The following is a 230131-nucleotide window of genomic DNA, read 5'->3' as shown; positions in this document are numbered from 1 at the left end:
TGTTAAAATGGCTGTTTACCTTTCACGAGTCGAGTAATTTTATTTTATTTTTGCCATTGTGACAAAAAAACTTGCACGAATTTTATCAAGTCAGGAATTTAAACAAACTCTATATACGCAAGTGTCCACTTATTCATCTGTTTTTTTCCGATTGTTCCGATGACGAGCGAGAGCGAAGGAGCATCAGAAAAACATGTGGACGTGTTGATTGGGACGATTTATAAAGAAGGAAATAAAGGAAGCCGATGATGTGTTGGCTCTAATTATTGTAATTTGAGCTCGAGTACCAAGTAAATTTCAAACGTGACGTCACGTACGACTGATTTTTCGTACAATCGTTGATGCTCATTCACTGTAAATTACATGGAATCTCCATGGATTAGGCAATAAAAGAAAATGCCTTATGTAGCATAGATTTTTCATGCATGTAGATCTGACTGTAAATTCAATAAAAATCGTTAGATCTGTAATTTACGTTCATAATATTTTATATTAACGTTTTTTCTTTTTTCATCAAAATTTTAAAGCCTTAAAAATTTTAGGAAACACTGAAAAACATTATGCACAAGTAGCAAAAAAATTTCACGCTGAGAGAATAAAAAAAATGTTACGCATGCTTTTCTAGCGTAAAAAAGCAGTTAGTCAAAATTTCATAATCGCATATCTCACTTTAATTTATGCGCACGTAAAACATAGAATTATTAGGAAAAGTAAACACAGACAGAGACGTCAGTCAGACAGACATCGTATAAATTAATTATTCTAGAAAACTACTCAATTATGCGATGGTACTATTCACCGGTGTAGAAAGATACAGAGCCTCTTAATCAGTTAAATTTCTTCGCGAGAAGCATATTAGTTAGCTTTTGCATAAGCGCGAGCAAGCTTTTATTAAAAAAAAAAAACAAAAAAAAAAAAACCCTTTGAGTAAAGCCAAATCGATTCCGATTGGTTGGCTCGATGAGAATAGCAAGGTGCCATTGGTAGGCACTAACAGACTTTCGGATGTACCATTGGTTATTGGCAAGGCGTGCTAAACGTGCTAAGGTTGTTTGTCTAGTTTTGCATTAAAAAGAAGATTCCCCCGCAAGTGGAGTTTGCCCCCGCGATAGACGAAGAAGAGAGCAATTGATTCCTCAACGGTAATTCATGAAGCGCGTATTGCTCGCTGGCTTGCGCAGGAGAGAAGATTCAGCGGGAAATTAATCCTTACGTATAGTTGAGATCGAGACGGACGACCGCGAGTTGGTCTGGGAAAAGAAGCGGACGGGTCGGAAGGATATTTACTTTTTTTTTCCTTTTTGGTGAAGACTTTTCGAGCTTGACGAAGGAAAAAATGGTTCAGGTGGTGACGAAGACCACCGGCTTGAGGAAATACTTTCCTCAACTGCTTGCTGGCTTTGGGGGTGAGTTTCTCCAATTAAACTCTGTTTTTTCTTGTTTCTTTTATTTATTTTTTTTTTTTTTTTCAATTATACTGTAGTATCTCGTATGCAGATTTGCTCTTCTTGTATCTTGCGTGTAACTCATTTTCTTGATAACTGCGCATTCACTTTATTTCATTTTGTACGAATATATGTTATTTTAATTGGTAAAAATGACGTTTTGAACCATTAATTGATAAATTAATTGTAAAAGTTGATGATCAGTAATATCATTGAAATGAAAATGTGAATTAAAATATCGTCGTGTAATGTGAAAACGGTAAAACGAGGGAAAAACTTGACTAAAAAAAAAAAACGTCTAAAGTTTATATAAAGTTATGTTTAATTAAACAATCAAAAGTTGTAGAAAAAAAAAGAAAAAAGCTTCTCTCGAAGCAGCGATGAAATGGAAATTCCCAAACGCATACGTTACGGCACAACCGAGTGCAACTGTAATACCGGTCAAATTTATCTCTAAAGCCGGACTCAATAAAAACCACTAGAGCTGAAAATACACACGAGCTTCAACAAGCTTTATTTACGACGATGCCACTCCAAGTGAGCTTAAAAAAACACATTGTTCGGTAATAGTCGATTTTATTTTTTATTCCGCTCAATATTCATTGTTGTCTTATGCAATGTACGCAACTAGTTTCAATCGATTGAAAATTAAAATAAAAAAAAAAATCCACGTCCTCGTCCATCATCATCAGCCAACTCGATCGGGCAATATAAGCGACGTTGTGTATTCACCCGTTGAAAACTTTCCTATTCCACAGTGACCATGATAATGGTGCAGTTAGGGTTCTCTTCGGGCTGGTCGTCGCCGTACCTGGCCAAACTCACGGCCTCGGACTCCCCGCTGCACCTCTCCCTCGCCCAAGCCTCCTGGGTCGCGTCGTTGCTGAACCTGGGACGGTTGTTGGGTGCCTTTTTGGGGGCCATTTTGGTCCATTACTGCGGCAGCAAGCGCACGTTGCTCCTCACCTTGCTCCCCATAAGCATTTGCTGGGCCCTGATCATACTGGCCCAAAGCGCCGAGTGGCTGTACGCGGCGCGCTTCTCCGGCGGCACGGGCCTCGGCATGACCTACAGCTCGTTTCCCTTGTACCTGGGCGAAGTGGCGCTACCCAAAATACGAGGCTCCCTCGTCTCCCTGGCTGCTTGTGGCGGTACTTTTGGAATAATGCTCGGCAACCTCGCCGGCTGCTACCTCGACCACCAAGTCTCTGCTGCCATCTACCTCGTGCCCTGCTTGCTCCTCATGGTCCTCTTTGCCTGGCTGCCCGAGTCGCCCCATCACCTAGTCAAAGGTATCTATCATAACTCACTACGTCCGTTTTTTTTTTTTTTTTTTAATCTAATGCGGCTTGTTTTTTTGGCATTTCAATTGTGAAAAATCAGTAAATGAGCTGGACAAAGCGAGGAGCTCGATCGAGTGGTACCGTGCTGGCGACAGAACCTCGGAGGAGCTGGAAGAGGTGGTGAAGTTCGTCTCGAGCGCGAGCTCCGAGTCTTTGGTGGACAAACTGGCCCAGTTTCGCCAGCCGGTCATCATGCGCGCCACGATCCTCGTGATCGTGCTGTGGACCTTCATGCAGATATGCGGCTTCAACAGCGTCCTGTTTTACATGGAAATCATCCTTATCCAAGCCAAGTCCCACCTAGTCGAGCCGAAAGTCGTGGTAGTCTACGTGAGCGCGTCAGCAGTCGTCGCCTCCGTCTTATCGATCGTCCTGATCGACAGATGCGGCAGGTAATTCATTATCATTATCGTCATCATTACCGGTATCGTCGCCGGTTTGTCGTTGCGCGCGGATTAGCCGATCGCGTTGCGTCAGCGGTTCAATTAAACCGATACCGATCCTCTCCCAAAGTGTCGGAGAAAAGGAAAAAAAAAAAATCACGTATCGTCGGGATTGCACAATCAAATAAATTCAATTAACCCAACGGCTCAAAAAATACGCACACTTGCGGCGAAGAAGAAGCTAGATAGATAACTCGGAGAAACGATTTTTTTTTTTTTTTTTTTTTTTTTTTTTCATTAGTAGGTATATATACCGCTATTTTATTCTCTCTTTGCAGAGGCTCTTTTTTCACTATAATATGAGAATTGGGGGTGTTTTAATTGTTACAGGCGAGCGTTGCTAGTAGCGTCGAGTCTCGGGGTGTCGGTCGCAATGTCCGGCCTCGGCGGTCACTTTTGGCTGATCGACCACGGCATCGACGTCGACGATTTCCAGTGGCTGCCCGTGGCGTCGATCTTCCTGTTCGACGTGGCCTTCTTTCTGGGGCTCATGTGCGTGCCGAGTGCCGTTCTCAGCGAGCTCTTCCCCTCGAACGTTAAATGCATAGCGGCCTGCATGTGCAGCCTCACCAGCGCGATATTCGCTTTCGTGGCGACCAAGTCGTACCAGCCGCTCATCGACCTCATCGGCCAGAGCAACGTTTACTTTACGTACTGCGGCTTGACGTTGCTGGTCGTGCCTTACGCGCTGATCTGCATGCCGGAAACCAAGGGCAAGACGTTGCAGCAGATTCAGGATAAACTCGTGAAACGCTGAGTCGGCCCTTCGACTCGAGGCTATACGTTTGTACACGCGAGGTGGATTTCGTTGCATTTTGCGCTGGGCGCATTGTACGTTTGAGATTTACTGTAGTGCCTTTTTTTTTTTTTTTTTTTTTTTTTTTTTTAAGTATATTTTACGGTTTTTCGTGATGCTTTTTTGCAAATGTGTGTGAGGAAATCCACATCAAAATATATCCCGTTTTTATCTCCCATTTGAACAAAAAAAATTTTAATTGAGGCCCACCTTTGAGATAGGAGACTCATTTTGTGTGTGCCTTGAAATACATTTTTTTTTTTTTTTTTATTAAAATGGGGGACAAAAACGGGGTATTTTTTGTGGATTTCCTCGTATATATTTCATTAATGATGATACGAGTAGATGTAATACTTTGTTTGTTTTTCCATCCTCCTAGTGTATAACTACGCGTGAGATTTTTTTAGACATTTAAATTTTTCGTGTGATTCATAACATCCCTTTTGTAGAAACCATAGGTGGTACGTGTACGTGATAGAAACAAGTATATTATTTATTTATATGTTAAATTTTTCCTCCCGTCACACAAGAGGCTGAAATGAATAACAAAAAAAAAAGTAATAATAATAATCAACACGTCTATTTTATACGTTTGTAGATCAATTCTTTATTTTTAACAAATGTCTCGTTATCACATATATATATATATTTGTTATTTTATTGTTATCATATATTATTTATCATCTCAAAAATGAAAAAAATACACTAGACAGTGGGACGTTGAATCAGTTTTATTGTTAGTAAATTCATTTGTACACGTTGAAAAGTTATGCCAGCCTCTGCCAGACGCGATGACGTTTTGGTAACGGAATTGTCTTCGCATTGACGACGAGGTACGCAGCACCGGTTAAAATGTCAAGATCGGACCTTCTCGGTGATCCAGTATGTCTGGAAGTGGTTTTAATTTATATTTTAGTTCTAATGGCGAGGACACCAAGTAATGTCCCGATGCGTACCTTTGGCAATGCTCCACCAGGGCAACCGGATGTACGTGAGAAAGGCGTTTAGGGGCGCGGACTGGGCTCTCTTGGTCTCCTTCCAAAAGTGGAAAGTCTGGGTGAACCCTCGCATCGTCCACAGGGGATTGTAAGCACCGTCGTCGAGTTCTGGTAACAGAAAAATTTTCGATCCAGTAGTTGAGCCAATTTTTTTTTCACACTGCACGCAGGGCAACTACTTTGTGAACACAAAAGTGGTGCAACTAACTATTTCCGTACTGAAGGAAAACTAATTACTGGAATTTATGTTCATTCATTCAATTCACTCTACCATCAGTACGAAATAATAAGACTATTCTACAGTTTGTATACTTTCGCTATTATACTCTTGTTTTAACTAGTTACTGTCAAACAAGTTGTTTTATATGTTTTCTGGAATAACTTTTTATTCATTGTGTTTCGTAATCGTGAAAAAGTAAAAATTACAAAACAGACATTAATTCGAAAACAGTGACATATAGATAAATATTGACACTGAAAAAAAAAACAATGTAGCTGTGGGAACGTGTGTTGATTCATGCCACGTGTGTATAATTATTATATGTATACAGACACCAATATAAGCATGTTTCCGACACGGGGGATACATTTTTTGTTTCGAGTGAACTTTTGAATGCACCTTATCTGTGACGTAAAGATAATTTTATCAATGGGTGAGAACGTAATACGTATAGGTTTCAGCTTTATCAAAAAGCGTCAAACAATGAGTTTGGAAATTAAATCGAAACACGCATTCCGTATGAGATATATTTAAGTTCAAAAGTCTTGTCTCAACTAATTTTCATTATTATAAAAAAAAAAATGTTAAAAACAAAAAATTTATTTGTACCATCGTGTGCGTATGGATAATATACTTTGTGTTATTTTCTACGAATATCTAGATCTACAGGAGATAAAGTTTTTACATAAAATTCGAATAGACCCTTAATACGGAATTCGCTTCTCAAAGTCTTTTACAATCGTTATTAAAATTATTTACATGATATGTTTCATCATCGACAACTGTAATATAGGGATTACAATAACGTAACACATTTACGTGTTTACGTTATTTCGCTTTTTTTTACCACATCGAAATAAACCCACTGTAGAAATGCAACGAAAAAACGTTCCGTCATGTACAATATATTTATAAGGGAGTTGCGTATTCACAAAATTACAATTGTCATTGTAAGAATAATTCGCGTGGTTTTATAACGACGAGCTTCATACAATACAATCAATAGATCGCACAGCCTCAATTGTCAACGTATGCCTGATGTCTCAAGCAATGAGCCACTCAAGCCGAATTCCTAAAGAAAGGATCCATCCGAACTCTGGTTACATAGGTATATATTATATAGGGTAATACTAAAGATCCACTGTGAGAGTAGTAGAGGTAGTGGTGGTGGTGGCTGTGTAATATAGTTTCGCGTACCCCTGTCGCACCAGTAGTAGATAGCAGTGCCGTCCGGAGTGACGCGATGGGGCGGAAGGGGCTGAGCCCCAAGGGAACTCGAGTAAGCTCGCCGCCTGCGTCTCCTGGGCAACGTGGCGCTTCGCTCGGGTGGACACGGGCTCGTTGTATCCGCGACGTCGTTACCATTGGCTTTGGCTGTCTCGTCGTCCTCGTTGCAGCCGTTCAACGGGTGGTGATGCGTCGCGTCCTCGAAACTGCTGCTCAGGTGGGTCGTTTTTTCGTGGATGAGGCTGCGCGACCTGCCCCTTCGGCGCTCCGCGAGCCGTTGGCTGCGAGTCTGGGCTTCCTCGCCTGCTGTCGGCTCCTGGTTTTCGTTGTCGCAGCAAGGCAGCTCTTCCTTGCCGTTGACCAGGATCGCCCCGGTGCCGAGTTTCTGGCGCACCCTTTTGTCGTTCGTTGGTGACGTGCCCATTTCGCTGCCCACTTCGATGGGTTGATGCGACTGTGGCTCTTCCTCTTCGTTTTCCATCGAGATTTGGCTTTTCAGACCTACATGTACACACGTCAATATTGCAGGTGGCTTGCCTTTTTTTTTTCTTTTTTTTTTCTTTTCTTTTTTTTTTTTTTTACTCTACAATCTTTCTCTCGGCCGCCCTCGAGTACATTTTGTCGGCTTTTCAATATTTGTCTTTCAAAGTTTTCTTTTTTTTTTTTTCGAGTCTATTCTTTTTGAGTCGAAGCTGTTGTTGCCTCGAGGTGGGGTTTTTTTTTTTTTTTTTTTTTAGCTTGGAGAATCTCGGAGTTTTTTTGTGACGTTTTTTCATCGTTTTTAACAAGTGACTGTAATTTAATTATTTAATTGCGTATTTGAGTTTAAAAAAAAACATTCAATTCAACTTTTACACTGTTGATTATTAAGTCAGAGAAAATTCATTACCCATCGTTTTCGTAATTTGTCATTTAGAAATTTTTAAATACAATAAAAAATAATTTATCAATGAAGTTAATTTTAAATTAATTAAAATTACGATTGCGGTCTAAAATTAACTTAAAACTGAAATATTCATAACTTATTAAAATTGCGAATCACTATGAAATTCCATAACTTTATGTCAAGCAAATTAATATAGGTACAAGATTAACGAAAGTTAGTTATAAAATTATGATTTTTGTAAAAAAAAAAAAAAAAAAATTTATTACTCTTCCACTGCCTAACAAAATTTTCAACTCGCTCACAAAAAAAGCGACAAGTAATAAAATATTTTGTAATTGAAAGTAAAGAGTGTGAAAGTTTGAATGAATTTGTTTTTTTATTTAAAATCTGTAAGAAATAAAAGTAACGGATGACTAAATAATTACAAGTACCGCAACCCTGCTTGATACGTTTTTAAATCTCATGTTTTAAAAGATTTTTCAATGATTTAATACTCATTATCTCAAGTAAAAAAAAAAAAAAAAATCTTAAATGAATTAGTTTATTTAGCATTAATTAAGCATTGATAAATAATTATTAAAGGTGAGAACTTTATCAAGATTTATATCCAGTAGAAGCTCCATAAATAAATAAAAATTATAGCAAAAATGCATCCATCGTTTAGCGCGCAATGTATTATTCCAAGCGGGTCTAGCCTACGGTTACCAAACAAGCTGGTTAGCAAGCTGGAAGCTGCATAAGTCAAAGACAATGATCTTACGTATAATTATACTTCGTGACTCAAGCTTTCACTCTGCAATGAAAAAAAAGCCTGAGCATCTTCCGTAACATGTATATCAAAGTTATACCCTCCGAGATACTCGTTAATTTTTTTTTTTTTTTTCTACTTCAGAAGAATGTGAGGCTCACCGCAAGGCGGGGCCGCATCGCTGCAGGTTCGATCCCTTTTGGACAGCAACAAGGGCGACCTGGACGACGCGTAACAGCTAGCAGGGCGATTATGATGCGGTCTAGCGCAGTTTCTGCGTATGGCAGCTGGCGACGATTGAGCCGAGCGTGTTCCGGTTACTCGCCTGGGCGTATCGGCTGACGGCCAATGCCCACCACCCCGACCCTCCTCCTCGGGCTCTTTGCTCGTCTTCTCGCCTAAGCGTCCGAGACATGTGATTTTTGTTTTGCCTACTTTCATTTTTTTTTCTTTTTTGTACGATTTTCATGCCAAATGGGCGATTGGCTGATGCGTTCATGTTTTAGGGTGCCGTAGAAGTTACACAAGTGGTTTGGCGTGTCGTTCGGAACGGTTTGGATTTTTTTATGTGAAATTTTTAATTCATTTTCTTACTGTGCTACCGTGTACAGGCGTTTGTTGTCTTTGTGATCGTATGAAGCGTATTTTTATATACTACTTGACTATTAAAAAACTGTATGTTTACGTGAAATTTTAATCGTGCTTCAGAACAAACTTTTAAAATACTACAATGGTAACAACTGCGGACACTTGAATTTGGGAGAAACTATATATAATCTGTACCTAAAAATATTTTTCATAGCAAGTATGTTCTAACTGGTAAACTCGTCATGGTATGATGGAATTGCGGTTGTATTGATTCATATTTTACTTGTCGGCGAAATTTTTTGTCACCTTCGCACAATCCAATCCCAAAGTATAAGGTGTTTTATTTTACATAATATGAACCATTTGAATTAATTTAAAAAAGAGATTGAAAAAAAAAAAAAAAAAAACAGATGGAACAGAAGTAGTTTGGCATGCACAACTATGTAGATTGAATGTTAACAGGATAAAAAGAGAAAAAGGTGGAAAATTAGCTGGAAATGTATGTGTTAGAATGCTAGAGGTAAAGATTTGTTAGTATACAAGCGAACGCAGAGTAGTTAAGATCGTGCAAATATGCGACACGTATACTTGTGGACTCGACACCATAGAGTTTATAATCAATAATGGATAATTTAAGTAAGTATTGTAAGATACTATGCGTAATAAACACAAGAGACGAATATTCAAAAAAAAAAAGAGAGGAAAAAAAAGACTCGTATGCGATCTGTCGTATCCACATAGCACCCCGTGATTACCATCTTTGAGATCCCCGGCCTCGATCTCGCTAAGCCCATTGGCCATGGAGTCCAGCCCCTCGTTTTCCGACCTGGCCTTGGCGGCCGCGCTCTCGGGCTTGGTGCGCCATCCCCCGCGAACGAAATTGTTGAGGTTCGAGCTCGGGTCCGACAATCGGCGCTGGTGCCGGTATAGGAAAAGCTCCTCGGCGTCGTCCCAGTCGGCGTCCCCGAGGGCGTCCGTCAGGCAGTACCCCGGCTCCGAGGTCGGGGTCTCCGCCCCCGAGCCTTTGGGCTTCGTCACTGCCATTTCCGCGTGACCTTTGCCTGTAAGGGGTTTTAAAATTATTTCACTCTCGCCATCAATGTGTGCCAAAATGGTCAATTGACTCTGGTAGGATTAATCAAGGGCCATTAAGAGTACTCCCATTTTGGGGCACCCACGGCGATGATAGGATAGGAATTGAGTTTAGTCGTATTAAGTTTGGTAGTATCGTGCATACCTTTCGGGCCTTTCATTCTCACGAACTCAACTCTCTGCGTGGTTGCCCCCGAGAACAGGCCAAAGGTCATCCTCTGTGCCATTTTCGTGCTCAAGCTCGACTGCTTTGGTACCGATCGGAAAACAAACGGCCAAATTGAAATCTTTGCTTTTACATTTCAAATAATAACAGCAGTTTACACCTACCCTGGCGTCGTAGACCTTTTTAAGCGCGTCGTATCTGATGGAGCCGAGGAAGATGACGCCCTGCACCGCGCCCTGCCTGTCGGAGGCCACGAGCTCGACGCACACCATCTCCCCGTCCCTGACTAGGATATCACAGAAAACCTCGTCGAAATTGTCGACCATGAAGCAGATGTGCGGGTACGTCATCTCCTCGAGGTCGCCCTTGGCGTCCATTCGCCGGCGACTCGGACTGGCGTACACTTTCTGGGAGTGTCTTCTCAACACCTGTTGCACGAGAGCAGCGTACAAAATACACATTAGTTACCTATACAGTGATGGATACCCTTCGTTTACTACCAAAATAATATCCCTCACGGATAATTGATCTTTTTTTCTTTTCTCGTACACAATTTCAATTTCACGAAATGAATGAGTGTAATTAGGTAAGATTACAGCTTTGCCAAGACAAATGGGCATTGTCACCTGCAATTCCTTGGGGCTGGTCCTCGTGCAAATGGCAAGGGTGAGGGTGTAATCAAACTGATGGACGACCAAATTCAGGTAGACAGTCTCCTCCCAGTCGATGTCGGGATCGCCGATGGGCAGCTTTTTGCTGTCCTTGCGGAACACGTCGACTTCGGTCTCGAACTTGGGCAGGTACCTCGACGACGTCTTAACGTGCTTTTTCCGCACGAAGAAGAGAAGATCGTCCCCGTCTATCGTGTGCTCGGCTTGGAACAAAAAGTGCCGGACAAACAGGTCCGTCCAGTAGGTCGTGCCCTGAAGCATCACGAAGCCCGAGTCCACGAGGTTGCCTTCAACATTTTATTCAACGCTCGTCACCAACCAGCACCGTTTCATTTGAATTTACCTCAACACCAGAGTAAGGGGGAAAAAAAAAATGGCTAAATGAAAAATGCATTCATCCTGAACAAAGTGGCTCCGACACGGCGTTTCATTAAAGATTCATGCTGATTACTATACGCTTTCGCCTCCCTTCCATCCCGACTTTAATGCTCTGTCGTTCGACTTCTCACAAGAGCGAAACTGACGTCGTCGTCGTTAAGTCGCGGGTAAACACAATCTGGGCACTTTTTTTCTTTCTTTTTTTCATTTTGAGCTTGCGTTTGAAAGATTAAACGAGCTTTTTTTCATTTGCAATTAGATCTGTGGCAAGCCAAATGGGAATAAAGTGCTTTCCGACACTATTCCACATCGGTAATCTTTGGAAATCAATTATTAGGTCGAGCGAGGTTTTATGAAGATGGGGAAAAAATAGGGCGACAGGAGATGGAGGACTTGCATCACAAAGAGGTAAAACTCGCCGGGTGGCAAATTTAGGAGATTCGCGTGACAAAAGTTCCGAGTCATCGCGAACAAAAAGATTTTTATTATTAAAGTTTTTCGCACAAAAGGTACAGGTAAGAACGAAAAAATGGCAAAGATATATAAATAACTTGAACTTGTGATTAATAAAAAAAGAAAAAAAAAAAAGGTTCATGCAAGAATTTTTTTTCCTGCACGTGGAGTTAAGATTGGAGTTCTGTGTTGTTTATTCACGAGGAGAGTATAGGTATAGTTTCATATGCGCAGTCAACGCACGTAATTTTTCTCGTAGCTTTTTAAAGAGATACGGGATTTCTCGTTGCACTTTATCGCGTACAAAAAGTTACGATTATTTAGAGAACGTTGTAGTGTGCTACTGATACGGCTTTATTAAAAATTCAACGCAAAACAAGTTGTTTTGCATCTCGTCACATTTGCCGAATAAATGTTTCATGCCTGACAACATATTAAAAAATGAGCATAAAATTTTCAAGATATTATTCGTCGAGCGAACGCGGAACTTGAGAAAATATTTGTGATATTGGTAGTAGTTGGGCAAAATAATTTTATATCTACATAATCCTAGCAAACGTATGCACGAGTACAATGTGCTTGCGTACGCGCAATGCATTTTGATTTGTTTTGCCGGGATGACGCCATAGTTTGATCAATTGTTCATTGACAACGTAAATAACCAATAAAAAATAAAGTTTGAAAATACCAATTGAAAAGACAATAATAATATTATTTCGAATAAAAATACATAGTTGGCGTAGGAAACACATTTACAAACATTGTTTATTTGTAAACAATGACGATAAAGCTTACGAAAAAAAGTTATACTGTACCGATAGAACTACTTGCAGATTGTGAGCTTTAAAACGTGTAATCGGAATGAAAAGGGGACAATATTGTAATCAAGGAAGGTGGAGTACGTATAGAATGCAAACACCAATCACATTCACAATAAAGCAAAAAAAAAAAAAAAATCAATAATCTCCATGGAGTGACAGACAAACCGTACCATCTTTGGTGGTGAGCAGCTGTCTCATCTCCTTCGTCCTCTGGAAGTTGATCTCCTCGAGGAGCTGTTCTAGCATACTCGGCGTCTGAAGCCTGTTCTTCCCACCCGAACACGCCATCTCGCCCAACTCGCTCTCTCTCCCCCGCGACCGTTCAATGTGCCATTCTCATTATTGGCCAAGAAATACGAAAAAAAACCCGGCACTTTGCACTTGTTTTTCTCACTCGGCGATCATATCAGACTCATGTTGCCGCTGCTACACTTGTGCGAGGGCAAGCGGCTGTGTAAGTATACACGGGGATAACAATGGAGTGCATCGCACGCCTCGTCCTATACGGCACAGTCGCAGAGAGAGAGAGAGAGAGAGAGAGGAGACGCTCTCTCCTGCGTATATGCGCAGAGAACTGACAGATGTGCGATGTTTTTTCCTCGCCTGGAGCTGATGCGGAGAGGGAGAGAACCGCCCACGCACGGGAGCAGCCGGTTTTGTTAGTTGGCGAGTCAGGTTAGTCGATACTCCGACGCCTGCGCTTTTTCAGCCGGACTCGCTGGCGGATCTTTCGAATAAAAAGGGCACTCCAAGGGGTCGACGCTGCCAAAGCCAAACGTTTCTTTCCACATCCTGAACAAAATTCTATTTTTTATGCCAACTTTCATGCCGATCCACTTAGTTTTTTTGGTACAATGGATGTGTCTCGTAATTCAGCGTTGTTTGATTCTAGATAGAAATAATGTACAACTCATTTCACACATCTCAATCACAATTACATCAAAACATCATTACAAACTTGTTTTCTTTAATTTTCAGTTGATTTTTACGTGTACTTTTACGTTCGGAATCAATGATCAAACTAAATTCACCCTGTCCGTGGTAAGATGTGAAACCCAGAGTTGGAACACTTAACGGTTCGGAACAAAAGTGGACAATAATGGCCCCCGGATGTTATAGTACAAACGGAAAAGTATCGATAGCCTTCCGTAGGGGTTCGATCGACGAACAGTGACTAAAAGGATCAAGCAAATCTTACTGTTATTATTTTAATACTGAAATAATAATTACATGGACACAGTGTTACTAGAGGATGAAATTTTTTTTTTTTTTTTTTCATCTCTACGAAAAAACTACAGCGATCATCTCTTAAGATTCAAATATTACTCAACCAATTTAAGTATTAAGCAGGAACTATAAATAAAAAAATTGTCGATTTACCTTTTTTCGTGATTTTACATTATCGAATGGTAAAATGTATGCAATCTTCAAAAAGAAATCGAAATAAATACTTTGCAACATCAGACTTTCTCGATATAACGCGGTTTTTCAGAGAAAAGATTGGTTAATGATTGTATTGTATCTATTGTTTATCACGTTTATATTAACATCAAATAATATGAACGAGTAGTGTAAATTACCAGCTGTTGTATAAAAACGTCAACTGAATTACCTGTAAAATTTATTATTTAAAATATTCATAAAATAGAACAATAAATCATTAAACATATTGAAAAATTATTAGATTTTAGGTAAAAATAAAAAAATTATAAATAGACTTAAGCGCATCCTCAACCACCGTCATCTCGATAACTCAATTCCCCTCATCATCGAACCAATTCACGAAATCTGTGTCAATGCAGCAGGAGAAAACCGAAATCCACAGGCTGAGATCGCAAAACTTTCCCGATCCGCGAGTCCACTGCTGCAAGCAATCATTTTTTTTTTTTTAATAAACGGACGCAAGTATATCTCGTCGTCGATCGCCCGCGGGGCTCGCCGTGTATACGGTAGAGCAGCGACGGCACTCGCATCAGTCTCATTCCCACCGGCCCCATGAAAAGCCGAGCTGCGTCTCTCGGGCATTCGTAGCCTTTTTTTTTTTTTTTGTGCGCGCGACTCGCAAAAGAGTTTACTCCGACCGGTTGTTGGCTCTTAGGGTGCTCCAACGCTTTTTATTATCGTTGCTGTAATTATCATCATCGCTGTGCACTGCTCTGTCCCGAACGATCGTTTCTCAGTGTTACCGTACCACTGCCAGTGCTGATGAATTAAATCGTCGCCGTTACGTGGAAATTCTCGTAAGTGTTTGTGCTGTAACTGCGCCATTATTTTTATCATACTTTGCTGTACACCTATATCTATAGTTTAGTCCTTTATTCCGAAGTATCGGCTAGTAAGAAGCTGTATGAATTTTCGGGGTAAGAGTTTTTTTTTTTTTTTTTTTTTTTCTAGAATGAAAATACAAAATTTCGAGTTAGCCGCAAATTCGAATACTCTCCTTGTAAAAGTAAAAGTGTACTTTCTTTCGGGCGATCGAGACAAATGAGAGGTAATTTTTTTTCTTACCCGGCAATAGCAGATGTATTGGTTCGGCAAATCGATTTTGCGTAACGTTATTACCGCTCGTAACAACAATGGGATGTTCAATAAATTAAGTACCAGGTTCCGTTACGTTTGGGGATGAAAATTTGATTTAATCCTGCTTTAATACTACATAGAGCGAATTTGATTGTTTTGCCGTGCCCAGTAACTTCTCTATACTTTAACTATCGACACCGCTTGCACTTGACACTATTTTTTATTTAAAGCACTTGAGGCTTTCGCGTGATCGAACGCGTAAATAAACGGAAACTCACCTGTTTGACAAAGAACTTGTTTTAAAATAATCTCCAAGTCATTGAAACCAAGCGAGCCACTCGACAAACAATGGCACGCCCAGTCCGAAGTTCAGCGCCCGCATAAATAACACATCCGTTATGCGCAGCAACGATTTCGATACCCTGCACACACACACGTGTACCATACAATACACATGTAAAAATCAAACGTGATATCCAATATACGTATAAATGTATCAGACATCGTGCACGCGTGCGTGTATATATATATTACACGAGTTTGTTTTATCAGCGTAACCTTGGCCGGGCCCCGGATTCCGCATTATAATGTGAGAAAGGTACTCACACACACACACACACACACACACACAACAATATATTATACTCGCGCGCGGGGCTGCACGTCCCCACACAACCATTGTCGCGTTTGATACGGCGCGGCAATTAGCTTTGAAAATTTTCGTTTGCCCCAGTACACGGGGAGGGCCTCAATTAGGCCTCCTCCTCGGAGAGATTAAAATGTCCTTACATTGTATTTTAAATTAATTTACTTTTTTAAGGCACGCATTGTTTTTTTTTTTTTTTTTTTGTTTTTTTTCACAAGCACTGATGAGTCGAAATAAACAAAAATCTGCGTGGAAGTCGACCACTTGCGTATATATACAGCACGTATATGATTCACGCAGCATATATCGCAAAGTAAAGTATTACAAGGTGTATTAATGACGATTTTAATTTTTCTCTCTCCCCCCCCCCGTGTACATGTATTATATCATATATGCACGTAGGTCTATATATATATGTAACCTCGAACAATGTAAAACTGCTCGTAAAAATGATTTCACTTTGCGCTTCGCGTAACCCTACGTACATGAGTTATCGCGCGAAATCTCACGAATTGCTGGATGTACCCGCTAAACGCCACTGATGACATAATTACGGCACGTTTGAATGAATGAGAGGTACAATTTAGCGTTAAATACATATATCATCGCCACATTTTTCTGTATCTCTTAACCATCCTATATTATTTTATATCCATCGCTCGCGATTTCATTGAGAGCTCGTATATATTTATCATTTCTCTTACAAGCGGATTGAGTGAATTAATAGTATACTCTCACAATTTAGATTAGTATATTTTGTTATTAATTCAAGTGAAGATTGTTTTTTTTTTTTTCCACACAATAAGATATAGCTATAGTTTCAACCAGATAGTAAATCGTGTAAACTTCAATTCCGCAATAATTCCAACCATTAGCTGCTGTTCGCTCCAGTTGAGTTCTCTCGCGTATATAATATGCCTCTAATATATCACCTACATCTGGATCTCGATATGGATACGTGTAAGTACAGGCACAGGTACGGAGGATGAGTCGACCTCGTTTCTCCTTATATATTCAATTGGCTCGTCTCTCTCTACCGCGTACACGTGTATAGGTATAAATTACACACTCATTATAGTCCCGTCGAGAGAAATCTCGCAAAGTGTTGCTCTGCGGTTTTTCGACTGCTTACAATACTATACGTCCACGTCTCATTTTCTCGACATTCCGCACACTTATATACTCCCTGGCGTGAATAATACACACACGCGCGTACACGCTCTAACAAAAATCAGAGGGTCGTCGACTTCCCATTCGTATGAAAATCGGCTAGACGCTTGCGACAACATTAGAGTGTGGGATGTGTTTTAGCTCGTGCCGCTCTTCGGCGATCCTATACATATACGACAATGGGATCTTTTGTCATCTCGGGATTTATTTCACTGTATATCGGAAACGTACTCGGCTCAATACGACAAAAATTTCCGCGAGACATTATCACCGCAGCGATAATTGTGGGTCAGTGTCGTACCGGTAGCTAATGTGTAAATCGGTAAAGAGTCTGCCGATTACCCACCAGCTATAGTGTATATTTAATTTAAAATCACGGCGTAGAAAGCAAACGGTTTCTACTCTAGAAATCGGCGTGTGCAGTCCCGATGAGCTTTATCTTTTGCATCGGAGTGTTTAACGATAACGTAAACGATATGAAAACCGAGTGTACTTTTACTTTTCCGTGATCCGCAAAAAGGTTTCCGTTCTCGGCTTCGTTGTCTTTACTCTGATCTCTTAGAAAAAAAAAAAAAAAAAAAAATAATAAGGAAAACTTTTATGAATATTGGGCAATTTTTACCTCGACTTGTCGCTTTTGTTTGCTAGCGAGCACAAAAGAATCTTTCAACCTTTTGCGTCTTTGCGAGCCCATTAACGTGCGCAGGAGGTATACGTATGTGTGCGTGCATAGTCCCGTCACGCCTGAGCAGAGAGAAGATGTTAAAAGCGTCGTTGCGAAATTTTACGTGCGACTCGCGGATGTTTCAAAACGCCGCGCGTGCAAACGCAGCGTTATACGTTGATTTTTCGAGATTAATTTTCCATCCTCGCTCTCCTCCATCATTGCTTATTCATGCGACAGCGCGCGGTAATTAATAACTCCCAAGATATCGGTACACATATTATGTGGAGCACTCGTTGGTGCATTATACGGATGACGGTTTCGAGGTGGGGCTCGATTATTATTATTCCTCTTATATATATTTCGTTTTTTCCATAGGATAACGACTGTTTCCGTTACCAACTTGCGCGTCGAGATTTTTCAAACGTTATTCTTACTAATAAGCAGGTGCGCGTCCCATGCGCTGCGATATACTCGCGAGTCGCGAATTTTCGATGAAAGTTTTTGCGCTCAGAACTGATCTTTATACATGACGGCGTGCACATTAAATTAAATTGAAATTGTGTGGCACGAGTAACGCGTGCGCGCTTTCAACGAAGCTAGATTTCATCGTGCCCATAGCAAAAATAAAAAAAAAAAAAAAAGTTTAAATGGTAGAAGCGCTTCCGGTGTACCTTACGAGGTGTATACGAGTAGAAACTAAACGGCTAGTTGTTATCAATGCCGTGTGGTGATATCAAGCGAAATTTGTAATGTAAACTAATAACATGATAATCATAATGATATTATTATACGTGTACCTATATTATTAGAGGCGATGTTAGAGCTACGGTTGCTCATCGGCGCGTGGCTGTCGCTGCAGCTGCTCGGTAAGGGCGTGCGAGCGGGATGTCCGCTGAATCCAACTTCCGACCCGACATCCGGCTCCAGGCTTCCCGGGGACGGTGGCTATCGGATTTTAATCAGCGGCGACCACGATAAGTACATTCCGAGCGCGGTCTACACGATCAGTCTCCAAGGTAAGTGCGGGAGTGAGGTTCTTTTTGTTTTTTTTTTTTTTAAATTTAATTTTATATTCGAGGTCCCGGTGACAGCGAGAGGCCGCAAGAGTTCAAGCGGTTTACGCTCTCGGTGGACTCGCAACACGCGCCGTTCAATCCGGCAGCGCGGGTTGGCTTTTTTCAAATATTTCCCGACTCCCTGACCGAGTTCAATGAGGACTGCGTCAATACTGTTTCCGAATTGTCGGATTACCCAAAGTCCGAGGTAGGATACTTTATTCATTCATCCCTTTTTTTTTCTTTTTTATTTATGCTTAATTTCTATCAATGGCACAAATTTATAAAAATATTGAAATTTAGTCACATCTTTGAGCACGATTGTGTGGTGATTCGAAGGAAACAGTTATTAACGAAACAATTTGAATTTATATGAAATTTATGTAATTGAATGTTATGCAACTGTAATTTAGTTAATCAACATCACTATAATAAATGCAGTGGATTAATTACGAATCGTGTCAGTCTATTTGAGATACATGACTGATCTAAGCTGAGATCATTCGAATTTACATTTTTAAATAAAAACATAATGAGTACATCTACAGTGTAAGAAATGTTTGTAATACATAATTCACGAATTAAGGAGTTTACTAGTACGAGTTGAAGCAAGTATAGAAAAAAAAAAAATAATAATTTTATACATGCTCGAACGCAGTAAAAAATATTTTTGAAAAAGAGTAGATAAATAAATGTTCAGTTATACATGCTTACAGCCTAAGGTTAAAATTTTTTAATGGAAGTATTGCTCATTTCTATTTTATGGGTATTAGAGTGTAAACAATATAATCTGAATAGTACTTGAAATTTTAATTTATTAAAGCGTATTTTTTTTTTTTTATAAACGAATAGCAAAATAAAAATAATAACTTACAAGGGAACTATCAGCAAACTTAAAAAACTAATAACGTAATACTCGAAAAAAAAAAAAATATCTGTAAAAAATAAAAGTTGATGTTAAAATATTTCCCCGTTTAAGCTTACAAAATACAGAAAAAATTTTCAGTTGTATTAAAAAGGAAAAAAAAACCCTAATCGCGTAAACAAACAGGTGCAGGTGATGTGGCGAGCCCCACCAGCAGGCTCGGGCTGCGTCATGTTCACCGCCATGGTGCTGGAGAACGCGAACCGCTGGTACGCCGAAGACGGCCACCTCAGCCGAACCTTCTGCGAGATGAGCCCCAGGGAGACCGAGAACCTCGACGAGCTCCGCTGCTGCGCCTGCGACGAGGCCAAGTACGAGGCAAGTATAATAGCTTTTACTTTTTTTTTTTTTCTCACGCCCGACCGCCTAGTCAACAATCGCGCCCAGCTTGATGGTACATTTCCGGGAAGTGCTGTTTTTTTTTTTTTTGTTTTTTTTTCATACCCAAGCCGCGAATTTTCACGCCGTTTCGAAGATCGCCGGGGGCAGATATTATACATTGTTCCTCTTGTACCTACGCACATATATATGCACGGATTGCGTTACATGCGCGTACAAATATTTTTCAAGGTTTCCCGTAAAATCGACAAGCGTGTCAGGCCCAAGAGGTAACAAGCATGTTACCCAACGCCCGAGGTCTTGTATATATACATATATATATGATGAGAAAGAACGCGCGCGTGCAAGTGTACGCATTGTTCCCGAGCCGTAATTATCATCACTTTGGGAAAAAAAAAAAAAAGAAAATAATTATACGCACGGCTCGCGGCATAAATCATCAAAAACCGGACTTCTGCTCGTTGAAAATAGAGAGAGAGAGAATAAAAATAAACAACGCACGTTGTAGATGGTGCTCGAGGGTATCTGGTCCAACGCGACGCACCCGAAGGACTTTCCGCGCTCGGTGTACCTGACGCACTTCAGCGACGTGCTGGGCGCGAGCCACGTGACGAACTTTTCCTTCTGGGGCCGGGACCACGTGGCCTCGGACGGGTTCCGGCAATTGGCCGAGTGGAGCTCCGCCGACGCGCTCGAAGCCGAACTCAAGACCAGAGCCAAGTACCTCAGGAGCTTGATCAAGGCGCCCGGGCTCTGGTACCCCAACGTCAACTCCAACACGACGGCCGACTTTAGGTAAGCTCCTTTTCCCCTCCTCCCAACCAGAAAAGGAAAGGCATAGCTGATCGGGTTTTTGCGGCCAAATAAGGGTCGACCGTAAGCACCCCCTGCTGTCTCTGGCGTCGACGATGGGCCCGTCCCCCGACTGGGTGGTCGGCGTGAGCAAGCTGAACCTCTGCCAGCGCGACTGCACCTGGATCCGCGGTATGGCGATCGACCTGTACCCGTGGGACGCCGGCACGGACGACGGCATCACCTACATGTCCCCGAACTCGGAGACCAAGCCGCGCGAGCGCATGAAGCCCATCACCGTGAGTTGTGATCAATTTTTTTGCGCCCACCTTGCCCCCTCGATCTACAATCAGTGGGGTTGTTTATGTCATCAGACCATGTACCCGGAGGACCCGCGCTCGCCGTTCTACGATCCCAGTGGGCGGCCGATGCTGCCGGTGGCGAGGCTCTACCTGGACCGCACCGAGATCACGAAGCGCAGCTGCGACGAGGACAAGCTCGACACGGAGCTCGACGGACTCGCGAGCTCTGGAGCCACCGCCACCACCATGGAGACACGTGAGTTTTCCCGGACCGCTCCGAGAGGCTTTTCACTTCCGCGACCCGTACGGTAGTTCAGCTGTTTTGTCTCCCCCCCCCCCGTTTGCTTTTTCCTACCCCCCCATCGATGAAGAAAAAATAAACAAGCTTGCCTTGTGCACACACGCCAGATATTGTATAATTTATTTTCCTCCCGCGAGAAAAAAAAAAAAAAAAAAAGAGATCGGTATCGGATCGGTTGTCGAATAATTTCAAACAAACGAAAAATTCTCCACCCCGGGGGACAGCCGATTGCTCGACAACAGCCTGGTCGGACTGGTCGGCTTGCTCGGTGAGCTGTGGCAAGGGCAACCGTACGCGCAAGCGGGCCTACCGGCTGCCGGAAAAAGCCGCACTGGCCAGCTGCAGCAGCCAGCTCGTAGCCAGGGAAGTCTGTCTGGGATCGCTCGGCGAGTGCCCGTGAGTATACATAACGCGTGACTCCAGGAAGAGACTCTTCATTTCTTTTCCCCCCCCCCCATAGGGGCAGCGATGGCAGCGAGGGTAGCTCGGGCCAGAGTTACAGCGATTGCGAGACGAGCGACTGGAGCGATTGGTCCGAGTGCAGCGTGGGGTGTGGGATCGGTTTCAGGTCCCGGCACCGCAGGCTGCGCAGCCCGGCGAACCGGAGGAGCTGCGTCCACGTGGATCTCGCGGAGAAGGAGCGCTGCCGGGGAACCGCGTGCGAGGAGGAGGACGGCCCGGTGTGCCGGGCGACCGAGTGGTCCGAGTGGTCGCATTGCAGCGTCACCTGCGGCAAGGGCGTCAAAACCAGGACGAGGGCGCTACTGGTAGCCCCGGACCTACGGCTCGAGTGCTCGAGGGAGCTCGAGCTCGTCCAGCACCGGCCGTGCCTCGACCAGGCCGATTGCACCTTCGACAAGGCCACCGCCAAGGGTTTGTGGCTTTTTGACAGCATCCAATACTTTTTTTTTTTTTATTCGACGTCTCTACAGCTTACATTTTTTCACGCGCCCAGCGATATGCTCGGAGAAGACGGAGAAAGGCCCCTGCCGGGGCTACTTTGAGCACTGGGCCTACGATTTGGAGCAACGGGCGTGCGTGCCGTTCGTCTATGGAGGCTGTCGGGGCAACAAAAACAACTTCCGCACCCTCGAGGACTGCCGGAAGATTTGCGACGTTGTAAGGGCACCGGAGACTTGCTGTATAGACTCGAACCCTGTTGAAACAATGATGTATTATTTTTTTTTTTTTTTTCAGATAAAGGAGTCTCTGGTGGACGGGCAGCCGGACGGTCAGTCGTCGGAGCAAGTGTCGCGGTCTTCTTCTCGGGGGAATCCGGTGGATTGCCAGGTTTCCGACTGGTCTCCTTGGACGGCCTGCAGCGTCACTTGTGGGGACGGCGTCGTCACCAGTACTCGACACATTACCGTGCGTATTGGAAAATATGGGAAAAAAAAGGAAAATTTGTATAAAAATGATGAAACGTGCGTTGTTTTTGCAGAGAAAAGCGGAGAATGGAGGCAGACCGTGCGGCGGGAGACGCTTGCAGCGACGTGCCAGGTGTCACATGCCGCCTTGCGAGTTTTAATGTCATTCGATATACGATGAGACTAATGGATGGGAGAGGCACTTGATATACTTTTTTTTTTTTTTTTTTTTATTTTTTTTATTTATTCTTATTATTTTTTTTATTTTCAAAAATAAAACTTAAACTTTTGTACAGATCAATGGAAGTCTTGTCGATGCATTAGACGCGTCAACTTAAACGGCGAGCTTTCTTGTACTTAACTTGACAAATTAAGCATATATATTTGTAGACAATAAAGTGGATGTAATCGCGGAAGCAGTTATGTCTGTGTGTGTGTGTGTGTGTGGATTCGTTGAAAAACTCTTCAGTACAAACTGTCAACGAAAAATCTTCTTACAAGAACGTACTTATGATTAATTTCTTTTTTTTTTAGCAAAAACCTAAAGTATTGAATTTTATTTTTTTCTTTCTTTACAATCGCTGAATGTTGTGTGCGAGAGGAACAAAATAAATTTGAGTATCAGAATAAACTTGCTTTTATTACTGGTCGTTTTTTTGTTTTTAACAATTTTTCTCCCCCTCCTTTAGATAATCGTTTTTATTTGGTACGTATATTTATAAATATGCGTGAGATTACGCGCGAGAGCCATTTACGGGCTACACGCGTTGAATAGTTTGTTTTTTGTTTACTTATCCGTCTATTCTTCGTAACTTCTTTGCACTTTCACATGTTATTTGCACGACAATTATATATCATATATGTATTTCTTAACAACAAATCATACGAACTCTCAACTTGACGGTCAAAAAGTCCCTTTCTCCATCCGCTTTTGGCTACATACATCGCGTTCAACGCGAGTTTTTCTTATTTCATACTTTTCTCTCTCTATAAATAAGTACTTCTTTGGTGGGCCATAAACTATGCAATGGGATTTTTAGAAAAAAAAAAAAAAAAAAAAAATTCGCAAAACCGTAAACATTTGTAAAATAATCTCTCGCCCCTTAGTTAGCTATCACTTCACTCTTATGCGATAAGTTACACGTAGTTTTAATAGTAAGTTTCACTTAATTTGCCTCGTGATCCAATGTAAAGTTTTCTCCCCAGCGATCGTTGATTCTTGAAAAAATGATCCAAGACAACGTTTATACAATAATGCATTAAATTTACTATGGAATTCGTGGGTTTCTTTTTCAAGACAAAACAACACCTTCAGGATCATTGAAAGAAACTCGCATCGGTGTGTACAAGTTGTTACAATATACACACACATTATATACTTGGAAATACACGCTGCACCTTTTTTTTCTTCAATCGTCTTAGTTATAAATTCTTCATCGGATTCGTCGTTACATTGAGAGCGAACAAATACTTTTTACCCAAACAACTTTCGTACATTTTCGTAATTATGTAAAAATTCATCGTGTAGAGATCGAACTAGAAATATATTTCTCGAAATCCATTAGAAACGTAATAAAATTGTGACACGTTAATTCGGATGAATCTACGATTTTTGTAACATTTACTAGCAAATAACAACCTTTTTTTTTTTTTTTTTTACATCAATTAAAACTCCAAAAATTCATCTGGTCTCGACGTTACACTTGACAATTTATATTTCATACACGTGAAATAAAAGTTTGGTCGACTTCCCTTCTCAATATGAGACAACAAATTCTACTTTATAGCGCATTAAAGTCACGAGTTGTTGTTTTTGTTTTCACACTCAAGACTTGGAAAATTGACCATCGGATAACGTCACTTTGAAAAACTGTTGTATACAATGTGTACAACCCAATGCCAATGCAGTAATGATGAAACTATTGGTTTTTTTTTTTTTTACCTTATCAAACTTCTAAACGGTAAATTCTGTATAGTATGCAATATCGTAATTTGGTAGTGTTTCTTTAGCTTCTTTTAATTTTCGTTCAACCGGACACGAGCTGATTGAAAAGTTCATAACGAATGCCTCGCTTTGCCATTTCCACGCCCAAGTAGAAAACACTGATTGGTCGTAGATTGAACAGCCCCAACTGCCCCCCCCGCCCAAAAAAAAAAAAAAAGAAGAAAAGAAGGGGGCCAGGCAAGGCGTATGGTATAATTGTGCGTCAACAGTCGAGGAAGATGTGTTCCCGGGTGGGGTCAGAGGAAGCTCTAGAGCCAGCCGGTCTTGGCAGTGGCGTCGTGCCCCGTGATGGGCTCGATGCCCAGGAGTGGCTTCTGCGACGCCGAGCCGTTGCGTTTGACCGCCGTTGCGCCGGTACTGGCGCTCAGGACGCTCTCCTCGGTCGTGGAGGGCGTGAGATCCGTCACCGGAGCCGAGCTCGCCATCGCCGTCGCTGCCGCACCTGCAACGTACGTGTGTGTGTGTGTGTTTCTGGCCCGGGAAGGGGTGGTTCGGAGGCGTAGCGACACTCACAAAAACGCGTGCCTTATGCCTCATCGTCTGGGAATTTCGAGCCCAACAGTAGATTCTCGCTAAGTCGCGCCGAAGCCTCGGATGAGTAATAAATACTTTTTTGTTTCAAACGCATTCACAGGCTGGCATAACACAATTACATCGTACAACTGATATTGAGCACAACGAACGAGCCAAATAAGAGGGGGTTAACGCATTTACTTGTCGATGCTCGGCTTAGGGAGTGAAAAAAAAAAAAAGTCAAACTACAAGCTATGAACATCGCTACGGTACAAATGAAAAACAAAAAGGGTTAGAAATAAGTACACGCAATTCCAGATTAATAAGCTAAAAATCAGACGCATGCGATATTATGTATGTCTCAAAGATTGTTAGATCATATTTTTTCAAACAAAATACAATGTTCCCTTTCACAGCCAATTCACTCGTTTTTTTTTTTTTTTTTTTTTTTTTTTTGTATAGATAACAGATGCAAAAAAACTAAAACATCATCTACTAAAATATATATAGTATACCTACTTTCGGTATGCGCATTCGCTACGGTATATAAATATACATTCAACTTACAAGAGTAAATATACACATAGATCGGCTATTGCAGAAGCATTAAAATATTGTTAGTCTATATTATAATCACTTTCATGCAAAAGTCAATAATACCATGACGCTCGTCGCAATGTTTTTTTTTCAAAAGTTATTATTCTGCCATTCATAGTATAGAATCCGCAAAAAATATATACACACTAACGCTTACAGCCAATTGAGCGCACTTTTGTGGAAAAAATATATATGTTTTTGTTTTGTCATCTCTTAGCAAGAGTCTACTGTAGTGTGCGACTGATAAAATCAGCGACCAGAAAAAACAGAGAGAGAGAGAGAGAGCCATGCAGTCGATAGTCCAATAATGCCCCCTCGTCGCTCGTACACACACCAACAGGTCGAGGGACATTGAGATAATTTCGAAGAACCCGATGAAGAAAGAGGTAAATAGACAATTGTGAGTGTCTCGATCTCGGTTGGGAGAACCCAGAGTCGGAGATGAGAGAGATTTTATTTGTAATTATCGGTAGCGTTGGCGTAGGTCGAGTAGGCCACCGGTAGGTCTAACCTTGGTCCTTGGACCCGTTGGGCGCCTCCTCGAGGCTGGGCTGTTGGCTCTGGGTGGTCTCGTGCCTCCTGGCCGGGGCCATCTGGTGGAGGGCGATCTCGGGGCTGCGGGTCGGGACGCTGCTCGCGCGCTGCAGCTGCTGCTTCTTGGTCTGGGCGCGCGAGACGAGGGACGAGGTGGCCACCGGGTGGACGAAGCTCTCGATGGTCGTCGAGGTGCACGCGCTGTTGTTGCCGCTGCTCGTGGTCATGGCGGGTGTCGAGGCACGCGAGGCCGAGAACTTTTTGCGCTTCTTGCGCAGAGCAGCCAGAGCCGGCCCCAACCCACTGAACATGTTGTGCCCCGCCTCGGACTGCTGCTGCGGCTGTGGCTGCTGCGCGGCTTGTTGTTGCGGCGTCTCCTGGCTGGACGACAGTAGCTGCGGCTGTGGTTGCTGGTGATGGTGGTGGTGGCGCGGGTGGGAGTCTTGGGACGGCGCGTCCAGGGAGGACTTGGAGTCCGAGGACTCGGAGCCATCCTCCGAGGCTGGCGAATAAACCGAGTCCTCCGACCGGGAACGGCCAGCTGAAAAAAAAAACCAGGGGGATGAGCGTCATTCGTTGGGTTATCGTTGGTTGGGGTGTATACCTATAAGCCTGGAGACCCGGCCGGACTTGGCGGCCTCGATGAGGGTGCCCCACTTGCGCTTCTTGGAGCCGTTCCTCGAGTCCCTGAGCTGTCTCTGGCTGGACGCCAATCCGGGGACGCTGTTGGTGCTGGTGTGGTGGTGGTGGTGGTGCCTCTTGGAGGTGGCCCCGGGTCCAAAGATGCCGCTGAGGGTGCTGCCGAAGAGCTCGTGGTGCCGGCCGCCGGTTTGCTCGTCCGGGGTCTGGCCGTGCATGGACTCGGCGACGGGCGGCAGGGTGGCGCTGCTGCCCGGTTGGGGCGTTATGTTGAAGCCCTTCATCAGCCGGCGCTCCTTTTGCCGGTTTTTTTTGCCGCCCACACCTACGCACAACTCTTTCACGCTACCGTCTACGGCACAGAGAACAAAACCACCCACAGGCGACATTCAGCTAAATCATGCTCGACTACGGGCTCTAGAGGTACACGGGTCGGTCTGTTGGGTGCTGATGGCCCTTCACCCTTCAACGGTCCTCGTCACTGTACCTACTTGTTTGTTTTATTTCTCTTTTTTCGTCCTCTGAAATTCTGTACGCGTCAAAGGGTTTCTATTCGTGCACTATTTGGAATAATAAAGTTTATACATCGTGCACTCGAGCGACAAAGTAGTTGAAGCACAAAAATGGCACACCATTTCCCATTTACGTTAGCTTTGATTGGCAAATGCGGTATTTAGATGTTTCCGAGACGATTGTCGGCAAGAGGTAAACTGCGAACCCGTTAATAAATCCGGTGATTAACTTGTGGGGACTTGGAAAGACTCTGTGTAGTTCCTTGAAGGGTTTGTAGTCGAGTCGACGTCAAATTGTCGGGGTGGGCTTTTGTAACGAATGCAATTTAACCGCTACGTGCGTTCAAGTGTGCCGTTTCGTTGTGTCGTCAATTTGATTACGCTTCAACTACTTTACGAGTATTTTAAAGACGTATCATTCGTAATTTATACATATAACTATAAAAAAAAAAAGAATCAAGAAAGGGGTAAGAGGTCGAGCAAAAAATTACATAGCACTATGATTTTCATTATGCACTCTGTCATGCGATTCAAGGTATTCGAATTTGTCAAGTCAAATACTAAATTTGGTCATGTTGGTTGTACTACGTTTTAAAACATGTACGAGGAAGAAGTAATGAGAAAAAGTTTGAAAGCATTTTTCGACCAACTGATGTGTAAATATTTTAAAAATCTCATATGGATAAAAATGATAGCCAGACTTGGGCACGATTATTTTACGGATTTTTCAACGCTTTAAAAGATTTTTTGTTTTGACTCTTTTTTTTTTTCTAAATTATATTTTCTTTCATACCGTTATGCATGTTAAGTACATATTGAGCAAAAAAGAATTGAAAAATGATGATCCTTGCCCAAGTCTGATAATCGCGGAGAGATCACACTCTTTGGGTAAAAAAACTACGACGATATACGTAACAAACAGGGTAATCCATGACAGTATCAATAATATATAATAATCAATCGGTATGGTGGCAGGCAGTATGAAACTACACATAAAACAAAACACCAAAAAATCTCTGGAAGAACAAAGTAAAACAAAGCAGTGCGACCTCTCCCGAAAAATGTCCACCGATCGAGAATAAAGATGTTCAAAGAAGGGAGGGAAGGAAGGAAGATCCATAGAGATGGTAAAAGGAGAGAGAGAGAAGGAGAAAAGAATGTGAAAGGGTAAGTGACTGGTAGGACCGCGATCGAGGCCCTAGGAGCTCCTCGAGGAAACGCTCTACTCTCACCGGTACCCGTTCCGGACGTGTGGTCCGTAGCCATTCCCGATTTCTGCAATATGTTGATCAGCTCGCATCTGAAAGCGCTTATGTCCTGCTTAATCTCATTAACGTCGTCCTCGGTGACGCCCTCGTTCTCCGTTTTTCGCTGCTCAACGGTCACGTAACGGCGCACGAGGTTCCGCATGATGGTCTGGTAGCGCTGGTCCCGTTCATTAGCCTGCTTGAACTTCCTCTGCGGGACAAAGAATTGGAGAAATTGGAAGATCTGGGAAAGGCCAATCAGACAACGCCCAGGCTTATGCTTTATTAGGTTGCCAATCTTTTATCTACCACTTAATTTTCGACATGCAGCTTTACGACAATCATTATTATTATTATTATTATTATTATTATTTATTACTATATTTACATGTGTGTGCCACACGTATAACGAATACGTATTATAGCAATCAGCGAAAAGCTTCCTCACGTCCGAAATATACATCATATTATCATACATCGAGACATTAAAAGCACAATTACATTTATGTGTATGCACAAACAATTATAATCCCCGGTCACCCGGAAAAAGACCGTTCGCACACAAAGTGTCTCCCGACCGAGCGATATGTCCTTCCGTAAACAAGCTCATCGTATCTCAGTCGCGATCGATAAAGTTACGGCCGATTCCGTGAGAAAAAAAAGAATGAAAGAAACCCCACAACAGACAGATAGAGAGGAAAGACGCCGAGAAGCTGTCGTTAACTCACTCTGATGGTGCGCATGTGTTCCTTTTTCGCGGCTCGGCTGTGGCCGCACAGCTTCCGGTAGAGCCACTGCACGACGTACATGAAGCTCTTCCACGTGGGAATAATGTTGAAGGGCGGCGGTACCGTGCCACCCTCCTCGAAGTAACTGATCCACAGCTTACTCCGCGCAAACTTCCACTCGACGTCCGCCCGCTCCTGTCGCAACAAACAACACCCACCAAATGGACATGTATGTTTTTCCCCCTACATTTGAACATAATTATATATCACGCGAGACATCGAGAGACGCTTACGAATATACACTGGTACGAGTGATTCATCATGGCTATGAGCAGGTTCAGGAGGACGACGATGTTTATGACGGAGTAGCAGCCGAACATCAGCATGCCCCAGAACCGCGTGAATATCTTGATGCCGTCCAGCTCGAAGCTCTCGAGGTCGATCAGACCGAACACCGCCCAGAACAGCGTTTGGATCGTTTCGAAGAGACTACAAGTGTACGACACGCGCGTGTGAGTATACAGTCTGATGGTATAATTAGGGGGAGGGTGTAGCTTACTTGGCAAATCTTCGCCAGACCAAGCAAGCGTTGGTGTCGTTGGAGCTCGAGTTGGCGGCCGCTTGGGTCGATGCCGTGGGACACCGCTTCTTCTCCATGTCGGCGTAGTACCACAGCAGTTGGTTCAACCCTGGCGTCCGTAGTACAAAAAAGGTATTAGCACTCGGGGGGGGGGGGGGGAAACCCCACGCGATAATTGCGTATAAATAATTACCGCACGAGAAGGCGAAGAGTACGAGGACGAAGAGGAAGAAGAACTTCATGATGTCCATGACCATGCGTGACAGGGAGACCTGGAGAGGCCCGAGGTGCGGATTCACGGAGAATATGTAGACGAGCTTGAGCGAGCTGAATATGTTGGCGGCGGAGAATAGGCCCTCGGATATGAGCATGGGGTCCCAGGTGTCCCACTGCTCGCGCTGCAGATCTAGGTCGGAGACCTGGTGGAGGCCCTCGGATTTTTCCCTCTGCACCCGGAAGTACGCCACTATCCGCAGGGCAACGGTCGCCACGTACAGCGAGTTCGTCACAAAGTCTATCACGTTCCACATGTCGTTCACGTACTCCTCCAAGCCCACGTCCCACAATTGCTTCACCTCCGACCAGATCAGTCCCGACACCCACGCCAGGATGAACCTGGGAACACGCCACGTTTAAATGTTGGTTCCAACGAGTACAATGTACATATGTATGTGTATATACGTACCATTCGACTATCGTAGGTGGGGCTCCTCTCTTTGTTGGTTCGACGGTGTGGTCCGAGACGTCGTAGCCCGTCCAGACCCCGATGACGCTTTCTATCCTCTGGCTAGCCAGTATCAGCATGACTGAAATATAGAACACGTGTATACCGTATCTCGGGTGGTGGATAGTTTGGCTGAGAGAGAGGGGGGTAGGGGATGATGGGACTCACATAAAAAAGCCAGGTACGAGGCGGAATGGCAGATGAATTTGATGAAGGGCTTCCTCATGGTTTGGCCGATCTTGCTGTGCGGCGCTATGATGTAGGCTATGCTGAAAAAGGGGAACAGGACGCCGATGCGTATTATGTCCACGGTTTGCAGGATCATGTTTTTCCGGCGAAAACCCGGTAGGCCCTCGTACCAGATCGAGGCCAACAGCTGCTGGACGTTCGGGTGCGCTACGAACTGAATCATTATTTCCTCCCATCAGCACTTTGCTCTTTTCTTTATGGTGTTGTTCTTATACTAATTTCTTATATCCACGTTGCAGTTTGCAGTGACTATATTGTATAACTTGAAAATCAATAAGAGCTCGAGCTAGTGCAGCGCGACTATTTTTTCTTCACCTACACGTATAATAAAACTAAGACAAAAGAAAAGGTGCTCGGGAGAGCAAAGAAACAAATCATCTCTCGTGGCTCCATAAAACCCCTCGATCGGAGGTCGGCGTGTACCTTATCGCGCTACATTTATTTCTCCCTCTTTCTCTCTCTGCTCCGTGGGTTTTCGACCGAGTCACCATCCCTCCCCGCTATTAATCATTCCGCGCTCCCGATGCGACTTTAACTCGCGAGTTGTCCCACCTCGCTCTTTATTTGCCATGTACTCTCGAGTACTTCCCACTTGATTGATGGATCTTCGTTTTTACCAGTGGGAATGAGCTCAATTTTCAGGCAGTTAAGAAAAAAAACGTGGGACGCAGCGGCTCACCTTCTTCTGGCGTAGCTTGACCGCCAGTTTGAGCCGGTTGAGGTGCATGCGCTCGCCGTGCTCGAAGGCAGGGCCCGTCGGGTCGTGGTTCAGCAGTACCTCGAGCTCGCTCGAGCTCCTCGTGTGGTCCAGCAAGGCAGTGGCGAAGTCTTGGCACTGCCGGCGCAGTTCCTGTGTGTATACGTACGGAAATTGACATGTTTAAGATTTTCTTTGGTATACTCGAGGATAAGTATATCCTTCCCAAAGTTTATGTTCAAACAGACTCGTTTGTGCAGTACACGCCACGTTTAATTCCGCAACTCCGTGAAGCTCCGCTTTTAATGGGCTTACCGAGAGTTAGGGGGATGCTTGGCGACGCGAACGTTTCATGGGGGTTTTTTGTGTATTTTACTTGTATTTAACTCCAGTATCTGCATTTTTTACGAAAAAAACAACAACAACAACAACAAAAAACAAAAAAAAACGGCTCCAGGGAACATCAGCCCCGAAGCGATATTTTTAAAGTGAAAAGCATCGAGTCGAAAGAGCGCACCCCACCGCGGCTAAAGATGCGGCGAAGCCAAAATGTAAAGGCACAAGTTGCCGCCGACCGCAAGATTCGATAGCGTCGAGCGTTGATTTATACCCCGACATAAATCAAAGAGGATCATTCGATACGTGTACATGTATACGTTTATAACTCGATTGTCCGGGCAAATCTGTGTTGTTCGCGCTGTAGACGACATCGTGCTGTGGACAAAACTTTGGGTGTCACAGAGCACTTGGCTCGGTAATTTTCACCGATTAATCGTCCTTTCGGTCCCTAACGGGATGTGAATAATACAACAATCACCTCTTGAATTGCCGAGACGTATATAGAGCGGTAGATTATTACTTATTAACAGACCGAAGGAGGTATGATTGACGGGGGAAGTCGGGAATTCCCGTCACCGCTGCAAGCTCGTCGCGTTTGGGTCGATGCACGCGCGGCAGGTTTCACGGACACCACGGATCGAGATTCGCGCAACCAACCGAGGTAACGCACTTTATTTTTGGTAAGAAAAATGAGACTGAAACTGGAGTTACCTGGTACTCGCACTTGAACTCATGCTCGAGGAACGACAGCCGGCGTAGTTCCCAGGAGAGCTCGAAGGCCGTGAGTATGGGGTCCTTGGAGGAGAGGGAGATGAGCGAGGGCGAGGCGAGGGCCCTGTAGGTGTTGATGCGTTTGCGGGAGTGTCGAAGCGAGTCCTCCTGCCGCGACTGGACGCACGTGTCGCAGCCGCAGCGAACATCATGGGGCACCGGCATCAGGGCTCCCCGGTCCAGCAGGATCTTTATGATCTCGTAGTTGTCCCGGTGCGCCGAGAGGATCAGCGGGGTTATGTCCGGCGTGAAGGTCGCCGTGTCGGTTGGCAGTGCTTCCCAGCTCTAATCACCCCGACACAGGACTCGGGGGGTTAATCGTTTGGGCTTATCGATTTCACGTTGGCTCGGCCATATTTGTTGAAACGTTTCGAGCACTTTTTCTTTCATTTAGATCTGTCTCCATCGCGAGACGAAGCAAGTCAACTCCGACCATTGATTGCGGGAGGAAGACGCGCCTGGGAGCAATTACCAATTCATTCTTGGCTCAGCCGTAGTCAAACGAAGCCGCAGACTTGGTTTTTTTTTTTTTTTTTTTTTTTTTCTTGTACACGAAAGCCGATTACCGCGCGTTTCGGCTCTCGCGAGCGGTAGCCCGGGCGCGTCTTATTAGCGCTCGGGGGTGATGGGAGAGTCGGGTTTTAATTAGCAGCCAGTCTAGTGCGCTACTCCAGCGGTGCTGGCGCTACTTGACTCTGGAGATGCGTTTTCCGTGCCAGGCAGGTGTTACAAAGTTGTTCTTCCCTCTACTCGTCGTCGAGTCTTGGGACTTTGCGGGCGTGAGCCAACGTTTTCGCGTGCACAGTCATGCGGGATGGAAATTTTCGCGCAAGCTCTTTACGAGATGCGTTTGGGTTATCGGTGTGAGGAGTCAGGGTTTACTTGAGACTTTGAAACGTTTCAACAAAATGCACCTTGTCTTTTTTTCCATTTATATACGAAACAGAAGGCCCAAATTTTGTGAGCGTATTATAACGACACGTAATCTATAGTGAGCCAAGCATTCCATAATAAGTACATTACGATTATTACGACTTCTAAAACAATTACTATAGGGACATCAAATAAGACAAGGGCAATACAGTTGGTTACTGTGTATGAACGTATGTATGTATGTATGTATGTACGTATATATGTGTGGGTATATGTACTAGAGGTAAAATAACTACGAACAGGCACATGGCACTTTGATGACACAGAGCTTCTTACGTTGGGCTCGCCCTCCCGGTGGAAGCTGTCCTCGTGGTCGAGGAGTAGCTCGACCGCCTCGACAAACTCTTCGGATATGGCGTGCAGCAGGGCGTCCTTCGTGTCGACCTTGAACTCGATCAACAGACTCACCATCTCCAGGTTCTCGTTGTCGATGGCCATCAGCAGGGCCGACCTGCCCAATGGGTCGACGCAGTTTATGTTGATCTTCGTTTTGCCCGCATCTAATTCCAGCATCCTTTTTGTAAGAAATAAACGACAATTTCATCACAGCCGTTTCCATTGGAGAAACAAAAAATAAAATAAAATCATCGGAGGGGTAAAAGCAATTTGAATTGGAGTGAGATTTGTATTGTGGTGGTGCTGATTTTGAGGGGGACTATAAAATCAAAATCTGTGCAGTTTATTAAATAAAAGTCACTAGATGATGTAATAGAGACACGCAAAAGTTGTAAAAAAGCCTTAACTACACGATCCATACCTTTTTCGTTTCATGGTAGCAAAGACAGCCAAAATGTATCGACGCTTATCGGCATTTGATCACGAACGATTCGGTGTACTTCCGCATATAGTTTACACGCACCCTATATCACGTTACACTCGTCCGCGTTTTAAGTAGTATAAGCCGAGACAGGTCAGACGCCGCGAATTGACGCAAATGTACTGTGCACTTATCTCATTAATTTTTCGAGCGAGTCCATGTAATTTTGTAGAAAAAAAAAAACCAAAATTCCGTAGAGTTTCTTAGTCCTCCAACGTGTACCTACGTGCCGTTGTACAATGCGAATGAGGAAAGGAGCGTCCTTCCATCCCTTGCGCGCGTGTATTTATTTACGCGTAGCCAATGAAAAAAAAAAAAAAAAAAAAAAAAAGTACTCTTAACCAGGATAATTACGCGAGTCGGACGCTGTATTTTTCCACTCGCTCCATCTTTAATTACATACTTTGAATTAACATTGTCGTGGCAGGGAAGGTTAAGCGCTCATTTAATTGCTCTCGCCGCGTGACTGTGTTATACGCGTCTTTTCCAAAATCCCTTTCCATACGGCTTTATGGGATAAATTAAACAGCACAGCAGCCGAGCGATAAATTTCAAAGCACCGTGTGGGCCCGTTGGAAGAAAAAAAAAAAAAAAACACTCAGGTACGTGTGGGAGAGGGCTTTTGGGAGGAAAACAAGGTCGGGCTGGTTGAGCGAATGTGATTTACTTTCTGACTCCGGCCACGTCGCCGCGCTCCACGGCCAGCAGGAACTTTTTGTCGTCCAGCGAGAGCCGGTGTATCTCCTGGTGCGGCCTTATTACGTTCTCGTCCTCCATCATGCCGTGGATGCTGTGCCTCTGTAATAGCAAGTTTTTTCCCCCAACAAAATTACATTGCGCGTCATGTGATTTTGTTTATTTTTTTCACAGTGCCTCTGACGTCTCGGTAAACGTATGACGCAGGCTTGACAGTAACCAGAGATACCGTTGCAGAGAGCTAGAATTTGGTACTTTGTTACCAAAAGTATAATGCCTAGACGAACAAGCGAAGGGACGACTAGTTCATCTCATCGTCAAATCGTCATGAAACTTGACAGTTACAATACACGAGTTTTCTCCACGAGAACCTCATGATGTAATTCTCCTGAGCATCCGGTGCTTGCCTTTAATTATATCACAGCGCCATGAGTGCTTCGTTCATTACTCACGATATCGGTGATTAAACACCGGTACGTTGCAACTGTGTGCTATTATTCTTTTTTCTCGAAGCATTAGAAAAAAAGAAAAAAAAAAAATGTTTTATTACTAGAAAAGAAAAAAAAGAAGAAAGGACGTTAGAGAGTTGGGTCGCACAATGAAAGGGGGGGAAAAATTGAAAAAGTGAGTGCAAATGAAAAGGGACGAAGCAAAAAAATAAGAGCGTGAGATTGCAGGGAGCGCATACAAATTAACCGGAAAAATGTGGCCATTGTTCGATGCGTCGGGGTTCTCGTTAGTCCCGACTCTGTTCCAAGTCAAGCTGTACAAGTGTGTATACTGCGTACATCTGAAGCTACGGCGAGTATGATGTGCTCTATTAATTCGGAGTGTCGATCGCAGAATTGCAGTTCCATCAAAAGGAGCCTCTTGGATCGAGTAAGACGAGAGAGCCGCTGTAATTACCGACAAACGTACCCCACGACTATTTATAAATTGTAATTCGCACTGTCAACAACAAGCGCGTGTGCAATATAAATCGATGTCTCTTGTATACTAAAAGGTGAAATTAAATACTTTTATAAAAAAAAAAAAAAAAAAAAAAACTAGCAAAAGTCGTCACCAGTCTCGAGTCATAAGTATACCTATTTAGCTACTAGGAGTTAATCGGAGCGCAAGGATTATTATATAGTTCTGCAGCAACAGTGCCGGCTCCGACGCTTTTGTTATTAGTATAAATTTGAATTTAAGTAAAGTAAAATTGCTCTCCCAATTAAAATTCACTCTCTGTCGCTGGAGATGGAATTCGAGTCGATTATTATTTTAGACTATGAAAAACAAGTAAAAGTTTTGATGAATTTGGTAATAACGTATAGCAACGAAAAAACCAATAACTCTGAATAATTGATGCCAGTAGCCGCGATACACCGAACTCATAGCCAAGAGCTTGCGCCGTAAGTGGCCAAGTACTCGGAAATAAAGAAGGGACATTGTTGAGAATAAGGAGAAGAGGCAGCGAGGGGTGGGTGGGATATATCCTGTATGATGAACAGCGTGTGTGCCGAGGGCGCGGCGACGCCTGGCAATTAGGGGAGCGCCACGGCAAATATCGCTTGTCCCTTTCTTCCTTGGCACGTACGTGCTTGTACGTGTACGCGGTGTCTCGCACTCGATGTCACTGCTCGGCGCTTGCTCCTCGCTCCTTGGAGAGTCGCGGAAACGAGGGGCGGGAGGGTGGATTATTCCCGAGAGAGCTAATACGGTGTGTGTCGCAAGCTCGTTTTCTTCTCGTGTATGGCTTTCTCATGGCTTCTCGTTTTTTTTTTCCCTGGACTTTAGTCGAGATGGGGCTGCTTGAGCATCGCTTTGATAGGAGCTTTTTTTCGATGATTCATAAGTTTTTATTTTTTTATTTATTTTTAACTACATGTTCGAGTAACGTAACTTGCATTTGTTACGTTTGGAAAGTGGTGTAAAAATATAGAGCTGCACGCATTTTAATCTTGGAATATTTTTAAGCTCTCGAATAATTTTTCTAGGCGCAACTGTTGTTTGTACCGTAATCATTATTTTTCCATATTTTTCATAAGTATTCTCAACTTTTGCACAATAATACTCTCAAGAGGGATTTTGTTTCTACGGATACTAGAGCAGAGCGAGTTGTTTTTTCTAAATTTTTATTTTGAATTTTTCATCTTGATATTAAAACTGCCTTGAAATTAATTCCAGTTTTCCATATGGCCCTTTAAAACAAAAGATTTGCCGCTTTTTCATATAAATACGTAAAACTTATGTTTTTCACACGTAGGAGCTTTGTTAGAACGAACGTTTAATGATAAATTTATCCTGTTTGATTTGATGTAATATAAAGGAAAGCAAACAGCGTAGCATTAGGTATGTTGTGAATCGTAAAAAAAACATCATCAGATTCCACAACTTGAGAAAGAAAATATTTCTGATGGTATAACTCAACAACGACGCACAAAACTTTTCTTCCCCATGTATGTGGGACATAACACCAAAAGGACGCTGAAGATAGAGGGAAACAGAACAAAAGCTAATGAGGATCGGCCGAGGAAAACATGGGGTGAGGCAGTGCTTCCTGCGGATCTGATATATATTTTTTTCTAGGTCAATAGTGCGCGTATACCATGCAGTGTACGGTAATGCAATCTCGTATCCCGTACTGATTGATGTCCTCTCGGTGCTTGTGATTTTGCGTTCCTCCATTATTTATCTTCCTTGTTTTTCTGCCGCGTAATTCCCTACGAATGTTGATAAAGCTTAAGATAAATCGACGGCGGTCAGAGCGGAAAGCTAGGCTTTTTGTACATTCCCTCTTATGTGCACCTTTTTCGGAATCATTTGTCAGTTTTCCGTAATTTTTTTATTTAATTGCGGCTATCCCTTCAGCTGCAATACTTGATTTGTCATCTTCACACGAAAACACGATAAAATTGAGCGATGAACGCAAACAAACAACCATAACAGCTTTATGGATCTCTTGGATCGTTTTTTTTTCTTCAACCACAACAAAAACAATAAGATTAGAGGTGATGAAATTGCGTAGAGCGCGAAGAAGGCCGGTGCTCTGTCACACTTAGTACGGAGTTAGGCAGAAGCGATGACTTAAACTCGATCGCGGGAATCGAATTTCTGGTGCTTCGGCACGGCTAATTCAATTTCAATGAGATGCTGGTTCGACAATTTTTACTTTTTTTCGCTAGCCTTTTCTTTCTCTTCGTCCTTTGCCTACAGCAGCACGGATAGCGCGTATTTTAAACTTACGAGGAAATTGAATTTTGTAGGATGAAAATGCCGAGGTAATGAATATTTCAGCTTTGAGTAAACTTTTTCACAATTTTCGAGCAAATAAATTAAATTTAAAAGGGGCGCATGAAAGGTTTCATAATTAATATGTAAAAGTGTTCAAGCAAAGATTGTTGCAATTGAAATAATTGTATGAATTATATTTTCACATATAAATGTTACAGGCATTTGAATGAATCAAAAACATCTAGTTCAAGTGACTTGTTAAGTATACTACGTAACTATAAATTGATAAGTTGTGTGCATGTGTTTACGATTTTTATTTAATTATTTCATAAACACGGCTGATTTTTTGGATAATTAAGAAATAAAATTTTTAACTGCTCTATCAGATGCTAAAGTAAATAAGCCTTCTATCTTTTGTACAAGAGCGACAACTCAAATTAAGTAGTAGTAGAAGGTTACAGTCAGACAAGCTAAACAAATTTTTTTTTTAATTTACTCTGATGAGATATTTTTAATTATTACTTCTGTTTTTTAAATCTTTGAGCTGTAATACATATCGAAATACATCTTGTTTTACGGATGATATGTAAAGAAAATTCAAATCAAGTAGTAATAGAAGGTTATAGTCAGACAAGCTAAAAAAATTTTTTTAATTTACTCTGAAGAGATATTTTTAATTATTACTTCTGTTTTTCAAATCTTTGAGCTGTAATACATATCGAAATACATCTTGTTTTACGGATGATATGTAAAGAAAATTCAAATCAAGTAGTAATAGAAGGTTATAGTCAGACAAGCTAAAAAAATTTTTTTAATTTACTCTGAAGAGATATTTTTAATTATTACTTCTGTTTTTCAAATCTTTGAGCTGTAATACATATCGAAATACATCTTGTTTTATGGATGATATGTAAAGAAAATTCAAATCAAGTTGTAATAGAAGGTTATAGTCAGACAAGCTAAAAAAATTTTTAAATTTAGTCTGAAGAGATATTTTGAATTATTACTACTGTTTTATTATTCTCTGTGTTGTAGTACGTATTGAAATATATCTCGTATCCAAGATAATATATAAAGAAAATTCAAATCAAGTAGTAAAAGAAGGTTACAGTCATCTTTTGACGAACGGCATTTGGTATCTTTGCAACTGAGGTGCCTATTCCTGAGTTATGGAAAGGGACGCTGTTGCCGGACGCGTGCCAGTCAAACGGCGACTACGAGACGCCTGGGATCTGCGACAGCGAAACGTTATTAGAAACATCCCCTTACACATACATACGCCATTAGGATCCAAAGAGACATGGAGGCATTAGCCAATGAATGGAAATGAAACTGAGCATACGGAAGTGATGAGCGTGTGTACACAGAGGAGTCTATTGTCAAGCTCGCGAGACTCGATCCGAAGAGCCTACGGTGTTTGCGAAAACTGAAAGGGAAATGTGAGCTAAGATGGATGTCCTTCTGTTTGTAATGGTTATGAATATCTCCAATAATAGTATGCTTAATTTTCAGATCGCGTGGGGAGCCAACATTGTAAATGCATTGGAGGTACAGTCCTTTTATTTCGTTTTTTGGGGGAAAGGGACTGGCGGTGCTTAAGTGATTAAGTGCGTACTAAAAGTGATGCAGCTCTCAGCTACGACGAGTTTATGAGGCGCGTGGAAAAAATGTTTACGTGGTGACTGTTTGGAGGGTAAATTTATTGTGGACGAGCCAATAAAAGTGGAGGGACGAATTAGGCACTCGTTCAAATTAAAAAAAAAAAAATTTGTTATTGGATGGCTCGTAAAATCTTCAATTAAGGTAAAAACAAACTCGAGTTCCGAGAACGAAATCAAGTATTAAAATGTCTTAAGAGGAGCGTTGTGGTGAGAAAAGTTTGCTAAGTAGAATTTGACTTGGATTATGCACGACAGTTTAATGCCTATACTTATCGAACTAAATTAGGTGCAAAGAATATTTTAATTACCTTAGACAGCTAGCGCGTAAATATCTGAATATCGTTTTGTGCATCAGATTTGACGCTTATATATTAATACATGCCCAATTAGTGATTAATAATGTCAGTCATGTATTACATTTTAAGTAAATTAATTGTATTATACTTGTATAAAAAAAATGAACTGAACTACAAAAACAGTTATAAAATGTTGTTTTACCAAAAGATGGATTACAAAGAGTGCACTTGGAGGACACAAACATACTGTGGTGAATTAACGCTCGTTAATTTTGTTCATCCCAGCGTTACTACGGCTCATGTAAATATCCTCAAAAGATTCGCGTCTAGTTGATATTCATTTGCAAAATAAGTTGTAGAGCAGAGAATAAAGTGACAAGATGGAATAGTGGCTGGTTAATGGAGATGATGATGGATAGTGCACTTGATGTAAATGCATGATGTATTAAAAGCATATCTTCACCGCGACGAGTATAGCTGGTTCATTTACAATCTTACAATACATAGTGTGATTCGTTAAGTAGTGTGTACTGCTACTCTTGTTAACATTACTTGTTGAACTGAAATTTTCAACTTTAAAAGTATTACTTTTTTTTAAATTTAATATATGCACTGTATAATACTAATAAATAAATGAATACGTTGATGTGTAAAGAAAAAATAATGAGGAAAAGTAAACGTGTTTTACTCGATAAGGAAGAAAAAAGTGTAAGAGTTCAGAGTAAAAAAAAAAAATGATAATAGAAAGAGAGAAGATTGCGTCAGAAAAAAGTCAAAGAGAAAGGAAAGCGAAAAAATAATAGAAAAATAGAGCGACATATGGTGGGAGGAAAGTTTTGCAACGGATTTAACGCGGAAACTTTTCCGTAAGTTGGATCAACGATGTTGAGGTTGTTATCGTGTTATCTACACTTTTTCTTATCTTTCTGGGGACGTCTTCTTTCTTTTTTTTTTTAGCAACAAACCGAAATTCAATTACATTCCGCGCCTAGTTGAATATCATTAAATACATATTTCGAAGCTTACGTAAGAAAAAAATTTTTTTTTTTACACCACAGAAGATGCAGCACTAACCTTATGCTTTTCAGAGAAAAGTTCCTCATGACGCATATGTATTGTTTTTTTTTGTTGCTGTTATTTTTACCAAGATATAAAATTTCCAAATTAAATCAGATTTTTCACAAAGAAATTTACTTGAAAATACAATAGCTATAGAGCACAATGCAAAATGAAGGAGGCTTTGAAAATTCCTTCTTACTCGAGCTCTTTCTTGCAATATCCACGCATAGTTACGAAACAAAAACACTTTAAAGGCCACTTTTGAAATTATTCACCTTTCCGTAAATTTTTAAGACAGATAGGCTAAGCAAAAAAAAAAAAGAATGTTCAAACGAGTGCAAGTTAGTCGTTAAAAAATTCACTACTCGCATCGGACAAAAGTACTCGGAGTGTTTGCCTATACTCTCTGTAAGGGTCCTCAAACATTCAAAAGCTACTTTTCCAAGGACATCCCAAGACGCCAATCTCTCATTCCACTTAAAGTACCCTACAGTTATACCAACATTGCGAAACCCATGGAAGAAGCCCCACGAGGGAAGAGATCGACACTCACCTTGACCTTCTTGTCAACGTCGGGCTTCTCGAGGAAGTTCATCTGCTGGGAGGGCCGATGGTAGGGGTTGGGCAGCCCACCACCGGCCGACCCGGGTAGCACACTCGGCTTGAAACCGGGGCTGGGGGGCGCCTCGGGGTCGAAGTTGACGTGGCCGGGCGGCCGGGAGCTCCTCGCGAGGAGGCCCCGCGGCCGACTGCTATCGGCCATCCTCAAGTGGGTCGTTGACGTTGTGAGGGCTGGCGTGGCTATCGTCGACGAGCTCGTCGTTGGCTGCTGCGGCTCGGCGCCTCCTTCGCCACCGCCGCCACCACCAGGGGATCCCGTGCCCCTGGTGAACTGATCCTCATCTTCGCCCGCGCTCTCTGTCCGGGAAAGAAAAACAGACAACTTTTTTTAATACCACGACGCATCGCTGCAACTTGTTTGTTTATTTTCTTCGGGGGGTTACAGGATGTGTTCGAGATAAGGGATGGTCGGGGGTTGGAGGAGGGGAGAATATTTATGGGGTTTTTTGTTGCCCGTGGGTGTATCTTCGAAACGAGGAAATTTCACGCGTGTGCGTTCGACGAAGCGCTAGTTTTGTGATTTGATTTGGCGAGAGAATTAAATTGACACGCGACTTTTGTTATCTAATCGTAGGTGGGAAACTTTTTGTCCCTCGCTTCCTTATCCCTGTTTCCTTCGATGGCTTCGTAGATTGAAGTTTTTACAGTTTTCTGAAACCCCAAAGTTCACGGAAATAGGATCGCCGTTCCTCAATCGTAATCGCTTTGTAGACCATAAATCCAATTTTTCTTTTTTTTTTTTTCCGTCTAAATCGTTCATCCACCCATACTACTTGCAAATTTATCGGTCCTACGCATGTAAAATTGGCATTACTACGCGAATCCTTTTTTCAAGTACGAAGCATAGCTAGAGAGAAAACACACCATTTCCCAATGTAGTTACGTCAGCACAGATCTCCTAGATTGCCCACAGCGAGGCATTGAAATTCTGATCACATCCGCACCCTCGAGAGCGATACACGAGCGCGCCACGCCTGATGTCGTAAAGCTGACTCCCTCCTGGTTAAACCGAAACAGCAACCGACGGATGATAATATAAGGCCGTGGATAAGCCGGTGGGGGAACAAATGCAGAAAATGCCAGGAGACAAGCAAACGAGAACGAGCAGTGTTTATCGCGAGTTGTTCGCAGATACGGTCGTGAAAAAAGAGAGGGATGGAAAATTGACAGCTACTCTTGCGCGAGGCATGACTTGGGGAAATCCCGCGTTTTATGCCAAGGAAATTTCACGTTGTTATGTTTAGCGTTATCTAGGAAGCGAGTGCCTAATTTTACGTGCTGATACCGAGTGCGTGCCTCGCCTTGCAAGCTCATTCCACGGCTTAATTTTACGGGATATCCTACAGGTACGTTTCGATTATGCAACAACATTAAGACTCCTTTACACCACTGAGCGAGTGCTCATTTTTTTTTTTTCCTGTGCGTATACATTTATTAAAAAGAAAAACATACAGCAGCGCGGAATATTCTACAGAATGTTTTGTCGTTACGCTGGGGGGAATGGCATAAAGGGCACTAGAAAAAATTACTCGTTGTACCCAGCGAGAGCGGGAAGGAGAGATTAGGAGAAAAAAAGAGAGGAAAAAGAAAACACGAGAGAATATCGTGTCGGTGATCATTAGAAACTATGGTACTCCCTCTCTTTTTCCGCGTTATCGTTTCTTCTCATACAGCTGCTCGTGTACGGTTATCTCTTTGAAAATACCTCGAGTTCGTTGTATCGCGTATCATAAACTTTGTCGTATTTTTTCTCTTATTCTTCCAAGCTATACCTTCAACATTATTTTTACAACCCCACTTTGTCGAGCAACAATTTTCAGGTCCAGCGAATCCAAAGGTGACGTTTAAAAATAGTAGTCATACGCAGCTTTTCGTGCCAGCACCCCTGCACGGATACGCCGACGTGATCCACGGTTATACGCTTCCGAAACGGCGCGAGAAGGAGTTGTTAAAAAGTGCCTAACTCATGCGAAAGTCTTCCTTAGCGCCACCGCCACTGTACCACTCTCCTTCGCATCATAACGTCGCGTCATCAATCTTCGGTGGGCCAAAGTGCGCTTATCTCACCCCTCCTCATCCCCCTCGGGCTTTTACGTGTGCCCGCGTGTCTGTGTGCGCATGTACATATATTTGCGGTACCACCTGTGTATACACACGGCAGCTGCGTTATTACAGCCACTAGGCGACAAGATTCACGACAGGGGTTCAGCGCTCGGAGGAAGGAGTGCCTACACGTAATATTACACGTATAGCGAAGGAGGTGGATACACCCCGTGGATTGCCCAGAATGAACCCTGTGTGGTCTCGTGAATATTAAAACACGCGCTTAGGCCACCGACTGCTGTTGTCTGATGTGTACATGCAGTGGGATTAAAAAGTCGCTTCAAACGACTCTGCTGATACTGCACGGAAGTCGAGGGATGCCTTTGTCTAATGATACTGTGGCCTGTACATGTGAAAGACGTAAAGTGTGGTTTTGAAAATATAACCACCAATTTTACAAAGCATTTTGAAGGTAGAAGCGAGGACTATACATATATAGGCATCACAGGAGCAAGACTCGCGTGGAAATAGTCGGTTATTGACATACGTGGGTGAGAGCTTTCGGTCGATCGGGCGATAACGCGAGTCAATACAAACAGATGGCTGCATCAGCGAAGCGCGACAATCGACGCCTAGGGTAGCGCAGGGGGTCCCTCAAATTAGCTCGAATGTCGTATGGTGTTAGGGAGGAGTTGGCTCGTTGTTCCGACCGAGCAAAGTTTTGGAGATCGACAAACACGCGACGCGCTCGCTCGACTGTGCGACAATGGATGGTACGCCTATAGGACAATTGCCGTAGTACCCTGTCGCTCATTATTGCGCCGGTAAAACGCGTTTACGACGATACGGACGACTACGGTCTTTTGGGGATGATGAGGGACCGTAATTACGCTCGATCGATCGACCGATGATTTTCACCGGTATACGGCCTGATTGATGCCGCGATGTTAACGAGGTCTTTTGACTCCGTTGAATATCTGCGGCCAATTAATTCTTCATTGTGTGTATACTCCGTACTCCTTTGGCTTTGATGGCAAATTTTGTTTTTTTGGGAAATCTAGTGGTTTGTTTTGATCTCAACTTTTTATCCCGAGTACCTACAATGTTTACTACCTGCACGGTATGCATGAAATTTATGCTGTCCTTTTTTCAAAGTGAAACATATATGGCAAACAACTCGCACTGCAAACGTATTTTCATCTGTAAACACGAGCGTTTATCAGAGAAATGTGTTTACTTATTTTCCATACTCATATGATACACATTCATTTTACGCGTTTTCTCTTCACAAAGCGCATATATGAGGCTTCATGACGAAGGTTGTCGTGTTACTCGAGTACCACGTGGATTTCAATTTTTTCTTTTGCAACTGCAACTTTGTCCTTCTCGCTGCTGGTTTATTTCGCGAGGACTGTATTTATGCTCGTGGGAGCTTTACGGCCATTCGGGGCTGTGAGATTTTTCACGCGATGAGGTGAGTACTTTTTGGTACTAGGGACTGTAATTTATTTTAACGACACTCTTGGGTGCGTTTATTCGGTTGTGAAATTTTTCGAAACTTGCACTGTTATTTCGATTTTAAGCTTAAAATTCTTTTTCTTCAAGTCTCACGTCACACTGTGTACACAACGCGTTTATCCATATCGTATCATCGTATTCACAAACACAAGCGTAAACGTGTCAATCAGTTTATCTAATTTATAGGGATAGATTAGTTGGCTATTTTCGTCTTTGAGCCATACGTACTCGTTACACCTGTTGCTTTTTCACGTATTACTCGTAAATGCTCGGTCATCGTATAATATGGCCTCTCTTTCGTCATTGTGAGTTCAAATTAGTACCACGATAGATGACACCTGTCATTTGACATTAGGATCGATTTGTATTCTTCAACGTCATTCGTTTGTATCGATTTGCTCATTTGTATTGCAGATTCGAAGGTTCGTTAATTACAATTTTTTACCAACATCTCGTAATAATATGCTGACGCAATGAACGAACAGTTGACAAGTAGTATAAAAGCAACTGACACCAGGTGTTCCAATATTTCATTCAAAAGCCAGCTTATCGCGTTGATAAGATTATGAGGCACCAATTCCATAATTACTATGTATACGTATGTATGCGTGATGTATACAATTATACATTGTATATCTACAGTTGGGCTCTGCTAGTACTGGTGTGCACTTGTAGGATTGGAAATTGCCAAAGTCTCGAGATCAATGTCGCTCCATCTATTCAGGTCGACTTTGAAGTAAAGTTCCCACTCTCTGTACATCTATTGGTGTGTTGCTCTAAATAGCACAATGACGCTGCTAAGCGGAGGTATCTAATTGCCGGCTTACAAATATACGGGTTGAACGCCGAATTTATGCAGCTTGACAAATGAGTTGTTTGTATTAAGTAGGCTTGCCAAGTTGATGATGATGATAAATACCAAAAAATTGATGTCATTACATTGGTAGATGACTTCCTCAAACCATACTCTATTCCACAAATTTAAATTTTCAATTGTGCCTAATACTTTTGTACTACTTGATTAACGTTACAACAAATCGAAAATATCATCCACTGACTAATAATTTTTAAAATTAAATTTTCGGATGAAAGTATGCCTACTGTATGCGGTATCAGCCATCAGAAAGGTCTGAATCAACCGTGCAATCAACGCACGACGTTATTTAATATTACAATGGGAAGTTTGGAGATATTAAATTTTATAAAATTGCAAGTTAATGTTGACAGGAAGTTGTTTTTTATCTATCATTTGAAAAAAACCATAGATTGTTGTCTTAAATATAATATTACACGATTCTAAATTAATTGTTTTAAAGTACTTTTAAAAAATTAGGCTGTAAAAAAGAAAAGTATCAAGAATAATTCATATCAAGTTGTTTTATTTTTGCAACAATTGCATGTTCTCAATTACTGGGTATACATTTTTTTTTATTTATCTTTCCAACTGGATGATGTAATTCTTCTTACATCTTTAAATAACTGTTTTAAGGTTATTTTTATACATCCATAAATAAAAATTTGAACAAGTGGACAACATAAACGTCAGTGTAATTCACTTTTTTGACCAGCTAGCAAATAAAGTCCACCGTTCATTAAACAAAGTGACCAAGATTAAAAACGCCAGTCTGATTTTCTTTACAGAGAAGCAAGTAGTAAAAGTAAAAAATTAGTCAGAAAATGCACCTAAGGTTGAAAACGTCTCAGTTCATGTTTTAGAGGTGTAGAAGTCGAGTTTCGGTCAGTATAGGAGGACCAAAGGTTGAAGACGTCTCACTGATGCGATTTTCAGGGAAACACGTGATAAAAGCGCAGCATGGGTCAGACGCACTGCTCAACCTTATTTCACCCCATACAGTAGTGTAGGTCTATATTTGGTCAGACACGGCACATAATTTTGAAAATTTGATTAACAGTTTCATTTGCTGTTCAGAGAAACAAACAAGTAGTAGAAGCCTAGCAATGGTCAGACAAATATATATAGATTAAAAACGCCAGTCTCATTCGCTTTTCAGAAAAGGAAGTGGTAAAAGTCCAGTGTTTGTCAGACACTCCTTCCAAAATTATTAATGGCTACTTGGCTTTTCAACAGTAGTAGAAGTTTATATTTGATCAGAAAAAGTATATAATTTTGAAAATTTGATCAAAGTCGGTTTGATTCGCTTTTCAGAGAAACAAGTAGTAGAAGCCTAGCGTTGGTCAGATAAATATATAAAGATTAAAAATGCCTGTCTCATTCGCTTTTCAGAAAAGGAAGTGGTAAAAGTCCAGTGTTGGTCAGACACACCGTCCAAGATTAATAATGGCTACTTGGTTTCTCAACAGTAGTAGAAGTCAAGGTTTGGTCATACAATGTAATTAAAAATTTGGTTAACGCAAGTTCACCTAGCTCTTTAGAGAAACAAGTAGTAAAAGTCTAGTATTAGTCAGACGACCGAGCAAGGCTGGAAAGAAATTTAATTTTTCAGAACTAACTTTTTATTTATCCAGGTATTTATTTAAATCCAATTTACAAGCTCTTGGAACAATGCGCTTGGAACTTTACAATTTTCCGCGTCTCTTGTTTCTCACAGAGCGGCGGCTGAACAAAACCACAAAATGTGCAAGTCGTTTCGGCTCTGTGGTCAAGACAATTATACAAAAGCCACATTCTCGCAAACACACACGAAATAGTCTGGCTCACGAAAAAATAATTGCACACCAAGCCAAGGCAAGAGCGTTTTAATAATTTCAGCGTGACAATAAAATGCCCACCCCTGCGCGTGCATCCATTCCCCCGCGAGCTTACTCACAAACACACACGTGTAAATTGTCGGTCGGCGTGTTAGTCCTAAATCTCCGCGAGACGGGGTCAAAGTCGAAGCGCCTGCGAATTATTTGGCTCTCTGTCGCACAAGAGGAAAAAGTTTATCCCCAGTTTTGAATTTCGGAGAGGAATTGACGCTCTCGGTGCATGTGTCCTTGACATGTACACGTCCAAATGAAATTTGAGCTGAGAAACAACATTGGAAGAGTAAAAAATAGTGCCGGAGGTGTATCATTGTCGGTGAAAAAAAGTCTCTTTCGACTCTTTCCTCCTCGTATAGTCGATGCTTCCGTGAAGATTTAATTTACCGCTTCGTCGAAGAGCACAAGCGAGTACGTGCGATTGAATCGGTTGGGGGAAAAAAAGCTGCAGTAAAGGAATAGGGGAAAGTGGAGTAAAAAGTCGGGCATGGAAGGCGAATTGAAAATCGAAGCTCGAGCAGTTGTGTAAACTAGCTGAGGGTATGCACAATGCTACAGTTTATCCACTCCCCCTCTCTTTCTATTTTTCCATGGAAGCCGAGGAGTCAAAGCTCAGCTTGTGCTTGTTTTTTTTTTTTTTTTTTTTTTTCTTTTTTTTTGTCGTGCTGTTCGACTGCAGCGACGAGTCTGTTTGTTATTCTCTGGTAAATACCTGTGGCAGTTGACTCTGTGATTCGGTTGCTTTGAGAAACAAATAGACCGCTTGACACAGTAAATTTTATTCAACGATTTGATTGGAAACACAAGTTCAGTAAGTCAGTCAAGATAAACTTGTTGAGGTCACATGAACCTTATTGTTTACTACAATAGTTTTACTACTTCACGAAAATTGTTTCCAATGAGCAAATCGTGAAGAATAAATAAACACAACATCCCAAAAAGTTCTGTCCATTGTTAATAGAAACAAACATATCTCGACCAAGTCCACCTTACACTTGTCCCCAGGACGTGTGCCAGCGGAGTAAATTCCAATTCCTGAACCACCAAAGATTTCAAGCCTCTCCTCTGGCAATGAATCACATTTACCCTCAGCTGCTCGAGTTTTCTTATAATTTATCGCCCTCCTGCCTCCTTCCTCTCCAAAGCGTTCAAGTTCGCTTGTAATACCAGTACCGCTAAAAGAGATGATTTTCAACTCCTCCCATTTCGGCGTGCAAGATAAAATTAATAGTTCACAAAACTCTTGTTACCCACCAGCACCAGCTTGAAACATTAGAGAAAGAAAATTACGGATAAATTACTTTTGTTTTTTCTCTGCGATTCACTTACTTTTTATCAAAGTGCAAAGAACTAGCTAAATAAACTGCTCAGAGCCTTCCTCCGGATGAAATTGAAACTCTCCGGGGTCTTGAGCTTGGGATGGTCGAGTGGAGAAACGCGGAGGGAGGTGGAAAAAAAAATTGTAATAAAAAACCACAAGCTAATCGATTTGACCCCCTAAGTTCCAACCAAAGCGAGGCATCTCAAGCACCCTCGTGCCCACGAAATCCGGCCAAAGTAAGAGCTTTGCTTTAGAAGGGGAGTGGCGAAAAGAGGCTCAAACGGGGCAATGCATCCGTAAATTTGTTAACCAAAACATTCGAGTCGCGTTAAAAGGTAAATCCTCTTCCATCCATTTTGGTAGAAACGTTGTACGTATTCGTTTTATCATTAGCTCCATTTTTCCATAACACCTTAAAACGAGCCAAAGTGCGCGTGCAATACTTCCATCAAACGTTCATGCATATATGCAGGGCTCGAATTTTCACAAATTTTCGTTCCATAAATAGGTAAGCCGTCGTACATCACGCGTTTCCTCTTCCTCGTCTCGGGCCCTCTCGCCTATAGTATCTGCTTTCCATTCCTTCGGCGAGTCGTTGTTTCGAAACGAGCACGAGATCCGTTTACGTGCATGTTCCTGTCGGAGCTGCGTTGACTCGGGCGAGGTAGCAGCGAAATAACCGCAAATCCAGGCGCATATGTATACACGTACCTAGACGGGCGTAGCCGTAGTTTATCTTGAGAAATGAAAAATCGAACCTGCGATTTTTCTCGCGTTTTTCGAACGATTTGAGCTGAACGCTCGTACAGGCACTTCCATATCTAGTATTCGTTTATTTGAAATACGTGTTTAAACACGTGTAAAGTGCGTTCTTTTACATTGAATGGACAACAAATCAGAACGATTTGGTAGAAGTAAAAAAAAAAAAAACTTTTTGGAGTTGATTACAACGTCTAATTTAAATTTAAATGTAAGTTAGGATAAAAATTGAAAAATTAATTCGACTAGATGAAGAAAAGAAAAAAAACTACATGCGGTGCTGGACAAAATAATCTTATCGCGCCCAGCCCGACGATAAAACTATTTAACCGAGATTTATTGCTGAAATATCCCAGGTCTACTTTCGCCTGCGCCCACGAATGGGATGTATATATGCGGGAACGATTTAAAGTACACACGAACGCCAGCCCTGCAACACAATCAGGCCAGAGCTTCAAGGAAAGTTATGCAATTACACGTAGTAACGAGTACCTTCGTGATCCTTAATATTTTTCTTTTTGTTTATTCCTTGCGACCGATTTGCATTGATATTAAATTAATACGATGAATTTTTTTTTTAGCAATTGAAATAAAGCTGATTTACGGCTCTATACAATTAAGACTTTTTAAGAGACAATTTCTTTTTAAATTAGTAACGAAAGTAAAAACTTGTTATAGACTTACATGTACACATAAAGTGCTTCTGATAAAAGAATGATTTAACTACAAGTAATTTAGCACCACAATTAAAAAAAAACAAAAAAAAAATACACATTAACAGAGCTTTAAAAAAAAAATCTGCCATTTATACTTCAATCTACGAAAGAAAGAAAAAACAAATAAAGTTGCAATCAACAAAAAAAGTTCACTCGCTCGTTCAAAAAATATAATGTAGGTCAGGTAGCACATCTCACGCAATGCAACGACGATATAACGACAAAAAAAAAGAAAAAGCAACACACGAGAGTTATCATTATACATACCCACGCGAATGAGAACCATATACTTGGTCTTGGTGTACATTTTCTTCTTGAGATTCATTTGTCCATTACAATTGTTCGCGACAACGATATCAGGCACTTCCAGGATGGATCGGTATCAAAGGACACACTCTAGCAAAAATTCGTCACTCTCCCTTACTTCTCCTCACCACCTTCTTCAAGTATCGGCCGACAAAAATCGACACAAGCCCCGGAACATATCACAAGTACAAAAACTACCCCACCCCCAAAAAAAAAAAAAAATAAATAAATAACAATCGACAATCGTACAAGTAGTAACTGGACGGGTTACAACACGCGAGTCGCTCGAAAGCAGAGTAAGCGAGCGGAGCTTTTCTTTTCACTGCTATTCTGCCGTCGTTTTTCAACTCAGCTGCTGCTGATGGTGTAGTGCCACTACCACCACCAGCACAACTCTCTCGTGCACTACGTTACCGTTGGTAGGGCACTAAGCGATGCGGCCCCTGGCGCACTAGGCCAGAGTATTTGTGCCGAGTAGTAGGCCTCCTTCTCTCGCATTTCACAGTACAAGGAGGCGAAAAGAGAGAGAGAGAGAGGGAGTCGGGTCAGAGAAAAAGAGGTGCAACACACGGAGAAAGCGAGTGCAATAGAGAGTGAGAGAGATGGAGTAGTATTGCACACACAGAGGGGGGCAATGTACCGGGTGCCGTGCCTCAGCACCGGCACTTGCGCGCTCCCCGGTATTATTATTATTATTGTACACCTGTGTGCCGCGTCGTGCACGTAGTATATACACACGAGAGGGGAAGTTCGTTCCTCCAAGTCCGTGCAGCCAGCGTAATTATCAGTTCCGTGCAGGAGGTAGGCCGGCCCCCGGTCGATCGTCGCTCGCTTTGAAAATGTCAGCGGGAGAAGTAGGAGGGCGAGATTTAGCGGGAGGCACGAGTATATACGGAGAGAGCGATAGCCGCGGCTGATCGAACCGTAGTTGAGCCACCTTTTAGAGTGTGTGTGGGGGGGGGGTGCTCTAGCAGATCCTATCGATGCAAGGACTATTGCCCGCTGTGGCGCGGAATGAGGACGCACCTCGAGATACCCCCCCCCTGCCACTTGCGTATGCAGAGGTCGACTTTGCTTTACCGAAGAGGGCGACCCTTGGCTAGAGCTTATTCTTTATTGTTATTTTTTATACAAGGGTGGTTGTGTTGTTATTCATTTTTTTTTTTTTTTCAACAATTTCACAATTGACGATCGACGAGTGAGAGTTTCTCGCTTCCTTGGATAGCGAAGAGGTTTTATTAAGGTTGACCAGTCGAGCGAGAGCTATTCGATTATATGACGAAAAATGCGTTTGCAAAGGAATAAATCTGGGGAGACGGAAGCGGGTGTATCGGTTATTGAAATCATCGACTTTTTGCTGGCGATGCACGAAGCCGGTTGATGAATGCACGCGTTGCAATTTAAATGCTGATTGTGTTGTGTCGAGTGAGTGGTGATTCTAAATAAAAAATTGTAGATATTCAAGGGTGGGTTTTTAATCCACAAAACAAAAAGAATATGGCCTTGGGTCAATAAATTTACTTCGGTACGAACACTGATTTTAATGTTGTACCAATGGCTTGCTCTCTTGTGGCAAAGTCTGTAGATCGTAATGACATTTTTTTTTTTTTTTTTAAGTAATGGCCGCTCAAACTGCTCGAACGAAGCAAGCAAATAATTCTGGTGATAGCGTTAGATGGCAACTAATAAATTAAAGTAATTTCGCTGGAGGGCTCTTTTGGCGGGACAAAAGATTAGAGCGGCAACACAATAAGGTGAAGAAAATAGCCCACAGGAAGCAATGTACAATGTGAGGAACGAGAAGGGTAATAAAAAAAATCGAGAAACAAAGAAGGACCGCTCGGTGGGTAATGGCGGAAAATATTTCCAGCCGCTTGGCTCGCGATTCGCGTAAAACGTCACTGCAGCTTGTAGCCACGAGCGAGGGCACAAAACGGAAGGGGGCGAGCCGTCTCTATACTTAAAAGTCAAAGTTTTCACTGGGGACACAGGATTGAGGGCTTTGTTTTTGCTCGTCCCTCTGCCCCATTTTTTTTTCTCTTTTGGCACATTCGCGCTCCCGATTTCCCGACTACTCGTTGTATGCAAACTTTCGGCAAGACCGGTGATTCACACCCACGAGTAAATTTCTCCCTCCGCGAAAATCTTTGGCCACGGAAACCTGGGTCGGATAAAATATGTACAGCCGGCACTTTCGGCATTTACGTAACCGAAGGAAGGGTCTCCTTTCGGGAGGTCAGGTATGGCTTTTAAAAAATTCAAGGGAGATGCGCTGGTAAGAGCTCGCGACGACTTGATGGGACAAGGAAAAGAGAGGCTTGGCTGGGATGCATTACACCGAATCATCTCGCGGAGTTATTCCATTGGATCCTTGGCAAGGCTCTCGAACCAACGGCTGTTGGCACTACATTTTAAGCTCTTTTGGAGTTTTGGAACTTTTTTCGTACTCTAGCCAGCGAAGATCACTCCATTGGGTGCAGGAAACGAAAGGAGAAGTCCAACTTTAATTTGATATGAATTTCCGGCGGTAAGAACTTTGTTTCCCCGCACGACTCATTACAAATGCATTACTACATCATTTCCTCTGAGCATTGAAGCGATTACGTCAAACAAGGGGCCATCTCTGGTACGACACGCAGGAGTACGGCAGGAATAAAAAAAATGGCAAGTAAAGTTGGAAAGCTTATCGCGGTGACTAGAAATTTCCGAGAAATGGAGGGAGCGTGCATTGGCTCCGTGAAGGAAAAAAAAAGGGAGGAGAGCTTATCTCCCCTCCGCCGTGCAGTAGCTTTTTTATTCCTTGGAGTGCCGATAGGACAAACATTGCGACTACGGACGCTTCCCGGTGCAGTTGACGGAGCGGGTTCGCTTTAAAAATTATCTATGCGACTAGCTTCGGGTAAAAAAGTCATCCAGTGAGAATATTTCCATTGCCTTTGGGAACGATAGTTGGGGACGCGAGAGTGAACTTTGGTAGGAAAAGTCTTTCTCAACCTTTTTCCATATTCGTGCAAGTTATTTATTTATTTTTTTTCTCTTTACTTGTATGATAACAATTTATAAAATATCTACGTGGGACATTATACATTTTTTTCATGATTACCGCAACATTGACAAACGAGTGAAAAAACAGGGGTCAAACAATATGACTCTACAGGTATGAAGAAAATGTGAGAGACCTCGACGGACTACGTGAGAATCTTCTCTTTTGCCACACCCGCAAAGACTTCGAGGGATTCGTGTTAGGTTTTTAGTGCGTACACAGGAGCTGTTGAACGAAGCAAGAAAAAAAAAATATCAACGGAAAAACCCCTGTTCCCTAAGCTCCGTACGATTATTCAATTATTTCTTTGATCAACAGTTTCTGCACGTACTTGTTCCCAACACTGATTTTTTTTGCTCCTTTGCTTTGTCCTCTGTGAAAAAAATATATCTCTTATACTTTTGCAAGGTGTAATATGGGCTATTTCTCTACTTTTCCGGCCCTTTATTCCCGGGAGGTACACTCAAGATTATTACCCCGCGATAGAGAAAAAGCAATTTCATCCAATTTATTCGCACTGAAACTTTTACCCCTGCAAAGCGTTATCGTTTTTTCGCACCTCTTACTAATTCCATCGCACTCCTTGGAAAACCACGACAAAAAGTTTTTAAAGTTTTTCCTCCCCTCGCCTCTTCCATCCTCGATAAACTTGAGAAATAAATAACGAATTTTCCGTATGGATGGCGCGCAATGGCACCCGACTTTTCTACGATACAACCAGCTTATCCCGTCATTTTTCTCGAGATCCTCGTTGTCCATCGCGTCTTTCACCTTATAAGTTCATACAGGTACACCTATAAATTCAAGCTGGTGCTGTTCTGTTGAGAACAGTAAAAGGGAGTAAATTTTTTTTTTTTTTTTTTTTTCATGGTCACAACAAGATACCAATGAGCTATCGATTTGTAAAGCGTGTTTTATTGAGCATTAAAACTTTAGAGGATTCTTTGCTTGTTCAAGCAAAAGAAAATTATTTTTCGTATATGTATTGCATGATAATTATCTTAAGAATGAAAGCCCCTTATAACTATCGATTTCTGACATATCCTTTCTGGTTATAGGGGCTGCTAAATATCGGGACGAAAGAATGGAGCCGCTGTTCCATTGAAATGCCGCTGATAGTTTCCAAACTCCAAATAATCCACTTATCGTTGCCCCAAGGGAATCACAGGTATTTCCTCGGGGATTTTTTTTTCCTACTCTCCGTAACTTCTTCTCCGTTTTTTTTTCCCACGATGTACCCGCAATTTGTTTATAAACTCCGTGAGTTATTTTCAGGAGCCAATGTCATCAATACCACAATGTTTATGACCCACCGCTGAGCACCTGCAATGAAAAACCTCGTATGCTCGGGTAAGTGCCACTTACCCGTGACTCGACAATACGTCGGAATTCAGTGCGCACATCGGGAGTACCGAGCCTCCCCAGCGAACCCTAATTCCATCTCAGCTCCGGCCTCTCGGGCTGTACCACATCATCACCCACTTCCCACAATCTCGGTTATACCCTGCACCACCTCCCGAAGCAGCAATTACAAAAAAAGTCCCCCCCCACCCTCGACTCCTCTCGTGGTGCCACCCAGGCGTGTGATTGATGGAGCCGTCGCTGCAGTGGTACGTACCGAGTGTCTGCATGTGTCGGTGAGCGAATAATGATCGCTGCTGGTGGAGGGTGTCAAATTTTAGGGAGACGTGCGGAAATCGCTTGGAAAACACCGAGCAATCTCCGAGCTCGATCGATGCGAGCGGCGGTGGTAGGGAGGAGCCTCCTTCTTCTTCTTTTCGTTTTGACGAGTAATTTGACTCTCCCCTCGGCAGCTGACGCAACGAGATGAGTTTTACCTACATCCCTACATGGTGTTTATTAGCTTAGAAAGCAATTCGGGTCGGAGGGGGAGGGGGCAAGTTGTTCGGGAAAAATATATTCGTCAATATTTCCCGTCGCAGTTACAAAGGGGCGTCTGACTAAACGCCGAGTTTTCTACTTGCCGCAATCAACGCCCTTGCGTTTTCCCCAGTACGGATTTAACGGAAGGTCACGAAGTTTGTCCAGAACACGACGAGAACATAGAAGTTCTCGCGGGGTGTGGGCGAGGGGGTGACAAGCTCGTCTGCGCGTCCTAATTGAATTCCGGAGGACAGACACGTACGCGTATACACGCGCCGTTACGTTGCTGCTCCCGTTCGTTCGTTCGTTCGTTCGTTTCAATCCGGGCAATCGATTCCTCATCGAAACTGCATGCCGTGGAGCAGTGGGTTCTAATGAAGATAGACGGGGACACTTGATCCCTCCGCCGGAGGAGCTCGAGATAATCGCTCGTGTGCTCTGTAATCTTCCTTGCCTCCGGGAACTACAAGTTTTACTTTTACTTTTCCAACCGCCTGACGACGCCGATCCACCCTGAGCACGCTTGTGGTGATACTTGACTCTATTATTTTGAGGTAGCTGGTTAGCAAAGAATTGCGATGATGCATCGAGGGACTGGTGTTTGCCGTGGGCTGTTTGGTGTTTGTTTAAATTACAATTAGTATTAACATCTAGGACTACTAGAGTGTAGCAAGAAAATGTGCATGGAAATTATTACTATTTTTTTTTTTTTTTTTTTGTATGTAGCCTAAAGTGTACATCGTGAAATTAATAAAATGTACTCGTTAGAGTAACTGTTGTTTATAGTTGATAATGTGCGTAACTGCGAAATCTACGAGCACAAATGATCGCAAATATTTGTTCCATGCAGCGGTAAACATTATGCAAACGAATGAACTCGTGTGAATTCATCAGAATTCGCGCGTGCATTATTAATTTTTTTATCGTGTGAAAGTAACAAATTTGCATTAGAATAACATTGCAAAACAGAAAATGGCGTACAAAATAAGCTGCAAATGTGTGGTTTTGTATACTCACGCGAGGAACGATCCACGCGCATCTTTCTGTTGTCTCGGTGTGTGTTTCGGTTTCTTGTACGCAAGAATTTCCATTTCCCCTGACACACGAGAGCAGTAGCATCGCACAACAAAAACTTTTCGCATCCATTTCGCTGAGAGCTGGGATGCTTTTGAGTTTACGCGAAATCGTCTTTTCACCATTGACGCAGGGACGAGTGTTCCGGTGTACCGTATTTTCTAGTTTGCGCAGTGGTGCAGAAAATTTTTGTTTTTTTATCTTTTTCTTAAATCAACCGCATTAGTATAAACTAGCGATAATTGAGTTGTTATGTTGATTTACAGCGAAACAAAATTCAAATGGTCGTTCACTCCCCCAACCCAGTACGATAAACAACGTAACCCAAAAAATCACCCCAAAAATAACACCCTCCCTCTGGATAAATAAGCCATTGGAAAAAAAAAAAATAAAATTGCCCTCCTGGAAAGAAGCCAATAATAAATTTCCGAAAACGATTATCCTAAAGCCTCCCCCCTTTCGATGGAGCAACAATTAACGACCCCTAAATCCAAACAGCAAACTCACAAGTGTGGCAAGGGGGTGGAAGACAGTCATGTCGCGTGAAGCACCTCCTCACCTACATCCGGTTCGTGCAAGCTCGGTGATAATACGACCCGCTTTCGCTCCGAAGCCGAGCTTATCGCGTGAAGCGGACGAGGAAAGAAGCTCACCCCCCATCCCCCCATCCATTGTTCGAAAGAATGCATAAACTTTTACGACACAGAGTTCGACCTATACCGGGGAACTGGTACGCATGCATGTTTTGCATGTTTCGTTGTTTTTGGGAAGTGTTGCGGGTTTTGTTGCGTAAGCCTATTTTCGTCACCATTGTCTAATAATTACGAATGAACGTACTTTTATTTTCCCATTGAATCGTGCACGTGGAGTGATTTTCAGCTTTCGGGGTATTAGGACACGTACACCTTATCATCGCCGAGCCAGAGAGGAAGCTTTGCCAATAACGCGGCCGAGTGGTAACCCGTTGATTTCCTCTGTCTACGCGTACACGTGCCCGCAGGATACATGTGCGCTTCTCATTAGTCTCGAGGTGATGTAATGACTGACCCGTTTGTTCAGCCAAGGGCATCGACGGGAGAGAGAGAGAGAGAGTTGTTATCGTACGTTATATATGGACTATTGCCGTCTGATGTGTTGCGTATGTGTGGGTGCATGTGGGCGTTTCAAATAACGATCTCATTCAATGTTTTCTTTGTTTCCCTACAAATTCTTACAACTATATGTAAGTGGTCGCAAATAGCAGTGTACCAACAACAAAGAAATCGGAGGAAAAAAGTAAGACGATAGCACGAGTGAATGAACGAGGGCTTGAGCTCCGCTGAGGTGTCATCTAAACTCTTCCCCCATCGACGGCACGTGTACATAGTAATCGATACAGCAGCAGCGGAGATAGCGCGCGAGTGAGCGCCTATCACGACGACCTACTACTGATTTCGCGATTCTTCGACCGATAAAGTCAGGCTGCTCTTCGGAACTCTTGCTCCATATGTATTTATCTCTTTCTTGTTTGCTTTTGTTTATTGTTGGCGTATGTACGAGTTTTAAGGGTAAACTAGGCGCCTCTTATCGGTACACCGGTGCCGTGGGCTGTCTATTACGTTGGGGGAGCGCGGCATTGATTAAACTACACCGAGCGAGGACCGAATATACGGTGCTGTCGTGCGATCAAATTGGCTGCCTCTCCAGAACGAGAGGAAAAATCTCGGCAGTCGTGCCTACTGACGGAGGAGGAGCGGAAAAATTTTTTATTGCTCGAATAAAATGGAAAATATGTATTGGACGTGTTGGGTAGGAAAATCATGACATCAATGGAGATGTGATTTTTGTATTTACAGCGTTTACCGCAAAAACAAAAGACCAATTCGTCTATTGACGCATGATACGAATCGTTGGTCCTTTTGACGTGTACGCCAACACGCGTCACACGATAGAGATCGACATTCACACTAGCATACAAGTCCCACCTTTTCACCGTCCAGTTTTTTATCGATCCACACACACACCGACGAGCTGATAAGAAAAAATGATGAAGCTTTTTTAACGAGCAGCGAACGAATTCAATCAGTTGGAAAAATTTTTTCAACGATTCATATAAGAAATTCAACTGGACCCGACTGGCAGGTACACACGCGTACCTATTCAGCTAAACTATAAAGGCACCCCACTGCTCATTCAGTGGCAACGCAACTTTTGGAATAAAGGTAGACTCGCGAAACTTCCCTGACCCTCGCAACTCTCTTCTTTCGCTTGATTTCCAAGTTTTCCCGGAAACAATAGAGAGAGCCCCGAGACGAAGGGCAAGCGCGCGCTTGGAAAGAGGGGATCGATTAAAAACCTTTCCAGCGCAGGACGCATCAATCGGGGTAAGACGAGCCGGGGATGATGGAACCGGGCGGCCGAAAAAAAGCCCATTAGCGCCGCGGGAAAAAGAGCCGGGGGTAGATTGATGAAACGGAAAAAGGAGAGCCGATCGACGTGGTCGTTAAGTTTCCTCTTCTTTCTCTTCTACCGTGAGATGTATTAGTTCTGGCTAAAGTTTCGCCCAAAAAAAGGCACGAGTGCCTTTTACGGGCCTCTTTTATGAGCACACATTCAGGCACCACCGGAAGGTGGGGGCTCTTTTTTTTGCATGAAAAGGTTCTTCCTTCGATTAGTTCGCGAAAGACAACGGTATACTGTTTATGGAGACGAGACGGCATTGAGGTCCATTTATAGAGGCGTTCCGTGTAACAATGCATGCGGCGAGTCAGCGTGTACACACGACGTGCTGAATCGCGATCTCGAGAGCTCGATCGAGCGAAATCGGGCGATTGTCGTGGCGCACGATTAGCCCTCCAGCAAAGACCACCCCCTTCTTTTGCGCCCTCGGGCGGTGGAGAATAAGCTGGAAATGGCCCATTCGTTATGCAAAGTGGCAATATTCTCTCCCGCCTTGGTCTATACTGGGCGCTTGGCCTGAAATTGCCATGACGCAAAAGTTTCGCGCGGCTTATACTGCACTTCTCGCGTGTTGGTTGATGGCCGAGAGGAAAAGGGGCTGGTATCGTGGTCCATTTGAATTTTGAACGAGGGCTCGGGGGATAAAACGAGCGATGAACCACGAAATTGTTGTTTAATTGCTCTCGTCGGCGGGATAAAGCGAGTGTATGAATATCGCGATATACGAGTGGAATGCTTTATCTATTTTTATTCACTACAGGTATCAAGGGGGTGCTTTATACCTTTCCACCAGAGAAAAAGGAGTACAACCATATACGGCACGGCTATTTACTCCGTGGGACGTGAAAATACCAAATACAAGAGTTGAGGATTGAAAATAATATTTTCTCTTCATTTTGCATCGTACGCGTTATGATACTCTCGGAACTCTCTAAATTCTTTGAATAATCTTTTTTTTTTTTTTTTTTCAGTCTTGGGCGTGAATTTTGACTTTACCCGCTGCGATTTAACAAGCAATAAGCGTTGGGAAAATTTTTAGGTGCTTTTCTGTAGCTCTTGAGGCTTTGTTGCACCCTCGTTAAGAAAATAGTTTGACCCTGGTGCATACATTACATCACAAAACTTTTTTATTTGATATTTTAAGACGTAGCATCCAGTACCATGTTTTTTCGTAAGTTGTATTAGATGTTGTGGTTCAATGGCATTATGTACGTTGTAATTATTTTTTCCTACTCGTTACGAGCCACCTGAGAATCGAGATTTCCTGCTCTTCGCATTTCCAACCCTTTTTGGACAGCGTATCCTTTCTCAACTTCATAATAATCAGTTTCCAGTCGTCCTCCTCCCCCTCGCGTGATCTCATTCGCCGTATGGGGCAATAAATACCGGTAAGGTACTCGATTTCATTAGAGCAAATAATAGGATTCAATTAATCGATTGCGTCTTCCTCCCCTACCTTCGTACCCCCAATTGACATTCAGCCGAGACTCCCTAGACGATCCTCGTGAGTCTTTTCAAGCCACGCGAGAGAAGCAGAGAGGAAAAGCACGTACTCGGAGCGTGAGCCGACAGACGTGGATTTCCAGGACCCGCGTTTGCGCTGCATACTTATGCGGGACCACCTTGGCGCGGCTGTACTCCACCCCAACCCCCCTTTTCGGGGGCGAAGAACGACGAGACACGCCTCATCCTTTCCCCGAATTAAACTGACACGTCTGTTGCGGGTGTGTGTACTCGCACGTACGAATAAGGCGTTATCTCTACATCTAGGAAGGGAAATTTGAAAGCGCAGGTGAGACTTTTTTTTTCTCTCGTGTGTTTTTTAATTTATTCTTTCGAGTACAAAACGGCAACGGAGGGGGTTTACCGATTTTCGAGAATCCGCGCCCAAAAAAAGGTGGCGGACACGAAAGTCGCATCCAAGGAGTTCCGCGCTTTAGCTCGTGGCAAAGGGCATAATGGGATGTATTTTTTCAAGTGTCTTTCAACTGTGCGCGGTTCAAAGTTTGCGCCGACCTATAGAACTCTCTATTGTACGTCCAAGGCTCCGGCGCTTCGTTGGGCGAAAAAAAAAAAAAAACTTTTTTCCTTTGAATTTCAAAGGGTAAAGTCGGCTTTCCATTCCTTAAACACTCGCGAGACTCTGCTGCGTCTTTTATAAACCTCCCGGCTGTGGAATTTTTTTTTCTACCCCCCTGTGCTCCCGTTTGCGCTTCTCGCAAAGCTCTGAGCTTCGCTCATGTTCATACGCGTGATAACTTTACTGTCGAGCTGTATACCTTTTATTTTACACGGTTTAACGTAATTGCGTAGGAAAAAGAGTTTAAAATAAAAAATGAAATAAAAAACAATGAATCCACCGCAAATGAACGAATCGCGCGATGCGCATTTAGGGAATACCGTACATAACGTAGTTAGCAGATTAATGATTAAACACGGCAAAGCGGGACGCCCGTGTTTTCTCGTAATTCAATCCAAGCGTGCGGACTTGGCCAACGCGCTCGGATGGCAAAGGGCATTAGAGCTTGCTCGTGAATTTCCAAATTATCCAGCTGTTCCACCCCCTCCTCCCCGGTCTGTTTGTAACTCAGCCAATTTGCATTTCGCAACGCGCACTTCGATAGGATAGGAAAGTTGGGGACTGAATTTTTGCTGCGAGGAGTCGAGCTTTGTTGGATTCCGTTCCTCAAACGATTATTGAAAGCTTTTTTTTTCTGCGTCGATTTATACTGAGTGCATACCTCCATTAGCTCGACTGGACGATGTGTGCTACGTTTTTTCGGCATAGCGATTCACGAATGAATTAGCGGACCCGTTTTTTTTTTTTTTTTTTTTCTTTCAACGTCGTTCGGATCGCGAGCTTTTTTGTAAAAAGTTTCACGTTCCAATGGACGTTGATTGGTTAAAAAAAATTATGAAAATTCTCGGCCACGGTGTACATCGCCTGGTACTTACTACTTAAACATTTAGAGTATGTACATTGAATACGAAAAAAGCTTGTCCACTGCGTTAGCCATTAATATCCAGCGAAACAGTAAGCGACGGTGACGCTTTAGTCCGAGTGAAAAAGGTTCGTACTATACCTGTACTCACCGATCTCCGGTATATCTTTGTCATGACAGTGTTGGCCTCGTATCTGTAACAAAAAAACAAAAAATTCACTAAATTAGCGCGAAACCCCTTAACGGATAATATTCCAGTTAATTGATTATTTTAAAGCATCTGCTGTATTTTCAATTAAATTTCTACTTTGTGGCGTTGAATGTTATCATGCATCTGTAGAAAGAAGAAAAAACATTGCAAGGCCTGAAGATGTCACGTGACGGGAGGAATAAATGAAATGTATAGTGACGTGAAGAGTGATGAAAATAAAGTGAAATAAACGCACTATACTCGTGATGAAGACTTCAATTGGGTCACACACGCGCGCGCTTTTTCTCATCGGGCAATTCTCATTCAAGCATCGTTGAAATAAAATAGAAGAAAGAAAATAGCGTCAGCAAAACAAGCGAGGTCAAAAAATTGTAAATCACCACTAGCCAGACAGATGAGCTCATATTGTGGTTGGCCAAGATTTCACTTGCAGGCACGGGACACTGTTTGTCGGCGGTAGTGAGTCCGGTTTTTTATTCAGTCTATCGGCTCGTGAGGGAAAGGGAGAACTTCAAAAAATGCTATTTACATAGTATAATAATGGTGAATAAGAAAAAAAAAATCGTCCATCACAGTAATTACAATGTTTTTATTCCAAGTTGATAAAAAAACATTCTAATTTGAACGAAAAAAGATATTTTCATAAACCGAGGCAAAGGAAAAAAAAATCGGATACATGTATAAATGGAAAATAGACGGCCTTAATATAATTGGAATAGCTGTACTCTTGGCTCACCAATAGCAGAGCTACACTTTCAATAATTAGGTACATCGAGATGAATACAGAAAAAAAAAAATGTATTACCACGATACATTTTCTGATATATTTCGTTGAGAATTTATAAAAAGCCGAGACATCCAAGATAAGAAGGAAAGAGCCGGAGAAAAAGAAAGAGAGGATAGCAGAAGTAAGTACTCGAGGAAAGGAGCTGCCCGTGAAATCGATAAAAGATAGGCGCTTCTTTTTCGAGGGACTTGAAGCTGTTGACGCGCGACACTTCTATATCTTTTATTCGCTTCGTTACGAGTGATTGCAGCCCAGACGTATATACATACGTATGTACGTCAGAGCTTGTTTTTTTTGTTGCTGTATAGTCTCTTTTTTCTTTACTTTTCGCAGGGAGTGATCCAATAAACGTGACAACATTTATGGATTATTTATCGTTTGTTTGCATTGTTTATCGAGCAAAAGGAAAAAAAAAAAAAAAAAAAGAAGAGATTCACTCGCTCTATCCTCGATGAATTTTCAGCGTCTAGCATCGATGTTTTCCATTTGAGTAAAGGAAAGCGCAATTCGATCAAAAAAGAAAAAGAAAAAGAATATTCACGTGGCCGACTGGATACGCTTTCCTTTTCCCTTTGCCGGAAGTAACGTTTGACAGAGGGAAAAAGTTACACGCTCGGTCGGCCTCCGACCGTATGCCTGAACTGGGTATTATTAGTAATATTTCTTCGCTACGAATTGCTCATGTACCAGTTTATTCGATAAAAGAAAAAAAAAAAAAAAAAAAAAAAAGCAAGAAAAATAAGGAGCAAGAATGCCGCAGCTCAATAAATTTCTGGATAACAAAGCCCAGAGCTGCTAGAGAAACCCCAACAGCATCACAGAGAGAACCAAGAGAGAGAGAGAGAGAGAGATTGTACACACATCCAGAGTGGCATCAGCCCCGAATTCAGCGGACTGATAAACTCGACCCGCTTCCCTTACACACTCCACCGCGTATCTATTTGGTATTCAAACGAGAGGGCGCCTTTCACCCTTACCAAACTACACACCCACATCAGTACATCTCTCGCTAGTTGGAGCAATAGTCGCTCGCCTCCCCCCTCCCTTGCAACACGCAATAATCCCAAACGAAGCGTTCGACTTCCGCTTCGTCCCGTCTATGGTTCCGTTGCGGTGGTGATAACTGCCCTCTTGTTGCTTTTACGTGTCATCCTCGGCAAGGGCTAATGACGAATTCAACCTTACAAGACCGAAAGAGCTCGCAGGTATGCTCGTCCACTTGGGACGAGGAAAATCTCTTGGTTACATAAACACCCCCTGAGAAGAGGGGTAAGCTTGGCTTTTCTCCCTTGCCACTATTCGCAAATGTATACCCAAAAAACAACAAGTTCTCTTTGACGCAAAGCGGAGCTTACGATACGTTGATCAGAGCTTTAGCTCCCAATATCATACATTTGTTTGCTTATGCGTATTCGAAACGCGAACAGCAGTAGCCCAAGCGCGTAGTATAGAAGAAACATAATAAGAAAAAAAAAGTTGATAAAACATCGCAGAGGTAGAAAGACAAAAGGCGGAAATGAATGAAAGGGGGAGGGGGGAAATCGGATTTCACGGCTGTTGCTCTCAGAGGCCTGGATTTCGCGGAGAGTGACACACGAGTGCGGGTCAAGAGAAGGTGACGGTACCTACAAGTGTAGGCTTCGCGACGCCCATTGCTTGACCGGAAAGTGCATGGACATCAAATGTAAATTTACGGAACTCCTTTCGACGCGTGTACTCATCATTCAACTAGCTGCGGGATTTTCAAATCCTTTCTGTACGGCTCGTGGACTGAACCAATGGAAATACTTTACTCGACTCAACGTGCATGAGGAATTTTTCTTTTCAACTGTAATAACGGATGATGCTAAATTAACCTCCTTCTTTTCCGAGTCCAGTACTAAACAAGTTTTGTCCAGACGGGTATACTTGAGAGGTAACTCACAATTCAAATTTATACCGCGATTTGATGAGGAGCAGTGGAATATAGAATAGGCCCGTCTAATGACGTACAGATAAACAGGTAGTTGGTTTCATCACCTACAGTCGAACATTGTAGTCGCGAGTACACCAGCACAGTTGGACGCTCATTGTAGCGTCAACTTTGCACACAGCAAGTTAAGTAGAAAGATAAAACTAGCTGCAATAACAAATTCATTGCGGGACGTGAATTTTCGAATAACTTTTTGCTTCTAGTAGATACCTACAATTAAATATATAAAAAGTTGAGAAAATAACAATCTCTTTCGAAATCAAAGAGCACGATAACAATGGAATTATCAACCGAAGAAAGTCTTCACGAAGCCGTTAGATCCGGTGATAAGAATAAGGTTTTTAGAATTTTGCAAAAGTAAGTAAAATACTACGTATATTGTTTGAGGAGAGTCGACGTTTCTTTTTCTCATCCATAAACCTGTTTCTCGCGTCTAATACTATTTTTACGTGTGTTCATTCTGTCGTTTTTGTGGTTGAAATTCGGTAGATAGTGTTGCAATAAAAGATATGACGCCACAGCTGAAGGGAACCTATTTTCGGTAGATTATCTGTAAAATTGTATTAAAGTTGCTCGATTCATCAAACATGACGTCAGGAGAGTATATTTAATTGAATTATAATCGTGTAGTAATCACTTTAATACATAGTGACGTTACTTCAAACGATGAAAATCTCTATTTTTAGCTGTTAATGTTTACATAAAAAAAAAAAAAACCATTTATAAAAAAAATTCCACTTTCTTCACTTTTGCGTGTTTACCGCGTCTTCACTAGGAGAAGGTGTGCGATCACCAGGGCAAGCACAAGGAGTCCCTTGGACCTGGTGCTTGTCCTGGTGACATGCGCCACCAGGTACGAAAATTACTATTTCCCACCTTGGGCGTTTTTGAGAGGCTGGTGTGCCCTCGGTAGAAAAAATAGGATTCGCCACATGAGCACCATCGCACCGCGGCTACCTTACGCCCCTCGGGCCGCAAAATAGCCCCGGAGACGATGGTACTTATCCGACGAAAACTACCATTGTATTGCATCTCATGCGCAGAAATGACATGTATTATATTTTTTCACTCCCACCACTCGGAAGTGTTGTAAGTGCTCCAAAAGTTGGTATTTTCTATAAAAATGTATGTCATAAATACAATGTCTCAGGGACAGGTCATGCATAAACGATTGGGATCAGAGTTTAAGAACACCTCTACATATGGTTTACGATCACGTCAGTGTAACTGATCCTACTCCAGCTGATGACAGACTTCCGATAATGAAATTACTTGTTGATTACGGAGCAGATGTCAATGCTCAAGACGGATTTATGTTTAAGTCGGCACTGCATATGGCAATTGAAAAAAAGCAGGTAACGTATAATATGCATTCACGATAAACATACATTATTAAAATAATCGATCAATGATTTACAGATAGGAGGATTAGACTATCTACTAAGTAATGGAGCTAATCCAAACATTGCAGACTTATACCAATGTACGGCACTGCATTACGCAGCTGGGAAGGGTTGCGAAAAAATGTTAAAACTTTTGCTAAACCACAAAGCCATTTCCATTAACGTTGTTAGTAAAGCCAACATAACGCCGCTAGATACCGCTATTAATGAACAACATGTTGATGTCGCGAAGGAACTCGTGGGTTTTGGGTGAAGTGTTTTTTTTTTTTTTTTTTGGTAATTATCATTCATTTGATCTGATAATTATGATTTCCAACAGTGCAAAGAGCCCTCACTACTTATTCAACAGTGAAAGCCGCAGGCATATAAAACCAGACTGGTACATACCATTTCTCGAGTATTTACTGGAAAACGGAGCCAAAATAGACAGCCACGGCACATTCTCATTTGACGCTCTGATGTATGGAATGGTGTTTGACAGACAGTCGATGGGAAAAAACAACATTGTTTTCAACCTACTGCACTATAAAGGCATTGATATTCATAACGGCGTGGACGGTTTGGATTTGCATGAAGCTGTTCGTACACGCGACATAACTAAAGTTAAAGCTGTTCTTCGGAAAGGAGCGGATATCAATGAAAAAAATAAATTTAACGAGACACCGTTGCATGTAATATTGAAACAACGTAACTGGACAACAGAGTGTCACGAAATAGCTCGTCTGCTCATTGAGCGTGGTAATGACCGTACTAGCAATTTTTGAAAATAACAGCTTTATCATTCTACTTTGTAGATTCAATCAAAGTTTACCATAGATGATATTAAATTTTGCAGGTAGTGATTTACGTGCATTTGACTACATGGACAGTACACCGTTTTTCTTAGCTGTGAGAAGACAAGATTTGATGATAGTGAATTTGATGCTGAAAAAACTGAGTAGAGGTAAAGTTCGTAAAAGACATGACGTATATTTCACATCAATTCCTAAGTTACATCCTCGTTATGACAAAACCGAACCAAAGCTCGATGAGCTTATTGTTGCCACTACTTTGGGTTATGAGGAAGTTGTCGATCGTTTGCTAGAGATAGATTACATCAAAGAGGCGAGCAAACTTTGTTGTTACGATGTCAATCGAGTCCTACGCAAAGCTGTCAGATATCAGCGATACGACATCCTAAAATTACTTCTTGAGGCTGGACTTCGAAACGACAGGTTAGCCATTGCATTTGTATAATTGGAGATCTTTTTGGGTTCATACGTAACGTTAATTCTCTGTCAACAGGCGTTTTACCGGTAAAGTACCTTATTATTTTTCAACACTTTTCACCTACTATAACAAGATTGGACTGAAGATGGCATACTTGTACTGGGAATATGGAGACAACACAGCTATTAACCATGCGATAATTAAAGTTTGCCGTGACATCGCTGAAGACTCACGTAATGTTAATCAATTTATGTATCTGGTGACCTTTTTTTATTCAATTTCAATAAGCTTGAATAAATTACACGTGGATTTGATTCCAACAAAGGGTTTTTTGAAGAAAAATAATGTCATGTCGGAAATTCTGTCCAACTGCAACAAGGATTTAAATAAGTTAAAAAATGTCAAAACAAGTGATATGTCCCACTATGACATTGTTACAATGCCATTTGAGGCTTTCGTGAAAGCGTTAGACAAACGCCGGCTGAATGATTGCAGAAAATTGCTTTTATCGTTTAAAAATAAGAATAAAATCAAGTACTATGAGTATGTTATAGAAAATCGCATTAATCTGGCCATAGAAAAGAAAATGGCACTGATCACGGCAAAAGATTGTTTGAACAAGGCTCTTGAAGGCACATTAAAAAAAACTAATATGGAAAGTCTGCCAGATGAGATTGCATGGAATATTCTTTCTCACCTCAATATGAGAGAGTTAAAAATAATGCGTAAACGTTGGTCTAATTATGTATTTGTTAAGCCTACGTCTGATCTACTGGACCATATTTACCCAGAAGTTATATTTTAATTTTACGTTCATTTTTAGCCAAACGATAATTTTAATCATAACTTTTTTACAATGATGTACTTGTATGCAATTATACAAATTATTTGAAATAAATAAAATACAACAATTTTTATTCATAAAGACTTCCCTCTTGCATGTTTACATGCGGATACCTAGAACTTACTCAATCCCCATGTAAGTGTCCTGTTTTGCGAAAAAATTCGTATTGATACAACAGTTCAAATACTTTTCTCACTGAATTGTAAAATTCATTCTAATTCAAGCAAGCACCTCAAAGTCTTGAAAAAAAATTCTCACGTCTTAAGAAGTTTATCAAAAAAAATTTCAAAATCTTTCCGAGATATTTCAACACTTTCAAAATCTTTTTGTGTCTAGAAATGACTTAAACGCCATTTGATAAGATAAACACCCTTCCAAGTCCTTGTAAGATTTCATTATATTAATTTTCGACGAAATTTTGAGAATCTTCAAAAGGGCTTTTTCATGAAAAGACTGGCCTGTTTTTTCTCGATCGAGTCATCCACCCGGAAGATGATGTTCATGGCAGAGAAGGTATAGTTGCTCGGGATTCGAGTCGCACACTATCTGCCGAAAAGTCTCTCTAGGGCCCAAGCAACCGCAGCTGTCTCTCGCCGAGACGACGATGTCAGGTGCTGGAATGCGCCGAGAATCCCACTTAGGGCAAAGCCGTCGCAGCTGCTACTCCCCCTCCGTGAATTCGCGAGTAACTTCGAGGGAGTACGTTGCTTGTCTTATCACAGAGTTTATTTTAGATACCCGCGAATGTATAATTGAGATTTATCTCCAAAAGGAATTTTATTTTTGTTCCTAAAAGTATATGCCCCCTTGTCTCCAAAAAACGAGCAAAAAAAAAAAAAACTACGAGCAGTAAACTTTTCACGTGAAAGAAACGCGGTTGCGGAGGTTTAAAAAAATCGTTGGGTGAGCGGGTAGCTTCTAATCCCCCAAACGCGCGATGACGACGACTTTTTTACGACTCGCCGAGGCCTCATACTCTCGTTTTTTTCCTTTTGCGGACGCATTGATTGGTCGTTTTCGAAAAAGTGCTGTGCTTGCGCAGCTTTGGTGAATCTGCGGGACGATGGCGTTGTTCGGCGTCTAAAAGGACTTGGATTGATTGAAATTGATTTTTTTTTTTTTTGTACATAATATAGTTGTCACCTCTTTATTTTTTCCTTTGTACGCATCGCGGTTGAAACAGTAAAAAAAAATACATCAACTGCATTGTCAGTATAACATACTGCACCCTCAGCAATGAACGGAAAACGGATGTTTAGCATTACGTAGCAAGTCAGGAGAGGAAAAGGGAGAATGAGGAAGTCACACGAACGAAATTTATTTGGAAAAAAAATATAATTGCTTGACTTTAGAAGTTAAATATAATTTGGTTTAGGAGAAAAAAGTATTCGTTAGCAAATCGTGGTAGAGTATTGGTGTCAGTGTTTGATTCTATACAAAAAAATTGGGAATTGATGTTCATCGATTTTGCCTTTCGAGACTTATTGCTGATCTTCACCATCAGCGTGTAAACCAAGTAACCAAAAATTGGAAAAATAGGGTATACTTTCTACATGATAAATGGAGGAAAAACATTGGAGAGGTAATCAAAAAGACGTCATCGTCTGTGGGGTCAAAGTAGAATACAAAAAAATAATACGAATTTTTTTTATCTGTGGAAGTTTGGATTCAACGTGAGGAAGTTGGAAAAGACTTTGAAAGGGAAACCATTTGGGTGCTCGATTTCGATCAGTTCTGGCGTTTATAGCATCAGGATCTAATACTAAAAAAAAAAAAAAAAAAATGATTGGGGACAAAAAAGAGTTTCTACGTATTGCTGTTAAAATCATGAGATCTGATGAGATAATATTACTAAAAATGATTCAATACTACCCGTGTCTCTTACTTTCGATACACGTAACATTTTTGGTAGACTTTGATCAGCAGCAAATATTACTAAAGTACGTTTAAAAAATAAATAATTACATTGCTATCAATAGGACAGACAATCAGTACAAGGGTAATTGAGACATCCTCGAAAGTAACTAAAGCACATCGTAGCAAATTATACCAAAGGTGCAAGTTTATGTATCTACTAGATGATAAAACAGATTTTATGATCAATAAAGTATCATTATCATGATTATTCGAGAGTACAATCATAATCATAATAATAATTGGACTGTAAAAGAAAAATAGATGAATAAGAAATCGTCCTTGATGAATAAAAAAAATTCAACTTAAACTGCAACTTAACAAAAAAAAAGAAAAAAAATTTGGACCAATTACTCCCTTTGATGCTCTCTCGCCACTGAAAATGATAGGTATTAACCTCGTTCACCCACACTTTTTCTCCCCAGCACACTTGAGCTTGCAATACCGGCGTTGCATCAAAGACTGTCTGCTCACATACACGCACACATAAAACTTGGAGTGGGTGTCTCCCGCAGGCGAATTAACCCCCAGCTTTGCGCCCCCCCCCCTTTCCGCGACCCTTTGTACTTTTTATTGTGCAGGGATGGAATATAAAAGGGAGAATAGAGAGAGACCAAGTTGATGAAAGGAAAACGGCTTGACCCGATTTCTTTCTTTTTTTTTTTTTTTTTTTTTTTTTTCTTTTCTTGATACGTAAACGAATAGGTAAGCTCGAGATACTAGTGTCGGAAACGGTGTTCGATCAAATTGGTGGTCACGCGGATTTGTGTGTTACGGAGAAAATGTCAATCACTGCGCATAATTTGCAGAGTTAAAATATCATTTCAAATCGTTAAAATCGCTCCACTACTGCAGGTACAGCTGAAACTGATACCCGTACGTGGGGAAAAAAAGTTACAAGCAGTTTGACAAAAACTCAAACACATCGCTGAGCGTGACGTTTAATTCACATTTGGTAAAACTTCGTTTCAGCATAAAAATAAAATATGGGAGAAAAACAGGGAAGGCTACGAGTGAAGGAAAAAATTCATCTCTCCAACTTACTTCCCGCGGGAATTTCCGACGTTAAACGAATACACGCAGCCGTAAACTCTCTACTTTCATAATTCTTTTTCCTCCTCCCTTCGTTTCAATTTCCCCACTTTTTTGATGCGAAGGTACACACGAGTCACCTACATTTACAAGCAGGAAAACTAGACTGATTCAGAAAAAAAAAAAAAAAAAAAAAAAAAAGTGACAACAACTGCGGAGGATTACCTTAAGAATATACATTCCCAGCACGAACCGCTGCTGCCGTAAAAACCCATTGTTTCCCGGAGGCGCGCTCCCGTCCCCTATTCGAAATCCTCGGCACAAGCACACACAGTTCCCCGCGAGACCTACGGTCCAAGCCGAGAGTTCGAGTATTATACCGCAAGCCGAATCGTCGTACGTACGTACCTGCATACCATTGTGCATGTGCTCCCGTGCACCGGCGTATTTACGAGCTTTCATCGGCCCTCCCGAGGGCTGTATTAGGGATGTACTTACGGGTGTCCAACGTAACTCGTGATGTAAGCTCGCGATTTGTAGCTTGTAACGCATCGTAATGAAAACTAGTCGACTCGAGTTATGGACGCTCTTACAGGGGCAATGGAAGTTTGTTGCCCTGCTAATCTATGCTGGCTGCGTGGACGGGTTTCCGAAATTTAATGGAGGGTCTGCGTGTACATGTGGTGGAGTTGCATGTTTTAATTTTATGCATACACCGTTGAATGGGGTATTCGTGGGCGTGTGTTAACCGTTGTAACTTTCGGAAGTGTATGAGTCGGGGTGTACGAAGGGATTATTTCGAGAGAACACGGGAAATGCACTACAACTGTCTGTTGTGTACGAAAGAGCTCGACAAAGGGTGCATGAGATGAGTTTCGGATGAAAATCCGCTCCCAACGCACGGGCTCTCGAAGATCACCGATAATTTTTACTGTTTTTCACCGCTCGCGCGTACACCCCTTCGGAAGGTATATATATAATCTTGTTTCGTTCACTAACGAACCTGCTGCGTTTGTTCGTACTTTTTTCTCTTCTCTTCCACGTACAATACTTTTTTTTTCTACTCGAGCAAAACAAAAGTGGCGAAAAAAAAAAAAAATTGACCAAGATTTATCGGTGAAGGCTGCAGAATGGAGAGCCATCGTTGCATTTCGAAACGAAAGAGAACTTTCAAGAGAATAACTCATCACCCCTTACGAAAACAATTTACCCGGCGAGCGGGCATTCCTTTTTTCCAAATCCACGAATGAGAAATCGTTTCGACCCCTCGGAAGGGAAATAAATGCCTCGAGTCGCGACACAATGTCAGGAGGATTATCGCTCCCACGCGAATAAACGACAACGCCTTTGCAACAACGCAGCATACATTATGGATTCATATTTAAAAAGTACCAGCTATTTCTTTCTTTTTTTTTTTTCATTTTTAAAAAAGCAAACGAAAGAGCCATCAACCATCGCCCGGTAGACAGCCCAGCGTCTGACTATATCTTGACTCGATCTACTGGCGGGTCTATTTCTCAAGTACCCTGTCGTCGCTGGAAAAAAAGGGACACGTATTCGGCGCAGCTGAGACTTCAAATCGATACAGAGATTACGTTGGAGTTGAGAAGTTGCATCGTTAGTGGTACTCTCGCACCACCTTCTGGTAGTCGTAGTTGTTAGTTGGAGAATTACACTGCTGCGCCTCGTAATAATTTGCTGAGTAAACCTGGATTATTGGCACAATGTATTTTTCACAACTATAGTGAATATAGTCATTCTTCATATGCTCAAAACGTATGAAACGCATAATATCTTTACTCGAACAACACTGCTGAGATCCATTCCTTAACCACATGTTGTCGAAAACGACAGCCATAAAGGGAGAATCGTCGCGAGAGCAGTAAACTTCAGGGCATTAGAAACGTACATCACGTGGTCCCTTTACGAGCTCCTAAAAAGCTCTTTCGTGTACGTCTACTTGAATATGCGCGATGCAATTGACTGCTGCAATGGCTACAGGACGAGAGAGCAGTAAACAATAGTGCAACTATAGTCGAGTGCGGTAAAAATTTACGCTCCACTTCTCGTTTTGACGTCGCACTCGAATTCCTTCTTCGTTTACTCATTCACCTACACTAAATGCCTGATGAGGCCGTCGTCTTGGCAAACAACGCAGCGCCACACACAACTCCGAAATGAAATCCGAAACTGATTGCATGTAAAAGCCCGCAAATCGCAAACTTTACCCCCGGGCATACCCGTGAGAAACTAATCTCCAGCTGACGCGTCCACGGAGTGTCTCAAAGTACGCTCCCCTAGCAAAACAAGAAGAAGAAACAAACTGACGCTGTTGCACCAGCAAAAATAATTAGCCCTTGAATCGAGTCGAGCTTGCGCGCGGTGAGTGCACGTAAAAGTTTAAAAAGTTGCCCTTCCGACGGATACCCTTTGTGTAAACTATACGGCGCGCAAATGGAGAAGCCGTGCAACGTGCAGAAGTTGCGTGAGACCAAGGAAAGGAGCTCGCCCTTGTTTTCAAACTCCCAGGAGGTGGTATCCCTCACGGGGTAGCAAAGTGCTTGCTTCAACGGTAGCAGCTATGGGTGGCGGCGATTCGCTCTTTTGTTTGGTTTGACGAGCGCTGCTTTCCCGAGCCAGCGAACGATCAGAGAAACTGGAGATATGTGTGTACCTACGTGTTCTGTTTTTTTTTTTTTTTTTTTTTTTTCCATCCTTCGATTTATTGTTCTCGCTGATTAGCAAGTCGATTAAAATTGTTTTTCATTTTTGTCTCGGCTAATCCTTTGTCCATTATCCTCGACCAATTCGAAAAAAAATGTAGAGATGCATTACTTGTTTGTACTGTAAAAAAGCCAAATTCTTGGTACAAATATGTATGCACACGAAAAAGGGGAAGCAAGAAAATGTACATGAAACCAGCGATTCAACGAGTTAAAACTGTTGATTTAATGTACATAGCGATTGAGGGCAAAATCGACGAGCGGGTGATCGAGCAGGTGTGCAGAGAAATCAAAAGAGCGTCAATACGAGAGATCCAAAAGAAATGGGAAGTTGCCTCCGTTCAGCCGAGGAAACAATGGGCTTCGATCGAACGGCAACCGCAGCTGCCCGACAACAGCAGCCAGCACAGTGGAATATCTCGAGTACACGTATATTTGTACCCTTCTAAAAGAGAAATCAAATTCTCGAGCTATGGTCCGCGGAAATTCGAGGGAAAAAAATCAAGTTGTCTCCCCTATTGCGAGTGTTTGGTGGGGAAACGCGAGACGAGCTGAATTTCGTTTGGGGGAAGGAGATATCGAAGGAGGAAGAAATGTGATGCGTCGATGGGTAATGCGGGTAATTCGAGGCAGCTGTTTTCGAAAAATGTTTTTGTTTGCTCGTGCTTTGGGAAAAGAAGGAAGTGATAAATCGTCACGTCGAGCAAGTAAAAAGGATTTTAATAAGTGTATTTGCACAAATGCTTCGTTAAACGTGCCATTTTATCGACGAGGAAAATTCGTACGAGGTCAAGAGTCAAAGATACTTTGGTTTTAATACATCAATGGGACAAGCAAGGAGTGCTATCTCCAATTTTTACGTAATTTCTGCACTTTTAAGTAGAATAGAAAAACATGCAAAAGGTGCCAAGATTTTTTTAATTCTTACGTTGCTCTTGACACAAAAAATCATGCAGAAATCTTTCAAACTGCAAAACAAGTTTTTTTTAATAGCTCTTTTATTTCCAAAGCCATCGGTATCAGAGTAATGATCTTTTAATTAAAAATACATTAATAATTACGCCATAAAACTCAAATGTTGAAATTGTCTCATGGTTTCAGTGAATAATATGAGCTTCTATTTTACCCTATCCTACGTGAAAAACATTAGAGTTTCAATTAATTTTCAAAAAATATATATCCATAACTATTTTAAATAAATTATAGTATTGTTCGAGACTGAACTTCACCACTCAATCTTCCATCACTACGAGATTCAAGGGAATTGTAGGGTGTATTTTCGTATCAGTTTGATCGTAAATTATATATTCTAACGAATAAAAAAAAAAGAATGTACTACTCTGAAACGTATAGAGTAAAAAGTTTTATTACTACATGATAGGTATATACCCAATCTCGTTCCGAATCGAAATAACTCGATGTTCCAACCCATGCAACGATCTTTCCTCTTGTTATTTCTGTAGAAACTCATTCGCGCGATAATCACGGCCCCATCAGGCGTATCCAATACGCAAAAGGTAAACAGAGGAAAGATTCGTCCACGGATGGCGATCAACCCGTTCGTCTATTAGTTTTCATTTACATTCCACGGGAATGATGTTTTTCCCAATGTATTCGTCTTAATTCGCCGGATCCCCGGCCGCTTTCTTTTCCTCCCCTGTCGACCGAGTCTCGTCGATGGGCATGACTAACGACTTTTTTGATCAGCAAAGAATACGAAATGGAGATGTCACGGGGATCATTTATTTTACTTTTTCCCCACAATACCAACAAACTCCTCGTTTTCCAATATAATCGCTCGAATGGACAAACAAAAGTTATACGCTTCATAATGCGTGTGGTGCTCCGTTGGCAAAAAAAGCTCGAAAACGTGTTTCGACAAACGTCTACCTCATTTTCCTCTTTGGGACAGTATTAGGTACTTTTTGTTCTCTGCTGTCTATTTTTTCCTACATAATCCTTTATGCGACCCAACATCCTTTTTTTTGATACAAGATACACATACTCAAAAAAGGGGCCATTATTTAGCTTCTTGTGAGAGAATCGCATCCCTTGTTTTGCCGCAGTATCAACGTATGACCCTTGTTATACTGACAATAAAAATGGCCAAAGTTGGGCAAGAAAGGGTCACGGGAAGGAATCCTTCGAAAGTTTGTATTTCCCTCGCTCCCACATTTTCTCCGTCACTCCTCGCGCGAAATAAGCGAGCAAATTACAAGCACGGGGTGGGCACGGCGTTTTCTTTTCAAGGCTCTCTCTGCTGTTTCTCCGCGAGCGAGCGGGCGCGTGCATGTGTGTTTTATCCGCCGGCCCGAGATTTACGATGTTCGCTCTAAACCTTTTCTTCGCTGTGTACACAAGCATTGAATTCGCGAGTTTGGGGAGGAAGAAAAAAAAAAGAAAACATAACAGCGCCGCAGAGGTGGTTTGTTTTTTTTTTTTCTTCTCGCAGCGGCGTGGATTCCTTTACACTTTCTCTGGGATTCGTCGAAACGAAAAGTTTCGTTACTCGGTTGAACTTTCCTGCCGTCGTAGGGATTCGTCTTTCGTGAATATACACTTTACGGGGGTCTTTGTCAAAATTTGGGGAAAACAATTGATCGAGCAAAATTTTAAACCAAGTCAGTTTCATCGTTTTGCGCGTTAAAGATGAGCCGATGGTGTGTAGGTGTGAGAAGTCGACCATCAGCTGAAATGAGCGAGAGTCGGCATTAAAACTTTTTGACGAAAGGCTACCTTCTCGACGCTCATACTGTGCGCAGAGTTTCGCCCTTTTTCCGATATTCATTTCCCTATGCCATTTTGCTCCCCTTCACTTACCGCTTTAAATCGAAATCGGTAAAAAAAAGTTGATATTCCATTTGGCTCAAATTGAGTGAGTGGCTTTGTTTTCGTACTATAACTTGATGGTTTTGTTTTGTTGAAAAAAAAAAAAAAAAACACTTTGCGGCGCTTAAACTTTCTGCCTCGAAAATCAGTCCTTTGGCACAACTTTTAAAGTTGACATTTTGTTTGGATGAAAAAAGTTTTAGATCTTCCCTTGTATACGTACAACAGCGTAGCCCTCGGAGATTCCTCGAACTTTCTTCTTTATACCTCGTTGTCCGAAAAATTATATATATGTACTGTCCTGTCCTACAAGAATTTACTGAGACTTGGAGGTGCAAAAGCTGCATGTGAATTTGCGATGTACAAATTGAAACTTTCAGGCTTTGTTTTTCCAAGGAACAGAGAGAGAAGGAGCCCTCAGAAGAGAGACCGAGTGCCATTGTTGGAGCCTCGGCGTAACGAGTCCCGTCTGCTTTTTACGAGATAAAACGTCCAAGACGGCCGAGCCGGAGTTATTCGTATTTTCTTTGGAGCTGCTTTGTCTCCATTATATATGTATATACCTCATGGGTGGTTTTTACAGGCCAGCATTTTTCTAATTATCCCAGCCCTTGGGTTTTAATGCCCCTCCTCGCCAAGGGATTGCCTCCACTAAAACGACATCACGAGCGCCCAACGTTGGCAGGGGTCGTCGCCTTTATCACTTTGTTATTCTTTTATTTTTCTTCGCAATTCGCTATTTATTTACATACATTGTGATTAATTTGATGAACAAAACGAGACTAGGGAAAACAGAGGTTTCGATTCCAAGTGCACGGGCTTGAAAGGTGAATCATTCAGTGGGGCAACTCTGCCGGAGTGCATAATCCCATTTCTGTCCTCCCGAGGCTCCAAGAGTCCACTGGACCGTCAGGCTGGCAGTCCTTCTTAGCTTCCAAGTCAACAAGAGCCGGCTATCGAGGTTGTACATACTTTTGTATGCTATACAGGCGTTTTGGTCTGGTTTTGTATATTTTCTTGTTACGTATCCTATGGAAATCGAGCTAAGCTTTCCTTTTCGAAGAAATAAAGACAAAAAAATCTTTTTGATCCACGTGTAAGGCTCTCGAGGGTGGTCGGATGTTAATTTTTTTGGAGAGGGTTTCTCGCGAGGAATGCTTTTGGTCTGGATTCGAGATACCGAAAATTAATGTAAACTGCAGACTAACGTGTTTTTAAAAAATCCTTGATCTTTCTTAGATACCTTTGGTCGTATATTTATCATTCGGGAGGGAATGGTGTACGCGTTTTGGCGGTATTTCATTTTTCAAGTGACGATAGTGGATTTTGCTGACTGAAAAATTAGATGGATCGGTTCAGAAGATAGAGTGAGAATTTACTTATGGATTTACTTAGTTATCGTATTATTACCCAAAAGGTATCACATCCAAGTCTTTTAACGGACATATTCAGGAACAGAAATACCTTTTATTACCTTTGTATTACCTTTGACATATTTCCTTCATGGAGTATACACTCTTCAAAAGGTGTTTACACACGAATTTTCGAAATTACCTGGTAACAAGATGCCAATATTACCAGCTCAAAGGTTGAAAATTCATCAAAGTGAGAAAAATTACTGGAAAAATTACCTTTGTACCTGTAAACGCGCAAACATAATCATAGGTGTACACATTTTACGATCAGCCCAAAATGTTCAGCAAAGAGCTACAAGAAAGATTGGACGGAAATTAAATTTGTCAAAGAAACCCGTGATTTTTACATTATGAACGATATTTTATTTCGAATTTAAATCTCAGAGAATCTGCTTTAGTAGTTCTAAGACCACGAAACGAAAGACTTTGTAGACTATTTTTTCTTTCACACTTGGTGCTAGATGAAAAAAGCCGCGTACAAACAAATCCCCATTTTACATGATTTTCTTCTCAGTGGGATTTTTCTCACCTCACAAGACACTCGCCTAAGATTTAATAAAAGTCAAACCAGCCAAAAACACCATCGCATACTGTCAACAAGTAATCACGAAACGCTCAACTCCACCCTCGCGACCAACCCCCAAAATCCCACTCATCCATCATCACCCCCGTATTTATCAAGCCAACGCAGTCCACGGTCTAATTAAATTCTTTCGTACGAATCCATCCCTATACCACCTACGTATATATACAGTACACTTATGCTCAATGCAGGACGCGCAACGTTGATCGGTATGGCCACCCGCAAATGCGGAGGTTGGGGGTAGAGGGGGGAGGATATTGCAATTTGCCTCGAGCCAACCTTCTCTCTGTCTCTCTCTCGCGTCATTTACAAAATACGACGATAAACCGCAGCTGGGCCGTTCGATAAATTTTTCAAAGCTCCTGCCGGCGCCACGTAGTCACGTACGCGTGATATTAATCCCACCGAGCGAGCTTTTGATGACTTTGGCCAGGGGACGCGTGGCAGGAAACACACATACCTATACACACAGTACACCGACAGCCCTTTTTTTCTCCGTTTGCATTCCTCCCTCTGTATTCCCGATCGGGGTGGTAAAAAATTTTTTATTTCACTCCAGCCCTTTTTCACGCCCCGACGCCCGCAAGTGCTCTCCGTCTGATTGCATTTTCAGGATTCTCCGCCGATTCACCCCCCACCTCCTCTTTTTTTTTTTTCTTTATGACAAGAGGCACTTTTAAATTACCGTGGCGAATGATTTTCCCTGCTGTATGTGCAATTCATCGCGCGCCAGCATGAGAGAATGGAAACTTCAAAACAAAGCCCGGGAAATTTCAAAATTTTCTGGAGCGCGAAACGCGTGTATACGGGCCCTTTTCTCTCCCACGTAATTTTCCGCTAGCTATAGCCCCTGCCCTCTCTTTCTCGTTCTATACAGGGGCCCTCGAGAGGCGTGCGCGCAACGACGCGGAGGGCCAAACCGTAAGTAAGTGCACTTGCCATTGTTGGCCCGCGAACGAGCTATGTATAGGTATGTATATATACGCGCACCCACTTGACCGTTACTCTATTTTTCGCACGGTGCGCAATTTCACCTGTTATCGACGTGTTTTTTGTACCACGTGTACACGAGTTGACTTTTTTTTCCTTGAGTTGATACAACTTTTTCCTTTTGCCCCATTGGGGGTAACAACGAGCGTTTTGTTTTACAACTGATGCGATAGCAGGTTAATTCAAATAGGATTATTATAACAGAAGCTTCCCCGAGTGCGTGACGCTCGTCTTTTCGCCGACCCATTGTCCCACAAACACACGCTAACTCATCACCTCTCAAGTGCAACATGGGCGCTCGCGTATAACAACACGTGTCCTCTATCCGCTGTACGGGGAGCGGCCATAGCCGACAGCTGCGGTTTCTCTCCGCTATTTCAATCCCTCGGGGCCTCCCGATTCCGCCTCGCTCTTCTTTCGAGCTGAAATCGACCGACGAGTAATTGATCGCGCGAAGATCGGCCGCCGCAAACGATAATTCAAGCGGCTTTTTAAAAAGACAAACATTGCGGCTGTATACCGCCGTGCGTGAATTACACGGCGGCTTTGGAATCGTTTGTTTTATCGTCAAGCGATAAATTTCGGCCGCTATTTCATTACGCGCGTTGGACGCTATGTATACAGTAGCGTGGGTGGGCGCATTTGAATGTTACAAACGTGCCGGTCAAACGGAGGAAATTTTGGTGTTTTTTTTTTTTTTTTCTTTCTTTTCCTTCAATACCGTTTGATTGTATGCTCCGGCGATGAATTCGAAAAGGCTAGTCGTTATATTGAATCGCGGTTTCGTAACCGTCGCCAATGTACCGTTCCCGAAAATATTTGCTCGGAAAATACAGAGCCGATATTGTTTTTGGCTTTAAGAGAATTTAATTGGGTTACTGGCGAGCCCACTTCAAATACCTGCCGTTAGTTTAATTTGACAGTGAGTTGTTTGGTACGGTCACACAGAAATCCAACGGAGCCTTTTGTTCCACTAGCGACATTGTTCACTTACTTGTATAATTGCGTTACATCGAGAAAAAAAAAAAAAAGTGATCTACTTAAAGACTCAGGGGAGCACTCGGACACAAGAAATTTCAATTACGTATTTAACGACGGGTGCTACTCCAATATAGCGCACAAAATTCAGTTTCCCTGCGCTCGTGTACCCATGGGCGGCGTTCCAAGCGGAGCTGCCAAATTTTCGACGCTCGAATCAACTACAAAGTCACAAGGTATGGCAAATTTCAAGATCACTTACCATTTGACATCTCGGCGCCGGGAAAATTATACCCGGAAACGCGTAATTAGACGCGAACCAATCGCGGCGTCAACTCCACCCTCGTGTCGCCGTAAATGCGTGCATCACCCACCGCTTCGCGTATTTGTATTCGTTTGCTCGCGCGGAAACGCGACAGAGACACATGTGGCCTGTTTACTTATAGTAAATCACTCCAGCCGGGAGTCAAAGGTATAAATGAGAGAACCAAGCACCGGGTGGATTTTTGCATGCAGCGCACGTCCCAGCCCTGTGTACACACGTGCAAGACACGGCTGAAGTTTTCACGAAGTAGCACGACGTATAGTCGAGAAAAAATTACCATCCACCTGGAGGCCCTCAGGACCAACATGTAAAATACCTTTGGTTTCAAATGCTTCGATGTAATTAATATGCGTCGTGTTTACTTGAGTAACGTATGATCTTATTTTGATGACGATCGAGTATCCAATTAGACATGTGAAATGTTGGCTGTACTTTTAGCTGAACTAAGGCTGATTATACTTCCGTTGGGCAAATTATATCCTTTACTTCCATATCACCGGATATTATAATTAGGTAAGTACTTGAAAATAATTACTTCTCTATATCGATTACTTTTCCTCGCAAATTCAGGTACGCGTGGAACGTACAGAAAATTCCCAGCACGTTTTTACCCTGTTAATCCATCAAAAGCATCGATTGTGTCTCACAATCGTATAGATATGCGTGTATGATTGATCGATCAGTAACCATGCAATACACGCATACACACGTATCAGGGAAAAAAAAAAAAAACCAAAATTTCACCAACACTGGAGATTCATCCCGTGACTAATTGGTTTTTTTTTTTTTTTTTTAGTGGTAAATCATCGCCCGTGGCGTGGAGAATTCTTTCAAAACCAAAAGCTCTCTGTGGTATGTGGTTTGGAAGTGCACAAGGTAGTTTGAAAATTAGGTGGAATTAGAGGGTCACACCGTGTACAAATCCATACGTATACGCTACCCCAAAATAATGCGAAAGAGCTCGAGTGTCCAGCATTCCAGTTGCCGTGTTCGCAGAGCGAGCCAATTACAGCGATACCTAACGAAGGGGCGCCCAAGTGAGAGCAAGTGCTCATCGACATCCATCGCATCCAGGACAAAATATCGAGAAAAGTCGACCGAGAGTTTTCGGAAGAGCAGAGAGAGAGATATTCAATTAGCGCAAGCCCATGCGTAGCCTGCCTGTATGTGATGTATATCGGAGGAGGGGCACGCCGTTGTCCCCGACCTAGTTATCCCGAATTCGATGCCCGCGTGCTCCAGGCTCTCTCTCTCGCATCTGTTCTTGTTTTGCTCCGCTCGGCGCTCCCGAGTGTCAAGTGCATCCCACGGCTCTTGATTTTTTTTTTTTTCACCTTTTTTCCCCGAGTGTCATTACTCGCACCTAACGGCCGGCAATCCACTCGCGCCGATGGTTTTGCTCGAAAATTAAAGTTCGCGCGGCCGAATAACCGTTCTCTCGCGTACATCAGCAGTGATTGTTGCTCCGAAAAGCATCTGAGGCGCGTCCAAGCACACAGGAAGTCTTGGAAATCCAAGGGTTTTTTTTTTTCTTTCCTAACTTGCCAAACAACGCCGTCAATCAATTTTATGCCATGCACAAATGGCACGGTATATATAATAGGACCGAGTTTTATGGGAACTGTATAGTATACCACGATGGAAAATCACAACAGCCTCCACCCCAACTCCGCGGGCGAGTGTTTACTTATAATATACGTGTGCACGGGTAATAGCTCTTCGAGCCGCGCTCTTGAAATTCCAGTGTATCCAGCCATCGCGAGCCTGGGCTTTTCAGCTTTAAGCTCCTCCCGCGCGCGTACTCCCCTTTCGGCGAACAGCGGCGCGTTTAATTGTAGCCTAATTATAACGCCACCAGTCGGGCTGCAGAGTTACGACGCTGCCACGCGCGTATGTGCGGTATGCCGGAGGCCGAGCTTTGCAGAGCTACACACACGTGTGTGTGCGGTTGCGCGTGTCTTCATCGGCGAATCGGACGGATCTTGAAGGAGAGATTTCCCTCGGAGCTTTTGGCTGCGTGACTTTTTTCACGAGATTAGCGAGCTTTTACTGCCCGCGTGCTTTTGCGTGTGTGTTACTTGATGGTTTTGCAGTACTTTGGGAGCAAAGTTGCGAGTTAACTGACGGAAAAGCTAATGAAAATCATTGTTTGAGCTTTCAGCGGAGCTTCGGAGCTTTTTCTCCCCCTCCCCCTCTTTGGATTACATTTTAATGGTAAATCAAACTATTTTTAACTTTACTTCTATGCTTTTCTCTTCTTTTTATTTATAATCTTATTTTTCTTTACATTTTACACTTTTAATGATGGGTCTTCGCTTATGTTGCACTGTTCGAGTAAACGTATCTATTTGACGAATGTTTAAATGATTGAGTGGTATAGTGGTCAACACGTGTGAGTTTTTCATGCGTAAATGACTGACAGATGTTAGGAAACCAATGTTATCTATGATACCATCAATTGAAGTATACATGTTTAAATATTTCGGCTGACTTGTGAATGGTATTTTACCTATTTATTGATTTATTGACATGCATATTGTTTAATGCATTGACTTGACATGGAATGTCTGTATGTTACTACCATTATGTATACAAATTGTATGATTAAAAATTATATGTGTACATGTCTAGCTATCTTTATCGAGTTTTTTGGGTCAAGAGTATACATAGAGCCTATCCTCTCGTTCGCACTTTCAGTCACGTCCAGTTTGTGTGATGTGTCCAGGAACTGGCACTCATTGGAAATCCTTTTTTTTCTCTGCACCCGAAAGTGCAAATAAACGACAAAAAACATTACGACGTGATTATTTGAATTGGTGGAAAAATTCCGTCGCTTCGTAAATATCAAATTCTATTTGCTTTTGAAATTAATGTAATGAAGTCGAATGAGGTAGAGGATTAATTTTATTTCTAAGCTAGTTTCAAGATAAATAGGCTATCTTTTTTAACTGAGCGTTAAAAATAAATGCAGACAGAGTGTTGAGTTTAGTTGCAATTTAACTTTGATCTCAACGATGGACCCATAGCCCTTTCTGTTCCTTTTTTTTTTTTTTTTTTTTTTTTTTTTGCTGGTGATGATTACTGCAGCTAAAAAAGATACAAATTGAATCGGAGCGTACCTTTTTAGAGCTGACGCGTGCATTGAAATTTCATATCTCAACTCGTGGCGTAAAAACAATAGAGCTTTTTTGTGCAGATTCATGTTTAAAATATAGAGACTTTTTTTCTATTCAAAACTTTTCTAATTTATTGTAACATTTTAATAAAAAATTAAAAAGAAAGCGATACCATTATGTTTTAGAAATATCGCAACTTTTGCATACATTTGAGAGGGATTGCTTAGGTTGAATTTCGAGAAAAAAAAAAAATTTTAGTGTATACTGGGATGATATGTACTGAATTTCATCGCGTCATTCCTTAAAGCACTACTGTCGAGTTTGGACGAGCAGCGGAAAACTTAACAAGTAAAGTATCTACTTTGAGAGTATAATTGTTTCTGGGAAGAGAAGACAACGAAAAATTAAAAGCTCTTCGGAAAGTCGGAAGTATGCACTTTGCGTGTTTCGTGTCCTTTGACGTTTCCGCAATTAGAGTATCCTACAAAGTTCATAACGCTATATTTCACCTTGGCTTTTAATCCTCAAAATTTATTTACCTTTTTACGGTAAAAACCGACTTTTATAATTCGATTGTTTTAAGTGTCGTCGACAAGTCTGTCGTAGTGCATTTTCAAAGAATTTTGTAAAATGTCTATTCTTCCAAAATGGAATGATTTATTTTTTACCTTTTTTATTACCAAGACCCTTTGAACAACTACGAGAAGATGCTCGAAGATCAAAGCCTCATTTCGTTTCGTATAAGAGTGTTCCAGATCCCTCCTTTGATACAAAGTATCCGAGGATCGCGTATCACGATAGAATCGATCGAAAATGACATTTCCTCGCTCTTCTCTTCTACACTTTTTCCATTCTCTTCTCCACGCTTCGTTACATTTTCTTCTAGACATGTTATTGGCGTACGGTTCGGTCGCTGGTATTTGATTTATAAAAATTTTTTTGAACATTTTTAACAAACTTCTAGTCAAATTAAATCAATTTTTCCCAGTTTTTCGTGATATTAAATAATAAAAGATTTTGAAACTCACGTTTGTCGTATTATTAAAAAAAATTGTATTTACGTGTTATATTTTGTTACCGAAATTAGCAACAGATGGTTTTGCTATCATTTTTATCTTTTTTTTAACCATCAACTTCACCCCTATTTTTACATTGCATAACAACGTATGGACTCTGATTACACGGAAATTTTAGTAATCCGTGTATAAAGTATAGAGAGCTAATATAAGCTTTTCCTCTTCTGACCATGTCATTTCTCGTCGCAGGAGAGAAGCGGAGTTAATCGCACGAAGCTGCGGGCCGCAGAAAACTGTGGGTGAAAAATGTCGCTAAAAGCTCTGTCTACTTTCCAATACCTCTACTGTGACGAGCCCTTGTGGACGCTGCTGCGGAGGCAAGCACGGGACTTACGTGTCAAGTGGTTCAGTGTGTATCCAAGGACTCGTTTCGTCGGGCAAATGTAGTTTATAAGGAAAAATACTTATATAGTGATAGTATATTGTGCGGATAATTTTACTTTTGGTGTTTACCATTAAATTGGAAAATTGTCACTTTTTCATATTTTTTTGTACAAACTATTTTGATTACCTAGAAAATACTATAAACCATAGTTTGGAGAGTATAAGGGATATTGTATGATAATTTGTCTGAATATTATTAATAAAATCGTTTTGAATCTCACTAAAATCACATGTCTACTGTAGAAAAACTCCAATGTAAGTCACAATTTTTGAAATTATAAAGATATATCCACAGAAATTATAGAAAAGTATTAAAAGTTTTAAAAAATACGTATAAAAAATACATAAAATTAATATTTTGAAAAAAAATATTTAAAAAGTATACACGAGAAACGAATATGTTTGAAAAATCTTATGCCGATTGATTGTTAATTTTTTAAATCATGGCAATAAAATCTTTAAATCAGGAATAGTTGTTCCTTTTCTCGTACGTCACCCTGAATTACACTCGATTGATCACGAGATCGATTTATTCTAGAATTTCAACCCTTCAAGTAAAAGAAAACCTTTGTATACGTACAATTTGTTTTACGACGAGTAAACACCTTTTTTATCTCCCCAATTCGAGCATCTCTATGTAAGAAGAGTCCCTGTTACCAATTTTTCACCCACGGTTACGTTGTGCACTTTCAATCGGCAATCGGTCCCTTTTTTTTTTTTTTTTTTTTTTTTTTTTTTTTTTTTTTCTGTTCCACAGTTGTATAATCGTCACTGCACGTTTTTAGAGCATTCCCACGAAAGGGAGAAAAAGAAGCACTACTCGAATGCCTGACGGCCAAGTATCGATTACAGCGCCGATACCAGAAATGGCCTTTTTCGTTCCCCTGAAATCGTGTTGCAATTGAATCTCCTCTTCATTTTTTTGTGTCTCCACTGATTTTACTTGCTCCGTTGAGTATGTACTTCTCATCGAACGTTTTTTTGCATCCAGTAAAATAATTTTATTCAGCTTTGACATTGCTTTTTAATCCCTACCCAATATAATCAATATGCACCCAAAAGAGCCATATATATATATATATTACCTTTAGCACGATGAAGATCAGCTCAAAAAATTACAATACTTCAAAGTAACCGATACATAAAGAGTTGCTTGTCATTACCTTATGGTGTCACTATACAAAATGATCGAAATGTTTTTACCAGTGATCGAAGGTTCGTCGAAAGTTCAGCGTCAAGTTATTGCAAAACTTTTGTGATGAGATCCGGATGCCAGTCTTTCCGAGGCCGCGTGTACCCGCGAGATGAGATCACACGGGCGAAAATAGGTTCCCAGCCCAAAGTTGCACGTAGAGCGGTTCTGCCAGGAATTTCCGCGATTTCATCGAAGCTTTTCTTCCGATGCTCGTTTGTCGTAACTCGAGGCTCGCCAAGGCAATCGTAATTCGAAATATGTATACATTACCCCCGAAAACAAAGATGACTTCAAAGGGGAGTAAAAAAATTTCAACATTGTAAAGTACGCTTGCAAAAGCATCGAGAGCGCAGCCTTTCATCGAGAGAAAAAAAAAATATCAGTGCAAAAAGTCCAATGTGCTTCCACGTGAAAGTAAATCAAAGAAGGTGAGAGAAAAAAAAAAAATCTCGTCTCTCGGTACACATCGGATGTCGGGGACGTGACCTCGATTTCAGGAGTTCTACAGCGCACCGATCCGCTTTGGCGCGAATAATGATATTTCACTCGAGAAACGAAAGATAATGAACGTAAGAGAGGCCGCTAGAATATCGCATCTCGCTCCGATTTATCCCACCCTATGTATACACGCACACTATTACCCCGATCGCGAGTGTCTTCTACATCAATACGAATAATGATAGCAATGGTTTTTTTCCTCCCTCGAAATTAATTTTAATAGGAATCGGGGAAAAAAAAACGAAGTAAACTCGAGCGACTATGCAGTTTCAAAGTTTTCCTTGCACTTGTACTCGAGCGTTGTTTTTTTAAAACGCAAACTTTGCGCGCGAGAAAAATGGGTCCCCCCAAGTCGTAATCCTTCCTCCCACGAGTGAAGTTTCTGCCATTACGATCACCCCAGCCAATTTGCGGCTTCAAGGCTGTGGTTCAACGGAAAGCCCCCGCGGCTGGTTGAAATAAACGGGAAAATTTGAGAGCTCGCACGGCTACTCGTCCGTCGATCAAAAAAACGCGTCTAGCTGTAGGCGGTTTTGATTGGACGGATGGGGTCAAAAACGTCCATTCGATGGCACCCACGGGCAGACTAGGCTCTCTCGAATTAACTTGTGTTTACACGACGTGCGGCCGTTCCGCGCACGTGCCTGCAAAGCTCTCGATCGACGCTACCTATAAATCTATCGTAAATACAAATACCAGTACGAGAGAACAAAACAAAAAAGGGTCCGAATCGAGAGGCTACTCCAAAGTGTTTTTTGTCGCTGCTGCTGTTGATGGCACGAGCCGTACTTGGTGAACTACGTGTCGTTTGTTTGGCGCTGTGGTGATGTGTGTACGTGTATACATAAAACTTGTCTGAAGCTGTATAGGTGTTGATGCGTTTGACGGAAAGCTCATCAGTTTTTAGGCGTGTATACCCGACCTAATTTTAATCGATACTCGAAAGATTTATTTTTCCGATCTGCAAAACATTGAGTGAGTCTGAGATGATTCACCACTCGGATGAAAGGTTGTGGATGAAAAAAAAAAAAAAAAAAAAAAAAAAAAAAAAAAAAAAAAAAAAGTATATCAAAAGAAAGAGGAGCGCAAATTGAATTCTCTCGTGTGTCCGTACTATATGGTATAGGTTTTGTCGAAAAGATGTATAAAACGCGATTCGTCTTCCCTCGTATCGGAGGAGGAAAAGAAAAGAGGTGGAGTAGCTTCCGTGTCTCCGGGTGATATAGCTGCAACTGTCGCTTGAAAAAGCCACTCGGGGGCCTCGCGCCCTAGTATATAGGTATAAGTACACACGTCGTTAGAGCCTCGTATAAGGTATCCTCCAAACGGACACTATTATGTGCTATCACGGGTGTCCACGAGACGTTTTAAGCTCCGATGACTTCGTTAGCGCTTTTTTTTTTTTTTAGTTGGGACGTCAATGAAACAGTAAATTATGCTGAATTTTTCAGCTCACGCGTATAGAGGTGTCGAACAAAAGGGAGGCTCTGACTTTTTTTTTTTCAATCAGATTTAGCAATAAATAAAAGTCGACGAGGGAAGATTTTCTGCATTTTCACGTGCGTACGTGTCAGTGAAAATGGTAATACATGATTAAATTTTAAAATTCAATTCGCACAGGAAAAGATAGCTTTTTCTCCCGAATAGACGTCAACGCGTTTCGTTGACAAGACGTTCTCGTTTCTACCGACACGAGAATTCGAGGCATCACTTCCAACCTTGATAATGACAGGAGCTTCGAGATAGGTGTACGCCATCATTTCGCAGGGAGTGTCCGTGCCCCCCCCCCCCCCCCCCGACACGTGTCAAAAGTGTAGTTGTTATCTGCGTATAACTTCACGAACCGGCCGTGCGATAAAATATAATATAAAAACCTGTCGCCAACTACTCGATACAATCAAAGTCCGAGGCGTCGCGTGTTTTTTTTTCTTTCATTATATCAAATTAAAAGCATGAATTTATCAAAATAAAATTTTTCTCCCAACGAGCACTTAGCCATTATTAATATTCCAACATGTGTCTCGTTTACGCATCCCCGAGGACTCGTTGTCCAGGGAATGTCGAGTGAAAGATTAATTAAAAAAAGGGCAACTTGAACTCGTCGCGACGACACGTTGGAGCGTTAACTTTGTCCGGTACAAAGAAAGGATGAGCACACGTATAATGACAGCGAAGGCGAGCTTTTTTATCCTACATCCTCGACTCGTTTGCTCGAGCATTAACGAAACAACTGTATTAAGAGGTGAATTTGTTGCAATTAGTTCAAAGTGCTGGTGACACGCGATTATTAATTTCATGAAAAACTCCAAGGTGTAAAAGTGTTTACTCGATTTTCCGCGTGTTTCTTTGCCATTTGGACAATAAGCACCTACCTCCCGCGGTTTTGGGAGAACTCGAAAGACTTCATGAGCTTTGGAGTTTATTTAAAAGAACAAGAGAAATTCACACCCGTACGAAAAGACAAAGAGATGAAGAACAGCTAGACACGGTACGCCGAGAGCAGTGGTAACTAGAGCTGTGTATGTTGTAGTGCTCTTTGCTGGCACGTATATAAAAACTGATGCATTTTATGATAATTTATTTGTTGAGAAGGAAAAAAACGATTGGTACTGGGTAAGGATGAGGGACAAATATTTTTCCCCTAAAATTACGTTTAGTGTATATATACGGCGCGGCACGTTGGGAGGTGCTTTTGGATTACCCGAAAAACAAGGGCGGAGGGTAGAATCCGTTTTGAACAATATGATCGAGCAGCACTTTGGGGGAAGTCGAGGAGGAAGCGGAGTTGTATATTCGGGGTATAATCGCATTATTTTCCATCCCCGAGCTCTGGATTGTGTTAATGCGATTCCCCTATTGCAGTGCTCCGCGGCACAGCGGAATTCGAAACGATGGGAAAAAACTTTTCGGAAAACCCTGTATTTTAAATGAGAATTATAATTCATTTATCAATTTATGGGTTACATCATTGTTTAGGATAACCTTCAAAGATGGAAGAAGAAAAAAAAATAGATTCCGTAGAAACGGCGAAGATGGCATGATTTCTACTTTTGCAGATGATTACCAAAAATCCTGAGAATTAAGCGGATTTGTGTACATTTTTTAACGCTGGGAAATAAATTACCACAAAAATGACATCACCCATGTATATGATAGTCGCGGAACTCGGGATCGTAACAAACTCCCAAGGAAAATTCATAACCCACAGCAGGGGACTGGCTTTAAATTCCCTTGCAGACAACTCGGCGATTAAGTTCCTCGTCCCCCGTCGGTTTTTATCATTTCGCGACTTCGGGGCAGTTTTGATCCTCGTCTCGGAGGACAATATCCACCGGCCCGGTCGTGATAATTACTTTCGAGAGCCCGACCATTCGCGCCAGCTGGTCTTCCTTCCAGTCTTTTTCTCTTTCTCTCGAAGCCTTTGTCCTCCCCGCTTTTCTTCACTCGGAAGTGCACCTCCACCGGGTTGATCTCGTCTTCCTCTCCTTGCTATTTTTTTTCTTTTCCACGGGAAACTTATTAGCCCGACGTTTTCGTTTAATCGTTCGTATGCTAAATTCACTCCAACCCCCGAACACTCGATTTATCGCCGTTTCCCAGCAATAAAAGTACTCCTTTTGCTTATTTAAGCACAATCTAATTAAAATTTCCCACGACCGCTGATCCTTTGTGCTCCTTTATCCTTTGCCATGGTTTTTCTTTCACTCAATTCCACGGCATCTGCTGAGAAAATGCCTCTCTTGTAAATATTTTAATATATCCCGTTGAGCACGCATCTTCCTCCGTAAACATCTTTCTCTTCTCATTTCATTACGAAAAGCTAAATTCATTAATCGCCCCTCCATCTCATCGAAAATTTGTAATTTAAATACCTCCCCGTACGATATCTCCCCTCGAGCCACGAGCGTAGTAATTTGTATCATGTGTATACATTTTTCCACTTTCGGGATTAAGTGTACACAGGAAATTCCCAGGGGCTCTAATGGTTTCGCAGCCGTCTAAGCTCGCAGGTTTTTAGTTGAACCGGCGTTTTTTCGACCACAATCGCCCTTTGGGATCTCCCTCTCGATCCTCGGCTTTCCTCGGGTACAGCCTTAATGCAGGAGCTCTCGTATTCCTCTACCTTTTTTTCCCCCCCCCCCACATTTTCTCGGTTTTCCGGCTATTCGATGAGCTTTCGAAGGGAAAAAAAGTGCGACTTGCATCCAGAAAAACCTGCCTTTTCTCTCTGGTCACCGGGATACACGTTAGTCGCCGCTGCGAGCGAAAAATAAACAAAAACATTTTAAATCAATCGAGTCCTGTCGGACAGATAAACCACGTGCGGTGTGCTATCTCCGGCGGGTCCGAGATTTATATCGGACCGACCCACAGCCGCGCCGTTTGTCAGCCCCCATTATCCTTGGAAATTATTTATGGCTCCCTTTGCCTCCCAACTATTATACTCCATCTACGGCAAGATTTGGGGCTAATCGGGCTCTTAAGTGAAAAAATCATCAAAAATCATACCAATTCTTTGGAAAAAAAAAAAATATAGCAGAGAAACTGGAACAAAACGTGTAAGCTTTGTGTATATGGTCCAAGGGAATCTACCGAGTTTCCCCTCAAGCGACGAAAATATAACTGATGAACGAGTTAATCTCCACTAGTGGGAGAGTAAAATCTCGATGCTAATGAGCAATGGTCCGAAAGTTTCCGGGGGAAAAAAAATGGCAAATCGGAATATATGGGGTCGGCCGCGGGAATTACACGCGGCTCTTTTCGTTAATTAGCCGAGCTGGAACTCAATTAAAGACTCGGATGGGAATCCAAGATTTTTTTTCCAGCTCGATCCCTCCCGGCGTTAATTCCCCGGTTTTGCATAAACGCGTGGAGGATGAGAAAAGAAAAAAAAATGGGAGGACGAAGCAACGAAATGGCAAATGATAATTTGAGCAGAGTGTCGGAGCGGGAAAACGCTTTCTGAGGATACTTGAGCTCACGGGCGCGAAAGGTGGGCGTGGGGAGACGTACAAGCAAAAGCTCGGGAAAGCAGAGCTTCTGGTCCTCCTAATTTAAATGGAACTTTCTTATAAAAAAGGCTGGGGGCAGCACTCGTGCCTCATAAAACTTTTCGGTCCTAATGAGAATCTACAAAAAAAAAAGAAAAAAATTTAACACCAAAGAAATTTTCATGGAAACTTTAAGTATCGCACCTGCAGCTGATATGTCCGTGTGTAGAAAGTGAATTTTGACGTGACGAGCGAAGCTATTGGAGGATGAAAGATTTTGATCAATCGTTTGATGAAAACACGGGAATGCTCAATTGAATTAATTAGCCTCACTCGTTGATACTTTGTGTCGATTGTCTGATAATTTTATAAATTGAAATGGTTTAGCGTTGCACTGATCTCACTCATCACGAACGTTTAATCATCCCAAATAAATTGAAATTGAAACGATATTTTATAAATTACCGATGCAAACGCTTAAAATACATCCAAGCGGTTAATTATAAATCGATGCACAGAGATCAAAGTCTAGTTGATCGGAGCTCCACAGTATTTCAGAAATTTTTCACGGCCCTCGTTTCACCCTCTGCCGCTGTTGGGTAAATTGAAAACTCGGTTCTGATTTGCCGATCGCGTCAGTACACTCCGCTGATTTCGTTATCTCGTCGGAGCAGATCATGGGACATCGAATATACTACCATCGCTTTTCTGCGGGCATGTGAGCTTATTCCACGTGGGAGGGTACAAATACATTTTACAAAATCAAATCAAGCAGCTCATCGAATTGAAAAAGAAAAGAAAAAAACAATTCTCGAATCTTGGAAGATGAAAATAGTCTTGAGCTTTCCTTTGCTGTACGTTTGAAAAGCAATTATTCCATGAAAACTAGAGGCCAGACAAAAGTTCCTCGGCTCGCCCAGCCGTGCCCAATAAGGCTTCCATTGAAAAGTGAAGAAACAAACAAAAAAGCGCTACAAAGCTACGTAAGAAGAAGAAGAAGAAGAAGAAGAAGTGGAAAAAAAGTTATGACGAGCGCAGTATATAATAAAGCAATATTCCCGACCTTGATTTGCCGGCATCTCTTGGCAGCGATGGATCTTGAGTGCTTTCTGAGTGCCTCCAGAGGAAAGGGTCGTCGGGCCTGCTGTCCTGCTCAGCTTCCGGGCTTCCACCTCCCGCTCTCCCCTTCTCTTTCTCTCTTCTACCTAGACGATGTTGTTTCTTTTTCCCTTTGTCCTTCTCTCACTTTTTTTTTTTTTTTTTTTTTTTTTTTTAAGGAAAAAGTAGAAATTTTTTTATTCTTCTTCTCCCGTTCCCGCTAATTCTTCACTTTTTTCCCTTTGGCTCTCTGTGCAAGGACGATTTTTCGATCGAAAAGTTTGGACGCCGAGAGCTTTTGCCGCCCGCGCCGGAAATACATTTGAATTTTCACTGACCACCGTCGATTGGTGGGAAGTTTTTTTTTTTTTTTTTTTTTTTTAATTTTAAATTTTATGTTACCTATGCAGTACAAGTGAAAAATACATACGCGTTTGTGCAAACGATATTCAAAAACGCGTTAATGTAAGAAAAGAAATTTCAAATATCTCATGGAACCCTCCCCCCACCCCCAAAAAAGCTCTCGTATCGGTATATTACAACGTCCAAACTTGACGGGGAAAAAACATCTTATGGGTACAGAGCAAAACACCTCGAGTAACCAACTATACACCAAAGGCCCCGGGGGTATCACTGCACTTGCGACCTCAATTTTACGGTGCAACAACTCTCACAGACTCTCCAAATGATCACCAGTAAAAAAAAAGGAAAAGAAAAAAGAAAATTTTTTATCCTCACAGCCCCGGAAAAAAAAGGGAGGGGGAAAACCTCTCGTTTACCCGGCAGCCGGTGATGCTGAAACGTGCGTATTATACGCGCACCGGTGAGCGAGTATATCTCGCGGCGCTGCCTGGGCGATGACTGAGCACGGACGAACGGACCGGTAGGAGGTAGCAGCAGCCGAGCGGGCGTCTCTCGCTTTCTGCGTGTGTGGGTGTGCAAGCTCCCCACCCCCCCTCGAGGCATTGTGTATATATATCTCTGATATCCCACGCGAGGGTGTACATGTATATACGTATGGTTACATACTCCTCCTCCTTGTTGATTGCGGAAGAATCTCCTCGTGCGCCTACTTATAGGCGCCGGCGGAGGTATGGAGAGATACACATACAAATTCTCCTTTTGGGCGGGATATCGTCAAGTTTTAGGGGTGAATATGCGAGAAGCGATGTTTGTTTTCCTCCCACGTCTTTCTTTGGGGAAAATTTATTGTGCGCCCGGTATGTGTACACCGTTGGGTATATATAATATGATAAAGAGTGGGCTTTTTTTCCCGAACGGAATAATAGCTTCACGAGGAGGGAGGAGCGACTGTAGGTTTATTGTGAGATGGCAAAAAAATACGATTGAGCCGGTCGATCGAGTTTTTCGCGAAGCAAAGTTTTTTGCTTTTCCCTTCAAAAGATCGTGTCGGTGGATTTTAGAGGGTCATCGGGGGGCTTTTAGCATATTGCGCGTAAAAAGCTCCGTTGTCGCGGAATTTTGGGGAATATGCGCGCGTGACTGCGAGGATGAGAAAAATGGGGGAGTTCCTTACTGGCTGATGTATAAAAACAAATTCATAATTTCAACGAAGTAGGTTAACTGAAAAATTATTATTATTTTTCGTCATTACGTACGATTACCATTGTTATTATTTTGATACCCCTTTGTTTTCCATGTAATGATATCGCGATGAGGTGCGTCATTGCACTTTGATTCGACAAGAATAACCACTGGTTTGAAACTTATGAGAAAACTGTAAGGTATTATTGTAAATCATTTAATTGAAATCACTACTCATCATCATTTTTTTTTTTTTTTTTTTACCAGTGTAAATGATGCGTATGTAAGTTAAAAAACATTATTTTTATAACTTGAGAAAAATTTTACATCCTTGCGTACTGAATGTTGCAATAATTCTAAGAGACACTATTGTTCGAATTTTTAGATGAGTTTGTAATTGGCGCTTGATCTGTTTTACCCCCAGAGGCTGGACACCTGGCGGATGATAATATAGTAACCGATTTACCGATAACAGCTGATGATCAAACACGACAACGAAGTATATATATATATATATGTATGTTTACAAATAGATAAACGTGATGTAAAACATCACGAATGCAAACATGAATTGTTCGTTAAATTTTTTTCCAAGTTATTAAATCACGGTATTTTCTAATATTAGTTGAGTACAGTTTTTTGTACAAAATTCAAATCTGCAAATTAAGTTTTAAGTTCCAGAAAAGGTATTTGCTGAGAGCAATCATGAACAGTATTTTGAAGGATGGCATTGTTGGTGGTAAGTTGTTTTACAATTTCTTAAAACGAATAAATAAGTAAATAAATTTTATTTACTGCAGAAAAGAAGATTTGCCCTTACAAAGAAAAGTGCTACAGAAAAAATCCTGTTCACTTCAATGAAATGTCACATCCACACTGTAAGTACTTGTGAATTGTAATTTGAAAAAAATCATTAGGAATATATATTAGTACATTTACAGTCAATAAACTTATCCTAGTGGAAAAGCTGATCATCGATCAACTGGATGCCACCATTTCCATTCCAGAAAATTTAAGTTTCGAATGCTCCAACAGATCACAGCTGTTGGATCAGCTCAAAGTGTTACAGGTGGTTTTAAAAAAGGAAAGGGACAGGAATCAAAAGAATGATCCAGCTGAAACTTCTCAAGAGAAACCTTCTGAAAACCGTAATCCATCCAATGAAGATAAAGAGTTGAAAGAAAAAATCAAAAGGCACAAGCAGGCTGCCTTGGAAACAAGAATTGCCAGATTGAAAGAAATGGATGCCAAAGCTGTTTATCCAAAAGATGATTCCGAAGGTGCTACAAGTAAGAAAAGATTTTTAGCAAACACTAGCAGTAGTGCATCTCCTAAAAAGGCGAAAAATCAGAGAGAGTCTCAAGGCACTTCAAGCGAATATTCGAGTGTCTCGGATGCTGATTCTCAGAGCACAAGTAGCCAATGTAGTACAGATAATTCATCTTCAAATGAACCAATTATAGAAACTTACATGTCTTCCACCGATAGAACCCGAAGAGAAAGAGTAAGAGAGGACGCAATTGCTAGGATGCGACTGGCTGGACACAAAGTTGATCTAGTCCATCCTGGAGACTTTGCATTAAAGTATGCTTTGTCAGCTCCCTACCACTATTTTCTCAACAGAGTGGACAAATCACAAGTTACACATGATCAGCAGTTTACTGTGTCCTTTCCTGAATTGCTGGATGTTAGTCTAGGAGAAATCGTAAACAGTTTGCACATAAACTTTATGGTTGAAATCGGATGGTTGTGCCTTCAGTACTTACTTGCAGCTCAGAATGCAAAGATGACAATATTTTGTGGGCAGGTTTGCGATGCTCTGGATAAATATCCAGAAAACATCCGAGTGGAAATCATACAAATGCCTGGACCCTATGGAATTCATCATTCAAAAGTATCACTGTTTCAGTACAGCGACGGTGGAATCAGAATTGTCGTCTCGACAGCTAATATTTACAGCGACGACTGGGAAAACAGAACTCAGTGGTAAGAATACAACACAATAATCCGCCCTGTGCAACTGACAGGCCTTTGTCGAAAATTCATTTTTAATATTTCAGTGTCTGGATGTCGCCACACCTGCCTCGTCTACCTGATTCAGCGAATCCTAGCGACGGCGAGTCTCCAACGAATTTTAAAAAACATTTCCGTGAATATCTCGTGGCATACAAGAACGCAAAAATGGTTGAATGGGAAAACATAGTTAAAAAAGCCGACTTTTCATCGGTAAATGTGTTTTTCGTTGCGTCGGTACCTGGAAGCCACAAGGGCTCGTCCTTAAATATGTGGGGCCACAGAAAACTTGGGTATATCTTGTCCGAGCATGCTATCCTACCTCCGGACGCTCCTCAGTGGACTATAATAGCTCAGTGCTCGAGTATAGGTAATCTGGGGCCGAATTTCAATAGCTGGATTCAGCCAAATATCGTTTCGTCAATGGTTAGAGAAAAAGCTAAAGGTCTGAAGAGCGATCCGAACTTTCATTTTGTTTATCCAACGTTGAGGAATTACGAAGAGAGTTTTGACTGCAGGAAAGGCACTTGTTGCTTGCCATACTCGAGAAAGAGCCACGAGAAACAGCAGTGGATCAAAAATCATATGTAGTAAGTTCATTAAAATTAGAACAATTTTTCGTGCAAATCGTTGGCATGTGATAAAAAATTGTTTGTTTTTTTTTTTCACAAGTCAATGGAAAGCAGATGAAACTGGGAGAACAAGAGCAATGCCACACAGCAAATGCTACACGCGTTTGTCGCCCGATCAAACCGAAATACCGTGGTTTGTGCTAACAAGTGCCAATTTGAGTAAAGCAGCCTGGGGCTCAACAGCCAAGACTGGAAACTCTTTTTATATAATGAATTACGAAGCTGGAGTTGTGTTTATACCCAAGTTTATCGTGAGTATTTTATTTCTGCCTACGCATATACATTGTTCACTTGAAAGTTTTGTTTTCATCGTTTTTTATTGGTTCTCGTCTAGACAAAACAAACGACATTTCCAATAAAAAATTCGAGCTCCCCCGATGTACCAGTTTTCCGGTTGCCGTACGATTTACCGTTGACTCGATACGGATCCAATGATGAACCATTTGTCGTTGAGTTTATGAGTGACTAATACTTGGAAAAAACCACTCGATGTCCTACATGAATTTTTTTTCATTGTGTAAATCTTAAAGTTTTGTTAAAAATGCATTGATTTACTTTTTTTTTTTTTGCAACGTACAATTGATCTATTTTTGTAAATCATAATACAATGTTGGAAGTGGCTTTAAAAATACATTTAATTTTCCTAGAAAACACCTTTTCGATATTATTTCTTCCTCAAAATCCGGCAGTGTTTAAATTTTCGCGGTAAATGAGAACTTTAAATCTCCTTTGCACTCGCGCGATCATTTTAAAATTACCACGTGACAATGGTTGTATATATTTTTTTTGCGTGTGCCCCTCGTCACATGCTACTAATCTCTGGTCACATGTAGGTTATAGTTTGTTTACGGCACTTTTGACTCTTGAATTTTACGATGTAACAAAATAAAAGTTAAATTTAATACTAAGAATAGTATATACGTATGCACATTGAAATAGTATCTATTCTCTTAATGCGTAGAATTAGAAAATAGTTTACCCCGTACTAAACATTAGCCGATCGAATATAAGTAACTAGCCGGTCTAGTATTATCAGGATGAATAAAGTAAACTTCGATTTTGACATTAATTTAAGCGACACTGACAGTGAAGATGAGAACGAGGAAGTTGAGACAAGCAAGAACAGAACAAAAAAGAATGACTTTGACGTTTCGTCGACGGATGATGATGAAGAAGACGATGAGGCTGAAAAAGAAAAAATTAGAGAAGAAATATTGAAACAAAAGGCTAATGCCATAGGTCTCGATGCAGTCATTTATTGTCATAACGAAAACGCAGAGTACGGGGAGGAAGAAATCCTGAATAAAACTCTGGAATTGAAAGTATCAACGTGGATGATGATGTACGATAATTTGGAAGAACCAAGTGAGTTTGCCATGATGAGAGACGTAAGCGTTGGTATTGCGGAAAAGTTACGCAATATCAATGTGACAGCCAGCGAGTTTGGTAGCTTTGATGACAAGTACAAGGCCACTGCGCCTTATCATTTCTTCCTGACCACGGTTCCTGACCAACCAGAAACATTCGACCAGTCCTACTCTGTGTCCTTTCATGAGATAATAGATCACACTCTGGGTGAATTAATTGACAGTCTTCATATAAATTGTTTCGTCCAAGTGTCATGGATTATCACCGAGTACATGATTGCCTGTCAGCGACCTAAAATGACAGTGATTTATGCAAACTGTAGTGATCCCGATACAATTTCTACTCAACCCTTTGATATTGAGTTGCAACAGGTGCATACAACTGATTATGGATGCATGCACTCTAAACTATCGATATTCAAGTACAAAGGTGATAAAATTAGGATTGTTGTATCAACTGCTAATATGTATGCCATAGATTGGACAACGAGAACTCAAGGGTATTTTCAATTGTTTGTTTATTTACTGAGTTCCTAGATGCCATTATTACGTTTGAATGTTTTTCTAGCTTGTGGGTATCTCCATTTCTACCTCTACTCCCAGTTGATGCAGATCATACGGATGGAGAGTCGGTCACGAATTTTAAAAAAGACTTTATCAAGTATTTGTCCAAACACAAGGAGCCGCAAGTATTTGGCTGGTTGGGATTGATACATAGAACAGATTTCTCAGCTGTCAAAGTATTTTTTCTGGGATCTGCTCCTGGGAAACACGAAGAGCCTGAAATCAATTCATGGGGACAAAATAAACTTAAAACAATATTGTCTCAACATGCAGTTTTACCACATAATTCCAAAGAGTGGCCTGTAGTGGCTCAAAGTTCTGCTGTTGGTAGCTTTGGACCTAATTACTTGGCCTGGCTGTCGTCCATAGTTCATTCAATGTCTTTTGAGAAGAAGAAGACTTCTGGGAACGATATCATATTCATGCCAGAGTTTAAATACATATTTCCATCCCAAGAGAATTATCTAGGTTGTTATGACGATGGGCTGCAGGGAACATGTATTTTGTACAGCGAAGAACTTCATTTGCGGCAGCCGTGGATTAAAGATTATTTATAGTAAGCCACATTTTCTTATATTCATAGAAAAAATTATATCATAGCCGTTTCAATGCTCTTTTCTATCTTCAGTCAATGGCAGGCAAATATAACAAAGCGCACTTTTGCTATGCCTCATTTAAAATGTTATACAAGAATATCGCCAGATATGACTCAAATTCCCTGGTTTGTCTTAACAAGTTCCAATCTTGGCAAAGGTGGTTGGGGAAAAATTTTCGTAAATTGGGGAAAAAATATTCTCAGCATCACTAATTACGAAGCTGGGATAGTCTTTATTCCCAAATTCCTTGTAAGTACATAGAACATTGTTTTTTTTCTCTATTCTGTCTGCCTATTTTTTTAAATGTATGTAAAATTTTTAAGATCGATAGAGACACTTTTCCAATAAGTGAGTCGGCTTCTTCGGAAATTCCACCTTTTCTATTGCCTTATGACGTGCCATTAACTAAATACAGACCAAAGGACAAACCTTATTTTTCACCTACACACGAACCACACATCTCAGAAAAACCAATTGAGCAAGGTGAAATGGATCCAGAAGAGTACGAGACAGAAAACTGTAATATGTAAAATACATACCTACGTGTTATATACTTTTTCATTATATTTATATATTTTTTGTACTGTCCTGTACAAAACAGTCTAAAATGATGTGATATATGCTCAGTTACTAGAAACGTAAATTAGTATGAAGTTGAAAAATGCGATTGTATAAGATTTGTTTATAATTACAGAAAAGCACAAATGCTTGTTTAAGTTACGATTCGTACGAAACTGCCTAACACTAAACTTGTTTTCATATAAAATGACTATTTAATTGGTGAATCGAGTATTACATAATTTAGTAACTTAGTTGTAACTACACGACTAGAAATAGTTAAGATGAAAAATAACAAAAATTATTTTCATAATATTTTCTATGTAAGCGAGTTGCCTTGACCATAAATAGATGGTAATTTAACAAATATTGACTATTTTTCGAGTAACAAGAAACGAAATGTATATAATGTTTATTTCAATAAATTATTTTTTAAGAGAAAATTTTAAAAAAAAGAATCCTTTGAATTTTCCGCTACGAAATCTGTGACTAATCAACTTGTGTGTCAGTAAATGTCAGCATCAGCAAATTATCAAAAAATCCATAGATATATAATGCACATAATGCACAATAAGTTAGGTATACGTACAGAGACGGGAGAGACGTGAACTTTGTAGCACAAGCAACAGAGTGAATAAGACCGTACTTTTCAGGATTATATTTAAATATTGTAACACTATTATAAGAATATATTAAATATTTAGCGTTACTAGTGCAGATCGTTTCAGTTTGGCTATAGTTGATTTATTTATTGTTTTATCTAACGAGTGCAAAAACATTGAAATGTCCACCAATACAAGTGTGTGTAGTTTCGCTGCAAAGTATCGAGCTACAGCTCCTTATCACTTTTTTTTAACTCCAATTTATAACGAGCCTGCCACTCATGGGCAGCATTACACAGTTTCATTCCACGAAATTATGGATCGTGCTTTGGGGGAACTAGTTGAGTGCTTTCATATCAGTCCTACAATCGATTTGGAGTTTATTTTTTCACAGTACAAAAGAGCTTCTCAAAAGCCTAGAGTAACTTTAATTTACTCTCACAACCTTACATTTAATGACTCCGACTCTGACTCTAATTCTGAATTGGATTTTGATTCTGAGGTACTTGACATTGATTATAAACAGTACAAAAAAACTCATCGAGAAGGTCATATGTTTTCAAATCTATCAATACTAAAATATAGGGATGACAAAATCAGACTTGTTATTTCCACAGCTAGTCTGTGTTTTGAAAATTGGAATAGAGGAATTCAAGGGTATACAATATTATGTATTCGTTTATTTATGTTTTATATACAAGAAAATAAATGATTAGATTCATTTTCTTCAGATTATGGGTATCTCCATTTCTACCTCTACTCCCAGTTGATGCAGATGATACAGATGGAGAGTCTGTCACAAATTTCAAAAGGGATTTTATTGAATACTTGTCGGAACACAAAGAGCCACAAGTGTTTGGCTGGTTATCTCTATTGTACAAAACAGATTTTTCTTCTGTCAAAGTATTTTTCCTGGGATCTGTTCCTGGAACACATCAGGGTCCTGCATTGAATTTGTGGGGACGAAATAAACTTAAAAAAATACTGTCAGAACACGCTGTTTTGCCGGAAAATGCTAGAGATTGGCCAATTGTCGCTCAAACTCATGACTTAGGATATACAGGGGAAACGTATTTCAATTGGCTAAACTACAATGTTCAAGCAATGGCGATGGAAAAAGATAAAAAAATAATATATACACCAGAATTTAAGCTTTTATATCCATCTAAAAAAGACGTTCCTACAGAGCTTGAAGGGATGTCTCATTGTTATGAAAAAGATTTTTATCTCAAACAGCAGTGGATCAAGGAGTACTTGCAGTAAATTTTTTTTTCTTTTTAATAATTGATATAACTATGTAATGTAAATGTGATTGAATCTTAGATATTTTTTTTAAGTCAATGGAAATCAGAGAAAATAAGGCGCTTACAAGTATTTCCAAGTCATTTCAGTTGCTACACTAGAATTTCACCCGATGGTACGAAAATTCCCTGGTTTGTACTAACGAGTATGGGTATGCTAAGGAACTCTTGGGGACAGTTTTTACACAGAGTTAAAGAACCTCATCTTTACATAACCAGATACGAAGCCGGTGTTGTATTTGTTCCGAAATTTCTTGTGAGTTGACGAATCATTTTATTTTTGGGATACAACTAACATTTATTAATTCCAATCTTTTCATTTCAATAAGCTATTAACTTATATTTGTGGAGAAAAAAATTAAGAACAAAACAATTTTTTATAGGTAAAACAAGATACGTTTCCGATAAAACAAAATAGTTCTTCAGAAATGCCAATGTTTTTGCTACCATTCGATTTGCCATTGACTCCTTATGAACCAAGTGACGAGCCGGTCTGCAAGCCATCAGTCAAAAATGAAAGCTCAAGCGCACTTGAAGATGAATTAATTGAAAAAATAGCTCTTTCTCATGCGTAAACCCATGTATTCACATTCTGACAGATGCAAGTAAGAAGGCGTTAATTCTCATTCTCGTTAAAAAAATTCTAGTACAGGTTCTTATTTGAAAATTTATTTTTTAGTAAAAACAATCGCACACAAATCATATCAAAGACATTTTGGGACGTTTTTTACATTGAGAGCAAGATAATAGTTCAATAAAAACAAACGTGTCTTTAAAATTTGTTTTCATATTTAATCTGTAACAGTAAAACGGAAATGTACCGTTTTATTAGCGTTTATCTAACGTATTGTAACACAGTTAATATTTTTCTGTCACAAGTAACTGGTGATAACACTGATAACATTTCACTGATAGCATTTCTACAACATCACGTTGTATACAGCCACGCAAAATCATAAAAATTTTTTTTTAACACCGTATTGTGTACGTTAATTTTAATCGAAATTATTCTATGATATGTATTTTTTTTGTTTTGCTCTGTTTTACTCTAAACTACGTAAGCTTGTGCCGCTCAAAGGAGATAAGCAACGCTGATCGATTGTACACTAAGCCAATTCTGACGTCATTTCTCGATGCACGTACATTTAATTGCTTTTTTTTTCTAATGACGTGCTCGAACGATTTTCTGGAATAAATACGTTTGTTTCTCACGCCATACTTCCTTAATTTTTATTTTTGCACGGCTAGTTGTACTTTTGTTGATATTTCAGTCAAACACGGCTTGATTTTAAAACTCAATTTCAAAAGAAGTTGACAAAGAAAAACATATTATTTGCTTCCTCTTCTTCTGCTTCTTCTTGGTAATAGATCGATCATAAGTTTACACACTCGGGTAATATGAATTTCAAATTTATTTTCAAAGAGTAAAGCCAAAAAAAAATCGAGAAAAAGTTAACGAGTTGGTTTAAAATGTTATGACACATCAATAACAAACTTTTTTAGTATCTAATCACGATGAGAAATAAAATTATGCCACTATACTTGAGCGAAAGTATAATACTTGCAGAATCCAAGTACGTAAATATACGCACACGCAACGTTGCGAAATTCATGTCTATTACTTGGATAAAAGAAAAAAAACATTACAACTTATAGAGCTCGTATATAAATCATTGATGGTAACAAAGCAGAGTGCGCTGACCGGCAAAAACTAATGCGTATATTTGCAATACGAACGATTTCACGGATCGTCGCGAAATTTTTAGATAAACTCACGAATTAGCACCCAAACGATACTTCCACGTAGCGAATCTCGATTCCTTGCAAAATGCGCGTGGAAATCGTCACATTTGGGCTTCCCTTTTCCGATGAATCTGCGAATAAGAGGTACCCACTTGTAATATTTACAGCTCGTGTTTCATGTATCAAATTTGTACTGTAGCGATGTCCTACTTCCTCCCCCAACAACACGTTGGTGGAAAAATCCAGAAAACATAGGAGCAATCATCGCAAAACATCAGGCGTACAGTCCATATAAATATATACATATTACGGTGGCAATAATCACAGCAACCTGAATATCTATGCAAATGTCGAATCATCATCATTACCATTAGTGATGGATTTTAACGCGAGGCGTTAGTACTTTAGTGGATCACAATATAAATGCAATGCACAACATAATATGTATATTATATACATCCACGCTTGTTTTATCACTATTCTGGTAACGCACACGTGTGTGTACATAAGTACATCTTCAGCATTGCTAACGAGCATTTCGCTGCCGCTGCGAACAATAATAACGAATGTACATGCTAACTGCAGAGTATTACTATGGCCTTTGTTGCGTTTTACCCATTTTAGCCATTTATTCTCACGTTCTTGCGTTTATCTTCGATCTTCATGCCACTCTTTACGTTTCACATCAGGCTTGTGTGGGGTTTTTATTCTTCTCACTATAATACGTATCATGTGGTTATTGCAGAAAAAAAAAATTCATTCGAGGTCATCAAGGATATATTTAGAAAACATAGGCAATTTACCTTCTCCTGCGTTAGACGCCTAAAATCCGCGGTGTAATAATTTACTAACCGGGGGATTCCCCGCTTTAAGTATAAGCAGGGTTCTCTATATATGCTTAAATACGTCAATGTAAGATTTTGATTATTTTTTCCTTGTATACTTACCTCGCGAGTCGTTAAAAAGAGGCATTCGATGATTCATTTAAATTTTTAGCTTTCCAAAAAACGCGTTAATGCCATTCAAGGGAAACATTCGAAATTTTACCTGTCTTGATTCCTCGAAGAAAGAAAAAAAAATTGGCTCCAAAAAGCTCAAGCTCTACCTTCTTGTAAATCTGTGGTGCGAAATATATTTGTATGCACAATAATTATATAGAAAATTGTACTTGCATACCTCTCGAATTCCGTGTAAGTAAAAGCATGCACATAATTATACGTTCAAGCTCTCAGTGATGAGGAGGGAGGGCGAGCTTTTGGTTTCGCTGGTGCACGAGTATGGAACACTTCCACCTCCTTGCTACATAGTTCAATAATCTTACTTATCCGCGTATGAGAAGGAGCTGCATGACACCTACTTAACAATATTCCCACCCGGAAACACGCGTCCTTTTGCGCTCGCGCGCTTGCGCCACATGATCTCCTCTCCCTCCGGCGCTTTGTTCTACACAATATATGTATATATACTATGCGTGTATAGCTGTGGGTGTACCTGCACCGCCACCGCGCCACCACCGAGAATCTGCCCTCGTAGTTGACGTTGTCTCTCGAGTGCGTGTACAGCCAAGAGTGTGGCCGGCAGTCGCGTTGTGCAGGCCGCCGCGACAGGTGACGGCCCACCTGCCCCGTTCTTCATCTCGCGTTTTTCGTTTCGGTGATTCTTTTTGTGTTTATCTTCCCACCCCTTGCCCCCTTGCGCGAGTGCCCGAGTGTCCTTTATACACGGAGGGATATGAGAAACAGAGACGTCGGTCCCGAGGTAAGGCCAGTTCTTCGATCTTTGATGGTGCAACCACGTACAGGGTGGTTGTTTTTTTTTTTTTTTTTGTGATGGGGTGGTGATGCCAAGGGTGGGGGGTGGATGTAAATAAGGTCCGAGGGGGGGGGGGCATTCGACTCAACGAGACCGTCGTGTGCAGCTGACACGGAGGGTGGAAGTTTCGTCCTTGTTGTCGAGAGGGGAGCCAAAGTGTTTTTTCTTCAATTAAGAATATTTCCGAGTTACTCTCGAGGGTGCACCGTCGAGACTCTATGACAATCTTTGACTTTGCCTTCAAACACGTGTCATCGATTTTTTTTTTTTTTTTTTTTTTTTTCCTTCGTCACCTTGAAAACGCAAATTTATACCCAACAATGTATATAACAGTTGTTCGCGAGTTTTCAGCAAAACTGCACTTTGAATACATTTCAATAAAATCAAAGCGATATCCAGCTGGAATATCTAGGAGGCTAATTACAATTTCGCCTGACTCGAGTCTTTTATTTCCAACCGATGTATACACGTGTACTGTAATATAATAGCCAAATGAAAAATGGACTTTACTCGCCCCAGCTGATGTATGTATATGTACACCACATTATCCGTTCCTTTTTTTTTGTTACTATTTCGATGGTTCAATGACAAAAAAAAAAAAAAGTTTTCACTCGAGTACTGAATTCTCAAAGTTATTTATACTATTAACTTGATGTTGAGAAAGAAAAATGATAAAAACGTATTAATAATAATTACTCGGTACCACGTGAAATTTACGTAATCCGTGGACTTTAGTCAACTGGGTCGCTCAATCTTACCCCATGACCAACTAACCCATAGCGGCGCAACACCCACGTATTTACACACACGAGAAGCGGACGCCTTTCGTTTTCGCCCGCATGTTATGACACCGTACACCAAAGGAAGCGCTAATCCGTGAGATTTTCCTTTGCTCTTGGATATAAGAGGTTATCAATTACAGACGACGGAAAACAAAGCATCACCGGCAAATAAGTGCTGACGAGTACGAGCGATTCCCCCCATCCGATGGATCGAGATCGGTAACTCTCGAGAAAACCGGTATTGCGAAGCTCGCTCGTGTGTTTGTGCGTGAACGCGCGCTGTTTTCGATTTCTTTGCTGCAATCCATCGCGTTGCATTCTAACCACGTCGACGGTTCCTTCGTGTACACATATGCACGTGCTTACCAAGTCACTCCCTATAGTATGTAGTAAACTGGGCTACGCGCATTGGAAAATTTCGTGGGAGTGTGATAATACACCCATCCACGTTTTATACTTTCTTGCAGGCTTAGCTTCTTTTTTTTTTTTTTCCTCTATTTCAAGCATAGGTGTGTGTGCGTATAAAAAACTGACGTGGACGATCGAGTCAGCAATTGGTGGGAAAAAAACCAACAACAACATGGTAATCCATCAGCGAGTAACTCGATCGATGCACACGGGTTTTTTTTTCTTACTGAAATACGCAATTAAGTAAGTATACATAGTGACGACGTGGCTGGCAAGTGGGCGGCGTTTTTTTTTTTTTTATTGTCGCTCCTAGTGATTCAACGCGTACAGTTCGGGGGAAACGTTTGCTTGGATGCACGTGCGTCACCTTATAGAGAACTTGGTCGAGTGAATAACTTTTTTTTTTTTTTTTCCTTTTCCCACTCCTGGTCCTCTGTTCGTTTTCCCACGTGTCCCGTACAAATCGTCGGTCATTGGGCTATACGCGGTGGGCATCTCCGTGGATGATACTTGTGGCATTGTCTTCGTTCGAGTGGCCTTTTCTCCTTTCTTGGAGTCCCACAAGCAGGTTGGACTTTTTTTGCCATTCACAGTAAACTAACGCATGATATTTACGTACGGAACTGAGTGATAAAAGCCAATCACAAAGGCGCACTCTTTGGAACGAAAATATTGACCTCCGATGTTTCGCTTCCGCTTCGGAATGGACTTACTGGGGTTTGCTCACGCAGTGCGCAGTTGTACGGGAATTTCCATTCTGACCAACTTTGCGAGCGTCGCCGCGGTTTTTCTTTCGTCGCGCCGGTAAAAGTTGCGGAAGCTCGTTTTGTTTTCGTTTTGGACGATTGTTCCCCAAAAAAGACCACGTGTGTCTTACCCGGAAAATAAAATCGTGAGGCTGTGTAGAAAACCCTTGGAATTAGAGAAATAAAGTTTAAAACGAGTATTTCACGCTTTTTTTCGAGAAACGGACATTTACGGAGCTCGAAAGCCTCGAGACTATTGCTCGATAGAGTCGGGGCGTGTGACCTAGTCTTGGAGGAAGAGTAATGCACCTGAGGGCTTTATTGCTGCAGGACGTATTATGCGCTTCGCAGTAAAACGGATACCAAGTGTGTTTTGTTGTAAAGTAAATATTACATTGTTGGCTTTTTTTTTTTTTTTTTGTTAAGTCAATTAATCGATCTACTTTGTAAATATATATACCGATACGCGAATAAATCGATAAAAACGCGACTCTCTACGCAAGGGTTTTATTGCACTAAACATCGAGCTTTAAACTTATTTTAAGAGCCCCTCGACAATTTTACAAGCTGCTTTTACTGGGGTGAAAAAAAAAGATCGAGCTCTTCCGTGTTCTTTGGGCAGCGTATTTGGTGGTGCGGATTGCGCAACTTGGCTTGTTGCACGATTTTTTATCGGCCGCTGTAAGAACATGCCTGTAGAATACCAGATCGCGAGTTGGCTTTGGTGTGTGTGTGTACTTTGACAATTTATTGGATTTTTTTTTTTTTTTTTTTTTTTTTTTCGTAGAGTTTGTAGAAAATTTGATTAAAACCTGATCCTCATAGGTGGTGCGGTACATCACATTACATAAAATGATCGATCGAGTATGAATGTACGCGCAACGCAAAAAAAAATATGTGTCGTGAAAATTTTCCGAGAGAACTTTATGTTGCCACCAACGTAGGCTAGACTTAATTTCCGCACCGTAGAAAATTATTTCACTTGTACCAGATCTCAAGCCCCGAGGCTTTAGACACATGATCCTCAGCCAAAAAATTTAATAAAACATTCTGTTTTTTAATTTATTTTCGGATAAGTGTCCCTCATAGTTAAAGCTTAACGTAAAATTTAAAAAAAAACTCACGCGTCATTGGTCATCCCTCAAAAAAAAAAAAAAAAAAAAAAAAGCTCAAGGAAAAAATAAGAAACGCAAAAGATTACAGATGAGGGTTAAAGAGAAGCCATTGGTAAAGCGTAGCTAAGAAAAGAGACTAATTTTACGTGATGGTACGTGCGCCCGTGTATACATGTATACGTATGTACATGTTTCAGGTGAAAAACGAAGCGCTCCCTTTCAGCTACGTACAGCAGTTCATCTCACCCCTGCATCACTGATGAGAAGAAGAAGAAGACGACGACGACGAAGCTAAGCTCTTTGCTGCCTTATCTCTACATTTGCGTGCCTACGAAAAAAAAAAAAAAAAAAAGAAAGAAAAAAGAAAAAAAGAGGAAAAAAAAGATGACCGCGAGCGAAACGACAAGCTCGGCAAGCTGCTGCTGCAAGCCGCCTCCGTTGTCGGGAACGATATTCAGCTGAGTCTTCGTGTACAAGATGTCGAAAGGGATTTCCCACGCCGGAGTCGATAGGCCACTGGACGTTTTTTTTGGCCAGTGCCTGCTGATCAGCCAAGGGGACGCACGCTCGTAAAAATCCACGTGAGCTCGCGTTATTTCGCATGAAACTATTTTTTTTTCTCTGTACTTGAATAATTTGACCGTAAATCATATACTTGTATCCTGCCACTCGAATGCTGCTCAAAAATCGCAATTTACACTTATACACCTTTTTACCTTCAACTTCAACACCATCACCTCTTCTCGGGTGCAAATAAGCCTCATATTTACGAGTGGAAACAAAATATAATTGCAGGTGGGAAGCTCAAAAGTTCCATCCATACATAATCATCAAATCAACGAGGGAAAGAGAGAGGGGGACAAAAGACGAGGATTATGATCACCTGCTGGGTACTGGTAGCGGTGCTCGGTGCTCTCGTGCTCCTCCACGCGCTCTTCGAGGTCCACTACTTCCTGCGCATGTTCACCACCGTATTCTTTGCTCGCTTTTGCCGCAAACGCGTGCACATACTCGACGAGACTTCGGTTTACGGTCAGTATATGTTTGTTGCACGTGTCTTACCACCCTATCATTGATAAGTATATACTTTTAATAACGATACGCCTTGAGCTTTGTTTACTCGAATTTTCTTCTTCGTTATTCCCCCGATGGTTCGCGAACGATTTGCCGACTTTTTTGAAAAACACGTCGAGTCGGTAATTAACGGCCGAACGAGGTAACGTGTATACACGTATAATTGTAATGCATATACGTACATAGGTATTCAGCTAATTTTTTTTCTTCATCGAAAACAAATTACGGCTTGGCGTTGAAAAAATTCCACTCGCTCAGTTTTTTTTCTTCCGCGCATTTTTTTCCCCAAAAGCTCGTTAAAGCTCCACGTGCTCGGGACAAATGATGAAATTATCCGTTCGTATTCGTATAATAGTTACTGCTGGTTAACTGAACAATACAATATGTATGTATATTCATACATCCCTCCCCACCAATTGTGTATGTATCCCTCTTTTCGCGAGTAATGCACAGAGAGCGCGTCTCGCGTGAGTTAAGGTCAGGGAAATGAGCAGCCGAGTGACTCTGTCTTTTTCTCCCGGATGGCCTTCGATGCAATGCGGCGAAATAATGCATCGACTCTTCTCCTCTCGCGGATATGTATACATATACTTGTTTGTACCTATACGTGTGTGTGTGTGTGTGTATACTCGTATTGTACACTGCACCAAAGACGAGATTGCGTCTACCGTAGATACGATCGATTATCCTTTGGAGAGTTTTTTTCTTTTCTTTTTTTTTTTTTTTTTTTTACATAGTATAGTTTGTACAGCAGATTATCCATGTATTGAACTTTAGCGAAGATACGTCATTTGGAATGATAGATTTGATCAAAACGGAAGCTCGAAAAAACCAAAAGCTTCAAAACAGGTTTTTGCTCTGTTATTTACCAGATGATCGTATAAAAATCGTATCCTGTCTTTGTAAACGCGTGTGGTAGCTTTTTTCCGAAGCAGTAGCTGATAATGTGATCACAAAGTCACTTTGTGGATATGAAAAGAAAAAAAATTAATCGACAAACGCGACAACACAAAGGCTCGTTGTGCCGATTCACTCGTTGAACACAATTTTCAGACTCACGCGCCCTTGAAAGCATCGGAGTTACTCCTTTCTTTACTTTTATCTTTTCGGTACGGCAAGATCGTAAAACGGCGGGTCTCCTTTTTAGCGCTCGTAACGTCAGAAAATGATATTCCAAAGGGACTGGCAATTTCCGTAATTCGCACTCGAGCATTTAACCGCGCAATTCCTCATCGATCGGTCAAAGTATATTTATAAAAGCCTCCCGCTTACCCCATTAGCGGCGTATTGAAAAGCTCTCGTCATCCGGTAAAAATAAAAGTTCGACCATTCACTTGAGCTTACTCGCGCAATGAATTGTATTGAAAAAAAAAAAAAAGCTTGCTTTGAAGATCAAAGGCAAGTAATTCACGCAAACTCGGTATACGTTGCACGTAGCGGACCGGCGCTTCGGAAAAATCCGGGAATCCGTACAAACTGACGCTCGCCTGACCTTGACATAGGCCGGCCAGCAGCGAGCTTGCAGCGTCTGTATACATAATACCTACACCTACAACAGCTGAGCACGTATGTCCTACGCTCCATCTGTCGTGCGATTTATTTTATTGATTACCCTAATGACGCAGACCTATATATGTGTACCCTTTCTCGGATGCGGGTGGAATAATTGCAAAGCATCCTCGCCACACACACGTGTACGTATGTAATATCAGACATTTCATGTATTTTTTTTTTTTTTGCGCAACAGGCCTCTGCACCACAACGGACGTGGATTGGCTACTGTACCACATGAACAATGCCAGGTATCTGCGAGAACTCGATTTCGCCCGAGCTGACTTTTACGAGCGCACGAATCTCTATCGGGAGATATGCTCGCAGGGCTCGGGTGTTGTCCAGGGAGCAGCGACCATACGCTACCGGAGGTTCCTCAAGCCGCTTACTATTTTTAAGATTACTTCTAAGGTAATGAATGCATCTGTTCTTTTTTCATTGCATGTAAATACATATTACGAGCACAATACATTGTCTATAGATGTATTTTAACGCAAAGGTGTCAAGCTCTGAGAGCTTTTTTTTCCATTTGAATATTTCATGCCACTAGAAATCGAACTTTTTTTTCCGTGTCAGCGGTTCAAGCGAAGCGTTACCTTTTTTTCCTCCCTTTCCCCCCCCCAAGGTTTAATTAAGCGAACGCGTTTTGAGGTGACATGAGTGTCAAAATATATGGAGAAAGCGGGACTCACTTTACTCGCGTGAAAAAGCAACTACCCTTACCCCGATGTTTTTTTTTTTATGTATACCTATACTATACCCTGTACACAGATAATTTACTGGGACGAGAGGTCGATCTTCATGGAGCACCGCTTTGTCACACCGTCGGACGGCTTTGTGCGGGCGATCGCCATGTGCCGGCAGCGCGTGCTCGACTGCAGCGCTGAAGCCGTCATGGGCGTCCTTATCGATCGGGGCGTCAAGCAGAACGGCAACCTAGAGTCTGGCGTCACGCAGGTGAGCTTGCACACACCCGCGCACCAGCTACGCGCGATTTAATTGCAGCCGACGACCTTTTATTATACTTTACAACTATATACGTGCATGCAAAGCTCTTGTATTTTTTTTTTTTTCTTTTTCGTCTCTTTCTTGCCTCCTCTCTCTTTCTCTTATCTTCTCTCACGTTTTCGAACTCAAGCGCCACTCGTGAGATACAGCCGTGCTGGGTGTACTTATGCTGTCGCGCAAAGCCTTTGTTTGCATCACTTACTTTTGCGAGCTTTTTCTGTCGTCTACTTTAATTGCTTTTTTTTTTTTTTTTTTTTTTTTTTTCTTATTTAAGTATGTATATATAGGTACTTGAGGTTCGTCAAGTGCCTCTGTGTTGATAAAGACCGACTTTTGATAATAGTACACGGAAAATGAACATTTCACGCACAGTTTCGCGTGTGTAAAAACATGTTTACCACATGGTTTTCAAAAAATAGTCTGAACAATATTTTTCACAGTGTGGGAAGGGTTACCAACTCGAAAAATCTCTTTCGCATGGCAGAATTTTTTTTGTACTACGTTATTTAACGTAACATTATTTTAAACGGTTTTATACATTTTTGTACATAATTACATATTAAAGAGAAACAATTTTTATTACATACACTACTAAAATATTGCAGGTACCTACCAATTTTTTTTTAGTGGCTTATCTTGAATTAAAATAATTCTATTAATCAAGGTACAAAGTTTTTTTTTCCAAATTGTTATGGATTGTTTTTGCTAAAAAAATTTGTAAAGAAGATACCATATTAAAAGAAGTGATTAAATTTTTACCTTTTGGTAAAAAGTATAATTTTTTAACTATACTGCGAAAAAATTGAATAATCATACGTGCCCAAGTCTATCTATTCCCGTACATCTATATATTATCTACTCATATGATTTCTAGGTGCCACACGTACGCCCGGAAATACCAGTGGAAGTGGCTAGGTGGTTGGAGAGCAATGATATTTCCTCGGCAAATCTGCGACAACAAGCGCAATTGCCTCCACAAGCTGTATCGACGCATTTCTGACGAACAGAAGAAGCCGTCGTTTTATCAGTGACAACGACGGCTGTTTTACCTGCAGCCAACGGCCGCGACGATCAGTCGGTCAGCGAGACAACCTACGTTTGATTGATTTTTCTTTTTTTAATTTTTTTTTTTTTTTTATATATACATGATATCGGTAACTCTTCCCTTACTGATGGAGCTCAAGGAGCCTCTGCTGTGGTTTACACTTACTGGCCAAATCAGTCTTTCTAGTCTGTGTGATGTGTTGTTTGTAGGAGGCCAGGTGATACTGTGAAACAGAGACAATCGCTCGAATAAATTTGCAAACGCGTTTATGAATAAATGCAATCGAGTCAATTTCAACGATTGGCTCCTACTTCCACTGCATTGTTGTGTATAAAGATAATTATGAATAAAAGTTATTGAACTAAATGGATTCTCGTTTGACTGAGCGTTTTCACTGGAAACCAATTGTAATAAAAATACTATAGAGTATAAAATTTTAATATAAAAATATATACACGAAATATCAAACTTTAGAAAATTGTTGAGGATTTTAAATATCGTTAACTGAGACTTTTTACACATACCAACAGATTTTTTATTGTGATTGTTATTGTATCCTGTGGCCTACTTTTCAATATTGCTTCTTAATTTAATGATCTTACATTAAGTCCAACTATGAAATGTATGAGACAATCATAGAGAAAAATGTTTAATTCTGAGCAATAGAATTTTTTTCCTAAAGTTTTACTTAAGTAAAAGTACTTTAGATGACTCCAAGATTATTATTCTACATGAGAAATTTCTTCCATACAACTTGTAACAATCTGAAAAATTGTAAAAAATCGTAAGTATATTTACGAGAATTTTTAATTTATATGTACACATGGATAACCAAAATTCTTTTTAAGGTTTCTAAATTATCCGAGTGCTTAACTTACACACACTAAACAAAAATTTATTCTTATTCCCACGTTTCCAATACACGTGGACGAGAAACAAGGTTTGTCAAGCGTAAAAAAAAAAAAATATTTAAATAAATAAAAAAATATTCAAAATAATCCATCGAATAAATAAACAAATAAGCCTATAATCTTAAATTGAAATCTTCCCGCGATCAACTTCTTCATCGACTTCGCGGCGCGCGATTATAACGGGAACACACACACACACACATACCGGCTGACCGACTGGAAAACTGGAATTCTGCAGCGTTGGTCAAAAAACTCCAAGTCAGTCTGCGGCTGACCAAGTGGTTGAGCAGAGACTCCTCTTTCTCTTTATTTTTTTTTTTTTCCTTAGTTTTTGGTAAACCATATTTTTTCATTTTTCCGTCGACCAGTGAAGTGTAAATCAACATGCTTAGCTATTTCACCCTCGCGTGCATCGTAATACTTTACGTATTCTTCGATGTCAACTACTTTCTTCGAATCGCCTTTACGATCGGCTTTGGCAGACTATTTCAAAAGAGGTCGAAAATTTTTGAAAAAACAACCATCCATGGTAAGATTGTACATTGATTTTTTTTTTCAACATTGAAATTGATATTTAAATGTCGCTTATTCTATTGTATTACATTTTTCATGTTCTAACGCTAACTAACGCAATTTTTATTTCTTTAATTAAATTTTTTTTTAGTAAAACCATTAGATCTACTAAAATTAAAAAAAAAAAAATCTTTTTCAAACAATTTGTGGTACTTACTTCATTCTGTCGGTCATATAACTGTAGTATACTTTCTAACGTGCTCGTATACGAAGCATACACGCGTATGAAGCGATACAACGCGTTTGACTAGTCATAATCAAAAAATATTTTAACCGAATGAAATCTTCGATCCCAAAAAAGTTGGATCGCTTAATACTGCGCCACATATTAGGTCACCAAATTACAATGTGACTAGATGACTGGCTGAATTAAAGAAATTCAAATAAGTCGCAGAACCGTATAAATTACCACATGTGAACAGAACAGTCGCCATGAAAAATCAATTCTTTTGCATACTCGAGCTACAAAAAATATTTCCAAACAAATGTTAAAAATATCTCCCAACCACTATGATCTTGTCTAGCTAAAATATAATTTTCAAAACCGTCTATAACTATCACTCTTCATATTGGAAAAAAAAAGAAAAAAAATGTTTGCGTCATCTACAACAGGTATCTGCTTGACCATGGACGTCGATATATTCCTGAAGCACATGAACAATGCGCGCTACCTACGCGAGCTGGACTTTGCGCGCTTCCACTATTACGATCGTTCGGGTATTTATGCTGAAATTTCCAAGAGGGGAGGTGGAGCTGTTCAGGGTGCATCTTCCACGCGATACCGACGGGCGCTTCCTATATTCACTCCTTACAAAGTCACTACTCAGGTAATTTATTTATTAAACTATAAATTGGAGGTAGGAATAATAGTTTTACATTATAAAAAAAAAAAAATGCTTAGCACCAGTTAAAAATTTATTTATTTTTTTTCGTTCGCAGCTAATATACTGGGACGTGCGCAACTTTTACCTGGAGCACGAGTTCATCAGTTTGTCGGACAACTTTGTGCGCGCCGTTGTGCTGAGCAAGCAAAGCGTCACTGGCCTCAAAGTTCCCGTGTCCGAGATAGTCGAGAAAGTCCAGCCTGGCGCCGTGAGGCCTGAAATTACCAAAGAATTGAAACTCTGGTTGGACTCTATGGAAGAGTCTTCGTTGAGGTACAAGAAAAAGTGAAACTGAAGTTGAGCGTTTGGAATTAGAAGCCAAAATTTTGCCAAACAACTTGACACTGAAATGATGCCTTACATGTGTACAAAAATGGCCTTTCAATAGGCATCCCTGACATAGTTGTTTATCACTTACTTTTTATATAGGTGTAGAGGATTGTTTTACTTTTTCTTAGGAAAATAGTTTTAGCATCTATAAATGTATATTTTTTACGAGGTATAGCAAGTTTTTGTATCGAAATAAAATTTATTTTATTGAATGATAACAACGTATGATGTTTTATAAAAAAAAAAAAAAAGAAAAAAAAAACTATGGTCATTTAGTTTTATGACTTGGAAGTATTGACGATTTCAATACAGTTTTGTAGTGTTATAAAAATTAAAACTACAAATAACGATTGTATATTTTTATTACAAAAAATTTTCTATTTCAGCTATTCATCAATTTTTTATTGCTACGTACATTCAAAGCAGAACTTTTTTAGATTATTGATTGCACTTCTATTGTTATTTTGTACTGTAAAAAAATCAATAAATCGACAATATACCTTAGAACTTATCCAAAATATCTTTAACAACAGCTTTTGTTTTGATAGTCAGAACAACAAAGGTTACGTATATAAATTCATAAGTTTTATTTATAGGTACGTAGATACGGGCCAAAATACTGTTATAGTTGGGTATGTAAATTTAAACATTCAAAGCCAATAAATCGAAAAAAAATATCTAGTTATTTTTAGTCTTACCAGATAATCAAAGTGGTATATATGACACTTTAAACTTTTGAAATAAATTTACATAAAAAATGATTATCCAGACTTAATCATGGATGTACTGCCCTCTCTTGGAAAGGAGTCGAAAAAGCTAGGGAGCTCAAATGAAATTGAGAATAATGTTGAATGGTACTGAACAATTTTCACAGATGGTAGTACAGTCACGAAGCTTTGAGCGCTCAGAGAGCACTTGAGTTCAAACAACGGATGCAACGACAAATTATAATTTTCAAGCTGCACATTACATGTGATTCTTCGGACGGCACACGTTGATAATGCCAAGTGTTTTTTGTTTTCTTTCGAAACATTTCGAATTTTCCAGTGCCAAATTCTTATTTTGTTACAAGTGCAGTAGATTTGTTAAAAAAATATAAAAAATTTGATTTTATACCATAATTGACAAGACTATGATTATCATCATAATTTTACTTTTTTTCTCAGTCTTCATAACATATAGTCTTTTTGATGTGAATTATTTTTTAAGAATGGCATTCACAATAATCTGGGGTAGAATGTTTCATAAAAGACAGAGGCTTCTTGAGAAATCTACTAATTACGGTAAAATATATTATTATTTTTGTTATTAAATTAAGTTTGGTTGCTGATTTTTTTTCAAACAAAAAATTTAACATGACGGCTTTGAAGATCATTACGTGTAAAATGAATTCTTTTTTCTCTGTAAGAAAAGTTCTTGTAATTTATTTTAAAATGTTTAATGGTTTAAAATTTCATTACATTAAAACTAATATAGTATATTTATATTTTGTAATGCGTTAAAAGAAATTTTTTAAATTTTTTTATAAACGTTACAACCAGTTTTAACAATTCTGTTCATCCAGTGCAAAAACCAATACGAAAAACAATCCTACGTCGTGAATCTAATTTTAATAAGTACCCTCGAGAGCAGTGAGTCAACACTTTTTTACGGAATATCATTACACCACATAGGATTTTATGCTATAAGGATAATCCATCTCTCTACATGCAAATTAATAGATTCAAAAAACTAATTGTATGATAACACGTTTGGAAAAATCGTGTACTATTTCCTACTGATGTTTTTACATTCAGGGTTGTGCTTGACGACAGACGTTGACATATTCCTCAGTCACATGAACAACGCCAGGTACGTGAGAGAGCTGGACTTTGCTCGTTCCTTCTTTTACGACCGTTGCGGTATTTTTCGGAAAATCAAGAGAAACGGCGGAAAATTAGTCCAAGGGGCGACCGCCATACGGTACAGACGGCCCATGCCTGTTTTTGCCCTCTACAAAATAACGACGGAAGTAAGTAAGTTTTCAAATGGTAAATTAAAAATTAAAAATGATAATCATATAATTTAATGCACTTGGTCGCCTTCGGTTTTTCTCACAGCTCATTTATTGGGATGACAAAAATATATACACACAGCATGAATTCGTCAAGTTGTCCGACAAATTTGTACACGCAACGGTGCTGAGCAAACAGAGCATCGTAGGATCCGCTATCCACGTACCCGACATAATCGAACAAATTGAGCCGGGCGCAATCAGATTTGAGTTATCGGAAGAGCTAAGTCTGTGGATGAAATCTTTGTCCGAGTCGTCGCTCAAGTTCAAGAGATTGAGGGAAGAGGAGCTCAATGTCGATACCACGGCTTTTTTACAAGATCCTTGAGGTCATCGAAGATCAATAATAGTGCAAATGTATACATGTGATACGAGTTTTTTTAGATGTATAAGTCATTTAAATAATTAAGCTTTCGACGATTTTATACTATTTTACACTGGTAAGCTTTGTACACCCAATTGAAATACTCCAATAAAAAGAGAGAAAAAAAATTACCGAGTACAACTTTTCGAAACAAAACCACAGCCTGATAAAAAAACATTCTCTTGTATTTATTTGATGAAGTAAACTTAGTATCAAGAAACCTACTTGGTTCTTTTTATTTCTTACCTGCACTAGAGAAAAGAAAAAAAAAAGCTGTAATTAGGTATTAAACTTTAATGGCGATGCACTGCTACGCTGTTTTTTTTTTTTTTTTTCTATTTGGTCTCCAGGGCTGTACTCTTGCTTTCAAATATTAACAACCAAGTAAAGACGTGTAGTGTGATACAGTATCAAACGAAATGTGGTATTCCTCTTTATTAATGAATATCAAACGCTGGACGCTTGGACATACCTACTTGTGGTAAGCGTTAGAAGGAAAACGGGCTTCAACTGCTCAAGGATGATGGATGCAAGTTTCGAAAAATATCTGGGGCTCAACGTTAAGATGTTGGGATTCATGGGCTTGGCTGTCAGCTTAAACAACCGTAAAATTAACTACAAGTATTTTATTTTGGAAAAATTGCCGACTCTTTTGACAACTGTTTTGGCGCTTTTTGAGCTGTTTTGTCGATTTCAAAGTATAACGCGGTCCTGGAATAACGATTTCAGCTTCGCACTTCAAATGCTCTCTTTTCTTCTTAGCTCTTTCATCTGCGCTTTCAAGGTACGGTTAATTTCCAATATTACTGCACCACTGTGCTTTGACAGCACTTGCACGAAATAAAATTAAGCTCGAATGTAACAAAAAGTATTTTACGTAATAAAAGTAAAAATTACACGCGGGGTGGTTTTAACATTTTGAGTACAGGGTTTTCGTATAGCAATGGCAATAAATAGCATAAGATCGGTACTACCAGAGATGGCTGAAATGTGGCAAAAATATCCTCCTCGAGAGCACCGTCTCAAGGCCAGAGTTTTGAGCAGCGCTGCGAGATCGCTCCTATTTACCAAGTTATATTTTTTTCACGTGGTCCTTGGAATAGGAATCGCTGCGCCACCTGTACTGTAAGATAATGACACGTAATTGTCTCGAGGAATTTTTCTTCAAATTGTTTGGTTTTTTTTTTTTTAATTTTCAGAAAATTTTTTTCCAACTGCTTTACCTCCAAAGTCATGAACGAGGCCTGTGACTTGACTGTTAGAGTTTATCTAGTGGAGTATCCTTTTGAAATAAATAGTAGACTACTGTACTTTATCATCCTCGTGAAAGAAGAGTGGATGTTTTTTAATTCAGCCTTTTATTGGGCTTGCTGTGATACATTGTATATTCAATTCGTTACCCACGTCATACTGCAATTAAAGGTCTGTTACAAAAATTTGATGTGCAACCAGGAAGAAGGAGACTTTATTAAGTTGTAATTTATTTTTTTTAAGATATTAAAGTTTGACATAAATGATGTACTGAAACATGAAAATGATGAAAAACAGGTGACAGTATATTTGATAAGTTTTATCAAAAGACACCAAGTTATATTAAGGTACATGTAATTGATACTAAAGAGAGATTCAAATAATAGATTTTATACAAATTTTACCTAATATTTGATACTAAAAATGTGTGGGTAGATTTTGTCATCAAATTGAAAAAATATTCAGTCCAGTTCTATTTGTTGCTATGATTACATCGTCGGTCAACATTTGTCTCGCAATTTTTGGAGTACAGGAGGTATTGCATTTGTTTGTGTTTCCTTTTTTTTCTTTTTACAATGAATTTAGAGAATATCTTACGATGAATAATAATTTCTTAATTGCTTGTGACATTCGCAATCAGATATTCAAAGCATCAAACTACAACGACATAGCAACTTACATGTTTATTTTAGCCGGAGTGACTTATCAGATGTTACTCTATTGCATCTATGCAGATTCTTTGACGCAAGAGGTATATCAAATATTAGTAGTTACTTTAATTTATGAACAAGTTGCTAAGTTTAATAATTTTAAATTTTTTTCTTTATATATTAGTACAATAATTCCTCCTAAAATGTTAAAATTAACAATCAGTTAAATATAATAATTATCATACAATCAACAAACAAGAATGACATTGTCAACGCAACATTTTTTTTTCCATTTAAACATGTAAAATCTGTAAAACCTAAAAAATGTTACACTTTGGTGCCTGCAAGTTTTTACTCAATACTTTCACAGATTAGTCTCTGCTACTTTGTTGTACAACATCAATTTTGTATACTAGTAGTTACAGATTAAAACCATATCTCTTTTTTCTATCATTTGTTTGTACGATATGAGGCATTTGTTTGGTCATAAAGTGTACCTACACCGAAAAATGATGTATTTCAATTAAGGTCTACTTTTTTTTCTAAAGTCACTTTTGGATATTCATCCACTCACTTTTTGTAGAAGTACAACTTTTTTTTCATCCCGTAACTAACAGATTTTTACAGGTGGTAACATTTATTATGCTCCAAAAAATAAAAGGCACTTCTGTGAGGCACTAAATATACAAAACTAGTTTGAAAAAATTTTCAGGCAATGTTAGTAGCCAATGCAGCGTACGGCAGCGATTGGGTCGACAAAAATCACAAACTATGGACGTATTTACGAGTACTAATCCTGAGATCTCAGGTTCCAGTAAATTTCACAGCCCTCGGATTCTTCACGATAAGCTTGAGGAGGCTAACGATGGTACTTACTCACCCATGATATTTAAAAAACAAACCAACAATTCGATCTTACACTTTGAAAAAAAATTTTCCAGATTTCCAAGGGAGCTGTATCATATTTCGCGATGCTGTCCGCACGTCACTCCTAAAGAAGACACATTTCCCGGTCCGGGATGAAATACAAATAAACCGTTCTTGTACACCACCGATGTAAAACATTTAATAAAACGACCCTCGATTTGCAAAAACAGCCTCTACATTCTCTAGCATCACCGAACAAAAGCCCCGTGCGACTCCCCGCAAAACCCACCGTCTCCTCGCCTCGTCCAGTGTTCAACAGATGACGCCCGCGCGCCGCAAGCACCGCCAGAGAGAACCGCGAGCCTCCAACGCGATTCAGTCCGCGATCGACTCACAGTGCAACAGCCGGCGTGTATACGCGTAAAAGCACCGGGAGGAGGAGAGCAACAGTATATTTACTAGCCGATAAGAGTGCAAGGGTGTCCGGTATCGGTAAGTTTTTCAAAACAATTATCCTGTCAAGGTATGCCTGTGCAATCGTAGTTATAGGATAAACCGATTTGTAAGAGTTGCAGTGTTTGAAAGGGCTTTCATTTGGGGACGGTCGCGTATGCGTACACGTTTTTTTTTTTTTTTTTACCCGATGCCGCGCCAACCGCAGCGGCATCGCGATTCCGCCGGTGTATAACAAGAAAGGCATAGAAATCGAGGTGGTAAAAGCGGCTTTTCGCGACATTTGGCCTGGCGCCGTTGGAGAAATCGCGCACGCGCGCTTTTCTAGGACAAAAGAGAGTCATACAACGATGTTATTACCACGGCACTGCTTCCTTAACCGGAGGTGAAGAAAAATTACGCTAGTCTATCACGTGCATCGTGAAAATCTTTGACTCCCGGTTGATATCTGGGATGAGATCGGTTGATATCTAATTTGCATTTTTTTTTTTAATTTGGTGCAGAGCTGTACTTGGATCGGCAAGAGCTGTTTTTTTTTTTTTTTTTTTTTTTTTTCAATGAATAAAATGCTGGAAATTTATGGAAATAAAAAAATAATAATAAATAAAAATCTGCACGACGTCGTACGTGCGATTTTCGGTAGAGTAATGGCGAGAACGTGATCAGAGCGAGCTCAACAATTTTTCTCAAAATAGAAAACCAGTTTAGATGCAAAAAAGCGCTTATAAAGTTCTCGGAGACACTTTTAATGATGAGCGAATGCATTGTTCCTCCAAACCCCGCATCCCATTTTTGTTATCCAACGCTGCGGATATTAAACTCTGTTACGAAACTCAAGTCCCCGTCGCGCACGTAACAAATTCCGGGTGCCAAGGCGCAGCCGTGTATACTTTCCAGCTAATCAAAACCGTTTCCACCCGAAATTAAACCGTAAAAGCCCATCTAAGGAATTTTCCATTACGCCCAGCACGTAATAAATCAACACTTGCGCGAATGAAACTGAGCAGTCGTCGCTAATGGTAGTATAAAAAACGAAAAAAAAAAAAGGCCAAACAGAAAGAGGAACGAAAAAAGAAATTCAACATTCACAAATTCATGCTAATGAGCGTAATGTGTACAATAGCGCGGGCGCGGAGTATGGCCCGCTCCACCAATTAGTTCTCGTCACTTGGCCGGTAACAATGAATCAAGCGAGCGTATAATATAGGTATATGTGTATACGCGATCAAGAGAGCCCTAAGTAGGTATACACGTATATAGTAGTCGGTCTCCGAGCCATGGGTGTATACCTTGTGTATACGTGTACTCTCCTGTACTTTCTTCTTACAGGCAGAGTGGCACGAGCGCGCATTTGAGAGATTAATCAAGCCCCGGTGCAACGCATGTGAAATACTAATGCTCACGCTTCGCTGGATGCTGCGCGTCTTTTATTTCTTTTGCGACGCTTGTAGAGACAACGTTGTGTTGTGTGGAGAGCCCGAAAGAGTTTATGCTTTTTTTTTGATCTAGCAACGAGCGAAACGGAGCTGTTGATCTCGTGCGCTAGCGAGAGGAAGCGCGAAAGTAGGGCTTAATTAGGTGAGAGTGGCTGTTTGGTGAGATTTGGTGCAATTTTAGGAAAAAAAAAACATCCGGGGATGGAAAATTTCTTAACTTCCACTCGGAGAAATTCTGCTACCTGATGCTTGAATTTTCATGCACCGGCAACAAGGAACAGATTAACGCATTGTTCACATAATATTACACCAACAGATTTACGTACACATATATATATTAAACGTGTGAATTGTACGGTTACATGATTTTTAATTGGAACTGCCTTTGTAATACTGTTAAACAAACGATTCAAGCCCTCGAAATCGGTTGTAGCAAAAAACGATCGATCATCCGGAGGGAAAGGTATATTCATCTCCATAGCATGTTATTGTGCACAGTTAGAATCGTAACCCAGCGTCATTTGTTGACCAGTTGAAAAGTATGAGATAATAATTTAAAAACGCAATTTCAACGAGGTATTCAATGAAAATCTTTCCAACGAAACGAACGGACTCCTTTCATCGCGACACAGTCAAACGCGTCAGAAAGGAACAAAGTGTTTTATCGCCCGAAACACAGAGAGGTAATCTGGGACGTCGCGATGAGCCCCGGTTTCTGCGCACAGTATGGACAAACGCTCGCGTTTAGAGGTCCATGCGAGCGACGTGGATAAAGAGGAGGAGGCGCATTGACGGTAGATTGGATGCATTTGACGAAGCAGCCTTGACGAGATGATTTAGTGGAAACAGACGGGAAAGAATTAATCCAAGCACCTATGCACACGCCTAGGCTGATGGCCGAGCGATTAACGCGATGGCCCGTGGGAATTGGTTCGTTAAGGATTAAAATAAAATAAAAATACACGTGCGCAGCTCATAATTCGAGGAGCACCGGAGGCCCAACGAAATTCCGTTCACACAACGCTTGGAAGAATAGCCGATGGCGTTACCCCCTCATATATAGGTATTGGCAAAAGCTTTGCGCAATGCTAATAGCGGCGCTATGGATTATAGAACACGAGGAGGGCGCAGCTCTCGCTTTTCTCATACAATATATACCTGATGGCAAAATTATGTACAATATACACGTGTCGGTGAGCCACCTACTCCGAGATGAATATAATACTCGCGCGTAGGAGTAAAACCATACAAGCGTATAATATGTATTTACTGGGGAAGGGATTGATTAAAAGCTTCCTTTTCTTCTCTGTCGATAACGCGAATGAACCATCGCGGGGCGTCTTGCAGAATTAAATACACGCGAAATGTACCTATATGTACTGCGCGATGTATGTATTTACTTTTGTCGTACCTCCCTCGTGCACGGCTGATTATGAATTCCGCGCCACGCACGGCCCGACAAATTACACGTCAAGTGGCCCACTTAAACTCGGCTTACCAATAAACACACGCACACGCTGTACGCACATGTGATCACGATGATGGAATTTAAACTAACTCGTCGACGATCGGCATTTCTACGATTATTCGTTGGAAAATCCCATAATTCAGAAATCGGTATATATCTCGCTTAACTCACCGATCGTCAGCAAATTTTAAGCCAAATGTATGGTAATACCACCCAGACGAGCTTGTATTATACACACGCACGTATGCTTATAGCCAAAAGAGAGAAAGAAAAGAAAAGAAGAAGAAGCATATAATGGCGTGGGCGTACGGGACGACGGAGCAGCAGCCCACCTCGTCACGAGGATTAAGAAAGAGACGTCGCAGACTTTTTCCGCACGACTAATGGTGTATTATACATGTACAACGCGGAGGGGCAATAATCGCGCAAACGAGCCTCCGCGTTGTTCGATAATTGTTCGTTGCGCAACGGTGAGTCCGATGCACCGCACGCAGAAACGGATACAGGAAAATTTTTTTTTTTTTTCCTTTTTTTTTGGTGGTCATCGATAGCTGTACGATTATCCCAACTTTTTTTTATTCCCTTTGATTTTTGGTGAACTCCCATAACTGGGAGATCATACTTTCTCCTTCCATTGTTTCCCACCAAACACGATTGACGCCGGAGAAACTTTCGTTCAGCGCTTCAGAACCATCAGCTACACACACGTACACACCAGCTGCAGTATATTGTTATGTAGAAATTGTCAAAGGACGAGTTTGAAAGAAAGTTTTCAGGTGCATTGCAGTGGGCGAGTCGCGCAGGTGCAGCCCCGAACCGATTGGCAATCGGTCAAATTAGCCATGGCTGGCTGGCCACGTACACTTCACCTCCTCTTCCCGATCCCAGACACACAATGGCGAACTTCCTCTCGCACGCCCAGGCCATGCACTTATTCACCACAGCGATAGGGGGAACGGCGCGTAAGATACCTTCAACCCCCCCCCCCCCACAGATAAGCGCCGTATGGATTTTACATCAGGGGATGCGCCCCCGTGTATCGAGCCCGTGATTTATGGCTCTCGCGTTATATACATCTACCTCGGGAATCTCACTTGAAAGTACATATATACGATATCGCAAAAGTTTCGGAAAAGTATCACCTATACGCCCACACGCTCGATTGCGAAGGAGGAAGAGCTCCGAGTTTTGTGAAAATACGCGTCGCGTGGGCGTTGCCGTTTTATTTTCGATACCGTTGATTATCCGAAACTCGCGGCGTATACGCATCAAATGTGTACCAGTTTCGCCCACCTCCATTACCCCTCGACGAGGTGCGGCGAAACAAAATTAAAAAAAAACAAAAAAACATCCAATTCAATTGCACCGTAAAATGTGGTGCAGTGGGTTGTCGAGGAAAGCCCCCTCGCGAGCTTTCACCTCGTCCGATGGAAAAATCGGCACTTTCCCGGCACAGACAATGAAACGGCCTTTCAATTTTCCCCGGCCGACGCGCGCGCACGCATTAACCTGCCGATCTCTCGCCCCGAAGGTCCCGCAAGTGCCGATCAACGAAGAACAATCGCCGGCGAGAAAATAATGGACCGAGCGTACGTTTGGGAATTACATCACGTGGGAAGTCGGAGCAACTCTGTATATACACTTGCTATCTGCTTCGCGGACCGAATCATCGTACGGAGGCTATATACAGAAGCAGCGGCCCAGGTTGGCTTTTTAGTTGTTTTTGTTTGTTAGGCCTCGAAAATCTTCATGGCAACCTCAAAGCGCTCCCTTTTGAACGGACAATCGTTAAAACGAGGAGAGAAATATACCCACCCGCGTGTATATAGTTCCTCTCTCCCTCGTTCTTTGGCATCTTATTGCGCATGTGGCGCGACTAATTTTATTGCACGAGGTTTGTTTGCTCTGGTGGTGGTATAGGCGAGTTTTTCATCGCCGAGTGTTATTGCGTGTATAGAAAGGGAGAGAGAGAGGAGGAGTTGTGTTTGGTCTCGGCGTTTTACGAGCCCAGCAGCTCGGTCCTTTGCTCGGTTGGCTGCGTGGTAAACACTGTACCCACACCTCGGGAGCTGCAAATACTTGAGTAATCTTGAATAATCTTGCAACGTCGGACGAACAGTTGACTGAAGCTGTTCAAAAAAGGGACATCATAATACACTATCACGTATCGATCGTAGATAGATGTTTGTACATCTGGTCACTTGGATTTTTCAAACACCATCAGTTGCCACGGAGAAAGGGGGGTTTTAGATTGATTTAATGGACTATGGGTGTGAAAGCTCATCCGTCAGAGATGCGAGCGGGAGGCTATCGTTGTCGGTATGATGCTCCTCATCGCGCTCGTGTGCGCTTTAGATCCCCATAGCTTGAATCAACCAAGTTTTGCACTTATCGTGCGATAACTGGTTCTTACCAGGATAAATATATTATGAAAATCACCTCTTCCGCGTTTTTTGTTAAGTAACCGTGGATTGAAGCAGGTGACCTGGCACTCCATCTCGTAGCTCTCGCAAAAAAATCAATGGCATGTATATTATATACACTAAAGGCCATCCAAGTAATTGCAATAAGAAAAAGAGGCTTTGAATGATAAACAAGCACGTATATATACATTTTGTGGAAAAAAACACCTTGGTGTAGCTTTGGTGATGGTCCGATATCGTGAAAAGTCTCGCTGGATCCATATATATGCGAGAGGTGAGGCGAGACGAACGAGGCACACGCTCGTCGAGGACCCATAGGAACGTGTAGGGGGGGGGGGGATCATAGATGATTGCAAATTGCCCGCAATTGGCAGGAAGTCGGGGGGGACCGCTTGTTCCCCCCTTCTCTCTCTCTCTTGAACGTTCATTAGTCCACAGCTTGTGTGATGTGATGTGTACAGGCTTGCGTGTATATATATACATATGATGGAACAACTACACCTCGTGCGTTATTACGGTGTGACGTCGCGAGTTGCCAAAGTGTCTGACACTGATGTTTGGTGCACCGCTCGCTTCAGATTCGTCTCGTTTTAGCTGCACGCGTACTCGATCCTTTTGTTACGCAGATATTCAAATAATGACAATAGTTACAAATTTTTATTTGCCGTACAGGTTTACTCGATCCCTTAATAAAATGTAATCCCCCTTGACTCCGGGGTACTACATTTTACTCCATATAGGTTGTACATTGTCCGCGAAGCAAGAATAGATAATTTAAATTCAATACGGCAATTTTACTCCTCCCCCCCCCCCCGATCACGAAACAGCTAGGTATAAGTATTATCGCGGTGTACCTATACGGCATCCTCGATATTTTTCCTTTAAAACATCACAATGCATTTAGCTCCTCTAAACGGTTAATGGCTCTCCGCCGTGTATTCTTATCCACGTATGTTTATATACGTAATATGAATACACACGTGCCTATACACGCGAACTTTCATTCACCAAAGTATATACATACGTCCACGATGTATCGGTATTCCCCTCTAATCTAATCCATCGGCTAACTGTACTCGTGTATGGTATGCCCTTGTTCTTCTTCTCCTTATACCGATTCGAATCTATACACGGCAAGGCTTCGTACTCGCGTGTATATTATATATACACCCGTAGCTTTGCTCTAATTAATACCGTAAACTCGATCTTTGGCTTGTTCAACGTAATGGATGGTGATGGTCATTCCATTTCTTCATTTTTACTTTTTTCCTTGTTTCTTTGTACACTCCGTATCGTGCACACCCAAATTTATATGATAATGAAGACATTGTACATACGTATGTTGTAGTTGTGTTGTAGCTATTACAGAAACCCCTTTTTGCTAGATTAAAAGAAAAAAAAGAAAAAGCAATATTAATAATAATAATTAATAATAGAGAGATATGAATTCCATCAAAGAGTTAAAATAGTGGTAGAAAAGATTGTGCGCTCAAAGACAGATACCACCGCTTGGGCGAATATTATACACAGCAGCATGGTCTATTGGGCGTCCAATGAGTGTGCCGTTCCAGTCTCTCTTTCTGGTCGTACTGTAACTCTTTTTTCTCCTTTCGGCTCCTCCTTCGCTTTTAAAATGTCCATTTGTGATTCCGTGCTCGGCATAACAATTGAAATTACCGCAAACGCCGCTGTCGCCAGCTGTTTACAGTTAAAAGGGAGCTGCAACGGCTCCGTGCAACGACACGAAAACACGACGAAAAAAAGACCCAAGCGGGTTTTTAAGGAGGATGCCAACGCGCGTTGCTGCGATTATTTCAATTATTTCATCACGGCCTTTCGGGCGATATACGATTATCATGGGGATGATGCCTCCACGAGATAATTTTCGGAGCATCCTGCTGGATGAGCCGGCGTTTTAGAAAAAAAAAAGGGAAAAAAATACAAATATGCAGCTTGTTGAGCTCGTGAATAAATCACGCACCTCGTATGAAAAAAGAAAAAAAACGAGAGGCGGGAAAACAGTTTACGTAAAACCCTGTCCCCCCCATTGGAAGATTCGCGCGTACGTATACCACTTCTCCCACGCGAATGAGACCTGCAACAGCTTTCGAGACGATAAGCACGACGAGTTGCGCAACGGGAGGAAACCGAGTATAATGTATACCTGCAGTAGTTGCTTTCGTCGTGTGTAATCGGAGTCTTCAGGGCGTCGTTGACTTTTACTATACCTCGAAGACCCTGAAATCCGAGTTGGCCTGTATATACCGCGACTTCCTCTCGCTTCGCTTTCTTCCCTGTTGTTACGTTGCTGTTTCGCTACGTTTGGTGTACATATACATATACCATTTAACAAAGCAGCGAGTTTGACTACACGTACAAAACATAACTACAGGTTCATTGGACAATTTTCGCATAGTCTTCCGGAAAACAGTGTACACCCGCGCGGAATGTAAATCCTCGCAAACGGAGCTTACATTATTGCGGGGGGATGAGGCTCCAGAGTCGTGACGCTTGCGTTCACCTGTTGGTCGACACCCCCTGAATCCTCAAACACGGGCCACGAGCCTATATACTTGCTGCATCAGGCATGTATACAGAATAACGAAACGACCGACAGATACGCAAACACGCCTCGGAGAAATAAAAAAAAAAAGAAGAAGAAGAAGCGCAACACCGACCGCGTCCTCTTGCATTTTTTAGGAGTCAAAAAAAAAGAAGAAGAAAACATTTCCAAAGAGAACCCCTACTCGTGCACCACTACCCTTTGTGTATAATAAAAGTTGCAATTTATACCCATGTACGTATAGGTACGTGGAAGGGAAAAGAGGGAGAAGTGGGATACACAAGTAGGTACATATACCTAATACGTCGAGAAGTGCTGCAGCACGCGGAGGTTGGTCCCGTTAGAGGACCTACAAGAGAGCTCTTGCACGGAGGAGGAGGAGGAGGAGGAGGAGAGAAACACCACGTACACTTACAGAGCGATATTATGGATGGAAGCCGACAGAAAGGTAATGATAACGACGATGACGGGCTTGGAGGGAGCGTGGGTGCGCCCGGACACGAGTCCTAAAAGAGCTTGTTTTGATTTTAATCCCTCGAGAGCAACGATTAAACTGTTTGTCACTCGAGAGATACATAATATTATTATGTTGGCCGTGGTACGACTTGCCACATCCCGTGCAACGGGTCGTGGAGTTATGGAAAAAGAGCTAGGAAATAAAGTCGTGCGTGTCGTTGAAACAAGTCCCTGCTGCGGGCTGTGCATATCGTGTACGCACCGTACCATGGGATTCAACAGCGTGTATAATAAGAGGAGAGGAAAAACGGTGCTATATATAATAATAGGTGGGGGGAGGCAAAAAAAAAAGTTCGTCAACTTCCAAGACGCGAAGAAAGCGTACACGCGAGACTTGTGCACACACGGAGTTTAGAGTATTGAAAAATATAAAGGCGTAAGAGAGGAGTGTAAGGTGGAGAGAAAAATGAGTGTGACCGGGAGAGAGAGGATATGATATAGTGGGAGGATATACGGAGGAGGGAGAGTGTATAGGTGCCGATCGAGCGAGTCGACCGGCACTCTTTTCTCCGCTCGCGGCCGCGGTTGCAAACACTGCGCCGGTGCGTGCGCCGGACAAACGTACAGTGACGCTTGGGATACATCGGTGCGGGCTCTAGTGTGCTCCGTTGCCTTTGAAATTTTCCGCTTCTTTTTTTCTTTCTCTCGCGTGTAAGTTTGGTTTTTTTTTTTTAAGGGGGTTTTCTCAGTTCCCTGCGGAAGATGAAGATGCCGAAGAACGCCGAAGAGTAAACCAGTTGTAAGTTGTTGCGAGGATATTTTAGTGTTTTGCCTACAAGTTGAGAGTGACTTTTTTTTTTTTTTTTTTTTTAGACTTTCGAGTTTGTGGTTTATGTGTACACATCCATCGATTGGTGGGTTGATTTTGCGTGTAGTGCTTTTCGTTCACTTCCCTCAAAGAGTGAAGTGAAGAGAAAAGAAAAAAAGCTGACAATTTTTAATTATCACTGTATGAGTAACCACGATTGGTTACCGCGTGTCAAATCAGCCAAAAAAGGTTGTGATGAAGGTGACGCTTATTGTTTTTTGGCCCCAATTAAAAACGCCTAATTCCCTCACTCGTGCTTATGCACGATGAGCTCGACGATGCCGCAGAATTGAGAAGATCCTCTTGATGAAGCGCTTCCTGTCCGTTTGAAGCATACACAAGTATACCATTTACCGTGGAAGTTTTAATTCTAAAATTCGTGTGTACCTATATGTACTGCAAAACAAAATTACAAAAACTTTCATTGTTTGTCCTCACACGTGTAGGCGGTATTGCTTTATAGTAGGTGATGTAGTGTCTGCTACTTCCTGGATTGAAAGCACCATTACCAGTATTATCGTTACGGATTGTAATATTTATTACCGAACGATATAACGTACTTTTACATATAATATACTTGTACTCGATAGTTGATCTTAGTCGAATAAAGTAATAACGTACATTTTAAACTTCCAGAAAACACCGGAGGTATACTTCAATCACCTACTCGGAAAAGCTCGCAAAGGACCAGTTACCGGTATCCCGGGCATCATGGGTCGGACCGGCTACACGTGCATCAGGCACGTCTTTTGCTCGCTAAATGTCCTCCTTTGGGTCAGTATATATACCTATTCGTACAATCTCTGTAATTACTCGTATGAATTTATACATCATAGAGCGATTCTCTCGGCTCCTCGGGAATTACCTTGAAATTTATGAAAACCTATACTCAATTGTTGAAGAAAAAAAACTGTTGACGAGCTGTAAACAACGAAAACTAGTCCGCGTCGCCCCACGAGCTGCACCGTTTGTATAATTATACAAACACTCTCGAGGCTGAAACCAGATAGCCCCGCTAATTAGATACGGGAAAAAATAAAGCACATACACGGGAGAGGGTACCGTGTAGTTAACAACACGAGCTCACCCCGGATAAAACGAAAGCAGCGATTCCTCCCGGAAAAGTCGAAAAAAAAAAAAAAAAAAAAAGAAGCACCGACACACACGTGGATTACCCTCCTCCTCTTGCCCGAATTCCAATCAGCCGACTAGCCTTTCTACTCGCCGCGCTATCGCTCCTCTCCTCTTCCTCATTCCGCTTCCAATGCGAGCGAAATATCGCGCCGGGCAAATCTAGGGTCTTCTCCGACTCTGGAGTCTTGGGGGCACAACCGAGACCCATAAAGACGAGAAAGCAGGCGGATGATTTTACAAAATCATGCAGCGGGGCCTTCGGAACACGTGCCGAGAGGCTCGAGATCGAAGGATAATTACGTAAACGAGGAAGCAGCCAAGCTATTAAGGATCATTTGGATGTGCAGTTGAATTAAACGAGAGTTGTATTTTTTTTTTCCTTAGTTTAAAAACTACGCAATATATGTTCGAGATCAATCAGTGCAGGCCTTACTTATTCACGCTCAAGCTGATACAGACGAGTGACCTTTTGTTTGTACATTATGCACGACTCGAGGGAGTAGTGTACTTTCACGCTCGCTTTTCACGCCCCCGAGGGCAATCGTGCAAGGGGGGCATTTATCTTGCTACCATTTCAGACGATTCGTGCTTCGTAATTTTGATTTTTTTCTTTTTTTTTTTCAATTTTATTTTCTTTTCTCAAGTGGCTCGTGTATACACAAAAATATATGTGGATAATGCAACGGCAATCAGCGCTAAATGCTCTTTCGACACGAGTGGGCGCGCGTGAAAAAAGACTTTCGCAATTAATAATTATTATTTGCAAACGACGATTCCGAAAATCGTTGGAGGGAAGAGAGGGAACCACCGTTATTTTCGCTAATGATGATTTGTACGTATGGCTTTATTTTTTTTCCTTCTGCAAATAGTGTGTTTCGAAACTCGTGGACAAAAAAAGTATACCTATCGCAAAGAACCCTTACGATACTCACCTATTTACCGTAAATTTTACGCTCCATCACGTTCTGGGCGGTTTTTAAAGCCAATACACACACAGAATCCTTACGAGATCGGCGTTATACAAGTCGACAAAAAGGCCGAGCGATGTCGCAACAGCTATTAGCAAACTTTTCTTTTCTCCGAGTCAAAGAAAACTCTCTTCCGAGTGACTGCTGGCTCGCTAGGGGCCATCTTTCACGAAGGAGATACATTTTCGATGGTCCTCCTTTAACGGCCCGATGTCGTATAACTCGCGAGACATCGTATCACGCAGGCATCGAAAGTAGGAATTGATATATTGTCACCAAAAACTACAATTTGCAACATGTACCTATACTCGGGTCAATCACGGTGCCAACCTCAAAATCATGAAAACAAAACCACGCTTACGTACAATGGAACCAACTCTTCTGACCTTCGACTGGATTGTCCCCTTGACACAAAAAGCAAGCGTGGGGGGGGGGCTCATCTTCCATTACATCCTCCGACGGCGTGCATATATTATGCACATGTACAAGCCGATGAAAAATACTCAGCCGGTTTCTCTTTCATCCAGTGGCTTTCCCCTCCTATTAAATATCCGCCGACAGACGCGAGGTAACGCGAGTCCCACCGTCGGCAGGTGAAGCAGCTTTTGAGCGCGTGTACTTGCTCGTCGCGGGAAATCGGAGAAATTTTTCGCGCCCGCGCGCTCACGTGCACGTATTTATTAGGGAAAGTGACGGTGGTGCATTTATATATACACACGAGCCTCATCGATTTCTTGCCCCGTTCTTTTGCATCTATTGGAAATTAAGTTTCAGCCTTTGATCCTTTGAATGCGGCGAATACAGCGGAGGTGGTGCAGTTGGGTATAAAACTTGTTTCTATGCGGCCGGCACTGCAGGTTGTTTGAATATTCAATTCATTACGTATACTAGATTAATTTCATCTCGATAAATTTTACGATGACATTCACATTTAAAAAAAAAAAAAAAAAAAAAAAAACTAGATTATCTCCACTATACGCATTAACTAATCCATCCGGTTGTACGCGACCTCGCGACTAATTTTGTTTTCTCTTTTATTTCCCCAAGCGATAGCCGGATGTGTCACTGGACGCATTTTCGACCCTCGAGCTTCCTCGTTTCTCCATCTCTCGAGGAAAAAGTTAATTTTCCAAACGTCGATCGCGCGACATTCCAATTTCCCAACTTGAGGACCCCACGACGGTGGCGGCAGAACTAATTACTAAAAAAAAAAAAAAGAAAAAAAAAACACCCTCAAGGGAGAACTCGTTCCTCCACATACGTGTGCTCGCGTATAATTAAATTCGTAAACGTAACCACGATGCCGAGGAGGAGAGGAGGGTCACGCTCACATGTACCCATGCATACATACATACATGCATATATTATTATTATCATGACAGACAAGTCCATTGAAAGCTATACGTACATACGGTTTCACGCGAGCTCGTGTATGTGTCCACAACCACACCGTTCCCACTGTATTTTATAACTGTAGATATTTACCTCCCCCGTGTAACACCGTATATTATAGGTATACCTACTCGTGTGTCGAGGCTTTTCCGCAAAACACACTGCTCTCCAGCTGCATCGTCGGATCGTGCAACTTTGTCCCCCATTTGGGTGTATGTAATAAGTACCAGCTTCCCTTTCGCTCGTGGTTCAATCACGACTTGTTCGGTGTGGGGCGAGGCCGAGCGTGTCGCGTGTGACCCTTGGTATTGGATGGATCGATCATTTTTTCATTTACAATGACAAGAGCAGAAATAAAAAAAAAATAAAAAAATAAAAAAAACAAAGTTACAAGTCAACCGGTCGTGCGACGAGTTTTGATTCACGACAATCCCGATCGCACAGCAATAATAACTCTTACACATCGAAAGAAACTCGTTTCTAAATCTGCATCCGTTTCGTGCCCAGTGGGCTTGCTTATCGAGGCGTGTAATGGAGCTTCGCACGGTGTACAGTTACATGGGCAATAAAAGTTTTTGATATCCAACGCACCGAAATTATGACTTTGGATAACAGGTACACGCCACATATATATATATCTGATGATGTATATACATGGATAGGAAAACCAATGCGGGGCACAAAAATTATCGTCCGTATACGGTACAGTTGCACATTGTTTACCGTAACTCTGGAATCGGCGATTTTGAGATTAAAACTCGACATTTCGTCGAGTCAATTAGTATAACTCGGTGCAAAGACTTAGTTAGAGGTATAGCTCATGGAAAACAAATTATAGTAGGTGCATGGTGACAAAGAAAAGACATGTACTTCCGAGAACAGTAGTATACGTACAACGCAACGAATAGGTACTAGGTAACTCGTAAAATGAGCTGACAAACTCGGTTAAGGCCTAATTAATCGAGGCGCCGATGTACAAGCGACGCCCCCGCACCGCGTGTGTCTGTGTGAATCGTATAGGAGACGTAGCGCCCATTAATTACACGGCTCGTGAATTTTCCGCGTATATACTCGATTTACACGCTCACCTGACCTCGAAAGCAGAGCAAAGAGGTGCATCGTCCGAACAAACGAGTGTACGAATCAATTTGCTCGAATACCGGTTTTCGCGAATCGTGAGTCTCGTTGTAGTACGTTTGGTTTGGTTTATGGAAATTAATGTATTACCGTCACGTAGCCAAATGGAGCGGTTTAAGGCTTATGGAGATGAAGCACTTTTTAGGCGAGTTAAGGTGATGGATGCGCATGTCGTTGGAAGAAACTTTTTTACACCATTATATCGAGTGATAAGTATACATACAACAAAAAAACAAAAAACAAAAAAAAAAAAATAACCAAAAGTTATAAACTTTCTTTTATTCCTTTATTGGAGAGAAAAGGGTATCAGAGTGAGAGTATAAAACGAGCAAAACAAGGAAGTTCCATATTGTTTGATTCGCACAGGGGGGAAGTAGTAAAAACAACCTCGTGCTTGTGTATAACTCCCAATTAAAAAATCAATTTCACTCCTTCGCTCATTAAAGACCGAAAGGGGGGTATCTGCACAACGATGCAAGTGCTCTCAATAAAACGAGCGTGATTTCAATTGCTCCCTTCCCACGCGATATCCCCTCTTTCCCCCCCCCCTTCCTTGATGATTAAGACATCCTTGAACTTTCGAATTTTTCGCAAAAAGAAAAACCATAAAATCCAATCAACCGCACCTGTACTACCCAAATCAGGAAGGATCATCATTTTTACGCTCGTCGCAAGCTCGTTGCACCTATATGTACGTGATGTCAAGAAAGAAAAAAAAAATCGAATCCCGTTTTGATCCCTCGAGTGAAATACATTTTAAAGCCGTTCGCGTTGATTGCAGCTGTGCGCCTGTGGTATGCTCGGAGCCGGCCTTTGGATGAGATTCAACTACCCGTACCAGTACGGCACCCTAGTGCCGCAGCACACCTACGCGTCTCTGGACGTCCTCGTCCTCGCGACTGGAGGCATCACCTTCGTCGTCGCCTTCTTCGGATGCTGTGGCGCCTGGTTTCAATCCCGGTGTCTCCTCATCACGGTAAACCCAAAATTCTTCCTTTTTTGTGGAGGTGAAAAAAGAAAAATGTACAGGTCTAACGGAAATTTCTCCACCATTGCAGTACTTTAGCTTGATAATCCTGCTGTTTTTGGCTGAATTCATGCTGGGCGCCCTGGCCTTTGTCTTCAAGGACCAAATAGCGGCGAATCTCAAGTCCGAGCTGCTCCAGGGGATAACCGAGCACTACACCGACAGGGACGTACACGAGACCGGGACTTTTGCCAACTTCTGGGATACCATACAGACCAATGTGAGTAAAGGCTTCGCACCCTTGAATCCCTAAGGATGCACGTATTTCCTGATGACCGAGAAACTCGTCATTTCCGATAAACATCGATTTCAAAAAAACAAGCGGGTAGTTTATACGAAGGAGGTGAAAAAAATCGACGCTGCTTTCACTAGCACACGTTGTACACCTACCTATATATAATAATCCCCGCGAGTCGCGTGTGTATACATATACATTGACACGGTATTGTTCGGTGGCTGTACGAGGACGAAAAAGAAAAAAACCCATCCGTGCGGAGAAACCTCCATACCCAGTGGTAATTTCCGATACCATCGGCGCGCACAGATGCCCCCCTTTTATCACCGCGTCACGAAGCTCCGCGAAGAAAGTTCCTAGAGCCTCTCGTCTACTTATACTTACAAGCTTGTTTCTTTTTTTTTTCCGCGTTTGCCCCACTGACGCCGGAATGTGTTTCAATTCTCCGCTAACACAGAGATACATATATGCACTCGCACGTCCAAAAGCTCGACCAATGTATGTTGCGCACGGCCGGAACGGAGCTTTATTAGCGCGTCTCTCCCCTTTTTTTCGCCGTTTTCTCGCGATGGCACGGTTAACATCGTTCGTGTTGTGTATATAGAAAGTTCACCGACCCAATGATCAATCGCCGTCCTTTCTTCTCCTCCGCTAAGACTATAACAACACAAATGATAATTATGTATGAAAAAACAAAAAAAAAAAACATGTTTAGTTCCACTGCTGTGGCGTGAACAAGTACTACGAGTGGTACAACATCAAGGCGTGGCCGGGCGAGGAGCGAGTCCCGGATTCGTGTTGCAGGGTGCGCGAGCGGTACTGCGGCAAGCAGTACGACAACGAGGATAGGCAGTTGAATTGGTGGCAGGAGGGCTGCGCCTCGGCCGTCCAGCTTTGGCTGGTCCAGGGGCTGCACTTTGTCGGGACCGTTGGCCTAGTCGTCGGCTCCGTCCAGCTGTTTGGCCTCATCGCCAGCATGATACTGTTCTGCACGGTCAGGCACAAGCGATCGACGCACACCTACAAAAGTTACGATACCACGACGACATAAAAATACCACCCCGTACGGAACACTCGCTCTTTTTTTTTTTTTTCCTTTTTTTTTTATTGCTATGTCCATGCAAAGAGAATTTCAAGCTAATCGATCCGCGTGTACACATTATATACACATTTATACATATATACATGATAATATAATACATTTGCACGAGTATTAGTTGTTATCCCCCCGTAAGTGCGACAAGAGGGTGTGGTGTTAATTAACGCGGGTGTCGTTACTTTTTCTGGTGTGATTTGCAGCTCGTGGATCGTTACAGCAAGGCGGGCGAGATCAAGCTCTGCCGGTTCTGGATGAGGGACAACTTTTGAGATATTGGTGACGACGATATTACGACAAAGACTACCCATGTAGCCTTGCCCCTCCCCGACGATCGACCATCACGACAATCGACTGCCCAACCGTTACGACGCCACTTTTGTTTTAACTTTACCATATGAGCCGGATATTAATGAACCGCGCCTTTCGACCCACTTGGTGAACTTTTCTTTACAGTTTCGTTGCTTTCTTTCTTTTTTTTTTTTTTGTTTTTTTTTTTTTTTTTTTTTTCCACATAGTGTGCTTTTTCGCATGAAAATTATATCGTATTGCCATGCGGATCGGCGAAAAATGTGCTTTTTAGACATCTTTACAAAGATGCGCAAGTATTATTGTATACCAATGTAGTCACGTCAAAGTGTTGAATTTAATATTTTTTTATATATACATATAATATATTTAATGTACACCTAGAGCAAGTAATGTTTAACGTCATAGCTGTTAGATTGAAGTAGTGATATAACTGCTTTGCATGATATATAAAACGTCGAGATGATAGTATGTAGCAGGTGATTAACTATACGTGCGAGAAAAAATGATGAGATGTTGCTACATCGAGTTTTGGAAAAGAGAAAAAAAAAAAAAAAAATAGATTCAAATATTTTACTAACATTTTTAAGCGCAACGTAATAACACAATGATATAGTTATTTATCCATTTTCATACGTTAGTTAAAGGACACGAGAATATCATTTCAGAGTCTATAGTTCCAGTGTGCCAAAAATTTCAAATTTAATGATAAACGCATGCACGAAACACGAGGTTTATCAAACTATGAAATTTCATTTATCAAATATCATTTGAACATAATACTCCACGGAACCACGAAGCAGATGCAATAAATCTTCGACACCGCGCAATTATCTATTTGCGTTGAAATAGCGTTAACTAATGAAAGCGTGACATTGAGAAACGAGTGAAAGAAACAACTGCTATCGCGTATAAATGAACAGAACAAATGTTTCACCCACGTATACAATCAGTTTACAACAATACAACAGTTCACGATACAATGGACACGTTCATGGTAGATTCACATCAAACAGGAGAGAAATACTATTTTCGAAATGCATGAACGAATTTGCATGTAGTTATTAAGGCATGCACTTGTGGAAATACTATATTATAATAAAAATGCCTGCACTTGTTTGTTTTTTCAATGTTGAGATTTCTTACAGGACCTCTAAAACCAACGACCATCTTGAGCTCTGTAGATGAAAATGTTGTATACAGTTGAATTTGTAAATGCCGTTTCACGCATTATGATAAACATTGTCAAGCAAATTGTACCGTAGTATATTTACCGTTTGCAGTGGTGTAAAAGTGCGATATTGAATGAGAGTGTTCGAGGGCACGTTTACGTGCAAGTAAGATTTTTCGTCCGCAAACTACGTCTCGGAAAAATTCATGTATAATTACGAATCTGAGATGCGAAAACGAGCAAAAATTAGACGGTGATTTGGCAAATTTTGTTTTCGCAAAACTTGCTGGCAAATTTTTTCTAATTACGGATGTTGGGGAGAAAAACTACGCGGAGCGTGTGTTGAAATGTGTACACTTGGCGTGTTGTTGGCGTTGCTTTTGGCATTGGACCAAGTGAAACGAATGTATATATATATATTATGTACCTGTGCCCTCTTTGCGCAAATGACCGTACGTGATTTTTTGCAGTAGTGCGACAAGACAATTGTCATATTAAAAATACGATATTTCTGTCAATATCAATAATTCCTACTTTGTCAATTGCCGTATAGCCACATAATTATTATACATACAAAAACGTCGTTGTAATAGTTTGCCTATACTTTGGTTTATCTTTACCCTTCCTGCGTATCTACTGTTAATAAGTGATGTATTTAAACACAAAACGTGTTGTTAGATGATGTTGATTTTTGTTGATTATCACTATTACCTACATACTTGAATTTACTAAACGATTGGATTTTCCATTGTCAAAATTAATCGCGCCAAAAGGAGACACAACAATAAAGTATATTTAATTACTACTAACAATTTTAAGATAAAAATTATACCTATATTGTTATTATGCATGTAATATATTGATGCATTGCGACACGCCAACGAAAGAATTTGTAAGAAAAAAGAAAAGAAACTCTTGTTAAAACAATATAAAGAACTTTTTTTTTTTTATATATATATAAATACACTTTTTACACAATTTATGTATAATATAACAATATTCATTAACCTATTATTTACATGCGACGGATGTACAAACTGCTTTTTGATTGTCACTGCAAACCAACCAGTCGTGCCCCAAGCTGATTGAGCACCTCGGTGATGTTCCGCGACGTCTTCTTCGCAGCGTTTATCGGCAACTGAAACGAACAAAAGCGCTTTGAAAAAACCTACGAATAGTACCGTTCGAGAAACAGAAGTCACGCAATCGAAAATCCACATCTCTTTGGCGAAACCCGTTCTCCGCCAAACGCGCGACGTAATTATGATCCACGTGTTTCCCAACACCGTCATTTACCATGAAAAAAACAAAAAAAAAAAAAAAAACAAAAAAAAACATACCCTACACCTGGAACCCAAAGGAAAAAAAAGGATATATTTAAACACAACCCACATTTTACAGATGCGTGCAAAAATGCTCGATCAATCGCAATAATATATCCCAACAGTCGCAAGGCTAAACTTCCCGTTGCCCAACGCACCTTGACTAATATATCTCTGAAAACCGAAAAAAATAGCCAACTCACCTCGATGACGGCGTTGAAAAGGTTGCTCAATCCCTCGAAGCCGTTGACAAGAGCCCGTCCAACACCGGCAAACCTGTCCCCCTGGTTGCCGTACTTGTCCTCCTCCTTGATACCGTCGACAATCGGTTTGGGCTTGAGCACGTTCTCGAGCAACGCCCCCAGCGGATTGGCGCTCTTCCTCTCGAAGAAGGCCTGCTCGTCCTCGCTCTCCAGTTTGGCCGTTTCGCGCGGCTTGGGGCCCAAAAGCGTGGCCAGGGGTCCCCTGTCCGAGCGCAGGTTCGTTCGGCTTCGCTCGATTATGTCGTTCGCCGCGCCTATCGCCCCGGCCACGTTGTTCCTCGCCTCGCTCGTCAACTCCTGCCGTCAACATGGTGCACTCGATTTTTTAACCACCCCCACAGACTCGTGTTTTTTTTTTATACATATTTTAAGTATATACTATACAGTGCACCCGGTGCAGACGATTAGTGAACTTTTCACATGTGTATAAAAATAAAGTTATTTACCGCAGTATAGCACAATGTACAGGCGACAGATAGTATATGCATTGAGGATGACGTTATTATGGTAATTCACAAAATATATTACGTGAGCTCAAACATTTGTGATCGATTTATATTTACAAGCTGAGGTGATGAGCGGCTACGAGGAGAGCAAAGTATAAGTGGTTGTGTGGCTTGTTAGATAATAACAGGAGGTGAGCGTGAGCATGTTACATAGGTATATTATACGTGATGTAAATGAAAACAGAGTGAACCGCGAGGGAATTTCGATTTGAGGGGGCATTTTATTTTACGTGCCCCTGATTAAAAAAATTTCCGCGTTTGTTGGCTTTGACAGTAATATTTTTGCGCAAGGCGAAAGTGCCGCTGGAGGCATGGGTATGTGTGTACATACTTGTTATGCACGCGGCGTTCAACATTAACTTTCGTTCTCTACCCCCTCCATCTCTGTGCGTATATTGGGACCATTTCGTTACACGCCCGATCAATTATTCATGTGGCACTGCGATGCACGGGACGTTTATTTATGATTTGCAAAGGTCGATGGGTACATGGTGTGATGATAATTAAAAGAAAAAAAAAATAGCAAAGTGACGATTACAAGTGTATATGGGCACGGAGAGTCTTACTGGCGGTCGACGGCTGTGATTACGCTCTCTGTAGTCTTGCACAAACGGCATGCGCACGGAGTATATCGATGCGTGAAAAAAGAAACAGAACTTACAAAGATGGTCGGACCACATTAGAAATGCACACATATGTAGAGTTTCGATGGAAGAAAAATGGGACTGTATGTATTTTACGTATTGTGTTCTTTTGCAAATAGAATCGGTAATAAATCTACTGTAATCGGTTGTGTGAATTTTATTTTCGCTGTTGTAACTTTAAATCCAACAAAAGTCACAAAACCACTTTTTACAGTTTTTCAAAAATATTAACTTTTACACGACACTTGCAAATCACTTAAGAATGTTAAGGTCATCCCAAGTCGTACAAAAATTTATGAGAAAAGTCTTTTGAAACGTATAAATGAACGATTGAGAATAACTTTGAACGATTTTGTAGTCAATTAAAATCTTGAAAAGTTTCGAAATGTCTCAGAAATATTATCATTATTCAGCTTTTAGAGGACAGTTAACTTAATTCACTGACTAGTTGAATGATTACTCGCGAATTTGCAGGGATCTTATACAAACTGATCTAAAGTATAGGCATACAGTTCTATTTTCCATCCCCGTGAAAATAATGATGAAAAGAACGTGACAGATAATATAATTTGTTGTACATCAGAGACGATAAAAGAGAAAAAAAAAAAAAAAGAAAAAACGTAATGAAAACAGAATTTTTGGCGTGCAATCGGACTTTGGCTTAATTACCTCGACTCTCTCTGCTAGTCTGTTTCGGGCTATCGCGACCGAATTCACTAATCGCCCTCTGCCGAACCTTATAGCGTCCGCCATCCGGCTTAACCACTCCTATAAAAAAAAGCGCCAAACAGAATTTTGATGTGAGTCGAGCCTCCGGAGCGCAAATAATAGTCGTGTAACAATGTACTCCGCTCCAGAGTTCGAAGGCCAATTGGTAATTTGTTTTTTCTTTCTTTTTGTTTCTTTTGTCTAAGGTAAGGACGAGCGAGCGATTGGCCAATCCATGCCTCGTATGCCAGACTGCTCGCATGTACCTGATGAGAATTTTCGATCGAGGCGAAAACTCCATCAAACACTCCACGGGTACGATTCTCATTCAGATAAAAGCTCGAAGCGTCACCTTGTATGATTGTGCAAAGTATAAAAATATAATCCATTCATGAAAATCAATCGGGTGACGATGATCTCTTCCTCCGCGCTGCGTCCCCGATAACGATGACCTCGAGGATAATCAAATGAAACTCACCATGCCATTCTGCACCCTCTCACCGACTTGGTCTCTGAGCGATTTTTCGGTCGCCTTGTCACCGGCCGTCGTGCCCAGAGTAAACTTGATCGGCTCCTGGTCGATTGCCGGTCTCCCCTCGGACCCGCACCACAGAAGCACCAATGCCAGGATAAACGCGCCCAGACGACCACCCTCCATCCTTCCGCGCTGATACACGTATGTGAACTTCACGGTACCAAAGATCGGTGGCCACTGCTCCTTAGCGCGGCTAGTCTTTCTCCTCCTCCTCGCTGGTCAGGGGAACCTTGAATAAACCGCGCGCGCGTGTCGCAACATCAGCCGGTTCTTGACTTTCGATCGCCGGGGACGAGGATGCTATTACTCGTTAATGCGGCGCGACTGTCAATTTTTGATTCGCTTGTCGAGGAAAAGGATAAGTATGTGCAGTATACATGCTGCTGGTAAGGTTTCAAATCGCACAGGAGCGATATAGAGTTTTCATACCGATCACGCTTTTTGGATGACTTGAATGGATATATTGTATCAGGAGTAACGGTTTTCGGGACACGAGCTTCAAAATCGATCAAACGTGATGGACAAGTAACTTGGTTACGTAAAAAAAAAGGTAGAGGAAACTTTGTGAGCCGTTGCACTCATCGTAATGAATAGCTTTGAATTATTTTACGATTGCTCGTTATTCCCGAATGGCTTTCGCATCGTTTGTCTAATGATCCAAACTATCCGATGTACAATACAAATGTGAAAATAAACAAGAAGAGATGGGAAAAGTAAGTATTGACGTACGGCCCGTCTCACGCGTATTCAGTAAAGTACAAGTGGTCAACTTACTCTCGAAAATCGAAAGTTCCTCTTGGCTCCACCTCGGCTTGATTTCGCGCGTGTGCTCTTCGACGCCCCTCACTTGCGTTCAAAGGCGCGCTTTCGCGGAAGAATATCTCTCTCGGAGCGACCGGATCGAAAAACGATTTTGTTGTTCGCTTTAAAAAAACCTCTGACTTGGAGGATCGGCTGGACGCGAGTGCAGGTGTTGTAATATTCGGCACCGGCCATCGGAGTCGACTGAATGTACCCCATGTGTAGCAAGTCGAGTTGTTTCTTATGCTCTCCAAGCATGTGTCCGTCTTGCGACACGGGGCTCCCTCGTGCCTCTCGCTGCCTGTTCACCATAGTAGGAGCGCTTTCTCTTTGGTTCAAATCATCGAGAACGCATGTATACTCATACGCCCATTATTATACTTTGGAAACCATCTCTTCCTGTAAAGATATATGTATAAACTGGAGATCGGTAATTGAGAGATTGCCAAAAAATGCGCGCACCGGCGAACGTCATTGCAGAAAAAAACAGGAATTCCCCGTGGTGAGATGACTTTCCTTGAAAACTTGAAATATCGATGACCTGCAGACGTCTTGGGGATAATAATATTGTTCAGAAACGACTTTACAGGTGCATAAAAACTTGCAGTTGCAGGAGATCGGTATGGTTCAACTTTAACGAGATACCGTTGCTGAAAGATAATCATCGGTAAAATTAATGTTGGATACAAATTTAACAAAAATATTCGTTGCAATAAGTGATTACATTATGTTTATATTGGATAAATTTAATTGTCACTTTTCTCTGAAACAGTCGATGAATATTACCTCTTAGCATCTTTATTGCAGTTTGTATCACAAATATATTCAAAATTTCTTTAATAATCTGTAGTTTAACATTGTATTCTTAATAAATCTCTATAAATTCTGAGTAGAAAGTAACTTTACAGTAAATGCTTTCACGGTTTTTGCATCCCATCTCATGGATCGTTGAACATTTTTATTTTTATTTGAATTTGCTGTGTCTGCTGCAAATGTTGAGCTGGTACTGAATTTTTCCACCATAACACTTTCTTCGTTACTATAGTACGGTAATTCTCATGTTTTTGTAATACAAACAGTGCATTAATAAATTTTTTTCTTCAAACGTCCAACTTTTGTTATTTAATTAAAAATCGAGTAAATAACTTATTTTTGTTGTTTCCATCACTACTATTACTTGTATCAACTGATGATAAAATAATTCTGTTCAGACGTGAAAATTAACATCCGATGGTTTTATCATCGGATTTCTACCTTGCAACTAATGATACCTTTATTTGTACATACAATGCGATTCTTTGAAAAGCAGTGTAAGATTATTTTGTCATCTAAAATGCATGTATGACGCATATAAAACTTATAAAAGGATAGCCAAAACAAAAAGAGAATGTCATGGACTTTGATCGTCAAGGACAGTTACTTCACGTCTTTTCTCGAGAATCAAATTATATGCACGCGAATAAAAAATTGAAAATTTCCATTCGTCTATATGATGTCGGGAGTGTCATACATGTATGATAATAGTAACAAGTGGATGCTGATATTGATTTTTTAATCGAGTTTTATACAGTAAAGTAAGCATATAGAGAAATTTCACGATTTTTTATAAGCAACATAGTAACAATATTCTAAGTTTATTTAACATATTATTTGTGCAATGGATAAATGTGTGAATGAATTCAATGCAATTAAAGTTCCCACAAAAACCTAAACGAACGTTTAAAGATGCAGGTGCAATGCATTCATAGGAATGGGAACTCGATACTTTCTCCACTTGGATTAGTTATTTTTTACAATTAGAAAAATTTTATCGAAAACAAAGCATGAAAGTTCCTATTGTTATCGTGTTCAATTCGATCTGCGTTAGGTAATGGCTTAAGAAAGCTCATTGTTGGGTCGCAGCATAGTCTACCTTTTTTTTTGAAAAATAATTGTTTAACTGAAAAATTTTTTTTACAAGTTTAGGAGTAAAAATCTTTTAAGTAGCTCTTTACATGTGTAAAACTACAGTTGGGATAAAAAATTAATATCTGAACAGAAAATGAAATTGATTTCTTAATTAAATTAAACTGTTTTATGTAGTTGATGTTTTAAATGGCTTTGTTCTTACTAGTAATTAGATAATTTAATAAAGATATTACTTGTATTTTGGAAGATGAGTTTGTCAACACATGGCTCACAGTTGGATCAATCAATTGTAATTTTTTTAAAATAAAAAAAATTTTTTATGTACTAGAAGCTAAAATTAATTGAAAAAATCTATGAATGATTAAAACATTTGTATATAATCCTTGGGAAAAATAAAAACTTACAATTATATTTTAACCAAAAAAAATCAAGAATACAAATTTTATAATGAATAACGTTGCTTAAAGTTAATTGGTACAATAAATTCTTTATTTTTTAAATTGACTATGTGAGAATCCTTAAGTACATTGTTAATTTTTGTCCATAATTAAAAACAATTTTCGTATAAAACATAAGTTTAATTTTATCAACACATTTTAAACAAATAGTTTATAAAAACAGGTGTACAAAAAGAATGGATTCGTTGAAATAAAGTACAACAAATTTAACATCGATTGTTCAATTGAATCACTCCATTCTCGCACTGCATCGATAAATAAGTATTTACCCCAAACACAATTGTGGCGAAAATGTAAATGCGAAGGTCATAGTACTAAAAATGTACACAAACTACGTACGGCAGACAACGCCAAAATAACGTTAATCCATGCAAATTTCATCAAGCGCACGATTCACGTGCTCATTAACGCGACGAAGCAAAAAATAACAGAGCTAGCGTCATCGGTGAATTACAAGAGTATTAAGTATTATAAAAAAACTTTTTGCTTGGCAATACGTTCGAATTCGAGCTTATTCCAGTTTTCTCTTGTCGTTCACTTCTTTTTGCCAACGTGATTCTTCAACAGTTGATTCACCGCGTTCAACGCCGAAATGGGAATCTGAAAAAAGGAAACAAACAAACATTAATACTTTCGATGCGTCACTTTGCGAGCTAATTCGCAAGCGCATTATCATTGAATTCGCGAGCCTTCATTTGCAAGTCAAAACCCATCGCAAGCGAAATGCAAATGTGTATAATAGCGTGCACAGGTGTATAGCCCACACAGACTCGCATGGAAAAAAGAAGAGAAAAAAAAAAGAGAACTCACATTGAAGATGTCATCGAAGAGGGTGCCCTTGTTCTTGTACTTGACGTCAGCGTCGCTCGTCGTATCGGGCGATCTCGCGAAAATCCCATACTTCCAAGGCTTCCTCGCAGTGGTACCCGCCGGTTGTTTGGTCGTCGGTGACGCCGCTGCCGGTCCCTCTTCCGCTGACGCTTGATCGGGAGATTCAATGGCATTGTCAGAGGAGGTCTTGTTTACCGGGGCTACGCGCTCGGCGGCCCGCTTCCGAAAGTACCAATAAGCCGGGTTCTTGCTCTTTTCGCTCGACCCGTACTCCCCGCTACCTTTTTGTTTTTTTGTTTTTTTTTCGTTTTTTTTTTTTTTTTTTCGTTTTCCATGTCAACAACGTGCATATATACACACACCCCCAAGCCCCCACAGTCGATGATTTATTATGCGCTTATCTCTTTTATTTCATACAAGTGTATAATATTTGTGTGTACATTTACGTGCGGGGTGTATGTGGGAAGTTGTTACGGTTTTTTTCGGTATGTTAGATTTATTACCTTTGGCGAAACAGAATGAGAAAAAGAGACGTGGGATGGGAGGGGGTACGCGTTTAACGTGCCCAGCATGCATGCATTCGCATTGTATGTGTGCAGAGGAGAAAAAAAAAAAAAAAGAGAGAGAGAGATAACAAAGAGAGTTTGGCTGCTGTGGCTGCGCCGACGCGAGATGAATTTGTTGAGTCGAAAAAGTACAAGGGAGGGCTTCTTCTTGGCCGCTCGAGTCACGAATCCACATATATATATATGTATACCTTTCGTTTGGCAGCTCGACCGAGCAACGGGCTACTTTTAATTTATCGCCGATGCACGCGATATTACGTGTACGTTGTTCTTTTGTTTCCGAATCGTTTTGCTCGTTTACCGTGTACTTATGTCGTCCGAGCCGACTTTATTACTCTGGTATTATTAATAAATCAGTCGTGCTCGTTTATACCTACATATAAATTAAAAGGATTAAAAATGAGCGACTTTTGCGAAATACTCGGAAAAATAATTTTATGAATGCAAAATAGGCTTTTTAGAGGTAAAAATAATCATACATTCACGGACCCGTTCCCTGAACTCGTAAAAACTACGAAAACGCTCGAGTGACGCCGATGAAAAGATTAAAGAATTATTTTGACGAAAAAGCAGTATTGGCATTGCCATGCAAAACGTTTCCAAGCACTCGCGTCAGCAAAGCTATGATTTTATATTATAAATGAGGTGCAGAGAGAGAAGGGAGGGTCAACAGGATTTTGGCATTAGTGCGTTAATCGTTGAATAAAGAAAAGAGTTTTTACCATTATTCACAGAAGCTCCTGCGGTAGCACCGGAAGAAGAAGAAGAGGAAGGTTCCTGAGCATGAAAAAACCACGATTTAGATGACAATTGCAAAGAAAATGACATTTCGAGGGATGGCGAATATATGACAACACAAAATTCAATATACTAAAAAAAAAATGAAAAGTCCCATCAACAAACGGACAATCTTTATTGACCCTCGATTAACCCTTGCATGTACAATCTCAATACAAAGCTACACATTTGAGATTATACGCACACGTGTTTAAATGTAATCTTAATCCATTAACAGATAGAAAAAAAAAAAAAAAAAAAAAAAAGAATCAAAATCCACCCTCAATCATCTTGGACCAATAATTTACCTTGGCCCTAGGATCGTCATCTGCACCGTCCGCAGCTGCGTTCACCTGCCAACACCCAGAGCATCCACCCCAGTCGTCAAACAAACGAGATCGATCGCTCGTCAAAGGGTACATGTACGTGTATGACACTCACCTCGGTAGCTTTTTTCGGCCGCGCGATCACTTGTATGTTCTTGCCCTTGGTCTTGTCGTTGCGGAGGATGCTGTTGTCCAAGTTGCCCACCGACGACCTCGAGACGATCTCACCCTGCGGCCGGGGCCCCGCCAAGGAACCGGCGAGTCCAGCCTCGGCTTCCGGGCCACCGCTGCCGAGACCCGCTCGCGCGTGGAGGCCACCCGCTGCAACCATCACGACCCGTGATTTTCACCCACCAGAAGAGGGGAATTACCTATACCCAACCGGTGATCGATGATGGGACCGCTCCACGAGGGAGTATAGTGATGGATGCTCGCCCGCAGAGCCGAGGCTAAATTGTTGACTTTACCGAGATTGGGACACACGCTTACGTAAACTCGGCTCGTTAAGTTTATTTTATCGCTGTTGTGCAGGAAAAAAAAAAAAAAAGAAAAAAAATACACGGCGCCTTACCGATTATTGGCATTATCTACTTTGAAGCCCGTATACGATCTTGATGAAGCCGTAGCTTCGGCTCATCGATGCGGAGGGGAGAAGATTACGGTGCAAGTGAGCGATGCTTGTGGACGAAATCGTTACAACGTCAAAGCCCGAACGGAGCGTGGATGATGGGATTTATTTATGGATAAAAGTACCGGTGGCTCGCGATTTTCCAAGGGTCGAAGGAAATTACGAGTTGCACGAAAGTTAATGACTCGCGGTGGCGCGTAACAAAGCGATGGATCCTTTGAATTTTCAAACACGCGCTTCGCGGTACAATCAGCGCGTCATTCAAGCCGTTAACAATCGGCATCGGGTGAATACCTTCAACCACCGATTGAACATTTGACCAAATGGAGGGATGGGGGAGGGGATGATTTAGCAAGTAGGTGGGGTATACAATAGAGCGTCTTACCGGGTCCACCGTCGAGAGTGCCGCCGAGACCGGCGCTGGCGTGGGCACCGCTAGGCGTGCCGGCGCTCGCGTGCAGCCCGCCGTCCGCCTTGGAGCCGGTCAACAGGCCGCCGAGGCCCGCTTGAGCGTGGTAGCCGCCAAAGTTCACGCGGATGCCGCCCTTCGTGAACTGGATGAAAGGCAACTACAAACAGGTTCACCCAAACTATCAATCGATATGGTTTTCATTTGGACTTTTCCTTTTTTTTTTTTTTTTTTTTTTTGTTGAGTGTTTACTGATTGCTGGAGTTTATTGACTATTGTCGGGGACACTGAACGATTGATTGCTACAATACTAGCGTGTTACAAATTATTATAATTTACATGAAAATTACAGAGTCGGGTGCTCTTGAAATGGTTGTTTTTTTCGGTAAATTCTTGTGTTTAAGTCAACGGCGATATTTTTATGTATTACCAGTTTATTTAGTGGGAGCTTACCTGTAGCTTGGTGCAATTTTTTTGTACACACTTATACTTTTAGTAAACGTAGGAAAAAATGTAAATAATTCAAGTCATGAATATTTAATAGTATCACAAAGATATTTTGATTTTGGAAAGGAGGGCATATTAAAATAATGATGAACCGAACACATACAGTTAAGAGAAATTCGTCTGTAAACAAGGAAAAGCCCTTGTTACAGGTACCAATCGAGTGACAGACAGAACCTTGTCGCTGCTTAAAAAAAAAATGCAATTACTCATAAATGTTTTATTTCGATGAATCGTTTTCGAATTTCGTTTACTGTAAGATTTGAGTATTCTCGATCCACCCTCTCCTCATCGAGTTATCGATATTAAAAGAAAAAAAAAAAAAATATCTCTTCTAGTCGCAAATAACTCTGTTACGTCGCATACCATCAGCGACACACGAACAATCGTTCAAAAACGCCTTGCAAATGATCTGCTCTTCGTTAAAGATATCATTAAGGAACCGTCATCGGCAAAAAGTTGTCCTCGCCCGACTCGTTTAAGCCGCACGCGCTACTTCCTCAACTTCTCTCGGCCAACTGTATACACACACATACGTGACCCACAGCCGTAAAATTGGCCCGACACTTCTGTTTATCCGTATATACAAGCTAAACCCGCCCGCAGCAGCAGATGGAGAGAGAAAAAGAAACGGGCCGACCCGCCCCAGGACTAATTTCGCTCGGCTCATTAGATGCTGGCTAGGCGCACACGCCCAAACGGAGTTTTAAAATGTTCCTCGCGTGCCGAGCGCAAAAAGAAACCTGCAGGTCCGCTGTTTTGGTTGCTGTCAACAGATTCCGCGCTGGCGTGAAATGAGAAATAAAAAAAAAATAAAAAAAGTAACGAGGCGTAAAAAAAAGACACGGTGAAAGCTGGCTTTCAGACGCCCACGCACTAGGCTGAACTTTTGCCATTTGAAAAAAAAAAAAAAAAAGAATTTAGGTACACCACTGTTCCATCGGGTGGTTTTTTTTTTTTTTTTAATATCTCGGAGGGATCCCAATGTACACGTAAATGCAGGCACGTCAGAAGTCCTCGCTTAAGAGGAATGCAAGTCGTACTTTTTACCCGCACCGACGCCTAATTGGTTACCTAGCCGCAAAGACCGGCGCGATACATCTGGCTACACGTTTTTTTCGGTGCGCGCGGGTCTACTCTCGTTTATTTCTTTACCTTTTTTTTCCCCTCCTTTCTTTCTCTGTAATTCGGTAAATCACGAATCCCGGGCGGGGCTCGTTAAATATTACGTGTTCATTCGTTGGCTGATGCAGCACGTGCGCGCCGTTTGAATTCTCGCGCTTGGTAGTTCAGCCGCCGGCTTATTTATAGGGGTGACGTTGGTTCGGCAGGTGTATACAGAGAAAAAGGAGGTTGGGAGGGAGAAAAAAAAAAAAAAAACACGGCACCGTAGTTGGTTTGTTCGAGGTGTGTTTTATTAGATGTGCTTTTAATGAATGTCTTTGCTATACCTACTCTCTTTCTCTCGGCCGATTTTGAATGTAGTTGTTTGGGCGTGGAGGAGAGGGAATCACCTCACACGAATGCGTTGAAACCAGTTTGAATTATCCCGATTAACGCGAAGCACTGAATAAACATTGTTTCGGGGTACAGTTCGACTTTTATCGCGGCGATAACGGAAGGTTTACTTACTACGGATGAGAGATTGATTGTCAAACGGACAGCTTTAACGGGTTTGAATTTTTTTTTTTTTTTTTTTTTTTTTTTTTAAGTAGGTAAGTATACGCGACCAAGTTGTTTTTCAAGATGTTTTCAATGGACCCAAGAGTGATTCTTGTTGGGTGCGGTAGCGATCTAAAAATTTTTTTTTTCAATATCCCAGCAGATGATTTTACCCGAGCCGTTTGAATAGCTTTGTAACAGTAGTAAATTTAAAAGAATTTTTTTTTTTTTTTTTGAAGAGTTTTAATTTCTTACATGTGTGATTTAAAAAAAAAAAAAATAAATAATTATAACAATAGTAATAAAAAATAAAAATAGCAAAATGTTCCCAAACTCGTTTTGGGCATTTCAATAACGCTTGTTATACTCGGTCCTTCTCGTTATAAGTACTTTTTGCATCTGCCTCACAACAAAGGAAACAACGATGACTAATAAGTAGGCAAAAAGAAAGGTACGCTGCTATGCGTCACAGGAAGCATTATCCTCCATATTATGTATTCGTCATTTTTAGTGATGAATAACTCAGCGCAAACACTAAAATAAAAAAATAAAACAACAAAAACACTAAAAACAATCGCAGAGTCACAGCCGTTCCGACAGTAGTAAGCAAAAAAAAAAAAAAAAAAAAAAAAACATGAATTCAAGCTAGTGAAAAATTTCCATGACGATCGCTGCACGGACATAATAAATACACATGCATCCACGTGCACATTATGTATGTAGAAACTCGTAGAAAAATCTCAATATAATTATCAACGGTAACGCCTATGAGACGTTAAGAAACCTCGTGTTTTGCGCAACAACAATGTTCCGGCAGCCACGCGCTTATATACGTATATATACCCCCCGTCTCTCGCTTCGAACCGGAAGCCAATGGAAAATACCTCCAACGAGACGCGACTCTAAAATTTCACCGCCAATAAAACTCAAATGAACCACGTAGCTGTCTTATGTATTGCTTGTGCACGTAAAAGTGGAGATCGTGAAAGAACGAGGGAAAAGCTAGCAAGTGAAAAACCTTCGTGGTCTCCCCCTGTGGCTATATGATCTTGTTGTGTACGACGATTAAGCCAAAACGGCGCGTAAAACGTTGGGAGCTCGTGATAAAAGGTGGGAAAAGTGGTCGCATCGACATTTTCAAGGTGGACCGGGGGACGAAAAAAAATGAGCTCGTGCCCAAGTATAGGAAGAACAGAGCCACTTACTTGCAAAACAGATATTGCACTGAATTGCTGTGGCTGCTTTTGTCTTTCGGACGAAACAAGGATTAGGGTATAGGATCGAATAACAGGTTTTCGACTTGTGCGCTCACTGCGAAGACGTGAGCAAGGAGCTGGTTTTCTTGATGTTTTCATTTCGTTTTGATCTTTGCAGGCTTAGACTGACATATTTTTATGTTTTACATCAAAGTCTCGTAACTGATGGTCATACGATTGGTACGTGCAAAATTTTTATGCAACTCACGTGATATTCACAGGATTTCGTTAAAAATAATCTACTCATAAATACATCACTTAATAAATGATTTTTAAGAGGCTCATTGAAGATGTATCGGAGTTCTTACTAGACATTGCTGTTTTCTCGCTAATCTTTAGATCGTATTAAATCACTATTCACTAGACATCTGATTTTTTTTTTTTTGTAACGATAATAGATCAGGTAAACGTGACAGAGTAAAAATATTTCGATTACTCTGATTTAATGAATAATTTCCACAAAGGGGTGAAATAAAAGTTTGAGATGAGGTACTGCGTATACACAAAAAGAACTGACATTCTTCCATCGCCAGGACCAAAAAACATTCTCCTTTCAAAATGAATTTCGCGCATAAATTAAAAGCCTTTTTTTACGTAAGGCGACACGCATCGGATACGGAGGCGATAACCATCGTGTAAGGCCAGTCCAACTTTCGGACAATCTCGTTAAAAACGAACGGGCGTATACCTACAGGGAGACAGGGCGTTCCGAAATTTTTAAAAGCGGTCCACTTATTGCACTCGGGTATTTAACGTCATTCAAAAAATACGTACCCTCGTTTTTTCCTTTCCGTCCACCCGTCCGTCTTGGCCGTTTACCTCCTTCATGAAATCATATTCGACAGGAGTATGGGTTTTTTAAATCTCACGCCCAGCCTCGATTCGCGTAAAAAATATAATTGAAATAAAAGACGCGGGAGAGTAATTTTTTTTATTTTCTCGCACTTTGAATTAAATTTGCAAACGTCCCTAAAGAAGTAATAATTTTTCACACCATATTCCTCAATAAGGAACAAAATGGCATCGCTCTTTCTATCGATTAACTTTCCGCAGACGCAACTCGTGCCGAAGGATACTTGGAAGCCATCGTGCCTTTCCCACCTCATTGTGCGTCACAATCGTCTTACGATTTGACAAAGAACAAAAAAGTCTCGACTTTGTTTCACCGACACCTCGTGAATAATTCCTTGGTCGCGTACCTGAGACACCGATTTTTATTAGAGCGCCAAACGCGATACTCCGTGATTGCCGATCGAAGGGGGAAAAAAACGTGGAAAGGCATACTGTTCCAAACACCGGGTGCTGTTGAAACGTTCCTTTTTTCGTCGAAATTCACATGGTGTGTGCAACACAGCGAGCGCGGACGAAAATTTATTAAAATTATTCATTGCCCCATTTTCGGTACAGGTTTTCGAACGGATCACCGACTAATTACCCCCGTAAGCATCTAATGTAGGAAAGATCAATGTCACACGAGAGAAATTAAACTCTTAATTTTTTTTCCTTCATCCCGTGTCGTATTGTGATTGTCCGTAAGGCATGACGCAACATACGTCCCGAGGGAAAACGTATTACCAGCGCCATTCAACGTGAGAATGAAACGAGCGTAATTGTTTACTGGATAAGGATCGAAGGCTCGGGCGTGCGAGTAACCGACGAAAATGTATGTAAGGTATAAATGGCGCTAATATTGTAATCTTAACGCGTATGGTATTGTAAGAAGAAAGAAATTTGCAGGCTAGCCTTGAGGGGAATTTTAATTGGGTTGTATAGGTATACACAAAGGGAGAGGACTCGGAAAGATTTCCTCCCCGCGATAAGGAAACGAGTCGCCGTGAAGTGAGGTAATTAGTATTAATTAGCGATGGTATGGGGAGAGGGTACTTTATTCGATATTCGTAAAGGTGAGTTTTATTTGAAAAGATGATGCATCGTTTCATGCGAAATACGTACGTTACGCAGTGTGGAATGTAGAAAAAAAATAAAATAAAATTATAGCTCGGGTCAATATGGGTAAAAGACAATCGGTTCGATTTTCGGGCAACCGACACAGTGTCACTTTCAGATAACAAGAAGCCCCATTATTTATGGTTGCCAATTAAAAAAAACATTGCATGCACCAAAGAAAAAGTTAAATCCTCTGAGATACAACTGAGCCGTTTTTTTCAAATAAAAAACCTTTAAACTAGCTATTTCTGGCCTACAACCATCGATTTTTGTCAACGAGGAATTCCGCGCAATCGAGAGAGAGAGAGAGCAAACATTAATCACCAAGGGGCCATTGCAATGCGAATCGCACGTCAATTTTAACGAAAAGCACAACACAATGCTCCAAATATAGACTTTATTTATTTTGATTGTGGGTACGATATATTTTACGACTAGACGTCACGCAGAAATATAGCGTTACGTATACGTGCCCACACTCATATATATATATACAAGCATGCATTGTTCAACAGAGACATAGAGGGAAAAGGGAAGAAAAAAAAAAAAAAACAATAACCACACGTCGTGCGCTCACCCAACACGACGAATCACGAGCGGCTAATTCTTCATTAATAAACCGTCATCAGAGGCCCATCCGAGACACAATCTTGACTTCCTGCTCGCGGCGGGGCCTTGTATAGTCATAAAAAGAAAAAAAAAAAAAGAAAGAGAGCCTCGGGCCATCATTCCCGAGCTTGACTTTTGTACGGACGACACACACGGGTAATTAACGTCTCTTTTCCCGAGGTGCAGGTCCACAATAAGGAACCGGGTGAAAGCCCATCCACCCTAATTGCGACAAATTATTAGTCAACGCCTCGCAAAAGGTCTACCCCCCCCCCCCCTTGGACCGTACGGGGTGCTGTCCACCGATATACACCCCAGGTTTTTCCATTGCTTGCACATATATATAAAGCCGGCCCGTTCGCCTAGCTCGCGTTTTCTCGATAATTGCATAAAACCTTTCTCCCGAGCACCTATTACATATAGTAGGTGAGCGCGAGTACGGCCATCGGTATATATATATATCATATCTTACACGCCTTCCGTCTCGCCAGTCATCATCGATTCATCCATCTAGTCGTAAATATTATTTTTTTTTATTTATTTTTTTTTTCCACCAGCAATGTTGCGCTCATTTCGATCCTCGACGCTATAAAAGTATGACAGCTGTCTCGCACAATATACACTCTGCTGCTATATATACGCGAGGAAAATAATAACCCGGTAGGCTCATGCAACGGGGGTACGTGTAAACAACATATATATAATCTCATACGGAGCTCTGATTGTTTTTTAATGCACATGAAGCTGCCTTGGGAGACGATGATTGTCTTGTATAATTGTGTACACACTCGCTTGCTGCATCTCCTTTTCATACCGAGAAATCCGATTTTCTCGAGATCGACGCGCACATATAATAAAAAAATTGGGTGACTATAAGCAGCCGTTTACTGACATAATGGTACGTACAGAGATAGCTCAGATGTAGATATATATAATAACGTACGCAGCGTCTTGGTTATACTCATCGAGGGGTCGTTGATTAGCCAACGCATTGTTAGATCGCGCGCTCGTATCGGCCGGGGATCAAAAGTTCAAGTTCAGCTTACGAGTTACACTGCGACTCGGGCATGCAAATGGCAAAGAGACGGAGAAGAAAAAAAAACCAGAGATAAATGTCAAAAAGAAAAACAAAAAAAGACTCGTTCGGATGACCCGAAAGGGCGAAAAAAGAAAAAAATAAAACCGGGGCCGTATACCGATCGAAGGAACGAGCGATCGGCGCGGAGTCAAGGTGTATACAGCGCAGGATCCAGAGCTCACCCGTTCGATCGTTCACTCGCGGGAGCAAAAAGAAAGGCCGCGTGGCGAGTAAAAATAAGGTATATACATATACATGCGTATACACTGGTGGTGGTAAGGGATGCGAGTGTGTGGGTAAAGTATAAGAACAACTTACTGTGTCCCAGAAAACTCACCGGACCGGCCGAGTCGCTGTCATCCTCCTGAGCGGGAAAGCCCCGGGCAAGGGCTCCTAAGGTGGCGAGGATTAGCCAGCAGGCGGTGAACGCCGCCGACGTGTCCAGCAACACCGCGCGCCTCGACATCTTTGCGTTAACTGGACGCCAAGAGTGTTGCCGTATATACCCGGCCACGGGAACTGCTCGCTTCGCCTTCGATATGCCTATATATACACACGTATATCTCTGTCTGCCTACACTTTTGTATACGTGCACGAGAACGTGGTTAATATGTATGTATGTATATATATGACACGCACACAACCTAGATAATCGCTCTTTCTTTTACCCGCCGGTTGCGTGTGCGTTTTGTTACGCTGCTATCCCCTGCTTATATGTATATATGCACGCTTAGGTTGTACGTTTAGCTTAGCCGTGCAATGTTTTGATTGCAAGGGTAATTGATGTGCGAAGCGTTTTCGGACTTACAAGTATACGTATCTGTGCGCATCCGATAAATGGAGCTGAAGCGGCGATGGATTATAATCTTGTGCGATTGGTTTAGTGTAAAATTAGGTGAATGTGACAGAAGAGAGGAAAAACGAGGCACGGGGACAGTATGTATCGGGAATCGGGAGAGAGAGAGTTTTTTTAGAGCGTGACGCACGTAGAACGGTAGCGCAATTTGCGTATAGTAATGACCGTGGTTGGTACAACCCGAGGTGTATCGGTAGCGCGTGTGGATCGGCAAAACTGTTTTCGTTGGACCGATTATTTATTCATTCGTTTCTCTCTTTTTTCGGTTACAGAAACATTACGTCTCTCGGGACGTGGTTCGCGAGAAACGGGTCTGTTTTCGCTTTGGCGCGTTGGAGGCTGTGCCAAAGTGTTGAAGGTATAATATTATACTTACGGTGTATTAAAAAAAATAACGAGCTATACGGCTTTGATTGTAATCGTAGGGATAACAATGGCTTGCACAACTGCTTGTGCTAATAAGGTCTGCCCACTTACCATCGCTTTCAGTATACATATCATGTACATGCGTGGAATCAGTAGAATAGGGACAGGTTATGGTCAGACTGTGTTTACTCTACATGCTGTTTTTTCTTTGCGTTTTTTTTTTTTTTTCGTATGATGTATATAATGTAATTCATGCACAAGTATGAGCAACAAATAAAAAATTATTAAACGTTACAAAACCCTCATCCAGCGGATATGTTTACTATTACATTCCAGTGGGATCGCAAGTGCATGTATCTATAATAGATGAATAGTCCCAGTCGAAGTAAAAAACCGATGACTGTAACGATTGGGTATAATTTTCTAATTTGAAATCATCGCGCGTTTACCAAGACATAAACTTTGAAAATTCATTTAAGCAAACAGGTTTTGAATCACCCGAGTAAGCCAATGCAATCGTGTCTTTGTTGTTTTTGTTTGATTGTAAAGTAAAGAAGAAGATCGGATCGTGAGAAATTTAGGGTAGTAAGCGGTAATCCTATGGATATTTTATCAAACAAACGCAGTGATTTATTTTATTTCCTTAGTGCAAGGCTCCATCTAAAACAAGCCTGTAACTCTCAGCTAATTCTAGGTGCACACCAAAAAACTTTTTGAGATTTCTCTTCAAGAATACACAGACACAGCCTCCGAATTTAAACATTGTGTTTATGTTTTGCATGATGAAAACGTATACAGGTATTTTCGGCCCAAACCGAACGCCGCTGCATAGAAAGTAAGTGAATTTTATCAATACTTAAAATCGACGCGCATCCGTGCGAGTGAAAGTGTAAGGTAGCCCCGGGCACTTCTTTAACGCGATCTTTAAAAGAGTCATGCACGTAAAAAAAAAAAAAAAAAAAAAAAAAAAGGAAAAAAAGATTTAAAAAAAAGCACCGATCAAAGCGTGTGTTGCAATAAACGTATCAAAGCTTCTCACCGCTCACATTGTGAAAATATACCCATGTAATATGTAATATGTATGAATCTCAGGTCGGGCAATTTTTCGTGATAGCACATGAACGTCACGGCTAGTGGGAAATATGACGCTGGCCGTCGAATTCTGCGAAACAAATAATTCATCAAGTTTTTAGATCCAGTTGACGGCGAGCGCTCGGAGCTTAATTGTTTAGCGAGTGGAAGGTAAGAAAAAAAAAAAAAAAAAAAAAAAAAAGAAACTTGTACTCACCTCTTAATTCTTCCGAGACATTTTGAAAATTTTAAACATTTTCTCGATTTGTCGAGCACAAGGACGGCAGGCCCGGCGACCACGTACACGGGAGTAATTTTATTGCAACTGCGTGAAAAGCCACACTTGGCTCGCACGAACACCTGCAATAATTCTTTTCGTCACTCCTAACCCAACGATCCCGCAAAAAACGTCGCCTTTTAGATGGACCGCGATCTCTACACGCGGCAACGACCAATCGCTAAATTCCCTGTATTATTCGTATACGAGGAAATCTTTTCGTGATTTTTATGTCGAGTGTACCTACCTCTTTTTTTCCCCCCATTTCGCGTTTGCTCCATAATACGTCGAGTCCACGTGAAGTATGAGGTTTTCTTTTTTTTGTGCCCTTCCTTCGTAAATCCGTACACGTTTCAAGCCATCGGAACGACACTTGAGTGCAATGGATGACAAGCCGTATTTAACTTTTATCTGCTCTCAAAGTGTAAACGCAATTCAATTATTATATCTAATAAGGCCTCTGAGACCTCAAATTAATCCCGCGGCAAACCAAGTACGTTTGTACATATACATATATAATAACAAGCCGTACTGGACAAATAACTTTTTTTGCACCTGGAAAATTTTCACATCCAGCGATATGCGTTTTAATGACAACTGATCGGGTGTGAGTAAAAAAAAGACGCACCGCCAATTAACCGCACAAAGGGATCATTAACATTGGACTTTGAGCCGCGACTTCGCAACGCCTGGCAAAAAGTAGCTGCGACAAATATATAGTTTTTCGAAATGTCACAGGGAGATGCCGAATGGGATCAAAGCGCGTACAGTGGGAAACAATGACGCGGAGACCCAACGGATTCTCATCGGCTCTTGACTACGTGTGTTTATTATTGCGTTCGATCGGTAAAGTTTTTTTTTTTTTTTTTTTTTTTTTATCTCCTCTCGCTTGTCTATTTTCATCGGTGCTGTGTATTATGATGTGTCTGAATTTATTGCGACATCCCGCGGTATTTTGACGCAATTTAATTGTGCTCCGTAGCTTGGAATTTCGCGATTATTAAATAGCAAAGTACTTGGAAATATTATCCCGAGACTCACAATTAGCATTCAAATTTCATCAGCTGGTGTAGCTCATTGTAATAATTAGTGAGGTAATAGCCCTAATAGCACAAAACGTTTTAAAAATTTAGAAAAAAGGTTGCTCTTGCTATTTTATCACTTTATGACGTTTTAAGAAACGTTGAAAGCGTCCTTTGTCTTTTTATGAGCGCTAAAATCACTTCAGGACTTCTTTTGAGTTCATTTGCATGAAATTAGTGGCCAAATGAGGTGTTACCATCTTGATGATGACAACATCTAAAGTAGCTATTTCATGCGGTATTCTCACTATTATTTGAATCAGTAAAGTTAACTAATTATGTCTATAATTTAATATTATTAATTATAACATCTGATCGAGTAGTAAAAATAAAGTAGTAAGAACAAATTTTTTTTAACGTTTCAATGACGTTGCGTGAAGTTAAGAAAACCCATAGCATCATAGAGCCAGATAAAATTTTCTGCAACGATTATAAATTTTGCAAAAAAAAAAAAAAAAAAAAAAAAAAACTAGTAGTAAATTCAAGTTATCCAATCCAAGCAAGAGTAGATGATTGATTTGAGGCGAAAAAAAGTCATCAGATTGATAAATTGGAAAAATGATAGTTTCCAACTCGACGTCATGCCTCTCGTTCCCATAAATCAAGTACCAAAAAACAAGAAATCACATTGGAAAAAAAAAAAAAAAAAAAAAAAAAAAAAATACCAAAAAGTACAAGAATAAAGTAACGCGTAAAAAAAAAACAAAGCTCCCGGTACGGCTGATTGATCGATCGGCGGATCGGCTGCTTACTCACTCTCGCGCGTTTTATTGTGCGCCGTGCGAGAGACGCATTACCATCACCGATCGAAATTTCCGATGTGCAATTACATTATACCTCGGCTCCGAGCGCTTTTTTTGTACCCCACACACGCGCGCGCAGAGATGCATCTCTCGCGTTCCCCTTCGTTGCCGATTTTTCCGCGAGCACACCACGGGGCTTTGTTGCGCTCACCTCCGCGCTACGCGTCCCGCGTATCTTTATTCCCCATTGTTCTGCCATCGATACACTTGGCATGCCTTTTCAAACTTTTTATCTCCATCGCCGGGATTATTTTTTCACCCAAGAAGAGCACACCGCGCTTCCATTTGCATGCGCAATATTTTCCGGTATTACGTAGGTGTAGTACCTGCTCCTGCTGGCGGTGATCGAGACAAAAATCTCTTTTGAAACTATTGTTTTGTTTTAGTTTTTTTTAATCATCATTTTTTTTCTTCCGACCCCGCTATTCTTGTGCTATCGAGTTAATGGCCCCAAATTGAGTTATACGATCGGAAAAATCACGTTAAATTGCTTTGCAAAAAAAAAAAAAAAATTTTACCACGTAGGAAGAATTGCTTTCAACGAAAATAAAAACAATGTACGTATCACCAAGAAAGTTAGTTTCGCTACATGGAACAAATTTATACCCGCAGGGGTATAAATGTATTGCTTCCGAGGATGTGAATTTATATACGTACGTGTAAAAACAGAACTTCCTTTCGTGCCACATTTTGCACGACAGCTGCAATAAAAGAAGACAATTAATTAATTAGTCCCCCCGCTCCGTACCACGTGTGCGTCAGTGGCAAATAACCACTCACTACGTAAGTATACGGTGAGTAACATGATCGGAGGAATTTTCCAGCTTAATTTTTACGAGCGAGTCCTTGCTTCCTCGCTCGCGAGTTGGAGAAAGCATTGTCGCGCGGTGAATTTTTCGCAAGTACGTTTGCAAAAATAGATAAAATGGTCGTACCCATCACCGCGAATTTACGCAATTTAATAGACTCGACGCGCAAACTCCCCGCTTTTTCTCTCTAGTTGTACATCTAAACGACCGATCGAGATTTATTACCGCGTAGCTGGGGAAAACAAAAGATGCCTGCATCGCGTGACCCACTTTATTGGGAGCCGATCTCTCGGAGTGCCCGCGAGTAACGAAACGAGTACCGGTACAAACGGACGATTTTTCCTTCCTCCAATCTTCATCCATCGGGGGTCCCTATCGGGTTATCAATATTTTTTACCGCGACCGTCTACAAACGTGTAGACACAACCACCCAATTGCCCCAGTCTCCAAGGCTTATACTAGGAATATTAAGAAATTTAGATCCTTCGCTTTGATACTTTGTACACGTACTACACAGGCTACTCCGAATGGATACAATTTTTGTTGTTTTCATACCACATTGTTTGTTACTTTTTATATCCACCATTAAGTGTAAGACATCATTCACTTACGGAAGTCTTTTAGCTTGGATTGCAAAATAAATCACGCATTAATTTTCTTTTTTAAAGATTGTGTATATATAATATCTAATGAAGATAGAATAACCTCATAATGGATCACTAATGCGCTTATAATATCCTTATATTAGCCTAAAGACGTAATTTGATTTTTTATACTCTCCAAATGGAAAAGAAAAAATCCTAACAATTTCCCTCGGTTGATGGGCTAAAATGTAAAAGCGGAGGAATCAAACAATACTACAACGTTCCACTCGGTACCGCAAAGGCCCAGTCCCAAGATCTTATCGAATCGAAAAGCAAATTGCCAGTTATCTAACCAAATTAAATTAACCGCGCACCACACACCTGCAGGCTCTCTCTCTCTCTGCCCCGTCATATCAATTATCCCGCGAATCTTTCTCAATTTGTGTACTCGAGTATTTTTTTTTTTTTTTGTTTTTTTGTTTTTTTTTTAAACGTACATCCATTGCACAGCGCGAGGGTTCGTTGATCTCTCCTTCTCTCGGGGGAGAATCCAGACCAGACGTTAATCTCCGAGAGCCCACCAGGACGATGAGCGTCGCCGAGTTACTTAATCGCGAGCGCGCGTGTGTGTACATTTGCAATTTCATCACTCCCGTGTATACCTTTCTCGTAATTCCCTCATGAATTTTCGCGCACGTACACACGAGAGCTGGAGAGATGCTCCGGATTCGGCACGAATTATGCAATAAGCGATGGTTAGGGATGCCGAAACACACCGTCCTCCCAGGGGTCTGGTCCGTAATTTCGCTCGCGTCCGAAATTATTGCCTTTTTTTTTGTTTTCGCGTTTTGAAACGTGCACTTTCTCTCCCCCCCCCCTACATCTCTCTCTCTCTCTGGTGCTGGAAAACTTGTGTATTACATATATTAAGAAAATTGCACACGGAGCGTATATATATTTATGCGTGGTCGAGGAAACGGGTTGAATTATGTAAAAATTGAGAGAAAACCACCCCTTTTCGATGGAGATCAGTAATGAGTAGAATTACCGTAGGATGACAGACGAGATGATCGAAAATCGGTGGATGTGCTTGCCTCTTGGTAAATTTCAATTTTTTTTTTTTTTTTTTTTTTTTTTCAAGCAAAGACCGTGGGTTGCCTCATCTTCCTTCTTGCGCGCGTCTCTGTATATGTACGCGCGCGTGGATAATTTATTAGATTTTTCTATTCGACTCGCGCTTAATTGCTCGTTAAAATTTTATTTCAAGCTCCGATCGCCTCCGCGCGGCTTGTAAGTAAGGAGTTTATGTATACATATACCTACGTGTGTGCGTTTGATTTAATTTAGTCCTTGGATTTTTTGACTCTGCGTTTGTACGATCAATGTATGTTCACATGACCCTTGGAAAATAGTGATAAAAATGTCTTATTTTCCGTTCACCCGACAATTACGAAACATGAACCTCCAATGATTAATTGTTAGGCACACGTGTTCTTATCATAAACTGAGACTGAAAAATTTTGAGGTAAAACACAGTTGTTGGTTTGTTAATCATGTTTTTTGTGTAATATTGCCACTAATAAATATATTATTCTTTTTTTTTTTTAAACATCGGTATAAGTACTGTTGGTGAATAGTGACACATGAAAAATGGAAGAGGTGTTATTACGATAAGTAGGTATACTTACGTGAAATAAATAAACAACTGTTTTTTTGACACTGAAATTTAATGTTTAAAAAAAAAAAATTAGTACAAAATACATAAACTGCGATTCACGACTTTAAAAGGCCATGATCGTTCAAAGTCGTAAAAATCAGTTGTCTGCTTTCTTATTGCATAAAAAGTTCTCTATTCGTACACTGCTCCTCTGAATCGATAAAAATCTTATTTTATACTTAATTTGTAAATAAAAATTTCCACACGCATTACAAATTTTTAAACTCACACAATTTTCCGTAAAACTTACATCTTCATCGAATCGTTTAAATCTCAACTATCCAAATTCAATTCAGAAGTGGAGGAATAAAAAAAAAGGTTTGAAATTTATTTACAAACACTACATTCATTATACAGAAAAAAATCCTACCCTACATTAAAAGATCGTGATCATAAAGCTATTACTTGAAGGAGCTTTCAATAAGTTTGAAGAAACCTGTACTTTCTAATCTTTACGATCTCTGTGCGTACACTTAACAAATTTCGCAAGAATCCCTCCTCACTTGATTACTTACACACATTCATAATGATAAAAAAAAAAAGAAAAAAGATACGCCTACGTTTACATGATAGTTAAGTAATAATAATAATGTATACTCTTAAAGCTACGTCTTTCATGTGTGTACGTGTATAAGTGTCCGTGCAATATAATACAAGGTGTGAAATGTACAGGAGTTGGTTGTCTGCGGGCTTTTGTAAAGGCCGAGGGAAAAATAAGAAAAAGGAGCGACAGAGGCAGAGGGAAGGGAACATTGTATACGTGTATGTAAAGTAAGAAGCAGGCGCGTATCAAAATCAGCTTATAAGTTTTTTTTTTTTTTTTTTTTTTTTTTTTTTTGCAAGTGGTAGGCGGATATGCCAGGCCGAGGTTTCCGATTCTCTTTTTACGGTAAAGTCGACCAAGGTCGCAAGTCTTTTTTTTTATGTCATTTTGGAGCTTTTTTTTGCATCGAGCGAGCAAAAACAAGCACGGGCAGTTTTAATGGCAGTCTGCGTTATTTTGTTTTATTTTTTCCCTCTTTTCACCCTCCCTTTGCGAAAAGTTGGGACTCGACGATTTTTCTTTGTTCGATCCTCATGGGCAGAGTTAAGTGGATTGGTTATCTCTCGATAACGAGACGCATTAAACTTAAAATCAAGCAAATGAAAATAATATCCCTGTACCATTTCTTTTTTTTTTTTTTAACACACTAATGTACATTTTTTTCTCGCCTCATTATTCAAGTATACGCCTCATAAATCGCTGTGATGGTAATCATCGAGAAAAAGGATCGTAAGTGAAACTTTACATAATTTTCTTAGTCAACTACGAAGGAATAACAGAGCCGTGAGTAATTGAGGTTTGAATCGGCCGTCGACGAGTCAACCGAAAAAAAAAATCACCGTCGATTGATTAAAAACTCACCGAATAATAATAATAGCCCACGTCTCGGGGCGCAGTTCCGTAATTAATAAGAATTTTCGTCCCCGGCAAGGAAACTTTTCATAGTACACCACGTGCCATGGAAAATTACGACATTGTAATATTAAACGCTGATCCTCTGAATAAAAGATGACTATGTATCAATTACTCGTAATTAAAAGACTCGCGAGATACGATCGAGAAAGGCATTTATGCATAATTTATTACAAGTTTTTCATTAACATCAACAACATTATTATTACTCTCGTTCGCAAAGCGTAGGATTGTCTTGATCCCAAGTAAACGTAACGAAAAATCGTCGAGTCTCCTGGAGGGGGGGAAAAAAAAAACACACCCTCATCTAGTTGGGAGGAAAGAAAACCTTGGCGTCTCCCTCGGCGTCGATCTCGTTGTTGGCGATCTCGTCCTCCCTCACCCGATCGTACTTCCTGGCCTTGGCGTAATTGCCACCGCCCCTCGGGGTCCCATTGTTGTCTTCGAGCGGATAGGTCGCCGTGCGCACGCTCAAAACGCCGAACCAGTTGGGCCAGGTGAAGGGATTCGCGCCCTCGTCCACGGCCTCGTGCACCGCGTACAAGTGCGTCGGGCCAATAACTTTGCTCTGCCGGCTCTTCGTGGCTGTGCTCGCCGTGGTCGAAGCCAAGGGCCGAGTCGTTGCTGGTACAAACGAAAATAGCACATCAATTACAATACTCTGGTCACCTTTGCCCCGGCAAAAGCGGAAGGACTTTCGAGTTGCGCAACTCGGATAAGGCTTCGTAATTGACTCCGGGGAGAGTGAGTGCAGATAGCGGCTGATGCGGGGATGACTCGTTGCGAAAGAAAAAAAAAAAAAAAAAAAAAAAAAGAGTGCTGCACTTCTGGTGTTACGAGGTCGCGTTTTTCCTCCTTTATTTTTCATACGCTCTTCTTTTTCCTTGCATTAAAGTGGTCTTACGATGCCGTGGTCTGTCACCGAGCACCGCCCCCCTTTCAAACCAACGTTCCGGGCAATAACCGACAACGCTCCAAGATTCATTTCTCGACCGCAGCTCAATTCCGATTTCTCATTTCGCGTTTTGCGTACAATGCACACTTTTGCCTCCAAGCGCTCGTTTTATTTTTCACCGCAAGGCCTTTCCCTTTTGTTGTTTTTTTGCATCAATTACATCGATCGTTAATTCATCAAAGTAAGCAAACTTCCGAAAAACGTGGAGAAGCAAAGGCCAAGGCCGGGACGGCAAAACAAAACGTCGCGCTTCGGCAACAAAAGAGCCTCTCACGATCAAACGAGCGAAAAAAGAGAGGAAGGGAAAAAAAAAAGGCTTGAAAAGAAGAAACAAAGCCACGCGCGAGTAAGTGTTTACACACGCCCCCGGTCTCCCAGAAATAAAGAAACGCCCGATTCAAGGGCCGATCTCGTTGATTCGCAATTAATACCATTGTCATCCTTCGCTCCCGCGGACAGTATAATATACTCCAGGACTCATCCGACGGGGATCGAATAACTCCTCGAACAAAGGCGCTCGTATCCCACGCCATGTGCAGTATACAAGGTACATATATATATACACTTACACGGCGCGCATCTCGCGAAGAGGGAAAAAAGAGAAAGAGCCTGAAGGTCATCGGGGAGCAACACGCTATGTATATGCCCCTTACACGCAGAAAAGCAACTTACCTTGAAGAAGCCGAGTCGGCTGTCCTCCAAAGTGCAACGGCTTCTCCCTGTTGTAGTACTGGTAGACGTGCCCGTCCCCGTGGCCGCCCCCGTGCCCGTTGATAATGACCACTCGAGGCCCGACTATCCACTCGGCGATGGCGTTGAAGCCGAAAGGGTCGCGGTAAAAGCTGCGCTCCTGCTGCTCGGCCAGGACCCGCTGCTGCAGCCTCTTGCTGTACCGTTGAAGGAGCTCCAGCTGCCGGCGGTGGAGCTGGCGCTGGTGGACGCGCTGCTGCTCCCGCTGGGCCTCCAGGGACTTGCGGATCTGCTCGCGAAGCTTGGGCTCCTGGTCGTAGCGCCTCTGGGATTTCCTGGCCAGCTTTGTCTCTTTGCCCTTCGCCTCGCTGGTCTTCACGGGGATCTGTGGGGAAAAGCAAGTTTTTTTTCAATTTGCTATTTCTGTTGACGGATGCGGAAGCAAGCTGTGCTGGGCCTCTGCGGTGGTTTATCGTGCTCGGGTTGGAAAACTGCACAATTCACATGTATATATATAGGTGCACTCTTGTGCGCCGGTGGACGTGCTTGCCAGGCATCGATGGATCTTTACGTGCGGGTGATTTAGTGCATACAACGGGACATTTTAGCAAAACCACGTTGTGCTATTATTATTGATTGTCGAGATCTAGCTGCTGGAAAATCTAACCAGTTGCGTTCTTGAATAAACATACACTGGTCTCCCATTGTTGGGCCGATGAAGCGGCAATTTATAACAGCGGGTCGAAGGCACGGATGAAAAAAAAAAAAAAAAATAGAATTATGAAACACATTAGCAGGTAGTCTCGGCGTAGAAAGTCCGCGGAGCTTGCAAAATAATCAACTCCCGACTCAATCCTCGGGCCTTTGTACGTCGGAGGAGAGCAATCGAAAGAAATGACCGAAGCTTATTTGGCTTTAACGCAGTGATTTTTCCGGCAGCTGGACCCGAGTCCAAAGTAACCCAATGCGATTAATGGGCATCATCACGGTGTTAAAAAATGAAATGGGAAAAAGTTAAAAAATGATTGATGGGATCACGATGCTTGACACACGGTTGTAGGTACATACAATTACCTTGAGCTCGCTATCGGTTTTCCCTGGTTTTTTCGGCGACACCACCTGCGCCGGCCCCGAGGTGGTCTCATTGCTCGGCTTCTACGGGCGAAATCAATAACAGCAGGTGTCAATCCATCTTTCCATTGCGGCACATTTATGATACACATACATGAAAACGAATCACGATTTGCCGTCGGCGATCATTCGGTGTACGCGTTATGTATCTGTTTTTTAATTGTGATGCGTATAAAAGAGCGACAACTCATCGCGGGGGGGGGATGTATAATAGACTCGAAAGTTAATGAATAGTTTACGGTGGATGGACAAGAGAAGCCGATAAGTCGTGTAGGCTTCCCTTTTGGGGAGGGCATTTTTTTCCTCCTCGCGATTTCTCGTCTCGTTTCGAGTGGGGTGTGTGCACATATACCTGCTTGTGCAGTCCCAGATGACCGATGCCCGTGCACATTTGTATGTACACGTCTCTCGGGCTTTCGGATCCTGCCCCTCTCTTCTTATTATCGCAATTAACGTAATTATCATGGGTACGGGGCGCGTAAAATAAAAATAGAGGCCGAAAAAAAAGGCACGCGGGCGACGGCGGCCCCGTAAAAGGCACTTCGCGAAACGAGTTTTTTTTTTTCCACCCGCTCGTGGTCGAGTGCGTCCTTTTTTTTTCTTCTTCTTCTTTTTTTTTTTCAATTTGTATGTGTCGAGCGACGCTACGTATAAATATATACTCACGTTGACAGTGCCGTCGATTACCGTTGCACTGGTCTGCTGGCAGTTTTCGCAGATGGTTTCGCCATCCTGCGAACAGAGCAAAGAAGAGGTGCTCGGGTTAGGTGATGGTTTTTCATCTCGGGGTGGGTATTTTCAACTCTGCTAGCCCCAGTTCAAAGAGTATAGTTCAATAAGGTACTTCTACTCGCTTATTAATAATAAATTGTAAGTTTTATTTATTACGATAAACCACTCATGTTTACGTTACCCTGCATGAACAAACTCCCAACCAGTTTGATGATAAATAAAACGTTTAATGCTCTATAATAACAAGTCAATATAAAAGTGTACGAGAGTATGTGAAATCACGCGTGTTTTTTTATAATTTCTTGCTGCTTTCTGCGATTGTGGGCTGTTAAATTTTTATGTTTGTTTTCCCCTTGATAGATAACAAACGACTAATCAGTGGTGCAAAATTTATCTCCGCGCTTTATATACTTTTATCACTAAGTGTATGGGTATGACCTTAAATTTTTTTTTTTTTTTTTCATCATACTCTTGCCCATATAGACACACGTTCCATATTGCCAATAAATGCATACTCATTTTCATATAGACTCGAGAAAAGTAGATCTGATACTAATCTTTGAAAGGATCATTGCTAATCCCATCAGAATAGCCATGTAAGTGTGATCTAATCACAAAGGACACTTCAAAATGTCAATTCGAGCATTTAAACGTCACGAATCGTGAATAAAAATTGATATTAATTTTACCGTCTGTCAATCTAGAAGAAAAAAAAAAGTTCGAGCATTACGACCTTGTCTCTGGGCTATAACAATTGGAATACTTTCATCATCTCCTGCACGTGTGTAAAATTAACTTATAGGTTGCTTTTTTATAGCTCAATTAATCGCAACAACTTTTTTTTTCACTCACGTGCCTTTGTGCCATTTATCATGTTCGTCCCCCCTCCGACACCCAACCACGACTTGGAGTTACGTCAGATCGTACGGAACTTTCTTTATCCTAAAAATTATTAAAATGAATTTAAATTTTTTCAAGACTACAGCAACTAGAAAATAAATCATCGAAAATTGCTCTCTCCCTCGAGTAAGATGTTACGATGTTGCAATGGGATTCTTACGCACTGCCAGGGAAAATTAACTTTAAGGTAGTATAATAACAGCCGACAATTTTCTTATATTTTCGATTAATATTTTTTAATGCCCAAAGTTATTTTACCCTCGTCTGAAACATTAGACATTATTCAGCAGGTGTTGTGTGATACATGATCACTTGAAAAAGGTAAAGAAGCTTTAATTTTTTGATCATCCCATTGTTTCGTCCAACGAAATCCTGGAGACGCGAAACGATATTTCAACTCGAAGCAAAAGGTTAATGTATAGCGAAAATTATTCGGTAATAGCTGGTAACCAGCGAGCAATCATTTCTATTTATGACCCTACAGCCGAACCTGCGTTTAGGCAACGAGTTGCAAATGGCAATTTTCACGTCGACTCCGTACCCGCGAAACAATTAAAACTAATTAAGTGAAGATTTACTTACGCTCGTAAATTTTTCGTCGACGAATCGTCAAAGGCACGAAGACGCGCGGCCATAAAAATGCACCCGAGCCTTGTACCACTAGATCGTTACGACTGTAAATACGGCATCATACGACGTATTACAAAATCAATGTATACACACATATACATCCCCATTTTGTGAGCGACCATACACAACTAGGTCAAAATTAATGCCATTTTGAGCAAAAGCTTTTAACCAAAGGACACGAGTCCGTATAGTCTTCACTGTTTCAACCGACGGCAATTCATCAAAATCACTTGGCTCGCGGTGTAATAATGACCAAAGTCGAGACTCGCTCGCTCGGCTGTACCTTTTTTTTTTTTTTTCTCCTTTCTTCCCTCCGTATCCCGAAGGTAAGGACGCGATGAATTTCTCATCCGATCGGGGCCCGCCGATACGCCGATCGGCATTAATTTTTCTCCGTTCGAGGTGCACGTCACAGCAGCCGGTGACGTTAATAAAACATCTACAAAGTATATATAGAGACGTGCGCGCGCCGCGTACGAGAAGAGCTTAGCGTTTTTACAGCGGCAGGAGTCGAGAGAGAGGGGGGAAAAAAGGCAGCGATATAAATCTATAAATGGTACAGTAATGAGGCATTGGCAGCTGCTGAGTGACACTGCAAAAGTTGAGTTTGACGCGTGTGCTCCTATACCTATATACATGTACACACACGCATCGGTTTGATTTTAAAAAGTGACGCACGTCGATGCTAACTTAATTACGAGGAAAGGCTACCGACGAAAAAAAAAAAAAAAAAAAAAAAAAAAAAAATATAGTGTATACCCTCGATGATGACGCTGACGGCTCATTGTTGCACCCATTTATAATATAATGACGGCTCGCTGTATTATTTTCATGCCTGGTCACTTTGGACGCCCATAGACGGGCGTGGGTGAGGCGCCGAGTGCAGCTTCCGTGTATATAGCGGAGCGATGAAAAGGGTGAGCCCGTGTCGTACCACGTTAATTACCTCCGGTTGTGAGATAGGTGATTTTAGAAACGATGCACGTAAGAATATATATCCTTTGGCGCAGGTCCAGGTGTTGCACAACGACAGAACGAGACCGAAACTTCTATACGCCTTGGTACTCGTGGATACGCGCAATTACGGGCCTTATGGATGGTCATTTTCTTTGGAAAATCGTATCTTGTGTATACGCAACGCTTTCTCTCTCCCCGTGGAGCTGCACGATCTCAAAATTGTATCATCAGGGTATATTATAAAAGACCCGCCATATACCTATACATCATAATGTCCGTGTTCCCTTGTTCTGGGGCGATAATGAGGCTCCGCGCTGATATTGCTCTCCGGGTGGCATTAGACCGCGCGGAGTGTGTAATTTTTCGCGTACGCGTACTTTGAAAAGGCGTAACATCGTTTTCGTTGTTGCGCTGCAAATTGTCAATAAAGTTATGAAAATCGGTTCGCTTATGATTGGGGCGAGTTTTGTACTAATTTCGAGCAATCGATTGGAGCGATATTTACGAGTGCCGTTTGGTGCATATGTGTATAAACATTTAATTGTCTCTTTACGTGTATGATCTGTCTAGCCGTGCGAAGAAACTGGAAAGAAAAATCATTGTCAGGCCGACACAATAACCATTGATTCAATTTTTCTCCGTCAGAGCGTGTATCGGTATACACTGCACCCCTTTTGCGGAAAAATTTTCACTTTCAATCAATTGTATAACTCTGAACAATAACAAAATGTGTTTATTATTCTTTGGTAAAAATCTATTCGGATTTTTCCTGCAAATTCTCGATGCTTTTCTCTCAAAGTAAAGTCCAATCTAGATTTTTTGGATTTAGCAAAGCGAAGCTAAAAAGAAAAAAAAGCCTAATGTACTTCACATCACCCATCAAAGCGTGCCCATTTACAGCGGCCGAGAGAAGCGCGCGTGCAGATCCACCCGAGCGGTTAGCCCAAGCCCATGTAGGCCAAGTCAAATGCACGGCGAGCTCTACGCTCGTTGTTTCGAAACGCGTCGCATATCCCATCGTGACGACCAATCAGCCACCATCCGATCCCCATTTCCGACGCGTGTGTGCACTCACAACCAGACCACCTCGCTCTTTTGTCCGTAGCATCCTCCCGTGAAAGGACGTCACCTGTCCGCGCTCGATTTTTTTTCGATAATACCACCACCGGCGCTTTCACATTTCGCGATGCGCGAGTTCCCGATACGCCGGCCGGAAAATTTCGTCCGAGAGAGACAATTTGTTTTAAACGCAAGAGCGGATAACAAAGTCACGTCCCCGTCATCAAGAGCGCGGGAAGCTCGCGTCCTTGCGCGCCCGCTCGATCGGACAATGACAAATGAATCGCGTCCTCGAAAGCGTCGCCGATGCCATAACACCATGTATTATTTATTTATATATATGTATATACGTGTGTGACATATTTATACTCACGGCTCCACTGGCAAACGAGTGCGCGACTCTTTCGCAATATTCCACTTGTATAAAAAAAAAAAAAAAAAAACCCTATGTGGCTTAATTACCCGCTCGGTGTAACACTGCTCCGGATAATCATAAGTTTCCCTCCGAAACAAAAACTGTACGGTCCGGAGGGCAAAGATAAACCCGGCGCTCCGAAAACCGCGTACATACGGATATTTCGAGCAGAGTGAGGATACATACACGTATCGACGGGACGGGAAAGGGAGGTGAAGGAAGAAGAGAGAAAAAAAAAAAAGAAAGCCCTGCATACTTTTCGGGCCCACTATATAGTACACTCCAGGGGAACTCGATCATTAAAAAAGCGAGCAAAGTGAGAGCGCGGGGCCGGGCGCCGAATAAAAAAGGAGCCGGGAGGAATTAACGATTCCTCGCACGTGTGCATACCCATTATATACACACACACACATATATATATATACGTACACGTGCGTGCCGACCTATTAAAGAGAAAAGGAAAGGTAGGAGTGGGCGTTGTTGTTTGTTGTATAATTGTACCACATCGTGGGTATATAACGTGGGGCACATCGTTACTTTTTTTCACCGTCATTATTGTAAAACAACGACGCGCTGCACTGCTGAACTTGGCCCAGAAACCGCGTGAGAAGTGCTACAGAGGAAGAGATAATACATCGCCACACCTTGCGAGAATAAAAAAAAAAATAAAATAATAAAGGATAGTCGTACAAGATACGTACGAACGGCTCGCGATGATGAATGTTACGCGATGCGCGCCCGAGTAACTGTGTGCATGTATGATATGCGACGAGGCCCAGCGAAGCGCAACCGAGACTTAAATTCATCCTAGCCCGGGCTCAACAAGGGATTGGGCAATAATCGTATATACGCAGCTCGTTCGCGACGGGTCCTTGGCTTGGTGCACGTATACGTACATGTCATTCGGCCAGAGAGCATACATATGTATATATATATTTCGTTGCAGAGTATAAAGTGCAGGTATATAAGTACCGCATCACTCGTTGTACGTGTACACGTGGTGCCCTTGCGAAAGCGCATCGAAAAGGTGTATATACGCGTCTCTCCCGGCCGATTTGCCATCCGCGGGCTTCTTTCCGCACGGGGGAGGTACATGTACGGCGCGGAGGATGGGACATTAATTGCGAGTCTATACGAGCGCGGAGAAGAAGAAAACGAAAGCGACCGCAAGGTCTTTACTCCCATCGTCTCTCCGAATGTATACACGTATACGATGTGTCCATGAGGACGCGACGCCGCTCCTATGTACGCGATGCCGTGTATATAAGCATCAGGTTTTTCTCGGGCGTGTCGTAGGGGAGTTGTGGCGTATAGGTGTGGTGGAAAAAAAAAAATAAAGTAGACATGGAAGGTTTTTTTTTGCAAGCGGTCGTTTCCGCGGGTCGGGGGGAAAAAAAAAAGTTTGATCGAAGCTGCTTCCTTGTAATCTTTTTGTTTTTGTTCCTTTGTCTTCGGTACAAGGATTCGAGTGTTAGCGTAGTCGCCTTTTCACTTTTATGATTAATCATCGTTGATAAAGACGCGGTCATGTGTGAGCGCGTTGTTTTGAAAGCGGAGAGGAGGTTGGGCGTGTTTTTCGAGCGGCGATAATTTTTTTTAATCCCCCGCTCCCACATGTATGTACGGGCGTTGGGTGTCCGTGGACTTATCGGTGCTCGGATCTATGCAGATCGGTGCTCTCAGATGCATATCGGAGGCTGAAAAAATTTTTCGAGCGATTATGCAAGCCCTCCGGGAATTATGTCGGCTTAAAAAAATAACGTCGGTGTGGTCGAGGGGAAAGAGGGTGGCGTTCGGGGTTGATTTGCAAATTCGCCGGGAATTTGTTTGTCTCTGACGCGAGACTTTTGTTCACGAAAACGATCTTCAATACAATGAGTACATCGAGTAATATTTTATGTTCCCTAACGTGATACTCATCTTATCGTGTAAGATATAAGAATTAAAAAGTATTTTCTGATTCTCAGACTTGGGAACCGATACTTTTTCAATTTTTTTGGAAATTAGTTTACTTTACAAAAATTTAATACCAAGTGTAGTTGAGACAAAAATTTTTTTTTCGTAATTAGTACAACACGAGAACAATGTGAAAGAAAAAACAATTTAAAAAGTACATTAATACTCTGCAATGAACTTTTATAACAGATAAAAAGTTGTTCTTCACAAAAAAATTTTTTCACCAAAAAAAAAAATACACTTTATTTGCTGAAATTGATTTTTTTTTACTACATACGCTTAAGAATCTATTAAATAACTGTGCTGCCAAAGTATTCAATATCGCGAAAAGAACACTTATCAGTACCGCGTGTACATGGATTGTACTTTATAATAGAGCCAGCAAACCATAAACCATCGAATGAAGCCGATTGTACGAGAATTGCATAAATCAATGCGATCCGCCAAATGCTCGGATGATAAATTTTTTAAGCCAAACAGTACCCCCGTTACGTAACAACGAAAAACATTCTCGTTATTGTACGCGGCCGGATGGTGAAAAATACACTCGGACGTGTAACGAGCCTTTTGATTAACTTCCACTTTTCCGACCTGATACCACATGAAAAAAGAGAGAAAAAAAAAAGAAAAGATTTCGGAAACCGAAAACAGTCGAATAAATAATGCATTGTGTTGTCAAACTCATACTTTTGTTGGTCGAAACACCTCGAGCACCCGATGCACTGAATGACGCAAGGGGTAGGAAACAAAACAAAACGAAGGAAAAAAAAAAAAAAAGATTGCCCCTAAATAATTCATAACTTTCACAATGAAATCACGAGCCACGCGTGTTTTTTTAACGTTTCCCCGTGTATCTGCTGTACACGTATATAGTTACAAGTGTGACACGCGTACCCGACCGAGTGATTGATTCTTCAATTTAACCTCCCGAGACGTCACTTGGACAAGAACCCCGGCAACCAATTAGCGTCCCTCACCGCGCGCCGGTTAATTTTTAATATTCTTAATTGGCGCGCCCGGAAGGACGGTATCGGGATAAATAATTAACCACACGATCCGTTCACTGCAGATATATATATATGGAAGGTGTGCGTCTCGCAATGTTATTTAAATCAACGCGCCTCGAGATTTTCGTGCGGTATACGTTAATGACCCCCTCAAATTACGGATATTAATTCCAACGCACAATGAGCGCTTAATTGATAAAGCAGCCCTTCCATTCCCGAGCCGTGTAATAATAGGATTTTTCATCCGACTCGCCTCCGTAACCGGCAATTACAGCGTCAATTAGCCGAAATCAATATAATGGACGAGCTAAATTAACCCCTTTGCGTCTAAAACGCATACATTAGTCGTAGAACATAGCACACCCGCGTTGCACAAGTCGCGAGATTTTTCGCGGGTTTTTCCTTTTGAATTCAAAATTTCAGCGCTTCATAATATCACACGGGGTGTTATTGCGATATTTCCGAAACTCGAAGCGCGAGGTGAAAGGTTTCGTAATTTTTTTTTTTTTTTTTTGCCCGATACGCCGTCACGCCTTCTCGCCGAAGCTCCAATATCTTCATCACAATCGCGTAATCAAATTTATTAAGCATTGTGGTCCCTTCCTCATTTTTAGCGTTCCGCACTCGCGTACACACATCTCCCGAATCGTTAAGCTGTGACGCAACTGCGTGTACATGGATATAAAATAATACGAGCGCCAACAATGGCCCCCCCCCCCTTGGCTAATTATGTAAAAAGAATCGCCAGATAAAAAAAAAAATACGGTCCGCGCGCCCATTGTTGTGTGGTAGGAGCGGCGCGATTTTCGACACGTCGAGCAACGGCAAAACGAAAAAAAAAAAAAAAAATGATAATTTCCCAAAAAAAAGGAGGATAATCATTGGGTTTGGTGATAAATTCAACGTTTGAGATACGCGTATGACGGAATACCGGCTTCCAAGAGAAAAAAAAAGGGGGGGGGGGCTCCGCGAGTGTACTTAAAACGGAGATATATCGCGGGAGGCGTCGCGCGTTTTTTATACTCTCGCTTTCTCCCTTCGCGTACGCACGAGTGGCTCTTAAAAATCGGTCGGGCATTTTTCGATCGACGATTTGTCGAGTGGAGAGTTGGTCGGAGGTCGATACGCGCGCTAGATCTCTCTCGGGCGATAGGAGGTTTTCACCGGCAAAGTGGTGCTCGGTAATCGCAAGGGCGGCCGATTGCACCTTTGTTTCGTGGGGTCCTCGTTAGGTTTGGGAGCGTTTACCGGGCAAAACGTGCCGGGAACAGATTGTAATTGGCCGAGCGTGAAATGGATCGGTTATAGAGGGAACACGCGAAAAAAACCATATATAACAAACACCCTCTCGGTTTGCACGATGTTGAGGACGTCATTGTGAAAACGAGTTTTACCGGTTGATTATTTCCCAATTAATATACCCAAATGAAGTTTCAACTTTTGTTTGCCTTGGGATCGGGGACTTGATTATACTCTTCGGTGGTTGTGTACAGCTCATATCGTTAATTGAGAAAAAAGAGTCTCCTTAAACATTCAAAAGATACGCTGCCTCGATCTTTTTTTTTTTTTTTTTTTTTTCATACTATCGGTGCAAGTTCTTTTTAATTAGGGGATCCTGGGCTTCGAATGTGCCATAATTACGAGCACCCTCAAACAATGAAAAAATGCATGAACAATAAAATCTTACTTCTATTCAGAGCATTTAAAAAAAATTAATCACCAACAAATCGTAAAATTGCATACACGCTCAACACATCGTTATTCTGCAATGTGATGAATGTAAAAAAAATCTAACTTCACAGCAAAGCTATACATGAGATAACCATACCCAACGAATATCGTATAGACACTTCAAAATTTGACATGAGCGATTGCCTCGCCTAACAGTAGCCCGACTCTTTTTTTTTTTTTTTTTCACCAACTGTATAGAAAAGCGTGTAAAAAAAGCAATGACTCGTGAGGGTCATTAGCTACATAGGTAATCGACGTAGCATCGAGAGATGAAACTTTTTGATGACTTGACCATCCACCTGCCACGTAACCATTAGGAATTAGATAATTAATTTTGTCCGTTCGTTTGCTCACGTGTTTACCACGTGCCACAATAGGAGCAGAACAGAACCAATTGGATCCACAATTCCATAGATCCATCAATCACTCGGTATATCATATACCCATTAACGAGTGGGTGAGAACACGCGAGTCTCGTACATAGACACATGGGTACATGAATTCTGGATCCACTGGATCGAGCAAACTTACCTGAAAAACGCGGGCACGGCTTGTCTTTTTATACAGCCACAGCAAGCGAGCGAAAGAGGACCACGAGACAACCGGCAGAGGCACTCCGGGGCGTCCGGTCACTTTCGATCTCTTCGACGGCCGACGTGTATTTTATACGTATACACTTAATGCTCGTAAGTAAGTACACATAATATATCTACTTTCAATGCCCACACATATACATATATATCCAGGCACGGCGCGCGCGAGAGATACAAGGCGCACACTTTCTCACTTCTCCTTTTAGCACGGGTCGCCCCCTTTTTAATCTTCCTCGCTGGATCGCGGGGGGACAATTTTATTTTTATTTTACTTTTTTAATTCACTTTTTGTGTTCCTCGTCGTGGAAGCGATACACGCGTCTTTCGCGCTCGTGACTCACGCGGAGGTCGAAACCGATCCTCCTCCTTGTTTTTCAGAGTGCCCCTTTGGGCTGGAAAGAAAAGAAGAAACAAAGGACCAGGTGACACCGTGTCGATTCGATCGTTATTCGGTGTCACCGGGGAAGGTCCTGCGTCGGTTGGGTCCACCCCATTGTGCATAAATCACCGAAATAACAATGTAACTTCCCTATCGGATCGTGTACACGAGAGATCGGAACAAATTTCACGACAATCACGAGTAAAAGTCCCAATTAACGCATATAACGCGCCCAGTGATGATTATGACCCTCCTCTTGTGCAAATGGCTGATGTATCACTCCAGCCAACGCTGTCGTTGCTAATTAGGCACTTTTCATCCCTCCCCTGGAAAAGCAGCGCGCAGAGTTATCGCCTCCTTGCGCAAGGCTCTCCCACAAGCAGTGCTTGGTTAAATGCGGCACACCAGATGCAAACTCAGTTGACAAACGAGGCGTTTGCGACGTAAATCATCGCATCTTTTCAAAGTTACCTTCACAAGACGAACATTAAGAGCACTTCTTTGAATGTTTTCCAACGGCTGGAGCAGCGAACTCCCCGCTGTTGTCAATCCCGGATGAGCGATCGGTCCATTGACTTACAAATGAATGTTGTGTATACTAATCACGAGAAACACCAATGTATATAATATGACCATTGATAAGTGGGGAAGGTCAAAGAGTCTCGTTTCTGCAGCTTCCGATGAGGTGCCGCTCGGGAAAAATAATCTTGCATTAGCCTACATAAAGCCAACCCCCTTCCTCCGCCGTTGGTAACATGCTTTTCAATTAGATCTGTCTGACTTTCTACAATGGTTACATGCCCAATCGCGGTTGAGGAGGGTAATCGGTAAAAATGCGTTATTTCTCTGCTTGTACACATACACGGGAGCAATTTCGTCGTTGCGCAACAAGAGACACACGAGCTACGAGAGAGATGTATCGATTGTTTTTTTTTTTCGCCGCCAACAGAGTGTAATGTATGTACACGCGAGAAGAGGTGTAGGAGCAATCGAGCGAGAAATTGGGGTCGCGAGATTAGAAGAAGTAAGGTGGAAGAGCTCGATTTCGTCCTCAATCTGACTTTTAGAGGTATAACGATAAGAAAAACTAGCGCTGGACCAAGAGCTTTTTTGCTATTTAGATGACTGGACTTTTTTTGAGAGGGCCATTACGTAACGTCACGCGTCCAAGTGTGATAATTGGGCCTACATTGTTTTGGCATGTTTGATGCACTTTGCAGACTGCAGTGAATGGGTTGTCGAAAAAAATAGTGGCTTCATTACCGCGTTTGGGATTGAAGTTTTGCGGAAGTTTCATTATACGGAGCCTCGCGAGATGCAAGTGCATTTTCGACTCGATAATGGTATTACGAGATTTTTCAAATTATCACCGTGTGTTGTTGTAATACTTAATATCCCGCATTAACCGCTTCCGGAAGCGAAAAATTAGCAATATGTTCAAAGGGGTACAATATAAGCTAACTATTTGTATGTATGTAATATGGAGAAAAATCCAATTAAATTGCTCGATAGCGCGTTTATTTCTTTCGCACTTGTAATTTGCACGCACCCGACCATACAACGCGTGCACGACCAACAAAAACAATCGTGCCCGGCCTCCGTGTCTTAATTACTGCATCTGTACCTTTCGACGCGGCCGCGGAGCCTTAACCTTTCGTTGGTGGAAAATGAAGGAAAAAAAAAGAAAAAAAAGAAAACGATGATAATCGGATTCCTTCCTGCGTTCCCAATTAGTCCTGTTTTCAGGGGCTGCGTCTCGAAAACAACTCCAGTTTGTTATTTGCGTAATCGAGTTCCTTTTTCTTTCTTTTTCCTGTTCTCCAGTGTCGCGAGAATATGCACATTATAAAAGAAAGGAAAAAAAAATACTTATTTCAATTTGTATACATGCGAGACACGTCCTTGTTAACCACTGCGGTGGAGATGCGGTTTCTTAACATCGCGGAATGCGCATCGCTGCAGCAGGACGATTGAGCAAATGCACGAAAAAAAGAAAAAAAAAATACTGATTTACTTTGATGCCTGCAATCCTCCGGCGTCAGACTGTCTGATCTTTTTTTGTATTCTTTGTAATATAGCGTAGTTTGTATGCGAGTGCCTTGGCATCGTTAGATATATTTCTGGAGGATCGATGTTACATAAGCGAAGCATCGATCGTTTGTGGTGTTTTACAAGTACACTGGCAACCGATTAAACCGATCAAAAATCGCAAATCGATAGATCTTAAGTTTCCAATCAAACCAGGAAAAACACCAGCGAGTCGACTCATTATTTTTTCTGTCAATAAATTTTTTGTTTGTCGTATCGGATAATAAAAACACAAAAAAGATACACACGTATATATGCAGAAAGAAAAAAAAATAGGCATAAAAAGAACACTACTGCCGTCTGGAAGCGCAAGAGCGTAAAGACAAAAAAAACCTTGTTTCCGCACGCGAACGCCAAGGCTCGACTCAATAAACACACTCCGCGTCGAGGCTATCCGCTATCGTCTTTCAGCTGAGGCGAACCTGTGTAGCATTGAAGTCGCCAGACTGCAGAGACACCAAATAAACGCACAAAACTGCTCAAGTGTACCAGTTTTTAAATTTTTTTCTTTTTGATACTAATTCACTATAAAATTAATTAAAAATCGGGAAATTTTTTTTTTTTAATTCCACCAACGAATTATTAATTTCACTCACCTACTCGTCACACCAGAAAAAAAGGGCCCAAAGAGAGAGGAAGAATCACCTTTTTGACACCACAAAAAAAAAAAAAAAAAAAAAAAAAAAAATGCACACTATCCACGTAAAAAAAAAGGGAAAAAACCCACAGCATCATCAGAAGGGGAGAAATCGGCGTTCAACTCACCTCCTTGGGTTCATCTTCGTGCACCCGGTAAGCCCCAGTCGTGCCGAGGAGCACTACGAGGCACCAAATGAGCGCGATCCGCTTCATGGCCAAGTCACATATAGACTGAAGAGCCGAGCTTCCAACACCGATCGTCCCGCCGGATCCAAAAGACAAACGCGTGCGCCTCCCTTCCTCGAATTGACGAGCTCCCGCTGCTCCCGAGGTGGGGCAGACCAGAGAGACACACAAAGACACACCTGCAAGTAAACACGAGCACACAGATAGACACGCACAAATACGCACACCCGCACTTGGTCACTAAAACAAAAACAAAAATATTCCAAAGCCCAAAAAAAAAAAAAAATGAACCTTATCGTCAAGCAAGTGTATACACATGCGTCGGTGCGAGGTATCAGAGATCGCGATGCCGCGCGCGCACTTACAATTGGCACGCGAGCGCGATGAAGCGGGCTCTATAAGAGGCGCTTATACCGATCCCACGCTAACCCCCTGGCCAATCGCGAGTGCAGCTCTGGATGAGCGAGCGAGAGAGAAGATCTTCAGCGCAGCGCGCTCGGGCTAGGTATACGCCGAGCGTCCTTTCTACCACCAACGTGTGGCACATCGGCCACCACCAGAGTCACCCGAAGCACCGCCGCTGCTGCTGTACTCTCTTCTGTCTACCTGCCCGACTACATCATCTCCTCCTCCTCCTCCTCGCCTTGGTAGTGCCAACAGCTGGGTTTTTTTTTTTTTCTTTCTTTCTTTCTTTGCCCTCTCTTTACCGGCGCGTCCGTCCGATACCCATCCGAGCTCCCGTGCGGAGTGTGTACTTACCGATCGCCTGGTCTTTTTTTTTCTTCTTCTCTTTTTTGGAAGGCGAACCTCTTCCGAAGGTGATCGGCATGAGATCCGAACGATCGGTGGATCACGAGCAAACGCCCTTCGGAACGAGATCGCGTGAACCGATTTTTTTTTGTTTTGTTTGTTTTCATCGTTTCGGGATCGAGGCACTCGACGCAGGGGTCACGAATTGCTATTACTTGGGGTTATTAAAAATAATAAAACCACGTCGATCCGACAAACAGCTGTTCCGCAGCTGCTCTCTTTTGCACACGTACACATACCGATCTGTGTATGTGTGTACCTACATGCGAAGGAGATGCATATCTGTATCCAGAGACACGCGAAACGGAACGACAGGTGTATATTTAGTACGAAGCCCAACGCACCTGACGTCTCTATTTTCAAACTCAAAGGATCCTTATAAACGCGCACAACCACTATACGTATACCTAATGTTTTATTTTCACTTCCTACGTATACATATACAGGCGAGATCGAGCGTTTTTCTCTCTCTCCCGAGATTAGATAAGGGTATAACACATTGTTTGGGAAAAAGCGCGGGAAAGACAATAAAATGCCTCTGCACCACCGAAAGAGAGTCGAAAGAAAGTACCTACATGCACACGTGTAGAAAGTTATGAAAAATTTCCGTACGCGCGTTATTTACCCGAGGCTTTTTATTTAATACAGCTTGGCAAGAGTGTAAATGGGTGTGCACGACGGTTTTCTTGGACGCTGGAAAATTCATCCATTCACGGGCCGTTGAAAATCTGGTGAATTTGAATGAATGATCGAGACTATTTGGAGATAATCGGTTTTTTTTCCTCTTACGACACACTGCGAGAGAGGCCGAGGAATATCAGTTCCCTTCTGTGGGCAAGATTAGCATATGAAGTTGGGTATGGGTTTACAGTGCGTGTGTGACCCGATGGGAGTGCAGAGTTTCGGTTTCGTTGAAGGAGGGCGTGGATGGAAGCTCTTTTACGGGAGAAATCCAGCCTGGTACGTTTAATGCCGCGTTATTGCCGATCGAAAGGAAAATTTTACGGTGTATGTACTCGTGCGCCAGAAGAAGAATAGGATTTTCAATTATTTTTTATTGATGCAACACCCAGGGATCTTGCATCTTTCTTTAAATATTAATAAAATTTGATGTGATTTTCGCGGGGAGTGTACCTTAATTCACTTTTGTGTACGTGTACACCTCGTTATAGTAGCCACAAAATGATCGAGAAGCATGTATAAGCAAGCAATAAAGATTAAGGTACCCTTGAGTTTTTATGCTGTGACGTGGTATACCCATGAACTCGTCACAGACCTCCTTCATGTTACTTTAACGGCTGCAGGAATCAAACTCTCGAAAAATTGGGCGTTTACTCTGCAAGTCAAGCTCTCACCCAAAGGCTTTGCTGATGGTTAACACATCTTTGGCAGGATAACACAATGATTTTCTAAATTATTAAGTACCACACCATTAGTGCAACGGGTAATTTAATTCATAAAATTTAATTTGCACTATGTTTTCGGTTCATACATGTGCGTTGCGATTGTCGTGGGTGTCATTAACTTTCTGTTGCGTTCAGATCGTGATCTTTTGTTCCCTTTTCCCTCATGAGAGTCCGTACAAGCACGTATCTCCGTTACAGCGTATCGATGCGGTTTGCACCGCGAACGAAATTATAAGCTCGGGTTACATCGGGCCCAAACAAGGACTATACCATAATACGCAATTTGGAGCTGCGCTTTCGTTTTACGAGTAAAAATTATTACACATGAGAAATGTATTTACGACGAGGAACAAACGCGTATCAATTTCACAAGGCCCTCGCTCACACGTGCCCGAAGGACGAGCAATTCGTTTTTATTATCGCCCGCAAAAGTATAGGTACACATATACCTGTCAACGTTTTTATTGCACAAACACGCGTTTATCATTAAAATATGACTCGAGATCGTACGGATCATTATTTATCGTTGCGGATTTTCGTATCCATGTTTACACGGTTCGCACAAACGTATCGTCCTGAAAGTGATATTTTTCAATTTTTATCTTTGAAAGAACTTTGTCTCCCTCATTCGATTGTCACACATCCAATTGCACACCTCCTCGATCTCTCGAACCGATTCTTCATCATATACACGAGCGAAACGGTCGCTAATTGCGTCCAAACGGTAGCGTCGGACAAAAAACACACACACATCCGAAAGCTCTCGAATAAAACGAGCATTGCGCGCTCCTCTCACTCGGGAAATTAACGTCCTCGAAGACTGCACGCGCTCTCTTTTTTTTTTCTCCCTCCCTCTGCTCTTCGCGATCGGCACTTTATAACGAGACACGTACACACACACACGAGCGCGCGCTCCCGCGAATCGCAGCATCATCTCGATTTTCGTCACTCACTCCGCCCTTCCCTCAATTTCCTCGCATTATGCGGCCTTCTCTCCTCGTAACGGGCCCACATATACTCTATCCTGGAGAAATCGCCCCCTTAACTTGTACGCGTAACTTGGCCGTGTTTTATAAAGATTCCCGGCTCGGCCCAAAAGAAGTTGTATATACGCACACACACGCGCGTCCAAGCCAAATATCCACACGCAACTCGCGGGCGATGCTCGGGTAATGATGATGACGACCGTGATTATTATTATTATTATTAGCCCGGCGCTTTAATTATCGTAAGGGCGCTCGCGTGTATATACGTTTTCCCTCCGTGTCCTTTTTTTTCCCTCCTTCTCATCGATCGCAGACATCAGCGGGGTATATAGCAGGGAGCACTTTTGCGACGCGTAATTGTATGTTATTTCGCGCAAGTTAAGAATTTAAAAGATTTAATTTTCGGGCTCTTTAAAGCTGCTTTCTCGGGGGGGACGATGGTGGTGGGCCCATGTGCGCGCGATTCACTTGGAGCGTAATTTCACGTGAGAAATTTGCGAAACCCCGCACATGCCGGTGATTGATCGGTGATTGGGCAAACCTATACCCGCGCACGAGTGATAAGAAGCGATAAAAGCTAATAACTCTGGTATTTTTGCGCAACGCGTTCGCAAGGGTTATATGTGCGCACAGTAACGTTGGGTTTTTCGATTGTGCGTCGTCATCGCCGCTTCATTTCGTTCGATGAAATTTCGCCGTAAATTTTGCTCTTTTGTAATTACGAGGGGCCGTTGTGAAAAAAAGTTGCGGACTACGGTTATTAGCCCCCGTACTGCACGGCTCGTGGGTACGTATAATATAATACATGGTGGAGCGTCCAAAGTACAGGCCGTGCTCGTTGATGGTTTATTGACGTGTGGTTGTGATTTTTTAATTGACAATTGCTACCTACTTTAGCGTCCATTTCATACGAATAATTGCCGAGTTCCTGATGGTGTTCCTCTCCCAACAGCGGGTAATTATAATTTTGTAATCAGCACTTACATTTATTGTTGCTGTTGCATTGATTTTTACCGTAAGTCACGTAGGGTAATTTTACGCTTATATATGACGTTCTTGAGTGTTATTATAGGTGTACTGAAAGGTTGTATTCGAGAGTGACAGATTTTGACGGCCATTGCACACACGGCAACGGATCGGCGTTGTTGTGGTTGTTCTCATTGTGAATTTTAATCGCTGAAACTATTTCTGATGAAAGCCTTCCCGTTGCGCTTATGCGTGCGGGTGCTTTTATCAATGTACTTTCACTTTGGTGGTGACTCATTTTGCAAAAGTTATGTCCGCAGAGCAAATATATTTGTTAGTGTCAGTGGGTGAGCAAATTGTGTTTGGCCACAGCACGTTAAAACGAGTGGAATCATTCGTTAGCGCGTGACATTGAACGATACGAGTTTAAAAAAAAATAAAATAAAATAAAACCAGTCAGTAGCTTTTTGAAACGGGATTGAAAGACCAGAGGCAGAATAAAGAAGTCGTAAAAAAGAGAAAAACAAGATATATCATGTATCTACATTGAAATATGAGATTTTTGAAAAACAAAGTTTGACTTTAATTGCATTATTTGTCTATCACAGCACATTTGTATTCATACAGACATTTAGCTTGGGGTGAAAGGATCATATTTTTTTTGGACTGGACATCTATGTAAAATTTGGATTTTTAATGCGTGGTTGTGTTAACTTATTGACAAAAAAGTGATTTTGGTAACGGTTGTAACGTTTATTTTATTTTTTATTTTTTTTTTATGAAACGTTGGGAAATCGCGGGTATGAATATTCACAACTTTCATTTTGTCAACATTATTTTTTTTTTGAATCTGTTATATAACTAAAATAAGCTTTTCTATGTTTTGAAAGTTTCGTAATGTTATTGTCTCTGAATAAAAAAAAACGATAAACTTTCCAACTTCATATTTATTAAAATTTTCTAACAAATTATTTCTCGTGAATTTTCTACTTAAATCCTACCAAGATGTACGTCCAGCTATATCATCGAACGTATCGGTGATTAAAATCGTATGTGTGTATTATAAACTGTTGTAAAAACTACGATAATCAGATTGCGCAAGTGCAAAGGGGTATCTGATACCGATTTCTATATTACAATGACTAAAATTAGAAATCGGTACACACGATTTTATTTACTCATCTCGATCTTACACTGAAAAAAATTCCAAACTATCACTTCACACAGCGTTAGGTTTGAGCTTAATATTATTGATTAGGTACAAGTACAATATTAGTTGCTGTTACGCAATAACAAGTTGAGTTGGAAAAGTATATATAAAATTACATAGCCCAAGATCGTATTTGGAAGATTACATAAACAAATGTGGAATATTATTATACATGTCTAAAAATTACTCTGTACAACCACGGTTCTATTATAATTGTATAAATAAATGTAAAACTATGGAACTTCCATCTTTTGCACTATTATCAAGCCATAGAATTTTCTTTGCAAAATATTTCATTGATAAGGTTTACTTAACTACCATACCAGTAACAATATTACAGACTGTTTTTTAAGCTTTTTCTAAACAATCAATTTTTTTTTAAATAAAATTTTTCATTACCGTATTAGTTTTGTGTAAGTTATACTTATCTACCTTTATTTTCCAATTAAAGCTTACAATTAGATTTTCGAAGTACAGTTTACGTAATGAATAAAATATTGAATAAATAAGTCATAAAGAAATCGGCTGCAAAAGGTCTCAAGGTTAAATAAATTGTCAAACACCGGTAGGCTAAAAATATAAATTTGTACATACATGGATCAAGTAAAAGTTTTGTATTACCACGGATTACAAAACGAAATTTAAGAGGATAATTACCGACGTATAATATTTCTATTGCGTGATATCTGCTGGTTTCACATTAAAAATGCACAGAGGAGTATCTATTACTCACATACTTTATATATATCAAACATGTTACGTTAAAAAGTTTATTCGAAGTCCAAAGTAACAAAATACAAGATGTAACGTAAATTCATTTTAGGATAAAACTAAGATGTTACATCCAATTACCACTTAATTTCAAAATAAAACAACGAATTCTTTGTAGTACTGAGATACAATTGACGAGGGCCGAGGTTAAATCCAGAGAGAATTCCTACTTAAGCGCTCGACATAGTTACATCCTTTCGCCTTTGGTATTAGCTAACGGCAAGTGACTCGTGCTTCGTACGCTAATGTGAGGAATGACATCAAAACTATGCAATGCTGCTGCGTAGAGAGTCACCGACACTATCAGCCTCAATACTGCAAGTGAAACTCATCGTGTTATGCATTCGGAGAGCCAAGTATTTTTAGCGTTAGAAACCGTTTAATTGCCGATTTTTTTTTTTTTTTTTTAATTGAAATATACTGTAAAAAAAAAGATAAACATGGCTTATACGCTGCTAAATTAACATCCAAAATTAATTAAAATATTCATTATTCCGCCTGAAATGTCCAATCTTCCTCGGCTCATTGGAAAACAAGCAAACGACCTCGCCTACTTGTGTATTTACCGCATACATGCGTGTGCTCATTTGCACCGACGACGACAAAGGACGACGATGGTGACGGCGAGTTATGTAGTCGGGGCACAGAGAGACACCAGATAAAAACGAGAAAGTGGTTCTCGTCGGGTTTTAACTCACCAAGCGGGCGAATCTCGAGTGGTGATATATACCTGCACGAGTTTGTTTGAGCATGTGTGCAAGTATGTGGATACCATAAGCCATGCACATATAATAGGTCATAGCTCTTCGACAAATTGTATGATAGATCGTCGTTATCGTGGCTTGAAGAGAAACTTTGGAAAATTCTTACGAGGACAGGGACTCTTTTATTAATTATTTTCTTGTTTTTTACTCCGATGGCAAGGTGGTATTGAACTTAAACTTAGGTAATCCATAATCATTTTTTTACTATTCCGAAGCAGTGAGAGTAGAGCTCACTATACCGTGTTGATTTCCAGTTACTTCTCATGATTTGGCGCGGTTAAATTTTATCGTGGAATAATTATATTCCGCGGCTCGTGCAAGGCCTGGCCTTTGATTTGCTTTCAAGTTTATCGATGTCGACATTCGCTAGCTTTTAATAAGTACACGCGATGTCGCCAATAAAAAAAGGCCCATACGGATAAGAGCAGCTAACTTTCCCTCGCTGATATAAGTTGCTAAAAAAAAGGGTTTTACTTTCTTCTTTGCATCTCGCTGAAAGTGAAATAGATGAGGTTTTTCTTTTCCTTTTTAATAATCGAAGCGGCCATAAACAAATTTTCCATTTACTGTGTGAAAAGAAAGATTCCGAATTTTCAATAGAGATGCGCAGTTTTATAGGCATTCAGTGCCAGACCTTGAACATAATTAACGTTATGGTAAAATGAAAAGACAATCTGAAAATTAATCTATTTTATAAGGAAGAGGAAGTGTCCACTTATTAGACACCGCAATCTGTGGCGAGCCACTAGAGTAGATACATATCTTCTTATTGGTGGTAAACGTTAATACCTGCGATGCGATTGATTTACAACTAAAATTGTTTCGTAAACGATTACGGGCCACTGCTACTTGTATTCGCGGTTGTCAAGCTAATTTATCTGCTGCTACGAAAGAACAAGTGAACGTGGTGTAAAAACGATGTGCATAGATTTTTTTTCGATACGACTTTGACTCGTCAATTTTACGTGTTTAGACATATTGCTTACAGCCGTGTGATAACATCTTAAACATATGTGCAGATAATATCGAAATTGTTGTACATCTGTGCCATTCTATTATTATATATCCTCACAACGGATGGTATTATTACCTGAAATAAAATGAGCAGTGAGCCAAAACGTAAATGAGCAAATAAATAATCAGGTTTTCGAATTCCAAGGCCAGATTAATGTCATGTCACGCGCGAGGATAGTACACCGTAATCTGCATAATCCAAATTTTTATGCTTATTTATGAATCAGTGGAATGTACACACGAGAATGTTAGAAATACAAAGATACCTTCCAAAATGTCCACTGTTTACTTTTTCTTCCTACAATGGCAGCCGAGAGAGTGCAGCCACGTTGATCTAATTGGTGCCTTCTACAAAGCTGCGGTAAAAAATCATTACCCGTCGCAGCGTGGCTGAGAAGACGCATCGCCTTTCCTCGCCATGCCAGACGTAAATCAAGACTCGTGAGCTGTCACGATTCGCGACTGCGAATGTGATGTACAAGCAAAGGAAAAAAAAATCTCTCCTTCTTTTCAAACCCGTATGATTTGCGTACGCGCGAAAAAGCATGCGAGTCTCCTTCTCTCTCACTTGCGCAAGTAAAACAAAAAAGCCCTGACATCGTATACAATAGTGTCACCTCACCTCAAAGACGACAATATTCAAATCGGCTTGCGAAACGTGTGCGCTCCTTTCTTCCTTCTGTATCTTTGCGTACTGCATGTGCGGGGACATTTTTGCTTAAGAACACTACAGAATACGAGATAAATTTGTAGAAAAAAAAGGTTATTGTGTATGTTATTAATTTTTAGATTATTTATATTCTTTGTATTATATTACAGGATTTGCTCTGAGTTTGAATCTTTATCACATAAATCATATCAAGTATCAGCGTATCATTTGGTAGTATACCTACTTCACAAAATGGTCCTGCAAAAAAATTAATGAGTAAAACAGGAATATGCTTGCTTTTAATTTGTGTTAATAAAAAACCATTTTTCACTTTTCCATCGATGCTCAAGAGCGTCATAGTTTGTAATAAATTCCTCATTCATTAGTACAATACCAACAGAAAGTTTGAAGAGAGAATTGCTCTTAATCACCTTTAAAAAAAATCTATCTAAAACAATACTCACTTAATTAATTCCAAAAAATCTTCTCTTGAAAACAGTATAAATACTCTTACTGTTAGTGTATTGCCTTGTTTCAAATAGTGAAAATTTTCTTTGATTTAGTATTTTTTGTCAGTGCAGCATTACAATAAATCTCGTGGAAAATTGATGACCAAATATATAGAATTAAAAAGGTGGTGTATTAGTTGGCTGTTAAACAGCATGACAAGTGTAATTAGATATAAAATAAGCGATTTCAATTCATCTTCATACTAATCAGAATTTCAAAAAAATCCATGTTGCATCTGAGGGTATAAAGACTTTACTTGCCATGAGATGTAACAAAATTAAAATTTGTTAGCTTTAAACCCTCATCGACAACTACAGTTAAGATATAGTAATAATAATACAGTCTATGAAATTTTATAATATAATACTGCGGACTGAATTTAGCAAAAAAATTTTGTAACAAGGTGCACTATTACAATTAGTATTTTTAATGGGATGTGTTATCAATGAGAAAAAATTTTTTTTAATTGAAGAATAAAGTTATCTCTAGAAATTATCGAGGGTAAATTTTGAAACAGTTTTTTGTTTGATTGGAAGTATTTTACAATGTATTATTTTAATAATTTTTGTAATGTTTCGTTTCAAGTCTTTAAAACAACTAACTACTTTTCGTCAGTGACAAAAGCATATCATCTAATCAAAAAAGTGGTACACAAGATTTCTTTAAGATAGATACTCAGAGTGATGTGCTATTGAATTTTTAGTAATGATCCAATGTATTTCATGGCTGCCATTTGGATTACAGTATATGTATCAATATTAAACAAACTGTATGGTTAATAGCTGCTGAGTTTTGGCAGAAAAATATTATCAACATAAAATATTAACATTACAAAAAAGCTTATCTGCACTTAAACTTGAGGTTGTTAATTTTTTTTTTTTCATTTTCTTTTGGAAATTAAAAATTTTTTAAATTATCTAGCAGTATATAAAAAAGAAACCACTGGGTAATGACTATCTAATGACATATTGTCAATAGCTTCTCAACTCTTTTACTTTTAACATATAAAATAAGTTATGACTTCAGTTTAACTTCAGTTTGTTCAACTGGTTCATCAAATTTTTTTTCACTACTCACGTGTAAAACCATAAAAAACTAAATATTTACTCTCATTATCAACGAACCCTTGATAAAAAATTAATGTAAATAAATTAAAGGCAGCTTTCATAAAGTAAGAAAAATACCTTAAGGTACATTCAGCTTGTTAAATCAAAACCTTTGAGCCCATTGTTACTCAAATTAAAACTCACCCATATATTAACATTTTTTTATTTTAAGTTTTAAAAAGTTACAAAAACAAAAAAGTTATATGCCATTTAAATTGTAACCATATAATATTTATTTCATATCGAAAATGGTACCTTTGACAAAATTTTTTATGTACACAATATTTGTTACATCAATGTATATAAGCACTAAATCTAATTTAGCCCATGGTTTACGAATCCTTGGCTTATTTCCATATCATTCTAAAAGTCACTTTATCATGTGCGAAGAAGTGATGAAAGGCTTAGTACTTAGCAGCAAAAGGTCACCAAGTCGATGTATACAGTCATTTTCCATTATCAAAACCTGTATCCAATTACACGGATTTTAGGCTTAAAGGAACATTACATGATCTAGTTAACAACTTAACTTATGATGATGTTGTGAGTTCTAAGGCCCCTACGAATTTACTCGTGAACGTCGTTATGGATTGGACAAATTCGATGTGTAGACTTTTGGATCATCCATACTTTCAAAAACTAATTAATAATCCACCATGAAATTCACCATACGATCTCGTTATCTTAGAGGTAAGCTTTCGAAATTTGAAATCAAATAATGTAATTATTTTCTGTTTATCAGTAGCAGTAAGTCTGCTTCATTCCATTTGGCTGTCACTTAAATATACCAATAATAGGTATCCTTACTGTGAAAACTTATGACTACATTAATGACCCACTGGCAAATCCAGTAAATTTGGCAAGAGACCCCAGTGTTTTGTCACTATACGGTAATCCTATGAGTTTCACGGAACGGCTTCAAAACTTTTTTATCCATCATGCAGTTAACCAACTATACAGATTCTCGGGAGAGAAGGTAAACAACGAATGTATGAGAAAAGCTTTCAATAAAATAACGATAGTAATAATTGGTTGTATGCTTTTCTAAAAAGAGAATTTTTCCATGCTAAAATTTTTTTTAGCGTTCAAGGATGTTTTAGGAGGTGCATGAATAATAATAATAATAATAATAATAATAATAATAATAATAATAATAATAATAATAATAATAATAATAATAATAATAATAACAATAATAATAATAATAATAATAATAAGACTTTATTAGGTCAGGTGGTATCACCACGTATAACCGCAAAAAATCAATACGAAGTAGTTACAATAACAGAAGAAATACAATGAGAATATTACGGTGTAACAAATTAATATAATAAATACATAAATAAAAAAAAAAATAAATAAGTTCAAGTATAAATAATGTAAAAACATAACAAACATTAAGTAAATAATAATAAAAATAAAATCATACGAAGGTATGTAAGAAGACCACTTTTTTGTCTCCTGTAGTTTTTAAACCAGTTAAGTTTCATTAGCTGGGTGATTTTCTTTTATACGCAAAATCTTTCCTAGTTTAACATAAGTTATTATTTTGTTGTGTTTTGAAAGGAACACTTGCAATTTGAGTAAAATACTTTCTAATATATACTATTTGATGAGATATTTATTACTTTTGATGAGTTTCTGAAAATATGAACAACTTTAAAATAAGTATTTATTGGAGTAACTGTGAAATGTGAAATTCAGTCCATAGTACACCTTCGTAAGAATATTTCTTGAAGGTACGATTTAATTATTTCATGAAAACAATATTTTACAAAAGAACAAAAATAGTAATAAAAATACCAGTTACTTGAGCTAACAAGAGAGCTAACATCCACAAGTTCTTTGATTCATAAGATCAGCGCAATTAGCCATTTACTTAGTCCTATTCCATCGAATAGCGAATTTAAAAAAATTAGTGATGTTCTATACACCGCCAAAATCTCCATGTTTCTTTTCTTCGTCAGTTATAACAGTAAATGAAGCCATAAGATAAAGCATTTACATGCACTTATACAATGCACGTGATGTACAAGTCAACTCAATCGAATCATAAGATGCTTCAACACTTCAAAATGAAGTAATTTCATTTTTTATACCCCAACTAGTTGCAAAAAGGTTCTATTCTAATAAAAAGTCAATTAACTTGATCATGCAGTTACAATATTATTGAAAATTGAATGAGTATATAACTACTGTAACGGCCTTTAAAAAAGTAGTATTTCGCTACTCTTGACGAATACAGTGTACCATCTACACTACTTTTTAATCAGATTCATAATATTACCCTGTAGAAGGTTCTGACATTTGAAAAAAAAGTAGTTACCGGAAAAATCTGCATTGGAAGATATCAATTTCAATTTCAATTTCCACATTAAAAAATAATAGATTTCGTCATTTTCCGATATTTGTGGTGACATTGCTATAGGTTTTAGAAAATGAAAATTATAAAAAGATAACTTTTGCCTTCAGTAGTAGTTCAATTTTGTTCTAATTGGTTTTAAAAAATCTTTCCGCTTTTGATAGCAATGACGAGTTACAACTGTTCTTATCGAAAACAGCACAGCTAAAGCCTATATTAACTTATCTTTCAAAATCATTTCTTTTCATATTTCAATGAGTATTTAATAGTTATACATACACCGTATCGGTAAGATGATGAGTGTATAATGACTTATTGTCAATACGTGTAGTGTTCCTTAAAACGTTGAACTTCAATATTTAATGTTCGTCATGTGTGAAACCTAAAACTTTTAATTCTAGCCAGAATTCAGTCTGTCAAAGTTATTTACCAAGACTCCAATAATCACTATACAAGAGTGTTATGGTAAAAAAAAAGTTTGCGAATCTGGAACAAATTTTTTTTGGAAAACCGTATTTAAAAAACAGCAGATTTCGTAAGGTTAAAAAATATTTGTACATTTTAGAACTACACTGTGAAGTACACTTAAGCAATGTACTTCATATATATAATTACTCTGTGTTATTTATTTCAGATAAAAAATGGCATTTACAACTAACTTTTATGTGTACGCTGCGTTTGCTACGTTTTTATTTCCAAGCACTACACCTAATCTAGCACACGGTCTACGCATTCTTGGCTTATTTCCATATCATTCTAGAAGTCACTTTATCATGTGCGAACAAGTGATGAAAGGCTTGGCAGCAAAAGGTCACCAAGTCGATGTATACAGTCATTTTCCATTAACAAAACCTGTATCTAATTACACGGATTTTAGTCTTAAAGGAACATTACAAACTGGAGTAAACAATGTCAACTATAATAACGTTGTTAGCAACGAAACTCCCTTGAGGTACCTCGTGAATAAATTGATGAATGACATAAAATTGATGTGCCAACTCCTGGATCATCCATACTTTCAAAAACTGATTAAAAACCCACCCAGAAATCCACCTTACGATCTCATTATTTTAGAGGTAAGTTTTACTAGTCAGAAAGTAAAAAATATAATTTTCTTTCCTTTACTCGTTATAGAAAAGTCAAAGCTCATCCTAGAATATATTTGTTGCAGTTTGTCATACCTGTTTGTTTTATTCCTTTTGGTCGTCACTTAAATGTGCCAATAATAGGCATCGTCACTACATCAACATTTGATCTTATTTATCATCCACAAGGAAATCCATTTAATTTAGCAATAGATTTCAGTCTCTTCTCATCGTTCAGTACTCCCTCTAGTTTCAAAGAACGGCTCCAAAACTTTATGGCACACCACGTAGGTACACTGATATACCGATTTTCGGGAGAGATCATAAATAACCAATGTATAAGAAAAGTTTTTGGACCAGACTGCCCCGGCAGCCCTGAGATACTGAAAGATTTTTCGTTGATTCTAATGAACCAAAACAAAGCAATAAACGGAATAAGGCCATTAACTCCTGCCATTGTACCAGTTGGGGGCTTGCATATTGTGGATTCCAACGAAACTCTGTCACAGGTTCGTTATGAAAAATTGTATTGTAAAGACAAAAAACTTTTACTTCATATTTTTTTTACAGGACGTACAGAAGTGGTTGGACGAAAGTAAGCATGGATGTGTATATTTTTCCTTTGGATCAGCATTTAGACTAGAAACTTTCCCTGAATCTATAATTCAAGAATTTTACAAAGCATTTGAAAATATTGCACCGATTCGCATACTTCTGAGGGTCGTGGATCGAGGATTATTACCCAATGGAATTCCTTCGAACGTTATGATCAAGCCATGGCTGCAGCAAATACCAGTTTTAAGTACTGAAATTTACTTGTTTATTACTTTATATAATATTAATAAGGATTTAAAAAAACAGTTTATAAAAATTTCAGAACACAAAAACGTAAAAGTTTTTGTTACTCACGGTGGACTAATGAGTACTCAAGAAGCAATCTATTATGAAGTACCAATGATTGGCATTCCCTTGTTTGTCGATCAAAATATGAATATCGACGCATACGTTAAGCTGAATATCGTCATAAGAATAAACAAACAGGGAATAAGTGAGCAATCACTGACGGAAGCTTTCAAGGAGATTTTGGGCAACCCACTGTACAAGTAATGACAGTTGAAATAAATTTTTCTCAATTTATTTAGTGGAAACATACTTTGGTGATTAAATTATTGATTATTCGTAGGGAATCCATGAAGAATGTCAGTCGAAAATTTCGGGATAATTTAGTAAATCCAATCGATACTGCTGTCTACTGGGTGGAGTACATACACAGACATGGCAAAGATGCACTGCGGTCTCCACTGGTCGATATGCCTTGGTGGCAAATTCATTTGTTAGACGTTTATGGAGTCATCATTGCTGCGATCGCTGTTTTAATATATTTACTAATCAAGTTGTGGTTACTTTTAAGAGTCATTTGGCGGAAAGTGTACTGCCAAATGAGTTTAAAACTAATAAAAAAGGATTAAGCGTACGTAAATTACGGTACACTATTAGTTTTTTAGAAATTAAAATGTAAAATAAACTGTAATGGGAATATGATAAAATATCTTTGTTAAGTGATCATATAACAATAATAATAATTGAATGCATCCTTTTCAAAAAGAGAATTTTTCCATTTTAAAAGTTTGAGGGTGTTTTAGGAGGTGCATTAAAATAAAGGTATACAAGGAAAAAACTACTTTTTGTCTTCTGCAGTTTTTAGAATGAGTTACAATTATTTTTCACAAAAGAATAGTTAATCAACTTTGCTGAACTGACTGACTGGGTGATTTCCTTTCATGCGTAAAATCATTGCTGGTTAAATATTAGCAATTTTTTTTGTTATGTTGAAAGGGACACTTGCAATCTGAGTAAAATACTTTGTGATATGTACTGTTTGATGAGATATTTATTACTTTTGATAAAATTCTGAAAATAAGAATAACTTTAAAATGAAAATTACTTTGAGTAACTGTGGAACTGATTCCATAGTACACCCACATAATAATATTTCTTGGAGATAAAATTTTATTACTTCATGAAAAAATTATTATATGAAATAACTAAACCAGTAATAAGAAGACCAGGAGTTTACAAGAAAGTTAATATCCACAAGTTCTTTGGTGCATAAAATCAGGACAATTAGTCATTTACATAGTACTGTTCCATCAGTTGAATAGCTAATTTAAAAATATTAGTGATGTTATACACACCGACAAAATCTCTATATTTCGTTTCTTTAACAACTATAACAATAAATGTAGCCACGAAATAAGGCATTTCCATGCACTGCACGAGATGTATAAGTCAACTTAATCGAATTACAAGATGCTTTAAAACTTTGAAATTAGGTAAAGTTCAATTTTTATACCCAAGTTAATTGCAAAAAGATTCTAATCCAATAAAAGATCGGCTAACTTGATTATATACAGTAACAATATTATTGATAATTGAATTAGTACATGATAACTTAAATGGCCATTGAAAAAGCAGTATTTTTCTACTTTTGATGTTTAAAGTGTATAGGTGGCACAAAATCTTTATAATCCACTTTACCGTATACACCAGCTTTTAATCAGATTTATAAAATAAGCCTGTTGAAAGTTTTCTCATTTTGAAAATAATGTAGTTATCATGGCAATCTTCATTCAGAATATACGAAAAAAAAATGTTGGGAAATTAGGATAATTAAGTATAGTACATCAGTATAAACTATTATCATTTCAATTTCCAAATTCGAAAGTGATAGAATTTGTCATTTTTTGATACTAGAAGTGAAATCACTATAGGTTTTAGATGAGGAAATTAAAAAAAAAATTACTTTTGGATTATTTAAAGTAGTCTGTTTTTATTTTGATTGGTTTTAGAAAATCTTTCTGCTTTTACCAGCAAGGACTACTAACGACTGTTCTTATCGAAAATAGTACAGTTAAAGTCTTTATTAACTTTACCTCTAAAATCAATTTTTTTCATATTCCAATGAGTATTTAATAGTAATACATAAAACATGTATGTAAGATAACGAGTATACTATCATTTATTGATAATATGCGTACTACTCCTCAAAACGTCGAGTATCTTTATTTAATGTTCGTTGTGTGTGAAACTTAAAACTTTTAATTCTAACCAAAATTCAGTTTGTCCAAGTTATTTACCAAGACTCAAACAGTTATCAAACAAGAGCGTTACAGTAAAAAAAGTTGGTGAACTTGGAATCAATCTTTTTTTTAGAAAACTTTATTTAAAAACCAGCAAATTTTATAAGGTTAGAAAGATACTTGAACATTTTAGAACTACTGTAAAATACATGTATTATAAGCGATGTACTTCAAATATATAATTACTTTGCGTTATTTATTTCAGATAAAAAATGGCATCTTCGATGTACTTTTATGTGTATGCTACGTTTGCTATATTGATATATCTAAGTACTACACCTAATCCAGCACACGGTCTACGCATTCTTGGCTTATTTCCATTTCATTCTAAAAGTCACTTTATCATGTGTGAAGAAGTGATGAAAGGCCTTGCAGCAAAAGGTCACCAAGTCGATGTGTACAGTCATTTTCCATTATCAAAACCTGTATCCAATTACACGGATTATAGTCTGAAAGGAACTGTCCAAGATCTGGTAAACAATTTCACACATGATAACGTAGTTAGCAACAAAGCCTCAATCGGGTTCCTCATGAATAGATTGATGAATCATATAACGTCAATGTGCCAACTTTTGGATCATCCATACTTTCAAAATCTAATTAAAAACCCACCGCAAAACCCACCATACGATCTCGTAATTTTAGACGTAAGTATCAAAAATTAGAAAGTAAATGCAGGGATTTTCTACCCTTCATTTATAGTAGGGAGGTCCAAGTTCATGCTGCAAAGTGCAAATTTGTGTTACAGTTTTCCGTACCAATATGCTTTGTTCCCTTTGGCCGTTATTTAAATGTTCCAATAATAGGTATAATCACTTTACCAACTTATGACTTTGTTCATGATCCACTGGCAAATCCGCTAAATTTGGCAACAGATCCAAGCCTTTTCTCACAGTATAGTAGTCCTATGATTTTCACGGAACGGCTTCATAACTTCATCACATACTATGTAGTTAAAATAGTACATAAATTCTCGGGTGACAAGCTACACAGTGAATGTATAAGAAAAGTTTTTGGAGCAGACTACCCTGGTAGCCCTGAGATACTGAAGGATTTTTCCTTGGTTTTTGTGAACCAAAACAAAGCAATAAACGGAATAAGGCCATTGACTCCTGCCATTGTACCAGTTGGGGGCTTGCATATTGTGGATTCCAACGAAACTCTGTCACAGGTTTGTTATGAAAAAATTGTATTGTAGAGACGAAAATACTTTAATTTAATACTTCTTACATAGGACGTAGAAAAGTGGTTAGACGAAAGTCAGTACGGATGTGTTTATTTCTCTTTTGGATCCATGATTAGACTAGAAACTTTCCCTGAACCGATAATTCAAGAACTTTACAAAGCTTTTGAAAATATTTCTCCAATTCGCATACTTTTGAAGGTCGTAGATCAACGGTTATTACCCAATGGAATTCCTTCGAACGTTATGATCAAGCCATGGCTGCAACAAATACAAGTTTTAAGTACTGAAATTAGCTTATCTATTACTTAGTATAAAATACAAGGTTTTTAAAAATAATGATTTATAAAATAACAAAATTTTAGAACACAACAACATAAAATTTTTCGTGACTCACGGTGGTTTAATGAGTACACAAGAAGCAATCTATTATGAAGTACCAATGATTGGCATTCCCCTGTTTGTCGATCAAAATATGAATATTGATGCGTACGTTAAGCTAAATATCGCCATGAAAATAAATAAACATGAAATAAGTGAGCAATCACTGACGGAAGCTTTCAAGGAGATTTTGGGCAACCCACTGTACAAGTAATGACAGTTGAAATAAATTTTTCTCAATTTATTTAGTGGAAACATACTTTGGTGATTAAATTATTGATTATTCGTAGGGAATCCATGAAGAATGTCAGTCGAAAATTTCGGGATAATTTAGTAAATCCAATCGATACTGCTGTCTACTGGGTGGAGTACATACACAGACATGGAAAAGATGCACTGCGGTCTCCACTGGTCGATATGCCTTGGTGGCAAATTCATTTGTTAGACGTTTATGGAGTCATCATTGCTGCGATCGCTGTTTTAATATATTTACTAATCAAGTTGTGGTTACTTTTAAGAGTCATTTGGCGGAACTTGTGCCGCCAGATGAATTTAAAACAAGTAAAAAAGGAGTAAAAATACGTAAATTACGATACGCTAAAATTTTTCGTGAATTTTGGTGTAAAATAAACTGTAATGGGAATATAATAAAAGAACTTTGTTAAGAGATCAAATAACGATAATAATAGTTGGATGCTTTTCCACAAGAGAATTTGTCCGTTCTAAACATTTTTTTAATGTTTGAGGGTTTTTTTGGGAGATGTTTAGTATAATGGTATGATTAGTATAATGGTATGTAAGGAAAAAACAACTTTTTCGTCTCCTGCAGTTTTCTATTTATTTGAGTTAAACAAGAGAGTTAATATTTACAAGTCCTGCAGTTTTCTAAACGAATTCAATCAATCGAGTTTAATCAGCGTTGCTGAGCTGACGTTCTGGGCAATTTTGTTTCATGCATAAAATCATTCCTAGTTAAACATAAACATTTTTTGTTGTTGTGTTTTAAAAGGGACACTTACAATCCGAGTAATAAAATACTTTATGATGTACACTATTTGATGAGATATTTATTACTTTTGATGAACGTCTGAAAATAAGAATAACTTTACAATGAACGTTACTTTAACTGTGAAACTTAGTCCAGAGTAGGTCTACGTAATAATATTTCTAGGAGATAAGATTTTATTATTTCATGAAAAAATTTCTTCTCAAAAATATTTTGATGCATAGAATCAGCGCAATTAGTCATTTACTCAGTACAATTCCATCAGTCGAATAGTGAATTTAAAAATATTAGTGATGTTATACACACCGACAAAATCTCTATATTTCGTTTCTTTAACAACTATAACAATAAATGTAGCCACGAAATAAGGCATTTACAAGCACTTATAGAATGCACGAGATGTATAAATCAACTTAGTATTATCAGAATATGCTTTATTACTTTGAAATAAGGTAATTTAATTTTTTATACCCAAATTAATTGCTGAAAGCTTCTAATCCAATAAAAAGTCAACTTACTTGATCACGTAGTAACAATATTATTGAGAATTATACGAGTACATATCAACCATAACGACTATCGAAAAAGTAGTATTTCCCTAATCTTGACAATTAAGGTAAAGGTGGAAAAGCAATCTTCATAGTACAGTATACTATTTACACCATCTTTTTATTAGATTGATAATATTACACTGTACGAGATTTTTTCATCTTGAAAATAATCTAGTTACCGTGATAATCTGTATTAGAAAGTACGTACAAAAAAAATGTTGGGAAATCAAGATATTTCAAAACAGTATATCAGTATGAAACATTTAATTTATGAGTATTAATTTCAATTTCCACATTCATAAATGATAGATTACGTCATTTTTCGATATTGGAGATGAAATTACTTTAGGTTTTAGATGATGAAAATGTTAAAAAGATTACTTTTGCTTTATGAGTAATTTAATTAGTTCTGAAAAATCTTTCTGTTTTTAATAGTAATGACTACTAACGACTGTTTTTATCAAAAACAACACAACTAAAGACTTTGTTAACTCTACCTCCAAAACCAATTTTTTTCATATCACAATGAGTATTTCATATCGATAAGATAATGAGTATACGTATAATGACTTATTTTCAATACGTGTATTGTTCTTCAGAACGTCAAACATCATCATTTAATGTTCGTCGTGTGTGAAACTTAAAACCTCTAATCCAAAAAAAAAAAAATTTACGAACTTGGAATACATTTTTTTTTTTGGAAAACCATATTTGAAAAACAGCGGATTTTTTAAGGTGAAAAAAATACTTATACATTTTGTGACTACTGTGAAATACATATGAGCGATGCATTTCGAATACATAATTACTCTGTTATTCATTTCAGATAAAAAATGGCATCTTCGATGTACTTTTATGTGTATGCTACGTTTGCTATATTGATATATCTAAGTACTACACCTAATCCAGCACACGGTCTACGCATTCTTGGCTTATTTCCATATCATTCTAGAAGTCACTTTATGATGTGTGAAGAAGTGATGAAAGGCCTTGCAGCAAAAGGTCACCAAGTCGATGTGTACAGTCATTTTCCATTATCAAAACCTGTATCTAATTACACGGATTTTAGTCTGAAAGGAACTGTCCAAGATCTGGTTAATAACTTCACTTATGATGATGTCGTGAGTTCCAAAGCCTCTACGAGTTTTATTCTCAATGTTGCTATGGATTGGATGAAATCAATGTGCAGACTTTTGGATCATCCATACTTTCAAGAACTTATAAAAAATCCACCACGTGATCCACCATACGATCTTGTCATCTTAGAGGTAAGTTTTAGAAATTAAAGGGAAAATAAGAAAAAAATTTCCAATTTATTAATAGCAGAAATGTCAAAGCTAACCCTCAAATGTAATCTGTTACAGTTTGTCATTCCTTCTTGTTTTATTCCTTTTGGCCGTCATTTGAATGTGCCAATAATAGGCATCGTCACTGTATCAACATTTGATATCATTTATTATCCACAAGGAAATCCGTTTAATTTAGCAATAGATTCCAGTCTCTTCTCACCTTATAGTACTCCCATGAGTTTCAGAGAACGACTTGAAAACTATATTGCACATCACGTATCCATAATAATTTACAGATTCTCAGGAGAGAAGCTACAGAACGAATGCATAAAAAAAGTTTTTGGGCCAGACTACCCCGGCAGCCCTGAGATACTGAAAGATTTTTCGTTGATTCTAGTAAACCAAAACAAAGCAATAAACGGTATAAGACCACTAACTCCTACTATTGTACCAGTTGGTGGCTTGCATATTGTGGATTCCAACGAAACTCTGTCACAGGTTTGTTATGAAAAAATTGTATTGTAAAGACAAAAAACTTTTATTTCAGATTTGTTTTATATACAGGACGTACAAAAGTGGTTGGACGAAAGTGAGCATGGATGTGTATATTTTTCTTTTGGATCGATGGTACTGCTAGAAACTTTTCCTCTACCCTTAATTCAAGAACTCTACAGAGCCTTCAAAAATATTGCACCAACTCGTATTCTACTAAAAGTTGTGAATTCCACATTGCTACCAGATGGTATCCCTTCAAACGTCATGATTAAACCATGGCTGCAGCAAATAAAAGTTTTAAGTATTGAAGTTCATTTATTTATTATTTGATAAAAACAACAGTTCTTTAAAATAAATCATTCGTAAAATAACAAAATTTTTAGAACATAAAAACGTGAAACTTTTTGTTACTCACGGTGGTCTTATGAGTTCACAAGAAGCAATCTATTATGAAGTACCAATGATTGGCATTCCACTATTTGCCGATCAATATTCGAATATTGACGGATATGTCAAACTAAACATTGCTGTTGGAATAAACAAACATGAAATAAGTGAGCAATCACTGACGGAAGCTTTCAAGGAAGTCTTAAGCAACCCAATATACAAGTAATCAGCAGCTAATACATATCCGTCTAGACTTGCATAGATAAAAAGATATTGTCATGAATAAATTATCGATTAATTTTAGGGAATCCATGAAGAATGTCAGTCGAAAATTTCGGGATAATTTAGTAAATCCAATCGATACTGCTGTCTACTGGGTGGAGTACATACACAGACATGGCAAAGATGCACTGCGGTCTCCACTAGTCGATATGCCTTGGTGGCAAATTTATCTGTTAGACGTTTATGGAGTCATCATTGCTGCGATCGCTGTTGTAATATATTTACTAATCAAGTTGTGGTTACTTTTAAGAGTCATTTGGCGGAACTTGTACCGCCAGATGAATTTAAAACAAGTAAAAAAGGAGTAAATATACGTAAATTACGGTACACTAACAATTTTTAAAAAATTAAAATGTATAATTAATGGTGATGAGATAAAATAAAAATACTTTGCAATGTGCTTTTGAATGAATACTTTCTTATCAGAAGAATTTTATTATTTCAAAGTAAAAAATCTATTTTTTCACATTTGGGGGTAGTAAATTAGGTTTAACAAGCATTAAGAAAATCCTTTTAGTGAAAAATTGACATAGATTTTTTACAATGACAGTATAATTACGGGGCACTGCATTTTATAGGAAGCACCTACAAACAGCAGCCAGGCAGAGAACTTTCAAATTTGCACCATTCGACGGGACTCTCGTTATCGTTGTTAAATTCTCAAAAATAATGACTTGTTTCTACTCGTTACACTCATACCACCATAGATACTTTTTAGAGAGAAGATCATGCTATTTTACGACACATCTACAGCTTTCCGCTTCCTGAAAGACTTTCTACACGCATTGCGTAAAAGCGAAAATGCCTAATTGCTCCTTAAACCACGTAATTTGGTGTAACTTTTTAAGAATTGGCTGTGCAAAAATACCCGACCTCAGAGCGATTAATCAATTACAGCGAAGGTCACGGGTAAATTTTTATAATCGCATTTTTTTTCCGTGCCCCGAAAGATCCGATAAACAAACTCACAGGTGCGACTATAACATTTACTCGGATCCTTCCAACGCCCATACAAGAAAAAATAGACAATCAACGCCCTCCTCGATTCACACGCACAAGTGCTTCATTTTTTTCCCTCCACATTACGAGGTATTAGTTCCACTAAGATTATAATATATGTAGTTATTAAACTCCAGAGTATAGTGTAACCAACAGCACAAGGCTCTCGGGTCTCCGAACAGTGCAATCGTGACTCGGATCGGAGCCCAAGATTGCGGTACAAGCGCCCCGGAGTAGTTTTCCTCGAGGCTCTCCTACACGCAAACTCACGCGGAGCGAGTTTCCCTGCATATACAATTAAACCCCTGGCGTCGTCAATCACCCGATTTTGGAGCCAACACCTGATGTAGCTTTCGGCACGGCCCGATGCAAATGAGGAAAAGCCCCGCGGGCCCAATCGCAAGATCGGGTAGGTATATATATGCATGCACCGATGTCGCAAATAGCCGTAAGTGGCTAATAGCCTGCCGCGTGTCGAGGAACGCGTCAAGCGAATCGTCACGACTGCCATGCCAAAGAGATGCGCATCTATCTTGCGTCGCGGTCGATTGATTAGTTGGAGGAGATAAGGAGAGGGAGGCCAAAGTTTCGAAAAGGCTTGTTGCCTTAAGGATAGTGCGCAATACAGCCGGTCGCCGTGGCCGCGGCCGGTGCAACACAACATACGTGGAAGGCCTTTCAATGCGCCACCGCGCACTGGCAGGTCCTCGTAATGTATGGAGATTTCTTTCTCTTTTTTTTTTTTTTTTTATATATATCCTCCGCGTCTCTTCTCTCCCGTGTTTTTTCTACGGAAAAATGCCGCGGTTTTTGGCTCGCTCGGGGGGGTATACTGGTTTAGCTGGAAACAACGGCGCAGGGTTTCACTGTCACTTCTGCGGAGCGCATTCTCTTGGATTCGCCAAAGATTCGCCTTTTTGCGCCATCCGATTGGCACACGTATACTCTCTAGCGAGAGACGCAGAAATCGGTGGGGAAACCAGTTTGAAACTCGTTCGAGATCGTCTTTGTGCTTTGGAAAAACTATGCGCGCTGAACATTAAAACAGCCCCATCGGAGGTTAAGCTTTGAACTATTTTTCCTTTTTCCTTTTTTTCTTTTTTTTCCATGAGCTGATCCTTCGAGTGAACTTGATCGCAAATTTGGTCTCACCTTGCTCGAAAATTAACGACTCCCTAACGAGGAGCGCGCGCGTGCGCTAATCGTCCACACCTCGGGCGTCCAGCTGTTTCTCGGAACGAAGTAGCCTCCATTTTCGATGGATAATTGACCGCGGTTAAGCTAATTACGCGAAATCCTAGTTCTGTCGGAGAGACAGCGAAGAGCCGGTTCATGCACTGTGTCAAGGATGCGTCATTGTCGGGCGCTCGGAGTTTTACACCACGGAAAGAAAAAGATACGTATAATTGCATTCGTCACCGCATGAAGGAAAGGTTTTCACCGCTCAAGTGATTATTACGAGAGGTCCTTTTACTCGCAAACGCCTTGTTCGAGCAGACAAGCGTGACCTTTTCCGAGCTCATGTACACCTTTGGATAATGAACGGACCCGGTGCTCACCGTGTGACAATGAGCCCGAGAGAACCTAACAAGAGACAGGTGAAAATTAGCTTCTCATTTCTTGCCGTTATACCTATATACAACGTGAACGACTATATATATATATATATATATATGTAGGTACGTATTACATGTAGTGCACTTGTGAACTCCTTGATACTTGGGCGATGATCGTGCGGGTGAAAATAGCATTTCCACGCTCGATTTTATAAATAGCCCGATTAATCGACCCGATGGCTAATACTTCCCCTTGGACTGTGCAGTATCGGGAATTATCACTTGATCGATGAAAACAAAGCACTGGTATATAAAGTTACGTGGAAACGTATATCCCGTAAGTGGGATCAATTATATAAATCGCGGGATTTTTTTCTTTTTTTCTTGTTTCTTTTATCACGATGATTGGCGTCCATTAGCCTCTGCACACAATAAAGATCCCCCGCGAAGATACGCAGCCAATGGCATAATGCACGTAATCTAATTAACGAAGGAGCGATAATAATCATAATAATCTTGCAAGCACCACCTGTATACACGAGTATTGTAAAATGAGCATCGGCGTGTATAGGTAATGGTGGATCCTTTGTTTCTCACTCCGAAGACGTAGCCGGTGGGTCGACGCGTGAGGTAACCGCGTCAATCATACACATACCGATATTATGATCGGCAGCGCGTGCGGCGATTCAAATTGAAAATATCTCGCGTGTGTGGATGCATGGATGTAAATTCGAGTTTTGCGCAATATCGACGACGCGCGCTTTACCATGGGGATTTGGCGCTTCGGACATTTACTCGCAACGCAGGCTCCCACGGGGATGAACCGGCCGATCGTCTGGAGAGTATATCTATCGGCCTGCGCAACGAGCCTGCACCGCGCGTATCGCTTTGAGACTCGTTGTTGTTTTTACTGATAAAAACGCGGGCGCGCAATGGGTCTCGATGGAGATTGCCGCGCTCGGTGGACAACGGAGCGCGTGTAATTGGGCAAAAAAACCAAAGTAACATTTCACGTGATGTAAGCCACTTGTATGTATATGTATATATATATATGTGTGTGCACACAAATATCGGAGTGTTTGGATTTTGAAAAAAACACGTGGCTCCCGGCTTTTGATTGGATTAATCCGGCGATCAGCCCGAGCTTTCGGATCAGCTTCAATTATTCAATATCAATCTATGGTTTACGTAACGCGAGTGTTGCTGGCGAGGCGCCCGAGAAAATGTTTTCTCGGCCGCTTCGGATTTACTCACACGTATACATCATCGTGCAACACAGTACCACCTGCCGAGTGCGCTCGGGCATCTGTATTCCCTCCCCCACTTTTTGTCCGCCAAAAGATGTGTTATTCCTCGTGCCGCCTTTGTCTCGTTGCGGGCATGATTGATGGACGCGAACCGCGAGATAAGCGCTCGGGAGTCCCGAAATCGCGAGATGATGCACACATGGGTGGGTGCGCGTGGCGGGTTGTGCAACGATGGACAACAAAAAAATTGTGCTCCCTTTACGTGCAAGTGCGCTACGAAAATTGGAATCGTGATCGGCTCCCTTCCTCCCCCTCCTCGTCGGGGCTTGTGTTTCGACACTTTCGAATTCAGCGCGCATGTACATACACCTACACGTGCGCTCGCAAGACTAACACATTTCTTTTTTCGGCCAGAGAAAACGTGCGTCCATGTAATTTCAGTTGTTTTTTCTCTCTCTCTTCGCCAAATTCTATCTGACCGCAACTTTCGAAGACATTGTAACGCAGTATTTGCATTCACATGGCGCTTCCGCTAAACTTTAGCCGTTCGTAAATTTTTCTCGATTTTCGTACAAAATTTCCACAACTCGGACGAAAAGCGAAAAAGTTGTGCCAGCAAAGCCATGTAATGTGCACGTATAAATATTGTGTAGAAACGAGCTTCGTGATCGCCCCTGGGGCTTTCCGTCGTGCGCCGGGAGTATACGTATTGTTATTGGGGCTCATCCCGGTCACGATGATCCGCTCGAGGACTGACTCCTCGTTTGCGAAATACCCAACCAGGCGATAATTACCCTCGAAAAGTCGCAAAGTCTGTAATTTTGACGATGGTTTATTGAAATTTCCGTGAGCCGAGAGAGAGAAACCTCGCGTGCGTGGTGTAAACTCGTACAAATGGCCCCAATGGTCCATCGAAGCTGAAAAACAAAAAGATTTGCCCATCCAACGAGATGCATCGTAAGAAGTGAAAATGAAAAAAAAAAGGGGGGTTGTCGATAAGTCAGGCCGAAGACGCGAGAAAAAAGGGACACGCCAACGTGCGTTCGAGTGGGTGGCTCCTCGCGTTGAATAATACATGAGAATCGGACGCGACTTTGCATGGTCCGGGCCTCTTTTTTTATTTTTCTTCCTCTCCGCGCGCATCCAATGGAATTAAGTCATTTCGTCCGAGTCTGCTCTTACGCTCGATGGGATCGGAGAGCCCGATCGACCTCTTTCGCGAGAGCCAATGCGGGGGACTATGCTCGGGTTAAGTGTTTTAATGAAGGATTTTAACGGTCGTGGGGAGCTTTTTCCCGCTATTTTGGCCTCCGATTTTGCAACTCTTCGCGATTCTTATCCATACCGAGGGGCAGGGATATATCGAGGGTACAATGTGATCTCAAGTTCGGCTCGAGGTAACGTTTTTGTTTCTGGCGCCGAAAGGATCGTTAAATTTAATTTGCATCTGTGGGGTCGTAAGAAAAACGATTCGGATTACCCTCGCGTGAAGCGTTTTTTGAGGGCACTTTGGATCTTGAGCCTTAAAAATAAATTGCAATAGTCGATTTTACAATAATTTATTTTTTTTCCTCCTCGGGTACTTATCAATAAAGGGTAAAAATTATTTTCTCTGGTGTGTTCTTTGGAGAACATCCCATTCTCGCGTACATACAATTGTTAGAGTTTGTGTGAAAAACAGAGTAAAAAGTAAAAATACATGTATGCATTGTAGTAAAAAAATACGTGTTTTACATATTATTTCGGAAAAGTGCGATACTTCGAGCGAGCCCGTGAGCAGTCGACTTTCACAAAAAGAAATTGATTCTGCGTCAGCGTGTAAGTACACTTAAACCCAACTCGATATGTTTTTCAAAGAGTCATGTATATACAGTGCGCCCGTCGTTTCGCATCGAAACTCGTGTCCTCGACGTGTACCCTCATTCGTCGACTGACACGCGCTCGAAAAGAATCACAGCGAAAACACCATTCGCACACGCTTGTATGTACGAATACAAATTGAAAGGTTTTTTTTTTTTTTTTTTTTTTTACAAATTTATAACAGAAATGTCCTTTTTTTGCGATCAACGGGCTACATACTAACCACATTCTCCAAATTTACTCGTACATCAAAAAAGAAAGAAAGAAGATATTTACATTACAATCTACGTACACCGCGTTCACAGGCAAAGTTTATTTGGAACAATGGGAACAATGTCCGGAGCGCGAATGGCGTATACACATGGCAGCCACACCACAACATAATAAACTTACAATCTAGCATAAAAAAAAAGAAAATATACACATCTCGTAACAGTATTGGTACGGTATACTTAAAAAAAAAAAAAAAACAGAGATTCGCGTTATTAGGTATGCACTTCGTTTCCAAGAGAGAGAGAGAACACGTCGCGCAATCCATTTCTGTGTGTGAGAGTGTTCTTTGGCAATATCCACGAGAAGCTGTGCACTCTATGACATTCCGAATCCTTATGTACACGCGAAAGACTTTCGAATGACGATGGGGAGATCATCGACAGCAAGTAACATCCGCATTGTCGTCGGCGTCGTTGTCATCAATAGTTGTTCGGATTGTCTTGGAGGAACATGCCTATTTGTTTCCCGAGATCGCTTCGAAATTCCCTTACGCTGTTCTTCGATTCCTAAACAAAAAAGTAAAAGATTTTTCATTTTTTTTTTTTTTTGCATATTACACTTTTGCGCCGTAAAATTTGCGCAATAACAATATTTAGACACCACTCGAAAGTGAGGCTATATTGTATGAAAAACGTAGTCATACAACAGGAAGACTCATTGTCGAAGCTTGAATTGCAAAATTTGATCATTCTCGACTAATTCCCTTCTCTTCGCGGTGTTTCACTTGTTTGAGCACTCAATCTTACTGTGCAAATTACGTGAAAAAAAAAAATAAAATAAAAAAAAAAAAACAAGTTACCCTACAACGACCAAAGCGAGCAAGACACGCTAATAGCATCCAAAAGCTCTTTGGCCGAGAGGCCACTCCTTCGAGATTAAAAATAAAAGAATCAGAGATACGAAGGGACTTACACTGATGGCGTCGCGCCACTCGATGTTGAAGAGCCTCACGAGGCCCAAAACGTTGCGCCGCACGAGACTCTGGAGCAAAGGCCTGGTAAGCTTGAACTCCTCGGTGGTGGTCGTCGTCGGCTGAGTCGTAGCCACCACATCCGCGTTGCTCGGTTTCTTACCCCCAGCCGCTTTGGCGCTGGTTATCGGCTTCTTCAGGCTCGCCTTCTTCTTCGGTGGGTCAGGCGGTATGCTCTCGTTTATTATCTGGCCTATCTGCTTGATGGCCGAGCGCGTATCGTTGAACGTCTGAATGGTGGAGGGGAGAAAACAAAAGGCACGTGTAGAATGCGCCCGTGTTTTCGGGATACACCTATCTATATAGAGATATCACGCTTTCTTTTTTGTCCGGGTGAGAGGGAACTCAACGATATCACGTTTTTGGAGCACTTGCGCAATTCTTTCGGCGGAGTTTTGATTAAATATTAGGTGCCTTCAAAGAAAGAAAAAAAAAACAGTACGAAATTACTCCTTTCCGACGATGTGGCATTAGAAACAATTTGGAGGGTAATACCGACCGAATCCTTGGGTAATTCACGCGTCGAATAATATTCACGTGAAGCCCAGCCTCATCGAAGGCAATTATACGCCGATCGGAAAATGATTATGGAAAACCGGCACCTACACACGTGCACACACCTTACAAAATCCCTAATTGCGCTGGGTCCTGTTCCCGTAACTTTAGCAATTCAATTCGCAAACCGCACGCAAAATTTTTCCTCAAGGCCCAAGGGGTCCCCCTCGCGTCTCAAATAAGACACGTGTGCAAATTATATATATATATATATGTATGTAACAGGCGGGCCCGACCTCTCTCTCTCCCTCGGTGTAACTCATTAACGAACATAACACGCCCGCCCACGAGTGAGCTCTAAATCGTTGCGCACGCCTCTGCTCCAGATGCATATAAACCGAGAGGGAAGAGCGAGAAACAAAAGCGAGACGCGAGAGCGATTGCGAAATTTCCACTGCATGCGACCTCTCGGTGCATAATGTGTACTTGTTTGTGTTGGCGAGATGCGCGTTCAAGGTACCGTGGAATGAAAAAAAAAAAAAAAAATAGTAATCAAGGTATGAGGCGTCGCAATTAATGATGTAAGTGGATGGAGCAGAGTTGTACTCGTGAATGGGGTGGTGAGCTCTCGCGCAGGTGTGTGGTTTAGCGCCTAGATTGGCTGCAGCCCGCCCAACGCGAAAGGAGCGCGGCTAAGCTGTCTCTAGGCGCTGGATTTGGGATTAGTTGTGGATATTACCTTTTCTCTATGTATCTCGGGCGACAAAGCAAAGGTTTCGGAAAAAGCAAAAGGACGATTCATTCGGACGCAAATTAAAACAACTTTCGCTTAAATGTAGGGACGAGAAAATAATTGAAACAGGCCAAGGGCCGATTACACGCGATTGTTTTTATGAGAGAGGTGTGTATATATATACCAAGGCGTGAATTTTTGATACGAAAGTAATGACTTGTTATTCGGTAACATTTTACACGCAATTATAATTCATATGCGGCCAGCCGGTGGTCATTGGCTTTATTTATGTGTACAGCCAAGTGTGAATTATGAAATTTTAACTTGAAGATAAAAAAAGGAAAAAAAATAATCGAGTCACGTTTCGTGTTATCGAGGAATCAGAGTGCAATCGCATCGGAACAAATTTCAATTAATCTCCCGGGCAGGCAATGTTTCACAAGCTTTCTTTTAACTTGGATTAATTGCGGGAGAGGAGGGGAAAAAAAAAAAAGAAACACCGAGATAAGAAAAACGAAATCAGGACGCGCGGAGGTGATTTATTCAGCTACCTTCGAAAACTCGGTCGCACCTCTCTCCGTCTCTTTTTTCTCTCTCTCGACTTTATAAAACAATTACAAGATCGGTCTTATCGAGAATCATGTAGATTTTTTCTCCAAACACGAAAACGAAAGTGAATTTATACCTACACGCGCACGGACGACAGTAAAATATACACACGTCATAAACGCGACGTGTCCTCGCGATTCGCTTATCGAGCGTATATTATATGCATCTGCAATTATAAAGCCGCGAGATGTATTAATTCACGCGGTCCGAAAAGTCGACAAGGGCCACTATCTCGGAAATACAACGAAGCCCGGTCTTCGGCAATACACCATATACACCCCGTGGAACATTAATAATCGGCCGATGAACACGTAACAAACGAGGCGTGATGAAAAAAAAAGTATGAGTCAAAGGCTCGACGGCAAAAAACGAGTTCCGATGCATCTCTGCGGGGAAGAGGCAAGCGGTCCAATGACTTTTCTCTGAGGCAAAAAAAAAGGCGCGTTGCGCAAGACGCGTTTGCCCATCGATAAGCTGCGCGTTCGCGCGTATATGATCGTCAATAAAAATGCTAATTCGGCGCTGATAAGTACGGTGCCCTTTTTTTCCCTACCGATCTTCGAGCACATGGCTCGTGGAAATCGGTACGCGAGCCTTTTATTTCCACCGTCGGAGGCAGAGTTTATAAATTTCATCGCCGGCCCGTCACGCGTGGACACGCGAGAGAGAGAAACTTATGTCACCGGGACGATTTCGGACACTCCGGTCGGGCTGGTTGTCGGCTTTTTTTGCCATCGTCCGGAGTCACTTCGATCCGAGGCTACCTGCCATTCGTATCTGTCTGGATCGGAGGACGTAACGATGCCTCGAGATGTAACAGTTTTTTTCTTTTCGCGAAACGATTCGTCAATCAGGGGTTTTTTTTCTTCTGTCCCGAAGAAAATCAATCAGTGAAATTCACCTCTCAATGCGACGATGACAAAACAAGCGCAAAAAAGTCTAAACCGAGTGACCCCAAGAGCCGTTGCGCAATAGGCACGTAAACGTCACGCGCATCAGGCACAACTCGTCAACCACAAAATTAAACGTGTTAAAAATCGGCAAGGCCGTTGGTATACCCTCTGCCGTGCATGCCTCTTAAATTTCTCCAAATATAACATCCAAGAGGCGTCCGCGTTACGTCTTCCGAGCGCAATCAAATACCAATCGCCGACCGCGACTGTCCTTAAGATTCACGTGTCGCTCATTACCCACCGCGAAATTTTATTATTATTATCATCATTCTTGCGCAATTCTCGTCTCATAACGCGACTATGTATTTGACGTCATTCATCAAGTGGGGAGTATATAGTTAGATGGGTATAGTGAGTTTCTCGTATACCGATCTCCGATTTTCCCGTCGTACGAACCTCATAGGTGACCCTGGCGATGGTCCAGAGAAACCCGGGCCTCTGCTTCTTCGGGCTCTGCCTGGCCGTCCTACCCTGTGCGGTTGTATTATTCTTCGGAACGAGCGCCTCCCTTCTGACGACTTTTTTGGGCCAACCACTCTTCGAGAGGTGACCAAACACCGCCTCCTCGCTGACCCCGTCGTGGCTGGCCACGAGTCTCGTCGCTGGTGACTCGAACGCGTTGAGATCGTCGACCTCGAGGTACTTCCGTGGCTCCCTGCTGCTGCTCAACAGGGACTCGTTGTCGTTGCTCGGCGTGTCGCAGGACGCCAGCCCAAGGACCAGTGCCACTAGCAGGAACCGCAGTGCAGCAGCTTCAGATTTCAGATTCATCTGCGGATTTATGAAAGATTTGACGTGGACGTATTTAGTTTGGGATGAGAGCTGAAAAAAATGTATAAGGTCGGGTTGTGACGATGAGGGTGACGTAACGTGATTACGATGGGAGCTATGTATATGTATTTACGTTTTGCTGCTCGAGGGGGCTTATTATGTAAAGAGAAAACGTTTGTGTTTAGGTTTAGCGTTTGGTCGTTGACGCTTCGATGACATGTTTTTCGCCTGTGCCTACCACTGTTGCGAGGTGGATTTGTGTAATCTCTTCCATTGAGAATCTCGTTGGATGTACAATGTTTCTGTGTTGATGGATGCAAAATAAATATTTCACAATTTGCACAAAAGAATCACTCAATGATTGTAGTCTCGTCGGTGAATCTCATGGTCTGTAATCCTTGCACAAAAAAAAAACCATCTCCTGCGTAATGTTTCGAGTACCGAGACGTAAAGTTTTACATATATGTATACTATATGTATAATTGTGACCAATTGAAACTACAAACAAAAAAACACGTGAATTCAGAATTGAGCAGAAATCGACAGGAACGGGATTTAACGGTCTATAGCGGGTAAACCGATCATTAAAGGTGAGAGCTGAAAGTATAATGCAGACTCTAGCAAATTACAAAGTGATTGTTGCTGGATTTTCCTTCGTCTCGTGTTCAGGTAATTACTCACGTACCAGCTGTGTACTATGCGTGATCGCGGAATGATGTCCAAGAAAGGACTTTCTTTCGGGCATCTTTGACACGAGATTTTTCTCACTTGAGTGATAAAATTGTAAGGAAATTTTGAAGGCTGAAATTTTTATACCGATTTATGCTACATATATTCCAATTTGCGCGTTTACATTTTATGATGACCAATATATTGGTGGAAATTTTTTTTTATTTACTTTGATCGGTATTCAAGGCGCAAAAAAGCACTTATATCTTTACAACAGGAGTTTCATGGTGTTTGACGAAGAAAATTTTGATCAACTCGCGAAAATGTTATCTAATATCAAAACTAATACCAGTACAATAAAAATTAACTAAAACCAAGCCCATCTTTTACTTTTGTGTATCCTGAACAAAAGCTTTTTCATTCTCATTACCACAACTAATCATGTTTTTTCTTTTGATTTTTTTTTTTTTTTCAATCAAAGATAAGTCACAGGCTTATACATTGTAGCTAAAATAGTACGCTACTTTCTCTAAATTTCAGATAATCACATCACGAATAAAAAAAAGCCTCATTTGAAATAATATTCCATTGCAAGCCAAGAGATACACGTACATGCAACCAGATACGAGCAAAAGAACACCGCAGATGAATATCCGATTGAAAGTAAAAGAACAAAGTACATATAATATCTGCCTCGTTGGGGTTACTTTACATAAATATATTATGTATCGGATGAACATTTTTTTCCACGCATGACGTTAAAATGCAACAACTCTCTGCACAACCCGATCTGAAGTATATCATTAGAAATTAATTTAGAAAGCGACTCCGAAGAAATAAACCGAAGCAGCTTTTTCGAGCACTCATGTGTACTCTTATACTACACGTGCAGTCCCACACTAATCGATCACTCGCGCAAACCCGAGCCCGCCCAACTTTCGCTCTTGACTATTGTATTCGCGCATAAAATTCTATAAAACTCTATCTCACGTCAAACATAAAAACGAGCCCTTCAAATTACTCGCGAAAGCACAACCCGCTCGGCAACCAACAAAGATAATTTCAGATGAATGAAAAAAAAAAAAAAAAAAAAAAGAGGAAGGGGAAACTAACTTTTGCAGCTTCGCGGGAAATCATTAGAGCAAGGTTTAACGTACCTATCTCTCGCGCATCAAGAACATACACACGCGCTGCACGCACCACGTACTACTTATACCCTTATACTCTCACTCTCACTTCACCGACTGCAACGAAGGTAAAAGTCTTTCACCTCGCGTCCGCCTATGAGTTAAATAGCTGTGTTGGCTGGAGCGCAGTATAGGTGTATCGGCGTGATCGGTTTAATTACGATAATCATAAATCGGCGGGCAGCCACGCGGCTACTCGTGATTGATATCTGCAACGAGGCCTTGGAAAGCGAAGTTAATCGAACAACTAAGTATATTAGGATTTCATCCATTGGTTTTGAAAAGGAGGGGGGGGGGACGTGTATTGAAAGTAAGATCAAGCGTGAGCCCCTAATTGATGGTTGTCACATCGAACTCGAGACTCGTAGGAATGGAAGAAGTTTCAGTACTTTGGAGAAAAGTTCGTGGCAATTGTATACGTAATTTGTCGTACAATTGAACGAAATTTTAAATTAGTTTTTAATTTACAATATTACGTTGGTTATCAATAACTTGTCAAAATCGATCCTCTACATAAAACAAAGATTATTCCATTCATTTCAGTATTCGAAGAATGTGATTCAAGTGCTCTCAAAATACCTTGCGATAATGCGTTACATTAGAATATTATGTAAACAAGTTGCGGTATCGTAAGAATATCAAAACGTACGTGTTAATTACTTAAAAATACAGCAACTCTGACGTTATCCCAAAATAAACACGAAGCATTTTGAAATTCGAAGCCACAAACGGTATGGTTATATAATTTGAAAGTTGCTCCGTTAGATTTAACGTTGGATTTAATTTGAACTGACACTCAACTAGTACGATATCGCACACGTTTGGTTTTTCCCCGAATATACCAGTGATTTCGTTTGTATGAACCTTTGACGAGTTGTTTTAATTTATGCTTCAAAATTTCCAAGTACCCACGATTATTGTTCTTTTAAAAATTACAATACCCAACGACTCCTGTTTACGCAAATTACACATCAAAACAGTACATTGACATATTCGTCCAAAAAAACAACCCCTTGAAAACCTTTTCAGCCCGACAAAAAAAAAAAAAAAATTCTCTAAAAGCCAGAACCGCATGGATGCAAATGACGCCCTTCCTCGGAGCTGTTTGGCTCATCCGAGTCGGGAGTTCCCGGGACCGCGTTACGTAAGCAAGAGAAGGGTCGCTAAAGGCCAAATTACCCACGCACAACGTGCCTAAAATATTTAAAACGAAAATCAGCCGTCAAGGCAGTCGTTATTTGCAGATGTGTATGAGTATAAGCACGCGATCGAAGCGCTTTTTTTTCGTTGCAGCTCCTTTTGGTGCGCAGCGTGTTCATAACGCATACCGGTTTCTTCTTCTTCTTGTTTTTCTTTGCAACTTTGCCGAGTCAGTCGATGGTTTTCCTACACTTGGGTGGTTTTTTGCCGATACACAAAAGCAGCTCCGCGAGTGCAGGAAACTTATCGTTAGCGAATCGGCAAAGCAGCAGCTTTTTGTAAAATTCCCAAGGTGCCCGATCGGCAATACGTATATTCTTAAAAAAAAAAAAGTATTTCTCGACAGAAAGCTTGCAAATGAAATGTACATCGATATAGAGGATTGTACGCGTTGTGTCGTTAATATACGTACGAACGGCAAACCGATCTGCATCGAAAATCGGCAACAATGGAGCAAGTACACAAAGCAGATTAGAAAGCAAATGAACAACGGATCTCGTTGTGCATATATACATATACGTACATACTCTCGGCACGGCCGATCTCCGTGGCAACCCGTGAAGTGGTGGTGTTGGTCACGAAGCGTGCGGCGTATATCAGCACACGTGTATAGTGCGACACTTGAAGACAAAGACCTCGACGGCAAGTCTGAGCACAAAACCCGAGCAAAAGAAGAACATGAGGAAGATGAGAGCAAAGACACCGCGACCGATCGTGTAGAGCGCGTTGCCACTTGACCGGCAATTCACGACCGGACCACCGGTAGCAGCGCAATGGACGAACGACACGCCGGGTGACATCTTCCTTGTTTTTTTTTTTTTTTCTTTATCGACTTTTCGGAAAGACACGAAGACGTGTACGCGCTGGCAGACTGTCGGCGATCGAGTGTGTGAGAGAGCCGTTGCTGCTGCCACTTTGTGTATACACACCAGCCGGCACGGTTGGCCGGGCGACTTTCTATGAGCGACTTCCGAGCGCAGCTGATGTTATTATAGGTAGGTATACCTACTCTCCGCGCGGGAGCGTCGTGCGTTGCGCTCGGATTAACGAGAGCGAGCGGGGGTTCTATCGATTGCGAGAAACTCCCCAGCCACCAAGGATTAATAACTTTCGGTTTCCGCCGAGGGGATCCTTTTTTTATTTTTCTACTCCTATTGGGCCTTTTTTGGGTGCATTACCCACTTTAACGTGGTGGGGGGTGCTTTTGTCGAGGGAGTTCATTACAGGTGAGGGTATAGCGCGTGTGTAACAAGTGCGCCTCGCTTTGTGAAAGGAATACCTCGCGCGGCTGGAAGGACGACCGCTGCGCGTCGAAGGTGCCCGAGAGAGAGAGAGAGACCCTTGGAAGGCTGGACTTAATTTTCAGGGACTCGGCGTGGCAGTGGGAGCTGCCCGAGGTATTTGAGAAATTTCGAAGCAGCTGTGCGAGGATCGAGCTATTTTAATAGCCGCTCGCTTTCTTTCGAGGCTCGCGCTCTTTTTGCGATTTTCTGAGCCAAGAGGTGCCCGGTTGTTATCTTTACGAGCTCAAGGGAAAGGGGGAATCCACTTTGAACAATGAAACTTTATCTCTCGAGTTGTGTTGTTTAAAATACCGATGTTTGAGGCGTAGCCCGGGCAATTATCCTTTTTTGCCACACTTTCTTGGACGAGGGCAGTTGTATTTGTCCAAAACGACGCAACGAACGCGCGTGAAATTTTTTGCCACTTTCCTACAGGAATATCACACGATTTGGATGGTTGTAGATGCGTTAGAAGGAAAATCCACTACCGATTTTCTATGCAATCCATCAAACTTTTTCGTCTGATTCCGAAATTTTTGCTGCCATAGTTGACTTTTTTTTAAGGTAACCTACTTATATACGCATGTACGACCTCGAAATGCACGGCAAACAATCGAGAATCCTTTCGATTTCTCAAATACTTCAGAGCAATTAGCATACGACGACTCGGTGGACATACACTCGTAGTCCAAGTGACACGAAAATTACTTGGCATTCAGGAGGCGTGTACACGTACGCTCTTTGTGTTCAGACAAGTACCAGATTGGTTGGGGGGAGGGGGGTGAAAGAAGGAAAACCACCTTCGGCGTCTCGTTAATTTGATTGAAACATTAGCCACGTCAATCGGGTCGGTTCGGAAAAAGAAAAAAACCGAAACTCAAAGGACAAATTAAAAATATCGTTCATACCATAGCTTATACACATATACTGTAACGTTTGCATGTATAATCAGTACCGATTGGCATAATCGATGCCCACCTTTTGCGATAACGATATCGACGAATGAACAAGATCGGTTGGGGTTTTCTGTTTTATTATATGCTCCGTAGCATAAATCGTGGGAGAGTCCGGCAATTGGAATCGGCAAGTGTATTGTTGTTGTTTCGGGAACACGTAAGTTCATCGTCGTCGATCGAGGACGCAGGTGGATTATATCGTTGCGCAATCACGCGTGGGATATTGTGGGATTTAAAATTTGTTGTGTGCTGTTGTATTATCTACATTATCAAAAACACGATGAATTATCATATATCGTTATATAGTATATAGATGGATTAAAAATGCACTGTTTCGATATTTCTCACCACCTACGGTGGGGATAATGATCTAAATTCTAATCCTTACGTGGTTTGATTACACTTCCGTCTCCTTACTACCCAACTCGAATGGACAAGCGTGTGCTACGGTACCTATTTACGATTTTCAGCTCAGGGGCTGGTAACTTTTAACTCTCAGAAATAAATTTCGAAGATCCCTTCGGTTTTTTTATAAATTCAAAAGACCCAAATATTTATGATTACTTTAGAGTCATTTTTGATAAATTCGAAATATACTGTAACAGCTGTCAAACTCTTTACGGTTTTAAAAAACTTATAAAAATCGTTAGACATGTATATTTTTCTGAAAGCTGATTGATTTTTTATACATGGTTTCAAAATAAAAAATTATTTTACAAAAATAACATCTAATAAGTCTAATTGAGGAAGCCAATCGTTTGTAGGGAAATCGATTTATTTCAAGAAATCGTAAGAAACAACTCTCATAAATAGATACGATTTGTACATATATTGATAAAGAAATTCATCTTTATTTGATACTAATTAATAGCAATTATTTATACACGCATAAAATACTGCGAGCAAATCACATGCAATCTCGAAACAATGGCCCAATGAACGTAGACTACGACGAAAATTATTTCACAGCACGCAAACTTAAATAATCTAGAAAGCCAATATTACGCCACGCGATGCCATATATTGTGTACTCGTTAAGTCTCCAATAACGAAATGGTACAATAAACATTTTTTCACCGTTTGGATTAGCGCACCACAATGAGCCAGTACTTTTACTTTTCACCTTTTTTTCGTACGCGTTATTCCTCCGTTAACTAACCACCACCGAGCAATCATGTAATACCGTACGAACTTGTATGGCATCAAAATACTTAATACCATAAAAATAGCAATGTTCCATTATACGATAAGAGGCGAAAATTTATCAAATCGCAACAGCTTCGCAATCGGATTTTTAGTTACTCAACGATTTAGATTATTCGGCCGATCGATTTCTATACCCGTGTATTATTTAATAAGCACGTCTAGGGATTGCTTAACCTTGCGTTATTCGGCGGCTTACGTAATAAGATTTTCTTGTGCAATAGTTGGTACATGTGTATAATATGCACTCCATTCACTTGAGCAAACAGTAGCCGCAGTAGTACTTGGAACTGTGAAATAAAAAATCGGATTCTCAAAATCGGCGATTTCGCTGGTCGTCGTTACCACGTACGTTGATGTTAATGAGCCTGTACAGGCGAGGAAAATGATTTCAAATTTGCCAGAAAAAGTGAGTGGACGGAGAAAACAAATCGATGGTAATTAGTGAAAATCGGCGCGTATCGCTCGATGAAATCCCAATTGGCTTTCTAGCCGGTGCATTTTAACGAGGCACCGTCGATCGCGTATCCCGCCGTTTGGCGAAATAAATCATACAAAAGCAGCCCCGGCTTTTCGCCATTATCCGATAATCAGAAATAAAAAAAGACTTTTTGCCGTATAGAAAGTCCTCGTGAAACAAAAAAAAATACGCATCGACGAAAAAGTGAAATGCACCACGCGCTCGTCAACTCTCATAGATCCATCAAGTTTCTCCCCCTCGTACGCGCGTCCATTTACTCTCGCTTTCCCAACCGATCGAGATCCACGTGGTGAGAAAAAAAAAAAAAAATCATCCCACCTTATGCAACAGGTCTCGCGAAAAGGTGACCTAATCCGGCACCGACAACAATCCCAATATACTAGGAAACAAAAAAAAACCGCTTATGCAACTGACCTCCTCCTCCTCTTCTCAAGCCGATTATCGCATCTACCTTTCTCTCCTCCAGTGGACCATCTTCCGTGTAAAATTACTGCAGTAGCAACACTCGAGACACGTCGACGATGGAAAAAAAAGGTACGCCACAACCGACAGAACGCACACGCACCACGTGGTGGACTAGTGACTATTCAGCCGCGGCAAAGTAGTGACCCGAGCTCGATCGCCGCCGTGCACGCCACATGCCTACGATATACGCACACTTTCACTCTTCACTCGGGGCCGCAGAACCCAGATTGCGCTTACACACAGGCGCGCTCGTATGTGCTAATTGCCGATTGCGATTTATGCCTCTTTTAACCTCCATGTGGCGGTCGTACTACGCCGATTTTTCTTCTCCTCCTTCTTTCGCCTCCATTCGGAGATCCGCGCGATTAATGACGCCCCGAGCGAGGTTCAAGAGGATCTCGACTTGGCGGGCGATTTGTTTGTCCGGAGACGCGATCGAATTACCGTCGGGGGCCCCCCTTCCTTTAATTACACTTTACGATCGCGAGGCGATCGTTATCGCCCAACAGATGTTGGACGTGCGGAAAATAAAAGGGTCGTTCGTCGCCTCGAACAATGGCCCGTTCGGAAAGTGCCGGCGGTATAACTTTTGCGACCCCAAATTTGCAGGGCCTAATTGGCGGAAATAATTCACCGATCAGTCGTCGTAATGTTTGCTTTAGCCAAGAGTGCTGCGTGTAATTAAGCTATAAAATCGGTAATAGCCGTAATCGGATCGGTATGTGCACGTGTCACCGCAACGACGAAAATTCACACTTGGATCGACACTGTTTGTATTAATAGCAATTCTAAGCGTGAAAAAAAAACTTGTGGGTTCAAGAGTGATTTGAAAAAATTGCCCAACGTAGTATAGTTTGACAGCTAGTAATTTCTCGTGTATACGCAGATCGTGTCGTTTGATAATTTCCTCGAGGCGTCGGATCGGGATCGAAAAAAAAATTTGCGTGAGAAAGTGGGTCGCTCAAAACGTTGACGTCTCGATACAGCAGCGAACCGATGACTATGATTTTCTCCCGTTTCGCGCCACAGTCCGTAGGGGATACGTTGCGTCATTTGTAGCGGGCTATCATTACCGATTATTCGAATTTGGGCGTTTCGATGGGCGATCGAAAATTTCTCTCGAAAAGAGCAAACTCCCCGCTGAGTGAGCGGTTTCTCTCGTATATTCAAACGCGAGAAGGACGAAATTACCCGAGATGAGTACATGTACTTTCTACCGAAGTGTTACCAAAAAATACCAAAGTCCGATCGGTTAAACGATTTCTCGTTTACGAAGCAAAGCAAGCAAAATTCACACACTCCATTGCTCGTATTTACTTAAAAAAAAAAAAATCGAAAGAAAATATCCATCCTCTTCGGTTCGTCCCGCAAAAGCTCACCAGCGAGTTGCATAAGCGAGATCCTCACGCAGAGTCCATCCGACACGCTGAACTTTCACGTCTCGGCCCGAACGAGCGGACAAAAAGGCGATTCACTTCGCTGCAATAGATGTACCATTTGTTGTTATTGCTGTTGTCGTGTGGTTTTGCATAGAGATGAGTCGGCTAACCCCGACGAGCTCAAATCACCTCGGGATCCTTGTAACACATAGTCACCCTGTCGCGGACTGCGTGGCGTTGGAACTTTCGCTACCGAAGAGTGCACGTCCGCTCGGATATATATGTATATTTATCGGCAATTCTATTGGACTTTGCACGTATGCTTTGAATTTAATGCGTGTGTTTGCGACGCAAAAGGTACGTGACAATATTTTCTTGCGCTTATTATATGCTGATGGTTCATTGTGCGCCGAAAAAAGAAAAATGAATCACTCGAGGTAACATCCTTATTTTCTTGACTATATACTTCAAATTTATTTTGTATTTTCAAATAGTCAACTGCATAGAATGTGGCTGCGATGTTCGGTGCATTGAAAAAATTTACTAACAAATTGAGAAATAAATTCAATCATTTTTTATCAATGACCTAAAGCTTACGTTTATCAATTACTTAAAGTTTTTGAAAATTAAATCTCAATTATTTTAATTGACTACTGAATTAATTAAAGTAATTACATTTAATTCAATATTAATTTTCAATCATTAGTAAGTTCATATATTTCATAAAACAAATTTTTCAACTTGGAAAGTACAAAGAAAAAAATTTTGAGCAAGATTTTTGCACTAATGAATTTTCACATAGAATAATACAGCTTAACTGTAATTTGAGTTAAAAAATCTTCTAATATTCATGACTTTTAAATAAAATCTAATTTATTTAGGAAAATAAATTTTTTTTAAACTCGTAACTGTATTATCTCATACACAGATGCATTGTTAAATTTTCTTTGGCCATCAACAGAGTAAACCACGCGATCGACGTGTACAATAAATTCTTCCCTTTCATTTCGCGATACTTTATGTCGAGTCCTGACGGTAAAAGCCAGCTCGGATCGGTCCATTGAATCATGACGTCATATTTCATTGATTCGCCGAGCCAATAATTGCCCTGTTAAGGTACCCACACTTTTTCCCAATCGCGAAGCATAAACCCCTGTACAAGCGAAACAACGAATCCCCGCGAGCACGATAATCGTAAATCCTATACGCGTATACACACTTATGTTTCAGGATCCCCATAACTCATCTTTCGGGCTAAGGGGACACGACACACGCGCGTCGATCCACCCAAGCGCACTCAATTACCGCTCGATGGCTTACGCAACGGGGGACGCCTCCCTTCGCCAAATTACGCATGCAACCTGCGTTGGGAACGTCCCCCCCAATTAAGTCGCACAGGCGGATGTCCACTTTGCAGAACAAGTTCAAGAAAATTTCGCTTCCAAAAACAAAAAAGGGAAGGGGCATGAGCCAAGGAAATTTCGAAGCCGCGGTCTCCGTCGGCGATGCACACACACACACGCGCGCGCACTCTAAACGTTGCGCAATGCACGCGCACTCGCTCTCGGGCGGGTTAGTCGTTAAAGGATTTCGTAACGAGGAGAGTCCGGGACGCGCGTGCGAGTATCCCACAGGAGGATGTATTTACAGCTGAACGTGTGTATATATGTATGAACTTAATACATAAGCTTCCGAGCGGATTATCATTTTTGATTTCCCGATATCCGTGACGAGATGTATCTGCTCTCCTGATGGTTCCTGTTTCTCTTTGTACCGCTACTGATGGGCCTCTCGCGTTACGTAAAATTTCGACCCCGGCTCATTACCATGCGACAGCAGGTGTGTGTGTGTGTGTGTGCTCCATGTGTCTACGAACATATATATACGTATATATGTATATACACGCCTGGGGTGTCGATTGCATCTCTTTGAGGTATAATTAATTAATGCCCACGAGGATGTTTACTTATACCATTGGGATTTTGTTTCTGCTGCCAAATGATGTCATGTTTATTTTATGGTGATGGATTTGGAAAAATTTTTTAAAAAGTTACGTGTCAAAATGGAAAAATTATGTAGATTTTGATGCTGAACAGTAATGAAAACCAGTCACTACCGTTAAGGCACAATTTCGTATGATTAAAGGAAAAGACAGAATAACAACGCGTTGAAAATTTTAAAAACATGCAGATTCGGAAATTATATTGATTGGCAACGTTACAGCAATAGTTGTTTTACCAAACGGATATTACACTAAAGTATATACCTTTTCTTACGAGGTGATATAAGAGTTTTAAGATTTTAGCTTACCTCCGCGATGGACCACACCTACAACGACAACTATTCCCCTCAAGCTCAATTTACATGATGCTGTGAATTCTGTTGTTTTGATCTTTTTTTGTCGACCACCGCCGTTTGCAATAATAAGTATAAAGCCATCACGTTAATTTGAAAAAGTAAATTGAAAGTACGTTCGTTAACATTTACATAACAAGGTACAAGTTTTTTTTTTTTTTAATACCGCGTGAATATTTTTTACCTCAACAACGTACTTGTATGATATTGTTTCCTTTTTACTGTTCTTAAAAGTATGCATGTACTACAGTCCTTATACGAGCGCAGCTGAACGAAGGCTCTTAAAATAAATCACTTCACCCCGAGTGGGGCCAAGGAAACAAAAGAAAGGCATCAGTTTAATTGGCCAGTCTTGGCAAAATACCGATCTCGAATTCGCAAACACCGAAAGTCGCCGAAAAATCTCAGCTTCGCACTTACATGTATACGTATCAAGGGGACAGAATTATGCAAAACTTACCCTCCTTTCACGTGGTACGGCAAAAGGTCCTTATCTCTCCAAAAGCGCGGGACAAAGGAGAGAAACTTCCCTCAGCTGCTGTCGGCCACGAAGTGCATCTTGTCAAAGCCCGGCGTTCACTAACTAACGCGAGATGAGCATAGAGCCCAAGCGCCAGTTTGTAGCGGCTCGGCTTTCGAGTGCGGCAAGGTCGGCCACATTTTTTTTTTTTTTTTTCCTCCTTTTTTCCATCAATTTCTTTCGAACGTGCTATACCTATATACCGATGCCGTTGCGTGCCTCGAAAAAAAAGTTATGTAGCTATACACGTGCGCGCACCTGCGACAGGCTATAAACCGCGAAGACGAGCAGCAGGTATATCATGAGCTGGGACGACTATGACGACTTGCCGATTTATTTTGCTTTCTGATTCGTCGGCTCGACGGGGCTAGGGAGCCGGCCGGCCGGCTACGTTGTAACTATAAACGTTACTTGGGAGATGCACATAGGAGGACCTGCGTGAGCGGAATTTTAAAGAGCTTTCAGTCTGATTCATTTTTTTTTTTTGAGCAATACCTTTGAAGAAAAAAATTTTTTTTTGGTTTTGAAACTTAGCAATCATCCATTACTTTGATTATCTCCATGATGCATGACTTGAGTAATCCAGTAGTAGTCGAGGGATTAGCAAATCCGTGCTCTTCAATTATGAGTATGTTGTTTTTTCACTCAATTTCTTTTTACTCGATAAGTATATCTGACCTCCGGTTAAATAAGCGCAATCTTTTTGTACGACTGATACAACGGAGATGTATGCTTTTTTTTATTAATGAATTATGTATTAAAGTTTTTTATAAATTATTATTATTGGAAAAAAAAAAAATTTTTTTTTGCCTGTGTATATGGTACAATGTATTAAAGTTGTGGAAAAGGTATTAGATTATTACTTAAAACGAAATGCGCGGGTTCTCGGCAGAAAGGAGGAAACGCGTAAAATGTAACAATAGGTTTTACAAAAAAAAACTTTCCACTTACCAATCGGCTTCGAAAATGTGCTTACATTATTATAGTAATCGAAACCTAATACACTACGCTCCTCCGCATAATGCGACAGTCGAATGCATGCTTTCACCGGAACTATGAAACTATCCTCGAAATATACAAGTACCGCGTCAACAAGATTTTTCAATTTTGTATTTATGGATACGACAAAAAAGTAACAATACATTCGTTACGTGAATTAGTATCGTTTGTCATGGCATCGGTTTCTCAATAGTGTACACATATAGGTTTCAAAGTTTTATTTCTAATTTGAAGGTAACTATATAAAGAATGGGACAATTATTTTTAATTCACCATGTTTTCCATTCTCTGAAGAATCGTAAATTAATTCCTGACTAATTTTTCAATTCTCGAAAGGCGGACTAGTATTGCTCAATCGTTACTTGCACTGTAAGGACGAAAATTTATATCAAAGGATAAAAAACGTACAACTTGAATCATTTGATGGTTTGAACAATTATTTAGTTGCGCCACTCTGAGTAATATTTCTTGATCTCTAGTGTCGCAAGCGCTCGAACGCTGCTGCCACAGATTCTCCAACTGTTCGGAAATTTACAATGATATCGGTTTATTTCACATTTTTTTCCATTGTTCCTATTGTTGGAGACATACAATTAAAAAAGACGGAAACTCCGAAAAGGCCCGTAATAAATTAATGATTATCCTGTCCTGCATCTAACGATATACCGTAAATTTGAACTAAAAACTGCATCGTTTTGTTGCAGTCGCAAAAAAAGTTATTCGTTTACGTTATTTACTTTACAGAAAGTATAAACAAAATCTAGTAAATGGTTATAAGTAGATAATAATGCAAAAAAGAATTTTAACTCACAGTACAAAACGTAGTACAAAATTGATGATATTTTTATACCTTATGCTAATATTTACATTTTCTTGATTATATAAAACAAAAATTAACAGGTACAGGTTTTGTTTGATACATGTACAACATTCCCTGTTTTTTTATAGCTAAACTAATGGCTCTATCAGGTGATCGTTTTGACATGTTACGATAATACCTTTGAATGATATTTAATATTATTACATTTGCATCTTATGCAACCATTTTTTATAGTAAATTTTAAATTAAGATAAATGACGTAACAGCCACATTATCTAGTGGAATATATTTTAGTTCTATTATGCAATAATAGTTTAAAACTGCCATGTTTTACTTTTATGCATTGAAATCAAAAAAACAGATAGACAAATC

The 230131-nt window shown here is 40.8% G+C and overlaps 20 protein-coding genes across 29 annotated transcripts; 14 read left to right on the top strand and 6 right to left on the bottom strand.

Moving 5' to 3' along the window:
• Positions 1–1112: 1112 nt before the first annotated feature.
• LOC106637683 (facilitated trehalose transporter Tret1-like) lies at positions 1113–4096 on the top strand. The gene is made up of 4 exons (XM_014350560.2): positions 1113–1406; positions 2204–2737; positions 2829–3180; positions 3562–4096. The coding sequence occupies exons 1-4, from the start codon at positions 1337–1339 to the stop codon at positions 3986–3988; spliced, it is 1383 nt and encodes a 460-aa protein (XP_014206046.2). The 5' UTR covers positions 1113–1336; the 3' UTR covers positions 3989–4096.
• Positions 4097–4626: 530 nt separating this feature from the next.
• LOC106636986 (uncharacterized protein KIAA0930 homolog) lies at positions 4627–12824 on the bottom strand. 4 transcript variants are annotated; one of them, XM_014349596.2, is made up of 9 exons: positions 12446–12824; positions 10579–10910; positions 10117–10380; positions 9932–10034; positions 9450–9755; positions 8268–8504; positions 6443–6973; positions 4984–5133; positions 4627–4915 (listed from the first exon to the last, which is right to left on the bottom strand). In XM_014349596.2, exons 1-9 carry the CDS (start codon positions 12561–12563, stop codon positions 4875–4877), a joined length of 2082 nt encoding a protein of 693 aa, XP_014205082.2. In that variant the 5' UTR covers positions 12564–12824; the 3' UTR covers positions 4627–4874. The 4 variants fall into 4 exon arrangements, with proteins under 4 accessions (XP_014205082.2, XP_023246904.2, XP_089444935.1 ...); XM_023391136.2 differs by having other exon boundaries at positions 9932–10031; XM_089588809.1 differs by lacking the exon at positions 10579–10910 and having other exon boundaries at positions 12446–12528.
• Positions 12825–14297: 1473 nt separating this feature from the next.
• fat-spondin (extracellular matrix protein f-spondin) lies at positions 14298–22800 on the top strand. 2 transcript variants are annotated; one of them, XM_089588543.1, is made up of 12 exons: positions 14298–14515; positions 18088–18294; positions 18357–18541; positions 19385–19576; positions 20106–20392; positions 20466–20688; positions 20764–20947; positions 21217–21388; positions 21453–21865; positions 21948–22108; positions 22190–22360; positions 22434–22800. In XM_089588543.1, exons 2-12 carry the CDS (start codon positions 18093–18095, stop codon positions 22518–22520), a joined length of 2277 nt encoding a protein of 758 aa, XP_089444669.1. In that variant the 5' UTR covers positions 14298–14515; positions 18088–18092; the 3' UTR covers positions 22521–22800. The 2 variants fall into 2 exon arrangements, with proteins under 2 accessions (XP_089444669.1, XP_089444668.1); XM_089588542.1 differs by having other exon boundaries at positions 21948–22111.
• A 1762-nt stretch (positions 22801–24562) lies between these two features.
• On the bottom strand, positions 24563–94295 carry Trpgamma (Transient receptor potential cation channel gamma). The gene is made up of 17 exons (XM_089588447.1): positions 94101–94295; positions 62704–62756; positions 41726–42090; positions 34912–35042; positions 33704–33941; positions 32435–32779; positions 31367–31537; positions 30607–30841; positions 30400–30520; positions 29908–30329; positions 29694–29823; positions 29428–29623; positions 29135–29329; positions 28392–28617; positions 26613–26999; positions 25986–26549; positions 24563–24806 (listed from the first exon to the last, which is right to left on the bottom strand). Exons 2-17 carry the CDS (start codon positions 62735–62737, stop codon positions 24613–24615), a joined length of 3954 nt encoding a protein of 1317 aa, XP_089444573.1. The 5' UTR covers positions 62738–62756; positions 94101–94295; the 3' UTR covers positions 24563–24612.
• LOC106636565 (uncharacterized) lies at positions 65801–68949 on the top strand. Its single transcript, XM_089588858.1, has 6 exons — positions 65801–65889; positions 66683–66887; positions 66952–67184; positions 67255–67673; positions 67771–68149; positions 68220–68949. Exons 1-6 carry the CDS (start codon positions 65810–65812, stop codon positions 68947–68949), a joined length of 2046 nt encoding a protein of 681 aa, XP_089444984.1. The 5' UTR covers positions 65801–65809.
• A 1928-nt stretch (positions 94296–96223) lies between the features above and the next one.
• On the top strand, positions 96224–98927 carry LOC106638407 (tyrosyl-DNA phosphodiesterase 1-like). 2 transcript variants are annotated; one of them, XM_089588640.1, is made up of 7 exons: positions 96229–96288; positions 96349–96419; positions 96481–96558; positions 96640–97666; positions 97741–98283; positions 98366–98576; positions 98660–98927. In XM_089588640.1, the coding sequence occupies exons 2-7, from the start codon at positions 96386–96388 to the stop codon at positions 98792–98794; spliced, it is 2028 nt and encodes a 675-aa protein (XP_089444766.1). In that variant the 5' UTR covers positions 96229–96288; positions 96349–96385; the 3' UTR covers positions 98795–98927. The 2 variants fall into 2 exon arrangements, with proteins under 2 accessions (XP_014207035.2, XP_089444766.1); XM_014351549.2 differs by having other exon boundaries at positions 96224–96419.
• A 226-nt stretch (positions 98928–99153) lies between these two features.
• Positions 99154–101748, top strand: LOC106638502 (tyrosyl-DNA phosphodiesterase 1-like). The gene is made up of 4 exons (XM_014351713.2): positions 99154–100192; positions 100261–100812; positions 100885–101101; positions 101176–101748. The coding sequence occupies exons 1-4, from the start codon at positions 99363–99365 to the stop codon at positions 101380–101382; spliced, it is 1806 nt and encodes a 601-aa protein (XP_014207199.2). The 5' UTR covers positions 99154–99362; the 3' UTR covers positions 101383–101748.
• A 569-nt stretch (positions 101749–102317) lies between these two features.
• On the top strand, positions 102318–104048 carry LOC106638683 (tyrosyl-DNA phosphodiesterase 1-like). Its single transcript, XM_014351992.3, has 5 exons — positions 102318–102669; positions 102744–103271; positions 103350–103569; positions 103697–103918; positions 103993–104048. Exons 1-4 carry the CDS (start codon positions 102329–102331, stop codon positions 103886–103888), a joined length of 1281 nt encoding a protein of 426 aa, XP_014207478.3. The 5' UTR covers positions 102318–102328; the 3' UTR covers positions 103889–103918; positions 103993–104048.
• Positions 104049–106599: 2551 nt separating this feature from the next.
• On the top strand, positions 106600–114963 carry LOC106637164 (protein THEM6). Of its 2 annotated transcripts, none has more exons than XM_014349850.2 (6): positions 106600–106814; positions 110117–110500; positions 110715–110951; positions 112741–112955; positions 113316–113501; positions 114427–114963. In XM_014349850.2, the coding sequence occupies exons 3-6, from the start codon at positions 110795–110797 to the stop codon at positions 114550–114552; spliced, it is 684 nt and encodes a 227-aa protein (XP_014205336.2). In that variant the 5' UTR covers positions 106600–106814; positions 110117–110500; positions 110715–110794; the 3' UTR covers positions 114553–114963. The 2 variants fall into 2 exon arrangements, with proteins under 2 accessions (XP_014205336.2, XP_014205345.2); XM_014349859.2 differs by lacking the exon at positions 106600–106814 and adding an exon at positions 108357–108626.
• A 797-nt stretch (positions 114964–115760) lies between these two features.
• Positions 115761–117507, top strand: LOC106638456 (protein THEM6-like). Its single transcript, XM_014351614.3, has 3 exons — positions 115761–116037; positions 116694–116908; positions 117021–117507. The coding sequence occupies exons 1-3, from the start codon at positions 115893–115895 to the stop codon at positions 117252–117254; spliced, it is 594 nt and encodes a 197-aa protein (XP_014207100.2). The 5' UTR covers positions 115761–115892; the 3' UTR covers positions 117255–117507.
• A 788-nt stretch (positions 117508–118295) lies between these two features.
• Positions 118296–119826, top strand: LOC106636557 (protein THEM6). The gene is made up of 3 exons (XM_089588942.1): positions 118296–118578; positions 119092–119306; positions 119395–119826. Exons 1-3 carry the CDS (start codon positions 118428–118430, stop codon positions 119674–119676), a joined length of 648 nt encoding a protein of 215 aa, XP_089445068.1. The 5' UTR covers positions 118296–118427; the 3' UTR covers positions 119677–119826.
• Positions 119827–120436: 610 nt separating this feature from the next.
• On the top strand, positions 120437–122608 carry LOC106636546 (odorant receptor 67c-like). Its single transcript, XM_014348949.2, has 8 exons — positions 120437–120496; positions 120641–120837; positions 120912–121134; positions 121207–121310; positions 121399–121498; positions 121604–121714; positions 122326–122481; positions 122555–122608. The coding sequence occupies exons 1-8, from the start codon at positions 120455–120457 to the stop codon at positions 122606–122608; spliced, it is 987 nt and encodes a 328-aa protein (XP_014204435.2). The 5' UTR covers positions 120437–120454.
• Positions 122609–122873: 265 nt separating this feature from the next.
• Positions 122874–140564, top strand: Tsp5D (Tetraspanin 5D). 4 transcript variants are annotated; one of them, XM_014350858.3, is made up of 6 exons: positions 122874–122972; positions 132784–132921; positions 137560–137754; positions 137837–138025; positions 138756–139034; positions 139340–140564. In XM_014350858.3, the coding sequence occupies exons 2-6, from the start codon at positions 132859–132861 to the stop codon at positions 139406–139408; spliced, it is 795 nt and encodes a 264-aa protein (XP_014206344.1). In that variant the 5' UTR covers positions 122874–122972; positions 132784–132858; the 3' UTR covers positions 139409–140564. The 4 variants fall into 4 exon arrangements, with proteins under 4 accessions (XP_014206344.1, XP_014206327.2, XP_014206347.1 ...); XM_014350841.3 differs by having other exon boundaries at positions 138756–139068; XM_014350849.3 differs by lacking the exon at positions 122874–122972 and adding an exon at positions 131827–132078 and having other exon boundaries at positions 138756–139068.
• A 1066-nt stretch (positions 140565–141630) lies between these two features.
• Positions 141631–144744, bottom strand: LOC106637634 (uncharacterized). Its single transcript, XM_014350512.3, has 4 exons — positions 144538–144744; positions 144021–144119; positions 142142–142498; positions 141631–141754 (listed from the first exon to the last, which is right to left on the bottom strand). Exons 1-4 carry the CDS (start codon positions 144715–144717, stop codon positions 141668–141670), a joined length of 723 nt encoding a protein of 240 aa, XP_014205998.2. The 5' UTR covers positions 144718–144744; the 3' UTR covers positions 141631–141667.
• Positions 144745–147860: 3116 nt separating this feature from the next.
• On the bottom strand, positions 147861–158906 carry LOC106637592 (uncharacterized). The gene is made up of 8 exons (XM_089588856.1): positions 158692–158906; positions 151275–151458; positions 150377–150582; positions 150216–150288; positions 150066–150079; positions 149881–150028; positions 148572–148873; positions 147861–148361 (listed from the first exon to the last, which is right to left on the bottom strand). The coding sequence occupies exons 1-8, from the start codon at positions 158818–158820 to the stop codon at positions 148296–148298; spliced, it is 1122 nt and encodes a 373-aa protein (XP_089444982.1). The 5' UTR covers positions 158821–158906; the 3' UTR covers positions 147861–148295.
• An 8769-nt stretch (positions 158907–167675) lies between these two features.
• On the bottom strand, positions 167676–185518 carry LOC106637573 (uncharacterized). Its single transcript, XM_014350412.2, has 7 exons — positions 185491–185518; positions 183789–183818; positions 183364–183602; positions 170818–170883; positions 170095–170175; positions 169003–169405; positions 167676–167999 (listed from the first exon to the last, which is right to left on the bottom strand). The coding sequence occupies exons 1-7, from the start codon at positions 185516–185518 to the stop codon at positions 167683–167685; spliced, it is 1164 nt and encodes a 387-aa protein (XP_014205898.2). The 3' UTR covers positions 167676–167682.
• An 11232-nt stretch (positions 185519–196750) lies between these two features.
• LOC106636537 (UDP-glucosyltransferase 2) lies at positions 196751–198531 on the top strand. Its single transcript, XM_089588855.1, has 5 exons — positions 196751–197053; positions 197149–197571; positions 197633–197864; positions 197940–198165; positions 198246–198531. The coding sequence occupies exons 1-5, from the start codon at positions 196751–196753 to the stop codon at positions 198529–198531; spliced, it is 1470 nt and encodes a 489-aa protein (XP_089444981.1).
• Positions 198532–200546: 2015 nt separating this feature from the next.
• LOC149375336 (UDP-glycosyltransferase UGT5-like) lies at positions 200547–202342 on the top strand. The gene is made up of 5 exons (XM_089588854.1): positions 200547–200675; positions 201188–201373; positions 201437–201668; positions 201751–201976; positions 202057–202342. Exons 1-5 carry the CDS (start codon positions 200547–200549, stop codon positions 202340–202342), a joined length of 1059 nt encoding a protein of 352 aa, XP_089444980.1.
• A 1814-nt stretch (positions 202343–204156) lies between these two features.
• LOC106646281 (UDP-glucosyltransferase 2) lies at positions 204157–206084 on the top strand. Its single transcript, XM_089588853.1, has 6 exons — positions 204157–204170; positions 204276–204591; positions 204688–205110; positions 205177–205408; positions 205491–205716; positions 205799–206084. Exons 1-6 carry the CDS (start codon positions 204157–204159, stop codon positions 206082–206084), a joined length of 1497 nt encoding a protein of 498 aa, XP_089444979.1.
• A 5817-nt stretch (positions 206085–211901) lies between these two features.
• On the bottom strand, positions 211902–220238 carry LOC106638073 (uncharacterized). Its single transcript, XM_014351102.2, has 4 exons — positions 219822–220238; positions 215868–216242; positions 212624–212911; positions 211902–212217 (listed from the first exon to the last, which is right to left on the bottom strand). Exons 2-4 carry the CDS (start codon positions 216240–216242, stop codon positions 212131–212133), a joined length of 750 nt encoding a protein of 249 aa, XP_014206588.2. The 5' UTR covers positions 219822–220238; the 3' UTR covers positions 211902–212130.
• Positions 220239–230131: the final 9893 nt, after the last annotated feature.

This window comes from Copidosoma floridanum, unplaced genomic scaffold, assembly GCF_036245765.1.
Source record: "Copidosoma floridanum isolate Cflo_tuat_1 unplaced genomic scaffold, Cflo_Japanese_pri ptg000007l, whole genome shotgun sequence".
Lineage (NCBI taxonomy): Eukaryota > Metazoa > Arthropoda > Insecta > Hymenoptera > Encyrtidae > Copidosoma > Copidosoma floridanum.
The sequence above is the reverse complement of the archived record's forward strand: the minus strand, read 5'-3'. Positions and strand labels throughout refer to the sequence as shown.

Coding starts and splice junctions, on each gene's coding strand:
- LOC106637683 (XM_014350560.2), top strand. CDS start 1,337: ATGGTTCAGGTGGTGACGAAGACCACCGGCTTGAGGAAATACTTTCCT. Junction 1,407..2,203: donor ACTGCTTGCTGGCTTTGGGG/GTGAGTTTCTCC, acceptor CCTATTCCACAG/TGACCATGATAATGGTGCAG. Junction 2,738..2,828: donor GCCCCATCACCTAGTCAAAG/GTATCTATCATA, acceptor GTGAAAAATCAG/TAAATGAGCTGGACAAAGCG.
- LOC106636986 (XM_014349596.2), bottom strand. CDS start 12,563: ATGGCGTGTTCGGGTGGGAAGAACAGGCTTCAGACGCCGAGTATGCTA. Junction 10,911..12,445: donor GCTGCTCACCACCAAAGATG/GTACGGTTTGTC, acceptor AAAATGTTGAAG/GCAACCTCGTGGACTCGGGC. Junction 10,035..10,116: donor AAAAGGTCTACGACGCCAGG/GTAGGTGTAAAC, acceptor TCGGTACCAAAG/CAGTCGAGCTTGAGCACGAA.
- fat-spondin (XM_089588542.1), top strand. CDS start 18,093: ATGTTAGAGCTACGGTTGCTCATCGGCGCGTGGCTGTCGCTGCAGCTG. Junction 18,295..18,356: donor CTACACGATCAGTCTCCAAG/GTAAGTGCGGGA, acceptor TTTATATTCGAG/GTCCCGGTGACAGCGAGAGG. Junction 22,112..22,189: donor GCCGGAAGATTTGCGACGTT/GTAAGGGCACCG, acceptor TTTTTTTTTCAG/ATAAAGGAGTCTCTGGTGGA.
- Trpgamma (XM_089588447.1), bottom strand. CDS start 62,737: ATGACAAAGATATACCGGAGATCGGTGAGTACAG. Junction 30,842..31,366: donor TCAAGCTACGCCAGAAGAAG/GTGAGCCGCTGC, acceptor ATAATGATTCAG/TTCGTAGCGCACCCGAACGT. Junction 28,618..29,134: donor AACACATGCGCACCATCAGA/GTGAGTTAACGA, acceptor TTTGTCCCGCAG/AGGAAGTTCAAGCAGGCTAA.
- LOC106636565 (XM_089588858.1), top strand. CDS start 65,810: ATGGAATTATCAACCGAAGAAAGTCTTCACGAAGCCGTTAGATCCGGT. Junction 66,888..66,951: donor TGGCAATTGAAAAAAAGCAG/GTAACGTATAAT, acceptor AATGATTTACAG/ATAGGAGGATTAGACTATCT. Junction 67,185..67,254: donor AAGGAACTCGTGGGTTTTGG/GTGAAGTGTTTT, acceptor GATTTCCAACAG/TGCAAAGAGCCCTCACTACT.
- LOC106638407 (XM_014351549.2), top strand. CDS start 96,386: ATGAACAGTATTTTGAAGGATGGCATTGTTGGTG. Junction 96,420..96,480: donor GAAGGATGGCATTGTTGGTG/GTAAGTTGTTTT, acceptor TATTTACTGCAG/AAAAGAAGATTTGCCCTTAC. Junction 96,559..96,639: donor TGAAATGTCACATCCACACT/GTAAGTACTTGT, acceptor AACTTATCCTAG/TGGAAAAGCTGATCATCGAT.
- LOC106638502 (XM_014351713.2), top strand. CDS start 99,363: ATGAATAAAGTAAACTTCGATTTTGACATTAATTTAAGCGACACTGAC. Junction 100,193..100,260: donor TGGACAACGAGAACTCAAGG/GTATTTTCAATT, acceptor ATGTTTTTCTAG/CTTGTGGGTATCTCCATTTC. Junction 100,813..100,884: donor TGGATTAAAGATTATTTATA/GTAAGCCACATT, acceptor TTCTATCTTCAG/TCAATGGCAGGCAAATATAA.
- LOC106638683 (XM_014351992.3), top strand. CDS start 102,329: ATGGATCGTGCTTTGGGGGAACTAGTTGAGTGCTTTCATATCAGTCCT. Junction 103,272..103,349: donor TGGATCAAGGAGTACTTGCA/GTAAATTTTTTT, acceptor ATTTTTTTTAAG/TCAATGGAAATCAGAGAAAA. Junction 103,570..103,696: donor TATTTGTTCCGAAATTTCTT/GTGAGTTGACGA, acceptor AATTTTTTATAG/GTAAAACAAGATACGTTTCC.
- LOC106637164 (XM_014349850.2), top strand. CDS start 110,795: ATGATCACCTGCTGGGTACTGGTAGCGGTGCTCGGTGCTCTCGTGCTC. Junction 110,952..112,740: donor CGACGAGACTTCGGTTTACG/GTCAGTATATGT, acceptor TTTGCGCAACAG/GCCTCTGCACCACAACGGAC. Junction 112,956..113,315: donor TTTTTAAGATTACTTCTAAG/GTAATGAATGCA, acceptor CCCTGTACACAG/ATAATTTACTGGGACGAGAG.
- LOC106638456 (XM_014351614.3), top strand. CDS start 115,893: ATGCTTAGCTATTTCACCCTCGCGTGCATCGTAATACTTTACGTATTC. Junction 116,038..116,693: donor TGAAAAAACAACCATCCATG/GTAAGATTGTAC, acceptor CATCTACAACAG/GTATCTGCTTGACCATGGAC. Junction 116,909..117,020: donor CTTACAAAGTCACTACTCAG/GTAATTTATTTA, acceptor TTTCGTTCGCAG/CTAATATACTGGGACGTGCG.
- LOC106636557 (XM_089588942.1), top strand. CDS start 118,428: ATGATTATCATCATAATTTTACTTTTTTTCTCAGTCTTCATAACATAT. Junction 118,579..119,091: donor TGAGAAATCTACTAATTACG/GTAAAATATATT, acceptor TTTTACATTCAG/GGTTGTGCTTGACGACAGAC. Junction 119,307..119,394: donor TCTACAAAATAACGACGGAA/GTAAGTAAGTTT, acceptor TTTTTCTCACAG/CTCATTTATTGGGATGACAA.
- LOC106636546 (XM_014348949.2), top strand. CDS start 120,455: ATGCTCTCTTTTCTTCTTAGCTCTTTCATCTGCGCTTTCAAG. Junction 120,838..120,911: donor ATCGCTGCGCCACCTGTACT/GTAAGATAATGA, acceptor TTTAATTTTCAG/AAAATTTTTTTCCAACTGCT. Junction 121,135..121,206: donor ACGTCATACTGCAATTAAAG/GTCTGTTACAAA, acceptor ATTTTTTTTAAG/ATATTAAAGTTTGACATAAA.
- Tsp5D (XM_014350841.3), top strand. CDS start 132,859: ATGGGTCGGACCGGCTACACGTGCATCAGGCACGTCTTTTGCTCGCTA. Junction 137,755..137,836: donor CCCGGTGTCTCCTCATCACG/GTAAACCCAAAA, acceptor CCACCATTGCAG/TACTTTAGCTTGATAATCCT. Junction 138,026..138,755: donor GGGATACCATACAGACCAAT/GTGAGTAAAGGC, acceptor AAACATGTTTAG/TTCCACTGCTGTGGCGTGAA.
- LOC106637634 (XM_014350512.3), bottom strand. CDS start 144,717: ATGGAGGGTGGTCGTCTGGGCGCGTTTATCCTGGCATTGGTGCTTCTG. Junction 144,120..144,537: donor AGAGGGTGCAGAATGGCATG/GTGAGTTTCATT, acceptor TTTTTTTTATAG/GAGTGGTTAAGCCGGATGGC. Junction 141,755..142,141: donor TTTTCAACGCCGTCATCGAG/GTGAGTTGGCTA, acceptor TGTTCGTTTCAG/TTGCCGATAAACGCTGCGAA.
- LOC106637592 (XM_089588856.1), bottom strand. CDS start 158,820: ATGTCGAGGCGCGCGGTGTTGCTGGACACGTCGGCGGCGTTCACCGCC. Junction 150,583..151,274: donor CACTCTCGACGGTGGACCCG/GTAAGACGCTCT, acceptor TGATGGTTGCAG/CGGGTGGCCTCCACGCGCGA. Junction 148,874..149,880: donor AGGAGCTTCTGTGAATAATG/GTAAAAACTCTT, acceptor AAAAACAAAAAG/GTAGCGGGGAGTACGGGTCG.
- LOC106637573 (XM_014350412.2), bottom strand. CDS start 185,518: ATGAAGGAGGTCTGTGACGAGTTCATGG. Junction 170,884..183,363: donor ACGAAGATGAACCCAAGGAG/GTGAGTTGAACG, acceptor CTCTGTTCGCAG/GATGGCGAAACCATCTGCGA. Junction 168,000..169,002: donor GCCGACTCGGCTTCTTCAAG/GTAAGTTGCTTT, acceptor CGTTTGTACCAG/CAACGACTCGGCCCTTGGCT.
- LOC106636537 (XM_089588855.1), top strand. CDS start 196,751: ATGTGCGAACAAGTGATGAAAGGCTTGGCAGCAAAAGGTCACCAAGTC. Junction 197,572..197,632: donor CCAACGAAACTCTGTCACAG/GTTCGTTATGAA, acceptor TTTTTTTTACAG/GACGTACAGAAGTGGTTGGA. Junction 197,865..197,939: donor GCAGCAAATACCAGTTTTAA/GTACTGAAATTT, acceptor TAAAAATTTCAG/AACACAAAAACGTAAAAGTT.
- LOC149375336 (XM_089588854.1), top strand. CDS start 200,547: ATGTGTGAAGAAGTGATGAAAGGCCTTGCAGCAAAAGGTCACCAAGTC. Junction 200,676..201,187: donor AAGGAACTGTCCAAGATCTG/GTAAACAATTTC, acceptor TCGGGTGACAAG/CTACACAGTGAATGTATAAG. Junction 201,977..202,056: donor TTGGGCAACCCACTGTACAA/GTAATGACAGTT, acceptor GATTATTCGTAG/GGAATCCATGAAGAATGTCA.
- LOC106646281 (XM_089588853.1), top strand. Junction 205,111..205,176: donor CCAACGAAACTCTGTCACAG/GTTTGTTATGAA, acceptor TTTTATATACAG/GACGTACAAAAGTGGTTGGA. Junction 205,717..205,798: donor TTAAGCAACCCAATATACAA/GTAATCAGCAGC, acceptor GATTAATTTTAG/GGAATCCATGAAGAATGTCA.
- LOC106638073 (XM_014351102.2), bottom strand. CDS start 216,242: ATGAATCTGAAATCTGAAGCTGCTGCACTGCGGTTCCTGCTAGTGGCA. Junction 212,912..215,867: donor TCGCCAGGGTCACCTATGAG/GTTCGTACGACG, acceptor TCCACCATTCAG/ACGTTCAACGATACGCGCTC. Junction 212,218..212,623: donor AGTGGCGCGACGCCATCAGT/GTAAGTCCCTTC, acceptor TTTTTTGTTTAG/GAATCGAAGAACAGCGTAAG.